Raw genomic sequence first — 288358 nt, forward strand, 5'->3', positions numbered from 1 at the left:
ACCACACTGCCACCTGCTGGCTCAGCAGGTGTGTAAAACCTTCTGAGCTAAGTTTTACAACCTGATGAAGAGAGCTTTGTCTCTTTAAACGCACTGTTGAGCTGTGTTTAGGATTGCAATACAATGGAATGTTATGACCTACTACTGCAAAAACCTTATGGCTGTAGTCTGCTGGAGTGGCCCCTGTAATTTTGCTATGTAGGTCACCCACTTGACGCTGATGTATAACTGACTATTATGTAAAGAGGCGTACAGCCCCGACACAGGGAAGTATTTTGGTGTGTGGCTGGATCGGAAAATGGCTTGAATGGACCATATAAAATATGTTGCCAACAGAGCACTTGTAGGGCTTAACCAATTCTGTACAACGCTTAACAGCAAAAGTACACTAAACAGAAGGGTATCACGGGCCATGTACATTACCCCTATTAAACCAATGATGACATTCGCAGCTCCAGTCTGAAGTTATGCATCTCCAACACATCTGCGCCATCTAGAGGTCATATGGAACCAAGGTTCGACGAATCATAAACACTGCTTCTTCATACACACGCCATGGAAATGCACAATGACTTCTTACTTGAGACCCTGATGGAGATATTCAAGAAATTCGCCACACAATTGTACAGGAACTAGAGACATTCAAACAATCCCTTACTCACAGATGTGGGTAACTGTGGTCATAACCATAATTGGAAGCATAATTGCCCAAAACCACTATGCCTTAGTGATTCTTAACAACTGTAGCAGGTCAGGGTTAAGTGACACTAGATATTGAGCGTCAGTGACAGATGGGAACAAAGGTCATTATTTTGTCAGGGATGGCAGGTAGGAAAGCGACACATTGTGGGCGGCGGAGTGGGCTCGTTTGGTGAGGTGTGAGTAAAACATTGGTGGTTCCAATAACAGTCATTTATTGAGATATAAGTCCCTTTATACAAACAGACTAATACATTGTATTTTAACTCGCTCAGTTCCTCATGGTGGCCGAGCGGCGTGACATGCAGACTTTGGTAACAGCTGATGCTGTGACAGCTCGTGTTGCAGTGGCACGCCAACGGTGACAGTGTATTCCACCATTCAGTAGAGTGCCTATGACTCACAGCAGCGGTGGCTGCCTTCTTGTGAATTCGCTCGTTGCGTTATTAACAAGTGGCTACAGGATGGCGTGGGGTGCTCCAACCCGGTATCAAACCAGTGTCCCACAGGTTCGGCGTCTTCTGGCGGAGTTCATCAATCTTTAAGTTCACAGGTGACCCATTTGTTGAGGCCGCAGTCCCTTCGCCCTCACCACCTACCTGGGTAGGTACCACAGGAACTTATTTCTGGTAACATCTGGAATGGCATTATCTGCGTTGACTTATTGGTGCAGCATAGCAACTAAGTCGTTGTAGCGAAGTACGACGTTCGCTGACTAGCCATTTCTTTGAGTCTTCTTTCTCCCATCGAAGGACTTCTTCAAAGCACCACCTCAAGCCCATTTGTTGGAGGTATTTATTTGGTATTTTTGCCAGTGTCGCCAAGTTTCTAGGGTGGCGACTGACTTTTTGGTCGTTGATCTACGCTTCTCACATTGGGCAGAAACATGATCGATGTCGACACACGTGCTGGCTTTCCATTGTCTTACCTCTATGTCGGTGTGGTCGGGCATCGCCCTGTAATCTCCTTTGCATCGCCAGATATGTCATGCACGTGTGTTCATTAAGCTGGCAGTTCCTGGAGCATTGACCATCAATATGCAAACAGCGCTGGCCGTTGTTCTCCAAGGAAGCATTGCCCATCTGCTCGGTCTTTGATCTGTCGAAGTGCTGACAGCTGCTGTGCAAAATCCACTGGTTATCGGCCTTCTCACGCTGAGCAGAAACGTGACCAATGTCACACACATGTCGGCCTTCCTTGTTCGGCTGCTGCCGCTTCCGAATACTGTGGCTTAAAGTATTAAAGTCTCTAAAATGTTCACTTAACCTATTATAAGTCTTTCTCCTTTGAACAACAATAAATAACACCTAATTATTATACACCCTACAACACCTATGGCAAGCTTAAACTAAGCACACAGACAATACATCAGCGATCTCATATATCGCAGTAAATCTGAATGGCACGCCAGTTGTGCTCATGCAGCCCACAAACTGACAACAGCAAGGAAGCTGCACACACACACACACACACACACACACACACACACACACACACACACACACACACACACACATATATATATATATATATATATATATATATATATATATATATATATATATATATATATATATATACACTTACTTATCGCGAATGGACCCCGAAGGATCACGCAAAGCTTTCTGACGTCGTTTCTTCCATACTTCTTTCATTCGTTCTCCATGTTTTCTTTTTCTTTCTTCTGTCCATTTTGTTCCTGGTCCCTTTAGTGCTTCCTTCTCCGACAATACAATCCACTTTTCCACCTTATTTCTAAAAGTTTTTCTATCTTTGACATCTTTAAGTTCAATATTTACTTTTTGTAAATCTAATTTTACTTGGCTAATCCATGGTGTTGTTGATTTGACTTTTTCTATGTAAGTGAGAATTCTGTTGGTGAGTCGTGTGGGGGGAAGTCTAGTGACATGTCCATAAAATTTTAATCTTCGCCTTCTTATGTCTGCTGCCAGGTTTGATATAGTTTCTGTGGTTCTTCTTGATTGTATCCGGTATCCTTCTTCTGTTAATTTTGGACCTAAAATCTTTCTCATAATTTTGCGTTCTTCTTTTAGTATTTTTTCTAAATCACATTTTGTGTGGAGTGTGAGCGTTTCACTAGCATATAGTGCTGCTGGCTTAATTACTGCGCAGTAGTGTCTGATTTTTGTGTTCGAGGAGATGCATTTTTTATTGTATATTTCATACCATATGCTCTCTTCATTTTCTGTTGTCTGATCTTCTGTGCAACTTTCTCTCCTCCGGTTGGCTCCAAAATTTCACCTAGGTATTTAAAATGTTTTACTCTATTTATTTTTCCATATTTTGTGTTCAAACTGTGTATATGGAATTTCGTACAGAAAAATTCTGTCTTTTGAAACGAAATTTGTAAACCTACTTTATCCGCACATTCCTTAAGGATCTCTATTTGTTTGGTGGCGATTTCTTCATCATCTGCAAGTATGGCCAAGTCATCCGCGAATGCTAAACAAGATATCTCCACGTTGTCTTTGGTTCTACCAAGATGGATTGGTTTCCAGTAGGATTGATTTTTTAATTCTTTTTCCCATTCCTTAATGACTTTATCCAGGACTATATTAAACAGAAGTGGAGATAGCCCGTCACCTTGACGTACTCCAGTTTTTATGAGAAAAGGTTCAGAGATTTCTCCCCTGAATTTAACTTTAGATACAGTGTCTGTCAGTGATTCTTTGATAAGCCTTAGTGTTTTGGAGTCAAGTCCAAGTTCCTCTAAAATGTTAAACAAAGATTGCCGGTCAATTGAGTCATAGGCTTTCTTAAAATCTACAAATGTACAAATTATGGGGGCATTTCTAATTGCTTTGTGTATTAATATTGTCTTTAAATTATATATTTGTTCTATGCATGAGCGACCGGGGCGGAAGCCTGCTTGATAATCACCAATTTGGCGTTCCAGCTGCTCTTGTGTTCTTTTCAGAAGGCATATTGAGAGAATTTTGTAGGTGACTTGTAAAAGTGAGATTCCCCTGTTGTTATTGACATTTGTTCTGTCTCCTTTTTTATGTAACGGGTGGATAAAGGCACATTTCCAATCCTCTGGTAATTTTTCTGTTTCCCATATTTTTGTTATTATTTTTGTGAGCTCTTGCAACGTCTTTGGTCCTAGGTTTTTTAATAGCTCTGCAACAATGCCATCTTCGCCAGATGTTCTATTATTTTTTAAGTTTTTAATGCGACATTTGATTTCTTCCTGTGTTGGTGGTAATGAATCCGGTTGAGCGTTGGCACTGATTTCTTTGGGAAACCTTAAACTAGGTTCTGGGCAATTTAGTAGGTTAGAAAAATATTGAGCCAATACTTGACAGTTTTCCTGGTTTGTTAGGGGTAATTTACCATCTGGTTTTCTGAAACATAAATTTTGAGGGATATATACTCGTATTTTATCTGCGAAAGTTCTGTAGAAGTCTCTTGTATTATAGTTTTGGAAATTTTCTTCTATGGCATCCAGTTGTGCCTTTGTGTACTTCCTTTTTGCTTGCCTAATAGATTTTGAAACCTGTTTTCTAACCTCGTTAAATAAATGTAGACTTTCTTGTGATTTTTTACTGTTATATTCTTGAAATGCCTTTTTTCTCCTTTCCAATGCATTTTCACAGTCTGAATCCCACCAAGGGTGTTTGAATATCTTTTTCAAGGGAATAGTTTCCTTAGCTATTCGCGTGATTTTAGAATGAAATTCTTCCCATGTGTTTGCCTTTTCCTTCTCCCATTCTTCTTTTACTTTAGATTCTTTAATCTTCTTGGTGTCATATTTCTGTATTTCTGTTTTCTTCTGATGACTTCTTCGTGCTGTAAACTTGATTTTAATTCTAGTTAGGTAATGGTCTGAATCAATGTTTGCTCCTCTGCGTACTTGGACGTCGTAAATTTCTTTTTGTACTGGGTATGAAATCGCCACATGATCTATTTGAAACTCGCCAATTTGTTGTATAGGAGATCTCCATGTCTTTTGTTTTCTTGGACATTTTCTTAGAGATGTTGACATTATCTTCAGGTTATTCTGCTTACATAGTTCGACGAGCCTTGTACCATTTTTATTGGTAAATTTATGTGCAGGATATTTGCCTACGGTTTTTTGGTGGATTTTCTCTCTACCAATTTGGGCATTAAAATCGCCGAGTAGAACTTTTGTATCATCTTTTGGAATCTTGGCCATTATATTCTCCAAATTTTCCCAGAACTTTTCTGTTTCTATGGGGTTTTTCTTGTTGTCTCCGTTTGTGGGAGCATGAACATTAACCATTGTGTATGTTTTGTTGGCACATTGTAAGCGCATCGTCATTATCCTATTATTTACGGGAGCAACTTCCTTGATGGAGCTGAGCACGCTCTTGTGTATGATAAACGCCATCCCGAGATGGGGGGCTCCTCTTCCGATTCGTTTATCCATCTTGCTCTTAAAGATGCGATAGTTGCCATAATCTGATGTTTCTTCATCTGTAAAACGTGTCTCCTGTAAAGCTAGTATTACTATCTTTTGCTTTTCAAGTTCTGTTGTAAGGTTTAGAAGTTTTCCTGGTTGGATTAATGTATTTATGTTAAAGGTTCCAATGTATGTAGGTGTTTTAAGTGGAAGTTTGCCAGAGAGCTCCGACTTTCTCTGATGTAATCGTGTAAGTCCAGGTTCCGCAGAATCCGAATTCCTGGTTGCCATCTGTTGATGGGTGGATTGGTTACCACCTGGGGTAATGTTGTTATTACTTGCACGAGTCATACTTGCTTGTAATCAAGTTGGTCCAGTGTTTCCACTGGGTGTTTAGAACCAGGGATTGTTAGTTCCTGGCGCATTATGACCAGCCGCACATTGTGTGAACAGACGCTGACCAGGATGCCGATGGTTCCCACTTCAGACGCGTCCTGGATTTGGGTGTTGACAGTGCTTATTGTAATGGCGGCACTTACTCGCCATGACACAGCAACGTCTTCGGGTTCTGTGGTTTTTGAATGAGTGTGACCCTTGCCAAAAGTCACCCTCCCACACCCTCGTGATGCTGCCGCCTCGGTCCGGGACTGCTTATTTGGGTTTCCCCTTATTCGCAGCTGTCCACCATATCTGATGGATCGTTCGCTATCCGCCACCTGCGACCCGCCCTGTACCTGAGGCTCGGCTAGGGTATATATATATATATATATATATATATATATATATATATGTGTGTGTGTGTGTGTGTGTGTGTGCGTGCGTGTGTGTGTGTGTGTGTGTGTGTGTGTGTGTGTGTGTGTGTGTGCGTGTGTGTGTGTGATTGTGTGTGTGTACAACTGGGGAATCAAACTCATCTTTCTATAACACTCTCTTTGTAGCACTTCTTCTGTCTGAAACACTAGCGTAAGGTGATTACATTCTGGCTTTCGTACTTAGATTAATATTATGAACTTGATGGAGATGATGTTTTTATTTACTAGTATCATAATTCCTTGTCCTAACATTGATTTTTAAATAATTTTGCAGCTTCTTGCGAGAGTGAGCAACGAGTTAAGCTGGATGTTGCTGATATGGTGATGCTATTAACTGGCTGCCACTGCAGCAGCCTTAAGTATATATCACATCGTCAATAATAGAACCTGCATTTATCCTAAATTTATCACACAAAATCCGATGCCTTATAAAGGATCATTGCATTGCAAAGCCCATACATGCATGGAAATATCGATTCATAGTCATGCACGATCCTGTAAGCAACGAGTCGGTGGTCCTGATTGTGCCGATTTCTCCCTTTGCTCACATTATTATGATGATTCCGCTGTCTCTTCTTGCTACAAATGAAATATAATCAACCTTTAGTCCTCTAATGATAGAGAAAGATGAATTATACCCATGAGATATCGTCAGTGCCCAGCAACAACGGTAATCTGCCCAGTATGAACATACTCTTACACCCGTGCATGAACTATTGCTGCTGGGAGCATAAACCAGCCATTAGCTCTACATACTATCCGTACAGACTGTCGCAGAGGTTTTCTCCCCGACGATACTTGCAGTGCCGCTTTTTCCCTCTGACCAACAACCACTTTCTTTAATCGCTTTCTATTACCTTGGCGATGGAGCCACACTAGTTGGTGATCGCAACAAGACGTCCAGACAACACCGAAGTCCTGCATCTTGTGATATTCCTCGTTAGAGATACTAACCACCTCTCATAGGTGACAGTAGAACTCTCTGTAGTGTTCACAATGCAACAAGTATGGTGTATTGGCATGGAGGGTCTCTATTTCTTTCTTTTAATGCATATAAAAGAGAAGTGGCTGTGAAATAGCTGGTTGTCAGGACGAGGAACAGATATTTAGAAGGAATCCAAAGTATGCCAGTAGCGTCTAAAAGCAGTTAGAATAAATCACCTCGCATAGGTGGCAGTTGAACTTTCTGTGATTTTCACCATGCAAGTGCGGCGTACAGGCATGGAGGGTCTCCTTTTTGTATGTGGATGTCAAGTCGTTAATTGTCAGGATGACGAGTACATATTTCAGAAAGAAGCCAAAGTATGTCAATTGCGCCTAAAAGCAATTAGAATAAATAAGCAGCACCGAGTATGTATCGACATTTATGATGCTCGTACAAGGTCACGTGTTACATCAGCGATTGTTTTTGCGTCTTTCAAAATACCCGCGCTACTGTAAGCAGCTGATTCAGTTGTCATGTGCCGTCAACTTGTAGGCAAGGTGGTGAGCTAGATGTAGACACCACAGTAAATTGTGGCAGTGGCTGGAAATACAATGGAACGAAGAAGGTTATTGTGTGACAATGGATCAGCGTCTTACGGTGCAGTCGCCGAAAGTAGCGAGGTTAGTTATGCGTGTGATATACGTTCATCAATGTCTGTACTCATTCATAACTTAACGTAAATATGTAAGACAATTTAAGAAGAAGAAATCGATTGTACGTAAACTTCATCAATTACAGTTATGAAAATCTGTTTTTCTCGTGACTTTCCCATTAATAATAGAAACGCAGTAGTTACATTGCCAGAATGCTTTTAATGTTACTAAGAGACAGACAATAATTCATTTATGGAAGATCTTAAAGAATAATACATATACTTCATTAACATTATGCGCTTTGCCGTTGTAACAAACAATCTGTTTGTGTACCAAATGAGCTCGAAATTTTAGATCTTAGTGTAGCTACTGTTATCTATCGAGCATTCCTTAGTTGCCATGTATGCAGGTTAAACATTAAAATGTTATACCTGTTGTAGCTCTCTGTGTGGGGTTATTTTTACCTGACTTGCTGGATTGGCCTCAGGCAATGTGAAGATGCTCATCCTCAAGCTGCTGCGCAGAAAATTGTCGCAGCAGGACTGGCCTGTGGTGATGTGAAGGCCAGTTTTCCTCAGGCTGCTGTGGGGAGAAACTATTCTCGCAGCAGGCCAGGACAAAGTAGTGTTGACTTGTGGTGTGGTTGGTGACTCAGTTCTGTGATGTGCTGATTGTGGAATTGACTAACTTTTCCTAGATGTCTTACAGTAGCAAATTATATGTACATATTAAACATCTACAGGACTTGTACAAATATATGAAAATACTGCAAGACATACATTCTTGAACATAAATGCAGTTGCTAGCCAAGCCTGTGGGTCACACTGTTGTATTTGACCACAAACACTAGCTGTGCAATGTTCCCAGTATGTTGCAAGTGTCAGTCATGGTTAGAGCAGTGTTATCTGTAGCAGTGAGTGCATTATTCCAGAGCTAAGTGAATTAGAACATGGGCAACTGTTTGGTACATGTATTGTAATCAAAGTATCCCAAGTGTTTGGTAATAACAGAGGCTGTATATAGAAGATATGAACTGTACACAGGGAAAGCAGGAAAACATCATCCACTGTGTTACAAGGTGAACTCAATGAAGAAAGTGTATTTGTGTTTGTGACCGCCATTGAAGAGGAAAAACTAAAATATTGACAGTTGGAAAAGTCATTGCATGAGTAAATATCAACTTGTGAACTCACTAGCAAAAAAAAAAAAAAGGCTGTGTGTGCACGCAAAGGGTGTTCAGTAAGCAGGGAATTGCAGGTGAGCTGGAATTCCAGAACCACTGGTCAACAATGCATATTCCCGTAAAGGGAAATCGTAGTGCTGAAGCCATAAAATCAGGATTATGGGGGCAATGGAAGATTGTCACATGGTCAGATGAGTCTTGTCACACTGTTCTCAACTTCTGGTCAAGTTTACGTCCCAAGACTGAAGCGAGAGGACGGCGTTGGTGATTTGGGCAGCCATATCACCATGGCCCCCATGGTTACTCTGCAAGGACACTTTATTGTCAAGGATTGTGTGATCATTGTAACTGATCAGATCCATCCTGGGGTAAAATGTTTGTTTCACATATGTTCAAAGACGACAGGGCCCCTGTTCACACAGCTCACATCAAGGACTGGTTTTTTGAGCATGAGGATGAGTCACCATGACTATCACTAGATCTCAAGATTATTGAGCCTTTGTGGTCTCTGTATAGAGAATAGTGCATGATCGCTTTAGACCTCCATCTTTGTTACCTGGAGTTGCCATTGTTTTTGCAGGAAGAATGGTATAAGATTCACTAGAGAACCATAAAGGATCTGTATTGTCCTGAGGTGACTGGAAGCTGTTTGATTTTCATTGCAACAGCGGAGTTTTCAAACCAGCTGTAGAACAGCAGTGCAGTAAAAATAAGCCTAAATTATTGTAACACAAGAAAAAAAGGTGCAACAAAGGAGAAACGAAAACTGACAGCACTTAGGCTGAAAGTTAGGAATGAAGGATGGGAAATGTTGAAAAAAAATTTTTTTTTCACTGGCTTATAAAATAACACATATATACCTTTTCTTACTACCTTCATATACTAGCACTAGTGACAAACACTAATACTAGAATCACCAAAAAATGTTGCACCATGGGTCTCAACAATGATTGTTTTGCCACAATAGACCAAGAGGACTAAGAGGAAAAATTCTAGATACAATAACACTTGGAAATCATTTACAAGTAATCATGTAAAAACTGTGGCATTATTTCCAGTGACAAGAAGAAGAAATGCTACAGATAATAAAAACTTAAAACAAAATGTAATACTATATCTGGAAATTATGTATTTTATGCAGGAATTCAAGAAACCTCATATGCAACTAATCGAACATCATTCACAGAATCAGTACTTCCAGATTGCTTTAAGATAGCCCTCATGAAGCAAATATATAAAGAAGGAAAATTATAGACGCTCATAGCCATTCTATCAGTCACGTGATATATATTTAAATGAGATTATGCATTTCTGATGAAATATGAGGTAACTAATAGAGAGCAGTTTGGCTTCCAGGAAGATGAATATATGCTTACTATAGATGCAGTCATATATATGATTGAGAATGTAATAAACAACTTACTCTAAAAATAAATGTGTAAACATAAAGACTTTTGACTGTTGACACCATAACAGTTTCAATGTTAGATGTACATGATACAAGAGGGCAGGCAGGAGATTAGATCCAGTCATATACAAAAACAGAAGACTATGTGTAAAAGTTACAGAAATGATAGGAAAGAATAAAATCTGAAATAGAATTAAACTTTGTCCCACAGGGACCCATACTTGGCCCATTGGTCTTATTTTTATACCTATCCACATCCCAAACTTTCTCAGTTATGGCAATATAGTTAGTTACGCAGATGTGCAACCCAACTACTCAAGGACAATGACACAGGAAATCTAGAAATAAAAGCAGACTTGGGAGTAAATAAAACTATCTTAAGGTTTGCTGAAATTAATTTGTGTAACAACATTGTCAAAACACTTCGTTCAAATTTCATACTAAATAACTAATGCAGTTTAACTATAAATGTGTACATAGATGGATTTATAGCAGAAACCTCCATATGCAAAAAAATTCTTGGGATTATAATAGTTGATGAAAACGTAAATTGAAATAGCCAGCTAGAATATATAAAATGGAAGACTAAAGTCTGTATGTCCTGCTCAGATTGAACTATCTGAAACACAGGGATATTGTCAGAATGATTTACCGTGCATTAATTCATTCCACATTAAGGTGTGCCATAATTCTGTGGGGAGACACTTCCAAATGAAAATATAGAAAAGAGGCATAAGAATTATAGGCAGCCTTAAATGTAGAGAATCATGTTGGCCCACATTTACAGCACTTAAAATATTAACACTTTGAAATGTATACCTAAATGAACTATGCCACACATAATTCAAATATGTACTCGATACTCAAGGTATCGAGACGAGGTTGAACCACAACATAAGGAAAGAGAACTTCTAATGTGAGTTCACACAACAGCATGAAATTCAAATAAATGCCATCATACATAGGGCCGTGACCTCTAGGAAAAACACTTTACAAACTTTAGAGTTGTTGTTGTTGTGGTCTTCAGTCCTGAGACTGGTTTGATGCAGCTCTCCATGCTACTCTATCCTGTGCAAGCTTTTTCATCTCCCAGTACCCACTGCAACCTACATCCTTCTGAATCTGCTTAGTGTATTCATCTCTTGGTCTCCCTCTACGATTTTTACCCTCCACACTGCCCTCCAATACTAAATTGGTGATCCCTTGATGCCTCAGAACATGTCCTACCAACCGATCCCTTCTTCTGGTCAAACTTTAGAGAGAAGCAATAAAAAGATTTTTAAAAAACCTTAAATTTTTGATTTAAAACTTTCTATAGTATAAATGATTTTATGTCTACTGCAGTGTAAGGCAAGTTGCAATGGAATACTGCGTACACAATGAGATTTAGCATATGTAAGCCACAAAGTATGTTCTTGAAGAAGAGAGAAATGAACTCTGAAATCGTAATTTAATGTGGCAAAGACCAACAATACTGAAATATAAAATTATAATTTGCTAAATTCTATTTGTTATACATAGGTATAGTTTTCCATGTTTGTGATATAAATTTGACTCCACTCATGTGCTGTACCATTGTCTATGGATCCAATAAACAGTATGTTACTTAGTGATGGGACACAATGTGACTTGGAAACAATAACAGTAATCAGTGTGTGCATGGAATCACAGAACTGGAATCACTGTTACTTTTAAGTATGGTTGGATTCATGAAATTTCAACACAAGAAAATGTCTTCGTATTCAATCTTCTTCTTATTCTTCTTCTCTCTTTTTTGTTTAAAGGTACATTAGCTTTATTGGCCACCAGGGGGGCCGGGGCCTCTAGTTTTTCTTGTCCCCAGCCGTGCTATAACATGGACATGATGTCAGCGATAAGGACTCGGGAGCGCCTGTGGCTCGGTGGAGGGGAGCGATAAGCGTCACACTTCCAGCCTGCCAGGAGTGACCTGCGCCGCAGCGCGGAGCGTCATTCATTCTGCGAATGTCGATGAGTGCGGATGCTGGGTGTTTGTTTGCTATGTTCACTTGTGTTAACATGCTTCTGCAATGCCTGTGTGATGTGCATATCGTCGCCATTTGTGGTGCAGTGTTCCTCTGTACAAGTCATTGAGAGCAATAGAGATTGACTTGGTTGGTCAGTTTAATAAGCAGCAGCTAATGGGTGGTCCAAATGTTTTTCGTGGACTACGAATGCAGTTCATGTGTGATGTACAAGCTGTGTTTGGAGGCAGTATGTGGCTGACCTTGGCTGTAATATGGGGGAACCATGCTGACTATGGTGGCCTTGAAGCTTTCCCTAATGGCAGAACCGACAAGGACCATGAAAAAATCTAGAAGGAAACAAGGTAGGTGGCTGTGGAAGCTCCACTTGTATAGAGTACGGAGGATACCAGTCCGGCAGGCTTTCTCCAGATCACAGGCTTTCTCCAAATCTAATAGCACAGCCTTAGTCTGGAATTTCTGCAGAAAATCATTCGTGACATGGGATAATAATTTGACAAGATGGTAAACTGCAGAATGGTGCTCTCTGAATCTTCATTGTGCAGCGGTTAGTAAATTGCAGAACTTGAGCCACCATACCAACCGGGCATGAATCATATGTTCCATCACCATGTAATTGCAGCTGTTGAGAGAAATGGGGCATTAGCTGGAAGTAAGGTGCTTGTCCTTACTGGGCTTAGGTATGGGTATAACAGTGGCTTCTTGCCAGCATCTGGGAAACGTGCCATCTGCCCAGATAAGATTGTATGTATGAAGCAGAAAGTGCTTGCCTGCAAGAGAAATGTGCTGCAACATCTGAATGACATCATTGTCCAGCCCTGGGGTGGAAAATCAGAATGAAGTGAGAGCGTGACCTAGCTCCCTCATAGTAAATGCGACATTGTAGAATTCATGATTCTCAGGGGAGAAGGATGTCACCAAAGCAACCCCCACTTGTTTCCAATGGAGGAAGGCAGGGTGATAGTGGGTAGAGATCAAAATCTATGCAAAATAGTGGCCTAATGTGTTGGAGATTGCAATGAGCTCCACAGTGACACGTTGACATGGTCCACTACAGTCAGGCCAGAAATTGGAGAATGGACCTTGGTCCCAGAGAGTGCATCTGCCCATCTTGTGCTATCTAAATACAATTCACCAACATGGAATCCATTTGACAATTGGTGTTTTTTACGCCAGCCCGGTTGAGAGTGTCTAGGCAGAAGCTGCTGAACTACTGCTGTCATACTGGTGTGATATTCTACTCAGCAGATACGCATGCTGTTTGTCTGCTATGCCTGGCCAATCGTCCTATGCCTCCCTCTTCAGTGACTCCCTTGACCACCAATATAGGGCATGTCACTCTTCTCCGTTACCTTGTGGAGTTCACTTTTGGCTATTGCTCCGGCAAATTAACTTCATGCTATCTGCCACTTTCACAATTGGTGTGAACCCTTCACCACCTTGGCTTCGTGCAGTTGCCTGTGTTCACCTAGGACTTTATTCACTTCCTAAGGAACCTACTCCAGATAAGATCTATCACTGCAAGTTTCTCAACCTTTCCACAGAACATAGTGATAGTACCGTTGTGGGCACTGATGGCTCTCAGACTGTGGTAGTGGTATGCCTTCGCCATTGGCACAGATGATTTTTGGTATCAGCTTCTGGAACACTGCTCTATATTTACAGCAGAGCTCTTCACCCTGTATCAGGCCACGCAGTACAGCCAGTGACACAGGCTTTTCAGTTGTGTTATCGGCTCCAGCTCCGACTCTCTCAGTACCCTTCAGAGCCTCTGAGTGCTATACACATTCCATCCATTTGTGCAACGGCTCCAAGAAAGCTTCCACTTGCTCCATCTTAAGGGAATCACTGTGACATTTATGTGGGATCCTGGCTAGTTTGATCTGACAGGAAATGAGGCTGCTGATGGTGCTGTCAAGGTTGCTAGTTCTTCCATTGCTTCTGATATCTGTGTTGCTGTCTGTCAGCAGATGGTGTCACTTTGGCATAACCACTGGTCTTCCCCTCTCAGAAACAAGCTCCGGGGAATTAAACCTCTCCCAGCAGTTTGGCCATCCTCCTCTCAGCTCTCTCACTGCAAGAAGACCATTTTAGCTAGGTTGCATATTGGGCACTGTTTTAGCCATCACCATTTGTTAAGTGGTAACTCCCCACCACTTTGTGTTAATTGTCATCAACCTTTGACAGTTCACCATTTCCTGATCAAATGCCTCTTTTTTTTAACCATTTATGTTCTAATGTATGTTTGCTGTCTGAGGTATTGTACATTTTAGCAAACCTGTATTTTACTATTTATCTGTTGTAACAATATGGTGAAAGGAGTTTAATCTTTAGTTTGGAACCTCTGTTGTCTCCACGGCTTATTTTATGGACCTTTTTCCAAGAGGAAGTCCTTGTTCTTAGCTCTCTTTCCGCCCATTGATTAGGCTTAATATGTAGTCATTTTTTAACTCTTTTTTCATATTAGTGTTCTAAGATTCTGACATGGGTGCATACGACGTTAGTTATTTTTGTGTCCTAAAACAAAACAAAAAAAATTGGCTAAAGATGGAGGTAGGCCTTTAGAACTGTATTTTCTAATATTTATTTGTTAGTGCCGTGTGTGCCAAGGTTACTCAACCGTGGAACAAGTCAATACTGTTTACAAAATGCTGATTTAGAGAAGTTATGAACAAAAGAAAGTAAATAATCAATAAAACAGGAAAAATTGAGAGTATATGAATAAATAATATGTTACAGAGAGAAGTTCTCAACTATTGTGAGAAATTATCATACTGGACAGAAGTGTACCACAAGGAAACCACTCAACTTACATTTGAAGACTTGGTGTTTATCAGTCTTCGTCTCCATCGTCTTCTTCTTCTTCTTCTTCTTCTTATTCTTCTCCTTTCCCAGTTTTGCTGAGAGCCTATTGAAAATGAAATCTGTTAACAGTGCACAGTTTCCTGTGCAATGGTTAGGGAAGTATTGTCAACATGTCAATTGTTTTTGCTGATGCATTGAAGTTTATAGAAACTTGCAGATTCCTCATCCAAAAGTAAGTTTTATACATACATAGTGAGAAATTAAACATTTGCAGGTACGTCAAAATGGAGATTGTATGTGTAACAGTCATTTGAAAGAGCGGAACTTATGAGTGATGCTGTACCACTGGCAGATTACTGTTTAATTTCCACAATCGTCTAAAACAGTCGTTGACAAACTTACGAAGCTTCTGAGCTATCCTACTGTGTTTAAACCCTACTGTGAATTTCCAAAAGAAACTAGGAAAGAAATAAGAACTTGTAGTGCTTCGAGAACTTGGGATAAGTTCTAGAAACACTAGGCTCTCCGTCTCGAACAACCGATATTTTAATGACGAAGGTGAGAGCGTTGTTTTACTGTGCCACACACATTTGTGTGCACAGGAGGGACAGCTGTCATGAGAAGCCAGGAGCTGCGCCAGATGAGCAGCGCCTTGGAATTTATATAAAAAAGTCAGAGACAGATGAAGCATATATTGAGATTCTTACTTCATGTCTTGGCTCTGCATGGGGCAACACATATGCAATTGTATGGGTGTTTTGTCGATTCTGACATTTATCTTGGAACCAGTTGTCTAGCTGGAGCTTGTATAGAATAATTGTTACTTTGGGGATGAGAGCTAAAAATATATTGTTGTTGAACTGAAAAGATTCGACGAGAACATGATTTATTTCAAGAATAGAGAGTTGGTTAATATTATTCCCTTTAACCTGATAAAGTATTCGGAGAAGAATTAAATGGTGAGAGCGACGTAGCTGATGACCCAAAGAAGAGAATCGGCTGCACGCACAACGTATGAGTCAACTGGAAGAGACATGCGAGATGTGCAACCCAACTCAGCACTGTCTCTTGTCGTCCAAGAAAGCGTTAGAATGTGGCAACCATGACAGGACTCAAAGAAAAAGGGAAATTGTAAGCCAAAAATGGGAAGAAGGTATTGGAGTTGCCATAGCAACCAGGCATAACAAGATTGAGAAACTGTTTCTAGTAATTGCATTGTATCTACTGAACCAAAGAAGAAAGTTGTGAACGCAACACAATGTAAGAGGGGAGAAGGTAATAACGTCAAAAGAACGTAGGGAAGATCTCAACTTTTCAATTAAGATGATTTATGTGTGAGGAGGAAGCAATTCTCACACACACAGTAACAAGCCGCCGATGCAGTAACCCGCCACCATTGCTGACTGCAACGGCTGATGTTCACTGCTGCTGACTTCACGTCCGCATGCTGATGCCGCAACCAGTGTTCAATGCTGCTGGCACCTGTGCTATTCACCGGTGCTGATTCTACACTTGCTCACTGACACAGCATAAAACTCTACGCCGGGTGAGCGAACAACAATAATTGTTCGAGTAGAAAATAAAAAGAAAGAGGAAACTGTTCAAAGACTATAGTACTGTAGTTAGTACATTTAGAGGTGAAGTTGTATTAGACGATCACTAGGTCGAAAATCAATAGGGATAGCATTAAAAAATCAGGGGAAACTTCAGAACCAGCCATGGCTATGACAGTGTGTAAGGAGGTGTCAGACTGGTCTGAGGTAGTGAATTTACTTAAAGCCCAGAGAGCAGATTCAGCGGCTTTAAGAAAAGAACTAAGTGATCAAAATGCTTCTTTAAGAAAAGAACTAAATGTTAAGTTAGATGCTCAAAGAACAGATTTAAACACTCGAAATGCCTCTTTAAGACAAGAACTAAGTGATGAAAGTCTTAAGTTAGATTCAGTAAATACACAATTGAACATCAAATTAAATGCTCAGAGTGAGGTTTTAAGTGGCCAAATCGAAACCTTGAACAGTCAAGCAGCTAATGTAGTTTTGTTAAAGACTGAATTTGACTCTTTAAGTAATAAGGTAGAAAATGTGAAATTAGATTTAAAGAGTGAACTCACCAGTTCTTTGAATATTCATGTTGGAACAACTATTTACTGAGTTTGACCAAAGACAGAATGAGCGATTTCAGGATTTAACTAAAAAATTAGAATTTGACATTGGAGATAAATGTACTAATGTAGAAATGGGACTTGTCGAAAAAGCCAACATAGAGAAACAGGATAAGATGATCCCTATTGTCCGATTGCAAATTGCAGACATCAACACTCGTGTGGATAACATAGAAAGAAATGTTAAAGAAAAACTAGACACATCAGATATAATAAATATCGGTGATCTGGAGGAATAGGTAGAGGAGATAATAGACAGAAAAGTTGCCGCGAAAGTAAACTCTGACAACGTGTCTACAAAGCTATCCTATGAACTTGATGACACTAAGAGAAATGTTGATGAGTTATGGAAAGAATTCAAACTTATGCAGGACTGAGTAGGGAACAGAGGTACTTCCGCTAATGTAGTGTTAACCTGTGAAGTCATGACTGATTTAGAGTGGGGAATGAATTCTGGGTTATCAAGGCAGTTCTCTAAGTTTAAGTCGGATGGGGAGGTACACCCATCTCACTTCTTGAAGTGATTTAACCAAGCATTACCCAAGTCTTGGGAAGACACAAAAAATATTGAATTTGCAGTGGGGTATCTTTTGGGGGAAGCCTCAGAGTGGGGTACCGTAAACATTGAAAACATTTCTTCTTGGGCAGACTTTCAGAAGTAGTTCAAAGAAAAGTATTGGTCAGCCAAGGCCCAGGAGAAACTACTATAGAATTTTTGGGACCCAAAATATTACAATAATTCCTGGGGTACAATGAGAAGATATTTTGATTGGCATTGAATGAGGGAAGAAGAAGGGTTGGTTAGGATTCTTAGAAGAAGTTTAACCATTTATGCCAGAAAGGATATATTGTGTAGTGGATGGAAAATGGTAGAAGAATTATTACCCTTTGCAGATGCACTTGATGCCATAAATAGGGTCTGAAATATATGTCTATACAGATCACCGAGCTCTGTCATTTTTAATGAATAGTAGATTACTACATAGTAGATGGGGTGGATGTTGTTTCTTCAAGAACATGACATTAAAATCCAGTATATAATGGGTTTGGAGAATATTGTACCCGACACTTTGCCTCTGCTACCAGTAGGCATGAAAGAACTAAAGCATATGGAAGGACCTGGCGTAATTTTTGCAACTAATTTTTTAACACTAGAATATCCACTTAACAAGGTTCAAGAATTGGCTCAGAAAATAACAAATAACATCCAACATGATCCTAATTTTACAGAAATATTCACTATATGTGTTAGGAAGTCGTTGCTCATAATCAAGATGGAAAGTGGAAGATTATAGGACATCATTTGTTCTGGAGAGATGGTAAGACAACCCAACGTTGCCATTTATGCATACTGAATTTAGTAGAAGACGAGTTAGTGTGGTACATTCATAAGGGGTATGGACACTTCAGAATAAAGAAATGTATTGCTCACATGAATAAGTTCTATTGCTTTAAAAAGCTGGGACATAGAATAACATCTATCATTAAAACTTGTGAAATTTGTCAAAAGGTGAAAGAGAGTAACACTGACGTTAAGTACAAAATGTATCCAATTATTCCTGAAGTGTTACACGATCTAACAGCTGCAGATTTATTTGGATCAGTTCCAAAAGGAAAAGGAGGAGTGGCCCATATTTTTGTCCTCATAAAGTGTTGGTCTAAGTATGTTAAGTTATACCATATTAAGAAAGCAAATACACCAACTGTAACTCAGCGTATGCAACAATATTTTGTGGAAGTACAAAAACCGAGGCAGTTCTTCACCGATAATGATCCTCAATTTATTAATAAAGAGTTTAAGCAATTTTTAGTCAAATATTAATATCGAACTATAACCTATCTTCAAATCTGTGTGAGAGGATTGTGAAAGAAACTGGAAAACTATGCTACACCTACTGCCACGAAAAACATATGTCACGGGCGACGAAAGTTAAACTTTGAATTTATTTTAAATGAATTACCACATCTATCAACTGGACTAACACCTTTGGAGGAAATAGGTAAACCCTTTTTAGGGAAACACCTTATTAGATGTTTCGTGTGGCTGGAGCAACCTATAGACAACTTACTTCTTAAACAAGAAATGGTCTGCAAGAACATACTTAACAGAGCACAACAAGTGAGCAAATATAATGAGAAGGCTATCAAACCACAATATAAATTTGATGATCTAGTTATTGTAAAGCAGCATCTTCAGAGCTCGGCCCTGAAGAAAGAGTTACATAAATTTTTTCGGAAATATGATGGACCTTTCTGGGTACAAACAGTAATCCATCCCAAGACACTATTTTTAGTGGATCCTATAACTGGATCGGAAAAGGGAAAATAAGACATAAAGGACCTAAAGTTGTATATTCCCCAGGGACGTTAACATTCTGTGTTAACGGGTGAAGTGATGACCATTGGTTCCCGAGTTATTTTCAGTGTTACTTCCACATTAGTTTTTCTACACCAAATTCCCTTCAAATCTTCAGCTATTCTGTAATCTATTTGTAACCTCTTAAACTATCCTATCATGTTAGTATTTAAGTGGCTAAATATGACTAAAAGTTTGTGACTAATTTAAGAGAATCATGAATAAACAGTGATCTCTAAACATAAAATGGAACGTACAGAGTAATATTCTGATAGAAGGTATAATATGATGGTACTATGTAAACACACTGACTTTAAGATGGAATGAACAGAATAGAATATTATATTTAAGAATAATATAATATGGGGTGACTAATGAAATAATTATCTTATTGTAGTGTATAATTTTCTATTTTTAAAGAACGTTTATATCTTTTATGAGATGTGATGTAGTTGGGAGCATTTGTATTGATCTTGAAAGGGGTGGGTAGTGTAGGTAAAGACATGACTAACACTACACGTACACACACGCCTTTCAGACAATCCTCGCAAACAAGTGTGACTGATTCTTCACCATTTGCCGTTCCATACGTGTTGCTAAGATTTTTCTTCGGGGTCTTCAAAGGTGAAGGTGAGAATGTCTGTTCTGCAGGAGACGTTTAACATCATACGTCCTCTGGCTTCGCACTAAAGTACCGGCGAGGTAGGGATCCTGGGGAAGGGAGTTGGGAAGGGTTTTTCCGTCTTTGGGGCTGTCTTCTTTTTCTCTTTCAATCTTAGCAACCATCTCTATTTTTTTTCTTTCTTACTTCCCATCTGAGTACCAGTCTATCTTTCCCTCTTTCCATATGCATATACTTATATCGCTGAAGTCCTTCTCATTCTCCCTGGCTTCCTGTAACCTTCAACTTATTTCAAATAAGTAGGCCGAAGAATCAGGCTGCATGAACACACAGACATACACAAAAAATTACATTTAGACACAAACATGAAAATTATGTGCTAGAAACCTAAAGCGATGTCAGAACTGCCAAGGGTTGAAGGGGAATAAAGACGTGTACATCTGGGTAGATGCACATATTGTATGGTTGGTATATGACAGTTCTGCATCGTCCCTTTTTTTTTCTTTTCTCGCTTCTTATATACACTCCTGGAAATTGAAATAAGAACACCGTGAATTCATTGTCCCAGGAAGGGGAAACTTTATTGACACATTCCTGGGGTCAGACACATCACATGATCACACTGACAGGACCACAGGCACATAGACACAGGCAACAGAGCATGCACAATGTCGGCACTAGTACAGTGTATATCCACCTTTCGCAGCAATGCAGGCTGCTATTCTCCCATGGAGACGATCGTAGAGATGCTGGATGTAGTCCTGTGGAACGGCTTGCCATGCCATTTCCACCTGGCGCCTCAGTTGGACCAGCGTTCGTGCTGGACATGCAGACCGCATGAGACGACGCTTGATCCAGTCCCAAACATGCTCAATGGGGGACAGATCTGGAGATCTTGCTGGCCAGGGTAGTTGACTTACGCCTTCTAGAGCACGTTGGGTGGCACGGGATACACGCGGACGTGCATTGTCCTGTTGGAACAGCAAGTTCCCTTGCCGGTCTAGGAATGGTAGAACGATGGGTTCGATGACGATTTGGATGTACCGTGCACTATTCAGTGTCCCCTCGACGATCACCAGTGGTGTACGGCCAGTGTAGGAGATCGCTCCCCACACCATGGTGCCGGGTGTTGGCCCTGTTTGCCTCGGTCGTATGCAGTCCTGATTGTGGCACTCACCTGCACGGCGCCAAACACGCATACGACCATCATTGGCACCAAGGCAGAAGCAACTCTCATCACTGAAGACGACACGTCTCCATTCGTCCCTCCATTCACACCTGTCGCGACACCACTGGAGGCGGGCTGCACGATGTTGGGGCGTGAGCGGAAGACGGCCTAACGGTGTGCGGGACCGTAGCCCAGCTTCATGGAGACGGTTGCGAATGGTCCTCGCCGATACCCCAGGAGCAACAGTGTCCCTAATTTGCTGGGAAGTGGCGGTGCGGTCCCCTACGGCACTGCATAGGATCCTACGGTCTTGGCGTGCATCCGTGCGTCGCTGCGGTCCGGTCCCAGGTCGACGGGCACGTGCACCTTCCGCCGACCACTGGCGACAACATCGATGTACTGTGGAGACCTCACACCCCACGTGTTGAGCAATTCGGCGGTACGTCCACCCGGCCTCCCGCATGCCCACTATACGCCCTCGCTCAAAGTCCGTCAACTGCACATACGGTTCACGTCCACGCTGTCGCGGCACGCTACCAGTGTTAAAGACTGCAATGGAGCTCCATATGCCACGGCAAACTGGCTGACACTGACGGCGGCGGTGCAGAAATGCTGCGCAGCTAGCGCCATTCGACGGCCAACACCGCGGTTCCTGGTGTGTCCGCTGTGCCGTGCGTGTGATCATTGCTTGTACAGCCCTCACACAGTGTCCGGAGCAAGTATGGTGGGTCTGACACACCGGTGTCAATGTGTTCTTTTTTCCATTTCCAGGAGTGTATTTATACGTAGGTATAAGAACAGAGATGGTTCTATATCGCACAAGGAAGTGTGAGAAATGAAGGAGAGTAGAAACTATGGAAGAACTATTGAGCATAAGCCAGGGAGGAACTGTTGTTGTTGTTGTTGTGGTCTTCAATCCTGACACTGGTTTGATGCAGCTCTCCATTCTACTCTATCCTGTGCAAGCTTCTTCATCTCCCAGTACTTACACCGAGCGAGGTGGCGCAGTGGTTAGCACACTGGACTCGCATTCGGGAGGACGACGGTTCAATCCCGTCTCCGGCCATCCTGATTTAGGTTTTCCGTGATTTCCCTAAATCGCTTCAGGCAAATGCCGGGATGGTTCCTTTGAAAGGGCACGGCCGATTTCCTTCCCCATCCTTCCCTCACCCGAGCTTGCGCTCCGTCTCTAATGACCTCGTTGTCGACGGGACGTTAAACACTAATATCCTCCTCCTCCTCCAGTACTTACTGCAACTGATGTCCTTCTGAATCTGCTTAGTGTATTCATTTCTTGGTCTCCCTCTATGATTTTTACCCTCCACACTTCCCTCCAATGCTAAATTTGTGATCCGTTGATGCCTCAGAACATGTCCTACCAACCGGTCCCTTCTTCTTGTCAGGTTATGCCACAAACTCGTCTTCTCCCCAATTCTATTCAATACCTCCTCATTAGTTATGTGATCTACCCATCTAATCTTCAACATTCTTCTGTAGCACCACATTTCGAAAGCTTCTATTCTCTTCTTGTCCAAACTATTTATTGTCCATGTTTCACTTCCATACATGGCTACACTGCATACAAATACTTTCAGAAACGACTTCCAGACACTTAAATCTATACTCAATGTTAACAAATTTCTCTTCTTCAGAAACACTTTCCTCGCCATAGCCAGTCTACATTTTATATCCTCTCTACTTCGACCATCATCACTTATGTTGCTCCCCAAATAGCAAAACTCCTTTACTACTTTCTCTCATTTCCTAATCTAATTCCCTCAGCATCACCCGACTTAATTCGACTACATTCCATTATCCTTGTTTTGCTTTTGTTGATGTTCATCTTATATCCTTCTTTCAAGACACTGTCCATTCCGTTCAACTGCTCTTCCAAGTCCTTTGCTGTCTCTGACAGAATTACAGTGTCATCGGCGAACCTCGAAGTTTTTATTTTTTCTCCATGGATTTTAATACCTATTCCGAATTTTTCTTTCGTTTCCTTCACTGCTTGCTCAATATACAGATTGAATAACATCGGAGAGAAGCTACAGCCCTGTCTCACTCCCTTCCCAACCGCTGCTTCCCTTTCGTGTCACTCGACTCTTATAACTGCCATCTGGTTTCTGTACAAATTGTAAATAGCCTTTCGCTCCCTGTATTTTACCCCTGCCACCTTTAGAATTTGAAAGAGAGTATTCCAGTCAACATTGTCAAAAGCTTTCTCTAAGTCTACAAATGCTAGAAACATAGGTTTGCCTTTCCTTAATCTTTCTTCTAAGATACGTCGTAAGGTCAGTATTGCCTCACATGTTCCAACATTTCTACGGAATCCAAACTGATCTTCCCCAAGGTTGGCTTCTACTAGTTTTTCCATTCGTCTGTAAAAAATTCGCGTTAGTATTTTGCAGCTGTGGCTTATTAAACTGATTGTTCGGTAATTTTCACATCTGTCAACAGCTGCTTTCTTTGGGATTGGAATTATTATATTCTTTTTGAAGTCTGAGGGTATTTTGCCTGTCTCATACATCTTGCTCACCAGATGGTAGAGTTTTGTCAGGACTGGCTCTCCCAAGGCCGTCAGTAGTTCTAATGGAATGTTGTCTACTCCCGTGACCTTGTTTCGACTCAGGTCTTTCAGTGCTCTGTCAAACTCTTCACGCAGTATTGTATCTCCCATATCGTCTTCATCTACATTCTGTTCCATTTCCATAATATTGTATAGACCCTCTATATACTCATTCCACCTTTCTGCTTTCCCTTCTTTGCTTAGAACTGGGTTTCCATCTGAGCTCTTGATATTCATACAAGTGGTTCTCTTTTCTCCAAAGGTCTCTCTAATTTTCCTGTAGGCAGTATCTATCTTACCCCTCTTGAGATAAGCGTCTACATCCTTACATTTGTCCTCTAGCCATCCCTGCTTAGCCATTTTGCACTTCCTGTCGATCTCATTTTTGAGAAGTTTGTATTCCTTTTTGCCTGCTTCATTTACTGCATTTTTATATTTTCTCCTTTCATCAATTAAATTCAATTATTCTTCTGTTACCCAAGAATTTCTTCTAGCCCTCGTCTTTTTACCTATTTGATCCTCTGCTGCCTTCACTATTTCATCCCTCATAGCTACCCATTCTTCTTCTACTGTTTTTTTCCCCCATTTGTGACAATTGTTCCCTTATGCTCTCCATGGAACTCTGTACAACCTCTGGTTTAGTCAGTTTATCCAGGTCCCTCTCCTTAAATTCCCACCTTTTTGTAGTTTCTTCAGTTTTAATCTAAATTTCATAACCAATAGATTGTGGGCAGAGTCCACATCTGCCCCTGGAAATGTCTTACAATTTAGAACCTGGTTCCTGAATCTCTGTCTTGCCATTATACAATCTATCTGATACCTTTTAGTATCTTCAGGCTTCTTCCATGTATACAACCTTCTTTTATGATTCTTGAACCAAGTGTTAGCTATGATTAAGTTATGCTCTGTGCAAAATTCTACCAGACGGCTTCCCCTTTCATTTCTTACGCCCAATCCATATTCACCTACTACGTTTCCTTCTCTCCCTTTTCCTACTATCGAATTCCAGTCACCCATGACTATTAAATTTTCGTATCCCTTCACTACCTGAATAATTTCTTTTGTCTCATCATACATTTCATCAATTTCTTCATCATCTGCAGAGCTAATTGGCATATAAACTTGTACTATTGTAATAGGTATGGGCTTCGTGTCTATCTTGGCCACAATAATACGTTCACTATGCTGTTTGTAGTTGCTTACCCGCACTCCTATTTTTTTATTCATTATTAAACCTACTCCTGTATTACCCCTATTTGATTTCGTGTTTATAACCCTGTATTCACCTGACCAAAAGTCTTGTTCCTCCTGCCACCGAACTTCACTAATTCCCACTATATCTAACTGTAACCTATCCATTTCCCTTTTTAAATTTTCTAATCTACCTGCCTGATTAAGGGATCTGACATTTCACACTCCGATCCGCAGAATGCCAGTTTTCTTTCTCCTGATAACGACGTCCTCTTGAGTAGTCCCCACCCGGAGATCCGAATGGGGGACTATTTTACCTCCAGAGTATTTTACCCAAGAGGACGTCGTCATCTTTTGACCATACAGTAAAGCTGCATGCCCTCGGGAAAAATTACGGCTGTAGTTTCCCCTTGCTTTCAGCCGTTTGCAGTACCAGCACAGCAAGGCCGTTTTGGTTAGGGTTACAAGGCCAGATCAGTCAATCATCGAGACTGTTGCCCCTGCAACTACTGAAAAGGCTGCTGCCCCTCTTCAGGAACCGCACATTTGTCTGGCCTCTCAACAGATACCCCTCCGTTGTGGTTGCACCTATGGTACGGCCATCTGTATCGCTGAGGCATTCAAGCCTCCCCACCAACAGCAAGGTACATGGTTCCTTGGGGGGGGGGGGGGGGGGGGCACTTGTCTTACTACCTTTAAGTGTTTTTGCGTCAAAGCCCATGCAGGTGCGTTGGAAACGCTTTGTCTCCTCCCTAGATTCTTCTGTCCTTTCGTCATGGGTGTGCGCTACTCCCCACCCTCCATCGTTGTTATCAGCAGTCCTCCATTTCCATCCATCCCCTACCAGGTGGCCTATGTATGGATCTGTCAGTTCTTGCAGAATGCCCCATGACCCATTTTGCTACGGCATCAGTGTCAGTCTCCTATCCAGCTGCTTTCCTCTTTCAGAAACAGCAGGCTGAAGCTTCTCACTCAAGTTTTACTCTTTTTTTAGGGGGAATCCTACAATGAATCATTTATTGAATGGAAACATTTTTGGCTCTTCCTCGTACCAAGATTATGCCCCTGGCCCTAATGTCATTCGTAACCAACTGTGTGGCCCCTAACTCCTCCATAACGACAAAATATACTTCAGGTGTTATGCTGTATTTGACTCAAAGGCATTTTCCCCTCTCACTGGTGATACACTATTGTGGTTCCTGTCCTTAAACCATTTGAGAATCTGTCATCCCTTGGTAGTTACTGGCCAATGAATCTGACCACTGTCCTCTGCAAGTTATTTGAAAGGATGGTGGCTCTTTGGCTCAGTTAGGTCCTTGAATCCCGGGATCTTGCATCTCCGTACCAAATAGGTTCCTCTTGGAACTGGTTCACCATCATGGTATTCTTTTAGCCACCCGTGCCTTTCGCACTAGCCCTGTCAATAGACTCCTGGTTGATGTTGGGATCCGTCCACTTTTGGTTCAGAGGTCTCAGCTCCTGGTTTCCTCTGCTTTCACTATCTGCTGACCCTTCCTATTCTATTCTTTTTGTAGCCTCAGGACATTGCCCACCTGCTGCCCATCCCTGGGTGAGTGTACTGGTTGGGCTGTGTCTCACTTCTGTCCACCACGATCTGCATCTCCCCTCCTTGTCCTCTTCTCCATGTTCTCTCCTGATCACCTTCCCTCCCCCCTTCCCTTAGTTCCTCAGTTCTGGATTCAGATGGATTTCTTCAGAAGTCTGATGCCTCCCTAACTCCAATGGTGTTCCATTGTTTGTTCTGCCTACTCTTAAGAGTGTTTCAGGATGCTGTTTTTTAACATTGCTGAGGCTAAATTCACTGTTCCTCTGGGATATGCTTTCATGTCTTCTGTTGACATGGAACACCATCTCTTGCGTGCCATGTGTGAGGTGCTCACTTTGGAACTGATGGCCATCTGTTGGTTCCTGTGCTTTATTAAACAGTCCTCCCTCACCCGAGTTTTATTATGTGTAGACTCTGGGTGGCTTTCAGGCTATCATTTAGCATTTCTGCCGCCACCCCTCTGTATCTGCCATTCACAACTTTCTTGTCAATCTTTGTGCTGCTGCTTGTTCGGTTGATTTCCTTTGGGTTCCTGGAACTTGCTGATCTGGCTGGGGAGGGGGGGCAGCCATCTAACCCCGTTCTACATGAATTCTCTGGGGTTGGATATGCGGCTTTACATCAAATCCCTTTTCGCTCGACCGTGGGCCAAATCTTGGGGGAGCTACCCCCACTGTCTAATAAACATTGTTCTTTCCTCCGCCTCTCCCGGTAGGAATCTACCATTCTCTGCCATCATTGTATTGGCCATACTAAGTTGACCCATGGGTTTGTACTCCTCGAGGAACTTCCTCCCCTCCCCCCTCCCCCCCCCCCCTCCTCTTGCAGTTGTGGGATTCCCCTCACAGTGTTCCATATTTTGCTGGACTGCCCCCACCCCCCCTTTTCATCCTGAGCACTAAATATGTCTTCCCACCTTTCGTGTTCCAGGTGTTTGTGGACAACACTTGCATAGTTACATCTGTCCTTGGTTTTCTTCATGAAAGTGGTCTGTCCTTCCTGGTTTAAGTACCTGAATTTCTCTCTAGGATTGTAGTCGCTCGGTTAGCGATGGTGCTGGTTAGGAGGTCTTGGCCTCACCTCCACACCAGCTAGATACTCCCCCCCCCCCTCCCCCCTCAATCTTTCCCTACATTTTGTCTGGTCTTTTGTACCTTTGTGTCTTCTTCCTCTGGTGTTATTCCTGTTGTCTTGATCGTGGTGGCTGGGAAGGTTCAGTGACAATGCTGGTGCCCCAATGCACATAGTACAGGGCTATTATAAATGATTGAAGCGATTTCATAAATTCACTGTAGCTCCATTCATTGACATATGGTCATGACACACTACAGATACGTAGAAAAACTCATAAAGTTTTGTTCGGCTGAAGCCGCACTTCATGTTTCTGCTGCCAGAGCGCTCGAGAGCGCAGCGAGACAAAATGGCGACAGGAGCCGAGAAAGTGTATGTCGTGCTTGAAATGCACTCACATCAGTCAGTCATAAAAGTGCAACGACACTTCAGGACGAAGTTCAACAAAGATCCACCAACTGCTAACTCCATTCGGCGATGGTATGCGCAGTTTAAAGCTTCTGGATGCCTCTGTAAGGGGAAATCAATGGGTCAGCCTGCAGTGAGTGAAGAAAAGGTTGAACGCGTGCGGGCAAGTTTCACGCGTAGCCCACGGAAGTTGACGAATAAAGCAAGCAGGGAGCTAAACGTGCCACAGCCGACGGTTTGGAAAATCTTACGGAAAAGGCTAAAACAGAAGCCTCACCGTTTACAATTGCTACAAGCCCTGACACCCGATGACAAAGTCAAACGCTTTGAATTTTCGGCACGGTAGCAACAGCTCATGGAAGAGGATGCGTTCAGTGCGAAACTTGTTTTCAGTGATGAAGCAACATTTTTTCTTAATGGTGAAGTGAACAGACACAATGTGCGAATCTGGGCGGTAGAGAATCCTCACGCATTCGTGCAGCAAATTCGCAATTCACCAAAAGTTAATGTGTTTTGTGCAATCTCACGGTTTAAAGTTTACGGCCCCTTTTTCTTCTGCGAAAAAAACGTTACAGGACACGTGTATCTGGACATGCTGGAAAATTGGCTCATGCCACAACTGGAGACCGACAGCGCCGACTTCATCGTTCAACAGGATTGTGCTCCACTGCACTTCCATCATGATGTTCGGCATTTCTTAAACAGGAGATTGGAAAACCGATGGATCGGTCGTGGTGGAAATCATGATCAGCAATTCATGTCATGGCCTCCACACTCTCCCGACTTAACCCCATGTGATTTCTTTCTGTGGGGTTATGTGAAAGATTCAGTGTTTAAACCTCCTCTACCAAGAAACGTGCCAGAACTGCGATCTCGCATCAACGATGCTTTCGAACTCATTGATGGGGACATGCTGCGCCGAGTGTGGGAGGAACTTGATTATCGGCTTGATGTCTGCCGAATCACTAAACGGGCACATATCGAACATTTGTGAATGCCTAAAAAAACTTTTTGAGTTTTTGTATGTGTGTGCAAAGCATTGTGAAAATATCTCAAATAATAGAGTTATTGTAGAGCTGTGAAATCACTTCAATCATTTGTAATAACCCTGTATGTCTGGGGCACCCATGCTCCTCCCCCCCCCTCCCCCCCCCCCTCTCCCCCCTGTTCATCATTCTTTGTCCTGCCCCAGTGTTCCTTTTCTCTCTTTGTTTGCCCATTCCCCCTTCTCCTTGACTGGACTGTGATGTTTGTGCAGTTTCTGCCACCTTAGATCATCGGACCAGTGCCCTCACTGTTCGGTCCCCTCCAACCAACCAACCATCTTTTTCAAGTTTGATTTTATAGCCCAGATAAATATATTCATTAAGGAACCAGCAGAGGAATAAATGTATTAATTGTTGAGAAAGGATAGATTAAATACAGTTGGTGGTGGAGTATTTATAGCTGTCTGAGGTAGTTTGCCTTGTAGCGAAATTGAAGTAGGTAGTTCATGTGAAATAGTGTGGGTAGAGGTTATACCTGACAATCAGACTAAACTATTAATTGAATCGTTCTACCGTCCCCCTGACTCAGAAGAAATAGTTGCTGAGCAGTTCAAAGAAAACTTGAAGTCTTATTTCAAATAAGTACCCTGCTCATACAATTATAGTTGATGGTGACTTCAATTTACCCTCGATATGCTGGAAAAATTACACGTTTAAGGCTGACAGCAGGCATAAAATGTCATCTGAAATTGTACTAAATGCTTTCTCAGAAAATTATTTTGAACAATTAGTTCATGAGCCCACTCGAAGCGTAAATGGCTGCGAAAGCATACTTTACCTTTTAGCAACAAATAATCCTGGACAAATAGTGAGTGTTGTGACGAATACAGGGATCAGCGACCACAAGACAGTTGCTGCTAGGTTGAATACTGTAACACCTACAACCATAAAAAAGAAACACGAAGTATATCTAATTAAAAAAGCTGATAAAAATGCTGGTAATGCCCTTTTAAGAGACAGTCTTCACTCCTTCCGATCTGATCATGTAAGTGTAGAAAAGTTGTGGAATGTTTTCAAAGAGATAGTATCGACAGCAATTGAGAGATATATACCACATAAATTAATAAGTGATGGTACTGATCCCCCATGGTACACAAAATGGGTCAGATAGTTGTTGCAGAAGCAAAGAAAAAAGCATGCCAAATTTAAAAGAACACAAAATCTCCAAGATTGGCAAAGTTTTACAGAAGTTTGAAATATAGTGGTGCTTCAATGCAAAATGATTTTAATAATTCCCACAGCGAAATTCTGTCTCGAAATCTGGCAGAAAACCCAAAGAGATTCTGGTCATACATAAAGCACACCAGTGGCAAGACGCAATCAATACCTTCACTGTGCGATAACAACGGTGAAGTCACTGATGACAGTGCCACTAAAGCAGAGTTATTAAACAGGGTTTTCTCAAACTCCTTCACCAAAGAAGATGAAGTAAATATTCCTGAATTCCAATCAAGAACAGCTGCCAAGATGAGAAACATAGAAGTAGATATCCTCGGTGTAACAAAGCAGCTTAAATCACTTAATAAAGGCAAGGCCTCTGGTCCAGATTGTTTACCAGTCAGGTTCCTCTCAGTCTGGTGATAAAATAGCTCCATATTTAGCAATTATATACAACCACTCGCTCACAGAAAGATCCGTACCTAAAGACTGGATATACAGGTGCCATGTTGTGCATGCAGTCCACTACAGCTACAGCAAGTGTGTACATTTCTCTAGCCACATGGTGCACTAAAAATTTGGCAGTTTTCAGTACTTAAAACTTGCAGTGTGCCTTTACAGCTAAAATTTTGACGCTGTTTCTTTGTGTGTATTCTTCCTACATAAAAAACCTCAGGGCAGGTTTTGACGTATCAGATTGGGTAGTTCCCTTGTTAGATCTGTAATTGGGTGTCTTGGAGACAAATCTATTACTTGCACTTCCAGTAACTATGGCAGATTTATCAGAGACCCTTCTAGGAGCTTAAATCAGTGGCATCATCCTTGGTTTTGTATTCAGAGTGCTAGTTATTCAACAATCACAGTGTGTAATTCTTTGAAACATTTCTTTACTGTGAGCAATACATATTATAATTATTATTGTTATTATTATTTATTATTATTATTTATTATTATTATTATTTTCATAGCTATTTCCTTCCTTTAACTTTAGTGTATGTGTAGCTCATTGGGAGTTGCGTTTGTGTGTTTGAAGTATGTTGGAACCTAGTCCACAATAGAATATTGAAGATAATAATTTTTATATCAGAAGAAGTTACATTTTAGAATGATTAAAAGAGTAATAACAACCACATGTTACAAGAATAAAATTTGTAACTTATTATTTTTTGAGAAAAAGATCAGCTGTCATTTAGAGATTATTTTTGCACCATGTACTTGCCATAAGAAACACTAACACTAAAACTGCATAGAGAGCTGTAATGTGCGTCCTGATAAATGTATTAAAATTTAAGAGGTACGAGACTTGAAGAGACTTAATATTGTCAGTATAAAAATTTATATCTTGGCAGATGACATGTAGTGTTTGTACAGAAACTTAAATGACAGTTTTAATTTGTATGCATATTGTGTGATGAGCTGCATTAAATTTGCAGTCTATACACAGGACAAGTGTGTAAAATAATTTTTTTTTTTTAAAGGAGCCTCTATCGATTAATGCTGATATTTCTGAATCACGTGAAACTGAAGGGCGGACATGTTGGAGGAAATGTCGTCCAACTGGGGGGCTGGAGATTGGAACATTGAAAGTGCTGTCAGCGAAATTTGAGGTGAGATACCTGATTGGTAATGCTTATTAATTTAGCAAATTGAATGTATCCTCATTAAATCAAAAATATTTGTTTTACTTTCTACTATTTCAGTGCTGTAAATTTGTAAACTTTCATGGTCAGTAGGATATTAGTGTCGGGGGGGGGGGGGGGGGGGGGGGGGCAGCAAAATGTCTGAGGAACACAGACTGCTGAGGAGCAGAGATTAGATTAGATTCAGTTTTTGTTCCATAGACCCAAAAAATGAGAGGATTTTCGTAGGTGTGGAACAATGAATAAAGTGTGCAATCCTGTGATAGTGCCGATGCTACATTACTTTCGTTGCATAATGGATAATACAGTGCTACACCCAGCAGTGTTAGGTTACTAAGGTTCCCATTAGTGGCTCAGTCTTCTGACTGATTGCACTTCAGAGCTATGGACTTCAGTGATAAAAAAACAAGTTTTGCATCTTCATAGATAAAATTTTCCATTATTGTGCATCACATTGTGCATAAGTTTGTGATATTCTCTACACAGTGACTGGAACCAGCACATTGTTGAAAGTATTTTACCACCTACTGTCTTAAAAGTTTAAACATCTTCTTCATATTTCTGTTCATCAGGCAACACAGAACACCCTGATAAACACGAAAAGTGTTATTTGTAATACAAACTCTTTGATGCACAAAGTAAGTGCTGTTATATGGGAACTGGTACCAGGTAAAAGGCTCCAATTGCTACCGGTACATATGTTGTGGTCTATTCATCTGAGAGTGGCTGACAGTGTATTAATTTTAGCATAACTCACACTGTTCAAAGACTTACAATGTACCAGTTGTGTATCAACTGACAAAACCCAATGTGAAAGAAAGCCTCATATTGCTGTTGTAGATGTGCTGGAGCTGGTGCTCTTGATGTTATACCGCATAAAATAATTGTAGGTACTTTAGTTGTTATTTCTCTGAGAAAAGGTTGCAGTGTATTGTTTTCATATGTCAGATCTCAGATTGGTTGAGAAAGTTGGCCCAGTAATTCATGTTGCACTAATTGCGCATCACACACCTGTTTCCATGCCGTGCATAGGCACTCATGACACTTCCCATAACTCCAGTGTTGACTGTTCTGCGAGTTCATAAATGCAGTTGTGCGTGATCGAGAAGAGCATTTCAGATCAAACTCTACATCTTGCACAGACTACAGAGCTGGGAAATTACTGATGTTGAGCAACAGCATCTGAATTAGATGATACACTAATGTTACTTTAAAGGTTTCAGTTGGAGTTTGTGTATAGCTCTGTCAACAAGTGTGACTGACACAATAGTTGCTAAATTTAGCAAGCGCAAGCATTTTCCTGCAGGGAAACTGTTATAAATTAAAGTAAGAGAGCCACCACAAGTCCCATGTAACTTTCTCTTTATTTTACAGGTTTCATTTGACCAACACAAACATCTTCAGAAATTTCATACAGCTGAGGGCCACATGTTACAAATTTCAGGCTGTGAGTAGCGTCACAGCCATAAATGTATGATGGCGATGCTATATACAGCCCCATATTTGTAATGTGTGGCCTCAGCTATGTAATATCTGAATGTACTCGCATTGGTCAAGTGAAACATGTGAAATAAAGAAAAAGTTACATGCAACTTGTGGCAGCTCTAGAATTTAAATTTAAAATTCTTTTATTTCCCTCTGATGACAAAACTGTTAGGTCCCTAGTCTACCAGTTTTGGTCAGCGAAGGCCTTCTTCAGATGACAGTAAAACATGATAGAAACCAAATACAACTAGTGGACCTCTAAATCTTAAAACAATAAAATAGGGCATAGTGAAAAATCTTACTGACATGCATGTGGAAAACAACTGCTTAGAGACATACCTCTTTTAAAACATGTCATAATATAATGAAGCCATAGTGGTATCATCAAAAGGTATACACAAATCGGCATAGCATTGTCACACACTTAAAATATTGTGTATACTAGGCCACAGTGCTGGCGGAGTCATCTTGTCAACAGTGCTATTGTTCATAACAAAATGCTCTACAATAACCACTATATGTTTGTGCCATAGGGTCACTAGATGTCGCTATTATAAGCCTACAAATACTCCTCAGTTATATAATTGGGCAAATGTATAAGGGCATTCAAATGAAACCTGGTCACTAGTGTAAAGTAATGGTGACGATTTTATTAACTGAAAAATGTAGTTATACACAATTAACATACTCGAAAATAGTTGTCAAAACTGTTGGCACATTTACCCCATTGCGACACTAGCTGGTAGATTCCATCCTTGAAGAAGCTAGTAGGTTGCTGCCAGATCCAGACCTGAACCCAGTCACAGACTTCGTCGTCCATTGTGAATTGATGTCTGTTAATAGCTTCTTTTAGAGGTACAAACACGTGAAAGTCACATGGTGAAAGGTCGGGACTGTATGGTGGATGTTCCAGCATTTCCCATCGAAACTGCTGCTATGTCGTGTTCACTGCATTGGCTGTGTGTGGGTGGGCATTATCATGCAGGAGGATACTGCCATTGGGCAACATGCCCCAGCGTGATGGCTCGTCTAAGGTTCTGTAAAGCAGCTTGATAACGCTGGGGGTTGATGGTGGTTCCCCATTCCAGGAACTCAACAAGCAGAGGGCCCTTGTGATCAAAAAAGGACATCATGACCTTACCAGAACTGGTGTGCATGGCCTTTGATTTCTTTAGAGGTGGTGAAGTTGCATGTTTCCAGTGATTGTTCTGATGCTTGCTTTCCGGTTCAAAATGGTGGCACTGTTTTGTCACCTCTGACAATATGCAACAAAAAGTCATATTCCTCCTCATGATAACACTTCAGATGACTAAAAGACAGTGCCGTTTAAGTATTGTGTTGTTCGGCGGTCAGTTGGTGGGGAACCCACTGCGCACAGATTTTTTGAAAGTTAAAGTGTTGTTGATGCATTATGGTGTGGGTGGTGCCCTCGCTAATACCCAGTAACCGACGGATCTCGTCTATGATGATTCTGCGGTTGTCCAAGACTAAAACATTCACTTCTGCAAACCATTTCCGGTGTGAAGACATGTTGAGCATGTCCAGGACGAGCATCATATTCCAGTGACTCACACCCCTCAAGGAATAATTTGTGCCATTACACAACACTTGATCGACTCGGACTGTATCCCCTTCAACTCCCTCCACTGTCAAAAATAGAATCACTTCTTGTTATTCCTGCTTACTTGTCTGCATGTTTGGTAGTGGCAATAACTTGTGAGACCACGTTCTCTTTGGCATGAAACCGCACTGGAGCTGCGCAACATCAAACTGTGTGCACGTGTCAGTCTCTCTGCCAATAGCTGTCGCCACCATACCCGCAGTTATGTGGTGCCACCTTATGTGTAAGGCAAAGCTACACACACTGACCAGGTTTTAATTGAATGAACCTCATAATAAAAGAAGAATACAGTAGTTGTAGTGTGTGTTGGTCTTACCAAGTGTTTGTCATTACAGTGATAAAATGCAATAAATAAATGACTCAAGATATGAATTTAGATTGTTAAAAGGCAATAGTGATATGACAGATACATAATTCTGAGCTTCTCTTGAGGAGATTTAGATAAAAATATGACAACAAACATAAGGACAAATTTGCAGAACTAACAGAACAATATAAAAATGGAAAAAAATAAGTAGAGGAAGAAGCCAAATGAATGAAATGACTCTGTAGCAAGCAGTCACTGCCCTTTGTTGGAGTTACTGCCAGAATACCGCATAGGCAAGAAATTGTCAGAGGTACTTAACGGTAGAGGTTTCTTAGTATCGTGATCAGCTACCCAAGCCATCTTCTCTATTGTTTTAACATCTGCTACCACTTTTTTTCCTTTTGGTTAATGTTTTCACTTTTGGCTTGGTACTTTCGTTTTGCACTTGTTTCGTTCCACATACAGTTTTATGCATTGTGTTCTTTCTCTGGATTTCGGGCGATAAGATTCTTTTGGTGTATGGTTTTAATCGGAGAGCTGCGAGACTAAGGGCAAAGGGACTGATAACCTTGCAATTTAGTCCTTTCAGTCTCCAAACCAACCAACTGCTACAGGACGTCTCATACCTTGCGACGTGCTGTTGCAGGAAAAGAATGATAAAACACTGTACCAGTCAATTAATAAGAATACCTAGTTAATGAAATGTGTTATAAAACTGAGAGGGGCCAGTCAACACGAGAGTAATATGCCTAACGTACATTAGGAGATGTTTTAAAACTGGTACATCTTGTCATGTTTCAAGCATGTTTTCCGCATGTATGTCAGTAGTAATTTTTATTGAGGCCTATTTTATTGTTTTAAGGAGGAGACAGTCCACCAGTTGCATTTAGTATCTTCTCGTATTTTACTGGAGATCTGAAGATGATCATTGCTGAGCGAAACTGGTGTCTAAGGGCCTAACAATCTAGTGACAATAGACGAAAATTAAGAGAAATTTATTCTACACTCTCTGGCTCACTAGTCTATTCATGACAATGTTGCTTTGTGTAAATATTAATTTAATTCAGCTAAATGCTGCAAGGATGATCAGTTGTAGCTTTCCAAGGCTACTTCTAATCCATTTGGTTAATTCTGAGACCAATATACCACCTGCCAGTGTCTAGGGAATGGATTGGGGTGTATGTGATGATTAGAGCTTGCCATCCTACTATTGATTCCTACAAAAGTCTGGACCAATGTTTGTGTCATGTGTGAAAGGCCTTGTATTTCCAACACAATTCGTCTTGCATAGCCACTAGTGATGCTTACTACTTTCTATTGGTGCCTCATATTGGCCAAGTAATGTGGCGGTTGCTGCACATAGCAGACATCTCTGCTATCATTACTAAGTGGTGTTTTCAGATACAAAGACGCACCACGTCATTTGCAGCAAATGATGAAAGCTATTCTATTTCCTTTCCAGACAGTTTTTGACTGTCGTTTGTTGGTGAATAGAGGTGCTTGCGTATAGCTAATTCATCATGAGGAACATATTGATACTTTGGACAATGATTGATAACTGTTTTGCAGCGATAATATGTGTAGATTTCTTAGAAGTTTCAGGAAGAAACTACAAAACAAATCTCTTTGGATGTCAATAAACTATTGGCATCTGGAAGAATCTGCAGTATCTGTCACTATTAAAGACAATGATGGAAAGTGTAATGGATTTTCTTGGATTATTAGTAGGGAATGAAACTGGAAAACAGTTTCTGAAAATTACACTGAAAATATCAAGCAGTTTCAGTTGTGTTATATCTGTTATTGGAAACAAAATGTGTAACTAATATTGATTAAAATCACTACACTTTAACTGGTGACTGTACGTGTACGGCACACACATTGCACAGAATTTCTCCCTCTGTCCTCCTCCTCCTCCTCCTCCTCCTACCTCTTCCTCCTCCCCCTCCTCCTACCTCTTCCTCCTCCCCCTCTCTCTCTTCTTTTTCCTCCTCTTCTTCCGCTTCCTCCTCAAGCCTCTTCAGCTTCCTCCTCCTCCTCCGGCCTGTCTTCTTCATCGTCGTCGTCGTCCTCCTCCTCCTCCTCCTCCTCCTCCTCCTCCTCCTCCTCCTGTGCCCCGTCGTCGTCCTCCCCCTCTTCCTTCTGCCCCCCCCTCCTTCTCTCTCTCTCTCTCTCTCTCTCTCTCTCTCTCTCTCTCTCTCTCTCTCTCTCTCTCTCTCTCTCCCCCCCCCCCCCCCCATCCCATCCCTCTCCCTTCCTCGCCCCCTCCCTCTCCCCTCCTGAATTGAAGCATTTGAGGTGTGAGTGGTTCTGAGTGTTGATGTGCTTCTGACTATTTTGGATGTGGGAACTGCCCTGTACCAGAGGGTGAGAGCAAGGGATTGCTGGGGGTATATGTTTCTGGAAAAGGACAGGATATCTGAGGTGGTTATGAGAGAGCAAAACCTGGGAGAAATTGTTGGTGTAGGCATCTAGAGATTCGGTGATTAAACAAATAAACTTACCTCGAATGTTCAGGCTGTAAATGGAGGAGTGTTTTATGTGGGAGTGGAGACAGCCATCTGGTGTGGAGGTTTTATCTATCATTTGGTTTTATGTGGACTAAATTTTGAATGTGAGCATCAATGATTTGGATGTCCGTATCAAGGAAGGTGTCTTCAGATTTGGAAAAGGACCAGGTCTTCTAGAATGTGGAAGAGGGTTTAGTTATTTTAAGTAGGGGACAATTTCTTTTTCATTATAAATCTCAACCATGAAAAGTCATTAGTAAATCTGTACCAGTGCAGGGAGCCAGGTTGTGCATTGATGAATGCCTCTTCCATGTGACTGGTGAAAAGGTTAGCTTAGGTTGGGGCCATCTTGGTTTCCAAATCAGTCCCCTGATTTTTTGGAGGTCTGGTGTTCAAAAATAAACAGCTCTGCCTCTATTATGGAACAGAAGCCAATGTTTTAGAGCTTCCATGAGACAATATTGTGCGTGATGGAGGTAGTTCTCTGTTAAATACTTTGTGTTATTTAAAATGAGGTTGATGTTTATATTGATATGTCCAATAACTATCTCAACACTCATTTTTGGAACAATACCGATCAGTATAACACAACAGTACACAACACAGCGATAGCACAGCTCAATGACAGTGCAAATAGTATCTGTACAGTTGACATAGAACATCTCCAGACCACTAGGGCATGTCGTCTCCTGACTGCTGCCACGTGCTACCAATCAGAACTAGACAGTCAACATGCCAAGTTATAATTCTCACTTAGTAACATGTTTGTGAAAACTGAAAAATGAGTGCAGCTAAACACAGGAAAACATACTGGTTCCATGGTGAGTGGGAAGAACAGTTTTGTGTTTAATGCTTAAAGATAGGTGTATATTTTTGATGTGTAATGGTACTTTAGCCATATCTGAAAAGGGAAATATTGAATACCGTTTTAGAACAGTTACGAAGACTTTGAATTGGAAGAAACTGTAGTCTTTCATCAAACGTAGCATCGTTTCGTGTACCAGAAATACTGATGACGTGCAAAACCATTTGATGATAGCACTGTTATAGAGGAGTGCTTTCTGGCAGCTAGTGAGTCCTTATTTTCCATGTTTAGAAACAAGTCTGAGATAATACAGCCCTTAGAGACATGCCTCTGTCAAGACCTACAATAACAAGGAAATTGGAATTAATGGCAGAACATATAAAAGGTCAACTGGTAATAGACTTGCAGTTCTACTTATGGTTCTCATTGCAGTTAGATGAGTCAGTAGATGTAGCTGATTCACCTCAAGTTATGATTTTTGAGAGATTGATATTTTCTGATTTCATTGTAAAAGATGACTTACTTAGAATTTTGACCTTAAAAGACACTAGATGAGGAGAAGATTTTTACAATGAATTTGAATCCCCCATTTCTGAATATGATTTGCCAATTCAGGAGCTTGTGTCTATTACTACTGATGGAGCACATTGCATGGTAGGTGAACACAAAGGGTTTATTATCTTGTGTGCGAGTGACAAATCTCTTTCCGCCTTCCTTTAAGTATCATTTTATTTATCATGAACAAATGCTTTGTGGCTGTATTTTCAAAATGACCCATGTTAAGAGTATTGTCACAAAAATGTGAATTCAGTTTGCTCACAGTCACAACAGAGAATAAAGTGTAGAGTGCTATTAGAATAATTGGATAGCCAATATGGATACTTGCTGTTCCACACCAAAGTTCAATGGCTCAGTAGGGGATGGTTATAAAAAGATTTAGGAAACTTCTGCAAGTGATAAAATTTTTTGTGTCAAAATGGAGGAAGATCACTCACAACTGTATGATTTGAGCTAGTTTTTGGATTTGGCATTTGTAATTGATGTGACAGTTAACTACATGAGTTGAACAAAAAAGTTGAAGGAAAAAATCAAACTGTCATAAGTCTTAAATCTTCTGTTAAGTGTTAATCAAAAAACTTGATCTTTGAATACCACAATAACAGAAATCCAACATGAAACACTTTCCTCAAATACAGTCAGAACTGTCAGATCAGCAAACATCATTGGATCAAGAAGCTGCAAGGAAGTATATGACCAACCTGACAGCACTGAAGACAATGTTTGAAAACCAGTTTTCAGATTTCAGTTCAGTGGAACCTGTTGTAGCTTTCGTAGCTCAGCCTTTCCATAAATTGAATGTGGAAGGTATTTAAAGTAAAATGAGTACTGTTTTCTCTTGTAGTGAGGCTGAACTTGAAATAATTAATGTCAAAATGACATTTCAATAAGTCAGAAAACAATGAAGACAACTTTTGGAAATCAGTGTGTGTAAAAATTTACTCTAAAATTGTAAAAGTGTCATCATATGTTTTATCATCTGTGGATCACCTTATCTATTTTGAGACAGTGATTTTGATGGTGAAATCTAAGTGTAGAAATAGTTACGTGATCCTCGTCTTTGTCTTTGTATGGTTGGCTCTGACAAACTATTCACTAGATTATAAAAGCTTGTCAAATATATGCAAAGCCATGTAGCTCACTAAACTTTTTTTAGTGTTTATGGTACTGTATATTTTAATTTTTTTCATGTTTGTAATATCCTAAAAATTGAATAGTAAGCCTACAAGTCTTATGGAGAGAAAATTACATTTTATGTATTCTGTGTAATAAAAAAGATTAATTTTGGCTACAGTGTTGTTTTGTGATTAAAATTTTATGAATTTTTAAGTCTGTAGATCTGTAAATTGAATAAACTGCATATAATTGATCTCAAGCCTAAAAAGATTGAGCATCCCTGAATTGGGTTGTGGGGGGTTTTCTGCAGACCAGTCTGAATAGGATTGGGTCATTAAAGTAGTTTTGTGTGTTGATGTATAAAAGAACTGACGAAGTCCCTCTGCCACGTACCCTCTGTGGTAAAGCGCAACAGTAATAGAACATTTGTCCACAGAGAGGTTCATGATTGAGCAGCCTACCTTCAGGTCACAGGTAGATAGCGACTTAGTTTGAGTAAGGTTTGGAGTTTTGGTAGTGCTTCCAAGGGAGATTTGGTAAGGGTGCCATAAGTGAGGAATTCCTAATGGGCCTATTGTGTCCAGTCTTGGGGAAAGATAGAGGTTGAGATTTGTGTTAGAACAGTTCTAGGCTGGGTGTGATGCTTGCTCTGTTGGTTGTGATTTTCAGATGGGCAGCTAAATTGTATTTCGAATTTAGGTTACAGGTGAGTGAAAGATTTTTTATTATGGCATTGTGATTGAATTTGGATATAGGGACTGAAGGCTACGTCTTTTGAAGGAATGGCGGTCTCCGGATCAGTGAGGGAAGTGGATGAGAGATTTAGGACAGGATGGAGACTGGGATTGTGAGTTGCTGGAGTCTGATAGTGTCTACTGTTTGGTTTGAATAGGAAATATGCTGGAAGTGGGAAACAAAGTGTGAAAAACAGGTTCGTAGAGGTGGGTTTCTGGTTGTGTGACAGGATGTGAAGGACATCAGGTTTGAGGTCTTTAACCAGCAAGATGGATAATTTGCCCAGTTGGTGTGAAGTGTTTTGTTCAGTTTAATGTCTGGCAAGCAGAGAAAGGTGGTGGAGAGTGGGAGGGACTGTTGGGGAAGGGGGGGGGGGAAGGGGGGGGGGAGGAGGAGGAGGAGGAGGAGGAGGAGGAGGAGGAGTCAGTAGGTGTATGGGATAGGAATGCGATGCTGTTAACGTTTTATCAGGACTTTTCATTATTGAAGTTTGATCAGTGTATGTTCAACAATTAATTTGAAAATTAAATGACAGTTGGTTGATTTTTATGAATACGTTTCATAAGACATATTTGGTTTCACAATTAGATATAAAATCTGTGTGCACCATAATGTTTAAAACAGTTATTTCTCAGTCCTAGTAGCCATAAATGGCATTGTAAGATGCTCACTAGATCTTGTCTTGATATTTCATTTATCATATGATTAAAGAGATTCTAACATCCACAAATAATCCTAAATATTTTGACCTTCTGTCTGTCTGTGTGTAAACAATCCCTGATGTTTGTGTTCTAGTTACTTATGTTATTCATTTATTTTTAGAGTCTTGACTATGATATCTGTGAAAACTATCTGCTTCTTGATGAAGAAAGAAGAAAAGGATATAAGTTTGTTGTGAAAAAAAATGTGGCTAGATGGATAATATTCTTTCTAATTGGCATACTTACAGCTTTTATTGGTTGTTCAGTTGATGTTGCAGTTGAAGAACTTTCAGACATAAAATACAGCTACATGAAGTCCTGTATCCTTTTCTGATGCTAATTATATTCATTTGGAAAACTATTAAACTTTTGAGTAGGAATGTATTAATAAACTGTGCTTTCCCTGTTGTTGGTGCACATGGTTTTGGATAAAACTGTTGGAGTTCATTGATTTATGAACAAATCTGATATGGGATAACTAATAAAATGATAAATCATTTTATTGCTTTAGATGGATCTTAGTTCATCACTAATATAGAAAACTGTTATGAGTAAAGTTAAACTGGAAGTAATTTTTCGTCATGCTGGTAGAGTTGTTAGCTCTGCTTTTTAAATTTCCACACAAATAATGGGAGGAGGGGGGGGGGGGGGGGATGGTAGAGGAGATCATTCACATACTCTCACTGTTATGATCTTGAGAGCTGCAGTGTACTGTGGTTCTCTCTCTTTTATTGAACATCAAAGTAACATTAGTAGGAGCCTAATATAGTATTGCTATCTTGTGTAGTTCTGATAGTTCCCTGCTTCGGTTACTGTTGCTGTTTAGACAAAATAAGAATATAAAGGATGCTAATTGAGGAAGAACAGAATGATAAGCTAATGTATGTTAAGTTCAGGAGGATGATGGAGAGCGAACACAAATTAACCGGTAAAACACTTGAGTAGTTTTTGGAAAGCAACATACCATAAAGAGAGCCATAGCCACGCAGTGATCTTCCCTTTGCCCTTCTCAGTGGGAATACATCATGTTTGCTGATTATGTATCAGCCATAAGTGGTTGAATCATGGTCACATCCTCAGGCAAGAGATTGCACTCCATTGTCTAGTTACACTCCTCTATTGGTGGCCCATGTCCTGGTAGTCCCAATTTCACTGCTTGGCAGCAAACACTGAAGCTTGGCAACCCTTTCTACACTGTTACGCTGCAGAGTCCAAGTGGTAAATATGGTCTTAAGTTTTATTAGAGAGAGTGGTCTGTAGACAGTACTTTTAAACTTGTTACCATAGTCCTACCTCCTTTTTCCATATTCTGTGACATGCACCTTCAGCCAATATGTGTGCCGCACGTGACAAAAAACATAAAATCGGCAGGCCATTCTTTTTCTTTCCCTCTCTGGAAATGTTCAGGCTTTGATTATTAAAGGAAGAAAAAAGGATGATGGCCTCAATGGTTAGTCCCTTTCCCCACTCCAAAAATTCATCCATTTTTGCATTTAGCCATACCTTCAATACAGTATGAATTAGCAGAAGTTAGGTGGGGGTAGGTGGTCATAGGTGGTTACACTGGACAGAGATTACAACAAGAACTGTAGTTGATGTACAAACCTTGAGATTTGGAAATTTCATAGAGTTTGACTTTGGTTTAAATTTAAAAAATTATGTCAGGTTCCTAAGACTCATATTTGTTGAAAAATTATGCTGGTTGGAACACTGGAGGAATCTGATGTGTCTCTCAAAGCACTCAGTATTTTGAAAGTATAAGCCACCAAGCATGTGGAGAAGACAGTATGTCTGCTCCAATTTTATGGAGCATTTTTTCAACTGTAGCTTGCTTGTTAAATAGTGTGTGTCTGCTCGACCTCCATACTTACAGATTCTCGATGTGATTCACCATTAGAGAATCAGGCTGGGCAGTGGAGCCTTTAGGATCAGTCCATTCACAGAATCTGTGCTAAAGCTCGGGAACCGCTACTCTGTCAGATGGCAAATCCTCATGGTGTGGCAAGCATAAAAGACTTTACAGTTCCGCAGTTACTTGTACACCATACTACTGCTCACTCACCTATGGAACAAATCTCTAATTACTAATTGAGAACAACGAGGCCCATTGTGATTTGTGTAAAGGGCTGTCTTTTAGAAACTGGTGTTGAAAATGTGGTGCTGGCCTTTAAAATGCATCACCATGAAGATGACAGTCAAATTGGCAAGAAATTTACTGCATGTTTGGATAGGCAGATTATCAGGATTTCAGTGCAACCATGTAAGTTAGGTAGGAAAGTTGGTTGTTTTTGAGAAGCTCATGTTAGATCTCGTGTAAGAAGGAGAAACATAAAAATGTTTCAGAACTATATTGCTGTAGGATTGTGACATCTTGAGAATGTTGTTTGACACTCAGTGATATTACTGCTTGGTATATTAAAAATCGTGTGTCTGTTATGTGAATATGGAATCAATGGGTTCAGGAGGGCCATACTCAGCATCATCTAGTATCTCGAAGACCCCATGCACCTAGCGCCCAGAGTGACAGACATATTGTGCACTCGGCTGAGCAGGAGTATACGGCCATGGCATATGCTTTGCTCGAATCACAAACTGGGCCTGTTTGGAGCAAGACAGACATCCACACGGACGGTGGTGAAGTCTGGAGTATTGTGGACTGTAAGCACAGCCACCATTTCACAGCTTCCCTTCAGACAACAGTAGTGTTAGGGGTGTAAACAGTGGCATACCCATAAACAACAACAACAACAACAACAACAAAACTGGTCACAGCAATGGCACCATGTAGTCTTTTTAGAGGTGAGTTCAGATTCTGCGACCGAGCGAGGTGGCGCAGTGGTTAGCACACTGGACTCGCATTCGGGAGGACGACGGCTCAATCCCGTCTCCGGCCATCCTGATTTAGGTTTTCCGTGATTTCCCTAAATCGTTTCAGGCAAATGCCGGGATGGTTCCTTTGAGAGGGCACGGCCGCTTTCCTTCCCCATCCTTCCCTCACCCGAGCTTGCGCTCCGTCTCTAATGACCACGTTGTCGACGGGACGTTAAACACTAATCTCCTCCTCCTCCTCAGATTCTGCGTACAGCATCATGATGGATGAATCAGTGTATAGAGGTTCTGAGGAGAACCTACATGTCAAGGTTACAGTTTATTGCTGTACATTGTACACCCAGGTACCTTTGAGGTATTTTTGGTATTTGTGTTTCGGGCACATGTCTCCCTGTTGTACAATGTCCTGTGAATGTGGATGCCCAGTCCATGAGGTGAACCTCTGTGTTCTGCAGCCCGTGTACATTAATCACCACCACCATCACTCCCCACACTTGCCGGATTGCCCAGTTTATACGAAGGAAAAGAACACAAAGGAGTATAAGTCCCTTGATCATTTATCCTACATCGAGGCCTGTCAGAAATGACTGTCTTCACCCTGTGTCTATGATGTTTGACTTTGTCTCTATTATGTCCTTCCTCTCCTCCTTCCCTACAGTCCCACATCTTCTCCTCTGTGTGCCGCTCCCCCTACCTGGTCAGGAAGTGTCCTCCTCCTAAGCATTTGTCAATGATGGAACCCTCCTCCCACAGTCTGTGCCCCCCCCCCCCCCCCCAAAGTCACCAGCTTTCTCTGTTCCAGATCTTGCTGAAGCCTGCTCTCTCTCTCTCTCTCTCTCTCTCTCTCTCTCTCTCTCTCTCTCTCTCTCTCTCTCTCTCTCTCTCCCTCCCCATCTCTCTCTCCCCCTCCCCCCCACCCCCTTCCACACATAACCTGATTTTGACCTCTCATTTTTGGGTGATGCTCTGACCTTGGCGATTGATAGTGACCTGCCGGCAGGACTGACTTTGGCCCATTCGCCTTCCATTTCGATCCCCATTCCGTGCTTATGCAATAGAATTGTAACAGATACTACCATTCTACCAGTACCTTCTGGAGTAGCAGTCTTTTGTTTCTGCAGCTTGTATCATTCTACAGGGATCTCGTTTTACTGATGCTCTCTCACTGACCCTTTGTGGGTTTAGAGCTTTCTGTCAGAACCTAGGGCTCCTGGTGGCATTTGCATGTTTGTCCATACAGATGTTGTTAGTGCATGGATCCCCCTTTTGTAACATGTTGAAGTGGTTGCTGTCAGAGTCCACTTGGACTCTGCAATCATGGTTTGCAATCTGTCTCCCTCCTGAGAAGCCACCTAAGCCCACTGCACCGACTGCCTTCTTTCAGGAACTCGCCGCTCCCTCCCTTCCTCCTCTTGCAGATTTTAATGCCCTTCACCCTATGTGGGTTGTATGCCATTAATCTTTCACTCACTTGCCCTCCCCTTCTCCATTCATTACACTGGTCACTGCATGATGAACTCTGCAATAGGGACCACTTCCCATCGTTTCTCTCATTCCCTACCCATCTCCCGATAGCCAAGTCGCCCCACTAGGCTTCCCATTGTGCCGATTGGCCCCTATATACCACTCAGTTCATGTTCACACCTTCTTTGTCAGGTTGTATTGAACTCATTTGTGATGGGTGCAATAAGATTGTTCATGCTGCTGGCATTGCTGTCTGCCACTCAGTTGGCCCCTTTCGCCCCCTCCCAGTTTCGTGGTAGTGCATGGAAATTGCCATCACCATCTGTGATGGCTGTCGAGCCTTGCAATGCCTTTAGTCTTACCTGTCCTTGGCTGGTCATATTACCTTTAACAGAGCAATGCTTTGTCTCCTCACTAAGTTTTTCTGTCCCCTTGTCATGGGCGTGAGCCATGCTGCATGCCCTCTGAGGTTGCCAGTGTCTGTCCTCCATCCTGGGCCCCCAGGTTGGCCTTTGTGCAGATCAATTGGTTCTCACAGAACACTTTGCAACCCATTTTGTGATGACATCTGTATCATCCTCTTTACTGGCCAGCTTCCTCCTCTGGAAACAGTGGGCTAAAGCTTCCATTTATGTTTTTACACTTGTTATGTGGAATCCTACAATAAACTTTCTACCGAATGTGAACTACCTCTGACCCTACCCTCTTCTCATAGTTCAACCCATGGCCCTGATCATATTCATAATCAGTTGCTTCAACGTCACAATCCTCCATGACAACAGTACCTCCTCTGGGTGTTTAACTATGGCTCCTAGGTGTTTTTCCCTCTCAATGGAGAGTAAATATTGTGGTACCTGTCCGTAAGCCCGGTTAAAGTCTGTTGTCCCTTGATAATTATCGACCAGTTAGTCTGTTCAATGTGCCCTGCAAGTTATTTGAAGGGTTGGTGGCTTCAGGGCTCTTGTTCGGTCCTCAAATTACCGGACCTGTTGTCCTGCCAGTGTGGCTTTCCTGAAGGATGGTCTCTGATTGATCATCTGCTTCAGGTGGAAATCACTGTTCAGCAGGTCTTTATTTAGTGCAATCATCTCGTTGCAGCTTTCTTCGAGCTTTGTACAGCCGAAGACAGAGCTTAATGCCATCACGTCTTCCTTACACTCCACAAGTGACGTGTTTGGGGCTACCTCCCAATTTTCATTCCCCAGTTCCTGTATCCATGGTCATTACAAGTTCAGACTGGGACCATTGTGAGCTCTCCACAGACCAGGAGAATGGCATTCCACAGGGTTTCATATTAAGTGTCCTTTCGTTTTCCTCATCTCTATTGGTCACCCCGGCTCTGTATGTGGGTGATATGTGTCTAGGCTAGTCCCCACTTCGTGGCCTCTGCAGAGCAACAGCTCCAGGGTGCCATCCAGCTTGCTTCTGCATGGATTCGATCACACGGTTTTCAGTTCTCTCTTAAATTGCAGGTGGTGCATGTGTCGCTGCAGTATGGTTCATCCTGACCTGGAGCTCTATCTCTATGCCCAACACCTGACCATGGCCCCCCCAGTCTCATTTCTTGGGTCTCCTTTTTGACAACAAGCTTACTTGATTGCCCCATATCTGCTTTATGAAGAATGGCTGTTTGCATAAACTCTGTCCTTTACTTCCTTGACCACACCTCTTGGGACGCAGATCGTTCAACTCTTCTCTGCCTAGCCCTAGGACTGGACCACATCCCCAACCAAATGACCAAGCACCTACCGGTGGATTGTCAGTCCTATCCTTGCCATCTTTAACTGCATTTGGAGTGAGGGTGAGTTCCCATGGTAATGGTGATAAAGCATCATTGTCCCAGTACTGAAACCAGGTAAGCACTCTCTAGAGGTGGACAATTATCACTCAGTAAGTCACACCATTTTTCTCTGTTAACCCTAGGACACCTAAGGGGGGGGGGGGGGGGGGGAGGTTCGTTGAACCCACAATTTTCTTATGTCCCCTGATTTTGCCCAAGTAACTTTCAAACTACATATTCCTTTTGAGTTGTTATTTGTAGGCTATTTTATGAAATGTTAGTGTCAATATATTTTATAGAAAATTCCTGCTTTGAAAGAAAAAATAAATAAACTTATTATGGGTCCAACACCCCCCCCCCCCCCTCCCCTTAGGCTTCCAAGCTATACAAAATTTCCCTTGGTAGGATTTCGTATTTCTCATCTCTACAACAATGCAAGATTGTTTCTTGTTGGTTGGTACTCTTGATATTCACAACAACCAGTTTACTTTTGCAAGGAAGCTACCGTCCTTCGCCAGCTCCACATTGGTCATACCTGGCTGACTCATGGTCATCTGCTCTGTCACAAGGACTCACCCCATTGTCATTGGTAGATCACTTTTGTTGCATCCTCTGCCCAGATTGGACTGTAGCTGTCTGAGCTTGGTGGTCCAGCCCAGTCGTCACCCTATCTGTGCTTTTACTCTTCTTATTTTCTCTTGCATTATTTGTTAGTCTTCTTTATCTTCTCTCTCTCTGTGTGCTTCTCATGCCCAGTCTGTGTTGCTAGTCTACCCTATGCAATTTCTGAGTGGAATACCTCTGGTAAGCGGTGGGGTTAGGAGTGTATGTCCCCTCACTGCACCCTGCTTTCAGTGGCTCCCTCTTGCTTCCTAGATTGGGCACCTTGCCTGACTTTCATCCTCTGTCTCTTTTTCTTCTTTTTGTCCTGTATCTCAGCTTTGTTGACCTTTGATATAGACCTTGGGGTTTTCTTCTCCTGGTTTTCGTGTGGCAGACTATCTATATTATACAGTCATATAGACATGCCTGTCTGAGAAAAAAGGGACTGGTGATGTAGTAGTTAGGTCCCTTTAACCATCCAACCACCCATCCGTCTATTCCCCAAACCCCTTCCTCGGTTCTCTGTGACCCCTCCAGGTGTGGATTTGTGTCTGTTTCAAATTCCTTTTGCTGAGTCATCAGCTGACTCTTCAAAGGTGGGGTGTACAATGAATTTTGTGCAATTAAGGGGACTCTCAGCACATGGCATTCTTCCTTCCACCTCTACCAGTGGGAAACTGCCATCCTCTGCCGTCTTTGTATCAGCCATACCAGATTGGCCCATGGCTTTTTACTACAGAATGAGCTGCCCCCCACCCGCCTATGTAATTGCGAGGCCCCCACTCACAATGATCCATATTTTGTTGGACTGCCATTAAAACTAAATATGTGCTCTCACTCTCCTTGTCACTCTTCTTCTTCACGAAAGTGGTTTGTTCTCCCAGATTTAGGGGTTTTGGAGGCTTTCAGCCTTGCCTCCATGCTGGCCAGGTCCCCCCCGCCCCCCCCCCCCTTCCTCTCTACATTTTGTCCTTTTTTGTGACATTTTATTTCCTCTTTCCTTGTGCCTTCTTCCTCCAGTGTTGTCCCTGTTGTGCCTGAGTAAGGTACAGTGTGGGCACTGGGATGGGTCGGGAACAGTGCTGGTGCCTTGTCAGCGTATGCTCTGAGAACCCCCCCCCACCTCCCACCCTTACTCTCATCTCTCCCCCACCCTTCGTCGTCGCATTGCAGTCCCACTCATTCTTCATCTGTTGTGTGAGGACATCTTCCTAGGTGCGATTTCCACCATGCACTATGCAGTGCCGCTTTCTGCACCGATGATGACTGTGTGGTGGGGCCGTCATGTACCCAGTTGGTTGTAGGCCCCTGACAACACTGGGATTGCTCTGCTGATGCCTGCGACGTTGACGCCCCACATATGCCAAGGAGTAGATGCCCATCTCCCTGGGGCATCGGGACTCCCGGCAATGGCCATCCTGCCAGGTGGCCCTTGCTGAGGCTGGGTGGCGCCTGTGGGGAGTGCCCCTAGTCGGAGTGGGTGGTACCAGGGCGGATGACATGCCTTGAAGCATAGTACGTCATCTCTTGCTGGTGGTCTGTCCCCAGCACTCTAAGTGGGCAAAGTCTAACTTCAATGCTAAGAAATGACCCCAAATCATTCCCCTCCCTGGCCACACCATGGGAGGAATGCCAGGCTAAGGATGACAGTGAAGCTTATTCGCCCCGGTACCTTGTTTGTACGAGAGTTGATGGGGAATCTTTCATGTCCATGAAGTCTCAGTTTTTTGTGGAGCATGTGGAGGACAAGTTTGGGGAGGTGAAAGACTTTTCCAAAATGCGCTCTGGGTCAGTCTTGATAAAAACAGCATCCTCCGCCCAGTGATGGGCATTACTCACTTGTGACAAGTTGGGGGATGTTTGTTATCATCACGCCCCATAAGAGCTTAAATATGGTACAGGGTGTCATATTCCACAGGGACCTTCTTTTGCAGTCTGATGACGAGCTGCACGCCAGTTTAGAGTGATGAGGAGTTTATTTCGTCCGGCATGTCCATCACAGTCAGAGGGATAATTAAGTTGCCACTGGTGCTTTCGTCTTGGCTTTCGAGGGTGACACATTACCCGACAAGGTCAAGGTGATGGTATACCGCTGTGATGTAAAGCCATATATCCGTCCCCTGATGCAGTGCTTTAAGTGCTGGAAGTTCGGCCATATGTCTTCCCGCTGTACTTCCAGTGTTACATGTCAAAATTGTGGACGTCCATCACATCCCAATACTCCATGTACTCTGCTTCCCATCTGTGTCAACTGCAGAGAGCACAATTAGCCTTGCTCGCCTGACTGTAGGATTCTCCAGAAAGAAAGGAAAATCATGGAGTACAAGACACTGGACCGACAGACCTATGCTGAGGCTAAGAGGAAATTTGAGCACTGACATCCTGTGGCTACGAGCTCTTATGCCGCAGCTACGAGAGCAGTTGTCGCCCCATCAGTTCCTCACATTCCTGTCACCTATCAGAACCAGAAGACTACAGCTGCCCTCTTGATGGTGGGGGGGGGGGGGGCACTTCCCTCCATGTTGCTTCTGCATCACCTACTTCAGGAGCAACTCTCCCCCGAACCATTGGGGATATCAGTCCCCCCCCCCCCCCTTCTGAGCTGGAGAAACGTAAGTCTTCTTCAGCTCCTCTGTCTAGGAAGGGGTCCCTTGGATCACTCCCTTCTCTGTTTTCTGCTAGTGGGAAAGACGACACCCCGAGTGGCTGAAGAGCCCAAGAGCAGCTGGTCGTACAGCTTCACGCTCATTGTCAGTCCGAGAGACTGAATCAGTGAAGTCCTCCCATCCAGGGAAACCCAAGGACCAGTGAGAGAAATCCAAAAAGAAGGTTGCAAAGACCAAGGGAATTGTGGTGGCCCCCACATTACCGCTACCTACAACCTCTGTCTCTGCAGATGAGGTGGAGATTCTGGCGTCCGCTGAGGACTTAGATCTCACTGGACCTTCAGACATAATGGATATAGACTGCTCAGGCAAAAAGCCAGTGGCTGCAGGTGACCGTGCGGTGTAAACTGCCTCATTGAATGTTCCATGTCTTCCCAGTCTCATGATGACATCATCCTCCAGTGGATTTGCGGCAGTTTTTTCCACTGCGTGGCTGAGCTATGTCATGTGTTAAGCTGTACACCTGCTTTCTGCATTGCTCTCCAGGTAACCTGGTTCATGGCAATGTGGGCCCTTGCCCTCCACGGCTATAGGTGATATTACAAGAACCGTAGTGACTATAATAGTGTGTCAGGTGGAGTTTGTATCTATGTTCTGAACTCAGTATGCAGTGTACCTGTGCCCCTTCAAACTCCTATTGAAGTTGTGGCTGTCGGAATAAGCCTGATGCAGGAAATAACTGTCTGCAATGTATATCTTCCTCCAGATGGTGCAGTACCTGTGATTGTATTAATTGCACTGATTGATCAACTCCCTAAACCTTTCCTACGTTTGGGAAATTTTAACTCCCATAACCCCTTGTGGGGTGGCACCGTGCTTGCTGGCAGAGGCAGAGATGTCGAAACCTTACTGTCTCAGTTGGACCTCTGCCTCTTAAATACTGGAGCCGCCACACATTTCAGTGTGGCTCATGGTAGTGACTTGGCCATTGATTTGTTAATCTGCAGCTCAGGACTTCTCCCTCTATCTACTGCAGAGCACATGATGACCTGTGTGGGAGTGACCATCTTCCTGTCACTGCCCTGGCATCAGGTCCACGGACATCTGACCAGATGGGATATAAACAAGGCGGACAAGGGAACTTTCACCTCTTCTGTCACCACTGAATCTCCCCCACACGGTAACATCGATTGATGGTTGAGCAGGTTACCAGCACAATTGTTTCTGCAGCAGAAAATGCGATCCCTCACTATTTAGGGTGCCCAAGAGGTAAGGCAGTCCCTTGGTGGTCACTGGAAGTCGCTGAAGCAATTAAGGAGCGTCGGCGAGCTCTACAGTGGCATAAGCAGCACCCTTCCCTAGAGCACCTCATAGCCTTTAAACGGTTCTGTGCCCATGTTCGCCAGCTTATCAGACAATGGAAGAAGGCATGTTGGGAGAGATAATCTCCACCATTGGTTGCCACACGTCACCTTCCCAAGTCTGGGCAAAGGTTAAATGTCTTTTCGGGTACCAGGCCCCAACAGCTGTCCCCGGTGTTACCATAAATGGCGTGTTATCTACCGACGCAAACGCGATTGCCGAGCACTTCTGAGCACTATGTTCGAGCCTCTGTGTCGGAGAATTACCCCCCAGCCTTTCACACTCTAAAACAGCGGATGGAAGGGAAAGTCCTCTAATTCACTACATGGCACAGTGAGCCCTATAACGCCCCATTCATAGAGTAGGACCTTCTCAGTGCCCTTGCACGTTGCCCCGACACGGCTCCTGGGCCAGATCGGATCCACAGTCAGATGATTAAACATCTCTCATCTGACTGCAAGCGATGTCTCCTCGTCATCTTCAACCAGATCTGCTGCGATGGCGTATTTACATCGCAGTGGCGGGAGAACACAGTCATTCCGGTGCTCAAACCCAGTAAAAACCCACTTAATGGGGATAGCTATCGGCCCGTCAGCTTCACCAACGTTGTTTGTAAGCTGCTGGAACATATGGTGTGTTGGTGGTTGGGTTGGATCCTGGAGTCACGTGGCCTACTGGCTCCATGTCAGGGCAGCTTTCGCCAGGGTCGCTCTACCACTGATAATATTTTGTCCCTAGTGTCTCATCTGAACAGCGTTTTCAAGACGCCAACACCTGGTTGTTGTCTTTTTTTATTTGCGAAAAACGTATGACATGACCTGGCGGCATCATATCCTTGCCACATTATATGAGTGGGGTCTCCACGGCCGACTCCTGATTTTTATCCAGCATTTCCTCTTGCTTCATACTTCGTGCATCTAAGTTGGTGCTTCCTATAGTTCCCCTATATCCAGGAGAATGGGGTCCCGCAGGCTCTGTATTGAGTGTGTCTCTACTTTTAGTGGCCATTAATGGTCTAACAGCAGCTGTAGGGCTGCCTGTCTCACCTTCTATGTATGCAGACGACTTCTGCATTTTGTACTGCTCCACCAGTACTGGTGTTGCTGAGCAGCACCTACAGGGAGCCATCCACAAGTTGCAGTCATGGGCTCTAGCCCACGTTTTCCAGTTTTTGGCCACAAATTGTGTGTTATGCACTTCCGTCAGCATCGTACCGTTCGTCCAGAACCATAACTTTACCTCAATGATGATCCACTCAAGACATACCGATTCTTAGTACTGGTTTTCAATGCCTAATTGACTTGGCTTCCTCACCTTCGTCAGCTTAAGTGGAAATGCTTGCAGCATCTCAATGCCCTCCACTGCCTGAGCAACACCATTGGGTTGCAGGTCACTCTACGCTGCTGTAATTCTACAGAGCCCTTGTTCAATCCCACCTTGACTATGGGAGTCTGGTTTATGGTTCGGCGGCACCCTCAGAGTTGCGTTTACTCGACCCAGTGCACCGCTGTGGTGTTCACCTAGCGACAGGAGCTTTTAGGAAGAGTCCAGTGACCAGCATCCTTGTGGAGGCTGGAGTTCCTCCACTGCATGTTAGGCATGCACAAGTGCTGGCCAGTTATGTTGCACACGTTCGTAGTTCTCCTACACATCTGAATCACCGTCTCCTTTTCCACCCATGGCGGTTCATCTTCCACATTGGCAGCCCCGGTCAGAGCTTCCAATTGCAATTCATGTCCGATCCCTTCTTTCCGAACTAGAGTCCTTGCCTTTACCACCCATACTAGAAGTCCATTCACATACACCTCCATGGTGTACACCCAGGCTGCAGCTTTGCCTGGACCTTTCACGTGGCCCTAAGGACTCAGTTAATCCCGTGGCTCTCTGCTGCCACTTCCTCTTGATTCTTGACATGTACCGAGGCCACGAAGTGGTTTACACCGACAGCTCGATGGCTGATGGTCATGTTGGCTTCTCATATGTTCACGGAGGATGTATTGAACAGCATTCCTTGTCTGATGGCTGCAGTTTTTTCACTGCAGAGCTGGTGGCTATATCTCGTGCTCTTGAGAACATCCATTCATGCCCTGGGGAGTCATTTCCTCTGTGTACTGACTCCATGAGCAGCCTACAAGCTATTGACCAGTGCTAACCTCATCGTTCTTTGGTAGCAACCATCCAGGAGTCCATCTATGCCCTGGAACAGTCCAGTCTTTCAGTGGTGTCTGTCTGGACCCCAGGTCATGTCAGAATCTCAGTCAACAAACTTGCCGACAGGCTGGCCAAACAGGCTATGCGGAAACCGCTTATGGAGATCAGCTTCTGTGCAGCTGACCTGCGTTCAGTACTACGCTGCAAGGTTTTGTGGTTTTGGGAGATGAAATGGCATTACTTCAGCTTGCACAACAAACTGCGTGCCATTAAGGAGACTATGAATGTGTGACAGTCCTCCATGCGGGCCTGTCGCAGGGACTCTGTGGTCCTCTGCCAGCTCTGCATCAGCGACACTTGGGTGTCACGTGGCTACCTCCTGCGCGTTGATGACCCACCTCAGTGTCAGTGTGGCGCCCGGATGACGGTGGCCCATATCTTGGTGAGCTGTCCTTCTTTGACTGCCCTGCGATAGACTCTTGAGTTACCAGACTCGTTGCCATTAATTTTTAGCTGACAATGCCTCATCGGCTAATTTAGCTTTACATTTTATACGTGACTGTGGGTTTTATCATTCTGTACAAGTTTTAGTGCTTGTCCTTTGTCCCTTTGTGTTCTCCACTCTAATGTTTTTAGGGTGGGTGTTTTAATATGTCGCAGAGTGGCTGGCTTTTCCATTTTATTCTCGTGGTCAGCCAGCCATGATCATCAATCTGCTCTCTTGTTTTTACCCCTTCTACCTGTTTTTTACTTCTCTCTGTGGGTTTCTTTTTCTGTTTTGTCCATGGTAGTGTTGGTCGTCCTTCTGTCGTTCTTCTGGTTCCTTCTTTCTCCTGTTGTTGTGCTGTATGTCTCCTTTCTTTTCTTCTTTCCCTTGTGTAATTATTTTACAGGGAACAAGGGACCGATGACCTCACAGTTTGGTCCCTTCTCCCCTCCCCTCCCCCCCTCTCATTTAAATCAATCAACCAACCAACCCATTTTCCTTTCCCAGTGACAGAGTTGTGCTGCTGCTGCTGCTGCTGCTGCTGCTGCTGCTGCTGTTGTTGTTGTTGTTCCCTTAGTTTCTGCTACCTAGGATCATGGGACCAATGACCTCACTGTTTGGCCCCCCTCTCATCCCTCCCCTCCCCCCACTCACCCACCCACCCACCCACCCACCCACTGATATCCTTTTGAAACTGCTTATTGTATTCATCTCTTGATCTTCCTCTACAATTTTTACTCCAACACTCCCATGCAGTACTAAAGTTGTAATCCCTTGATGTCTCCGAATGTGCTCTATAAACAAAATACCTATTTTGGCCAGCTTGCACCACAAATTTCTTTGCTCCCCAATTATATTTGGCGTCTCCTCAATAGTTAAATTATCTACCATATGGTCTTCTCTGTACTACTACTACGTCTTGAAAGCTTCTGTTCTCTTCTGGTCTGAATCTTTTGTTGCCCACATTTCACTTGCATACAAAGCTATATTCCAGACAAATTCGGAAAAGACTTCCTAACACTTAAATCTATATTTGATGTCAGCAAATTTGTCTCGGAAATACTTTCCTTGACATTGTCAGTGCACATTTTATATCCTCTACTTCAGACATTGTCAGTTGTGCTGCTGCCCAATTAACAAAATTTTACTACTTTGTCTCATTTTCAAGCCTAATTCCCACAGCATCATCTGATGTAACTCTAGTCCACTTCATTATCCTTGCTTTCCTTTTGTTTATGTTAACCTTATAACCTTCTTACAAGGCACTGTCTATCCCGTTCAGGTGCTCTTCCAAATTGCTGTCTCTGATGGAGTTATGATGTCATCGACAAACCTCAAAATGTTTGTTTCTTCTCCTTGTACTGTAATTCCTACTCAGAATTTTCCTTTGCTTCTCTTTACTGCTTGATCAGTGTACAGATTGAGTAACATCAGGGATAGGCTATAACCATGTCTCACCCTCCTCTTAACCATTGCTTCCTTTTCATGTCTTTTTACTGTTATAACTACTGCCTGGTTTTTGTAAAAGTTATAATTAATCATGTGTTCCCTGCTACCTTCAACATTTCAAAGAGTGTATTGTAAAAAGGTTTCTCCAAATATACTAATGCATAAATGTAGGTATGCTTTCTCTTAACCTGTCTTCTAAGATAAGTCATAGGGTCAGTATTGCCTCATGTGATCCTACATTTCTCCGAAATCAAAACTGAACTTCTCGGAGATCAGCATGTACCATGCTTTCCATCCTTATGTAAGGAATTCGTATTAGTATTTTGCAAACATGACCTATTAAACTAATAGTTATTCACACCTGTCGGCAACTACTTTCTTTGGAATTACACTCTATTTGAAGTCTGAGGGTAGTTTGTCTGTCTCACACGGCTTGCGCACTAGATAGAATTGTTTTGTCATGGCTGGCTGTCCTAAGGACATCAATAGTTCTGAAGGAATATCGTCTACTCCAGGGGCCTCATTTTGAATTAGTTCTTTCGATTCTGTCAAATTCTTCTCACGTTATAATCTGTCATCTCAGCTTCGTCTACTTCATATTTCCTTTCTATAGTTTTACCTTCAAATTTATTTCCCGTATATGGTTGCTCTACATCCTCCTTTCAGCTTTCTCTTCTTCGCTTGGTTCTGGTTTTTCATGTCACTGCTTCTCTTTTCTAGAAAGGCCTCTTTAATTTTGCTGTAGGTGGTATCTATCTTTTCCTTAGTTATGTGTGGTTCTACATCCTTCCATTTGTCCTTTAGTCATTCCTGCTAAGCTATTTTTCATTTTCTGTCAGTATCATTTTTAGATGCTTATATTTCCTTTCACCTGCTTCATTTGCTACATTTTTATATTTTCTCCTTTCACCAGTTAAATTCAGTGTCTCCTGTGTTGCTACCTGATCTTGGTTTTGTTTTTTTACCTATTTGATGCCTTCACTCTTTCATTTCTAAAAGCTACCCATTTGTCTTCTACTGTATTCCTTCCCTCTGTTTCAGTCAGTCGTTGCCTAATGTTCCCGCTAAAATTCTCAAACACCTCTGGTTCTTTCATCTTACCCAGGCTTTGTCTCTTAAATTTCTTACCTTTCTGCAATTTCTGTAGTTTTAATCTGCAGTTCATGACACAATAAATTGTGGTCCACATCTGCCCCTGAAAATGTCTTACAGCTTAAAATGTTTCCAAAATCTGTCTTACAATTATATAATCACGCAGAAACCTTCCAATGTCTCCAGGTCTTTTCCACCTCAAGAGTCATCCATAACAGGCTTTTACTGCTGGGTAGGAGTGGGTGAGTGGTTCTGTATGGAGGTTGGGGAGAGAATGGGCAAAGAAGGCAGTCAGGTAATAGAACATTTTTTTGATGAAAATGAACAGACATGGTTCAGCACATCTGAAACAGCCAGGCTGTAGGCCAGGACAGGAAGTGATACTCAGGCCCCATCACACTGATACGGCCATGCTGATGCAGGCGATTTCCACAGGTGGCAGCGGCAGCCCGGCTACCACAACACACAGGCAGCTTGTGGCTGTGTTGTGGTGGTGTGGCAGCGAGGCAGAGTTACAGTGCCCTGGTTGGACACTCAGGCAGCAGTCATTGGTTCACAGCCCAGTGGAGGCAGAGTCATAGATGAGACAATGATCAACTCAGATATGCATTACTGGATGGCCCAGCTGTGACAATTTACTGACGGGCTGGTCCTGCTGGTTTAAATCCTGTTTCCACTTGCTGACAGCTGCAGAAGGCCCCCTGTATCGAGGACTCATCGAAACGTCTGGAGCGCGGTGATGGTCTGGTGTGGCATAATAGGTAGGTCGGTCAGTCGGTCGCTCATGCAACAGAAGTCAATGTGATATTCCTAATGCGGAAGTGCCAGTTGTAAGAGCCATGTTTGCTGATGCTGCTGAGCTGGCAGGGCATTGGCCAGTAGTTGTGGTCTGATTTTGGTTGCAGGGCTGAAAAGTACATACAAATTTAATAATATATTCTTCTGATTGTACTGAATACACACAATAAATAAAATTTCATTGCTGTTCTTGCTGTGTGGAGGTGCTGGGGCAGATAAGGTAGAAGGAAGAATTTTCTCATCTATTCCAGTGCCCTCAATTATTTTACAGATGTAGCTATAAAATGATACAGATGCTTCAGGACCCCCTTTATGCATGTTGGTGACCAAGCCGAGGAAGTAGTATTCTGTAGGATACTAAGACGACAATGATTCCAGGGATAGGAGAAAGCTGTCTCTGCAGCCAAGGGAACATGTCGAGGACATATTGCCATAACATATGCTGTAACCCTGTGAGCCATTCTTTTGCTGTTTAACTGGGATGTAAATTATTGGGAGGACGAGTGGCTGGAAGTGTCAGGAAATAAGCTGTCATCTGTGAAACCAGCTGTTCGGTTGTGACACTCCTCTTTCCAGTCATGGAGAGAGGATGAAGTGGTATCACTGTACAAGCCATTGTCCTCTAAAACATGCTTTTTACTCCATTGAGAGGGCTTATCAGTATATGGAACTTGTGAAGTATGTATTTCAATACATCAAATTTTAACTGAGTGTGTGTTACATTCTGAGAGACAGACTGTTAATTTCAGTGGAGACCTGCCCTCTAGTAGCTGCTGACAAGTTTGGTATGCATTTTAAAAGTCTGCCAGTTGTCAAAACTCCATCTTAAACAAGTCATTGGAGGGTTTACAGTGTTTGAGAGAAGCTGGCACATCCATTTTTAGTTCTATTTTTCTAAGAGCTGATATGGGGCAAACTTTTATTGCACATCACTTCATGTGCATGCATGTGAATGTCTCCTTCACGTCTTTTATTTTAGTGCAATTTTTAATGTATTTACTCGACTGAACCACAATAATTTAACCAGGCTTCAGTATGACCCTAAAGTCATCTATGTTGTGTGCCCCAAATAATTCAGAGTTTCATAATAATCACAATCCCCACATGTAAGCACAATCTCCATACATGAGTGTCAAAGCTTCTCATCTTCACTAAAGTCAAATAGTTACATTACAAAAATACAGTTTAATGTCTCTTATCACTGGTTCATCATTATACAGGGTGAACCAGTAGCATTATAATGACTTGAGCCAGTTCCAACTTTAATGTAGTCTCTGGAAATTATCTCACGTCTCAGAATATTTTGTTGTTGTTTTAGTTATAGAATTTGACTAAGAAGAAATTTAAACATTTTTGTCTGAGCAGCCATCCTATTGGCTTACAACTCCATTTATTGCTGGGATCATGTAGTGTGTTCACAGCAGAGCTTCTAGCCATTCACAGAGCCCTCCTTTTTGTTGCTCAGGCCACCATCCACAGTGTTCTAATTTGTTCATACTTAATGAGCAGCCTGCAGGCTATCGACTATTGCTACTCTCGCCTTCCTTTGATCTCTGCTATCCATGGCCTTCTCGCTGCCCTTGGCCGTGCTACCTGTTCTGTTGTCTTTCTCTAGGTCCCAAGTGGGCATCCTAGGGAATGAACTGGCTGACCATTTCCCTTTCATGATTCCAGCTGCAGATATGAGAATCTTTGCCCAAAACTGGAATGACGTATGGTGTGCTACTGCTCATAATAATAAACTCCACACAATCAAGGAATCTACTGCAGTTTGCTGCTCTTCCTTCTGCTCCTCCCAGATGGAGTCCACTGTTCTATGCCATCCATGCATTGGTCATACCAGGCTTGCCCATGGTTTCCTCCTACATAACGACCGTCTCCCAGTGTGGTTGTGGAGCCAGACTGATGGTATCCCACATATTGGTGGAATGTCCCCTTCTTTGGCCCTTTATTCTAAGTATAGTCTCCCTGATTCTTTAAATTTACTATTAGTAGACAATTTAGGGATGCTTGAACTGGTCCTCAGTTTCCTCCGTGAAAGTGGTTTTTACTTCCAGATATGAGGCTTTGCTTTACTCTTGGAGCAGGGGCAGTGTGATTGTGGTTGGGACCTCCTACATGTCTTCTCGGTCTGGGACCCCATGACCACTCCTCCATGGGAAGACTGCCCTTTATCCAGTTTTTAGACTTGGTCTCACCTTTTATGCCTTTTATTGTGTGTGTTTAATCATCATTATTTTATAATTTGACTCCTCTGGCTGGATCCGTCCATTTATAGCGGACCCTCTTTCTTTGGTGAGTAACTGTGGAATCACTGGAATGATGACCTCGCTGTTTGGTCCCATAACCCATCTCAATTACTTAATCAGTCAGTCAGAAAATCACATGTTTTTAAGAAAATGTGCTAAACACAGTTCAGAAATTCTCAAGTGAATTTGTTTCTCATCCTTTGTGAGCAAGCAATACAACAATCTTTCACAAAGCTTTCTGTTTGCAAATCTTCATGCAAATTGTAGTACACACATTCTTCTACAGTCTCACATGGAGCCTGTTGAAGCCAGGGGAAAAAAATTGTTTATGTGATGCTGCTGTCTTTGAGTGAAGCTGAGAAATTTTCAAGCCGTGCTTGTCAGTCGTAAGATGCATTTAAGCTCAGAAACGATCATGGAATGAGTTGCTGGACTTCATAAACAATTGTCTCAGCTTTAAAAAGGTCTGAGACGCACAAAGAGAATGTATGATAAGTGTTCGGTTGGGAAAGCTGCTGTACGGCTGCTGGGGCATCTCCAATCTACACTGGGGACACTGCCCACACATTGTGGGCGTACTATGCTTCAGTGAACAATGCCGATTATAAAGCTGTAGTCTTGGCACCAACAATTCAGATGTGAGTTTACTTTTGTCTACAATTGAGAGATGAAGATCCTTCACTGTGCCTCTCGTTAGGACCCTGTTCTATGATGTGAGAAAACAGGACTATTCAGTTTACAGCTGCTCTCTATTTTAGGCGACTATGAGACATATGTGGCATTGGTTACATCAGTTTGTTATATGATAAAATTATTTCAGTGCTCACACAACATCACATTTAAGTATAAACTGTCCTTTCAAAGATTTGCACCAACTTCAATGAGAGAGGTATCCATATGTAACTTATTTAGTGTTTTGTGGCTCACTACAGCACATTGATCTCCACAGTTACTCATCTGATTATATGGTACAAGCTTTGAAAGGTTGAGTTTCTACCTAAATGTTGTACAGTGGAACACCAAGAGAATACTGTGAAACTATGCCTCTATGAAATCTTTGGGGCTATTTTGTTTGTGTATGTGAATGAGTATGGAATTGTAGAGATTAGAGTGAAAAGGTCATGATTGGTGGAGGCTTGAGGCTTGAGGCTTGAACTTCCTCTTGGCACACAAGGACATACATTGCCACTCCATAAATGGCGTTTTGTTTTCTGTAGCGTAATGTTGCAACCAGGTTCAATTTCATGGAATAAAACACGGCAGATAACTGTACATTTCAATGTTATGTCATGCCTAAATGGATGTGCTAGTCTGTATGCACAACTTGTCATTGAGCTTACTAGACATCCGTCAGCCCCCATCCAAGCTGTTACTCTTGAGAACCTCTGGAACCATAGCGTAAGTGTATCTAATACTAACAAAAATTTTAAGAAATGTGCCAGTTGTCACAAGTCTTAATATCAGTTCTTATCAGTAACGTCTATTACTTTGGAAAATCCAGGATGGAATGTAACAATATTATGAGAAGGAAAGTTGCTACTCACCATATACCCCCCCCCCCCCCCCCCCCCACCTACACACACACACACACACACACACACACACACACACACACACACACACACACAGTCCCAGGCAACTGCAACCACTGGTTTCAATTGCCTGAGACTGTGTGCATGGGTGCACATGTCTATCTATTGTTAACGAAGGCCTCTTAATGGCTGAAAGCTACAGTTGTGAGAGTCTTTTTGTTGTGCCTATCTGCAACTCAGCATCTCTGCTGTAAGGTGAGTAGCAACTTTCCTTCTCATAATAATGTGTCTTACTTTTTTAAATGAATGTATTCACTTGTCCATTAGTCTTTCACTAATACAGCAACTATCATACATTTGAAATGTTTCAAAATAAATGTTCTTGAAGTGCTGTTTGTTAATATTTATTATATCTGTTGAAAGAATTTAGGTTTCTTGTTTTGTGGTTTGAAATTCCTGGTATATTATTGTATCTTATTTATTTATTTTGTGTAATGTTATGGTTTTACTGCCACTTTCTGAAACTCTTGAATAATTTGTTCTTAGTTGGAGAATTGGTTAAATTAAAGTACTTTTCTTAACTTTTGTGTCAGATGTTGACAAATGTGTGTGGAACTATTGTCTCTACATACCATTCTTGATTTGGATAGCGTCAAACATAATACCAGTTGTTATTGGATCAATCTTAGTAGCGTATGTAGAGGTAAGTTAAGACATATCATTCTTAGATTCCTTTTATTATGAATAGGAGCTATTCTGCACATTTATAATAATTTCTCTAGATTCCAGTAAATGACTAAAATGTCTCAGGTGTCTCCTCAAGTGGACATTACCTTAGTCAGTTAAATCTTAATTTTTCTCTTCATTTGTACGTATCAATTGATAAGAGACAAGTTATGGTACTACACACACTTTAGATAAGGAGTCATGGTGCAGAGAAGAAATGATGTCCATTAGAGGCTTCACAGTTCCTGTATACTGAAATAAGAATACATAATTATTTTAGTTGTATTCATCTAGTGCATCTTCCAGTATTTAAATCTGTTTTTGGCCTATTGGTGAGGCTGTCTTCTCTAGTGACATATGTCAAATTTCTTTATTTACTGTGTTATAATATTCAGTGCTCTATGAATGCTCTGATTTATAGGTCACATTATTTATGCAAGGGATTTTTTTAAACATCTTGAATTCTGATGTTCATATAACTTTTACAGAGTATGGCTTGTCGCTTATTTTATGTGAGACTACAGAAAATGATACATACTGTAGCATCCTAGTTATCTGCCCCTCCAAGCAGCTTGTCAATGTACTAAAGCAGTGAAACATCCCTACTCGGGCATGTGGGAGGTATATTTGAGATGTTTCCTCAAAACATTCTGTAAATTAATCTTGAAGGGTTTTGTCACTAAATGCTTTAAAATGCCATTTCTCATCTAGTCATATTTTGCAACACACAGGAAATGTTTTCTTGGGTGTGTTAGTATGGATCTGGTGTTTCTAGATCCGAAATTATGCAAGTTTGTTGTTTTGTTTTCTTCTTCTTCTCTCTCTCTCTCTCTCTCTCTCTCTCTCTCTCTCTCTCTCTCTCTAAGGTCCTAATCTGATTCCCTCTGCATCAGCTGCTTTGCTTTTGTCCCTGTTAATCTTATGACCAATTTGCAAGTCTCTGTTCATTTTGTTTAACTGGTCTCCCAATTCATTGTCCATCTCTCACAAAACTAGAATGTCATTGTCATTTGTATTTCTTTCCCTTGAACATATATTGTTTCTTGATTTCTCCTTGTTTCTTTTACTACCTGCTGTACATGCATATGGAACGGGGAATAGGTTACAACCTGTTAGTTGTATAATAAACAAGGTGTGAAGGACACTAAGGACAAATTTGAAAAGAAAATTAAAGTTAAAGGGGAAGAAATAAAAACTGGGAGATTTGCTGATCTTATTGTGATTCTGTCAGAGATGACAATGGTCTTGAGATGAACAATATCTTGAAAGGAGGTTGTATGATGAATATCATCAAATCTAAAACAATGGTAGTGTATGTAATCCAATGAAATCAAGTACTGCCGAGGGAATTAAATTGGGAAATGAGACATTAAAAGTAGTAGAGAAGTTTTAGTATTTGGGCAGCAAAATAACTAACTATGTCCAAAATAAAGGGGATGGGAAATTGCAAACTAGCAATAGCAAAAAAGCATTTCTGAAAAAGAGAAAATAGGTCCCTGTGTTTTATCCTTGATAACCTCAGAATTTCAAAGAGGGAACTATCTCACAACATTTACAGTATCTTCAGTGCCTTCCTCTGACCTTCTGAACTGACGTACTCAGCCAATTATAGTGAGACGTATAGTTTGACGTGGAATCTGAACAATGATGCTGCTTGGTGCTCATACTGAAGGAATAGCAGATTGTAGAAACTGTGAATAATTGTATCAAGGTGTTAAGGAATGGTTGTTGAGACTTTGCCAGATATGATACGTGAATCGGGGTGTCAATGTTTAAAACAGAGGCATTTTTCATTTCATCAGGATCTCCTCATGAAATTTTGATCACAAACTTTCATAGTCATAATAAAATAAGAGAAATCAGAGGTTGCACAGAAAGATTTAAGTGTTCGTTTTTCCACTCCTTGTTCGAGGGTATAACGGTAGAGAAATAGCATGAAGTGGTTTGATGAACCCTGTCCCAGGTACTTGGTTGCAAATTGTAGGGTAGTCATGTAGATGCAGACAGTGAGGTGATTCATGGATGGATGGACAGTTGAGTAAACTACTTAAATTTTCAATGATCCATCACATTTGATAACCTGTCAAAGTAAGTGTACATTTACATTCCATGCTCAGTATTAGTATCACTGCTGATGTCATAAACTGTAAATGATAGATGCCATTGTGCTTAGTCAGATATGGCTAAATCTGAATGAGGACATGTGGAACATTTGAATTTTCACATATTTGCTGTCCATATCAGGAGATAATGAATGACACAGAATACTGTAATGTACATTTAAGTGCCCATTTAGTTCCAACAGTGTGAAAGGAAAGGCAGCTGAGTATTTATCAATTTACTTTGTTCAAGATTCCTATAATATTAACAAATAGACTAGTCTTTATTTTCCATTTTTTAACAAATAAACCACGTGTGCATCACATATTCAGTATTGCTACAGAATTATGAGAGACTCCAGACACATTAATATTGTGTAACTGCTAATACATGTGTCCTATATGTAGTTGTTAGCATACAGCAAAAACATTCTTCAGAGAACTAAAACACAATCTTTACCTGCCAATGGCTTTATCCACTTATGAGCTTGCATGATTGGTTCAGCTTGCAATGCCACATGTTTTTACTTTTCAGTAAGATATGAGATGCTTTAGTTGGGACTTAATACTACAATCAAAGCATTTCTTTTGGGCATTTATTGATGTGCAGAGCTTTGTTTTTCCATACGTACAATGAATTGAGAATGTGGACATCAGATCAATATCCTATGGTGTGGTGGCCCAAGTGGTGTTGCCCAGTAGATCTATGAGGCAGATTGTAAATGACATTCTTACTGCCTCGTGCATAGACACCCGTGAAATTACCTTCTGCACTGGTAGTTCTTGATTTGTGGTACTATTCTAGGGGAAAACAGTGTTTGGCTAAATAAATTGCTGGAGAAAAGTCAGCGACTCAATAATTTTTAATTAAATTCTTTACTTCTGAGATACCACATATAAAGAATGCAGGTCCAGTTTCATGTAACTATTGTTTTCAGAATCAAAGCTCATTTCTGTCTTCATCAGACAGACAGGGAGGTGATTTTATTTTATTTTATTTTTTACTGGTGCTGTTGATTTGCAGATATTCCACATTTCCCCCTGTGGGTCCGGGGATAAGAATAGGCCCGAGGTATTCCTACCTGTCGTAAGAGGTGACGAACAGGAGTTTCATATGTCTCGGCCTTTGTGTTGGTCCCCTGTAGGGTTTGACCTATATTCTTCAAAATTTTTCCAAAGAGCGGGCCAATTGGGGTAGGGCACCTTACATAGTGCATTGTGTCCATCGTGCATTGAGATCAGCAGCCCACTTTCTCGTCGTTGCACTGCAGTCCCACTCATTCTCCATCTTTTGAGCGTTTTCCACCATGCACTATGCAGTGCCGCTTTCTGTGCCGACGATGACCATGAACTTCTTTGCACCTATCCAGCACGGTAGACAGTCCATTGTGGTGGGGCTGCAATGTACCCTGTTGGTTGTAGCCCTCTGAGAACACAGGGATCGCTTTGCTGATGCCTGCACCGTTAACTCACCACGTATGCCAAGGAGTAGCTGCCTGTCTCCCTGGGGCATCGGGACTCCCGGCAATGGCCATCCTGCCAGTTGGCTCTTGCTGAGGCTGGGTAGCGCCCGTGGGGAGGGCACCTGGTCGGAGTGGGTGGCATCAGGGCGGATGACATGCCTTGAAGCATAGTACGTCACCTCTTGCTGGTGGTCTGCCCCCAGCACTCTAAGTGGGCAAAGTCTAACTTCAATGCAAAGAAATGACCCCAAATCATTCCCCTCCCTGGCCACACCATGGGAGGAATGCCAGGCTAAGGATGGCAGTGAAGCTTATTCGCCCCGGTACCTCGTTTGTATGAGAGTTGATGGGGAATCTTTCATGTCCATGAAGTCTCAGTTTTTTGTGGAACATTTAGAGGACAAGTTTGGGGAGGTGGAGGTCTTTCCGAAGCTCGCACTGGGTCAGTCTTAATAAAAACAGCATCTTCTGCCCAGTCAAGGGCATTACTTGCCTGTGACAAGCTGGGGGATGTTTCTGTTTCCATCACACTCCGTAAGAGCTTAAATATGGTCCAGGGTATTATATTCCATAGGGACCTTCTTTTATAGTCTGATGATGAGCTGCACACCAATTTAGAGCTGCGAGGTGTGTACTTTGTCCGGCGTGTCTATTGGGGTCAGAGGGATAATCAGGTTTCCACCAGTGCCTTCATCTTGGCCTTCGAGGGTGACACATTACCCAAGAAGGTCAAGGTGATAGTCTACTGCTGTGATGTCAAGCCATATATCCCTTCCCTGATGCGGTGCTTTAAGTGCTGGAAATTCGGTCATATGTCTTCCCACTGTACTTCCAGTGTTACATCCCCCCTGCAGGTCCGGGGGTTAGAATAGGCCCGGGGTATTCCTGCCTGTCGTAAGAGGCGACTAAAAGGAGTCCCTCCCCCTCAAGGGGATAGTTTGCGCCTGCATCTGGAGACGGATGGTTCCACGACTTATATTTGTGGTCATTTTGGTTTTTCACTTATTCTGGTTTCTTCCTTCCTTTGTTTGGTTCCTTTCTTTGTCCTTCTCCCTCTCACTGTCTTCCTTACTTTTTACCTTGCCTTCTTCTCCTTGCCTTCTTCTCCTTGCCTTCTTCTCCTTGCCTTCTTCTCCTTGCCTTCTTCTCCTTGCCTTCTTCTCCTTGCCTTCTTGTCCACCCTCTGGTCTCGGCCTCGGCGTTTGAGACAGTCTGTCCTTTCTCTCCCTCTCTCCCTTTTTTTTCCTCTTCTTCTTTCCTCCCTGTGTGTGCCTGAAGGCCGACCCACGGGTTGGCATGCGTAGCCAGTGACGGGGCAACGCGTAATTCCCACGTAATTCCCTGCCCTGGGTAGACAAGTAAGGCACGCAAGTACCCCCTGCTAAAGGCCAGGCCCAGGGAGGGGTGACTGCCTGAGCTGACACCTTCCGATCATGCCGATTGGTCCTTCCATCTGTTTCTTGGGAGGTGTGACCTGAGGTGTAAACATTCACCTAAGGCGGGAGTGCCCTCTGAGAGGGTCCCCACAAGGAAGGAGCGCGCCATCGGAGCCGCTGGCAATCATGGGGGATTCCTCCGCAATGGATTTCTCTTTCGACTTCTGACCAAAAACAGAAACTTGACCAGTCACCAGTGACAAAAGTACTACCGCCTGCCCCAAAGTTCCTCGTAGTTTCTCGATTTGAGGACGGAAAGGATTTTTCATCTGTCAACCCTTTTGTTATCCAGAAGGGCGTAGATGCCATAGCCGGATCTGTCAAGTCTTGTACCAGGATGCGTAACGGTGCATTGTTAGTAACTGAGAACGCCTTTCAGGCAAAAAAACTGCTTCGGGCCACACTCCTGTACACATTCCCTGTCCGGGTGGAGGCTCACCGCACTTTGAATTCGTCGCGTGGTGTGGTATATACTAGATCACTTGATGGATGGACTGACGAGGAGATTCAGTCTTTCCTCGCTGAGCAGGGCGTGACGGCTGTCCATAGGGTCATGAAAAAGGTCAACAATGACCTTGTACCGTCCCGGACACTTTTCTTGACCTTTGATAGTTTTCAGCTGCTGTCGCACATCAAAGCGGGCAAAGAGTTTATTTCTGTTCGCCCCTATGTCCGGACACCTACGCGCTGCTACCAGTGTCAGCATTTTAATCACACTCGCCAGTCTTGTTCTAATGCGGCTAAATGTGTCACTTGTGGCAGGGACGCCCATGAGGGTGACTGTCCACCTCCGTCTCCTCGTTGCGTGAACTGTCAGGGTGACCATGCAACGTCCTCCCGCGACTGTCCCATCTACAAGGATGAACGCTGTATACAGGAAATTCAGGTCAAAGAGAAAGTGTCCGCCTCAGCTGCTCGCAAGCTATTTGCTAGTAGGAAGCCCATGCTGCTCCCAGCAGGGAAATACAGTACTGTCCTCGCCTCTTCTCGGACTACCAGGGAGGTGGCGACGCAGACATGCAATCTGACCTTCAGCACTACGGTCGTCCGTTCGGCCAGTGCTAAGATCGCCCGGTCAACGTCTCCTCTTCCTCCCGTCACGCCTAAGACACAAGCGCCTTCATCAGCTTCTGCCAAGACTAAGACCCAGAAGTCAGATGCATGGGCCTTCAAGAAGGAACCGTCCTGTGCAGACTTCCTACGTACCTCGAACTCCCAGCCATCGACCTGTAGTTCCACTAAACGACCTTCGAAGAAGGCTTATAAGAAGCAGTGTTCTCCTTCTCCGCCACGGCGTGTTTCTTCTCCTCTGCCACCCAGCGGTTGCCGCCCCAGGCCGTCATTCGTTTCGCCTGGCCGCACCCCTGGTAGCCGAACATCTGGCCGTTCATGGGTGGAGGAAGCTCCCTCTCCCGTCCCTCTTAACAAGATGGCCGACGAACCTATTGGACGATGACTCTCCGCCCATTGATAGCGGCGGCAGTGCTCACTCGAAGCCAGGCCCTCAGCGGCCTTCGAGGTGACCCCTTCTTGCTTCTCCTTTTTCTTTTTCTTCTCACGATGGCGCTTCTTCATTGGACTATTCGCGGCATTCGCTCGAACCAAGAGGACTTAAAGTTGCTGCTACGCTTGCACTGTCTGCTCGTCGTAGCTCTCCAGGAAATGAAGCTACGCCCATGCGATCGAATTGACTTGGCACACTACACCTCTGTGACCTATCCCCTGTGGCAGGTATTCTGGCTCATGGACGGGTTATGTTGCTGGTCCGGTATGATATTTACTACGATCCCATCACATTGCACACCGGCCTGCAGGCAGTTGCCGTCCGAATTACTCTCCCCACTTTTACATTTTACATTTGTACTGTTTACACTCCATTGTCGTCTGCCATTACCAGGGCAGACATGATGCAAATTATTGCTCAGCTACCTGCGCCATTTTTGTTAACTGGAGACTTCAATGCCCACCATCCCCTTTGGGGCTCTCCAGCATCCTGCCCGAGAGGCTCCCTGTTACCAGACCTTTTCAACCACCTCAATCTTGTCTGCCTCAATACTGGCGCCCCTACTTTTCTTTCGGTCAGAACTCACATCTATTCCCATTTAGACCTCTCTATATGTACTACCCAACTTGCACCCTGGTTTGAGTGGTTCGCACTTTCTGATACATATTCGAGCGACCACTTCCCTTGCGTTATCCATCTCCTGCATCACACCCCCTCTCCGTGCTCAACTAGTTGGAACATCTCCAAAGCAGACTGGGGGCTCTTCTCTTCCAGGGCGACCTTTCAGGATCAAACCTTCGCAAGCTGCGATAGTCAGGTCGCACACCTCACGGAAGTGATTCTCACTGCTGCTGAATATTCCATCCCTCACACTACTTCTTCTCCTCGTCGCGTACCGGTCCCCTGGTGGACCGCAGCATGTAGAGACGCTTTACGTGCTCGTTGACGTGCTTTACCCGCTTTTAAACGCCACCCTGCGATGGCGAATTGTATCAATTATAAACGATTACGTGCTCAGTGTCTTCGTGTTATTAAAGAAAGCAAGAAAGCCAGCTGGGCTGCTTCAAAGCACCTTCAACAGTTTTACTCCTTCTTCTGTTGTCTGGGGTAGCCTGCGCCGGCTATCTGGCACTAAGGTCCACTCACCAGTTTCTGGCTTGATGGTCGCGAATGACGTCCTTGTGGCCCCTGAGGATGTCTCCAATGCCTTCGGCCGCTTTTTTGCAGAGGTTTCGAGCTCCGCTCATTACCACCCTGCCTTCCTCCCCCGCAAACAGGCAGAGGAGGCAAGGCCACCTACCTTCTGCTCCTCGAATGGTGAAAGTTATAACTCGAAAATGCACTTGCCCGGTCACGGTCCTCCGCTCCAGGGCCTGATTCTATTCATATTCAGATGCTGAAGAACCTTTCTCCTGCGGGTAAAGGTTTTCTTCTTCGTACTTATAATCGCATCTGGATTGAGGGTCTTGTTCCCATATGCTGGCACGAGTCTATTATTGTCCCGATTCCTAAGCCGGGGAAGGACAAGCACTTGCCTTCCAGTTATCGATCAGTCTCCCTTACCAGCTGTGTCTGTAAGGTGATGGAGCGAATGGTTAACTCTTGTTTGGTTTGGCTGCTCGAATCTCGACGCCTACTTACCAATGTACAATGTGGATTTCGTAGGCGCCGCTTTGCTGTTGAGCATCTGGTTACCTTGTCGACCTCCATTATGAATAACTTGTTGCGGAAGCGCCCGACCGCAGCTGTATTCTTTGATTTGGAGAAGGCTTAAGACACCTGTTGGAGGGCGGGCATTCTCCGCACCATTCATACATGGGGCCTTCGCGGTTGCCTCCCTCTTTTTATTCGTGCCTTTTTAATGGATCGACAGTTCAGGGTACGTGTGGATTCTGTCTTGTCAGACGCCTTTTGCCAGGAGAATGGGGTGCCACAGGGCTCAGTTTTGAGCGTCGCTCTCTTCGCCATAGTGATCAATCCAATAATGGATTGCCTCCCAGCTGATGTATCAGGCTCCCTTTTCGTGGACGATTTTACCACCTATTGCAGCGTGCAGCGTACTTGTTTCCTGGAGCGCTGTCTTCAGCGTTGTCTTGACCGTCTTTACTCCTGGAGTGTCGCCAATGGCTTCCGTTTTTCTGCCGAGAAGACGGTCTGTGTTAACTTCTGGCACTACAAAGAGTTTCTCCCACCGTCCTTACGACTCAGTCCCATTGCTCTCCCATTCGTGGAGACAACAAAATTTTTAGGTCATACATTTGACAGGAAACTTAGCTGGTCTCCACATGTGTCATATTTGGCTGCCCGTTGTACCCGTTCCCTAAATGTCCTCCGTGTTCTCAGCGGTATGTCGTGGAGAGCGGATCGAACCGTCCTACTTCGCCTATATCAGTCGATCGTCAGCTCAAAGCTGGATTATGGGAGCTTCGTATACTGCTCTGCATGGCCGTCCATCTTACGCCGCCTCAACTCTATACAACATCGGGGTTTACGTCTTGTGATTGGAGCGTTCTATACTAGTCCCGTGGAGAGTCTTCATGCTGAAGCCGATGAATTGCCACTAACTTACCGGCGCGATATACTGCTTTGTCGGTATGCCTGTCGGCTATTGTCAATGCCCGAACACCCGTCTTATCGTTCCTTTTTTGACGACTCTCTCTACCGTCAATACGGGTTGTATGTGTCTGCCCTGCTACCCCCTGGAGTTCGCTTTCGTCACCTCCTTCAGCACCTTAATTTTTCACTCCCTACAAGCTTTCGAGTGGGCAAGAGCCAAACGCCACCTTGGCTTCAGGCTCAGGTTCGCGTTCACCTTGACCTCCCATAGGAGGTTACCCCAGCTTCAGTATACCGCTCCTGTTTTGTCGAACTTCGTTCGAAGTCCATTAATGTGATCTTCATTTATACAGATGGCTCTAAGACCAATGACGGTGTCGGGTGTTCTTTTATTGTCGGGGCACACAGTTTCAAATACCGGTTCCATGGCCATAGTTCGGTCTTCACAGCTGAGCTATTTGCCCTCTAACAGGCTGTTCTTTACATCTGCTGCCACCGACATTCTGCTTATGTCATCTGCTCCGATTCCCTGAGTGCTATCCAGAGCCTCAGTGATCTGTATCCGGTTCACCCTTTCGTGCACGGGATCCAACGCTCTCTTCAGCAGCTGGCGGACGACTTGGTTCTCCGGTTACCTTTATGTGGGTTCCTGGCCATGTTGGTATCCCTGGGAACGAAGCTGCAGATGCCGCGGCCAAGGCTGCGGTCCTCCAGCCTCGGACAGCTTCTTGTTGTGTCCCTTCATCACATTGGAGCAGGGTCATTTGTCAGCACATTTTATCGCTGTGGCATGCCGATTGGGCTACACTTACGGACAACAAGCTTTGGGCCTTGAAACCTCTTCCCACAGCTTGGACGACCTCTTCATGCCCTTCTCGGAGGGAGGAGGTCGTTTTGGCCCGGTTACGAATTGGACACTTCCAGTTCAGCCATCGCCATCTGCTGATGGCTGCGCCGGTGCCGTTCTGCCCATGTGGGCAATTGCTGACAGTACGCCACATTTTAACGTCCTGTCCGAATTTTAATACACTGCGCGTTGATCTTCGCCTGCCATGTACTCTGGATGCCATTTTAGCGGATGACCCAGGAGCAGCTGCTCGTGTTCCTCACTTTATCCACTTGACAAACCTGTCTAAGGACATTTAATTATGCTGTTTTTTAATCCTAAGCCTGTTAATGTCTTTTATAGTGTTGTCCCTTTTAGCTGCTGTTTTAATCTTGTGCCTCGCAGTGCATTCTTAACTTAGTCTGGGTGCTAATGACCACTGTAGTTGTGCGCCCTAAAACCACAAAAAAAAAGCAACGTGTTACATGTCGAGATTTTGGGGAGAGCACCATTACCCTTGCTTGCTAGACTGTAGGATTCTACAGAAAGAACAGAAGATAATGGAATAAGACCATGGTCCGACTGACCTATGCTGAGGCTAAGCGAAAATACGAGAGGCTCCGTCCTGTGTGTATGACATCAACCTACGCCGCTGCTACGACAACGGTTCTACCATCTCCTGTTTCACAGTTGGCTCTCAGAGCCGTCAGACTTCACCTGTTCCCTTGATTTTGGGGGGCACTTCCCTCCCTGTTGCTCCTGCACCACCTACTTCGGGAGCAATACCACCCCCTCTTCCCCCCAAACCATCGGGGACATGAGTCCCCACTTCTCAGCCGGAGAAGCGTAAGTGTTCTTTGGCTCCTCTTGCCAGGAAGTGGTCCCTTGGGTCACTCCCTTCCCAGGTTCCGACCAGTGGAAAAGTAGATACCCGCCAGTAGCGGAAGCAACCACAGGTAGCCGGTCGTAGGGCTTCACGGTCCTCCTCAGTCTCTGAGACTGACCCACTGAAACCCTCCCAGCCAGAAATACCAAAGGAACAGCGAGACAAACCAAAAAAGAAGGCGGCACCCAAGAATCCAGACCTTGCGGTGGCACCCGTACAACCACTTCCTACAAGCTCTGCATCTGAGGATGTGATGGAGATTTTGGCATCCGCTGAGGACCTAGATCTCGCCGGACCCTCAGACACAATGGGTGTCGATCGCACAGGTACTGAATCAGTGGCAGCAGGTGACCCTGAGGCATAAACCCTTGAGCGCTTCATGCCTACCTAGCCTAACAATGACGTCATCCTCCAGTGGAATTGTGGTGTTTTTTTCCACTACCTGGCTGAGCTATGGCAGTTGTTAGGCCGTATACCTGCTTTCTGCATTGCTCTCCAGAAAACCTGGTTCCTGGCAATGCGAACCCTTGTCCTCCGCAGCTATAGGGGATATTACAAGAACTGTAGTGAATATAATAGGGAGTCAGGTGGAGTTTGTGTCTATGTCCTGAACTCAGTGTGTAGTGAACCTGTATCCCTTCAAACTCCTCTTGAAGTTCTGGCTGTCAGTATAAGGACGATGCAGGAAATAACTGTCTGCAACCTATATCTTCCTCCAGATGGTGTGGTACCCCTGAACATCTTGGCTGCCCTGCTTGATCAACTCCCTAAACTTTTCCTATTTCTGGGAGATTTTAACGCCCATAACCCCTTGTGGGGTAGTCCCATGCTTACTTCCCGAGGCAGAGGAGTCAAAAATTTACTGTCCCAACTCGACCTCTGCCTCTTAAATACTAGGGCCGTAAAACATTTCAATATGGCCCATGGTAGTTACTCAGTCCTTGATTTATCAATCTCCAGCCCAGGACTCATACCACATATATCCACAGGGGAGCACATGACAACCTGTGTGATAGTGACTGCTTACCCATCTTCCCGTTACTCCCCCGGCATCATGCCCATGGACGTCTACCCAGATGGGCTTGAGACAGGCAGATGGGGAAGCCTTCACCTCTGCCGTCACTGTAGAATCTTCCCCACATGGTGCCATTGATGTTGTAGCTGACCAGGTCACCACAATGGTCGTTTCTGTAGTGGAAAACGCAATCCCTCATTCTCAAGGGTGCCCCCAGCGAAAGACAGTCCCATGGTGATCGACAGTAGTCGCTGAGGCCATTAAAGAGCGTCAGAGAGCTCTAGAGTGACATAAATGGCACCCTTACCTACAGCAGCTCATAGTCATTAAACGGCTCCGTGCCTGGGTTTGCAAGCTTATACAAAGACAAAAGCAGGAGTGCTGGAAGAGAAATGTCTCAACCATTGGGTGCTATGCGTCACCTTCCCAAGTCTGGACCAAGATCAAATGTCTTTTAGGGTACAAGACCCCAAGGGTGTCCCTGGTGTTCACACCAATTGCGTGTTGTCTACCGACGCAAATGCAATTGCTGAGCACTTTGCTGTGCACTTTGCCCGTACCTCTGAGTCAGAGAATTATCTCCAAGCCTTTCACGTCCCCAAACGGCAGATGGAAGGGAGGATTCTCTCGTTAACTACACGCCACAGTGAACCCTATAATGCCACATTTACAGAGTGGAAGTTCCTCAGCGCCCTTGTATTTTGCCCCGACACAGCTCCTGGGCCATATCGGATCCACAGTCAGATAATTAAACCTCTCTTGACTGACTACAAGCGACATCTCCTCATCGCCTTCAACCGGATGTGGTGCGATGTCATCGTCTTTCCATCCCAGTGGCCTGAGAGCACCGTCATTCCGGTGCTCAAACCTGGTAACAACCCGCTTGACTTGGATAGCTATCAGCCCATTAGCCTCACCAACATTGTTTGTAAGCTTCTGAAACATATGGTGTGTCGGCGGTTGAGTTGGGTCCTGGAGTCAGGTAGCCTCCACTGATAATCTGGAATCCCTCGAGTCTGCCATCTGAACAGCCTTTTTGAGGTACCAACACCTGGTTGCCGTCTTTTTTGACTTACATAAAGCATGCAACACAACCTGGTGACATCATATCCTTGTTACACTGTACGAGCGGGGTCTCTGGGGACCGCTCCCAAATTTTATCCAAAACTTCCTGTCGCTTCATACTTTCCGTCTCCAAGTTGGTGCCTCCCATAGTCCTCCCACCCCCCCCCCCCCCACCCCCTCTCCTCCAAATAAGCAGGAGAATGGCATCCTGCAGGGCTCTGTATTGAGTGTCTATTTCTTTTTAGTGGCCATTAACGGTCTAGCAGCAGCTGTAGGGGCTTCAGTCTCACCATCTCTGTATGCAGACGATTTCTGCATTTCGTACTGGTGCTCCAGTACAGGTGTTGGTGAGCGGCACCTATAGGGAGCCATCCACAAGGTGCAGTCATGGGTTCTAGCCCATGGTTTACAGTTTTCAACCACAAAGTCGTATGTCGTGCACTTCTGTCAGCGTCATACCGTTCATCCGGACCCAGAACTTTACCTTCCTGACGATCCACTCACTGTAGTGGAGATATATCGATTCCTAGGACTCCATTGACTTTGCTTCCTCGTCTTCGTCAGCTTAATTGGAAGTGCTGGCAGCACCTCAATGCCCTCTGTTGCCTGAGCAACACCAATTGGGGTGTAGATCGCTCTACGCTTCTGCAGCTCTACAGAGCCCTGGTCCAATCCCGAATTGACTATGGGAGTGTGGTTTATTGTTTGGCAGTGCCCTCAGCATTGCGTTTACTCGACTTTGTGCACCACTGCAGGGTTCGACTAGAGACAGGAGGTTTTAGGACAAGTCCGGTGACCAGTGTACTGATGGAGGCTGGTGTCTCTCCACTGCAGATCAGACGTGCGCAACTGCTCGCCAGTTACGCAGCACACATTCATAGTTCCTCTGAGCATCTGAGTTACAGTCTCCGTTTCCCTGCCCGCAGAAGTCCATCTCCAGGATTGACGGCCCATGTCGGGGCTAACGACTGCAGTTCCTTCCCTCCGAACTGGAGTCCTTCCCTTTACCACCTCTACTTGCAGTCCGTTCATGTACGCCTTCATGGTGTACACCTCGGCTACAGCTTCGTCTCGACCTTTTGCATGGCCCTAAGGACTCTGTTAACCCCGCCGCTCTCCGCTGTCACTTCCTCTAGATTGTTGTCATGTTCCGGGTCTCTGACGTGGTTTACACAGACGGCTTGATGGCTTATGGTCACATAGGCTTTGCGTATGTTCATGGAGGACATACTGAACAGCACTCCTTACCAGATGGCCGCAGTGTTTTCACTGCAAAGCTGGCGGCCATATCTCATGCTCTTGAGCACATCCACTCGTGCTCTAGCATGTCATTCCTCCTGTGTACTGACTCATTGAGTAGTCTACAAGCTACCGACCAGTGCTACCCTCGCCATCCTCTGGTAGCGTCCATCCAGAAGTGCATCTATGCCCTGGAACAGTCTCGTCATTCAGTGGCGTTTGTGTGGACCCCAGGACACGTTGGAGTCCCAGGCTACAAACTTGCCGACAGGCTGTCCAAATAGGAGACGCGGAAACCGCTTCTGGAGATAGGCATGTCTGAAGCTGACCTGCTTCTTACGCCGCAGGGTTTTCTGGCTTTGGGAGACGAAATGTCGTAACAGTATGCACAACAAACTGTGTGTCATTAAGGAGACTATGAATGCGTGGAAGTCTTCCATGTGGTTCTCTTGCAGGGAATCAGTTGTCCTCTGCCGGCTCCGCATTGGCCATACATGGCTAACGCATGGTTACCTACTCTTTCGTGAGGACCAACCTGTGTGTCGCTGTGGCTCCCAAATGACAGTTGTTCACCTCTTGCTGGACTGCCCACTTTTAGCTCCTCTTCGTCGGACTTTTAATTTTCCCAGTTTCCTACCTTTGGTGTTGGGCTTCGATGCCTCAGCAGCATCTGTAGTTTTGCGTTTAATCGTGAGAGTGGGTTTTATACTTCTATATAGGTTTTAGTGAATGTACTTTGTCCCTCTGTGTCCTCCACCGTAGTGCTTTTAGGGTCTTTCTAGCATCTCTCTGTTGTTTTCTAGTCCTCTTGTTCCTTTTAGTGTTCGTTACCTTTCCTTTGTTTTGTGGTTTTTCCTCTCTTTCCGTTTTGTGTTATATGTCTCCTCCGTTTTTTTTTTTTTTTTCCTTTTCTTTTTTTTTTTTTTTTTTTTTTTTTTTTTTTTTTTTTTTTTTTTTTTCCCTCACACTTGTGACATTTTTTAAAATTAGGAACAAGGGAATGATGACCTCGTAGTTTGGTCCCTTCCACCCTCTTTTAAACCAACCAATCAATCCACGTTTGCATGAACATTGAGCATTGGGACTGTATGCGTTGTGAAACACCAAATAAGAGTCCGTGAACATTTCTCTTAAAAATCTCTAGAATTCTGATTTCAGCAATACGTATTGAAAATTAACATTTGTCATTTTAATGTCTATGATGTACAACTACGAGAACATTCCACTTGCTTTAGAAATTTCTTCTTAAATGTATAAAACTGACAATGTATCAAGTTTTATACAAGTGAGCCAAGTTGATATTTCCCTAAATAGAAACTACTAGATATCCATATATTCTATTAGATTTCATGTTCTTTATTTTGTACTGTCAAAACTTACATTAATATGGATTATTGGGTAGGAAAAGTAGTTCTAATTAAATTAATATGCAAAAAATAATAATTATGCATGCAATGATATGTGTGCAAGAGATGAATTCTAATGTGAAATGACTTGCAAGGAAATTGCTTTTCATTGTCATATGTACTGAAATATAAACTTATGCTTTGCAGCCCACAGCTGCAGGGAGTGGGATACCCCAAGTGAAATGTTATTTAAATGGCATAAAGATTCCTCGAGTGGTACGCATAAAGACACTACTAGTAAAGGTGATAGGTGTAGTGTGCTCTGTTGTTGGAGGCTTGGCTGCTGGTAAGGTATGTATGGCTCTCATGGTATTTTGAATTAGAATGGGACTAGTGCATGTGGTGTTCCTTACAGCTAAAAATGAAGTTATAACCTAGTGGATTACAAAATATACTTGGGTGAGCGAGGTAGAAATACAACAGAAATTTCTGTATTCCACACACACCTCACTCCCCCCCCCACACACACACCGCACTCCCCCCCACACACACACACACCTCACTCCACCCCCACACACACACACCTCACTCCCCCCCCCCCCGCCACACACACACCTCACTCCCCCCCCCCCCCCACACACCTCACTCCCCCCCCCCCACACACACCTCACTCCCCCCCCACACACACACCTCACTCCCCCCCCCCCCACACACACACACCTCACTCCCCCCCACACACACACACCTCACTCCCCCACCCCCCCACACACACCTCACTCCCCCCCACACACACACACCTCACTCCCCCACCCCCCCACACACACCTCACTCCCCCCCCCCCCCCCCACACACACCTCACTCCCCCCCCCCCCCCCCACACACACACCTCACCCCCCCCCCCCACACACACACACACCTCACTCCCCCCCACACACACACACCTCAATCCCCCCCTCCACACCCACCTCACCCCCCCACCTCACCCCCCCCCCCCCCCCCCACACACACACACACACACCTCCCCCCCCACACACACACACTCCTCACTCACCCTCCCCCCCCCACACACACACTCCTCACTCACCCTCCCCCCCCCCACACACACACACACTCCTCACTCACCCTCCCCCCCCCCCCCCCCCCCCCACACACACACACACACACTCGTAACTACCCCCACCCCACTCCCTTCATCCTCCCAACTCCCCCTCCCCCCCCCCCACCACCACCACCACCACACTCCCTTCAATCCTCCCAACTTCCCCCACCCCCACCTACTCTCCCAAGGTGCTCTCACCCATCTTTTTGCAAGCGTCAGTACTTTCACACTGTATCCTTATAATAAAATACTCAGTCAATCCTTGTACATTTTCTATCTGTGAAGAAGTCAGTTGTTTTCATTTGTCTAATTTTACACATTAATTAGGAAGGTCCCATGATACACTCGGGAGCTGTTGTGGCTGCAGGCATTTCACAAGGAAAGAGCACAACATTGCGTCAAGACTTCAACATATTACAGTACTTCAGGGAGGACCATGAGAAACGAGACTTTGTCTGTGGAGGTGCAGCAGCAGGTGTTGCTGCAGCCTTTGGTGCACCTGTTGGTAAGTTTACACCTCTGATAATCTTTCACACTTTATTAGGTTGATGCTTTTTCCCCTTCTCATTTGGCCTCCTTGTAAGAGTCTCTTTCTGTGATCGAAAATAACTAAAAGTCCTATGGGGAGCAGAATGTCACCAGCTTTATGATGAAAAGATCGCCTGCTTTCATTTGTGCAGACAGTGCCCCCTATGGCAGTCCATCTCGTTGAAGACTACCATTGTATGCTACTTCAATTTGGTTTTGTTGTTACTTTCAATATAGTTTCCAACTTCTTGATTCATTAATTTTTGATATGTAACAAGCTGTAAATAATGTGTTGCTGTGATGAAGTTTTTTGTGACTTAAATTTAAATCATTCTACTTTCACGTAGTCATCTCGTGTGACTGAGTGTCCTGCAAAACGTTAGTGGTACGTTATGAGTATAATTATTTGAGTCTTCATCAGGTATGTGTAATACAGACATGAACAGTAAAAAGTTCACAACTTTTCAACAATTCTTGTTTATTGCATTCTATTGTCTTCTGTGTCCTGTGTTTTGTCCCTTCTGATGCTTCTTAAAAAAATTTCTTGTTGTCTAATGACAATTTTCTTCTTCTACTTTTTGTTGGATTTTCTCTCATCTATTTGTTATTTTTCTTTACACTACATATGTATGTTAGTTTCATGTAATAGATCACTTCAAGGAGAACCTTCAGGGATGTGGAACGAGTCAAGGTATACACGAACATAACAGACATCACAGAGACATAATTTACATGCTGTATTAACTATAAATTATTATTGTCCTGCTTAATGCTATCTACCCTTGTTCTTATTGTTATCGTTGTTGTAGTTTTGTTGTTGTTGTGGTCATGGTCATCTTCAGTCCCAAGACTGGTTTGTTGCAGCTCACCATGCCAGTGTATTCTGTAAGTTTTCATCTCTGAATAAATACTGCTTGGTGTTTACATCTCTTGGTGTCCCTCTATAAGTTCTACCACCCTACACTTCCCTCCAATGCCAAATTGACAATTTCTTGTTGCTTCAGGATGTTTCCTATCAACTGAGACCTCTTTCAGTGGGCTGTGCCATAATTTTTTTTCTTTAAGTAGACTCATTGTCTTTCCTCATTAGTTCTTTGATCTACCCATCAAGTCTACAGTATTCTTCTGTAGCAATATGTTTCAAAAGCTTCACTTCTCTTCTTGTCTGAACTGTTTGGTGCCCATTTCACAACATAAAAGGCTGCATTCCAGACAATAATACCTTCAGAAAAGACTTATTAATGTTCAAATTTGTATTTGAAGTTATTTCTTTTCAGAAATGGTTTTCTTGCTTTTGTCATTTGCATGTTCCTCCCCCAATAAGTGTGTGGTGTGCACTGGTGCCCGAGTTATTGCAGTCTTTCTTCTTTTCCAGGTTGCTTTATCTTCCACTTCCTTTTTCCTCCCAGTCATTATTCCTCTCCCATTACCCCTACCTTTCCCTCTCTTGGTGTTCTTATTTATGTAGGCCCAGGTATCCTACTGACTTAAATTTGTCTTGCTGTTTTGGTTTCTTTGCTTTTGCTCCTCATTTTTCGCTTTTCTTTTTTGGGGCCCCTTAGGGATTTGACCTCCATATCTAAATTTGACATCTGTAGTGTAAGCCAGATGCGGAAGAACTCCCTCCCTAGCATCTTTGGTGAGGGTTCTTCCCCCCCCCCCCCCTCCACCATTTTGTTGCATGGTGGAACTCTTGTGCACCCATTTGGCTGTGCCCCCTGACACTACAGGGATCTCACTGCTGGTACTTTCGCTGTGAACGCCTTGAAAGCCTAAGAGTGGTTGCCCTGCAGGGATGGGTGATACCCTTGATGTGAACCTCTGATTGGAGTGGATGGTACCAGGGTGGATGATTGGCACATGGAACATGTTATATTCTCTGGCTGCTCTTCCGTGGCCGTGTCTCTTCCTAGGAATAGTTCTGTCTCAGTTCCTGATTCTGCCTTCTCAGGCTTTCTCTCCTTGGCTTCCCTCTGGGAGGAGGGCCAAGCCTGCCAGTGTAGGTGAACCCTTTCCATGGTTCCTGGTCTGTTTCAGGAGTGACGGGGAGACTTCGGTGGCCACCAGACTCCCTTTCTTTTGTGGATCACAATGAGTACAAGTTTGGTGAAACAGAGTCCTTAATCAAGATGAGATCTGGTCCCCTCCGTATAAAGTCAACTTTTGCCAGCAAGTCGGCCTTCCTCCATGCCTGCAAACATTTTGGAGGCATCCCAGTGAATATCACTCCTCATGAATCTCTCAATATGACACAGGGTGTAATTTTCCACCTCCTCCAGTCCAGGGATGAACTTAGGGCCAATCTGGAATGATGAAGCCTTCATTTCGTCCAGCATGTCCTGAGATGCTCTAAAGCCAATCATGTAGACACTAAACTGCTCTGGTCTACATTCTTCCCACTCACTGGAATGTCCAGTGTATACAAAGGAAAAAAGAATCCAGGAAATAAATATCCTTGACTGTCTCAGCTACTTTGAGGCCCAGAAGAAGTTTGACAGACTTCACCCTGTGAATCTCTAATCTATCCTTGCCTCAGTTACATCTTCACCTCCTTCCCCCCTCCCCCCCCACCTTATTCCCTCTCCTGGCCCTCTTCCCTGCCCCTCCCCCCCCCCCCCCCTCCCCCCATGGAATCTCCCGCACTTTCTCCTCAAGGAATTGCTGTTGCTCCTCTTCCTCTTCAGCCAGAGAAGAAATCCTCCTCTCTGGCTACTGCTGGGATGGAGCTCCCTCTCAGAACACGTTTCCACGACATTCTCAAGATAGGAAGTCTGCTACGTCGGGTCGGATGATGGCTCCACACTCCGAGGACCCCAAGGCCACTTGCTCTCTGTCCAATCTGAACATCGCTACCGTTTGTTCCCTTTCTGATAACACATCCTCTCTCCTTCCAAGGAAGAAGAAGCAGCAGCATAAGTCCAAGGACGAGGCTTCCCAGCCATCCTGGAGGGGCTTCACCCCTTCCTTCTCACTTTGAATCAGCTCCAGTTTTTATGGATGTCAATTCGTCCTCATCAGTTACGACCACTGTCCCAGTGACATGACCTGCTGTTGGTTTCTTTATGTCTAACCTGGAATCTCGCCACATGATAATCCAGTGGAATTGCAAAGGATATTACCATCACCTACCAGTGATAGAACAACTTACTTCCTCTTATTCTGCAGTCTGTCTTCCTCTTCGAGAAACACACTCTCTAATGCTTTAGATGACAAGAATCGATGTGGGGCTGATTTGCCAACTGCACACCTCTCTCACATCAGTTGACTTACTTGGTAAGCACTGCCAAGCTTCTTCTCTGGATAGTCGGCCACGTCGATCTCCTAAAACTTCTTCTCCGAAGAATACTGCTGGTTAACGGAATTTATCAAAGTCAGTCTCTCTCTCTCTCTCTCTCTCTCTCTCTCTCTCTCTCTCTCCCTCCCTCCCTCCCCCCCCCCCCCCCTCCCAGAAATAAGTGGATACTTGCAGAACACTTTTAGTTTAGTCTTGGTATGTTTCAACTTCCACAAAGAACAAATTCACGTTTCTCACATAAATATTCGGAAGTAAGTTGACCGATTTGTCTCACATTAGACTCGATTAAATACATTTACAATAGCGTTGGTCTAACAACCATATAATTTATGAAAATGTCTTGCGTCTAGCAAGTCCAACACATGAATTACTTGAAAGTCTAACCTCATTTCTTCCTTTGTCCTTAAAAATCATCACAGTCACTAAAAGCACAGAATAATGCATAAACACTCCTTGTTCTTCTCTACACATACACTGAAACTGTATGGATTGTACAACAGGTACTTGGTGTCCACCATTCGGCCGCTGCGTCTGAAATTCGCTCGTGACTGTTTTTAGACCTACACACACAAACATGCAATGCGCAGTAGGTCGGATTCATCTCTCTCACACTTATATTTAAAATATTGTGTGTTCGAGATGGAGGAAGGCCAAGTGGTTCTAGAATTCTTGAAGCACTACATATCCCCCCCCCCCCCCCCAGATTGGACACGCAATATTTTATGTACATCTATATCACATATAACAATAATTCATATTTCAGCAGTATACCTTGTTCTTTTCATAACCGGGAATATTCTTTTTCTTATTATTTAGCTCTTATTTTTTTCATTTTACTTTAATTATAAAATGTGAATATTTCAATCAATGTTGGAGTTTGTTTTCGTATGTCTAGGAATTGTGAGGAATAAACCTTTAGTTTCCATTGTAAGCTCCAGGTGTTCATGACACTTGAGTACTTTATTCTTTATTCTAATTCCTTGTACTATTTTTCCCTTAGTACGTACTAGTATCATTATTTATAGTAATTTGTAGTCCGGAGGAACTCTGGGCAACTGAATTTTTCGACACTTGTAAACTCGCATAAAACATAATAAAGCTAGTGGTGTATAGAATTCAAACTTACCAGAATAATTCCTATTAAATGTGTGACTTCTGTCAGGATACTATCCTTTCCCCTAGGATCAGTGCCTATACCTTACATGTGTGTGGACCCTATGAGTTCACTTCCTCCTTCTGTTCTGGTAGGTACGCACCTTTATAAAACATTCCTATTCATGAGGCCACAGGTCGTCCTCTCTCTATGTAGGTACACCTGCCCTATATCCTTAGCAAATTCCGGGTACGCCCCCCTTATCCTCTGAGTAGGCCTCACTGTTCATTGCCCTAGTATACATCTTTAGGTACACTATAATTAAATATTTCCTGGTAAAATAAAAATCTATTTTACACTTCACTCTCTCTGCTTAGTACCTTATTTACCCTAGAGTTCTCCTCTACTTTTCAACTTCTATGGTCTTAGTAGATACTATGTCTACACACATTATTCGACTCATGGTAGATACTACGTCTACCTATTCTGTTCAAGCCGCACTAGCCTACTATTCATTAATTTATATGAGTATTCGCTACACTGACTTACATTACTCATGCTTCCTGCTTATGCATACTCGTTGTTAAGATCATCATAGTTTTTCTATACTTATGGACATATGCAATATGGAATCTTCGTTGTTCTTATATGATACCTTTTCATGTAAATAGGCAATGTAGAACCATCATAATAAAAACAATGTGTGCGTCTTTCTAGATGTACGTATATCTTCTCCCCTACAACCCTTGGCGGTTCTTACATCCTTCTAATCTGTAACTTCATTGTTTGTGTATTCGTATTTCTTTGTGGGTATGTGTAAGTGTGTTTGTGTGTTCTGATTCTTCAGCCTTCTTATGTGAAAATAAGTTGTAGGTTATAGGAAACCACGGAGACTATGGAGGACTTCTGCGATAGAAGTATATGAATATGGAAAGAGGGGAAAAAAGTTAGGTCCTTCAAAGACAAGTAAGAAAGGAAAAAATAGAAATGGTTGCTAAGATCGAAGAAGTGAAAGAAGATAGCCCCAAAGACAGGAAGAAACCCTTCCAAACACTCCCCTCTCCCCCCCCCCCCCCCCCTCCCGTTCACCTTCCTCAGGATCCCTACCTTGCCAGTACTTGAGTGGGAAGCCAGAGGAGGTGTGGTGTTAAATCGTCTCCTACAGAACAGACATTCCCACCTTCACCCTTGAGGTCCCCGAAGAAGATCTTAGCAACCCTATGGAAATGGCAAATGGTGAAGAACCAGTTACACTTGTTTGTGAGGGTTGTTTGGAAAGTGTGATGTGTGTTCTGTTTTAGCCATGATTTATCTGTTGGTGTAAATCATGCTCTTATTTACACTGTCCACCCCTTTCAAAATCAATACAAATATTCCCATCTACATCACATCTCATAAAAGGCACAAAATATAAAATCCATACACTGCAGTATAACGATTGTTCAATTAGTTATATGATATTACCTTTTTCCACAAATATAATATTCTATTCTGTTCATTTCGTCTAGAGATCACTGTTTATGTGTGATTCTCTTAAATTGTTTTCTATTTTGTTGTCATATCCAGTTTTCTCAGTACTAAAATTATAGGCTAGTTTAAAAATTCAAGAATAGATTACAGAATAGTTCAAGATTTGAAGGGAATTCGGTGCAGTAAACTATTTTGGAAGAAACACCGAAAACCACTCTCGGGATCAGACGGTCGTCACTCCGCCCGTTAACACAGAACGTTAACGTCCCTGGGGGATATGTGACTTCGCCCGGGTCCCATGGATCTGATATTAACTTCACTTGAGCAAGTGCAGACCAGTACTTCTCATTAAATTTTGTTTGAAAGTATCTCCACTGTAAAACAATCACCACTTCCCTAGGTAACACAATCACCACTTCCCTAGGTAACACAATCACCACTTCCGTAGGTAACACAATCACCACTTCCGTAGGTAACACAATCACCACTTCCGTAGGTAACACAATCACCACTTCCGTAGGTAACACAACATTAGGTGATGATACATTGTTTTTCTACTTTGTTTTGGATAAGCTTGAATTCTTTCCACATGTCATCTATAACCTTGCTAGTATAAGTTTGGAAGAAGCAATAATAGAAATGTTTCTGGAGGTTATACTCTTGGTAACTTTTCAATCTAAAATTTGTTCAAATGGTTCCTACAAACTACATACATTTATAATATCAAAGTTAGATATGGTCTCTTTGAAGTATTTATTGACATCATCCACTCGTGCACTGACAACTGTAATTTGCAATTGAATAATCGACATCAATTCCTTAGGCTGATCTACACTCCAAAGTATTCATTCCCTGTCTCACATTATTGTACTCACTATTGTACCCGTCTTCCAAAGATGCTAAGTTTTCAATAGGTTCTGATTCTACATTATTACATTTATCTTCAATATCAAACTCTAACTTCTTTACCAAAGCCTGAATTTGATCATTCTGTTTCTGATTAAAGTCAGTGAACATTTGATTTACATGGAAGCTTAAAGAGTTAGTTACTTCATTCTTTAAATCTAATTTCTAATCCTCTATCCAGTTCTAAGCAAAAAAGGGAAAGCAGAAAGGTGGAAGGAGTATATAGAGGGTCTATACAGGGGCTATGTTTTTGAGGACAATATTATGGAAATGGAAGAGGAGGTAGATGATGATGAAATGGAGATATGATACTGCGTGAAGAGTTTCACAGAGCACTGAAAGACCTAAGTCGAAACAAGGCCCCGGGAGTAGACAACATTCCATTAGAACTACTGACAGCCTTGGGAGAGCCAGTCCTGACAAAACTCGACCATCTGGTGAGCAATTCCCTCAGACTTCAAGAAGAATATAATAATTCCAATCCCAAAGAAAGCAGGTGTTCACAGATGTGAAAATTACTGAACATCAGTTTAATAAATCACAGCTGCAAAATACTAACGCGTATTCTTTACAGACGAATGGAAAAGCTAGTAGAAGCCGACCTTGGGGAAGATCGGTTTGGATTCCGTAGAAATGTTGGAACACGTGAGGCAATACTGACCCTACGACTTATCTTAGAAGATAGATTAAGGAAAGGCAAACCTACATTTCTAGCATTTGTAGACTTACAGAAAGCTTTTGACGATATTGACTGAAATACTCTCTTTCGAATTCTGAAGGTGGCAGGGGTAAAATACAGGGATTGAAAGGCTATTTACAACTTGTCCAGAAACCAGGTGGCAGTTATAATAGTCGAGGGGTACGATAGGGAAGCAGTGGTTGGGAAGGGAGTGAGACAGGGTTGTAGCTTCTCTCCGATGTTATTCAATCTGTATATTGAGCAAGCAGTGAAGGAAACGAAAGAAAAATTCGGAGTAGGTATTAAAATCCATGGAGAAAAAATAAAAACTTCGAGGTTCGCCGATGACACTGTAATTCTGTCAGAGACAGCAAAGGACTTGGAAGAGCAGTTGAACGGAATGGACAGTATCTTGAAAGAAGACAGCAAAGGACTTGGAAGAGCAGTTGAACGGAATGGACAGTATCTTGAAAGAAGGATATAAGATGAACATCAACAAAAGCAAAACAAGGATAATGGAATGTAGTCGAATTAAGTCGGGTGATGCTGAGGGAATTAGATTAGGAAATGAGACACAAAGTAGTAAAGGAGTTTTGATATTTGGGGAGCAACATAAGTGATAATGGTCAAAGTAGAGAGGATACAAAATGTAGACTGGCAATGGCGAGGAAAGCGTTTCTGAAGAAGAGAAATTTGTTAACATCGAGTATAGATTTAAGTGTCAGGAAGTCGTTTCTGAAAGTATTTGTATGGAGTTTAGCCATGTATGAAAGTGAAACATGGACGATAAATAGTTTAGACAAGAAGAGAATAGAAGCTTTCGAAATGTGGTGCTACAGAAGAATGCTGAAGATTAGATGGGTAGATCACATCACTAATGAGGAGGTATTGAATAGAATTGGGGAGAAGAGAAGTTTGTGGCACAGCTTGACTAGAAGAAGGGATCGGAAGCAGCTTGCAGAGGATAGAGTAGCATGGAGAGCTGCATCAAACCAGTCTCAGGACTGAAGACCACAGCAACAACAACACTTTATTATTTAAATCACCAAATTCAATCTTAAAAGCCCCCCACGATTTCGCATGCACTACCAAATTCTTTGCTTTGCGATTCTACTTTGGCATTTAACAAATTTAATTGAGAATTTACTGAGTGTAGTTCTTTACTTAAAGTAGCATTTTGAGCAGTTGAAGCTGCACTCAAGGCATTTTGAACTTTTAAAGTTTCATTTAACTGTAAACCCTGGGCTTCTACCTTTCTTAAAGCCGCTGAATCTGCACTTTGGGCTTTGATTAAATTTACTAATTCGGATCATTCTGGTACTTCCTTACTCACTTTCGTAGCTATGGCTGGTTCTAATGTTTCCCCAATTCTCTGTGTATTATCCATATTCCTATTAGTTGTTGTTCTAGTAATCATTTAACGAATTAACTCTAAGTATAGTAACTATGCCAATAAAGGTCACTCTACTGTTTGTATCACTTCTTGCTAAGGTACTGAAGTTCTATTTTGCGCTCACCCGACGTAGAATTCTCGCAATGTGAGTAAGTGGATGTGACGGCAAGTCATCAGTGGTGAACAGCAACCTGGCGGTGTCAAATGTTTCTGTCGACGTCGGCATCAGTAGGCAGCTGTGGAAGCAGATCAGCACCGGCAAACCGCAACCGGTGCTGGTGGCATTGGGTGTTGTTTCCGCATCAGTGTCGCCATGATGTGTGCGAGAGCTGTATGCTCTCTCCACTGCACCTTCATAGTTGAATTATTCTCGTTATATCTGTTCTTAGTCTAATACATCGAGGTCTTCTTTCTGTTCTTTTAATGTTATTGTTATTACTTCCGTACATCTTCCCTTTTGTTGCATCTGCAAATTTTTCCATTTGATTTTTGGACTTAATCCAATTACACGAAACAGTTCTCTTGTCTTGTTATATCTGGTTGCTATGGCAACACATCATAACTACTTCTTCGATTTCTTCTCAAAATTCCAGTTTTTCGAGTCCTTTCCACTGGTTGCCATGCTCTAACGCTGTAGACGGTAGAACGTGTGGAGTAAATGTACAAACTTTATGGTTCCACTAATTCACAATGTATTGGATTATGCAGAATAACATTCTCGCATTTCACATGTAAATATCTCATGTATTTCACTCATATTTGGATCTTCAGAAATGCATTAAATTAACATTCGTAAGCGAGTTGGTTTAAGAACCACTCATAATTTATGAATATGTATTGCTTCTAGAAAGTCCAACACATGGATTACTTGAAAGTCTAACCTCATTTCTTCATCACAGTCACAGTCACTAAAAGCAAAGAATAATTCTTAAAAACTCTTTGTTCCTCTCTACACATACACTGAAATTGTATGGATTGTACAGAAGGTACTTGTCGGCTGCCGTTTGGCCGCCGCGTCCAACACGCGCGCGCGCGCACACACACACACACACACACACACACACACACACACACACACACACACACACACACAGTGCGCAGTAGGTCAGATTAGTCTCCCTCACACTTCTATTTAAAATATCGTGAGTTCGAGATGGAGGAAGGCAAAGTGGTTCTAGAATTTATGCAGAAATCTCGAAGCACTACAATTCCTATGATGAGCACTCTCTAATGATTCTTGGCTGTCGGGGAAACTGTAGGAACCATGCAGGCCCTGAGATAGCATCTAGAGGGGTCTGCAGTTTAGTTCACACAGATGTCATTAGATGTCATTAGTGACTGGATCCCCCTTCATACCACCCTGGAAGCAATAGCAGTAAGAATGCAAATGACCCCAGCAATCACCGTTTGCAATGTCCACCTCTCTCCAGGTAGGCCACTTCCTTATGCTGAACTGCCTACCTTAATAAAGTGAAGTTCTACCACTGTATTGACCAACTTTTTACGGACATTTATTTGTATGTTCTCAATCACGGGTCCCCTACCCACTTCAGTGCTGCTTATGGCACCTTTTCTGCTATTGATCTCATGACCTCCTCTCATGGCTTCACTACATTGGTCACCCCAGGATGATCTTTGTGACAGTGACAACTTTCCAGTGATGCTAGCCTTCCGCTGCCACAAACAAGCAGACAGCCCCCACAAAGGACAGTCTACATGGCCAGTTGGCCTTTATATACATCTGTTGTGCACTTCGACACCTCTCTCTCAGACCGCATTGATGCGGTTATGCAAGACATCTCTGACACTGTTCTTCATGCCGCTGGCACTGCTATCCCCCTATCCACAGGTTCTCCTAGTCGTTGACCAGTACTGTGGTGGACATAGCAGTCACTATGCAGGACTACAGACAAGCATTGCAGTGATGTAAACAACACCCTTCACAGATCAACCTTATCACTTTTAACCATCTCCATGCTAAGGCTCAAGGAGAGCAAAAAGGAATGCTGGGAGTGCTATGTTTCCTCCTTGGGGACATATGCCTCTTTATCATAGGTTTGATCTAAGATTCCTAGCTTTCTGGGCTGTCAGTGACAATCAACTGTCCAGGGTCTTGTCCTACAGAGTGCTCTGTGTTGTCTACATCCATCCGTCCTTGCAGAACACTTCATGACACACTTTGCGACAGCATCGGTGTCATCTTTGTACCCTACTACCTTCCTCTGGCAGAAACGAGGAGTTGAAGAAATCCCCCATTTCAAGCCCCACCAAGCTGAAGCCTAAAATGAAACCTTCACTGAATGGGGTTTCTTGCAGACTCTTACCTCTTCATATGACAAGTCCCCAGGCCTGGATTCAATCCACAACCAGATGATTCAGCACCTAAACATTACCCAGAGGCAACATCTACTCAGGGTCTTCAACCACATTTTGCTCACAGCAATGGCGTGACAGCATAGTTATCCCCTCCTTAAACCCGAGAAGAACCAACATATCTTGACCAACATACTTTGTAAACTGCTCCGGAGGATGGTTATCTTCAGTTCATGCTGGTACTCAAATCTCAGGGCTTTTTCCCCCATAGTAGTGTGGCTTCTGGGAAGGGTGATCTAAAACTGATCATTTACTCAGATTGGAAACAACAGTCTTGACAGGCTTTTACTAACTGCCTGCACCTTGTCACTGTCTTCTTTGACCTACATTTGGCATACGACATAGTGTGGTGCATATGATTGGCACACCAGTGTCTTGGCAGTTGTCAGCTTGGGAGGCTGGAACTGCCCTTCTCAATCAAGTAGCTTATCAGTTGGCCTCACAAGGGCTGAGGGCACCCTTGCTTGCCAGCATCCCTTGGCAGACTTGGTCACCCATCCAAGTGCTAACCAAGCCCAACAGTGCTTAACTTTGGTGATCTGGCGGGAACCAGAACCAGTGTTGCCATTTCCATTGCCATTGCCTCTAACCACTCCTACTTTAACCATTTCTGTAACTTCATTGATTTCAGGAAACCCTTTCAGTTGCCTGTTTACTGGAAAAATTAAAACTTGTTCTATGCGAACATTACTGTTAATTGGAATTTTTCATCTTCCAGTTTAAATAATCTGATCAGTCATAAAAGTAATGTTAAATAAAGTACTCTCTTCAATCTTTTTGAATATTTTGAGGTTTCCTGATTCTTCCAGAATGAAAAACAAATAGTCAAAATAATTGACTCACAACATTGATATCAAAAGGAAAATACATAATAGCAGCAATACTGAATAACATCACTTGTCCGTAAATGGAAAAGTATTTTGCATTAGTCAGTAATAACCTCGTATGTATTTAGGTTATATGATTCTCATAATCATAATTACATCCCTGCACAAACTGGGTAGCATAGATCGAATGAGATGTCTACATGTCGATAGAGAGAAGTTGAAGAGATGACGTAGTGCAGAAGAGTGAAAACTGGGAAATAAACTATTTACATAGCTCACAGATAGTCATTGCCTTGAAGGTTATCATCTTTACTAATTCAAATTTATAATCCTACATATCAGTTCGTTGTACTACAAAATCCTATGAAAATAAAACACCATATAACCACAAAAACTTGCTGGTGGTGTAACCCAAATTCAAGTGTAAGACTCAAAACAACATAATTAACAAATTATACGGTCGGAAAGTCTCTTACATAACAAAAGTTTACTTCATTTTTGTTATTAACTGCCTTAGTCTAATTTTTCACATGGTATTTTGACCTCTGGTCTAAAATGTGTTGTGGTACCTTTTCTTCTAAGCCTAGCACATAATGCAGTCTCTCTGGTCCTCTTTGTAATAGAAAAATTAAAATTAAGAATAATCATATAGAACATCGACCGGTCGCACACTTTCTTACTGTAAAATTGCTTTCACCTGTGAGATAAGAGTATAATCACATAATTATTGGACTGTTGGCATCATGTTAGAGGTTTAATAGTACTGTTCAGTTTAAAATTACCATTTACTAAAACAGTAAAGCACAGTGGTATGTCACCAAGGCAACAATTATGTAATTTGAAGGCTGACTATGAGAAAACAAAGGAAGTGAATCAAGGAAGTTTGTGTTGTGTAAATGTTGGAGGAGAGAAGATAGACCATTTAGAAATGCTATCCACATTATTTTTCATGACTGTTATGGATGAGGTAACGGCAGAAGTGGTGGCATGAATAGAAGATGAAAATATTGAAGCAGTGGTATTTGAAAATGATTTAATGGTCTGGCAGAATTAAGGAGGAGAGACAAAAGAAGGGCTCAATGTATGGAAGTAAATGGTGGGACCATATGGATTGAAACTTAATGATTATGACAATGAGGAGTAAGAGGGGAGTAGCAATGGATCTACATCTGCATCTACAGAGATACTCCGCAAGCCACCGTAAGGTACGTGGTAGATGGTACCCTGTACCACTGCTTGTCATTTCCTTTCCTGTTCCACTTGCAAATACAGTGAGGGAAAAACGACTGCCTGTATGCCTCCATATGAGCCCTAATTTCTCGTGTCTTATCTTTGTTGTCCTCAGCACAATGTATGGTGGCAGCAACAGAATCGCGTGGGAGTCAGCTGAAAATGCCAGTTCTCTAAATTTTCTCAATACTATTTCTCGAAAAGAATGTGTCCTTCACACCATGAGTCCCATTTGAGTTCCTAGAACATCTCCGTAAATCTTACATGTTGTTCGAAAATATCAGTAATGAATCTAGCAGCCTGCCTCTGAATTGCTTCGATGTCTTCCTTCAATCTGACCTGGTACGGATCCCAAACACTCGAGCAGTACTCAAGAATAAGTCACACCAGCACCCTACATGTGGTCTCCTTTACAGGCGAACCATTCTTTCTTAAAATTCTCCCAATAAACCAAAGTCGACCATTCGCCCTCCCTACACAGTTCTCACATGCTCGTTCCACCTCCTATCGCTTTGCAGCATTATGCCCATATATTTAAATGACTTGACCATGTCAAACAGGACATTACAGGTTTGACCATCCTACTCATCAGCATTACCTTACATTTTTCCACATTTAGGGCTAGCTGCCATTCATCACACCAACTGGAAATTTTGTTTAAGACGTCTTGTGTCTTTCAACTTTCACTCACATTACCATACACCATGGCATCATCAGCAAACCACCTCATATTGCTGTCCACTCTGTCTGCTAAATCATTTATTTATATAGAGAACAACAGTGGTTCTATCACACTTCCCTGGGGCACTGCTGATGATACCCTTGTATATGATGAAACAGGCCATAGAGGACAAGATACTGGGTTCTATTAGCTAAGAAGTCTTCAAGCCACTCACGCCCATGAACCACTCCATACACTCATACCTTCGTTAAAAGCGTGCAATGGGGCACCTTGTCAAATGATTCCTGGAAATCTAGAAATATGGAATCTGCGTGTTGCCCTTCATCCACTGTTTGCAATGTATTATGTGAAAAGGACAAGCTGAGTTTTGTGCGAGTGATGCTTTCTAAAACCATGCCGATTCATGCACATAAGCTTCTCAGTCTCAAGAAAGTTTGTTATTTCAAACTTGGAATATGTTCAGGGACTCTGCAGCGAACAGAAGTGAGGTATATAGGTCTGTAATTTTGTGGGTCCATTACTTTACCCTTCTTATATATTCAGTTGCTTGTGACTTCTTGCTGAGTGAGAGATTCATGTTAAATGCAAGCTAGGTAAGGGGCTGGTGCCGTAGAGTACTCTTTGTAAAACTGAACTAGGATTCCATTGGGACCTGGTGATTTATTTGCTTTCAAATCTTTCAGTTGTTTCCCTAAGCCAGGTATGCTTATTACTATGTTGTCCATACGGGAGTCTGTCTGATGGTCAAATGATGGTATGTTTGTACTATTCTTCTGGGTGAACGATTTCTTGAATGTGAAATTTAAAACTTTGGCTTTCATTTTGCTATCTTCAACTGCCACACCAGACTGGTCAATAAGTGACTGAATGAAAGCTTTAGACCCGCTTGGCAATTCTACGTAAGACCAGAATTTTCTTGGGTTCTTTGCCAGATCTTTTGATAAGGTGTGACAGTGGTACTAATATGCTTCGTGCAGAGATCTTTTCACTGACACACAACGCACAAATCTCTACTAACCTTCAGTTGTTGTCATTTGTGCATTCCCTTTTGAACCTAGAGATCAACAGCCTGTGCTTCCGCAGCATCTGCCAAATTTGGTTATCAAACCATGGTGGGTCTTTTCCATTCTTTATCAACTTACTAGGCACATAACTCTCCAGACCACGATTAACAGTCTGCTTAAAATTTGCCCATAAGTAATGTACATCCATCTTACAGGAACTAAGTGATGCCGATTCACTGCCTAAGTGAGATAAAAGTTTATGGGGCAAGTACTGAAGAAAGTGAGAAATTTCAAGTAATTAGGTGCACAATGTAAGACAGCAGGAGGAATGATTGAGATTAATGAAAGGGAAAGCAAGCCTGTGGATTCCTGCAAAGTGTAAGAAGCCTGATATGGATTACGGATGTACCACCAAAAAGTAAGCAAATGTTGTATCAAGCATATTATGTTTTAGTACTTACATATATATCAGAAACTTGGGAAATGAAGAACAGGCAGGTGAGAAGGGCACAAGCGTGCAAGAAAAAATTTCAGGGAAGCAGGATGGGACTTATTGAATGGAATGAGAAGAAACAAGATGTTAGAGAAATTGTAAAAGACAAGCCCACACAAGAGACCATAGATAAGAAAAGATTAAAATGGTATGAGCAAGTTAAAAGAATGAGAGTTGTCTGGATACTGAGACAGGCTCGTGAAATTACAGTAGGAGGTAAGATACGTAGAGGAAGACAGATAGAGGATCGTTTGAGTGAAGGAACGTGTGAAGAAGAGAGGAAAATACTGGAACAGAGAGGGGAGAGAAATGTTGTGGGAGGACAGGAAAAGATGGGGAGACTTACATTCCAAACAGACCTAACCCAGGTATAAAATTAAGTCGCGTGTGGCCTGTGGGTGTTTTATCTGGACAATATTTACAGGACTCTTGTGTATGGGGCAGCCGTGCTAAAATTTACAAAAGTTAAGAATCTTTACAACAAAATCAAAGATTTTAGTTAATCAATAATCTTTAAATTGTTTACTGAATTTACTCATATACTTCTTCCACCACTCTATATATAGTTGTTTGCAAAATTTAGCTTATCTGTCACACTGATTCCTCTGATAAAACACATTTTCAGTTACTTTCAGACCTCCAGTTTGGAAACCCATTCACTTCTGACAGCTTCATATCATTATCTCCTTTTTATGACAAAACCTCTCTGCCAAATCAACAAACCATGTTACATCTATATAAAAATTCTGTACTTTAATCGTAGTTTCCTCTTTATAATTACACAATTTTTACCATAATTACTTGCTTCCTTTTTTTATTGTGTCCACATAGGAGACATCAAGGTTTCTGACATGAGATACTGTATTCAACTCACCTTTCCAACCAAATTGTACTTCGGTCACCTTCTGATCCAAATGGATTCTATGTTGGCCACTCTGTCATTTCTATCACTTACTTTATCTATTTAATTTTCTGGATTATTATTCTCCAAAGCAGTTTATCAACTTTACTCATTTTTCCATTTCTTCAATGTCAGCTCAGTTGTGTTACCTTGTCATTTAATTCTTCTTTGTTTCTGCTGTCTGACTAAACAGTTTACTTTTTGATTCTACTTTATATATCTCTAAACATTTGTTCCACTACAGAATTTCCTGCTGAATACAAATTAATTTTATCTTATCATGAATCATCACCAACTCCAATTGTTTATGGTCCCAGGTCAGATTTTAAATCAGTAGTTATCAGGTTAAAAAGTCAAAGTTCAATGTTTTGCCAAAACACCTTGTACTTGCCGATACTAAGTTGCAGTAATCTTGTCATTTGGATATGAATTGCCCTTTTAATATATACAAGATTGTATCCAAAAGTTTGTGAAATACATTGCTGGACAAAAAAGTGAAGCACCCAGAAGACAGTCAGATGTTAATGTAACGTCTTCTGCATCTACATACAAGCCATTGTACGGTACGATCTGTGTGCCTCTGTACAAACCCTAATCTCCCTAATCTTATCTTCATAGTCCTTACAGGCAAAGTACTTGGCAGCTGTAGAATCATTCTACACTCAGCATCAAATTCCAGTTCTCTAAATTGTCTCAGTAATGCTCCTCGAAAAGAATGTCATCTCCCTCCACTGAGCCTCATTTGAGTTCCTGAAGCATCTCCATAATACTCACGTGTTGTTCGAATCTACCAGTAACAAATCGAGCAGCTTGTGTCTGAATTGCTTTGATGTCTTTCTTTAATCCGACCTGGTGCAGATCCCAAACACACTAACAGTACTCAACAATGGGTTGCGCTAGTGTCCTACATGCAGTCCCCTGTACTGATGAACAGCACTTTACTAAAAATTTTCCCAATAAACCAAAGTCTTCCCTGTTACAATCCTTACATGCTCATGCATACTCGTATGCACCATTGGCATGTTTGTAAAATTGTTGTTTGTTTTCAGTGTTTTACCAGGACTGGTAAGGGTATATAAGGGGTGTGAACTGCACCACATGTTGAATTATCACTGTGCGGCGTGTTCTTGTACTTGTCTAAGTCAATGTTATCAACATGTGTCAGAGTTTGAAAGGGGGCTTCATTGTGTGTCTCCATTTGGCCAGTGATCAAATCACACTATATCCAAATTTGTGGGGATCTTGTATGTGACAGTGCAGTGGTGTTGGACTTCATGGGAGCATGAGGGCAGGTTACTTGTTGTCAAGGTTTTGGTGCGGCGTGTTCTTGTACTTGTCTAAGTCAATGTTATCAACATGTGTCAGAGTTTGAAAGGGGGCTTCATTGTGTGTCTCCATTTGGCCAGTGATCAAATCACACTATATCCAAATTTGTGGGGATCTTGTATGTGACAGTGCAGTGGTGTTGGACTTCATGGGAGCATGAGGGCAGGTTACTTGTTGTCAAGGTTTTGGTGAACCATGTCTAAGGACCTCAAGGAAGGATCACACCAAGCACATCGTAACCACCTCACCTTTGTGCCAGCCACTGGAGACAAGTAATTGACTCCCTGCAACATTCTGTGCCATGCTGCACATTGATTGTTGACTGACAGCTGCCAGGCTATGGAATTACATCTGTTTAATGCTAAAACACAAATGGTTGAATTGGGAGTGTTGCCCTGACCGAGAAGAATTTACTGATTGTGTTCAGTGATGAATTGCAGTACTATGCTACCCGGATGACCATTGTTAGTGAGCATGATGACGACCTGGGGAGTGGTTCCACTCTTCCGATGCTTTGGAGAGTGTTTGGGTTGATTTGGGAGAAGAGAACAAACTGAGAGGTCAACAGTCACATCGGATTAGGGAAGGATGGGGAAGGAAGTCGTCCGTGCCCTTTCAAAGGAACCATCCCAGCATTTGCCTGAAATGATTTAGGGAAATCACGGAAAACCTAAATCAGGATGGCTGGACGCGGGATTGAACCATTGTCCTCCTGAATGTGGTTCCAGTGTGCTAACCACTGTGCCACCTCATTTGGTCTTTGGAGAGGTACAGCAATCTTACTCCTGTTGTCATGGTGTGAGAAGCCATTAGATATGACTTCGGGTCATGGCTGACAATGAGCAAGGAATCTCTGACGGCACAACAGGATGTCATGGACAACCTATGCCCTCGTGTGTTATATCTCTTATGACACTATTGTAGTGTCATTTTTCAGCAGAGCAGTGCTCATTCACATATGCTGCATGTGTGTGAGCTGTGTGTGTAATGTTGGGGTATCCTGTGGCCAGAAAGATCTCCAGATTTGTCCTGCTACACATGTAGGACCAGCTTAGAAGTCAACTGTGTCCCGGGGCCAGTATCCAGGATATCAAGGACCAGTTAAATCAGTTGTGGACCAACATATTTAAAGAGAGGACGCAATGGCTTTTGATGTCATTTCCAACTAAATTAGTGCATATGTCTAGGCCAGAGGGAGTGCAACGCCACTCGTATTAGAAAGTTCTTAGCAAGTTTCACTCATTGTAATTGCTGGAATAACATCACTTGTGCTCTCATTCTGTGAAGATTAATTTTGTTTGCTCTTCAGCTTCTGGGTGCTTAATTTGCTTGATTTTTATTGTCAGGCAGTGTCGTGTCTATTAATTAAAGATGTTGTACCTAGATCTTATTCTGTGCCATCGCCTCCATAGTAGTAGTCCATTTAGAAGCAGATACATTGTCCTCAGTATTTTCACAACTTTCTAAATGTGTCTTGAAACACTTTCTTTCTTAGGTTGTTTAGTAATCTCTGCGATTCTGATTGAATATCCTCCACTATGTCAATTCTTTACCCCAACAACTTGATTTTGAGTTTGGAAAAAAAGGAAGTCACACTCAGCTAAGTCTGGTGAGTGTGGTGGCTGGGGAATAAATGTCATGGTGGGAACACTGTCATGTTGTTTTTAGTAAAATCTCTTAATCATGTAGGCTGAATACTTTCATGCTTTTTCGTAGGTAAGTGTCAAATTGTTCATTCACCACTTTCGTGCACTTTTCTCATGTCCTTCTTCAAACACTGTAAAGTATTGCAATAGAATTGATTATCAACCCATCTTGTGAGGAGGGACAAATTCTTTCAATCAATAAGGAGTTAATGTTGTTTTTGGCTTCTTAAACTTTTTTGACTGAAGTGAAGGACTATTCCATTATTATAAATGTCTCTTGGTTTCGGGACCATGGCCATAAACCCAAGTTCATCTTCTGTCATCATTTACAACCTTTGAAACTAAATTTATATTGCCTCGAAGTAGTTAAGTTCCCTTCTGACTTCCATGTGAAGCTGCCTCTGACTTGAAGTAGTTGTGGCTAAATCTTTGCTGCAGTCCATCTCATGTTCAGTTCTTTTGACAAAATACAAGAGGTGTTCAGTAAGTAATGCAACACTTTGTTTATCCCATTTCGGTTAAAAGAATGCAGAATTTGTTGTGGAATGTGATAGAATATTCCCACTTCATTTCGTATAGTTTCATGAAGTTCAGACAGGTGATGGTACTATACATAGCCTTCAAAATGGTGTTTGTAACCGAGGTTGAATGAGACGGGACAAAACGATAATGTGTTTATCAATGTTAAGACTGATCATGTGTACATATTCTGTAAACTGACTCATTCCACATCATTTTGATAGAAGAACCCTTCAAATGATCTTTGGAACATATAAATAATTAACTAACCAAGTTACATATCAACATACACTCTGCTACGGAGTGAAAATTTCATTGTGGAAGCAGAGAGTTGTCAATGAGTTTCTTTTGGCAGAAAACCAGGGCATCGCAGATATTCATAGGTGCTTGCAGAATGTCTATGGAGGCCTGGCAGTGAAAAAAAGCATGGTGAGTCATTTGGTGAGGCGTCTGTCATCATCGCAACAAAGTCAAACAAACCTGTCCAGGGTTCCTTTGAATAACTGCCATGGCTGATTTCCTTCCCTATCGTTTCGTGATAAGAGCTAGTGCTCCAATGAACTTGAATGACCTTGCTGTTGATGGAATACGTAACTCGACACTTCCTTACTTTTATTCCAAACATGTTCCAACGTTCTTGGATGGCCTTCTTACAATCTTGTAAAATCAGATTCCACTTTGCTGAAGATTTTATGGCGTGTTACCAGTTGACAGCTGACTGGAATGGTCAGAAGTTGAAGTTTGTCCATTTTGGAAATGCTTATATGAGTCATCTTTGTCTGACCTCAAGCTTAGTCGCCAAAATTTTACTTTTACATCTAAAGCGTGTCTAACAAGATGTTTCCAAATTTAAAACAAAATATATACAAACACACTGCTCTTTCAGCCAGCCATTGCAAAATCATCAAATCATAGAAAAGCAGTAACTACTAACCAACCCACTCAACTCGCAGCCACTTGACACACTGATTCGGGAAGGATGTATGAGGAGACACCTTGGGATATTTCAGTGTACTTACAACAATTTACATGTAAAATCCAAATTTGGGAACTTTTGGATGCCACCCTCATATTATTTGTTCGCTAGTCAATAACTTCATTACAACAATGACTAATTTGAAAAATATTAAAACCAAAATCAGTGCTTGAAAATTATAAAAATATTCTGACTTACAGCACGCAGCTTGTAACTCCTCTGTTCTCTGAGTGTGTAAATAGCAAATTCATTGCATTATTGCAAACTTAAGCAGATTTGATGCAGTTTACGTAAAAAAATTTGTACTTTAGAATGGAAAGCAGAACAAAATTCATAAAACACGTACCTTGCATGATTGATTACGTCAAACTTCATTGTTCATGATCCATCACTGATTTCTCCTGGGTCCTTAATTTAGAGATTTAAATTTATGCAGCCACCCTCAATACAATCCTATTATTATGTTACAGCAAATTATTATTTTTAGTTAGTCTGTCTGGTTTTGCAAATTATTCATATTCCTTTATATAACATGTATGTGTTTACTCTGAAATTAAAATGGATTATTTGCAATTGAGCAAAGCTGAACAACAGTACCGATGTGAAGTTTTGTAGACAGATCCACATCCCGCCACCCATGGATCCTTTACTCAAATCGTCAGAACATCATTGCTACTTGATCAAGTGTGCTGCATCACAAATGGCACCATCTGCAGACCTGCTGCAGCATCTACTACTACTAATCATGATGTTGTTATAATAACTGCTTGTTTTTCTCGTAGTCCAGTGAGCATCTGAGAGACAAAATAAATCTTTTGCATTTTTCTGTTGACTCGCCAGTGTGCAGCTTCTGCCCAGTGGTGTATTTTTGTATTTTCAGAATTTGGAATACTATGGTATTTTTGTTTTCCCTTTGTATATTTGTTTACAATGTGTGGTCACCTCTCATCAGATGTTGTTTATGTATTGCTGTTTTATTTCCATGATAGGTCGTGTAAATTTATTGTGACTAACAAAAATACATTTGTCTTATGTAATAAATATGCTATAATTCATACTGAATTCAGCACAAAAACTACTAAAGTAGTGCAAAGTGTACAATGTTGTAATTGATTTGGTGGAAACACACTAAAATATTTTAAAAGAAGCATTCATCTTTTAAGTGTGGTAATTATTTTTTCTGATTTTTAATTATTTTTTCTGATTTTTAATAAAGTTTCTGAGTAGTTTTTAAAAGTTGAAATATTTTATGTCACTAGTCTATATGCAATTTGATTTCCTAATTGAGATACTTTACAGGTGGTGTGCTCTTCAGTTTAGAGGAAGGAAGCAGTTTCTGGAATCAGAGCCTTACATGGAGAATTTTTTTTGCTTCAATGGTGTCTGCATTTACTCTCAATGTTGTGTTGAGTACATATCATGGGCACCCAGGTAAATAGTAGTGAAAATCTCTGGGAATGAATGTAATTAGTCTTTCATAAGCTTATTAAAAGTAAATAATAATAATAATAATAATAATAATCAAGGTCCGCGTCACTCCATTTTTAACCGGACTTAATGTCTGAGAAAGTGAAGATAATAATAATAATAATAATAATAATTCCCGTGGAGGCCCGGGAAAAGAATAGGCCTCCGGTATGTTCTGCCAGTCGTAAAAGGCGACGAAAAGAACAAACCACTAATAGGGCTAACCCCCCTTTTAGTGTGATTAGTTGGTTCAGGACAGAACTAAAGAAGCCTCGGACAAGCGCCATCATGGTCGGGGACGACGCTTGAACGCTATCCCCGCCCACAATGGTAACGACACTGCTAGCCAACTGGAAAATGATTCAAATCCAAATAGAGGTGTTTTGCAGGATATGCTTCCTGCAACCACCCTAGAAGGAAAACAAAGACAGAGGATGAGATGGTCAGATGAAGTTAATCGGCACCTCATGTTCTGTTATTACCAAGCAACAAACCTAGGAACCAACACAACTGGATATACAGATCACAAGTATACACAACATTTATTACCAGATACCCAGAATTAAAATTTTTAACAGAACAACGACTAGCTGATCAGATCCGTGTAATAATCAAAAATAACAGGATACCCCAGTCAGAATTAGAAAACATCAAACAACAAGTACAACAAATACTGGAACAAAATAATGTGCAATCAGAAGAAGAAGAAAATACAGTAATGGACTCAAACATCCCAGAGCAAACAAACAAAGAACAACACGCATCAATTAAACAGTCAGAGGAAAACAAAATCTTAAGACAGCCACCAGAACAAGCACAAATAGAACACGAAGTGACACGCATGTTAGATATAGAAGAAAAATTTCAACTGACATATATATAGAATACAAAGACACAAATACAGACATTAGACCATTCTTGCATAGACCACCAAATAACCCACAAGTCGAAACAACAACAACAACAACAACAACTATCAACACAATCATACACAACAAAATAAATGAAAATACAACTATGGAAGAGTTACAACTACTGGTTTATATAGGAGGACTCACTACACCAAATATACACACTAGGCAGAGATCAGAACAAACCAACACACAGAACAAACCCACAAAACCAGCATGGCAACACAGGCTACAGATCAGAATAGAAAAACTGAGAAAAGACATCGGACAGCTAACACAATTTATAACAAATGAAATATCAGACAAAAAACGAAAAAGGTTAGGTAAAATCTCACAAGAAGAAGCGATAGAGCAATTAGATGAAAAGAAGCAGAAATTACAAGCATTGGCCAAACGACTTAGAAGATGCAAAAAAAGTGAAAATAGAAGGAAACAAAACCAAACATTCAACACAAACCAAAAGAAATTTTATCAGACAATAGATAACACACACATTAAAATAGACAATCCACCAAACATAACAGACATGGAACACTTATGGAGCAACATATGGTCAAACCCGGTACAACATAACAGGCATGCACGGTGGATACAAGCAGAAACAGACCCATACAAGATGATACCACAAATGCTCGAAGTGATAATTTTGCAACATGAAGTCACCCAAGCAATTAATTCTACGCACAATTGGAAAGCCCCTGGTAAAGATAAAATAGCAAATTTCTGGCTAAAGAAGTTCACCTCAACACATTCACATCTAACTAAATTATTTAACAATTACATTGCAGACCCATACACATTCCCTGATACACTTACACATGGAAAACTTATTTGAAACCTAAAGATCAAGCAGACACAGCAAGCCCAGCAAAATATCGCCCCATAACATGCCTACCAACAATATACAAAATATTAACATCAGTCATTACACAGAAATTGACACATACAACACAGAACAAAATTATAAATGAAGAACAAAAAGGCTGTTGCAAAGGAGCACGAGGATGTAAAGAGCAACTGATAATAGATGCAGAGGTGACATATCAAGCTAAAACTAAACAAAGGTCACTACACTACGCATACATTGATTACCAAAAAGCTTTTGATAGTGTACCCCACTCATGGTTACTACAAATATTGGAAATATACAAAGTAGATCCTAAAGTGATACAGTTCCTAAACATAGTAATGAAAAACTGGAAAACCACACTTAATATCCAAGCAAATTCAAATAATATCACATCACAGCCAATACAGATTAAGCATGGAATATACCAAGGAGACTCATTAAGTCCTTTCTGGTTCTGTCTTGCTCTGAACCCACTGTCCAACATGCTAAATAATACAAATTATGGATATAATATTACTGGAACATACCCACACAAAATCACACATTTGCTATACATGGATGATCTAAAACTACTGGCAGCAACAAATCAACAACTCAACCAATTACTGAAGATAACAGAAGTATTCAGCAATGATATAAATATGGCTTTTGGAACAGACAAATGTAAGAAAAGTAGCATATTCAAGGGAAAAATAAACTAAACAAGAAGATTGCATATTGAATAACCACAGCAACTGCATAGAAGCGATGGAAAAAACAGATGCCTATAAATATCTAGGATACAGACAAAAAATAGGAATAGATAATACAAATATTAAAGAATAACTAAAAGAAAAATATAGACAAAGACTAACAAAAATACTGAAAACAGAATTGACAGCAAGAAACAAGACAAAAGCTATAAATACTTATGCCTTACCAATATTGACCTACTCATTTGGAGTAGTGAAATGGAGTAACAAAGACCCAGAAGCACTCAATACACTTACACGATCACAATGCCACAAATATAGAATGCATCACATACATTCAGCAACAGAAAGATTCACATTAAGCAGAAAGGAAGGAGGAAGAGGATTTATCGACATAAAAAACCTACATTATGGACAGGTAGACAATTTAAGAAAATTCTTTCTAGAACGAGCAGAAACTAGCAAAATACACAAAGCAATCACTCATATAAATACATCGGCTACACCATTGCAATTTCATAACCACTTCTACAACCCTTTAGATCACACAACATCAACAGATACGAAGAAAGTAAATTCGAAAATGAAAACACTACATGGCAAGCACCCGTATCATCTAACACAGCCACACATCGATCAAGACGCATCCAACACATGGCTAAGAAAAGGCAAGATATACAGTGAGACGGAAGGATTCATGATTGCAATACAGGATCAAACAATAAACACCAGATATTACAGCAAGCATATTATTAAAGATCCCAATACCACAACAGATAAATGCAGACTTTGCAAACAACAAATAGAAACAGTAGATCACATCACAAGCGGATGTGCAATACTAACAAATGCAGAATACCCCAAAAGACATGACAATGTAGCAAAAATAATACATCAACAACTTGCCATACAACATAAACTAATAAAACAACACTTTCCCACATACAAGTATGCACCACAAAATGTACTGGAGAATAATGAATACAAATTATACTGGAACAGAACCATTATAACAGATAAAACACCACCACATAACAAACCTGACATCATACTCCCCAATAAAAAGAAGAAATTAACACAACTAATCGAAATATCCATACCCAATACAACAAATATACAGAAGAAAACAGGAGAAAAAATTGAAAAATACATCCAACTGGCTGAGGAAGTCAAGGACATGTGGCATCAGGATAAAGTTGACATTATACTGATTATACTATCAACTACAGGAGTCATACCACACAATATCCACCAGTATATCAAAGCAGTACAACTACATCCAAACTTATATATACAGCTACAGAAATCTGTAATCATTGATACTTGTCCAATTACCCGAAAGTTCCTAAATGTTATAACATATACCATACAGTTAAAAGGAAGTCGTGCTTGATCAAGGTCCGCGTCACTTTCCATTTTTAACCAGACATAACATCTGAGAAATAATAATAATAATAATAATGTACACTAAAATAGCTGGATCCCATTATGATGAAACTTAGTGAATATGATGGACTCAAGTTCTAATGATGACAAAAGATCAATTCTACCTTGGTCTTCAAGAAGGCTTCTCACTTCAAGTTAAGGCATATCAGTACTTAACTGTCTAATAAACTGATGAATGTTGTTAAATACACCCATTAGTTTGACATTAATAGTGAGCACCAGATTGCAGTAATAGAACTAGAGATGAATAATTAATGATGTGAATATAATAGAGGGAAACATTCCACATAGGAGAATTATATCTAAAGTCACAGATGATGTGACTTACCGAACGAAAGTGCTGGCAGGTCGATAGACACACAAACAAACAGAAACATACACATGAAATTCAAGCTTTCGCAACAAACTGTTGCCTCATCAGGAAAGGGGGAAGGAGAGGGAAAGACGAAAGGATGTAGAGGGTAAGGAGTCATTCCAATCCCGGGAGCGGAAAGACTTACCTTAGGGGGAAAGAAGGGGTATACACTCGCGCGCGCGCGCACACACACACACACACACACACACACACACACACACACACACACACACATCCATCCGCACATGCACAGACACAAGCAGACATTTGTAAAGGCAAAGAGTTTGGGCAGAGATGTCAGTCAAGGCGGAAGTACAGAGGCAAAGATGTTGTTGAAAGACAGGTGAGGTATGAGCGGCGGCAAATTGAAATTAGCGGAGATTGAGGCCTGGCGGGTAACGAGAAGAGAGGATATACTGAAGGGCAAGTTCCCATCTCCGGAGTTCTGACAGGTTGGTGTTAGTGGGAAGTATCCAGATAACCCGGACGGTGTAACACTGTGCCAAGATGTGCTGGCCGTGCACCAAGGCATGTTTAGCCACAGGGTGATCCTCATTACCAACAAACACTGTCTGCCTGTGTCCATTCTTGCGAATGGACAGTTTGTTGCTGGTCATTCCCACATAGAATGCGTCACAGTGTAGGCAGGTCAGTTGGTAAATCACGTGGGTGCTTTCACACGTGGCTCTGCCTTTGATTGTGTACACCTTCCAGGTTACAGGACTGGAGTAGGTGGTGGTGGGAGGGTGCATGGGACAGGTTTTACACCAGGGGCAGTTACAAGGGTAGGAGCCAGAGGGTAGGGAAGGTGGTTTGGGGATTTCATAGGGATGAACCAAGAGGTTACGAAGGTTAGGTGGACGGCGGAAAGACACTCTTGGTGGAATGGGGAGGATTTCATGAAGGATGGATCTCATTTCAGGGCAGGATTTGAGGAAGTTGTATCCCTGCTGGAGAGCCACATTCAGAGTCTGATCCAGTCCCGGAAAGTATCCTGTCACAAGTGGGGCACTTTTGTGGTTCTTCTGTGGGAGGTTCTGGGTTTGAGGAGATGAGGAAGCGGCTCTTGTTATTTGCTTCTGTACCAGGTCGGGAGGGTAGCTACGGGATGCGAAAGCTGTTTTCAGGTTGTTGGCGTAATGGTTCAGGGATTCCGGACTGGAGCAGATTCGTTTGCCACGAAGACCTAGGTTGTAGGGAAGGGACCGTTTGATGTGGAATGGGTGGCAGCTGTCATAATGGAGGTACTGTTGCTTGTTGGTGGGTTTGATGTGGACGGACATGTGAAGCTGGCCATTGGACAGGTGGAGGTCAACGTCAAGGAAAGTGGCATGGGATTTGGAGTAGGACCAGGTGAATCTGATGGAACCAAAGGAGTTGAGGTTGGAGAGGAAATTCTGGAGTTCTTCTTCACTGTGAGTCCAGATCATGGAGATGTCATCAATAAATCTGTACCAAATTTTCTCAGGCTTGTCTGACATTTGGCATTACCCCCAAAGGCCTCACACTTAAAGTTCCCATCTCTGGTTGTAATCCTTCTTTCCATCAGTCCCTATACCAGTTCCAAACTGAACAATCCATTGCCCTCACCCACCTAATCCTTCACCTACACATCAACTCAGCCAATGAACACACCCGTCAACTCCTGTCCTTATTAAAAGTCCTCAATCTTTTCTCTCCCACATCCACACCGGCTGTTCAGAGCATCCTCCTACAGGCCATTCGCAAATTAGAACAGCATGCCACCCTCCACCTCAAAAAACTATCCAATCTCCTGGTTTCCCACCTCCGGAAAGGCAACTCACTCACCCTTCGCAACCTTTCCAGCAAACCTCAACCTCCTCCTCATTGCACACCCACCCAGTCTCTCCCATCTACTCAATCTCCCACTTCCAGTTCCACTTCCCCCAAAACCTCAAAATTCCAATCAACACAATCTGGAACCACAACACCCTAATTCAGTAGTTAACCTTTCCTCCAAACCTCTTTCCCAATCCGAAACCTCTGTCCTATCCAAAGGCCTCACCTTCAGCCCCACTCCCAGATTCAACCAAACAGCCCTTGTCAAAGATTTACTGTCCTACACCCGTACTCTCTGCTGGAAATATCACTTTGCCGCGAAGAAAAATGATCCTAATCCTACTCCTAATGGTCCAACTCCCCAAGACACTATCCAGATTGAACCCTGTCTAGAACAGTTCCGTCCTCTGTCACAGCGGGACCCACCTCCTCTTCCTCAAAATCACCCTCTCCAAACTTTCCAGGAATTTCTGACTTCCAGCCTTGCCTCTCAATCCTTCTTAAAAAACCTTAATCCTACTCCCAACGTCACCACTGCTGAAGCCCAGGCTATCTGTGATCTGAAGGCTGACCGATCCATTGTCATTCTTCCGGCGGACAAGGGTTCCACAACCGTGGTACTTGATCGTCGGGAGTATGTGGCTGAGGGACTGCGTCAGCTTTCAGACAACACTACATACAAAGTTTGCCAAGGTAATCCCATTCCTGATGTCCAGGCGGAGCTTCAAGGAATCCTCAGAACCTTAGGCCCCCTACAAAACCTTTCACCTGACTCCATCAACCTCCTGACCCCACCAACACCCCGCACCCCTACCTTCTTCCTAAAATTCACAAACCCAATCATCCCGGCCGTCCCATTGTAGCTGGCTACCAAGCCCCCACAGAACGTATCTCTGCCTACGTAGATCAACACCTTCAACCCATTACATCCAGTCTCCCATCCTTCATCAAAGACACCAACCACTTTCTCGAACGCATGGAATCCCTACCCAGTCTGTTACCCCCCGGAAACCATCCTTGTAACCATTGATGCCACTTCCTTATACACAAATATTCCGCACGTACAGGGCCTCACTGCGATGGAGCACTTCCTTTCACGCCGATCACCTGCCACCCTACCTAAAACCCCTTTCCTCATTACCCTAGCCAGCTTCATCCTGACCCACAACTTCTTCACTTTTGAAGGCCAGACATACCAACAATTAAAGGGAACAGCCATGGGTACCAGGATGGCCCCCTCGTACGCCAACCTATTCGTGGGTCGCTTAGGGGAAGCCTTCTTGGTTACCCAGGCCTGCCAACCCAAAGTTTGGTACAGGTTTATAGATGACATCTCACAGTGAAGAACAACTCCAGAATTTCCTCTCCAACCTCAACTCCTTTGGTTCCATCAGATTCACCTGGTCCTAATCCAAATCCCATGCCACTTTTCTTGACGTTGAACTCCATCTGTCCAATGGCCAGCTTCACATGTCCGTCCACATCAAACCCACCAACAAGCAACAGTACCTCCATTATGACAGCTGCCACCCATTCCACATCAAACGGTCCATTCCCTACAACCTAGGTCTTCGTGGCAAACGAATCTGCTCCAGTCCAGAATCCCTGAACCATTACACCAACAACCTGAAAACAGCTTTCGCATCCCGTAACTACCCTCCCGACCTGGTACAGAAGCAAATAACAAGAGCCACTTCCTCATCTCCTCAAACCCAGAACCTCCCACAGAAGAACCACAAAAGTGCCCCACTTGTGACAGTATACTTTCCGGGACTGGATCAGACTCTGAATGTGGCTCTCCAGCAGGGATACAACTTCCTCAAATCCTGCCCTGAAATGAGATCCATCCTTCATGAAATCCTCCCCACTCCATCACAGGTGTCTTTCCGCCGTCCACCTAACCTTCGTAACTTCTTAGTTCATCCCTATGAAATCCCCAAACCACCTTCCCTACCCTCTGGCTCCTACCCTTGTGACCGCCCCCGGTGTAAAACCTGTCCCATGCACCCTCCCACCACCACCTACTCCAGTCCTGTAACCCAGAAGGTGTACACGATCAAAGGCAGAGCTACGTGTGAAAGCACCCACGTGATTTACCAACTGACCTGCCTACACTGTGATGCATTCTATGTGGGAATGACCAGCAACAAACTGTCCATTCGCATGAATTGGCACAGGCAGACAGTGTTTGTTGGTAATGAGGATCACCCTGTGGCTAAACATGCCGTGGTGCACGGCCAGCACATCTTGGCACAGTGTTACACCGTCCGGGTTATCTGGATACTTCCCACTAACACCAACCTGTCAGAACTCCGGAGATGGGAACTTGGCCTTCATTATATCCTCTCTTCTCATTACCCGCCAGGCCTCAATCTCCACTAATTTCAATTTGCCGCCGCTCATACCTCACCTGTCTTTCAACGACATCTTTGCCTCTGTGCTTCCACCTCGACTGACGTCTCTGCCCAAACTCTTTGCCTTTACAAATGTCTGCTTGTGTCTGTGTGTGTGTGTGTGTGTGTGTGTGTGTGTGTGTGTGTGTGTGTGTGTGTGTGTGTGTGTGTGTGTGTGTGCGCGCGCGCGCGCGAGTGTATACCCCTTCTTTCCCCCTAAGGTAAGTCTTTTCGCTCCCGGGATTGGAATGACTCCTTACCCTCTACACCCTTTCGTCTTTCCCTCTCCTTCCCTCTTTCCTGATGAGGCAACAGTTTGTTGCGAAAGCTTGAATTTCATGTGTATGTTTCTGTCTGTTTGTGTGTCTATCGACCTGCCAGCACTTTCGTTCGGTAAGTCACATCATCTGTGTTTTTAGATGAATAATTAAGTTATTTTCAGAGTAAGTCCATGAATACTCAGTGTATGGTGTCATTATGTAATAGCTCCTAAAACAAGTGTTCAGCCCCCTTTTACAAAGCAACAAATGTAAGCAAACACAAGCGAATGCACATTTGCAGACAATTTACGTGTTCACTACCATTTACTTGTATCTGTGAGCTAGCGGTTACACTTGAGGGAATGAAAGAGAACAACAGGTAACAAACGCAGCCTATGAATGCTACTTTATTGTTGTTTGGTGCTAATGATCGGCACATGGGATGCAACACTATATCCTTAGAGCAACGATACAAAGCTCTGAGATTCAGAGAGGATTATTTTGCAAAGTGAGACACTGTTTTTGACATAGTAAGCAAAACAACATAGGAAAGAAAGAATTTAGCTGCTTCAATCTGTAATAAATGTGAAATGCATGGAGGTTGTGCATTTGACACTGAATTGTGGCTACAATGTTCCTTAGCATTAGTCCAAAACTTTCCAAATATGTAGGCTGATGCTTTTCACTGCCTTCTCATGACAACTGAGGAGGGAATTTAAAAGCCCAACATTAATTACTGACAACCAACATAACCTGAAAAAAGACCAGCATTTACACTCTGGCTTTTAGTAACTGGTGGCATTTATGTTGGTGATTGTTTAATTTTAAATAGTTGCTATATAACAGATAGTTTATGATGTCTGCAGTGACATATCCAAAGCACTTCCAGAATATTATTGAAGTATGCAGAAGGAAGATAATGCTAGTAAAATATGGCTGATATATGAACTACACATACTACCTGTAACTTGCACTATTGATAAAATCTGCCATTTAATTTCTTAGAGGACAACTAATGTACTCTCAGGTAAATCATTTTTATTTATCATCAGAAATCTCTAACATAACCGTGGTGTATCAGCTATGTCATTACAGATGCTGTCAATGCAGGCAACAAGAATGGTCAGGTCTTTTGTATAGTTTTAATTTTTATCAGCGTAATAGGTACATATATGCACGAAGACAAAGGAATTACTGACATTGGCTGTGAGAGGGCATTGGTTGAAATCAATGGGGAAGTTGAAAATTTGTGTTGGACTGGTATTCGAACCTGGGCCTGCTGCTTACTAAGCAGATATTCTGACCATTTAGCCACCCCAACACAGTGGTCATTGCAACTGCAAGGATTATCCTAGCACGCCTCCTGTCAGACAAAAGTTCTCAACCTATTCACACACCACTAATGTAATGCCGTTTACCCATTATCCTCATTACTCATGGCATTTTGCGCATTCCTGTAACAGTTCTAGCCTGTTGTGCATCTGCACTGAAGAGATCATTGTTCGTCTCACCTTATATATTCATTCTCTGTATTAGTAGAGAATGGATAAGTTGGGAATTTGCATCTGACTAGAGGTGTGCTAGGGTAGTCCATGCAGTAGCAATGACCACTGTATCTGGATCACTCAGTGGTCAGGGCATCAGCCTAGTAAGCACGATTCTGGGGTTCGAATCCCAGTCCAGCACAGATTTTCACCTTTCCCCAATGGTTTCAATCAATGCTCACTTGCAGCCAATATCTGTAATTCCTGTGTGTCTTAATTCCTAATGACTACTGGATGAAAATGGTGGCTGCCCTTTATGACATGTCCAAAAGAACAGGACATCACATATATGCGCTGTTTACTTTAGGGGAAATCAGTTGTGCTTTTTCTTTTTTAATAAAAGGAATTACAAAGCCCGTGCTTATTCACTCTTTTCCCACCTTATGCAAGCATAAAATGAATTCGTCTTTCTCGTGTCACCAATAGGACCTTTGAGTGCTTCAACCATTTTCTGCCAGTCATATTTATTTTCCTTCAGCATTTGTGCTATGGATCTCTTGGATCCTAGAAGCACAATCGTATCTATTTTTTTCTTCAGCTACATTAAATTCTCTTTGGACCATCCATCATCACACAACTTGATGACAATGACAACGAAAGTAGGCAAGATAGCAGACTAAAGCTTTCTCTACTACTAGCACTGAAGTGGAGAAGAGTCAAACTTTTTCAGTGTTTGATTGGTTTACTGAAAGACAGACAACCAGCAGAGCATGAGCAAACACAAGCAAATACGAACCGAATATAATGAATGTTATTCACTCATGAGCATCTAGCTTTACACCAGAGAGAATTCTCATTTGCTGTTGCATATATGCTATTGTCCTCTTCATTGTAAAGGGGGTTTAAAGTGATCATTAAAATCAGGAAGAAAGTAGCTTCAAAGAAACCTCTACGATATTTGGTATTACTACTGCTCTTTCACCCCAATCCCCTCCCCCCTGCAAATCTTTAAGCAGTAGTACCTTATTTACATTTAATATCAGTATAACAAGGTTCAAGATGAAAATCAAACAATCAAAAATCCAGGATAGAATGTAACAATATTATGAAAAGGGAAGTTGCTACTCACCATATAGCAGAGATGCTGAGTTGCAGATAGGCACAATGAAGAGAAATTCACACTTAAAGCTTTCGGCCAATGGCCTTCGTCAACAATAAACACACATATGCGTGCGCACACACTCACTCACTTACCCACACAAATGCAACTCACTCACACAAATGCAACTCACACACACAACTGCAACTCACACACACAACTGCAGTCTCAGGCATCTGAAACCCCACTGGTCAGATGTGTATAATGATCAGAAAGAGATAAGCGGGTATGAAACTGAATGACCTTACACTTGACAGGACAAGTGTAGAATATGGTTTATTGCTTGTTTCTCTGTAGCTCTCGGGGGGGAAAGACAACTCATTTATGTCGTTCATCCCTGGTTATGAAACTACAGATACCATATGATGTGATGCAGTACTCTTGTTTCACTGCAATTAAAAATTAATTTGAGAAAATGAATATTTATGTTCTGATTTGACATTGTTTTTAACTTACCCAAAGGACACTATCATTACTGAAAATGATTTTGGGTATTACAAGAGAGTTTGCTAATATGAGAAAGCTAGACTCTGACTAAAGTAAATGCTCAGTTCTGTTGGCAAGTCTAAGAACTTTGTTCTCGCATTGTCTAAGCCATAGAGCAGCAACAATAAGACCATTACAGTGCTGGATTAGGTCCAGAATCCTTGATTCATTTAAAAGTGTTGAATTTAAAGTTTTTGGAGTGTATGTGCTTGTAGGGCTTTAATGTTGATTTTCATGTGATCTCTCTCCCCCCCCCCCCCCCCCCCTGCCCTCTCTCTCTCTCTCTCTCTCTCTCTCTCTCTCTCTCTCTCTCTCTCTCTCTCTCTCTCTCTCTCCTCTGAACCGCGTAACTATGAGGTTGGTTAGTATTTTAGAGTAAGATGGTTTGTTCCTGTTTTGCGACAACCATGGGTATCCTAATAAGTGACAATTCTGAACTTTGGGACACTGTATCTCATATTGGAGGGAGGGGGTCATTTCATATTTCCACACTAACTGCTGGATTCAGGCTCATATTTTTACTAAGTGGTTTGACAATTTTGTGAAGCCATCTGGTGGTGATCTTGTTGTGCTAACACTTGATGAGCATGATATTACATTTGTGCAACACAGAAAGCAAGATATACCCCTGTCCACACATCACATCTTTATCGACCCATCCCATGCATAAAATACAGCCTTTTGTGTGGAGTTCATGAGACATTTAAAACACATTATCTCAAAGAAATGGAAACCTGGTGGGCAAATAAACCAGGTCGGCAAATAATCCAGGTCAAGTATCAACCTCATTTTTTATTATGAGGTTATTTAGAGTGCCTATTTGAGAGCAATAACAGTGCAAAATGTTATAAGTGGCCTCCAGGAAATGACTTCCTATTTAACAGGCATTTACTTAGATTCAATGAATTTGCAATACACCAGGAGTTTGACATGCAAGATGCAAACAATGCAGTAAATGTAAGCCCTGATGGTATATGACCAGCTGTCAAAATCAGCAAGCCACATCAAAAGCCACTAGATCTAGTAAAATCAGCATGTTTTGAATCTGTTAAGTAGGTAACATTGTCTCCATACAGGGAACATTTGAAGCAATTGAAAGAGGAGAAAACTGCAGCAGAATCAAAGGAAACAGAAGCGGAAGTTTTGTTCTTGAAAAAGACAAGACATAAGAACACTCTTCCAGTTATACAAATTTAATTGAGGACAGAGCTTCAGATGTGCAGTCTGAAGAAGAAGAAGAAGAAGAAGAAGAAGAAGAAGAAGAAGAAGAAGATGATGATAATGGATACATATTCTACAGGGGTCGTTTACGTGAAGACTAACATAGAAAAATAGAGTGCACAGAATGCTATTCTTGAAGAATTTGAACCTCCCCCCCTTCCCCCCCTTCTCCCTCTCCCTCTCTCTCTCTCTCTCTCTCTCTCTCTCTCTCTCTCTCTCTCTCTCTCTCTCTCTCTCTCTCCATCTTTTGTGTGCTCTGACTGCATTTATTTTGCACAATGAATATGGGAAATGTTGGAGAGGTAGTAAGGAAATGAATAATCTTATTTTGGGGTTTACCTGTGTGATTTTGGTTGATATCAAGTGTTTCCTCTTACTATCGCCTATTAAGACACCATTCCTATTTCAATTCAAAATTATTTGTTTATGATTTTTTTCAGATTTGCACATGTTAAGTAGCATGAATTTAATAAATAAAATTGTTAAGTACAGTGATGATATGAAGATTTACAATTAACAAACGTACAGTATTACCAAATGTTGTAACGTAAAATGGATTAGTGAGATGAAAGTTTCACATCATGGATGAGACTATTATGAGGTCTATGCACCACTAGCATCAGTTACCTGCCTCATCCAATGAGACGTGGAGGAGGTCAGCCTCTGAAAATGTGCTTCATCATTTGTGAGACCCTCCCATGTATCAAACAATAGGACCAGGGCCACTATAAGCTCAAGGGACACTTCATTTTGGTCCACAGATTTTCAATGGGATAAAGTCTGACACTTGATCAGGTAAATGTCAGACTGTTGATTACTGTTGCTGAATGATTAGACTTGTGTGAACCGGTGAGTGGTCCTGCTGGAACTTGATCATTTCACTGGGACAGTGCACTGAAACCATTATGCTGGACAAGTGCCAGGACGCTCTCTCTTGGGACCTTTGTATGATGAAACATACATTTTGGCATACCTTGGCTATCTTCATGTTATTCTTGCAGCTGATCAACAGTGCAGTGTAAAAAATAAAATGGTATTGAGATGACACAAACCTTAATTGTGTCCAAGGAAATCCAGATCTTCAAACACTGGCACCCGACCACAACATAACTGTAAAGCTCTGCTCTTATTTGTATATTCAAGGCAGAAATGTCTTGGCATTTCAAACAGTTTACAGTGTGATGGTGTAGGTATAAAAATGTGGTAATTATATTACAGTACAGAAAATAAAAAAAAGTCTATAAGCCAAATCATTGCAGTAAGAAGGGAACAAATACTGTGAAATGCTGCTGCTGTTGCCAGTGTGCATTGCATTCCCACTGGTGCAAGCTGTACACAGCTGAAGGACCCGAGCATATTTAGATGTGCCGAACAGTTTTGTTTTGTCAACTGCACCTTTTTAGAAGTGAAAAGGCTTATCCAGTAAGTGAACCCTCTTCGTCCTTAGATACCTTCAGTGTCTGTCAGATCTGTCATTTATAAGGAACTGTTATATTACTGTGACAGAATCTGAGATTGCACTGTAGTATACTAATATTAAGAATCACATTGAACCGTGCACACATTTTCAAGCATAAACCAAACTTGACATATAACCCCCCCCCCCCCCCCCCCCCCCACACACACACACACACACACACATAAAGATGATGATGATGATGATGATGATGATGTCTCATACTCCGAGGAGTGTAGGAGATGATGCTGGAAACGCGCACCGCCGTCTAGGCGAGGTGCTAGTGGAGGTGGTTTGCCATTGCCTTATTGGGCATTCAGGAATTTTGTAGCTCCAGCACAATTTTCAAATGCCTTGAACAATTATCCAATTACCCATTGCTAAATCAATGGTTCTTTACTCTATCATTATCCTCCCAACAAAGGTGGGTCCTCTTCTGTAGGACTTGACTGGCAGGAGTAAGTGAAAGGAGTCTCTCAGCTCTTGGACATATCTGCTCATGCCTGTCACCATCACTACATCTCCACCATTCAAAGAAATGAGAAAAAAGTTGAAAATATTAGTCCCCTTCAAAGGTATTACACATGCAGCTCTACAATGTTTTTACTCCATCCAAACAGTAAGCATCACAAATATGTAGGGCTCCATTGCTGTTGACAGTCCCGATTCCTCGACTGCTTACCTCTATCACTTTTTTGTACGTGTGTGTGTCTTATGGGGCATATTGTAGTTTCATTCAGAGAATAGTTTCATTCTAAGTAAATAAGTAACTGTAATTTGTATGAGAGGAGGGAGGTAAAAATATAGCAGTCAAGATTTAGATTTTTTGTGATTTGCATAAATATTTTACAGCAAATGTTAGAATGATTCCTGACAGAGAATAGTTCCTTCCACATTGTTAATGGATAATTCAGTCTTTTTCTTCTAATCTGGAAATTCATATTTATGCCAAAATTGTTGAAGTTTTGCTTATTGACACAGCTTAATATGACAGAGACTCAGAAAATGTAAAATTCTTGTGCTGTTACTAATTGTAAACTTTGTTACAGGTGAACTGACATATTCTGGTCTTCTGAATTTTGGGAAGTTTGAAAATATTTCGTATGAAATGACTGAACTACTGATTTTTGTTGTTATGGGAATTATTGGTGGTTTGCTGGGATCTCTCTTCAACCACATCAATTACAAACTCACAGTTTTTCGCATGAGGTAAATGTGTCTGTAATCAGTTGTGTAGAGCTTGTTATCTATTACGAACTAACTGGGAGAAAGGCAACCACTGACGTAGTGATGATTGATATATGGTGCTTATTAACAAATATCATCACACACACACACACACACACACACACACACACACACACACACACACACACACACACTACTTGCTTTCTAGCTACTGCTGTGTGTGTGTGTGTGTGTGTGTGTGTGTGTGTGTGTGTGTATTTTCCAATCACTGAAATAGTTTTACGTATCCTCTGAACGCAGGGAATCCCCAACAATCAGTCTTTCCTTCTCATCCCGTATGGTAAGTACAGTAAGTCTCCCCTGACCTGCGGTTCTGGGTGACTTTATCAACATCTACCTCTTTTCGTAGACCTCTCCAGTCCTTTTGCTTCACCCTTCTTCCTTCCTCTTCAGCCCTTCTGCCTGAAGGAGGAGCCACTTGGTGAGGACGTGTAGGTGAAGGGTAGATAATAATTACCAGGATGGTTTGAGCGGGGGACTGGTGATATGGAAAATGACAGGAGAGCAACAAAGATGAGAGTAAGTCTACAGAAGTGGGAAAGGGTCTAGTGGAGGTTTCGGCAAGGACAATTGCAGGAATAGATTATCTGCTGGAGAACTCCTGCAGCATATATAGAGGATTCATCTGGAAATCTTTCACCTCTGAAAGATTCGTTCATATACAAAAAAACACAGACTGACAAAAAGAATAGAGCACTGAGTAGGGAAGGAGGAAACAAAATTAAAACGTCCGGGGTTGAGAGGATATGTAACATTATTTCAGTGATTGGAAAATTGAGTGAAATTTACAAAGAACTTACCAGTATGTGCCCACTTATCAGTATAATGTTACCTCACCTCTGGCCTGAACACTTGCACTGATTCAGTTGGGGAGGTTATCATAAATCCATTGTATCCACTCCTGAAGCAAGTCTGTTGTAACTGGTGCTGGATATCCAAGATACTGACACTGAGACAGAGTTGACACTGAGCTGGTCTCACACATGTTCTGTCGGGACAGATCTGCAGATATTGCTAACTGTGGAAGTATCTCAGTATCATATACACAGTTTGTAGAGATATGGGTCATATGTGGACAGGCACTGTCCATATGATAAGTGGTACCATTATATTGTTGTATGATGGGTAACATATGAGGACACAGTACCTCTGTAACATAGAAACCTACCATTGTGCCATCAGCGCTCCCTCTGTAACTACCAGTTGCCACCTGAAGTTGTATCTGATGGCTCCTCATACCATGATGCCAGCAGTAACACCACTATGCCTCTCAAAAACATTAGAAGAGGGGGATTTCTCCCTATGTCATTGCCATACTCGTTGCTATGGTCATCTGAGGTAATGCAAAACTCTGATTCATCGCTGAATACAGTGCAACACCACTCAGCAGTATGTGTGTCCTAGTCATGGCACTGTTCCAGATGCAGCCATCTGTGTTGTGTTAATGGCAGGCTATGCATAGGACGGTAGTCTGACTGCTGCTAGTGTGAGGTGACTCAGAATATTGCATGGAGCTCATTGGTTGTTTTCAGATGGCAGGTGCAGATGTGAAGATGTTACAGTGTGCTTTCTGCCCAATATAGTAGTCAGACATGATCGACCAAAACATTGATGGCAAGTATGCCTGCCCTGACATTCCCAAGCAGTCCAACATGGGGCCACTGTTACTTACTAATGCCCAACAACTCTGGATATTGCATGATTTGACCAACCAGGCAAATGAAGACCCTTTTCAAGAGGCCAACTTCAAACTCTGTAAGCTGTTGATGACACTATCTCACAAGAGTACACAGCACCTCCGTGTTCTTCAGTGATCACTCATCTGACACTGTTCACACCCCTTATATACCCTACCAGACCTAGCAACAGTATTGAACACGAACACCTTCGGTGCACTCGTTGACTGTTCCACCTGTTAAAGAGAATTGCAACTCAACTGGCTATATATTCACTAATGGTGTGGGTACCTGCATGAAATTACACTGATCAACAGTGGAACAATGGTAACTAAAACTACAGCATTGATAATGGCTGTGTAGCAACAAAGACAGAGATAAACTTAACAGTAAAAAAATCTTGGACCTGTAGATCATTTATGCCAAACAACAGTAAAATTAGACATGGAAAATAAATCCCCAAACTACAGACCTGAAAATGGCTTTTATTAAAAGTCAGATGCAAAATTTAAGTAATTCCAACATTGTGTTAGTATCAGGGGCAGCAACTCAATATATTTGCAATTTATTAATTAGGATTTCCATCAGAGTTGCATATAATATTTTTATTTGTGACTAGTTTCAAACACTTTCTTTCATTTTCAAACCCTTACCTATATTTGTAAAGTTCACCCTTCAGATTACATATTTTTCTACATCAGATCAATATAACAAAAGTTATTTGTGTGTCTTGCGATTGTCTTGGTACATTAAAAATTCAGTAGGCATGTTTAGTTGTTTGTCTATGAAATAACTTACTTGGAAGACTGTGTAAAGAAAGTAATATTGTACACTATGGATAAATAATGAGGTTGAACTGTTTTAAGGAGACTGACTGCGGGAGCATCTGTCATCCTGATGTTTTATGTGGTTTCCCCAAATTACCTTGGGCAAATACTGGACAAATACTGATATTGTTCCTATTGTAAGGCTATAGCTTACTACCTATTTCACTCATTTCATACTGGACATGTAAGAGTGCAGGTAAATTAAAATAATTGTTTCTCTTTTCTTGAAGTGCAATACCACAATATGTCCAATATCCTTGTAAAGGTAACCAACAGATGAATACTGCTCTTACTACTACCCCTCACTGAAGTAGTGGATGATGCAAATATTTATGATAACATAATTCTAGCTTATATAACAGCATATTTTCTACTGAATTTAAACTGCATAGGAAATGGTAAAGACTGAATGAAGGAATGTAATGTTCCAATAATCTTTATAGCTCTAGCTAAAGTGGATCAATATTTTCATTCTGCAATAACAATTTTTGAATATGAAATGTATTTAAAAAACAATTTTTAAAAATTATTTGTGTTTATTTGTTATATTCCAAATGTCCTCATTAAAACAAAACCTGCAAAAATTTACAGGTACTTACCATACAGATCACTGAAGGTCGTAGAAGCAGCAATAGTTGCCATGTTCACTGCAACTGTGGGCTTCTTAATGATTTATCTTATAAATGATTGCAAACCATTGGGTCAAGATCCTACAAAACATCCAATGACGGTATGTAACTGATAAAGTGGATAAGTGACTGGATAAACTTGGTTTCATTACATAGTAGTTGTCTGCAAATGATACCATTACCAGAAGATGAAAATGTTAACTGGCATATTGTGAATCAGGAATATTGGAAACAATTGTTCAGCTAATGAGCTTGGCCTCTGTTCTGCCTGTGGGTGAGTTGCTTCTCACATCTAGAGAATAGTCACTGAATTTCTATTGCCCCCCTGTTAGTTTCTCCATCCAGTTCTCTTGCACATCCCCCCGTCAGGCACACATCACACCAGTAGAAACACATTCCTTTTTGATTTAGAGGCTTCACACCTTCCCGATTTCAATTATTGCTTTGTGATAACTGCTAGAAAATTTGAGCAAATTCTCCAAGTTAAATAATGCCAGCAGTTTTCTTAAAAATGTATCAGTTTGTCATTCACACTTACTGCCAAAGAATAGACCACTCCTGAATTTTATTGTATATCAATGCAAATAAACGTGTAGTTTTGAGAATTTTCAGAAGTTGTCATTGTTCTGTGCATAATCTAATTTTTAGCAAATTCATATTTGTAATTTAGTTACTGTAGCAGATATTACATCTAGCTTTCCCTTAAAGAGGGGTATATAATGTTTACATTTATCATAAATTAAATCTATTTTCGAGTTTGCTAATAACTATAATTAACCTCTAGCTTTCCGGTAAAGAGGGGTATATAATGTTTACATTTATCATAAATTAAATCTATTTTCGAGTTTGCTAATAACTATAATTAACCTCTCCCCCAGGGGGCTCACGGTTCTTTTGTGAGTTTGTGTATGGCACACAAGGGGCCTCCAAGCGATTGCAGCACATTCATTGCTCCTGGGCTGCATTTCCTTCCCTGTGCCTCTCCCTCTTTGTCCTCATTCCTCCCCCTCCGACACCTCCTTTCCCTCTCTTGGTGTTCCTTGGCTATCTGCCTCGTTTCCTTTATTCCTTATGGATTTGTTCCCCTTGCTTTTTCTCTGGCATCCTTCCTTTTTGGCATTTTTGGTCCCCCTGGGGATTTGACCTTCACTTCTAAATTCTCTCACTGTAGTGTGAGACATTTCGGAAAGAATTCCCTCCCTAGCATCTAGGCATGGCTTCCTCATCCCCCTTCCTTCGCCTCTTCCTTGCCTGCCATAGCCCCCTCTGCCCTGCTAAGTCACCAGCACATGGAGCCAGTCCGTTTGGTGAGGCCATTATATACCCATCTGGCTGAGCCCTCTGACAGCACAGGGATCACCCTTCTGATACGTGAGCTGTTGCCTCCCCCTGTATACCTAGGAGAGGTTGCTTGTGATTCTGGAGCATTGGAACTACCCTCCGTTACCTGTGACCCCTCTGGGGACAGGTTTGAGGTTTTACGTCAATCCCTTTTTGCTCAATCGTGGGCTGACTCATGGAAGGCTACCCCCTGTCTAATGAAGCTATCAAGGAGACTCTTGCCATTCTTCTCTCTGTTTCTCCTGATGGGAATCTACCATCCTGTGCCATTTTAGTATTGACCATACTAGGTTGACCAAAGGGGTTATAAGCTGCAATGAGCCAAGCCTCGCCACCCCCTCCCACCCCTCACCCCCCCCCCCCCCCCCCCCCCCCCCTTCATCAATCAAGGTGATCTTTATTTTGCTGGACTGCCCCTGCGTTTTGGTTCTTCACACTACACAATTAATATGCCCTCACACCTTCCCTGTCTTGAGTGGTATTGGACGACTCTCACATGGTTACACCTCTCCTCAGTTTTCTTCTTGAAAGTGGTTTGTACTCTCAGGAATTTTCCTCTGGCATTTGAGATCCTCAGTTAGTGTAGGTGTTGGTTATTGAGGCCTTGATCCTGCCTTCACACCGGCCAGGTTCTCCCCATCTTTCCCCTACATTTTGTTTATTCTGCTGTGCTATTTTGTTTCCCCTTTCCTTGTAGCTTCTTCCTCTGTTGTTGTCCCCATTGTATCTTAATAATGGTATGGCATAATGTGGGTGTTACGACAGTTTGGTAGCTGTGCTGGTGCCCCACTGCACCTCTGCTCTCCCTGTTTCCAACCACTCCTCTCCTGTTCTCTCTCCTCTTCCTTCTACACTGATGTCCTGTTTTCTCTCTCTGTTTGCACATTATCTTTTGTGGTGGCGTTCATAGCGACAAACAATTCGCTGTAGAAACGGCTTACGAAGTCACCGCCACACTTTTAATAGCGGGCCGACCGGTCCGCTGGAACAGTGAACAGAAAGATGAAAACCCAAACACTCTGATTAAATAAAAGTCGGTACTTATCTTTATTAACGAAGATACAGAAACAGTAGTGAACTCCGTGTCTACAGAATTCTGTCTAGTTCGAGTCGGAGCGGCTAGGTCAGCGTCGGTTGACGACAAACAACAACTCTGCTGCGATGAACACACAACTGACTAGCAAGTACACAATTCGGTGGCGAGTATACAACTGAGCGGCGCATACAGAACTGTCCTAGCGCTCGCGACTGCAGTGCTTAAGAACCCAGAAGCCAGCGGTGGCGCGCGCAGACTTGCGGCGATTTCCTGTCTCGCTGGCGCTGCTTATGCGGACGGCATCCGGACTTTGATGCTGCCAACCTTTTGGCAGCGGGCTCGGGTGGCATTACTGGCTAGGATATAACACTCCTCCCCCCCAAATCGCCGCACCGTCGTTGAATAATGACATGGCGAGCGTCGACGGCGGGGGAGGGGTCTGGCCGCAGGCGTAGCGGACGAGAGCGGGGCGGAGATTGTTGTCGGAGGCAGTCCCCGGTCCGCACCCCAGCATTGGCTGCGCGGGGCCTCGGGAAACACCGACTGAAAACCGAGGTCAGGGTGCACACCTGTGACCACGGGCGCAGCTTCTGGTACTGGACGCGACGGGGCGTCGGGACCCACGAAGAGAGGCAGTGTCTCCTGACGCTGCGTCGACGGCTGCTGAGTGGGCGCCGGACAAGGCGCTGCGGTGTCAGACTCCTTGGGGGAGCCCAAGGAAAGCGGCGGCAGGACAGGCTGCACAGCCACCGCTTGGGAAGGCGGCCCGGCTGAGGGGTCGACGTCCATCAGCTCCGAAGGCGGTGGCGACTGAAGAGGGACCGCAGGCGCCGGAGCGACCACCTGGGGCGCTCCCGGATGAAGCTGCGCGGGAGGCATCAACGGGACGGGCTGTCGGCGTGGTAGCGGCGACGGCTGCTGCTGCTGCCCTGGGGGCGGCAGCGAAGTCGGAAGGCGCAGCTGGAACCCACCGCGGACCAAATCTGTGGACAAAGAACGAGCGGCAGAATCCGGGCGGCCAGCGCATCGCAACTGGTTCTGATGCCTCCTGTGCACCCCAGTAGCACCTTGAACAGTATAAAAACCGCGACCCTGGACACTTATCACGGTACCACGTTCCCAACGACGGCGACCGTGATAAACTCTGAAAAAAAACGGCGTCGTTGCGCTGAAAACGCGTGCGATGCTCAGAAGCGGCGGGTCGACCCGGGGGGTGCAACAACCGTAGGAGGGTGCGATGACGACGGCCGTGGAGAAGCTCCGCAGGCGAAGGGCCGTCGCGTGGCGTGGTCCGGTAAGATGACAGGAACGTGATGAGGGCCTGCTGACGAGAGTGCGTAGCACGAAGGCGGTCCGTATGATCCTTGAATGTGCGTACAAAACGTTCCGCTGCACCATTCGATTGAGGGTGGAACGGCGGAGTAAGAACATGGCGAATGCCATTGGCAGAACAAAAACTTTCAAATTCAGCAGAGGTAAATTGTGGACCATTGACAGACACTAAAACTTCTGGAAGACCCTCAATACAAAAAATGGAAGTCAACGCCTGTATAGTTCGTGCAGACATTGTAGACTGCATGGGCACAACAAACGGAAAATTACTAAATGCATCTATCACGATGAGCCAACGAGAATTCCAATATGGACCAGCGAAATCAATATGTACTCGCTGCCAGGGACCGGCAGGGCGTGCCCACTCAAAATAGCGTTGAGGCGGAGCAGCTTGGTGTTCGGTACACGTCGAACAATCTGTAGACATCTGCGTAATCTGCTTATCAATGCCGATCCATGTACAATGACGGCGGGCAAGCTGCTTGGTGCGGACCACTCCCCAATGACCTTGATGCAACAAATCGAGGACCTTGGATTGGAGCACTTGGGGAACCACTACACGAAGCTGGTCATTCTCGGTGCGTAACAGCAAAACTCCGTGCGAAACAGACAACAGATGACGTTGCGGATAATAGCGACGAACCACAGGATCCGATATGTCCTTTGCCTTGGACGGCCAACCACGTTGAACAAAACGTAATAGTAAACTCAGATGAGGGTCCGTAGCTGTCTCACGTGCCACCTGACAATAATCAATCAGAAAATCCCGGAGGGATTGATGCTCATCGGCGTCAATCTGATGGCAAGAGTCGTCAGAGGAATCGAAGACATCATCCGCAGCAATCGGCAATCTAGAAAGCGCGTCAGCGTTTGCATGCTGAGCTGTAGGGCGATACAGTATCTCATACTGGTATTGTGATAACAAAAGAGCCCAACGTTGTAGTCTCTGAGCTGTCCGCTGAGGAACTGGTTTAGACGGATGAAACAGTGACGTCAGGGGCTTGTGATCTGTTACTAAATAGAATGGTCTACCATAGAGGTAGTGATGGAATTTTGTGACACCGAACACAATAGCCAACGCTTCCTTGTCCAATTGGCTATAATTACACTGAGCTTTGTTTAGCAATTTAGATGCGAACGCAATAGGACGTTCGGTGTTACCGACTCGGTGAGACAACACAGCACCGAGGCCGAAAGAAGAGGCATCACAAGCTAACACCAGAGGCTTGTTAGGGTCGTAATGGACCAGACAACGATAATTCAATAAAGCCTCTTTAAGCTGCTGAAAGGCTGATTGGCAATCAGCTGACCACACAAACGGAACATTCTTACGGCGGAGACGATGCAACGGTGCAGCAATCTGTGATGCATTAGGTATAAACCTAATATAATATGTCAATTTGCCAAGAACTGCTTGCAATTCATGCAGATTGCGAGGGGAGGGCAAATCACGAATAGCTGCTAAATGTGACTGGGAGGGATGAATGCCTTGAGCATTAATAACATGTCCCAGATACTCCAGCTCCGTAAGGAAAAATGAACATTTATCGATGTTGCAACGTAGGCCTGCCTGAGACAACACTGTAAACAAACACTCCAAATTACGGAAATGTTCAGCAGGCGTCCGACCGGACACAACAATATCGTCTAAATAGTTGCAACACGATGGCACATTAGCCAGAAGTTGTGACAAAAAACGCTGAAAAACAGCTGGAGCTGACGCACAACCAAAAGGCAAACGCAGAAAACGGAACAACCCCAACGACGTGTTTATGACAAAATACTGTTGTGATTGCTCGTCGAGGGGCAATTGCAAATATGCTTCACGGAGATCAATTTTGGAGAAGAAACGAGCTTCCCCTAACTTATCCATCAGCTCGTCCGGTCTAGGCAAAGGAAAAGAATCAATGACAGTCTGAGGATTAACTGTCGACTTAAAATCAGCACACAAATGTAACTTGCCAGACGGTTTCTTTATAATAACTAAGGGAGAAGCCCACTGGCTCGCTGAAACGGGTTGAATAACACCGTTGTTTTGCCAACGACGAAGTTCAGCTGCTACAAGTGCCCAGAGGGCGTGAGGCACTGGACGAGCACGAAAAAATCAAATCGAGGCTGAGCATTATCTTTTAACGTAATATGAGCGGCAAAGTTCGCAGCACAACCTAGTTCGTCTTTAAATATGTCACTGTATTGTTTACACAAATCGGTTTTGCTGTCTTGAGGAACAACAACAGAATTAATTTGCAACACATTGTCTTGGATAGACAGGCCAAACAAGTCAAAACAGTCTAATCCGAAAATGTTTACACTGTCTGTAGCGCGGAGCACTGTGAATGAAACTGTTTTTGTATTGCCACGGAATGTGGCTGGCACGCTACATACACCTAACACAGGAATTTGTTCTCCACTATAAGTAGCCAAAGAATGTTTTGCCGCTGAAAGTGTAGGGCGGCCGATAGCCGCATACGTAGCACTATTTATGAGAGTCACAGACGCACCAGTGTCTAATTGAAAATTGAAGGTCTTATCCTGGATGCGTAGCTTCACAAATAGTTTATTACACTGTCTCTGGATCGGTGCAGTGGAGGGGGAAGACACAAAATCAGCGCGTTTAGCGCGTGTTCGCTGCTTACGACAACTCGTGGGTTGGGCGGGTGGAACAACAACTCCCGCTTCACTTGCAGTCTGTACATTACTTTTTACAGCGTTTGAATTACGCCTGGGTCGCATAGCAGAGGGCTGGGTGGGTGGCTTATTGCGAACAAGTTTATTACCCACACGAACCGTGGAAGAGTCTTTAAACGCGACCTTCTGGGCGGGCTGGCTTTGAAGAACATGAATATCCACGGGCTGGGCAGCACTAGAATTGTTCTTGCGTTTACGCAAACAAACAGTATGGATGTGTCCTTTCCTTTGACAAAAGTGACAAACCGCGTTTCTCAACGGGCAACGTTCACGAGGATGAGCAAGAACACACTTAGGGCAAGACTTAACTCTATCATTTTGCACACGCAGCTGACGAATGTGTTTAACATGACGCGGCCAGCTAGTGTTTACAGTCTGACTCTGCCGGTGGGGCCGCGGGCGTGACATAACTTGCTTAGCACAGGCAATTTGAGAAATACATGGCTGATCTAACTCACACTCAGCATAGTCAAAAGTATCTTGGGCTTCAATGATGTTCATCAGTCTCTAATGACGGGTCAGGCAACTTTAAGATAGCAGCACGAATACGAGAATCTCCAATGTTTTGAGTAATAGCGTCTCGTAACATGACATCACTGTAGGAAGCTCCACACACACAATTAAATCGGCACTGACGGGCGAGGCCCCATAAATCTGTTAACCACTGTTTATTAGATTGATGTGGCAGTTTCTTTAATCTGAAGAACTTGAATCTGGGTGCTGCCACATGAACTCGCGACTCGAAATACTCAGCGAGCTTGTTAACAACAACGTCATAGTCTAAAGCTTCTGGCTTGGATTCCGGGAACAACTTACAAAGTAGTCGATAGACTTCCACGCCTGCAGTGGAAATTAAATAAAGCTGCCGCTCAGTACCTGTGAGTTTGTAGACTGTCATGTGCGCCTGCAACTGCGCGAAATATTCTCGCCATTCTTCTCGTGATGCATCAAAAGCACGGAAAGGTGGTGCTGCCTGTGCTTGTTCCTTTTGTGTTGGAGGATTAGCCGCTTGTTTGGCGATTGCTTCCACCAGACTTTGTATTTGCTGACTCTGTAACAAGATCAACTGTTGTAATTCGGCAGACATAGTGAACACAAATTAAACCAGCCCCCAAAATTTTATCTCTATAATTAGTATAACCAGAAACAAGTTGAACCAGCCCTGCACACGAGTTCGGAAGTCCTCGTCGCCAGGTTTTGTGGCGGCGTTCGTAGCGACAAACAATTCGCTGTAGAAACGGCTTACGAAGTCACCGCCACACTTTTAATAGCGGGCCGACCGGTCCGCTGGAACAGTGAACAGAAAGATGAAAACCCAAACACTCTGATTAAATAAAAGTCGGTACTTATCTTTATTAACGAAGATACAGAAACAGTAGTGAACTCCGTGTCTACAGAATTCTGTCTAGTTTGAGTCGGAGCGGCTAGGTCAGCGTCGGCTGACGACAAACAACAACTCTGCTGCGATGAACACACAACTGACTAGCAAGTACACAATTCGGTGGCGAGTATACAACTGAGCGGCGAATACAGAACTGTCCTAGCACTCGCGACTGCAGCGCTTAAGGACCCAGAAGCCAGCGGTGGCGCGCGCAGACTTGCGGCGATTTCCTGTCTCGCTGGCGCTGCTTATGCGGACGGCGTCCGGACTTTGATGCTGCCAACCTTTTGGCAGCGGGCTCGGGTGGCATTACTGGCTAGGATATAACATTATCCCTTCCCCTTCACTGGACTGTGCTGTTTGTATTGTTCTTCCCTTGATTTCTGCCAGCCTGGATCATGGGAACGATGGCCTTGCTGTTTGGTCCCCTCCTCCAAATTAATTAACCAACGAACTATAATTAACCTCAAAAAGTTTTAGGAAATTAGTAGTTTTTACTACAGGTTTTTCTGTTGCTTTGATATAAATCTCATTTTGTGTATTTGCATCAATTCTTATAGGAAATTAACAACTTCAAACCCTCTGAAATTGTACGATAATCAGAGGACTTAACTTAAAGTAGTTTGTTCACTGTGCTGCAATACCTCACACAATCTAAAATGCAGCCACACTGAATGCTCTTCTTGAATACGAAATGAATTGGTTGACATTTGTAAGCAGCTGTAAATCGCCTTGTCTACTGTCAAACAGTTGGCAGCTGCTGTGAGTTGTTGTGTTGGAAGTACTCCTGATAGCTGCGTACCTGTGGTACCGATACCAGAGGTAAAGTACCTCAAGTATTATCCACTCCTGTGGAACATTGGTCCTCTGCAAAAAGTAAGGGATATGTCACTGCTTCTCCACTTGACTGCAAGTGTCATGTCAGTGGTAAATGGTGGCTGGGGATCAGGGAGGACTCATAGAAGACTAGGTGTTGTACTGATCCCCCTAACCAACAAGTTTGAGGTACTGTCATCCAATGAAACTGAAACTGAGCCAATGGGGCTCATTTTGCTTGTTTTGGGGAAACCTGTTTTAGCAGTGTTGAGAGGAGGCAAACTCAAAAGGGTAGGGGTCTATTAATCATCAGCAATTCAAACATACAGCACATGATAGTACCCCTTAGGGAAATGTCCGCAAGGGACATGAAAGGACACCAGGTGCACTCAATGTGTATGACTGGGAGGCTCACTCAGCATGTTGAAGAGGCTATTTCAGCAGCCATCGAGGCCCATTGAGGGAACAGGTTCAACCAACTGCATTTTGTGGCACATGTTGTAACAAATGATGCCTGTCATCTGGGATCAGAGATCATAGTTGGGTCATTCCAGTGACAGGCAGAGAAGGTTGAGGAGATCGGCCTTGTGCATGGAGTCTCAACGAAGCTTACAATTGCAGCAGCATTGCCAGAATTGCTCGTGGCCCTTCGGTTCTGAGTTGAGTGGAAGGACTGAACCAGAGACTTAAGATTCTGTGAGAAACTAGGTGCAACTTCCTGAACTTGCACCCTAGGGCTGAAAATTGTAGGGTTCCACTAAATGGGTCAGGTGTGCGCTACACATCAGAGGCTGCTACTTTGGTAGCTGACTGTGTGGAGTGCGCACAAGGGCTTTATAGAGTAGACAACTCTTCCTCCAATGCTGATAATGATAGCTGTAGGAAATCCAGAAGTATCACTGTAAGAGGGAAAGAAATGCCTCCCATAAGTGGTAGGATTAAAACCCTAATTGTTAGCTGTTGGAGCATAAGCAACAGAGTGCCATATTTAGAAGTACTTCTGAGAAGCAATGAAACACCCTGAAATTGATAGCAGTGGGATTTTTGGGGAAAATTTAAGTGTATATAGTAAGAATAGGTGAATGGGAAATGAAAGTGGTGTATTTGTCACAGTAGACAAGAAACTCAAATCCACAGAGAGGATTATTTTGGCAAGAATTAGTATCAGGGGTGGGCATAAAATTATAATTTGATCCTTCTGTTTCCCACCAGACTCATCTCCTAATGTAACTGAAAACTTAAGAGAAAACCTCAGTTCACTTGTACACAAGTTCCCAAGTCATACTGTAATCATTGGTGGAGACTTTAATCATCCAACGATCAATTGGGAAAATTACAGTTTTGTCAGTCAAGGCCATGATAAGACATTCTGTGAAATAGTACTAAATGCCTTCCCTGAAAACTACCTAGAACAAATAGTTCGGAACCCCACTCATGATGGAAATAATTGGATCTAATGGCTACAAATAGGCCTGACCTATTTGATTGTGTCTGCATCAAAACTGGTATCAGTGAACATGATGCGGTTGTGGCAAGGAAATAAAAAAAAAGTCCGCAGGGGTCGGGTCTGGAGAGTACAGAGGATGAGCTAGCACAGAGATTTCAGTTTTTGAGCAATGGTCATGCACCAACAGGGATGAATGTGTGAGTGCACTTTTGTAATGCAAGAGCCATATTTCAGTCCATTTCTTCCTCACGAGATCCAGCTGAAATGTTACACTCTTTTGCAATCTCCCTGACAGTCAGTCTTTGATTGGCATGCATAACTTCATTGATGTTCCTGACATGAGTGTCATTGGTAGACAAAGGGCATCTTTAACTTCAGTCCAGCCATTTTTAAACCATGTGAAGCATTCATAACACTGAGTACAGCTAAAGCACTCATCAGCATAGGCTTCCTACACATTTGTAAGATTTTCTTTTGTTTCACACACAATTTAATGCAGACGCATTGCTCCTCTAACTCTGTCATCTCAAAATTCGCAACCTGAGTGACACAATATTCTACTTAGTAAAGCCTAGCAACGACTAACACACATACAACAATGAAACTTCTGGCAGTTACACATTAAACCCAGGCATCTGCAGGAATGCCAAACTCATTTTCATCCAACACACTACTGATGCAAAATTATGAATGTTCCGGAATTTTTTGAAGAAACCTCGCAAGTCTTCAGTAAACTAGATAAAAAAATTGGTAGTGTCATATCTCAATAAGGAACTGCAAGTTTCAGCACAGGGCAAGAGTAGTTGTCCATGCACTGGATAGACATATACCCAGTAGAACAGCTCATAATGGGAGGAACCCCTCCATGGTATAGAGTCACTATAAAGAATGAAATGCGTTGGCTGTCAAGAGAATAATGCACGAAGCCTTCATTGACTATCACAGCAAAATATTATTCAATGACCTTCCATAATACCCAGAGTTAGTGTCGAGTCCCTAGTGAATGAGATAGGACTTGAAATTGAGGTTAGCATAGCAAAAGTTGAGACACTTAACTCAGTTTTCAAATGTTTCTTTAAAAAGGAACACCTGGGATACTTGCCTCAATTTAAGCCTTGTATCACCAAAGAGATGAATAAAATTAGTGTTAATGTCAGTGTTGTTGAGAAATAGCTGAAATTGTTAAAAGTGAAGGTACAGACCCCACTAGAATCCCTATCAGATTCTATAGTGTATTTGTGGCTTAGGTAGTCCCTCCTCTAACTATAATATATCATAAATCCATTGAACAAAAATCTGTGCCCAGTTGGAAAACAGCACAAGTCAGACCCATCTACAAGAAGGGTAGTACAAGTGATCTGCAAAACTATTGATTTGTTGTAAGATCTTAGAGCTTATTCTGAGCTCAAAGATAATGAGATGTCTTGAACAGAATGACCTCCTCCATGCCAACCAATATGGATTCCAGAAACATCGATCATGTGAAACGTAACTCCAGATGTGCCCTGGGGAAGTGTTGGAAACCTTGTTGTTCATGTTGTATATGGAGGACCTTGCAGACAATATTAATAGTAACCTCAGGCTTTTTGCATCTGATACATGTATCTATAATGAAGTACTATCTGAAAGAAGCTGCATAAATATTCAGTCAGATCTTGATAAGATTTCAAAGTGGTACAAAGATTGGCAGCTTGCTTTAATTGTTCAGAAATGTAAAATTGTGCACTTCACAAAATAGAAAAAATAGTATTCTATGACCATAACATAGAAACTATGCATTATGTGACTTGAGCTTGATAGGAGAATATCTAACATTCATTTCTGACACAGCCACTGCTTTAATTTGCATTCCCTGGATGGAATAAGAAATATAACAGGCACCATTACGGTACTTTGTCTTCTAATTTAATTCTGTTCAACAGTGGTCAGGTGTGGTCATTTCTGAAATATGAGTAAATCAAGTAAACACATTCTACTGCTAATGAATTTCCAGAATCGTGTTTCTTCAGTGATCCAGGATGGTGCCGGTAAAAATAGCCCATGCATAAAGGCGATGCAGTGAAATTACGGAAATGAAGAGCTGAAATTGACTTACCATTTATTTACAATAAAAAAAAAGAAAAATATATTTATAGATGATGCCAAAAGTGACCTCTTGTCACAGCAGTACACACTGTGCACGTCTAAGCATATTCAAATACAGTCGGTGTAAAGTTTTGATATCAATGGTGGTAACTTCATGGATGATGCTGTCTTTCAGTTCCTGTATTGTGTGTGAATTTTTCATAGACCTTGTTCTTAGTGTGTCCCCACAGGAATAAATTGCATATTGTTAGAGCTGGTGAAAGTGGCCATTACTGTTCGCTGACAGGTCGTTCCTCGGTGAAGACTTCATGGACACATTCCATGAATACTTAAGGTGTGTGGCATGTTGCTCCATCTTGCTGAAAGAAGTAATATTGTGTTTCATATTCAATGAGTTGAGCTCAAAATATATCAGAAATTTACATATACTGAAACCGTATTGAGGGTAGTGTCAAAAAATATCGATCCAAGATGCACACTGCGGTAACACTGCAGCAAGTGCTCATGTTTTGCTCATGTTTACATCATGGAGTGGTTGCTGGCACAATGTTAGGGTTCTCCATTGTCCAGTACCTGGTGTTCTCTGAATTAACATGACCGGAAAGATGAAACCATGCTTCATCTTTCATGATGTAATGGAAAGGTCCTAACAGACCATCATTTCATGTTATTCAGAAGCAATGTGCAGTAACCTACATGTTACTGTCCGTCATCCTCCTGTAATTCTGCACAGATTACACACGAATAGCTTCCACTGGCAACTTCTCTTCCTTACATATGCTTGTTGGGCCATTTTACATGTAGACTTTTTTGGGCTCTGAATAATTCTTTGGCGAATGTCGGCAATAACTTCTGGTGTGCAAACTGAAGGAATTCATTGTTGTTTTACATTTTGCACAGATCCGTTGGTGCACCAGTTTTTATACAATCTCTGTATTGCTCTTTTTGCTGATAGTCCCCTATCTGGATGCTTGACTTCAAAAATTTCCTGAGTAGTTTCCTTAATTGAATGTGTTTTCATGTATACTTCCACAATTTAAATTCTTTCTTCCATCGAGAAAGTCGTTTTGCAGAGCGAAAACAGAAGTGTCTAACTTCACTGATGAAATAAACTGAAATGTTGACAGAAGAATGCTAACAATTGATTATTGCACAAAACTGTCCATTGTTGTAGCTGTTTACTCTTTCAGAAGTTGAAATATTGCATTTGCATTTAAAAGGGAGGCAGACTACTTTTATCTGTGCCACCTTGTACTATCATAATAGTTTTTCTCTTCACAAGTATATAATTTGTATGTGGGCTTGGAACCAACTTGTCAATGTATAAACTGATGCAGCCAAACAGCGTGACTGCTCTCATGTGACACCCCACAGTTAATTTCTCACGTAGAAACTGACTAGTTCAGCAATGCCCTACATCAAATGAACATTCACCTCTCTTAAAGCCATAGCAGTACAGGCTAAGGAATTATTTTTAATTATTTCGTTGTAGCTTCCTCCCTATAGTTCAATCTCAATATGTATTCATTATTACTAAAAATTACTGTTCTCAAGTCCAAGTCAGTTTATTTTTTTCCCTATACATTAGCAACTAATGATGAAACTAAAAAACTTTAATGTAACAGATATTGCTCTCTTACATCCCCTGATAGTTTCTTCTTTGAAGATGAGATGATGGAAAAAAAGAACCCTGCACCACATCACTTTTACTAGCAAAATACAAATTCAACACTCTGCATTACCAGCACTATAAGCACTATGGCATACCCATGTTGTTAATTGCTGGTACTTTTATAGGGTTGTAAAACCTGGGTGACATAAACAACAACTAAAGAAGCAATATTTACCTTCATGGGAAAGTTACTTCAAAAGATCTATGGACCTGTCTACAGAAGTGTGGGAGGTAAATGGGAATGAAGAATGAAAGAAAACCTATACCAACAGTCTGGAAAGCTAAATATTAGGCAAATGTTAGGGCAGGACAAGCAAGAGTGGTTTGGACATGTCTTTCAAGCTGATGAATCCTTCCCGGACAGTTCCCCAGTTTCAACCTACTGTAAAATGTCCAAGGAAGTGATATGAAATTGAATGAGCATGTCAGGATGGCATTGAGAGGACAAATGGTCGACTTTGGTTTATTGGGAGAATTTTAGAGAATTGTAGTTAATTGGTAAAGGAGACAGCGTATATAACACCAATGTGACCCACTGCTGCTGAGTACTGCTAGATTGTGTAATTCAAAGGCATGCTCCAAGGTTTGTTAGCAGAATGTTCAGTAAGTACACAAGTATTATGGAGATCATTGGTAAACTCAAATGGGGATCCCTGTAAGGAAGATGACATTCATTTTGCAAGATACTATTGGGAAAATTTAGAGAACCAGCATTTAAAGCTGGCTGCAGAACAGTTCTACTGCCATCAAGATGCATCTTGCATAAGGACCTTGAAAATAAGAGGCAGTAGGGCTTGCACGGAGTCAAATAAATAGTAATTTTTCCCTCGCTTCATTAGTGAATGGAACATAAAAGGAAATGGCTAGTAGTGGCCAAGATACCCTCCGCCATGACCATATGGTGGCTTCCGGAGTATGTATCTAGATATAGGACATAGTACTAACAACACTTAAACTAGTAGAGCCAACAGCAGTGGAAGATGAAGCCAGAGACTGGCAAAGATGGATTACCATCTGCAGTAGACCATTGTAACTGATTAACTTCTCTTTCTTATTGTGATTTTTGTATTGTGTTCCTTATTAATTTTTTTATTGTCTGCAATTTTTTACTTTCTTCTTGTAGCATTGTTTTCTGCTATGGGCCCAAAAGGCCTGTTAATGTGGTGGTGGTGGAGAATATTTTGTTACAAAGGTAGTTGAATTATAAGTATTTGAAATGTATTCACATTTGCAAGTATGGACAACCATCAGTTATATAATGGAATGACAACAATGAAAATTCGTGCCGCACGTGGATGTCCTGCTTATCACGAGCAATCGCCGTACCATTACTCTATCACAGCACGACTCATAGCGAGAGCCAAAGTTCCATATGTTGTCAATCATGTGTTTACAGCCTGCACTCGTACGTTCATTGTATATATTTCCATACAGGGGAGACATTTTAATTGAAAATCACTTGCCCAGTGTCAGCAGATAAATACAATATGGCATACCTAATGGATTTCTAAAGTTTCTTTGGTTTGGTGTTGTACCTGAGAGCACTTGTACCAATGCATAATGCGGATGGTGCATGTGGCTAGGGCTCCAAACATTCAGGCAAGAAACAGCTAGCAAGCAATTTGATTCCTCCTACTCAGAGCTTATTTGTTCGGATTCTGATCTGGCTGTTACCTGCTACCATAAACCTGGATACAGCATGTATTCTAGGAAACTGGCATTGTTTGTAGTGTTAAGCATCAGTGCCCATAACAGGCGCATATTTACCAGGCTGGGCTTGCAGACTCGAGTCGCTAACCACTGACTTGGTAGACATAGTTTTGTGTTCACTTTCATTCTTGTTTCTTACTCTGACTTTCATTATAATTTTCATCCAAATTGCACCTCTTGATGTTTCTAACATGCTTGTTCTGTATACTGTGTCTGCAAACTGAAGAGCAAGCAGGTGCGCAGTCTCCCTCTCGCCCCCGCCCTCTCCCTCTCGCCCCCGCCCTCTCCCTCTCGCCCCCGCCCTCTCCCTCTCGCCCCCGCCCTCTCCCTCTCGCCCCCGCCCTCTCCCTCTCGCCCCCGCCCTCTCCCTCTCGCCCCCGCCCTCTCCCTCTCGCCCCCGCCCTCTCCCTCTCGCCCCCGCCCTCTCCCTCTCGCCCCCGCCCTCTCCCTCTCGCCCCCGCCCTCTCCCTCTCGCCCCCGCCCTCTCCCTCTCGCCCCCGCCCTCTCCCTCTCGCCCCCGCCCTCTCCCTCTCGCCCCCGCCCTCTCCCTCTCGCCCCCGCCCTCTCCCTCTCGCCCCCGCCCTCTCCCTCTCGCCCCCGCCCTCTCCCTCTCGCCCCCGCCCTCTCCCTCTCCCTCTCGCCCCCGCCCTCTCCCTCTCCCTCTCGCCCCCGCCCTCTCCCTCTCCCTCTCGCCCCCGCCCTCTCCCTCTCCCTCTCGCCCCCGCCCTCTCCCTCTCGCCCCCGCCCTCTCCCTCTCCCTCTCGCCCCCGCCCTCTCCCTCTCCCTCTCGCCCCCGCCCTCTCCCTCTCCCTCTCGCCCCCGCCCTCTCCCTCTCCCTCTCGCCCCCGCCCTCTCCCTCTCCCTCTCGCCCCCGCCCTCTCCCTCTCCCTCTCGCCCCCGCCCTCTCCCTCTCCCTCTCGCCCCCGCCCTCTCCCTCTCCCTCTCGCCCCCGCCCTCTCCCTCTCCCTCTCGCCCCCGCCCTCTCCCTCTCCCTCTCGCCCCCGCCCTCTCCCTCTCGCCCCCGCCCTCTCCCTCTCCCTCTCGCCCCCGCCCTCTCCCTCTCCCTCTCGCCCCCGCCCTCTCCCTCTCCCTCTCGCCCCCGCCCTCTCCCTCTCCCTCTCGCCCCCGCCCTCTCCCTCTCCCTCTCGCCCCCGCCCTCTCCCTCTCCCTCTCCCTCTCGCCCCCGCCCTCTCCCTCTCCCTCTCGCCCCCGCCCTCTCCCTCTCCCTCTCGCCCCCGCCCTCTCCCTCTCCCTCTCCCTCTCCCTCTCGCCCCCGCCCTCTCCCTCTCCATCTCCCTCTCCCTCTCGCCCCCGCCCTCTCCCTCTCCATCTCCCTCTCCCTCTCGCCCCCGCCCTCTCCCTCTCCATCTCCCTCTCCCTCTCGCCCCCGCCCTCTCCCTCTCCATCTCCCTCTCCCTCTCGCCCCCGCCCTCTCCCTCTCCCTCTCCCTCTCGCCCCCGCCCCCGCCCTCTCCCTCTCCCTCTCCCTCTCGCCCCCGCCCCCGCCCTCTCCCTCTCCCTCTCCCTCTCGCCCCCGCCCTCTCCCTCTCCCTCTCCCTCTCGCCCCCGCCCTCTCCCTCTCCCTCTCCCTCTCGCCCCCGCCCTCTCCCTCTCCCTCTCCCTCTCGCCCCCGCCCTCTCCCTCTCCCTCTCCCTCTCGCCCCCGCCCTCTCCCTCTCCCTCTCCCTCTCGCCCCCGCCCTCTCCCTCTCCCTCTCCCTCTCGCCCCCGCCCTCTCCCTCTCCCTCTCCCTCTCGCCCCCGCCCTCTCCCTCTCCCTCTCCCTCTCGCCCCCGCCCTCTCCCTCTCCCTCTCCCTCTCGCCCCCGCCCTCTCCCTCTCCCTCTCCCTCTCGCCCCCGCCCTCTCCCTCTCCCTCTCCCTCTCGCCCCCGCCCTCTCCCTCTCCATCTCCCTCTCGCCCCCGCCCTCTCCCTCTCCCTCTCGCCCCCGCCCTCTCCCTCTCCATCTCCCTCTCGCCCCCGCCCTCTCCCTCTCCATCTCCCTCTCGCCCCCGCCCTCTCCCTCTCCCTCTCCCTCTCGCCCCCGCCCTCTCCCTCTCCCTCTCGCCCCCGCCCTCTCCCTCTCCCTCTCCCTCTCGCCCCCTCCCTCTCCCTCTCCCTCTCGCCCCCTCCCTCTCCCTCTCGCCCCCGCCCTCTCCCTCTCCCTCTCGCCCCCGCCCTCTCCCTCTCCCTCTCGCCCCCGCCCTCTCCCTCTCCCTCTCCCTCTCGCCCCCGCCCTCTCCCTCTCCCTCTCGCCCCCGCCCTCTCCCTCTCCCTCTCGCCCCCGCCCTCTCCCTCTCCCTCTCGCCCCCGCCCTCTCCCTCTCCCTCTCCCTCTCGCCCCCGCCCTCTCCCTCTCCCTCTCCCTCTCGCCCCCGCCCTCTCCCTCTCCCTCTCGCCCCCGCCCTCTCCCTCTCCCTCTCGCTCTCGCCGCCCCCGCCCCCTCGCTCTCGCCGCTGCCCCCGCCCCCTCGCCCTCGCCCTCGCCCCCGCCCCCGCCCCCTCGCTCTCGCGCGCTTTCTACGTCATAAGTGACTCCTGCAGGTTGTTAACAAGATAATACCAGCCCTTCTACTATGTGCATTTTAAATCAGTAGTAACACAGTGTGCAGAGATGGTTCGGAGTGTGTATGTTTCGCAAAATATATGAATGCTGTATGGAATACATAAAACAGTATTTCATGTAAAAAAAAAAAGAATAAAAAAAAATACAAGGACACATCAACAGTCTCCATAGACCACCACACTTTGCTCTTCTGTACTTTGCTAGATGGGAAACAAATTTTTAGTCATCCTGTATGTCAGTTGCCATATTCTCCCAGGAAAGGCCTATTTCCCTGCCACAAATGCTGCTCATTCTTCAGTTTACAGACACATGCACTGTCTTCACCATTGTTGATTTTTGTCTTGGATACCTCTTCTCCTCATAGTAAATATACAGTTTGTCTTCCCCTTGTAGTCACCCTTTATTCTCTTGTAATTGTTAATCTACTTCCTACAATTAGCGTAGAGTCTTCTGTTTCTTTTCCGTCTGCTGCCCTTTAGTCGCACGTTTTGGTAAAGCTCCTTTCCAAAAAACTGTGACTCCAATACAATTTTTTCATATGCTGGCCATGGCTTTAAAAAATTAATTCTGCTGGCCTTGGACTAATATGTACTAATGAATGTTGTTTCAAACTCCAAACAGCTCATATGGCTTCTCAGTAAATTGTTACACCATCTGTCCATGTTGTCCTCCATCCATCCATCCAACCATCTATTCAGCCATCTACAAATGATAATTGTATCTAGACCTGGCCACACATTTGGCAATAGGCCCTTAAAACTTACTGAGTGCAATTTTTCACCGGGACTGTACTTATTAAATAGTATCTGTTAATGAATTCTACTTCCACAACAAGCTGCATTGTGTGTTGTTCCATCTGCTATACCACTTGTTTCTTTCTTCGAACATTTGTGCATGACAGTCTTCACATTTTCTTGGGTAATCACTATTCATTTGTGTCGTATGAAAGCTCAGTGCCAATACGGTTATGTGGTTTTAGAAGTTTTGTGCAGTGTATCTATTGCTCAAAAGATCAGAAAGACAACTTGTGGAGTCTATAGTTGCCGCCCCCCCCCCCCCCCCCTGCGCCCCTCCCCAAAGGAAGCTTTTGTTAGAATTTCTCTCAAGCTTTTAAGATATTCATGGTCTCCAAGAAATTTATGTGCACTGTATCCAGCAGCTATTGGGTGTAGGACTCCAAGTTTTTGTATACATACTGTGACGGACAGGAGAAAGCCACACACCCCAGCCCATGGGCACAGGACACTGCAAATGTTAGGCTGCCGATTGAAACATGAGATGAACTAGGAGAGTGAGTAAACAAGTGGAAGGGCTACTTTGAAGCTACCCCCTCAGAACATAATGTATAGAATGGGCACTGAGAGTGAGTTGGCACAGCTGAGGATCCCTGTTTAATGTTCAAATAGCCGTTAATTCCTATTTCCTTGGGCCCCTGCATCTTTGCAGGTTGGAATCAGTTTTAATCAGCTGCCAATCTCTGTTCGCAAACCACCAGGAGACTAGTCACATATTTAGCTTTTTTCTGTGTATTTTCGTAGTTTAGTTTTCTAGTAGTAGTAGTACAGGGTGGCGCACGATTTAAGTCACCCGATAGAATTTTGATCCTACAAGTATACTATTGGGGCAATAGCTTTCAAATTGTGCGCTCAGCTTCATGCTGTTCATGGCAGTTACACCAGATATTGTTGAGAGTTCATTGCTTCCGTTGAGTCTGCTATTTCAGTTTGCTGCAATGGCAGACAAAGGGCAGTTAACCGTCGCACAAAAGGCAAAGATTGTGTTACTGTTTGCGGTGACGAACAGTGTTACATTGAGACAGTGAAGGCTTCAAGCTCATTTTGGCAGCCCACAGACAATACGCAGATTACAGCAAAAATTTGAAGGTACTGGACCTGTTTTGGAGTGTCAACGGCCACATGCACATACTGTATATTCGCCGCTAAACACTGAACCAGTTAGAAGCACTGGTAGTCTGAGTAAATCAACAAGAAGAGCCAGTACCAAGTTGGGAATTTCACGCCGATCTGTACAAGGAATTATTCAATCCAACCTTCGCTTGTGTCCATACAAGATGACAGTAGTGCGTAAGCTTACTGCGAGAGATAAGGAGCGGAGACTGCAGTTTGGAAGGTGGGCAACTGAGCAAGACAAAGAGGCAGTGCTGCACAACACATGGTTTTCTGATGAAGCTTATTTTTATGTGATTGGTGCTATGAACAAACAGAACATTTGACTCTGGGCACGTGAACCTCCGCGTATAATCCCCACGAAAGACACCTACAGGGAGAAAGTGTGTGTGGGGGGTCGCGATGTCAAGCCATGGAATCATCGGTCCATTCTCTGTTTTTAGTGGCCATTAACGGTCTAGCAGCAGCTGTAGGGCCATCCACTGCACCTTCTCTGTTTGCAGACGACTTCTGTATTTCGTACTGCTCCATCAGTACTGTGGTTGCTGAGTGGCACCCACAGGGAGCCATCCACAAGGTACAGTCATGGGCTCTAGCCCACAGTTTCCAGTTTTCAGCCGCAAAGTCGTGCGTTATGCACTTCTGTCGGCATCGTACTGTTCATCCAGAACCAGAACTTTACCTTAATGATGATCCACTCACTGTAGTGGAGACATATAGATTCTTAGGACTTGTTTTTGATGCCCGATTGACTGGGCTTCCTCACCTTTGTCAGCTTAAGCGGAAGTGTTGGCAGCACTTAAATGCTCTCTGCTGCCTGAGCAACACCAACTGGGGTGGAGATCACTCTACGTTACTGCAGTTCTACAGAGCCCTTGTTCAGTTCCACCTTGACTATGGGAGTGTGGTATATGGTTTGGCGGTGCCCTCAGCATTGCATTTACTCGACCCAGTGCACCACTGTGGCGTTAGACTAGCAACAGGAGTTTTTAGGACGAGTCCGGTGACCAGTGTCCTGGTGGAGGCTGGGGTCCCTCCATTGAAGGTTAGGCATGCACAACTGCTCGCCAGTTACGTTGCGCATGTTCGTAGTTCTCCTGCGCATCTGAATTGCAATCTCCTTTTCCCACCCACGGTGGTTCATCTTCCACATCAGTGGCCCAGGTCAAAGCTTATAATTGCAGTTCACATCCGATCCCTTCTATTCGAACTGGAGTCTTTGCCTTTACCACCTATACTTGATGTCCATTCACGTACACCTCCATGGTGTACACCTAGGCTGTGGTTTCACTTGGACCTATCATATGCCCTTAAGGACTCAGTTAATAAGCCCACAGATCTCTGCTGCCACTTCCTGTTGATTCTTGACATGTACTGAGGCCATGAAGTGATTTTTCACCAACGGCTTGATGGTTGATGGTCACATCGGCTTCTTGTATGTCCATGGAGTACATATTGAACAGCATTCCTTGCCCGATGGCTGCAGTGTTTTCACTGCTGAGCTGGTGGCTATATCTCGTGCTCTTGAGCACATCTGGGGAGTTGATTCTTCCGTGTACTGACTCCTTGAGTGGCCTACAACTATCGACTAGTGCTACCCTCGTCATCCTTTAGTAACAACCATCCAGGAGTCCATCAATGCCCTGGAACGGTCCAGTCGTTTAGTGGTGTTTGTCTGGACCCCAGATCATGTCGGAATCCCAGGCAACAAACTTACTGACAGGCTACGTGGAAACCGCTTATGGAGATTGGCTTGTCTGAAACACCTGCATTCTGTCTTGCGCTGCAAGGTTTTTCAGCTTTGGGAGACGGAATGGCATAACAGTATGCACAACAAAATGCATGTCATTAAGGAGACTACGAATGTGTGGAAGTCTTCCATGCAGGCCTCTTGCAGGGAATCAGTTGTCCTCCGCTGGCTCCACATTGGCCATACGTGGCCAACGCACAGTTATCTCCTCCGCTGTGAGGACCCACCTCGATGTCGCTGTGGCTCACAAAGGACAGTTGTCCATCTCTTGCTGGACTGCCCACTTTTAGCCACTCTGCGCTGGACTTCAACTTTCCCAGCACCCTACCTTTGTTGTTGGGCAACAGTGCCTCAACAGCAGCTTTAGTTGTACGTTTTCTTTTTGAGGGTGGGTTTTATCATTTGATCTAAGTTTTCATGCATGTCCTTTGTCCCTCTGTGCCCTCCACCTTAGCGCTTTTGGGGTGGAGGTTTTAATGTGTTGCAGAGTGGCTCGCTTCTCCTTTTTATTCTCATGGGCAGCCACCCGCTGTAATCTGCTTTCTTGTTTTACTCTCTTCTAACTGTTGCTTGCGTGTCTCTGTTGTTTTCTTGTCCTCTTTTGTTCCTTTTAGTGTTTGTTACCTTTCCTTCGTTCTTGTGGTTTTTTCCTTTCTTTCTGTTTTGTGTTGTACATCTCGTTTGTTTTATTCTCCCTTTTGTGTATAGTTTTATTCAGAACAAGGGACCGATGACCAAGCAGTTTGGTCCCTTCCCCCCTCTTTTAAACCAAACTACCAGAAGATTTGTGTCGGATAGTCATCACAAATGCACGTGTGCAACGTTAAGAAGTTGTAAACCAAAACAGCAGTCATATTGAACATGTGATTCAGTAGGTTGTATTTCCAAGCTATATTCTTTACTTCTACATCAATAAATTTCAAATCTTGTCAACAACAAATGTGTTATTCATAAAACAAATCAGGAGACTTATTGTGCACCACTCTGTAGTAGTATGATGGATCCAAGAGGAGCTTGTGGCAGTTTGAAAACAGCTGAAGATGCTTATGGCCGTGGTCAGCCATCTGCAGGCTGCTGCCTGATGGTGTGGTGGTAGTGGAATAATTGGGGTGTCACATGCAACACCTCAGGTGTTGCTTGTTTTGTCCAAAGGTTCTGCTTTCGAGGCACCTTCCACCACACCTGATGCGGGTGATTCATGCTCACTGTAAGGTGAGTGGCAAGTTTTTACATAGTCATGGCCTCAAGGTGGGGAGTCAGTCTGGAGGCTGGCCATTTGACCTTACCCATTCACTTCGTGAATGGACAGATGGCTGCTCCTTTAGCAGGGTCTGAACAGGCCCATGAAAGGGTGGGCTTATTAGTTATTGGGAGCACCAGTGTTAGGCACTATTTGTAGCTCTTTACAGAAAAAGCATCCAGGTCTGAAAATAACTCCAATGTGCACCCAGTGTGTCTGCCATGGGGGCCTTATCAGGGATGTGGATGCAGCACTGCATGCAGCTATTGAGGGTGAGTGTGCTGTAGTCTGCAAGTTGTTGCTCATGTTGGCACCAGTGACACCTGTTGCTTGGGTTCTGAGGACATCCTCAGCTCCTTTGGGTGGCTGGTGGAAGTGGTGAAGACTCACCTCCCTTGTGGGATGCAATCAGGGCTCACAATTTTCAGTATTGTACCCTAAGTCGATCAGGATCCTTTTGTAGGAAGTCAAGTGAAGGGTCTTAGCCAGAGGCTCCATCGATTCTGTGACAGTCAAGGTTGCAGATTTCTGGACCTGTATTATACGGTGGAGATTTGTAGGTCGGCCCTAGATAGGTGGTAGTGTGGAGTACTTGTAGAGTGAGCATGGGTTTTTGTTTTTTTACACTAGGTGGTAGTTTGACATCACCTGAATGATCTCTCGATACGCAGTGTGTGAAATCAGATTGCCTGCAAAGTAAAGACATTTTGACTGTCGAAATTTTAACAGTGAATTGTTGAAGTATTCAAAACAATATTCTGAATTTACCACCCTCCAGGAAAGTTATTGCACTCAACCTATTCTCAGAAAGCGCCAAAGGATTTAGCGAGGCATGGACTGTATATCAAAAAAGACTTATTTAGATGCCATGGGAGGGGGTGTGTTCATCGCCGTCAACAAAAAATTTTGTCTGTATCAAGGTCAAAATTGTGTCAGACTTGAAGTTTTACGTGACATTTTATGATGGCACGTCTCACTTCCAAGCAAGCTCCTGTGATGATGAAAAATGCTGTGATATTTAATAGTGAGTGAGGATCGGGCCATCCCACTGCAGGAGATATTATTAAGATATATCTGGATTGGAGAACTGCTTGAACCTATCACTTCTGCAAAGGAAGATGGTGAGTGAGCGTCTCCACCTGCTGTGTGGGGCTGCTGGGTGCCTTGGCATCAGGCTTTGAAATTTTTTTAGAAGACAATGATAAAAAGAAAAAGATCCTGACAAAAAATGGATTACATAACAAGTGACAGTAGAATTGGTTTACGTTAAAATATACTTCTCGTCTTTATCTAACACAAGCTCCACCTGTTTAAGGTGATCTGTCAACCCGCCTAGTATACAAGGTTATTTTGAAAGATGCTACTGTTGTAAAAACGTGTTTAAAGTGCAGTTGCGTACATATTCAAGTAGCTTGGAAGAAAATCAATGCTCTTTCAGCATCCATCCATGCGTAAGGTGAAGTATTTCTGTGAAGACTGCAGAAACATGGTTAGGTGGCACTGAATAGCAGGACCACATCAGTGAACATCGAGAAAGGCGACCTAAAGAAACTTTATTAAATAAATCTACTGGCACCAGACATGAATTGCGCAGAGTGGCCGCGCGATTTGAGTCACCATGTCACGGATTGCGCGGCCCCTCCCATCAGAGATCTGAGTCCTCCTTCGGGCATGGGTGTGTGTGTTGTTCTTAGCATAAGTTAGTTTAAGTAGTGTTTAAGTTTAGGGACGATGACCTGCACAGTTTAGCCCCTTAGGAATTCACACACATTTGAACCAAACATAAGAGAGTTACAGATTGCACACAGAAAGTGTAACACTGATGCCATACAAAAAACCATTGCAGTTCCATTACAGACAGAGAAGTTATCTGGACATGAGTAGCAGGCCTAGGTGAACTCGAGTTAATTATTGTATGATTTTGCTGGTCACCTGTTTCTGCTGAAACAGTTGTAGACTCATTCAAGGAACTTCTCTGATCAGTAGTGCAGAAATACCCAGATCATGCAGTATTAATTGGAGCCAACTTTAATCTACTGATTATGGGCTGGCACATCAATGGATTCACTGCAGGTGGTACAGACAGTCAGTCTTTTCCGAAAACTGCCTTGAGCAACTAGTTAACCAATGCACACACATTAGAAATATTGTAGACTTTGCAGCTAAAAACAGGCCTGGCCATATTGACATTGACATGATGATGTCATAGTGACAGTGGTCACTAAAGCAAATAAATTGGTCATGACGGCTAGGAGAGTATTTGTGTTGGAAAAAGCAGAGAAGCAGTTGTTAATATCCCACATAGACAACGAATAGATATCATTTAGCCCCAATATGAATTATGGGCATAGTTTAAACTGATTGCAGATCATGCTCTGGAGATGTATGTGCCAAGTAAGTGTATTAGGAATGAAAAGGATCTACCATGGTTTAACAGTCAAATTTGGAAAATGCTGAGGAAACAAATTAAAATGCAAATGTTGACAGGCAAAAGCAAGTAGAAATTTGTGTGTCCATAAGAAGATCAGTGCATGAAACAAACAACTACTCCCACCATCATATGCTAGTAAAAGTTCTCGAGAACCCAAGAAAATTCTGGTCATGTGTAAAATCACAAAGCATTTCAAAGGTTTCGATCCAGTCATTCGTCGACCAGTCTCGGGTGGCAACAGAAGATAGCAGAAGTAAAGCTGAGGTTTTTAAATGTCACGTTTAAGAAATCATTCAAACATGAGGATCATAAAGAGCTTTGTTTAACTGTCGTACAGACTCCTGCAAAGAGGATGTAGAAATATGCATACATGCCATAGAAAAGCAACTGAGAGAGTTGAAAATAAGTCGCCAGGTCTAGACAAAATTCCAGTTCGGTTTTATAGTGTGTACTCTGCAGCACTGGTCCCTTACTTTAGGTTGCATTTCTCGTAAATCTCTTACCCAGCACGAAGTTCCAAGCAACTCGAAAAGTTCGCAGATGACTCCTGTGTACAAGAAATTCCTGTATATAAGAAAAGTAAAAGAATGGACCCACATAATAACAGATCAGTATCTGGGAACTTCTTTAATGGATGCCGAGTTCTCTGAGACAGAAAAGCTTACGTCTACAAATCGGCACTGATTTAGAAAGTGTATCTTGTGTGAAAATCAGCTTGCTCTTTTCTTACATGATATTCTACACATCATGGATGAAAGGCAACAGGCAGATTCCATATTCCTTGATTTACGGAAAGCAGTTGACGAAGTGCCTTGATGCAGACCGCTGACGAAGATCTGAGCATATGATTGAGTTTCACGATGTGTGTGCAGCTTGAAGACATCTTAAGTAATAGAACCCAGTATTTTGTCCTCCATGGTGAGTTCAGAGTATCCCAGGGAAGTGTGATAGGACCACTCTTATTCTCTATATGCATAAATGTTGTGATGGACAGAGTGAGCACCAATTTATAGCTGTTTGGCGATGACACTGTAGTGTATGGGAAGATGTTGTCGTCAAGTGACAGTAGGATGATACAGGATGGCTTTGACAGAATATATATTTGGTATGATGAATAGCAACTGGTTCTAAATGTAGAAATAATTTTAAGTTAATATGGATGGGTAGTGCAAAAATAATGTAACATTCAAGTACAGTATTTGAAGGGCGCTGCTTGACAGTCATATTGATTAAATATCCAGGCATAATGTTGCAAGTGATATGAAATCAAATGAGCACATCAGATTGGTAGTATGGAACGCAAATGCTAGACTTTGTTTTATTGGGAGAATTTTTGGAAAATGCAGATCATCCATAAAGGAGACAGCATATAGAATGCTAGGGCAACTCATTCTTGAGTACTGTTAGGTTGTGGGATCCCCATGAGGTAAATTAAAGGAAGACATCGAAGCAATTCAGAGGTGTGCAGTCAGATTTGTTACTAGTAGATTCAATCAGCATGCAAATATTGCAGAGATTCTTTGTGAACTCAAATGGGAATCAGTGTAGGGAAGATGACATTATTTTCACAAGGCACTATTGCAAAACTATAGAGAACCGGCATTTGAGGCTGACTGCAGATAGATTCTACTGCCATCAATGTACATTTCATGTAAGGACCACGAGGATAATATGAGAGAAATGTGGGCTCTTACAGAGGATTAAGGATGGCTTTTTTTCTCTCTGGGAAAGAGCTGTATAAAGCGACATTATAGTGAATGCCAATAAAATGTTGCTTTATTTTCATTATTGTAGGCTATTTCCCGTAAGTGTGTTGCATCCATTATTTAACAGCCATGGTATACAAATTATGGGGGAGGATTGGAAAATAATCCACAATAATTTTTTCTCCCCTGATATTGCAGTTGGAATGTTGAAATTTTATGACAGTATATTATGAAGTTTGCACTACAGAGGGTATTTTGTTTTCATGAGCAGCTCTGGCGAGAGACGTCTGAACTACAAAACAAGCATGGCACGCTTGTTACTGTCATTGGCTTTGAAGAGCAGCAAAGTCTAGTTCAGTATCTGTGGGCCAAGGGGCATAAACTGAGTGAAATACACAAGGACATGCATGGCATGTATGGGCCATAGCAACATCTCTAGATGGTGTGCATTCTTCTATGTGAATCCACAGCCATGCTCCGGGCAGCTGGTAACAGCTGCAACACCGTACAACGTTGGAGCCATTGAGGCAGCAACTTTGAATGACGGGGTGTGCGACTCGAAACCTCATCGCAGCAGTTCAACATTTCCTATGGTGCAGTGGACAATATTTTTCATGAAACATAGAAATTTCGTAAAGTTAGTGCTCGCTGAGTGCCTAAGAATCTGACAGACAGCCACAAAAGCCAGCAAATGATGATAAGCATGGATCACTTGATACATTACACTGCAGAAATGCGTGACTTCCTGACAGGGATGTCACTGGTGATAAGTTGTGGGCATACCACTACATGCCCTAAACAAACCAGGCCCTATGGAATGGAAACATGCTGGTTTCCCAGTACAAACAAAACTCAAGGTGACTCAGTCTGCTAGGAAAGGGCTTGTGACAGTGTTCTGGGATACGCGTGGTGTATTACCGGTGGACTTTGCTGAACACTGGACCACTGTGAAGGCTGCAGCCGAAATTAAAACTTTGGATAAGTTGTATCGTGCCCTTCATGACAAATCATCATCATCATCATCATCATCATCATCATCATCATCAATTATCTGCTATATTAGCAGGTCCTTTGCCTCTCCATTTTCTGTGATCCATTGCTTCCTTCTTAAGGCTGCTGTATGTTGTACCGTCCATCATGTCATCCAGTATCTGGAATCTCCTCCTTCCTCGCTTCCTTTTCCCTTCTACATAACCTAAAACTGTTTTTATCAGTCCATCATTCTTTCTTAATATATGCCCAATCCAATTGGCAGTAGCTACAAGCAAAAGCCATGGACACTTAAAGGTTGTTGGAATGTGAAGAGTCAAAGCTAATGCTTCCTATGGGCCTCCTAGTAAATTGTGACTCATTTCAAATGCCACAACATTAATGCTGATGGTATCAAACTTCATGACAATGCTCACCTCATCTTGCTGTTCCTGTTCGTGAGAAAATTGTCAAATTTGGGTGGGAGGTACTCCAGCATTCACCATACGGTCCAGACATTGCACCATTGGACTTTCATCTATTTGTTCACATGAAGAAACTTCTGGCTGGCCAATGCTTTGTGGCAGACGCAGAAGTGAAATCAGCAGTCCGCAAATGGCTATACTCCAGCCAAACAGATTTCTTCGAACAAGGCATATAGAAACTGGTACCGCGATAGGAGAAGTGTGTTGAGAACAATGGTAGCTCTATAGAAAAGTAGGTAAAAGATGTAAGCTCATTGTGATTTCTTTTTGTTTTGTTACCTATTAAACTTTTCGGTAATAAAATTATTGTGCATTACTTTCCACTCTTCCCTTGTACTATACTCTACAAAGGCTCGAACAACCAGCAACTGCCACAGTTTTCTTGCTAGCAGTGCCCACACTTTCTCTCAAAGATACAAACTACTTTCAAAATATGAAAATGTGCTACAATAAATAAAATGCCTATAAAATGTCATACTGTACAACATACTTACCATGAGATACAGTCACAACTCCTGAAATCTATCATCCATGGCCTCTGGCCTGTTGTGCATGCATGGCAATCCTGGGTCCATGACAAGTCGTGAAAACCCACTGATTTGCCCCAACACATGAATGGACGTGGCCTGTGGGCAGAGCAGAGTGCTAGATCTGACAGTAGGATCTGTTAGTAGGAAATAATGGACCTCAGATTGGAAGGCCAGCTCCATCAGAGATACCTGCAGAGCTGACCCATGGTTCTGGCTCATTACAGAAATCCACTCATGTAAGGCCAGCTTACAACAGTCTCTGAATTATTAAACAAACTCCTGGACAAGAAATCTACATAAATTCTGGTACATTTTCTGACTTGTAATTTGTACTATACTGTCTTCAGTGCATTTCCCTGTATTGGTGGACATAGGTCTTGCTGCTTTCAAACTCACCACAAATTTACTTAAAATGGCTTACAATAAGCTTCTTATGTAGATTTACAATAATTAGAATTGAATTTAGCTATTGTTGTGTTGCTGGAGTTTTGTAAATTGCAATTAAAGATTTATGTTTCCAAGTAACTTAATAGTTAAGTGACATTCGTTTTGAAAAGGACTTTTAGATGCAATGTTAATTTCTATTGAGCACCACTGACTAGTTTGCCAAAATATCGTATTCTGTTTCTGTAACTATGTTTTAAATAATGATCTTAATTACTCCAGAATTAAATGAGTACAAATGACTGACATCATTTTGTCATTAGCTGTAGGGATACTTCTCTTATTTATATATATTTTTCATCTATTGTCTACTTTATCAGGAGGTCAGTAATTAGATATGTGCTTACAAGTGAACAGTGACAACGAAATATGATATTACTGGTGTTTGTAATTAGCATGGTTTTTAGGTAAGCTAATTATACTAAATAACCAAGACTAATAGATATTAAATTTAGGTTGGCTAAGTCCTGAGTTAAGAGTCAAGATTTTGGGTACTGTGTATATCATGTAAATGATATTGAAGATATCTGAAAAAAATAATAATTTTGGGAAGGAAAGAAACATAATGGGTGTCGAAGGATGCTGCTTGCTTTGTTACAGTGGCATCAGGTTACAAACATCCTGTGTAAGAAGAAAATGTCTCTATATGAATCCTAAATACTACCTAACAGCAATAACATACTTTATTAACAGAAGCATAATCCATTTCTGTAGAAATTACATTTACTAGACATTCTGTTTTTGTATCTTTTGATTAATGGATTGACACTTTAATCATTTGGAAAAAGGATTTCTTTCTTCGTCAGTTTATAGTATTAATAGAAAAATACAATTTGTATAATAAGAGTAGCAGTGGTCCTTGTGCAGTGCTGGTGACATGTTTTCCATGTTGTAAGATGTTCCCTTGTGTAAACTAATGACCACACTTGTGTTTTTTCTGATAGCACATTTTGTTTTTGGTGGGAACAAACTCTGTGTTCTTCTTGTGTTGTTTTACACATTTGCTTTGTACTGAAATACTGAAAGCAGTAGCTACAAGCAAAAGCCGTGGACATTTAAAGGTTTTTGGAATGTGAAGAGTCAAAGCCAATGCATCCTATGGGCCTCCTAGTAAATTGTGACTCATTTCAAAACCAGCACGCTGACAGCATAAATTGGTATCCACTATGTAATGGCTTCTACAATGGTGCTAGTAATGTTAGCTACCTAACTACTGACTCAGAAAACCAGTGCTCAAAGAAAATTATGAGGATAAGACAATTATTATCCACAAATTAGTTATAAAATTTTTTTGTAATCAAATAGGAAACTTACAAGAACATCATTTTTTGATGTAGTCTCCTTGTGTTTCAACACACTTGGTCCATCATTGTACAAGTTTCCTGATGCCCTCACAAAAGGAGGTTCTCGGTTGAGCTGCGAGCCAGGAATGTACCGCTTCTTTCACTCCTTCATGTGAAGCAAATTGACGGCCCCTTAATGCGTGTTTGAGTGGACCAAACAAGTAATAGTCAGAAGGGGCAAGATTGGGACTATATGGAGGATGATCCAGTACTTCAAATTTGAGTTTCTGGAGCATTTCAGCAGTGTGGGCAGCAGTATGTGGACGGGCATTGTCGTGTAACAGCACAACACCTTTTGACAGCATTCCTCGGTGTTTTCTTCGAATTGCAGGCTTTAGCCTGGCAGTAAGCATCTCACATAATGCACACTGTTTATTGTTGTGCCCTTTCCCCATAGTGTTTCAGTACTGGACCTCGTGCGTCTCAAAAAAACTGTAAGCATCAGTTTTCCTGCGGACAGTTGGGTCTTGAACTTTTTCTGGCACGGTGAATTTGAATGTTTCCGTTCCATGCTCTGCCATTTACTCTCCGGCTCGTAATGGTGGATCCATGTTTCGTCACCAGTAATGATCCTGTCTAAGAAGTCCCCTTCATTACCATAGCGATCCAAATATTTTTTGCATATGTCCAAGTGTGTTTGTTTATGCAACTGTGTGAGTTGTTTTGGGACCCATCTTGCACAAACTTTATGAAATCAAAGTCTGTTGTGGGTGATTTTTGTAGGCAGAACCATGACTAATTTGCCAACGATTGCCACTTCGTCAATAGTAAATTGTCTTTCTAAGAGAATCATTACATGTGAATGCTCAGTGGTTTCTTCATTTGTGGTGGTTAACGGTCGTCTGGCTCCTTCATCATGCATAACACTTCTGCGACCATTTCAGAATTTTTCAATCCATTTGTAGATACTCTGTTGTGGCAAAACAGTGTTCCCGTACTGTACCAAAAGTCTTCAATGAATTTCAGCCCCTGATACGCCTTCCGACCACAAAAAAACGGATCATTGGAAGTTGCTCTTCTTTGGTGCAAATAGTCAGCGGAGCAACCATGATTAACAGCATGGCAGCGATAATGAAACTAACCTAGCAGCTTGAAAATTGCAAAGATATAACAACAAATAAACAAAGCCTGTGTCATCAACGTAAAATGATAGTGCTACGAAAATAAACAAAAATATAACTAAATCGTGGATAATAATTGCCTTACCCTTATATAGTGGCTGCAATAAAGAATAAAGAAAACTGGTGAGTAATCTCATTGGAAGATTTATCATGTATATTACTGCTATTGAAGTAACAGGTTAAAATTTTATTTCAGGTTGAAGATTAATGGTAATATATCTTAAAAACTTTTTTGACAAATTAATATTTTAGTTTTGCTTACAGATGTACTGTGGAGATGGAGAATACAATGCACTAGCAGCCATCTGGTTTCAAACTCCAGAAGCAAGTGTACGTTCATTTTTTCATGATCCACCAGGTGAGATAATGTCCCAGAACTAGTGATCATATGTAATTGCACAATGAATTTCTACACTGCTCTTCATTATCAACAATTCATAGTATGTTATGAGGTCTTGCATTTTTCTAAAACAGATACGTAACTGTTTCTGTTGGATTTATAAAAAAATGTATAAAATGAGCAGAAGTATTTAAATATAAACGATCAGAATTCAATAATATTGCAACACATGGTATAAAACAGATACTAAACAAGAATACTCATACTGCTGTGAAATAAATACTAACAAAGAGATAGAGGGGCTGGCCAGTACTTACCTCAGCTCAGTACAGCCGATAGATACACAAAACAGAACAGAAACTTTACATTCCTAGCTTTCGGAACTTTGTTCCTTCATCAGGGAGGAGGGGGGTGGGGGGGGGGGGGGGGGGGAGGAGAAGGGAAGAAGGGAGAGTGGGATTCAGTTACTCACAACCCAGGTTATGAAGCAATAGGGAAAGGTAAACAGTCAGGGTAGTAAGGATGGAGGCATGGTCATTAGAGGGAGGCCAAAGATATTCTACTGTAAGTACTGTGCCAGCTTCAAACCAAAGAGGATGCATACAGAAGTAAAGAGGTATATAATATAAAGATAAACACAACTATGTAGGAGAAAAGATGCGTGAATGGCTAAAGAGGAGAGGGAAAATGGAGAAGACTGAAGAGTAAATGGGAGTGAGGTTGGTTAACGAGGGTTCAGTCCAGGGGGATGGCGGGATGAAAGGATGCGTTGGAGTGCAAGTTCCCATCTCCGCAGTTCCGAGGGACTGGTGTTGAGTGGGAGAAGCCAAATGGCACGTACGGTGTAGCTGGTTCCTAGGTCCCTAGAATTATGCTGTGGAGCATGCTCTGTTACTGGGTATTGGACACCTCCTAGGCAGACAGTTCATCTGTGCCTGTTCATGCACTCAGCCGGTTTAGTTGTCGTCATACCGATGTAAAAGGCTGTGCAGTGCAGGCATGTCAGCTGATAAATGACATGTGTTGTTTCACATGTGGCCCTGCCTTGAATTGTGTATGTTTTACGAGTAGCGGGGCTGGAGTAGGTGGTTGTGGGGGGGGGGGGGGGGGGATGCATGGGGCAGGTTTTGCAGTGGGGTCGGTTACAGGGGTAGGAACCGCTGGGTAGAGAAGGTGGTCTGGGAATATTGTAGGGTTTGACAAGGATGTTACGGAGGTTAGGGTGGCGACAAATGGCAACTCTGGGTGGTGTGAGGAGAGTATTGTTATGGGATGATCTCATTTCAGGGCTTGACTTGAGAAAGTCATATCCCTGGTGGAGTAATTTGTTGATGTATTCGAGGCCAGGATAATATTGGGTGACAAGGGGGATGCTTCTGTGTGGTCTGGGTGTAGGAACATTGTTGTTGGACGGGGAGGAATGTATTGCTGAGGAGATCTGTTTGTGGACAAGGTCTGCAGGATAGTTGCAGGGGGGGGAAGCACTGGTCAGGTTACTGGTGTAATTGTTCAGGGATTTGTCACTGGAGCAGATACGTTTGCCACGAATACCTAGGCTGTAGGGAATGGAGTGTTTGATGTGGAATGGATGGCAGCTGTCAAAGTGAAGGTACTGTTGTTTGTTCGTGGGTTTGATGTGGACAGAGGTGTGGATGTGAGCTTCAACAAGATGAAGGTCAACATCCGGGAAGGTGGCTTGGGTTTTGGAGAAGGACCAGGTGAAATTCAGATTCACAAAGTCCCTGTTTACCTTTCCCTATTGCTTCAGAACCTGGGTTGTGAGTAACTGAATCCACTCTCCCTTCTTCCCTTTTTTCCCCCCTCTCTCCTCCCTGATGGAGGAACAAAGTTCCGAAAGCTAGGAATGTAAATTTTCTGTTCTGTTTTGTGTATCTATCGGCTGTACTGAGCTGAGGTAAGTACTGGCCAGCCCCTCTTTCTCTTTGTTAGTATTTGTTTCACATCTTTATATGAGATTTTCCATTAATCAATACTCATACTGCATCACTCCTGTTGTTGAATGTAACTATGTGACACCTAATATATAAATGAATCTGTATGTTTAATATTGCAGAACCGAACAAGAATGAAATTAAAATCCTTGTAAGCAATGATCACCATGTTTTGTGGCTACACTGCATATCAAAAGTCGTTCACTCTCTCGTCATTCATTAATTTTCCCATTAACACTTTTGTAATAATTTATATTGCTCACTAGGAAGTATGATGTAAACTGATAACTTTTAGTTGGACATCATCAGCATTGAGGTTTTCTATATCACTTTACATCCCTCACAGATGATTTCCCCAAAAATAACTAAGAATAATAAGCTTAAATGCACACAAACTGTGAATTGTGCCACAGATGTAATTATTTTCATCGTCTAAGGCATGAACCATGGACCTTGCCGTTGGTGGGGAGGCTTGCATGCCTCAGTGATACAGATGGCCGTACCGTAGGTGCAACCACAATGGAGGGGTATCTGTTGAGAGGCCAGACAAACATGTGGTTCCTGAAGAGGGGCAGCAGCCTTTTCAGTAGTTGCAGGGGCAACAGTCTGGATGATTGACTGATCTTGCCTTGTAACACTAACCAAAACGGCCTTGCTGTGCTGGTACTGCGAATGGCTGAAAGCAAGGGGAAACTACAGCTGTAATTTTTCTCGAGGGCATGCAGCTTTACTGTATGTTTAAATGATGATGGCGTCCTCTTGGGTAAAATATTCCGGAGGTAAAATAGTCCCCCATTCGGATCTCCGGGCGGGGACTACTCAAGAGGACGTTGTTATCAGGAAAAAGAAAACTGGCGTTCTACGGATCGGAGCGTGGAATGTCAGATCCCTTAACCGGGCAGGTAGATTAGAAAATTTAAAAAGGGAAATGGATAGGTTAAAGTTAGATGTAGTGGGAATTAGTGAAGTTCGATGGCAAGAGGAACAGGACTTTTGGTCTGGTGAATACAGGATTATAAAACAAAATCAAATAGGGGTAATGCAGGAGTGGGTTTAATAATGAATAAAAAAAATAGGAGTGTGGGTTAGCTACTACAAACAGCATAGTGAACGCATTATTGTGGCCAAGATAGACACGAAGCCCACACCTACTACAATAGTACAAGTTTATATCCCAACTAGCTCTGCAGATGATGAAGAAGTTGATGAAATGTATGATGAGATAAGAAATTATTCAGGTAGTGGAGGGAGATGAAAATTTAATAGTCATGGGTGACTGGAATTCGAGAGTAGGAAAAGAGAGAGAAGGAAACATAGTAGGTGAACATGGATTGGAGCTAAGAAATGAAAGAGGAAGCTGCCTGGAAGAGTTTTGCACAGAGCATAACTTAATCATAGCTAACACTTGGTTCTAGAATCGTGAAAGAAGTTTGTATACATGGAAGAATCCTGGAGATACTAGAAGGTATCAGATAGATTATATAATGGTAAGACAGAGATTTAGGAACCAGGTTTTAAATTGTAAGACATTTCCAGGGGCAGATGTGGGCCCTGACCACAATCTATTGGTTATGAACTGTAGATTAAAACTGAAGAAACTGCAAAAAGGTGGGAATTTAAGAAGATGGGACCTGGATAAACTGAAAGAACCAGAGGTTGTACAGAGTTTCAGAGAGAGCATAAGGGAACAATTGACAGGAATGGGGGGAAAGAAGTACAGTGGAAGAAGAATGGGTAGCTCTGAGGGATGAAGTAGTGAAGGCAGCAGAGGATCAAGTAGGTAAAAAGATGAGGGCTAGTAGAACTCCTTGGGTAACAGAAGAAATATTGAACTTTAGTGATGAAAGGAGAAAATATAAATATGCAGTAAATGAAGCAGGCAAAAAGGAATACAGATGTCTCAAAAATGAGATCGACAGGAAGTGCAAAATGGCTAAGCAGGGATGGCTAGAGGACAAATGTAAGGATGTAGAGGCTTATCTCACTAGGGGCAAGATAGATACTGCCTACAGGAAAATTAAAGAGACCTTTGGAGACAAGAGAACCACTTGTATGAATATCAAGAGCTCAGATGGAAACCCAGTTCTAAGCAAAGAAGGGAAAGCAGAAAGGTGGAAGGGGTATATAGAGGGTCTATACAAGGGCAATGTACTTGAGGACAATATTATGGAAATGGAAGAGGATGTAGATGAAGATGAAATGAGAGATAAGATACTGCATGAAGAGTTTGACAGAGCACTGAAAGACCTGAGTCGAAACAAGGCCCCAGGAGTAGACAACATTCCATTAGAACTACTGATGGCCTTGGGAGAGCCAGTCCTAACAAAACTCTACCATCTGGTGAGCAAGATGTATGAGACAGGCGAAATACCCTCAGACTTAAAGAAGAATACAATAATTCCAATCCCAAAGAAAGCAGGTGTTGACAGATGTGAAAATTACCGAACTATCAGTTTAATTATTCACGGCTGCAAAATACTAACGCGAATACTTTAGTGACGAATGGAAAAACTGGTAGAAGCTGACCTTGGGGAAGATCAGTTTGGATTCCATAGAAATATTGGAACACATGAGGCAATACTGACCTTACGACTTATCTTAGAAGAAAGATTAAGGAAAGGCAAACCTACATTTCCAGCATTTGTAGACTTAGAGAAAGCTTTTGACAATGTTGACTGGAATACTCTCTTTCAAATTCTAAAGGTGGCAGGGGTAAAAACAGGGAGCAAAAGGCTATTTACCATTTGTACAGAAACCAGACGGCAGTTATAAGAGTCGAGGGGCATGAAAGGGAAGCAGTGGTTGGGAAGAGAGTGAGACAGGGTTGTAGCCTCTCCCCGATGTTTTTCAATCTGTATATTGAGCAAGCAGTAAAGGAAACAAAAGAAAAATTTGGAGTAGGTATTAAAATCCATGGAGAAGAAATAAAAACTTTGAGGTTTGCCGATGACATTGTAATTCTATCAGAGACAGCAAAGGACTTGGAAGAGCAGTTGAACGGAATGGACAGTGTCTTGAAAGGAGGATATAAGATGAACATCAACAAAAGCAAAACGAGGATAATGGAATGTAGTCTAATTAAGTCAGGTGATGCTGAGGGAATTAGATTAGGAAATGAGACACTTAAAGTAGTAAAGGAGTTTTGCTATTTGGGGAGCAAAATAACTGATGATGGTCGAAGTATAGGAGATATAAAATGTAGACTGGCAACGGCAAGGAAAGCGTTTCTGAAGAAGAGAAATTTGTTAACATTGAGTATAGATTTAAGTGTCAGGAAGTCGTTTCTGAAAGTATTTGTATGGAGTGTAGCCATGTATGGAAGTGAAACATGGACGATAAATAGTTCAGACAACAAGAGAATAGAAGCTTTCAAAATGTGGTGCTACAGAAGAATGCTGAAGATTAGATGGGTAGATCACATCACTAATGAGGAGGTATTGAATAGAATTGGGGAGAAGAGGAGTAAGTGGCACAACTTGACAAAAAGAAGGGACCAGTTAGTAGACATGTTCTGAGGCATCAAGGGATCACAAATTTAGCATTGGAGGGCAGCGTGGAGGGTAAAAATCGTAGAGGGAGACCAAGAGATGAATACACTAAGCAGATTCAGATGGATATGGGTTGCTGTAAGTACTGGGAGATGAAGCTTGCACAGGATAGAGTAGCATGGAGAGCTGCATCAAACCAGTCTCAGGACTGAAGACCACAACAACAACGAGGCGTGAAAAATTTATTTTTGCAATAGTATTAAAGTTTTTTACCAGACCAACTTTAGAATTGGATCTGTCTCGTAATTTTAATGGCACACACCATACAAAAGGGAGGCTTTGTGATCTACAGTAATTCTTATTGCCAGCTGGCTTTTGTCTCAGGATCTTTGCAACTGGTAGAGGAGGGTGAACCTTTGACTAGCAGGCGCTCATGCTGATGAAATGTCTGGAAAAGCATTAACCAAACATGTGCTACAGACGCCGATAAAAAAGCCAGCAAGCAATACATCAGTAAATGATTGGGGGTGGAAGCCTAAACAGTTTTGTAGTGATGTGTGTCCTTCGTAAGTCTGTAATGAGCTGGCTTCTTCACAATGTAACCGTATCGCAGAGCTTAAGAACCAGAACAGAAATAGCCTGTTTACCCACACGTTCTTCTCCATGTATGCCTTCCACATCCATACACGTTTTTGTAGCAATATTGCTGTGAAAACAATGCAAACAACTGTGATGCAAAGTGGCAGTCATAATCAGACCTACACAATTTAAACTGAGATGCTTAGGTACAAAATGCAGCTAAAATGTAGTTGAAATTTGTGTATAGATTCACAGTGGGATGTGCTGGTAGTTACTTTTATTGGTTTTTCTGGACTAGTACATTCAGTATTACTACCTGATCCAACTGAGAAGAAATTGAACGATGTACTATATGTACCCAGACAGTTTTAAAATTCACTGGGGTAGCTGCACAATCAAAATCCTGTATTTATACATCTGAGCAGCACCTAGGAATGGGTATATTATACAGACAACCTTTAAGGACATTGTTTCACAAGTGAGGAATGCGACCCAGCAACCAGGGGCAGATATGTTGCCCTGCAGCGTCAAATGGTGACCATCTGCTGAGAACCCCCATGTATTTCAAATATCAGGGATCACACATTGCTGTCATGAAGGAGAGTAATAAGGGTACAAGAAACAAATCTGTAACTCATTCCACAAAATCTGCAATAGTGTTGTAAGCCATCAAATGAATGTGTGTGACAGGAACTACTCAGTTTGTGGTGTAATGTGTTGGGGTTGTATTCGGATTTACATACACAGTAAAGGCAATGATGGGACATATCACTGTAGTTTGTCACCACCAACCAGGGATCTAGTCTTCTGGTACCTCAGAGCCATTGCTCAGAGGATCAGCTGGATTATAGTTCACACACTAACTAAGTGGTTATTGTTTTGTGGCCCTTGCCAACTGCTTAGATATTGGAGAAATTGATAAAGCACTGTTCCTTCCATTTTCTCTAATTCGTGTAACTCCTAAATAACTTTCCTGTAATGGACCACAAGGTATCATTTCACAATTGGTAATCTGGTTCTGCTTGAGTGGTTAAGGCTTTCTTGCGTAAGTAAGACCTCAATGGTACCATTTTAAAATAACAAGAACTTTTATTCCATGTTGAGGCATAAATGCTACTGGACAGGTTCACCATTGGGCCTATGAGTACATACTCTTATCTTCATAATGCCCCATTTTTCTTACTGACTCTTTCTAACAGGTCTGAGTAGGAGGCAGTCTCCTTCAAGTATTCCCACTTTCGGTGTCAAAGTATCATGTTCATTAACAAGGTCAGATTAAGCCTTTCTGTTTGTGGACCGTTTTGATCTACCAATGTTTTGCTCTTTCTTCAATACTACATCTATAACAATGTGCAACCTGGAGGTAGTTTTTTCCCTTCTTTGGAAAGAGAAATAATTCATATGAATTGGATATACATTGTAATCTGAATGTAGCAGCTTTAGGAATTGTAATTTCATTGAGTTAGGTACCACAGTGGTTAAGCAATTAAACTCGGATTCAGAGTAGGATTTAAATCCTACCATCCATATGTAGCTTATTTGTGGTTACCTTAAACCACTTTAACAGAAAACTGAGCTGGTTCCTTTAACATCTACAGCTACATAAATTGTTTTGAGACCACTGAAATGCATGTGCCAATCACATGTGGAGCCCCAGGCACCTTTTGGTCCCCTTGTCCAGGCAGAGACACTAATCTGCTGCTGATAACTGTAATGCCATTAAGGTATTGATCTACACCTTTGGGGTGGAGCCAGTTCTCAATTAATCCAGAGAATAAACACTTCTTTCAATTATTTTTTTAAAACTTTATTTTGCGAAATTTAAGAAGTTGTTCTCAATCAAACTAATCTATGATGCCTGCCCATATTTGAGATGTCCCCTCACAATGCAGCATCATGTATGTAAGTGTAGCCTTTCATCTCATTACACTTCTCTTGTCTGAGGGTAACTTTAACTAATACCCACTTCCTAAAGTAGAATTACGTACAGAAAGTTATCATTGTTTCAAGTAAAAGTCTTTTCCATTCCTATCTCCTCTGTAAATTGTGACCGTTACTCACAGCCTGACTTTCCACTTCAGAAATTAAAGCATGCAGTTTTAACCTTCCCACAAGACTGACAACAACAATCCCTTAGCTTTTCAACCTTCTTTCCTTTATTAGCGTCATCCAGATCTACTTAATCATGGACGTCATTGTAGCAGCATTAATTTTGCTTTAATCCTGTGTTGCTCTTGTTCTTATAATTACAGTTTGATTAAATATGGCTCACAGGTGAACAAACTGATATTTGTTCTTGATCATCTTCAGTTCGCTTCCTCTCATATCCCTCCTGTGGTTCAGTGTCTATCTCCTTGAGAAATTTTCTCAGCCTTCAAGATTTTTACAATATAAGTTATATATTGCTGCTGACAGCTGTTCCTCATATGGGTAGTGAAATAAGAAATAACATATGCTGTGTAATGTAATAAACCGTGAGAAAAATGGGCAAAACTTGTAGCATCCTTCCCTCCCACAATAAGTTTCGTTAAAATGTGATTCTGTCTTTCACCTTCGCCCTTTTACCATCCTGTTCAGCAATGTATGTTTCAGGTTCCCACAAGCCACTTTCCGTTGCAGTGTTCTTCACATGCTACTTTTTCCTGTCATGCTGGACATATGGGCTGAGCGTTTCCAGTGGCCTGTTTATTCCCTCTCTCCTGACAGGAGCAGCATGGGGTCGACTAATGGGCATGGCTTTAGAAGCTATGTGGCCAGAATGGGTGAGTCTTTCTTCATTTCTTCCCCCGCTACTCCTCCTCCTCCTCCTCCACTCTTTTTAACAATTTATAGTTCATTCTCTTCATGATCTGTAGAACATTTGTGTAATTTTTATCACAATGATACAGAATGAGTCAGTTTACAGGTTACATGTACATGATTTGTTTGTGAATTTGGCTGCTTGCTAGACATTTACAGATTACTAAATAGCACACTGGTCACCTGTGATAAGAATTACCATACCAATCTCTGACACAGATCTTGTAACTAGTAATACATTATGGGACAGTAGTAGTTTCCCAGGAGAAGTTGGGTCAGTCTAGGTTTAAAATTTGCTTTCTTACTTGGCAGACATTTTACGTCACCTGGTAAAAGATCAAAGATTTTTGTGGCTGCTTCTTGAACTCCTTTCAGAGCCACTGACAGGTTTAGTAACAAGTAATAGTCATATTTTCTTCTACTGTTGTAGCTGCGGACATCTAATCATCTTCAGTTGTGAATTTATTTATGGTGAATGTCATTAGAGCATGTGTGGATGTACTTTTTAATAAATTCTTCTGGTGCTGTCTAAAAATAAAAAAAAAGCTAGTAGTTAAGGAAAGAAGTAATCGTATGCAAAATAACAAATTTGACATTTTTTTCCCCTGGATATGATCTAACCAGATATCTGAACCTCTATATGGATCTTGTCATCCGTCCACATTTGCTGCTGAATGTTCAATTGTTGTAAACACTGCTTTCAGTATAACTAAAATTGACAAATTCTCTGGTCAAAAAATAGAACTAATTATCCAGTGAGAGACAGTTCATAAAAAAAATGAAACAAATTGTGTGTGGCTGAGCAGAAAAGAAGTAAAAGACAGCTCTTCATCTGATATAAGAGAATGGTCTTGAAAATTAGATGCAAATGCAAAATAATATTTGATCGCAAAATGAAGTAATCACTTAGAATAATAACTGTGAGTTAACTAACTGTACCTCCAGAAGGTACTGGATAAATGAAAATAAAACGGGCATTGTAACAAATCTTACTTTACCAAGAGTAACAAACAGGTACAGAGTTGGCTCTGATATTCGCAAAGTAAGTCATCTAATTTCGATCTTGAATACCAGAGTATTTTTGGAGCACGTTTCAACAACTGTAAGAATAGTAAATTGGTTTAACTTGATGATAGTATTGAGAGAAGAAAAACGAGTTTGTATTGTCATCTCTGAACAAGAAAGGTGGACAAATCATTCTAAAATTGTCAGATAGGTGGATAGAAAAAACAACACCAGTAAAAAGTTCTTGAGTGTCTAGTAGAAGTTATTAAATTTATGCTAGGACATTGTCTTCTTTGAATAGAAGAGATGAAACTTGTTATCTATAAAATAGTAAGGAACTTGTACTTCTAGAACTATTTACAAATTTGATCCTTTATTAGTGGATGATATAAGCATTCATAGGGACCCATCCAGATAGCTGTGCATGTTAGCAATCTGCTTCTGTGGTTGTGATGGTGACCAGTCCTGGATCAAATCTGCCTGGTGGAGTAGCAAAGAGGGCTGGTGTGCTAGCCATCCTAGATTTTTTTAGATGGTTTCAATTGAGTGAGTACTGAGCTGGTACTCATGTTCCATCTCAGTTAAGTGTTTCACAAGCACTTGAAAAATGTTCTCACACTTTCACATGGGATAACACTAGCTGTAGACAGAAGACACAAATTCGGTCCCAGGGAAGAAAGGGAGATAACAAGAATGGTGTCCAGCTACCCTCTACCAATAACATTGCCAGCTCCCAATTAGTACGCTAACCGCGTGCAGATACTGGATAAGGCCAAGAAAAAGAAGACATAAATAAGCATTTACAGAAACAAAGGAGAAAAGTTTCATTTCAAATCTGTCCACAAGTGTGCACTTGAATTTATCCCACTTATTGGGGCCAACATGAGTAACAGAATAATGGATTAAATTGAAAAGTGTAAATATTTTTAAATCCCATTAAACTCAGCACTGGGTATAACAACTAACTTTGAATGTGCAACATGTTTTACTTCTTTCTTAGACATGGAAGAACACATTCTGTCCAATTTGCCCACTGGGTGCTAGAGTTTTAAAAAAGAAAGTGTGTCATCATAATAGATTGTAGAGGTAAGAATGATGATAATGCCAGTAAAATTGGTGGTGAATATAATGTTTGGGCCGTAATCCAAGACAAATTATAATGTACTGAATCATACCCTCCCTTTGCACTTTCTTTGAATTTGATGAGAAAATGCATAGTCAAATATATGCTGTCTGCTTTTTTTTATGTATAGTCTTTATACAGTTTTCTGTTTCCACCCACTAGTGAGTAAGCAAACTGTCAAATTGTGAATATCACCTTTGTGTGGCCAAAAAATTCTCACATGCAGGATGTTACAAAAATGTCCAGTAAACATGATCTCTAAAATGAATACCTTAAGAGCTGTGAGTGCCTGTTCATCTTCACTACTGTGTAACACTTCTCATGTACTGCAAGCTCTTTGTTGTTACGAATGACGTACACAGTGTGTTAAACAAATGACGCATTCATCTGTTATTGCCTATGGATACAGCATTAAGTAAACATCTGTAAGTGTTTGTACTGTAAATATTAATCACAGTTCAGTTCTGTTCAGTGCAGTGCACACATTAGTGCTAATTGAACCAATTTATGTTTTGAATAGTTTCTGGAATGCTTTCGCATCGTTTTATTTTTGCATTTACCAGCATAATAGAAGCCTATTATTCCACACTGAAAATGAAGATGATATCTTCTGTTATGGTCTGGTAAATGCAAGCAGCCTTCAAGCCCATTTCCTGTATGCTGAAGAATACCCAGCCATTTGCACAATTATTCAGCAGTTATAAGCATTTTACCCTCATTTAACTTTCTTCTATCACTATAACCAACCTGCCCAAAACTTCCTGTTTACCAAAATAGCATCCATATTACAAATTGTTTCTTCCCTCTGCTCTTTACTGTTGTCTCTATAAAACAGCAGTTATTATTCCCATTAATATAGCATATCATGGTCCTATTCATTTCATAATTCACTGTTTCAAATCAAACCCATCTTTGTTTCCTAAATTACAGAAGGAAGCTCTTCTGTTTCATAGTGACAGAATAGTGTTTTCGTCTATTTGCTGCATTCTGCAAGCCATTCTTAATAGCAAAGAGCATGCAGTAGGAGAGATGGGTTTCACAGTAGTGAAGATGAAAGTGTTCATAGCTCTTAAGGCATGCATTTGAGAGCCCATGTTTACTGGACACTTTTTGCTGTTTTGGACCATTCCATCACGTCTCAAAATATGGTACTTTTTTTAACACCGTGTAGATGGAGTGCTCAAGGGGAAGTGTCTTCAGCCTCAGCAAGAGATATTCTGTCAAGATCAATTTTTGGAAGAAATTTCCATGAACACTGATTTTATAGCAAAGATCAGACAACAGACTAAATGACCTTTCCACTTATTGAAAACATTATGCTGGAACTTACAATATTACAGTTGGATAAGATAGTAAACAGATATAAGGCCACCAGTGTTTCATTACAGTTTGTAAAGAAAGACCTGAATTGTGAAAGTTTATTATATGAATGTTTGCATGGAGACACTGAAGCACTCAGACCAAAGTTTCTTTATTTTCAGGATAAGGTGAAAGACATTACTTACTATCATCACTGTCATGAGGAGTTTTTAAGCCAGAAGCATAAAAATTGGAAACATGATAATTCTTAAGAGATTACTGCCTGTCTGATGGTTGCTAATGGTGGTGGTAAATGTTCTTTTTTGAATTTAATGAAAAAAGTGAACATAACAGTGTGTCACACACGTTACTTTAACAGTCTGTTTTAAAAAGGGCTGTACAACTAATTTAGTATGACATGTGCAAATGTCGTACATATTTTAGAATCAAGTGAATGCAAATTACTTTAGTGTTCCTACATTCTTGGGATTATGTACTAATTTTCCTTCGTGGTACCTGTACTCATGGTATGGTATTGTCAGTGTCTTATTTGAGTTAATGATGATGACGATTATGATGATGGCATAAGAGAAACATGGAAGAAAAGTCGATACTGAAAACATTTAAAAATATGGTTCTACCTCTCAAATTTGGCAAACTGGATAATGATGGTAACAGTAAGAAAATTGTATGCATAGATGATGGAAAAGTTGCTCTAACCCAGGATCAGTAGGCACACACAGTACAGAAAAAAATAGCAAGTAACAAATGACAGCTTTATATAGACACCCTTTGTCACATAAAGATTGCACAATATTCTACAGTGTCTACCAGTCATTTACTTGGTTTAAATTTACATCCAACATTTGATAGATGATCCATGTCATGTAACTGTATGCAGTCACTTGGCCAACATTTCTCAGTATATATGGGAAAACAGAAAAGCAAAGCCAAAGGCAGAAGTGATGAAGTCCACATACCATCACATACTTCTTTGGTCATGGTCACTGGTAACTTTGCCCTGGAGCAAGCCAGTACTAGTGTCAGTGGAGGAAGGGGTCTTTATCAGCAAATAGAGAGAACAAAGAAGAGAATGTGGGCATTATACAAGCACTGTACACCACATAATGCACCAGTTTCCTGAATTAAATTTCAAACTTCAGAACAGTGTCTTGTGAAGAGGCAGCATAAGATATTATTACAGGGTCCCATCAATCAGACTGAAAAATGCACAATGCCCTCATTAGAGCGTTCCAAGAGCTGTCAGTTAATTTCACTAAAAGGGAAGGTTGCATATTACCACACTCATGAGAAGGCAGTTGAGTTATGACTCCTAGAAGCAATGGAGTTTTTATGTAACCATTGATTCCATTTTTCTGGCAAGAACTCCTCCAATTGTTAATTAATTGAAACCAGTTATGCTAATAAAGTTACAACAATAAAGTTAAAATTTAAGTTATGAATCATTCTCAAGTGTGGTAAATAGTTATACAAAGGGCAGAACAATCACATAGTAGAAGGCACAAAACTGGATGACATGGGCCAATGTGTGTCATTCGATTTTATATATTATATTATGTGATCATGCTGCCCTCAGTATAAACCCTTAACATGCCTGAGAACTATTACTAACTGAATTGAAACTAGATGGTGAGCTATCCTCTGGATACCACAGCCTCAACTAGTTCCTGTGGAGTGTCAGGTGTGCATGTGGAGTGTCAGGTATGCATTTTGAGCTGTGACTGAGAACATTTGCCATCCTTGATGACCTATAATTGTGCCCAGTATGCAGCCGGGGGTACACATGAATATGTGGGCCCACAGTCGAGCCCTACGAAGTACAGATGCTGCCCTTGTGCTGCTGCTGAAGGTGACCAATTAGGATCATGGCTTGGCTGTGTCTGTTGACTGATCTGGACAAATATGTAATCAGGACATTTGTTCAAGCATTATCCCATGATGTGGTGTAGAGTGCCTTCTGTATCTGCAGTGACAGTGACTGTTGTTCCCGGCAGGTGCAGCATTGCCAGATGATGATCTTTATTTCCATTTAGATACTGTCCTTGGTGTAGCAGTTTGGTCAGCAGATGAAGTGCTTTTGGAAATATAACCCTCAACTGCAATGGCTCAGTGGCCAGCAGCAGAATGTGTTGCAGAGTGTTGAGGTCCTTGGGCACTGTATAAAAAGTGCATAATGCAGAAGAGGTGTCTGCAAGCAGTCAGTGTGACCACCCCTGTTGTGACAGAGGACAGTGCCAACTACTGGTATTGGTATTGCTGCTGCTGCTGCTGCTGCTACTGCTACTGCTGCTGCTACTACTACTACTGTATTGTTTTCTGCTAACTATGATCTTGTTGGGAAAAAAAGTTTCTTTTAAGTCAAACTTCACATCCAGGGCCAATGAAAGATGTGGAAGAGCATCACTGTTCCTGTGCTGTGCCATGGGGCTGTAATGTATTGAAAATTGCTAAGGTGTAGTGCCCCTCTCTGCAGTTGCTGAGCTGTTTTGTCAGGGGAGACAAGTGCAAAGACCGAGGAGTGAGGTCTGTAACCGGATAAAACTTATTTTTTCTATACATGGAGACTAAATTTTTGATCTCTGTAAATATCATACAATGCTTCCTTCTTTATTTGTAAATAGCTTCTATGGGCTGACTTTAAGGTATTTGATGCAAAAGTGGTGGGTTGCTGTGAACCATAATTGTTTATGGGATAGCATTGCTCCTATGCCAATAAATGGTTATTTAGATTGAATATAGCCAAGCAGATGGGGCAGATTCTAGACAGGCTCTTAAGATTAAAAAGGGTTAAAAAAGTAGAACTCAAACCAAACTAACTTCACACATTTTCTTTTTAATTAGTTTACCAGATGCCAACTATTTCTGGAATAAATCTTCCATAATACAGTGCTGACCATTAAAAATTGAAACACTGGAAAGAATTAAAATACAACAAAATTTTGCTTACTGTGTGTACACAGTATAGTTGGGATAATACGTGATTCAAGTTATACACTATCTTAACAAAAGTATCCAAACACCTATTAGTCAACTGTAAAATTTGGTGTGGGCACACTTTGCCTTTATGATGGCTTGAACTTTGCTGGGGAGACTTTCAGTGGTGTGTCTGAAAGTCTGTGGAGGAATAGTGACCCATTCTTCAAGAGCTGAAACCAGACAAGGTAATGATGTTGGATGCTGGACTAAAGTCGACATTCCAGCTCATCCCAAAGGTGTTAACATTGGGTTCAGTTTGTGACTCTGGGCAGACCAGTCCATTTCAAGAATGTCACTGGCCATAAACCTTTGCCTTACATATTTTGCTTTGTGGCAGGGTTCATTGTCATGCTGATTAGCATCAGCTCTGAACTGTTTCTCTAGTGTATTCCGTACACAATGCTGCAAAATGTGCTCATATCCTCGCACATTTAGCATTTTCCTAATTGCAGTAAGGAACCATGCCCTAACCAGGAAAAACACCCCATATCTTAACACAATCTCCTCTGTACTTCAGTGTTAACAATACACGTGATGGCAGGTAATGTTTTGGCATTCACCAAATTCACTGATCCATCTAGTTGTCACAATGTGTAACATGATCAATCACTCCAAACCACTCATTTCCAGTTATCCACTGTCCAGTGGCATTGCTGTTTACATCATCTTGTGCATCATGTACCACTGTCTACTGAAATGGATGCCTCATGTAGAGCTACACAACCATTGTACCCCATTCTTTTTAACTCACCGTGCACAGTCACTGTGAAGCTGGACAACAGGTAGCACTCTGGAACTCATGAGTGACTCCTTTTTCTTATTTCATGCTGTTTTCTGCAACCACCATCTGCAGTGCTAAATAGTCCATGTCCGTGATTACAGGACTGCCTGGTCTTGGTTTAGCTGTGGTTGTTCCTTTGCATTTCCACTTCATAATCACATCATCAACAGCTTTAGAAGGGTTGAAATGTCCCTGATGGATTGATTACTGGGGTGACATCCAATGTCTAGTCTACATTCGAAGTCACTGAGCTGCTCTCCGACTAACCCGTCCTGTTACTGCTGCTTTTTTAGTCACCTCCTCCTACACTGGTGGGTTTGCTTCTGTCACTATCTAGTGATCAATTTTGTATTACACAAGGTGCTCCGATACTTTTAATTACATAGCATAGGTTATCTGTGGGTATACTGCATGTGAAATTTAGTACACAGAGCTGCCACATCAGGCAGAAATAACAGCTCTAACCTGGCTGGACATCAATTCAAATAGAGTTTAAATGACAGATGCGAGTATTCCCTCCTCAGCTGCCTCAGGTCTATATCATAGTTCATTAGTTGTAGTGGCTGGTGAGTGATGGCAAGCCATTAACTTGACAAGATGTAGCTACATGTTTCCAGTAGTTGAGAGATCTGGATAAAGTATTAGCATGGCATCAGTTGAACATTCTGTGCATTGAGGTAGGTCAGGATAGCATAGGAAATGTTTGATCAAAACCACTGGCTTTAACGTGTCAGAAATGCAACAGCTGCTACTCAAATTACTGGTTATCTGATCAGACTTGTTTATTGAAAACAAGCCCATTTATTGACTCATGGTATGTTGCACAGCTGTACAACCCTGCATAGCTGAGTGAACAATTTCTGTCCTCTCTGACACTAATTGCATCCGACAGTTGATATCTGGCATGGCATTTAGCATGCTCATCTTGAAGACAGCATATTCACGTGACAGTCATGGGATCCCAACTGATGTGCCCAGCAATATTGCAAAACAATAAATCAAAGTCTTGATAAGCCACGATCCTGCTGTTGTCAAATTCTGAGACATGCTAACGGATGTTTTTCCTTCCTACAAGAAGCATAACCCGATCTCTCTAAAAAAACTAAAATTCGAATGTGATATCTGTATATGCCACTACTACTTGATTTTTATGGCTGTGCTGAAATGCTAATCATTTGATTATTCAAGCATGAATTACACTTCATGCCAATCTGATCTTTGTTCCATGTCACCCTTACAGAGGGTTTTAACCCTTTTAGTGCCAAATACGATCTGATCGTGATCCAGATTTTCGGCGAAAAATGCCAGTAACGATCTGATCGTGATGCCTTTCTCATTCATTTTTTCCGCGCTTGAAGGCAAAGTTGTTAGTATTTCCTAGCGAATGAGAAAGGCATCACGATCAGATCTTTACTGGCATTTTTCGCCGAAAATCTGGATCACGATCAGATCGTATTTGGCACTAAAAGGGTTAAGAGCCAACAGTGTAGTTCACTTTCTCAAAATGATTACAGCTATTTGTGTTTTTATGGAGGAGTGAGTTTAATTTCTGCCAAAACATGCTTTTGAGTTGGATTAAGCCTACGTTTGCTCAGGATGTGGCCTTGAGTATTCCAGCATTGGTAGAAAGATTGTACATCTGTAGATCACTTTTAAGGCTGATCTATTGTTGGGTGCTGAATGATTTTCATAGGGTAGCCATGTGATATTCACAAGTTATCCATAATGTGACAATCTTATCCAGATAGTCTTCTGTATTAACTGTTCCAAACATCATTAAAAATTGTTAGTTTTGCAGTTGTTACACCAACAGAAGTCCTAAAACATTTGCTGTTGCAATGGACTTTCCTGCCATAATTTCCATGCTGAATTTTGACCTGTCTGTGAATGCAACCCACATATCACAGTTTGTGCATAGTAGTCCTTGTTGCTACTTTGAGTTCACACAGACCCTACTTTATTACAGTGAACAGACAGAGACTCTACCTAGTGAATATTTATTCACAAAGCCACTCCCAAGTTTTGTGTCTATAACTGAAAATGGAACACACAATATCATAAGCAGTCTGTAGTGCAAGCCGAACAGAAGCTGTGATCTGATAAGCAGAAGCCGATGTGTGTGGAAACAAAATGATGATCAGAAATGAAAAGTAAACACTACATTGATGCAATTAGATGATGGTGGCCCCTGTTATTTTGACTGCCCACCAAACATGTCACTTGCAGTGCTGGTGGCAATTGGTGGAGTTAGGTGCAAGTACAGCCTCAACCTTGAGACTCAACGTTCAAAGTCAATTTGACCCATCTCCTCTTCCCTTTAAATGCTATGTATTTCTGCTATATTTACAATGACTAATACGTGAATATTATTGGGCTATCGGTTTACTAAGTCATTATTGCAAAATACTGACATGAATAATGTACAGAAGAATGGAAAAGTTGGTAGCTAACATCAGGTGAGATCAGATTGAGTTCGATAGAAATGTAGGAACACGAGGCAGAACTGACCTTACCATTTATCTTAAAAGATATACTAAACAATCTGTGGATATATAACATTTGTTCATTCAGAGAAAGCTTTCAGCAATGTTGAACAGATTTCACTCTCTGAAATTCTGAAGGTAACAGAGATTAAATACAGGGAGCAAAATGTTACTTACAACTTGTACAGAAGCTAGACTGCAGTTAAGAATGAACAGACATGAAAGGGAGCAGTAGTTGAGAAAGTTGAGAGACAGGGCTGCGGCCTATCCCTGATGTTATTCGATCTGTACATTGAGCAAGCAGTAAAGGAAACCAAGGAGAAATTTGAGAAGATAATTAAATGGAAAGGAGAAGAAGTAAAAACTCTTCGTGGTTTGCCCGTGACATTTTAATTCTGTAACAAACAGAAATGGGCTTGGAGGAGCAGTTGAATGGAATGGATAGTGTCTTGAAAAGAAGTTATAAAATGAATACCTTCTAAAGTGAATAAATGTTGTCAAATTGCATTGATTAATGCGAAGGAATTACTTTAGGAAATGATACACTGCTAGTAGTAAATGGAGTTTTGCAATGGGGCACAACATAATTGGCAATGGCTGAAATAGAGAGGATATAAAAGACAGTCAGGCTATAACAGGAAAAGTGTTTCTGAAAAACAAACATTTTAATAGCTGATATAAATTTAAGTCATAGGAAGTCTTTTATGAAGGTCTCGGAAGGAGTGCAGCCTTGTACAGACGTGAAATGTGGACGATAATCGGTTAATACAGGAAGAGAGAAGAAACTTTTGAAACGAAATGTGGCACTACAGTAGAATGCTGAAAGTTAGTTAGGTAGATTAACTAATGACGTGGAATTGTATTGAATTGGAGAAAAAGAAAATTGTGGGACAACTTAGTTATAAGAATAGATGGTTTGAGGAAACACAAGAGCACAAGAGCGAACCAGTTCGTGGGCCGAAGAAGAAGAAGAAGAAGAAGAAGAAGAAGAAGAAGAAGAAGGTGGTGGTGATGGTGATGATGCAATTATCTAAACCAGGGTGGTGACAATGAGGACATCTGCAGCACAAAGACACAAGAAAAAGAAGAGGTCCAGCATAAAACTGTACCTGCTGTTTGATCATAGTTGAATGTCAGTCTTTTACCTGGAAACCATGAGCTAATGTTGTCCACTACACTATTTGCCAAATGATGCCCATCTGCAAATAGGAAAAAAATTTCTGACACTTGCCATGTTTAGTGGCAGGTCATCATTATACATTAAAAATTCAATGTATGTAGAACAGAATCCCTATTCCTCTTGCACTTTACAGCACTCCAGGCAAACCAGATGTGTTACTTGTTTTGAGGCACAGGGGACAACCTTCTGTTTGCTGTTTTCTAGGTATAAAGCGAACTATCGTTCAGCTTTTTCTCAAATTCTGTAATTTTGCAACTTGTGCAGAAGCAGAGCATGGTTCACATGATCAAAACCTTTTTTTCAATCAAAGGAGCTACCTGATATCATTTAGCACTGCAAGTACCTCTCACATAAAAAATAAACTGCTTTCTCTGTTGATGCTCCTTTCCTGAAGCCAGACTGCAAGTCTGAAAACAAGTTCCGTGTACTGAGATGTGTTACTCAAAAACTTTCGAAAATACTGACAGCAAGGGTACTGGCCTCTAATTTTCTACATTTGTCTTCCTTTTGATAAAATTGTTTTATAAATATTATAATCTGTTTGGTAACCTACTGCACTTGCCTCGCCAGTGATTTAATTTTTTTCCTTCCTTGTCTCCTGTAGTTGCAATGCTTTTCATACTGAATAACTAGGGCTTTGGTAATATGAAAAGCAGTTTCAACTTCAAAATACTGTTAGACTTTTGTTTGAAATCATACATATTCCATTCATCTAGCAATATTCTGATCTCACCACTGTTTCTAAGGATGCCATGCTACAGCTTACATGATGTAATTTCTTCTTTATCGATCTACTTTTTTGCACATTACTGAACACCCAATCAGGAGGTATATAGCTGTGTTCCCATACTGGAAAGTAATGGTCAGTACTCATAAAAACTTTGGACTTTTCCAAGCATCTCTATAAAGTTGCCATTAAAATACTTTTCTTGTTTTGCGAAATGCATAAATCAGAGAAAATTCATGGAGCTCTAATTGAAAATAGCATTATTAAAATCAAAAGACTATTCACCCTACAAAAATCAAGTGCAGAAAGTGAATGTTGCTGAATCAGTTTTGTGGCAGAAAGAGTGTTTTGGAATAACAGAGGACATTTTGGTAGCTTCTAACCATTGAAGTAATTGGTTTTTGAAAAAAACATTTGCCTTTCTTACTCAGAAAACAATGTCAAATAGTATATGCCACAAAAAACTTGTTTTGGCCATTTTTACAGAAATCAAGTTTTGGAAAAAAGACCATCTTTTATTGGAAATTACACTGTCTGCATCAGGTTGTATCAGAATCACTCAAAAAGTAAATATTGATATTCCCACTCAAAACTGACTTCCTTTCTTAAGGACAGAGAGCTTCGTAGAGTGTGAAGCCTGGAGAAGAAAAGTTTTAATATGTAATCTGTGGAAAATTATAATTAAAAGTGAATTTGAGGAAAACCACTGCTTCACAACCTAGAAATATGTATTCTATTCAGTGGTTTGATATGGCAGCACTTTTGACTGAAACATTACATTAGATATTAGTGCTCACTTCTCATATAGCCATCAGACAAGATTTACCCCTTGAAAAGAAACCACATAACTTCTCAGTGTAAATGATTCAGAGAGATAAAATTATGTCATAGTTAAGATGAATTTGCAGTTCATTTACTTTTCTGTTAATTCCCCTCATTTGACATAACAAGATCACCAAACTTTCTGATCTGTATTCCCCATTTGTTAATGAACTGCAGTTCTGGGTGACTTTTCCAAAATCTACCCTTCGTCCTAGACGTCTTCAGTGTTTTTCCTTCACCCGTCTTCCTTCCCCTCTGCCTGGAGTAGGAGCCACTGGCTCCGAAAAGTTGCCTACTTATAACATTCTTTTATGTGAGTGTTCTGCCACCTCTTGGTGAGTAGATTTCTTATCTGTGCAACTACATTATATTGTCAAAAATTGATTTTCATTGTCATTTAATTTTAAGATTTACCATACTTAGGCCCTTTATAAATGCTTATTGGTATGTCTATTTATCATTACTCATATTATCACTGTTCTCTCACTGCTAGATTCTCAGAGATGAGGGAGAGTGATGTGGAATGACCCAAACTTTCAGCAGTGTTTGACAAGTCCACTATGCCTGTAAATGCAGCTCATAGGAGGAGCGATGATAACTTTCCTGTCAGCATTAAGTTTTCTGAAATAAATACTGCAACATGAAAGCTGTTTCATATTATGGTAGCTTGCACTGTTCTTCTCTCTTTGTCATTAACCCATCACTGTGGACACTGTAGTGGGAATGTATTATGTTCTCAAACTGAGACAACTTTAGCACATGCACGTTTAGAGTATTTACAATGGCAGGGCATTCTAAGGAAAGAAAGCAAAAGATTCTTTGTTTATTTCACTAAATGCACCTGCTGTTATGTAGGACTCTTGCTGATGACCAAGCTTTTGAGAAACCTAATATAATTTTTTTCAGTCTCTTGTACTAATACTGCCCATCACCTGTAGAATTTCTTCATTTATTGCTCCAGTTTTCTCTTTTAAATCTGTCATTGTCATCTCTCCCTCATAATTTTTAATTTATTGCAGGTTTTTGTAAATTATTTGGCAAGATGTTTGCTCTATTATGTTTTTTGTTCTAATCTTGAAATATACTGTCACAGTGTTTCAGATCTTTATGAGCAGTCAGTGACTTATTTTAGACTTATTTATTAAAGAACATTTCTGTTCATCCCCCGTGTTTATCATTCAGTTGTTCTCCAGTGCAGAACATGTGTTTTTTCAGCTTACCAAATGCTTATTACTGGACTTCACATGATCCTAGATCAGGAGTTGCCAACCTTGTAGCTTACTTGGACCAAAATGGAAGAAGACAAATATTTTTGGGCCGCACAGAGTTTACTTAATGCTAACAATCTAACAATAACCATTCAGGAGGGAAGGAAAAACGGAATGGTCCAATTAGAGAAAAGTGTCATGTGGCAAGAGTTTCAAATAATAACTTCACATAAACGGAATTTCATGGATTTTTTTTAACCTTTCTTGTAAAATATGCTCTCTTCTTAGGCCACATTGATACTTTCTTTGGACTTCATGTGGTGCGTGGGCTTGGTTTGACATCCCTGCCCTACATCTTCCTTTTTTCCACTTGTCTAAATTTGATAGGATTATGCAGTGTCCTTACACTAACAGAAATGACAAATCATTAAGATTTCTAAAAGTAGAGATACACACAATTATAACAACTGGAAATGTGCCACAGTGTTTTTTAGGTCCATGTAAAGAACCAGCAATAGTCCTTAGTTTGACTGGACTCCGTGAAGCAGAAAATTCACAAACAAGTGATGTAAATGTTGTGTAGACCCCAGAAGCAGAGGCATTTTGTTCACGTAGCACAAGATACAGGTTGTGTAGCTACACTTCTAGGTTATCAGGATAAAATTAATGGTTAGCCATTCTCAGTCAAAAATTATAATGAAACGGCATTTCATTATCATCTAAAAATGATGATGATTCTAGACATGGCATAATTATCCAGAGACTATCAATTCAAAAAACGTATTAATTAATCATATATAGCAATGGCGAGACACACATATTGTATTTCTTATATGAACAAGAATAGAAACAGTTTTTCATCCTATATAGGAAAATGACTTTCATAATGAAATTAAAATGCTAAACATTATTGGATTGTGAAAGAAAGTTGTGACAGTCAGAACATTAATAATGAATTCATTTCCAGCAAAATGTACTACAAAAATGAAAATCAAACAGGTTCAGTGTCAGAATTCCTATTTTATTAAGCCTAATTGAATTTACAAATGCGAAACAGGAAAGTAGTTGGCTTTGGTATTCACAAAATAAAGATCATGTACTAATCTATGCTTCCTTGCAAAGTTATGGGTCTATAAGAGACATGTGTCTTTGTCAAAGAAAGTTTGAAGGGCTCAGAGACCAATAATGTTTGTCTGCATTGTAAAGGCTTAAGTAACGGTAATGTCAGTAATATAAGTGAATATAATAGGGTTTAGATGGTTGTTAAAAAGAAGTGTCGGTTTGCTGAATATGCACCTAACTTTGTAGATGCACTTTCAAATACTGCTGAGAAATCTGTGGAAAATCTTCATACATTCTTCTCTGCTTCCATCCATCAATGAGGGCTTCCCCCAAACAAACTGTCATAGTGTGAATATTACCTACCTCTGCTGAAAAGATTGTCTGATAGTAGCTGGAGCACTCGCACAGAAGTGTCTTCAGCCTTAGACAAGGAATATCATGCCATAATAAATGTTTTGGAAGATATTTCTGTGGATACTGGTTTAAGTATTAGAAGTGGCCATATAATTCCCTGAGACAGCAAGGAGTGAAAACATGCAAAATTATCCCACACTCTTGTCTGCAGACCAACAAAATTAGAGATTTTTCTAAGGACAAAACATGAATTGAGCTTCATGATTAGATTATCAGTGTTGACTCATTCTAACTTGTTATCCAGCTGGATCACAAGGCATTTTACGTACAGTCTTTCTTAACATATGACCATTAATGCCAGGCCATTTCTGCTTGTTTGAAACAGCATAATACGAGTCTTAACCTAAGACTTAAACTGTTTGGTGTCAGCCAATTATAGGCTACTGCCTGATCTATCTCTGCTTTAATTGAGTTTGGACCATTGATATGCCATAATCAAGCATTAGCTTTTCAACCACCCTTTAAAGTCTAAGGGAGGTCATCTATGTGGTTGAATCAAATTAAATCCTTTTATATGTCTGAGGACAACGATGCTATTGCATGAGACATTGTCTGGTACAAGTTATTTCTTTACACAATATAATGTTACAACATAATATAGTATTACATATTTAATTCATATAAATGTCAGTACACACTTTTATATTACACAGAATATAATGTACAGCGTTAAGCTCACATTATAATTAAATTGTTTAGATTATCACCTATGAATTCCTCAACATTATAGAAGGCCTTTCATTTTACCCATGATTCTATAACCTTTTAAAATTTATTGTGTGGCAGTTCCTTAACACTTTGAGGTATCTTATTCAGGAACATCATGCCAATGTGTGCATGATTATTTTCAGCCTTGGATAATTTAGTCCAGAGAACTTTTATCAGGTTTCTGTTCCTGGTTTAGTAAGTATGGACATTAGCCCTGGTTTTATGGATATATGTGCATACACAAGAACTTGTAGTATGTACAAACTGGGAACAGTGTTTTGCATACGGTGAAGTATCTTTTTGCAAGAAGTTGTTTCATTCACCAAAAATGCGTCTTATTGCTTTCTTCTGCCACAGGAAGACATTTTTAGCCCCATCAGTGCTTCCCCTGAGCATTAGCCCATAGTTAAAGTGTGCATGGAAAAATTCATAATAGGTCCATCAGGAGATTGTCTTGATTGACACAGCTTTTTAATTTTCTTATCAGGTACACTACCCTAGATAACTCTTTGAAAACTTTTGCTTTCTGGATAGTCCAGCATAACTTACAGTCAAGATGGATGCCTCACAATTTCACTGACCTTTCCTTGTCATTGTTGTGCATCATCATTTAACTGTATTCTGTTATCCTTCAACCACTGAATTGTCTCTTTCATCAAGAAGTAATTTATTTTTACTGTAATATTTTCATCTGCATGAGATGCGATGAAAGTGGTGTCATCTGCTTTACATGGTGAAAGACTTGGCAAGTCATTTACACATAACAAACAAGGTAGGTCCCAGCACAGTGTGTTGTGGAGCTTCATAACTTACATTCAGTCTTTGCTTGGATTTATGATCTTGAAAATGCTAATTCATTGCCTTTTATTCCACAACACTCTATTTTGTTTGTTAAGCTATTATGTGAAACAGTGTCGAAGGTCTTGCTAAGCTCCATTAGAGTGACATTGTGTGTTGTCTATTTTAAAAGCCATGTAAGGCACAGAACACATCATCTTGAACTGCCTTAATTGGATGCAGTCCATTTAGACTCCTTTAACAGATGTTTAATTTCAAATCAATCATTCAGTTGGCTTTTACTATTGCTTCAGTAATTTTGGTACTATTGGCATTATTGTGATAGGCTTATAATTTTCAAGTGAATTTGTCTCCTTTTTTTTTTATAAAGAGGCAAACTGATCAAACAGTAGTGTACAGGAATACAAGAATCACTTGGGGACAAAAAGTGGAAACCGGCAGGGCTCAGGAGACTATTTAAAGACACGTACTGGAAGAATGGAGTCAGTCTATAAAAGAGATCATTTAAAAAAAAACTCATATGCTCCATCCGAGAATATGTTAGTTTGGGATACACCAGATAATGCTAACAGTTGACACTGAACATGTACTAAATAGGACAGCGTAAATGGTCACAGATTTCTTTGATCCACCAGGACCCACAAAAGCCCACTTGCAGAGTTTAAAGGAAGAGTATTAAGTCAGGAAAATAGAAATATACAACCATCCCGTAAGTATTACTCCTAAGCGATCATAAAGATAAGATTACACTAATTACAGCATGCAAAGAGACATTTAAGTAGTTACCCTTCTCACATTAAATACTCGGATCTAAGAAAGAGAAACTGTAACATGGTACTAAAGGTAAGTACCCTGTGCCATCACTTCATAATGGTTTCTAGCATATACATGGTGAATTGCCTAAAACTTGTACCACAAATATATTGTGGAAATGGAATGTGCTATTGATGTATGGTTTTCACATAATGGATTGATAGTCAGCGTCTCATATTTTTAGCAAATAAACATATTGTAATAATACTTACAAAATGTATTTTTATGTGCAAACAAGCACTTTTTAAATGGAACAATGCTTATTGACATTGACAGACTAAAAGTAGGGTAAATTGGAATGTCAGTGATGTTTGTTGCAGGATTCTAGTGCGAGTTGTTTAAGAGTTATAGTATTTTGAAAAGTTCTCACACTGACACTTGTTTGCACCATTCAGCCTGCTTAGTTGTTAGGTACCATGTAGTTATGTGTGCTTACAGTGTGCTTGTGTGTTCCTTGAGTGCATTGCAACTTGCTAGTCATTCAGTGTTTGACAGTCCAAGCAGCAGTTGTCAATGGACAGTAGGTTTTTTACCACTGCAGAAAAACCCAATATGCTCATGCAGGGTGTATACATGGACAAGGAAAAGAAATCCCCGGATTGCCCAGTTGAAAATACACTTTCTCCCGGGTGAAAATACTGTTTTTCCGTGTTAAGCGACAGTATACTTTTCCTCAGCACTGTAAAACTTATCAATCCTTTGAATGTTTATGGTTTTATACACCGACATGGAATTACCGAGCACTTTAGAAAACTAAACTCAGGGGGGATAAAACACGCCTTGGAAAGATCTTTGATGTGCAGCAGCATGTGTGCTGCTTATTTTCGGTTTCGAAGGTATAAATTCGAATTCCACTAAACGCCGCATGTTACATAGAAATTGAGATTGCAATGAGCTTTTGTAAGCCAGTCAAAGCTCATGTCACGTGATCTCGCCAGCTCATGACAGCATAGGACACATGGTGTAGTCAGCCAATAGTAAGATCACTCTTAAGAAGCGCGAACACACAAATAAGAAAAGTTAATGGTTTAAATTAATATACATAGTGTTGCTACAAGAAAAACAAAGCTTTCACATATAATATTGGTCTCTAAGATTAATACGCTGCAAAAGAAGCTAAGCTTCCATATGTAATGTTGATCTTTTTTGCGCGTGTTACACTTTAAGGTACATCACACAAATGTGCCAGTAAAATTTTTAATAGCGACGTAAATGTCTGATCTTCTGGGCTCGAAACTCTTCTAGATGGTCGTCCTCAAAGAGTTATTTTTAAATGAGAGTCAAACGCTCTGTGATTTAAGAAATTGATCGTACATTCTCGCACATGGTTCATCTTGCGTAAAAGGAAATTTACTTTGAAAGTAACGCTTTTCAAACAACAATTCGCAATATTTTCCCCGTAACCTTTTAGAAATAGGTTCATTTCAGCAGTTGCCAGAGAGCATCAGGTAACAGGCGTCACCGTGCTTACGCAGGTACAATGACACAGGAAGCCCGCATGTTCATACTTGTACAACATTAAAAGATCTTGCATTATGTCATAAAAGAAACAAGACTGAGAGGATATTTCAAGAGCATCGGAATTTCATGAACCATACTAAAATGCATAATTCGGCTTAAAGTGCACATTCGTATATCCAGAATCGGGTGTACATTTTCTCGAGTACCAGTACTGTATTATCTCATGATTGGTTCTTTATTATGGCATAATGCCATATGAGCTAGAAGATGGAAAACGTGCAATTGAAATGCAGCAAACAGTTGAAACTAGCCAACAGTGTGAAATTAAACACTTCGTTTCAGATAAATTAACTGCCTCAGCCCAAAAAGATTGATAAAAGCCAAATCTTTTTAGCAAATCGACAAAAATAACTTCATTGTTTTGCAAGGTGATTAATGCTTGACTGTCAGAAAGGTGGAAATAAAACCTGAAACTAATAACATATTTTAGCCTTCTGTAATTATGTGAAAGTATTTTAATTCATTTGATGGCTCCCGGCCACAGAAATCCGTTTTGTTTTCATTTAATGTGAGAGCAATAAATTAAGAGGAAACAGCAAAATCACTAAACGTAAACACAGGTCACGTGGAGACTACCCACCTTCCCACTAAAACTCTGACTGCTCTGTGGATCACCCCCAGATCTCCGATATTTCCGAACGGGGGCAATACTAGCCCAGCCACACATCTGTAGCCAGAAGCGGGAGAAGGTCCTAGTCATATGCGACTCAACTGCACATGCTCAAGAGCCCGCCAGCAACTGCTCAAACTAATCTAATATAAACAGCTATCACGTCAGGATCATCGGAGGCAATTTGTTGTTAGGAAGTATTGCATAGTCTTCCTAAAGCCTTTGACACACTTTGCTGTTGGCAGACGCTGTTTTGTTGCTGCAGCATTATTCTGCAGAAGTGGGATACAGTAATATCCTTTGTTAGAGTATTGGTTCTTACCAGCCAAAATCACAAAAATTTAACTGAAAACTAAAACAATGAAAAATTCCCAGAATTCTAAAAAAATCCTGGGTTTTTCCCGGTTTTCTCCCAGATGAAAAAATTCCCGGATCTCCCGGTTGTCCCGGGTCGTATACACCCTGTCATGATGTAGGGAGAGAGTAGGAAGAATGGAGTTCATTCATGTATCTTGTATGTGGCAAGATATCCTAATAGATGTCAACCATCTCAGCAATTATTTATCAATCTGTTCAACTAGTTACACAAAAGTAGTAGTGTAACACACAGACAATGTAACAGAAACAAACAAGTGATGACAGAAGAGGGAAAAATTAATGTTCCTGCTGTTGTTGCAGTGGATCTACACGTCAGATCATGCACAGTTGCACGAGGAAGTGGCATGAGTCAAGTAAGTGACCTGCACATTCTCAGTTGACAAAAGTTCCATCCCTGTCACATCGCTCTCCATCAAAAGCTGTATGGAAATGATTGAGAATTGTGTTAACTTCTCTACATGGGCATTAAGACAGAACACTCCAGGTGTATCATGTATCTTGTTTAGTGATAAAGCCACATTTATTAATTGTGGCCAGGCAAACCACGGAAATGTGCCCATTGACAATCCACATTGGCTTTGTCGAGTGGAAGGTCAGTGTCCAAGGAGTGTAAATGTGTGGTGTAGGATAGCGAACTATCAGCTCATATGCCCATTTTTCATAGACTGAACACTGAACACGCACAACTATCACAGTCTCCTGGAAAACTGTTAAAAATAACTGGAGCAGATGGCCATTGTTAATGATGGATGCATTTTTGAACTGGAGCAGATGGCCATTGTTAATGATGGATGCATTTTTGTTAGTGGCCAAATTGACTCCTAGAGAAATGCTGTAAATTTAAAGAAGATTACACCTTATAATACCACCGTCAATTTTGCAGGGCCAATATCTGTTATTTAGGGCAAAATGGAATCGTAGCTTGGAGACGGTGGCCAGATCATTTAAGGTTCCGTGCTTGCATTCAAGTTTGCAAAATGCTTCGTGATGATCAGCAGTTAATCTCAGGGACACTGTAGGGAGTTGCAGATGAGAAAGTGGCAGAATATTGGATCTGTCTATATGAAAGAAAGATTAGATGCTGGTATGCAAGGAATGCGGTTATAGTGCATTCTATCAGTACAAAGGTTAACAGACAAGAGAGAGAGATCTGAGCAGGAACGCTCTTTGCTTATTTTCTAAAACAAAAACAAGTGTCATAATCAGTTGCAATCAGCCACAAACTGACTGCTGCTCTCTCTCTGAAATGTTAATTGCAGAATTATAATTAAATTTCACAAGATTAATTGACATAAGTTATTTAGATTTGAAGTTATTTAACAGATAAATGCACTTTTTTGTGCTTTCCTTGGGTTTTGTGATGTTAAATTTACATAAAATTGAGTGAGTTGTCCATGTAATGTTTCACACGGGTGCTAAAAGACGTTCCTCTGCAGACTAGGAGGAACCCGTGGTACCAACATAATGAATGTCCAGTGTACAAAGTACTACAGCATGTGTTCATGAATTGTTTCCAAATCATTGGATAGGACACGGGACCTGTATCTTGGCCAGCCCATTCCCAGATTTGACTCCTGTGGACTTTGATTGTGTGCGGAAAGCTGAAAGATGCTGTCTACAAGGACACACCAACTGCACCCAATGATATGCGGCCTGCTGAAATGCTAACACATGTGCAGCAATTGTTCCATACCAGATTGTAAGTCTGTATTGCCGGTGCCGGTAGTCATTTTGAACACAACCTGCGATGGTCAATAGTACCATCACTGGTTAGAATCCACATAACTAGTGTATGCACTTGTGTTGTTCTTTAGTGTGTAGTACCATAGGTACTGTGCAAGTGTTGGTGTGGGAACTTTCCAAAATACGGTATCTCGTAACTTGCACTAGAATCCTGTTATAAACGTCACTGACATCCTAATTTTCTCCGCTTTTAGTTTGATGATGTCAATTAGTGTTGCTCCATTTTAAAAAGTGTATATTTGCACAGAAAATACACTTTCTAAACATTAGTACAACCTGTTTATTGGCTAACAATATGAGCCCCTGACTACCAATGCATACAGTGGAAACCACACAGCAATAGCATTTTCTATTTGTGTAATATTTGTGGTGCAAATTTTAGGTGAGACCCTCTGTAGATGCAGATGTAGAATCAATGTTTACATTCATTTTCATCATCATTATTCAGAACGAGATCCTACCACTAGTTAACGCAAGATTACCTGCCACTGAGCAGTTTGTAGTTGTGCACAGCTAGTTAGTTAAATGTTGAATGGATCTCTCTCTGTGGTGTGGTACACGCCAGTTTACAGTTATCATAATACACTTTGACAATGAAAAACTTGACAATATGCTGACCATTTACCTGGCTGTATTTTCCACTCTAGAGAATAATTTTTAAATGTGTAAGAGTTGTCAAAATTGTGTGTTTTCAGTTTATGTTTGAGATTAATTTTATTTTCTATTAGATTCTGGACATTTGTGGGTAAATCTAAAGACAAGTTTCCAAGAGTGGGTATCCATACATTTATACTTGTAAAATTATTTTTTAGTCAATTGATTACAATAAAAATCCCCAACTGAAACAACATTGTCATACTGAAAGTATGTGTAAATGCAGTTTCTCTTCAAAGCTTCTGCAAGTCAGTAACAGTCACAAGTTCAGAAATTCCGCTGCACTAATCATTTAATTTTGCTTTCTTATGAATTTCATATGTTTAAACTTTCTACCATTCACTAGCTGTGATTTATCTTCTGAAGGGCACCATTGACCCTGGAAAGTATGCTGTAATAGGGGCTGCAGCTCAGCTTGGTGGAGTTGTGCGAATGACAATCAGCTTGACAGTCATATTAATCGAAGCTACAGGAAATATCACATTTGGCCTACCTCTGATGCTGACATTAATTACTGCAAAATGGTTTGGAGACTTCTTCAATGAGGTAATAGACGAGAAGTACTGTATTTCTAACACTTTTGTGTAGGTTATCTATATAGGAAATAATCTGCCTAGCCTTTAGTAAACTTTTAATCATTAATACTGTGCTGCATCTATATATATTTTTAGGGAATTTATGACATACATATTCAGATCTGTGGAGTGCCTATTTTGCCTTGGGAACCACCTCCTTTATCTAACAACATTTATGCCAGTGAAGTTATGAGTCACCCTGTTGTAACACTCAAGACCATTGAAAATGTGGGTCATATAGTTGATGTATTAAAATTGGAAGAACATAATGGTTTTCCTGTTGTGGATCCAGAGTTCAGCAAAGAAGTTAGTAAACATAATGCTTTCCATATATCTTAATGACATTTACTCACTTGATTATACTAGTTAAAAATCTGTATTTTTCAACTTTAATGAGAATTTTTTTCACAGGGAAACTCAAGATCGTGTGGCACACTCAGAGGGATGATCCTGAGGTCTCAGTTAATAGTCATTTTAAAAAATAAGCTTTTTAATGAATCTAGTGAAATATGGAATTTTAAAGAGCTTCCAATTAAACTATTTAGAGATGCTTATCCACGTTATGAAAGTATTGATGTAAGTCAGAGCTCCACATCATATTTATACACATATAATGCCTCATGCAATAATTTATTAAACAAATAAATCTTTTATGAATTGCAGGAGGTTTCGTTATCAGAAACAGAAAGGACATACAGTGTGGATTTGCGGCCATTTATGAATCAGTCACCTTACACTGTTCAGCATGTAAGTGATAAACACTTCTTATACTCTGTTTGAATTATTGTAAACTACATAAAATGGCTTCCACTGAGAGTGTGCAGAGCTGGAGCAGTGTGTTGAGTAAAGAAAGCAGCTAACTGCTTCCAAGTTAAAGTCTTGGAAATAAGTTTTTTATACTTTGGTTTACGTAAATAGTGCACTGCTGTGAAAGTCTGAGTCACATTAACACAACCTAGAGCACAATATTGTTTGTTTTCAATGACCAATGTCAGCCAGTTTAGGTTGTCTTCAGATGTGGTTACCTAAAAAAGTTAATGTGCAACAGTTGCAGTAAAGAGCTTTTAGGCAACTAGATCTGAAGATGGCCTATACAGCTAAAACTGATCTTCGAAAATAAATAACATTAATATTACTTAAATGCTATCCCAGAACCTGATGCCAGATGCAGTGTAGGGGCAACGAAAATTCAATATTCAGAATTTCACACAATTATTGACCACATTTAAAATGCTGTCACAGTGTACTCACATTAAGAGGTATGTTAAAAGTATAACACAATAAGAAAGGTATTACGGTCAGAGAATGTGAGTTTGTCTCGAGGCAGCATAACTTACGGTACACAAATAAATGGACTTCATTAATCCAGTATTTGAGAAAATGAGAGCAACATAGTTTACACACAGCAACAAAAAGTTTCATAAAAGGTTTGAAACTAACACTCTACACAAAATGATGAAAGGGAAAAGTTTAACGCTTACTACATTTTCATTGTTCATGCTGTCAAATGTCAGCATCAGGTGTGACAATTTATTTGTTCTTTACTACTAACTCTATTTGCAAAACTTCTCACAAATAGTTTCCACATATATCACTGAAGGTACATACAAAATTCTGTCACTTTATGATGAATAGTTGAGGACATATGATGTCATAAATGTTGAGATGCATGAAAAACTAGGTTTTGCTTAAACTGGAGTACAAATTACCCAGTTTATATTCATCCACTGTTTCACAATGAAAGCACTTTGTGGCTTCCAACATACCTTAAGCATTATTCTAAATCTTTCCTGAAGTTTTTCTCATTTAACATTCTTAAAGGCAAATATTTAAGAAAGTAACTCATTTGTAATCAGAGATTGAGGTTATTTTATACATGGGAGTTAGAATCTTTAAATGATCTGGGGTTGTCTGATTGTGATCTAGACAGTATTTACTCAGACCATTTGAATATACAGATCACTGCACTTTTACTGAAAACACTTTTACTAAAAACAAATGTGAATACCCACACACCATGTAATGCAATACCATGATGGGAGTTAGTCGTGTGGAGTCAAGATAACTGAGCCATCAGGAATCTAGGGAACATTGTCATGCCAAACAAGTCACCTCTCTGATAATAGTCTATACTTTACACACATGACTACATGTAAAAGCATGTTATTTAATCACACAGCAGAAGTGAGACTGTTCGTATGTTGCTTCAGTTATACGTGTATAATAGAAGGCAAAGTGTGGGTCAAACTGTAAAACATAAACAACCAGTCTTTGTTGACTGGAATACCTGCAATTTTAAACAAAGGTCTTAACAATGATATTTTCAATGTAGCCAAATTACTGGTGACACATTATGCTGGAATGCTGGCCTCAAATAATTTTTTCTCTGATTGTATTCAGCACCAAACTTTAAAATGTTGTATCCTATGTCCCTTTTACAGATTCATAATTCAACATTGCACTAGTGCAATGCTAAGATAATTCCCCAGGAACAGATGTCGCGCACAGTCAAATGCTGAATCACCTTACTGGGAATACCAAACAGAGTATCCTGATGATTAACAGGATCTGGCAAAAGGAGTCTCTTCAATACAAAAGACAGAAAGTATCATATTACCATTTCTGAAACCTGGTAAAAACCCCAGGCAGCAGACTGACATGTTTAACAATGAACCTAAACAAATTCTTGGAACAGATAGCCTATAAGAGTTTCCAGGTTCTGGAAACATGAAATGTGCTTCCACTGTTTAACTGCAGATTTTAAAAGCCTACATTGACAAGAAAGCACCCTCTGCTATTGGAGTCACTGTCAAGAACCTTTACACATTGACATACAAAGAGCATGTGATGCAATGTGGCAACACCACACCTCCTTGGGGCAGATTGACAGGTTCTAACTAAGTTTTTCCATTCACTGGTTTTAACTCTATTAGAATACCAATGCATCAGTCCATCTGTTACAGGCCTACTGGACTCTGGCCTGCCTTGTGGCTAGAGCTTTCCGCACTAGTAGCACAGTTGATAGTCTCCTTGTGTAAGCAGAAGGTATTCATCTTTTAAAATAAATTAGCTGAACAGCAGATCAGGGTCCAATTATGCCTAGGTAACATTTTCAAATATTTATGTGCGGCGGGGTTGGAAAGTTTCTAGCCTAACAAATAAAGAGTGACAGAAATTTCATAATACCAATTGTATTTTTCAATATAATACCCGTGTACTTGCGGGCACACTCGGATAACTTCTACAAACCATTCAAATAAAAGGTCTTAGATTTCGAGTCCAACCAAGCATTTACGGCATCAATCACTGTATCATCATCGCTCTTTGAGGTCATTTTTTTAATTTTTTTTTTAGAAAAGAAAAAAGTCTGATGGAGCCAAATCTGGATCATACGGCAGATGACATTACAATTCGAACCCACGGCCAGACAGTGTTTTCAGTGCTGTGAGGGCTTTGTGCACCAGTGTGTTGCTCTGATGCAAAAGAACTCTGTGTACCAGTTTTCCGCACCTTTTTTTCTTTATCTCTTCTCTCAAACAGTGCAGGAAGGTGCAAAGTGTAATGCATTGATAGTTATGCCCTTTTGCAAGTAATCCCCCATCATTACCCCTTCTGCATCCCAGAAGACTAATGCCATCACCTTAGCGGCTGATTTTTTGCACCCAAAATTTTTTTTGGGGTAGGGGATGAAGGATGTTTCCATTGTTGTGACTTGTTTTGTCTCACGATCAAAGTGGTGAACCCACATATCGTCCATTGTAACATACCTTGCAAGAAAGCCATTTTCATGTGCTTCAAATTGGCAGATGATTTCTTCACAACACTGTACACGCTCCTATTTCTGATCTGCAGTCAAAACTTTTGAGACCCACTGAGATTAAACTTTTCGCATTCCCAAAATATCTACAACACTGTGATGAGCACGTCCATTGGAGATTCCAAATGTGGTTTCAATACAACATTGTTCGACGATCCTGCAAAATCATATCATGAATTGCAGTCACTGTTTCATCAATGGGGACAGGCCTTCTGCTCCTTGCCACATCTTCCACACTCCTTCCACGTTTGAAGTTGGATACCCAGTTTTTCACTGTTGCATACGACAGACCAGTGTCCTTAAGTGTATTCTGCATGTCCTCTGCAATTTTCGTGGGCATAATTCCCTCCAATTGAAGATATTTAATCACAGCACGGTTCCTGGTTCTCTCGATATACACCATTTTGCGTACACTATGGTATACAATGCATCTTAGCAGCAAAATTAATGAAGCTGGAGCCACGAAATTTGATTCGCACACCCACAAAGGGTCACCATAAAAGTAGGTGGTGGCATTTGTGCGAGACATTACGGTAATTGTCTCAGGTAAGAAACTTTACGACTGCCCCTCATACATGCCACATATGATAACTGTATCAAGGTACACTAAAGATCAGAGAAAGAGAAAAAAGTTATCAGGAGTTTTAATCATAGCAGATGGAGTAATTCCAGCTTGCTGTATTTTACACTCTACTGGTATAACCTTGTTAAGAGTTATATTTTGGGGCAACTCTGTGCATGTGCAAGAATATTCTTAGCTTAGAAAATGGTGGCCAGATTGATATGGGTGTCTGTCTGAGAACTTTGCGTAGGCCATTGTCGAGGTGCCTTGGAATTCTGACTCTGCTGTCCTTGTACATATAATTCATGATGGGATTTGTTGACAGTATTGACTCCTCCTCACAGTGAACATTTGATGGAAAAAAGATCTGCACTCATTAACTCTTCCTTGAGCATTGTCCAGAAATGTGTGAATTGTTCAGCAAGTTTCAGTTTTAATAGGCTTCCAGCAAAGGGGGAGGGGTGGGAAGAGAGACCTGAGTTATAAACCCTATGTATTTAAATCCAAGTTGCAAAGTTTCCTTGTGGCACACCACTCCTACTCTGCAAAAAAAATTCCTTTCAGTGTTGAGAATGTTTCTCTGTATTGTATTATTTATTTGTATACTTCTCAAATTTGTGTTTTTATTAATTCTTTTATTTTACAAATTTTCTAATTGGCATTCTGTATACTGTCTACTAACTTGTTCCATGACCAAGTAGCTCTGCCATAGGTAGACAGACAGACAGACAGAAAGCAGATAATAAATAACTGAAAAAGAGTAAATTCAGAGATACGACAGATAACCATGTTCAGAATCACATTCCACATTCAGATGAGGCTGTATTCTGCTTGCTTCTGAAAAGTTCCACAGTGATAGTAGCATTCTTCAAGTCCTGGAGCTGTAACAAAGCAGACAAGAATCTAGAACTTCAACCAGGAACAGTTACAATTAAGTGTCTCAAGAGCCAATTATTAAATACAGAAGTATGATCTTTAACTTAAATTTTTCAGTCTCACAGAAAAACCAAAATGGGTTTGTTTTTCCATCCAGTATCAGTGGTATATGCATTCTTTACTTTGTTATAAAATTTCTCAAAGATATGAAATAGAGAGTATGACATGAAAGGAGAGAGAGGGACTGGGATGAGTGAACAAGAAGGTTGAAATACTTTATAAAACAGAAAAACCATTTAGTTGAAGCACTGAGCAGCCACACTACTCATAAAACTGCAGGGGATACTTGGTCAGTCAGTTTTCACAAATCCCATTTACATTGTTCAGATAAAACTTGTAACTTGATTTTATGACCTCCAATTCCTCATTCACAAAATCTGCATTGTACCAAGTCTGGGTTAACATTTCTTGTAGGACTTTTTTTGTGACTATTACTCCCATTTTTGACTAACATTGATGAATACTCTATACAATTAATATCTACATATAAGGACCAGTCAAGTAAAAGACAAACAGAAAAAAGTAAACTAGTTATTTCAAATTTAATTGCCACAGCTGTTAATGCATTTATCCCACTGAGACAAGACACCCAGCACCTTCATGGAAAAAGTTTGCCATTGCCTATGAAACAAAGATTGTACCCATGCATACACCTCTTTGTCCGAAGCAAACCAGTGGCCATGAACGTCTTTCTCCAGAGCTCAGTAAATACAAAATTGCATGGGGAAAATCAGGACTGTATGGAGGATGTGTAATGGCTTCCCAGCGAAACTTCTGCAGCATACTTTAAACAAACTTGCATCATTCATTTTGTTGCAGGATAATGCCCACCCACATGTTGCCAAGGTAGTTTAGAGTTTGCTGAAAACAGCGCGACCGCTACGGTCGCAGGTTCGAATCCTGCCTCGGGCATGGATGTGTGTGATGTCCTTAGGTTAGTTAGGTTTAAGTAGTTCTAAGTTCTAGGGGACTCATGACCTTAGAAGTTAAGTCCCATAGTGCTCAGAGCCAGTTCACTGGAAAGCCCATACAGTCAGATCTCTCCCCACATGATTCTCATATTTTTGGAGGCCTGAGGAAAGATACTGATGGCCACCAATTTGCTGTGGACGAAGTAGTGCATGCCTGGGTACAATTATGGTCCCATAGGCGACTGCAAACATTTTTCCATGAAGGCAATAACAGTCTTGCCTCACTGTGGGATAAATGTAAGAACAATAATGGTGATTACTTTTGAAACAAATAATTTACTTACTTCCCCCCCCCCCCCCCCCCACCCCAATCTGTCTTTTTCATTTGATTGCCCCTTATACAACAATGGTTACAGTTTGACTTCCTGGCACATTGAAGCTTGCACATCACAAAATCCTAGGCATCTATCTGTTTTTAACATACCATTTTCATCATCATTCTTGCAGATTAAAGCATATTTTGGAAAAGAAAATTTCTTCTTCACCCTGATAGCAAAATAACACACTTGACTGCACATACCTGGACAAAACTGAAATTGTTACTAGTATTTCATTATAAAACTTCCTTGCAGTTAGAATGTCCTGTTGATTCATATACCAGCTTGTCAAAGCTTTTAACATATTCAAATAAACTTAATTACTAGGCACCATAGTCGTGCTCTTCGCTTCGAAGAATGGTGTGATGCAGCTCCCCCGTTACTCTATCCTGTACAAGACACCTTATCTCTGAATAGCTGCTGCAACCTGCATCCATTTGAAGTTGCTTGTTGTTGTCATCCCTCTACAATTTTACCTCCCCCCCCCTTCCCCCCCCCCCCCCCCCCCCCACAACCAGACTGTTACCTCAGGGTGTATCGTAACAGTCAATCGCTTCTTTTAGTCAAGTTGTGCCATAAATTTCTTTTTCCCTAGTTCAATACAGTACCTCTTCATCAGTTTCTCAATGTACCAATTTAATCTTCAGTATTTTTCTGTAGCACCACATTTCAAAAGCTTTTCTATCTTCTGACCTGTCTGTTGTCCACATTTTATATCCATACAAATCTACGCCCCTTGACAAATACCTTCAGAAAAAACTTTCCAACAATTTATATTGGATGTTAACAAACTCCTGTTTTTCAAGACAGCTTTTTGTGCCATAGCCGATTTGTGGAGACATAATTAGAAACAATAAAACTAGTTTAGCTGCAGGATTTTTAAACATTTGTTCTTTGTTAGTAGTTCATATAGTTAATAACAATGGGAGAGCTAGGATAACTAAAGTATACAGTATGGGTCAAATGAATGTAAAATGAGTTGAGCTTTCTTGTAGGTCACAGGCAGTGCTGTGATTGCCTGAGCCCAGCTTGAAATGGTTAAAACACATTTTCCTGTATTTGGCTCTGCTCCACAGTTCATTGTTTAGTCGAGTGGTGTACAGTTTCAAATCACCTGCTGTTCGTGCTTAAGCACTATGCATTAACTGTCTGGAACAACGAGAATTAAAAAAGGAAGCCTGGTGTAAATTCTGTTACTGATAATTCTGTCAACCTGCTTGGCTCATCATCGTTTATATAACCATATATTACTGCTATGTTGTGTGCAACAGTACAGCAACTCTTAAAATGTGTGCATCTCATACTACATAATAAAATAATGACAAATATGAACAGTTGCTACAAATTGTATAACTCAGAATTTCTACCTCTTGCAGTCAGCTTCACTCCCTCGCGTCTTCAGACTCTTTCGTGCTCTGGGGCTCAGACATTTGCCTGTTGTTAATGATGCCAATGAAGTAAGTTGTTGTTTTAAGTTGGATCTCTCTCTCTCTCTCTCTCTCTCTCTCTCTCTCTCTCTCTCTCTCTCTCTGTCACATGCTACTCTACTACAGTAATACACTTCATATAATATAAAACTGCATCTTCTAGGGTCACAAGTGAAACTTTTGTTTGCACATTAGTTGTATCTGTTCATAAATCTAAGTTGAAAAATTATCTGTATTTGATACTATAATGAGTAGGATCATTATCTGGACTTAATATGGAATGATTTCAGGTGGTTGGTATGGTTACACGGAAAGACTTGGCGCGATACAGAGTCTGGAAGCACAGAGGAAATATGGGACTTGATGAACTAGTAATATCGGAAAAAATTTGAATGGCATGATAGTTTTATTTCAATGTAGCCCTAATTATTTTTAAAAAGCTCCCATCCAAGCCAAGCCCACAGACAGAAAAACAAATTGACAGGAAGTGTAATCAGCAGTACCAGGAAGTAATATTCTCCATCTGTTAATGTTTGCTCCATCGCTTTCCATCACCTATATGTCTGTGTGAATACTGCACCTGTAAACCAAACAACAAAACAAAAATAAGATACCAGTATGAAGCATTTTTATAGTAACAACTTTGTAAAACAATGGAAGCAAAATTTGCTGTTGCTGCATGAAACTAAAAGACAATAACAATTCTTACCAGCCACGTTCTCAACCTGAGTGTGGTCTTTTATCTATACCATTTAATGCACTATACTGTATGTTTCGATGCACAAGTATTTTTATGGCGTTTATGCTACGTACAATGATGCATTGACATATTGTGAATTTCTTAATCTTTGAGTGGTAATGTGTGTTTATGGCTGTGAAGTATATTTAAATATATTTTATATACTTTTTTAAACAAGCATTGTATGACCAATAAATTATCTAATATTAAAATAAATATGCAATTTTCCACTAAAACCCTGTCATGCAAACACCCCAGCTGTGTAGCAGTCTTATTAGATATACAAAACCCTAGTGTGTAAGTGTCACACTAGGTGACTTACTCTACATCAAAAAGTATTATGACAAGGCAGCCAGCCTTATTCCTTTCAGGTATATGTGTGGTCTCGACATGACACTACATGAAAGGGAAGTACAAAAATTGTATCACATATATTGCTTTGAATAATCTTCATAAAATTTCTTTTTGCCATGTTAACTGTGAAAAATATTCATAAAATGTGGCACTACACACACACACACACACACACACACACACACACATACATATATCTGAAGTACAGTATACTTTAATTTGCTGAGTTAAAGGCCAGAAATTTTCTAGTTCTATAGAGCAGTTGTAAATGTGGGTATGGTATTAATGGAAGAAATGTATTAGGTGATTCACCGTGAAGATCCCCTTCATTAGTTATAAACTTGAGTCTTAATGGCCACACTATTTACTGTCTGTCTGTCGTACATACATTCCATACTGGCTTATGCCATCTGTAAGCAGCCACAAATGACGAACGTCAAGTGACAGTTTAAATTCCTGGAATCTGGATTTGGGTCAGAAAATATGAGAACAATTCAGTTCTTCCAGCGTAGAATGTTTGAAGGTGGATGTTATAATCTCCGTGTGTTGTTGTTTAAGAAAGTAATTGGTCTTCAAATAGGTTAATGTGTTTGGCACACAAGACACCACTAAAAAAGCTGTCAATTCCCTGAAATTTCGACTAAAGAGTATCATGGGATCAGGCAACAGCCAAATAAAAAAGTTTTCATTTGTATTTCCTGGATATCTTGATAATAGGAAACAGCTTATCTGTAAGGAAAACCATCTGTAAGTCTAAAATAAGTCCAGCAGCAAAATTCTAATGATTGCCAACAAACTATGATCATTTTAAAGGCAGTGAAGACGTATAAGAATTAACATTTGCAATGCTGTGAACTCCACATGAGTTAATAAGGCTACAGTACTCTTACATACGAGGGTAGTATTATGGCTGAAGCCAACAATGCTTTTTGGAGGGCTTGAAAAACGAAGGGGGCCAAACGGCCACTTCTGTATGTGTGTCACAGACCAGTTAGGACGCAAAGACAGCTCCACTTTTACAGAGGGGGGGGGATATGAGATAGTCTGAAATGTTGGTACGGTAGACAATTAAGTTATATTAATAAAGCAGTAACCTCTTGATTCTTTTGATTCTTTAAGGAATCAAACTCTGCGAATGAAACAGCTTCAAATGTCTGGTTTCTTTATAAATGAGTTAATGTCTTAAATATTTGACAGTAAGCATGTAAGTGACAAAAGTTTCAAATAGGTTTGAAATTATGTTTAAAATTTTTGGAAGTTACTAATTGCTCTCATTCTCAAATACTGGATAATTTGTGTACCATGAGCTATACTCCCTCAAGAGACACAATTTCTAACTCTAATATTAGACTTACTGTGTTGGACCTTAAACATAATATTAAACTTCTTAATGATTAGCATTTTTAAATCTAGCAATTAAATGAAATATTGAAATTCAAATTTGTTGCCACTGAAAGCCATTAGATAGGTGACCTGTAGCCAGTACTGTGCATCGTGAACTGGATTAGCCTTATCTTTTGTCGAACAAACAACATGCCGCTGATCTGGTTTAAATTTTGCCCGATGTCAGTGTTAACGCCAGAAGTGGTCGACAACAATGAAAACGATGTCACATTTTCAGCACTGTCTGAAATGATTGTCGCACTTCGAGTGACTTCTTTCCACCTAGGAACAAAGCCTGTACGCACAAGCTGAGTAGGCTTTGTTCCTAGGTGGCGTTGCTTCCTTCAATAGTCGGCGGAACACCCTTTGTCTCCTGTGCAGTGCAAAGTTTGGCTCATGTATCTCAAAGCACCCTTATAGTGGCGACTATAATTATAGTCTATAATAATAAGACTTTGCGAGGAAGACTTGACTGCAGTATGAAGCAGTTCCTGATTAGTGACAAACATCAAGACAGCAGTGGTCTGTCAACTGGCGGAAGAGAGGGAGATACCCCAAAGGCGACAATGAGGAGGTATAATGAGAACTATTTATTGCTAGGTTTTACTAAAACTACAATCAATGAAGAAGAGCGTTGGCAGTGTACAGTTGTTTAACTATTTTAACTGCTGATAGCATGAAACCCGACAAGTTAAAGAGACATCTTGAAGCCAAACATCCTGAATCAACAGAAAAACCAAAACATTTTTTGTCTGGAAACTAAATGTTTTATTATCTACCCAGAAGAACTTTGTCATAACGACGAATGTAACATCTAAAGCCCTTCTAACCTCTTACCAAATTTCTCGTAGAATTGCTAAATGCAAGAAACCATATACAGTTGCAGAAACTCGGGTTTTACCAGCAGCAATTGATATAGTATCAACAATTTTTGGCAACTCATTTGCTCAACAGTTGGAAACTATTCCTGTCTCAAATGGCACAGTGCATAGAAGAATTTTAGGCATTTCTGATGATTTACTCAAGCAGTTAATCTGTAAATTGCACAAAACTATTTGAACTTCAAGTGGGCGAAGCAACTGGCATTTATAAAGATGCTCATTTGACTACTTATGTTTGTTTCGTTCATGAATTTAACATTAGAGTGGAATTTATTTTCTGTGAGCTGTTACTGAAAACAGCTACAGCTGAAACCTTTTTGACATGCTCAATACTTTCTTAAATCAAAACAGTATATCATGAAATAGGTGCATTGGAGTATGCACATATGGAGTTCGCTCAATGTCCGGAATTCATGGTGGATTGCCAGCAAAGTTAAAGCTGTAGCTCCTGCTGCTATATGGACTCACTGCATGATACATTGGGAGGCTGTGGCCACTAAAAAACTTAGTCCAAATCTTCATGAAGTCCTCAAAACCATTATACAAACAGTTAATATTATTAAGGCAAAATCTGTAAATGTGAGGAGATGGGTGCTGAACAAATTCAGTTGCTCTTTTTTTAGTAATGCTCGATGGCTTTCAAGGGCCAAAGTACTGAAAAGAAGGTTTGAACTGAGGAACGAGGTATTCTGTTTTTTATAGGAGAGAAGCCACTCTTTGGCCGACTGTTTCAACAATGGAGATTCTTTATGTAAAATGGCTTACCTCACTGATATTTTTGAGAAACCAAATATTCTTAACACTTCACTTCCAGGTAATCAGGCAACTGTACTGTCTTGGAATGAAAAGGTGAAGGCATTCAAATAGAAATTAGAGCTGTCGCAAAAACCGAATGGAGATTAGCGTACTACATATGTTCCCTACTAAGTCACTGGTAGAGGATACAGATAATCCGATACTTCCAATGGCGATAAAAGCTTGCTTTCATCATCATCATCTTGCAACATTAAAAGTTCACTTCGAGAAATATTTCAGCAACAATTTCGATAAATTTAATTGGATTAAAAACCCATTCATAAATGCTCCTGGGTCATCATTTCTAAACACAGAAGAGCAAGAACAATTATTGAACTCATTTGTGATACTTCACTGAAGAGTAAATTTAATTAAATGGCTTTGTTGGTGTTTTGGATACATGTTAGAAAGAACTTCCCAACGCTAAACCAAAATGCAATAAAGATTCTGATTCCTTTTGCAGCAATGTACTTGTGCAAGACTGGATTTTCAGTTTTGTCAGCTATGAATTCGAACTACCAATCAAAGCTAAATGCAAACAAAGAACTTCCAGTGGCTCTTTCTGCTAATCCTCCACATCTTGAGAAAGCTTATTCTCAAAAGCAAGCTCATCCATCACTATGAACTTTTTAATTTAAATTTTTATTTCTCTTGTAATTCTTGTTTGCTGAAGTGTCAATAATATTCATTTCATAGTTTATGAATAAATGAAAATGTGGTAGATAAAAAATTGTTCCATATTTTTGTTATAATGAGTCATTTTTGGTTTCTGCTGCATAATATCCTTTTAAATTGAGTTTAGTAAACAGAATAAGGAAAAAATATAACATGACTATTTTTCTTAATAACAATAGGCTGGGGGGGGGGGGGCGGGGGCTGATACTGTTTTTCCTAGTGAAAAGGGGGGGGGGGGGGGGGGCGAGGAAAAACGTTGTGAGAACCACGGATATAGATAGCATTCAAAATTTACTTCAAGTTTGATTGACGTAAACTATCAGTGGAAGAAACCTCACTCACCTCTCATTTCACCTTCATTTGTGGACAAGCCAAAATACAACACTCAGAGAGATGCAATTTTCTGCATTAGGAAAATGAAAGAAAAGTGTGACGTTTTACAGACAAAGAGATGTCGCCTCCACATACATTTTTCAATCTCTACAGGCTGTGACACAGTCCAACATGCAGTCAAAGAGATGTAAATTCACTGATCATGGCTTCATAATATGGTGTAAAGCAGGGAGGCAAATACAGTTTTCGCTCAGTCCTAAGCTTTTATAACATGATTCTACATGCCCATGTGAAAGTGATTTTGGAAGGTTTACCACTTTCTTCTAATTGTATGTTGGGCCTGGCATGCAGTTCTACATCTACATCAATGTCTAAACATTCTTGTTAACCACTGTGAGATGCGGGGGAAGATGGTACCTCCTATTGTACCAGTCATTAGGGTTTCTTCCCGTTCCATTCATGTATGGAGCGTGGAATGAATGTGTCTGTGCATGCTGTAATTATTCTAATCTTGTCCTCACAGTGTGAGTGATACAAAGGGGATTGTAGTACACTCCTAGAGTGACCACTTAAAGCCTGTTCTGAAAGCTTGTTAGTAGACTATCTCAGGATAGTTTACATCTATCTTCAAAGAGTCTGCCAATGCAATTTCTTTAGCATGCCAGTGACACACTCCTATGGGTCAAGCAACTCAAAAAATACTGTTTCCAAGACACATTTGTTTAAGCTTTAATGAAGTCAGACCATTAAGAAACAGAATACATCAAAATACGCAAAAACCCAACTAACTTGATCAGATGAGAAGTTATGTAAACAAACGGTGTTGTAGATAGCATCAGAATTAAATCAGGTTTTTTTTTTTTTCCTGTATCTCCATTTTGAGGAATATTGCTCAATGGTAGCTTTTGTTAGTAATACCTGTTAATATTCAACATAAATTTCTCAGTCCCCCCCCCCCCCCTCCTTACAAAAATATCTTTTTTAAATGTTCAGTGTCAACTTAATGTTACTAGTAAATAAAGGTAATATCTTTTGTGACTGCCTTCTAGCTTTATTTCCTAACTCGTTGGATATTTTTTATTTAGTCATGAATAGATGTCATTCAGGATCAGCATTTTCAAAAAAGTGGCAACCAGAATCTATAATGAAATATGTTCACCATTAGGTATCAAAGTAACCTACCTCCAAAAAAATATTGACTAGACGTCTGTCACTCCTTGGAAATACAATAAGTTTAGTTTCTTGCTGATTTTAGTTGTTAGGTCATGGTCTAAGGGATGTTTCTGTGCCTAATATTTAGTCTCCCAATGATTGCCACACTTTCAGAGGCCGCATGAGTTGTTACTGAAACTCAAGTAGGCTTAGCATTACGAGACAAAACATTAGACACAGACACATACCTTAGACCATGGCCTAATCCTGTACAACTAAACTCACCAATAATGTAAATACTGGCTGTGAAGGCCTTCATTGTATGAATAAGTTTAGTATTTCTCTTGTACTATTTAGTTCCTGGGATAGGACATGTCTTCAGACTCACCAAATCAACTATAACAATAATCACAGTTTTAGAATCTTGCCCCCTCTTAGTTTAATTTCTGTGGTTGCCCACATTTGAAATGACTTCACTCATGGCAAGGGTAAACATGAACAGTAATTCTGTTGGCACACAACTTTGCCTCAGCATTTAATTATATACCTGTATGTAATATGATCTTACTAGGAGGAACTGCAGTGCTGTTGTGATACATAAATCAAGGATTCAAAGTTAATCATTGCACAGACAGTGAAGACAACAAATGAACAGTTACACTTTTCAACTCCAAACCATTTAATTATTTATTTTGCAAGACCGTTTTCATGATATATTGCTTTTAAAAATATATATCAAAACAACATGCTTTATATACAGTGCACACAAATTTAGAATTACAAATATTCAACAAGTCAGCTGGCAACTATGGACAAGTGGGAGGATGTATGGGATAGCTTTTGCATCTAGGTCCATTGCAGGGATACGAGTTACAAGGCAAGGGGTGTTTCGAGTAATGGTGGAATAGGGATACACAAGGATATTGTGTAGATTCGGTGGGCAGCAGAATACTCCTTTGGGATGGGTGGGAAGGAAAAAGTTCTCATTTCCAGGCATGAGAAGTAGTAGTCGAAACCCTGGCAGAGAATGTGATTCAGCTGCTTCAGTCATAGGTGGAACTGTGTGGTATGTGATGAGAGAGAAGGCACGGGTGATCTGTTTCTGGACAAGGTTGTGAAGGTAATTTCACTCTTTCGAGACCCCAGTGAAATCCTTGCTATATTTTTAGTGTGACTGCTCATCACTGCAGATGCAAAAGACTTTTTGATATGGAATGTGTGGCAGTTGTCAAAGTGGAAATATTGTTGGTGGTTAGTACATTTGATGTGGACATGGCTTGTTGCATTGAGGAAGACCAGCTGAAGCAAATGGGGAAGATGATGATGACCTGGAGAAATGTTAATAGGGTGTCCTCATTCTCAGACCAGATCAGAAAGATGTCATGTTTTTCCACACACAACAGATAGCTAGCATGGATTGCTGGTGCAGTGTCTCATGCCATATATTCTTCCTGCTGATAGAATTATTGTGGACCTACAAACTGATCACACTTCCTCCCTCTTCCTCATATATTTTCATGTGTTTTTCTGTACCTTCCTGTGCCACATGTATTTCATTGAACCCCATACCTAACAAACACCCCCCTCCCCCCTTTTTCCCTTATTCGAACACGCATGTACTGATGTCACGGAAGCCAGTTACACTGCCTCCTCTCTTCATCCACCCACTGACCTGCATCTCACTATTATTGTCTTCTTATTTATTTTTCTCCTTGATCTTATTGTGCCGTCACATTGATTTTAGTTCACTTTAATCTTTCAGTATAGGCCCTACTCCCTCAGTTCTCAGCTCTTTCCCTTCACTTCATGTGTTTTGTCATTTCCGTTTCTTTCCCACATATTTTTATGCATCTTTTTACTCTTCACTATGGTCCTTGCCCCTTTCATCTGTGCTAGTACAGGGAAGTTTTCCTATCCTTGGCCAGAATCCAGTCCCACATACTGTTTCTCCTGTGTTGCCTGTCTCCTAGAATCTCTCAAAATGGATTCATCAAATTATGCATCTCCAACTGATCTCCTACAATGACCTCTGTCCATTCAGATTTTGTCAGTACATAGCCCTCACCATCTTAGCCCTGGAAACCCCTAAAAATCAGGACCAAACCACCGTGCAATACATTATCTCCATCCATAAAATTCTCCTCTCTGCAATCCCAAATTTCTGCATCCAATTTCCCAGATTGAAACTCTTTCCTCCAGGATCTAGAGCAGCATGCACAACACAACCTCAAAAGCTCTACTACCTGTTTACCTTCTACTCCCACCTTGACCACCACTATCCACAATCACTACAAGAACTTCCATCAAACCTCTCTTGTATTCTCTAATAGCTGCCAAACCCTGCCTTGCAGATCTACTACATTTGCCATCTCAGAAACTCCCTACCAAAACCATACACTATCCAGAACTTAAACAGACCGGAAACACAGTCCTGAAACTGTCATCCAAAAGCCTCAGTTCCACAGAAGTGTCAGTTCTTTCCAAAGGCCTTACCTTTTGCCCCAGCCCAAATTCAATCACACTGAGCTAAATAGGCACATTCTCTCCTCCTCCTTTCTTGCCACCAATCGTACCAATCACTGACTCAGTTCATTCCTCCCTCGCTGCCCCTAAATCACTCCTTGTTAATCCAGCAGGACTTCCTGTCACTTCCCAAATCCTTAGGCCCATCCCAGAACATAGAACATCTGCTGCAATAAGCATCCCCCCCCCCCCCCCCCTCTCTCTCTCTCTCTCTCTCTCTCTCTCTCTCTCTCTCTCTCTCTCTCTCTCTCTCTCTCTCTCTCCCCCCCCCCTCCCCCCCCCCCCCCATTATCTTCACATTCCCTGCTCTCCTACCTTCAGCATGCTTCCTAAGTCCATAAACCCAACCATCCAGACACCCCATTGTGGTTGGTTACTGTGCCCGCACAGTGAAAATCACTGTTCTCATGGTCCAACACATTCAGCCTATTACCCTTACCCTACCCTCGAATATAAATTAACACTAACCATTCCCTCCAATGACTCTCCACTGCCCCTGTTGGTTTACCACCCAGCACCCTGTTCACTACTGTCGATACCACCTCCCTCTACATTAAAATCCCCAATGCCCATGGCCTTGTTGCTTTCTTCCAATGCTCAACTTACTCCAAACCTTTATGCTTGTTCCTGGTCACCAAGACTAACTATATCCTCACCCACAGTTACTTCTGCTTCGAAATCATCACATACAAACAAATCCATGATAAAACAAAGGACACCCACATGGTACCCTTCAATGTCAATCTACTCACGGGCCATCTAGAAGAATACTTCATAATCACTCAGAATCCCAAACCTCTCACATGGTCCAGATTCACTGTTGACACCTTCATGATCTGAACCTAGGATTGCGGAGACTCAATCCACATTCCTCCAGAACATCAACATCTGACCCATTCATTTCAAATGGTCTTCCTCAACCAACAAACCATTTTCTTTGATGTTGACCTCCATGTCTAGAATGGCTACAGCATTACCTCCATCCACATCACACCTACCAACCATCAACAATACCCATAATTCAACTGCTGCCATCCCTTTGGTACAGACCAGCCACCTGTGGTCATTGCATCTTGGTGATGAGCAATCCTCTCCAAATTGGCCAAGTATCTCACTGAGACCCTCACAGGCCTCCCAACCTTGTCCAGAAATAGATCCCCATTGCTTTGTCTCTCCAGTAACTTATTACATACCCAATGTCCACCCATAATGGAGCGTTCCTCTGATGATTCAGTACCACTCAAGACTGGAGCAACTGAATTATCTTCTCTGTTGGGGTTTTGATACCTCTCATGCCCCGAAATGAGGAATATCCTTCCCACTATTCTCCCCACCACTCCAAAAGTGCTATTTCACCAACCACGAAACCTACACGATATCCTTGTCCATTCCTACTCCACCATTTCTCCCAACCCCCTTGCCTTATGGCTCATGTAATATCTCTCTATATTTGATGAATTATTCTGATACACTTCTACCTTCGAATGACATTTACTAATTTTCTATCTTCATACTCGCAGAATCCATGCCCAAAGTAGTTTCATGCAATAGCTATGCCATGAGCGCATAATTATTTTTTGTAGTCCTCTCTCTGATGGTTGTTAGAAAAAAGCTTCCGAGATTGTCTTTGTGCCGATTAGCCTGAGCATTGTTTGAAGAACTGTAATCTGAATATTGAGATTTATGACAAAATATAACTGATACGAAATTGTACGATTAAAAGGGAAAAATATATATATATATATATATATATATATATATATATATATAGAGCTCCTTCATACAAAAGGTGTGTAACAATTTACATTATTTGACATTTGAGAATTAGTGCTATTCATCGATTATATTGCGTAGTTGTTAATCAGAAGGGAACTTCCGAAAGACTGGATACGAACCTGGATTTAATAATCCAAGACCTCCATTACATCTTCGGAAGGTTAAACTTCATCAAAGCCAAATATCCACTGGATCTGAGGTTTCCCGACTGATTGTACAATGCTCCCAAAATACGAGCCATTTTATTTGTACAGATTAGCAGACTGCTGCACAGCACGAGCCTGCAGAGAAGAAGAATCATTGCCTGATTTCATTCTAACAAGTAAAATTTCTGAATCATTTTGACTGACTGAGTTATGACTGTGTTTCCTATTATGAATGATTGAGAACTACATAATTACATAGATAGGAGGAAAACTTACACTCATCAGGGTATATAAACCGACAAAAAAGAAATACTCCTGGGTGGAAGAACCTTTTTTTTCCCCATGTTAAGTGACAATATACTTTCCATTAGAGCAGTAAAACTTAGCCACCTTTCGAATGGTAAATTCAAACAATGGAAAATCCTAAATGGAATGTAATAACATAATGAAAAGGATAGTTGCTACTCACCATATAGCAGAGATGCTCAGTCACAGATAGGCACAACAAAAAGACTGTCACAAAATAAGCTTTTAGCCAACAACGTAGTGTGGCTTCAGCTGCCACAGACTGTGGTCATTGGTCATATATGTGTGAGTTGCACTTGGTTGGTTGGTTGGTTGGTTGGTTTAAAGGCGGGAAAAGGGACCAAACCACGAGGTCATCGGTTCCTTGTTCCTAATAAAACAATGCCACAAGTCTGAGAATAAAACAGACAAAACATATAACACAAAACAGAAAGAAAGTAAAAGCCACAACAATGAAGGGAAGACAAAGAACAGTAAAAGGAACAAAAGAGTACAAGAAAACAACAGAGATGCTAGAAACAGAAGAGAGTTAAACATGAAAGCAGATTACAGTGGCTGGCCAACCACAAGACTCTGCAACACTTTAAAACCTCCACCCTAAAAGCACTAGGGTGGAGAACACAGAGGGACAAAGGACATGCGCTAAAACCTACATAGAAGTATACAACCCACTCTCACGGATAAAACGTAAAACTAAAGCTGTTGTGGAGGTATTGTCGCCCAACGCTGAAGGCAGGGTGCTAGGAAAGTTTGTTGCAGAGCAGCAAAAAGTGGGCAGTCCAGCAAGAGATGGACGACTGTCATTTGGGAGCCACAGCGACACTGAGGTGGATCCTTGCAATGGAGTAGGTAATCATGCATTAGCCACGTATGGCCAATGTGGAGCCGGCAGAGGACAACTGATTCCCTGCGAGAGGCCTGCATGGAAGACTTCCACACATACATAGTCTCCTTAATGGCACACATTTTGTTGTGCGTGCTGTTATGCCATTCTGTCTCCCAAAGCCGGAAAACCTTGTGGTGTAAGACAGAACGCAGGTCAGCTTCGGAGATGCCTACCTCCAGAAGTGGTTTCCGCGTCACCTGTTTGGCCAGCTTATCGGCAAGTTCGTTGCCGGGGATTCCGATGTGTCTTGGGTTCCACACAAACACCACGGAATGGCGGGACTGTTCCAGCGCATAGGTGGACTCCTAAATGGACGCTACCATAGGGTGGCGAGGGTAGCACTAGTCAATAGCTTGTAGGCTGCTCGATGAGTCAGTACACAGGAGAAATAGCTCCCCAGGGCATGAGCGGATGTACTCGAGAGCACGAAATATGGCCACCAGCTCTGCAGTGAAAACACTGCGGCTGACTGCCAAGGAGTGCTGCTCAATGTGTCCTCCATGAACATATGCAAAGCCTATGTGACCATCAGCCATTGAGCCGTCAGCGTAAACCACTTCAGAGCCCCAGAACACGACAAGAATCGAGAGGAAGTGACAGCAGACAGCAGCGGGGCTAACGGAGTCCTTAAGGCCATGCAAGAGGTCCAGACAAAGCTGTGGCCGAGGCGTACACCATGGAGGCGTACGTGAATGGACTGCAAGTAGAGGTGGTAAAGGCAAGGACTACAGTTTGGAGAGAAGGGACCTCATGCGAACTGCAATCGTTAGCCCCGATCTGCGAACTGCAATCGTTAGCCCCGATCTGGGCCGCAGATGCAGAGATGGACTGCCGCGGGCGGGAAAAGGAGACTGTAATTCGAATGCTCAGGGGAACTATGAATGTGTGCTGCGTAGCGGGCGAGTAATTGCGCACGTCTGATATGCAGTGGAGGGACACCACCCTCCACCAGTATGCTGGTCACCGGACTCATCCTAAAAGCTCCTGTCGACAATCAAGCCCCACAGTGGTGCGCAGGGTCGAGTAAATGCAATGCTGAAGGTGCTGCCGAAACATAAACCACACTCCCGTAGGCAATTAGGGTTTGCACAAGGGCTCTGTAGAGCTGCAGCAGGATAGAGCGATTTGAACCCCAATTGGTGTTACTCAGAGAAAGGAGGGAATTGAGGTGCTGCCAGCACTTCTGCTTAAGCTGACGAAGATGAGGGAGCCAACTCAATTGTGTGTCGAAAACCAGCCCTAGAAACTGACATGTCTCCACTACAGTGAATGGATCGTTATTAAGGTAAAGTGCGGGTTGCGGATGAATGGTATGATGTCAACAGAAGTGCACGACACATGACTTTGTGGCTGAAAACTGGAAGCAGTGGGCTAGAGCCCATGACTGTGCCTTGTGGATGGCTCCCTCTAGGTGCTGCTCAGCAACAACAGTACTGGAGCAGCAGTATGAAATGCAGAAGTCGTCTGCATACAGAGAAGGTGAGACGGAGGGCCCAACAGCTGCTGCTAGACCGTCAATGGCCACTAAAAACAGAAATACCCTCAATACAGAGCCCTGCGGGACTCCATTCTCCTAGATATGGATGGAAGTATGGGAATCACCAACTTGGACATGGAAAGTACGGAGTTTTGGATAAAAATTGGGAGTGGTCCCCGGAGACACCACTCATACAATGTGGCAAGGATATGATGTCACTAAGTGGTGTCGTATGCTTTACATAAGACAAAAAAGACAGCAATCAGGTGTTGCTGTCTGTAAGCGGCTGTTCAGATGGCAGACTCGATGGACACAAGAATGTCAGTGGTAGAGTGACCCTGGCGGAAGCTGCCCTGACATGGAGCCAGCAAGCCTTGTGACTCCAGGACACAACCCAACTGCCGACATACTATACGTTCCAGCAGCTTACAAAGAATGTTGGTGAGGCTGATGGGCTGACAGGTATCCAAATCAAGCAGGTTTTTACCAGGTTTGAGCACTGGAATGATGGTGCTCTTCCGTCATTGCGATGGAAAGACGCCATCGCACCAAATCTGGTTGAAGATGACGAGAAGATGTCACTTGTAGTCAGATGAGAGATGTTTAATCATTTGGCTGTGGATGCGATCAAGCCCCGGAGCCGTGTCGGGGCAATGTACAAGGGCACTGAGGAGCTCCCACTCTGTAAATGGGGCATTATATGATTCATTGCAGTGTGTAGTGAATAAGAGGATGTTCCCTTCCCAGCCGCTGTTTGAATGTGTGAAAGGCTTGGGGGGTAATTCTCCGACGCAGAGGCTCGAGCAAAGTGCTCAGCAAAGGGACCAGCAGTCGCGTTTGCGTCGGTACATAACTCACCATTTATGGTAACACCGGGGACAGCTGTTGGGACTTGGTACCCAAAAAGAAGTTTAATCTTTGCCCAGGCTTGGGAAGGTGACGTTTCGCAACCAATGGTGGAGATTTATCTCTCCCAACACACCTTCTTCCGTTGTCTGATAAGCTAGTGAACACGGGCACGGAGCCATTTAAAGGCTATGAGGTGCTCCAGGGAAGGGTGCCGCTTATGCTACTGTAGAGCTCGCCGATGCTCCTTAATTGCTTCAGCGACTTCCGGCGACCACCAAGGGACTGCCTTACCTCTCTGGCACCATAAAGAGCGTGGGATAGTATTTTATGCTGCAGAAACATTTGTGCTAGTCACCTGCTCAACCATCAATCGATATTACTGCGTGGGGGAGATTCAGTGGTGACAGCAAAGGTGAAAGTTCCCTAGTCTGCCTTGTTCAAAGCCCATCTGGCCAGGCGTCCGTGTGCCTGACGCTGGGGCAGTGACAGGAAGATGGGGAAGTGGTCACTACCACACAGGTCATCAGGTGCTCTCCAGTGGATAGATGGGAGAAGTCCTGGGCTGCAAACCAATAAATCAATGGCCGAGTAACTACCATGAGCCACACTGAAATGTGTGGGGGTCCCAGTATTTAAGAGGCAGAGGACGAATTGCAACAGTAAAGTTCTGACATGGGTGTCACTGGCCAGTAAGCATGGTACCACCCCACAAGGGGCTATGCACATTAAAACCTCCCAGAAGTAGGAAAGTTTTAGGGAGTTGATCAATCGGTGCAGCTAATAACATTCAGGGGTACTGCACCATTTGGAGGAAAATATACATTGCAGGCAGTTACTTCCTGTGTCATCCTTATTCTGACAGCCACAGCTTCAAGAGGGGTTTGAAGGGCCACATGTTCACTACAGACCGATTTTAGGACATATATGCAAACTTCATCTGACACTCGATTATAGTCACTATGGTTCCTGTAATATCCCTTACAGCCGTGGAGGACAGCATTCTGCATTGTTGGGAAGCAGGTTTCCTGGAGGGCAATGCAGATGGTAAGTGTAATGCTTAACAGTTGCCGTAGCTCAGCCAGGCGGTGGAAAAAACCACCGCAAATTCCACAGGAGGATGACATCATGAGACTGCGAAGGCATGGAACATTCAATGAGGCAGTTTACACCTAAGAGTCACATGTTGCCACCAAATTATTGCCTGAGCACTCTATATCCATTGTGTGTGAGGGTCTTGCGAGATTTTGGTCCTTAGTGGACGCCAAAATCTCCACCCCATCCTCAGCTGCAGAGTTTGTAGGTAGCAGCTGTGTGGGTGTCACCACAATTTCCTTGGTCTTAGGGTTTTCTTTTTGGATTTCTCTCACTGCTCCTTGAGTTTCCCTGGCCGGGAGGACTTCACTGGCTCAGGCTCCGGGACTGAGGATGAGTGTTAAGCCCTACGACCAGCTGCTTTTGGGCTCTTCAGCCACTGGCGGGTGTCATCTTTCACACTAGAAAGAAACTGGCAGGTGTCGTCTTTCCCAGTAGAAGAAACCTGAGAAGGGAGTGACCCAAGCGATCCCTTCCTATCAAGAGAGGCTGAAGAAGACCTTACAGGTGGGGACGGACATCCCCGATGGGGGTGGGGGGCGTGTCGCTCCCGAAGCAGGTGGTGCAGGAGTAACAGGGAGGGAAATTCCCCACTGTCAAAGGGGCATGTGTAGTCTTCCAGCTCAGAGGTGACCTGGGTTGGCGGAGTTGACGGCGCTATAACTGTTGTAGCAGCGGCATAAGACGATGCCATGCGCACAGGATGCCGGCGTTCAAATTTTCTCTTAGCCTCCGTGTAGGTCAGTCGGTCCAGGATCTTGTACTCCATGATTTTCCTTTCTTTCTGGAGAATCCTGCAGTCAGGCTAGCAAGGCGAATGGTGCTCTCCGCAGTTGACACAGATGGGAGGCTGGGCACATGGAGTATTGGGATGTGATAGGTGTCCGCAGTCTCGGCATGTGCCGGTGGAAGTACAGCAGGAAGACATATGGCTGAACTTCCAGCACTTTAAGCACCGCATCGGGGGAGGGATATAGGGCTTTACATCACACCGGTAGACCATCACCTTCTCATTCTTGAGCAATGTATCACTCTTGAAGGCACCGGTAGCAACCTGATTATCCTTTGGACCCCGGTGCATACCAGGCCATATGAGAATTAGGGGAAATAAACTGGCAGATGCAGCAACCAGACACGATTGCTGTTGAGCAAACATGTCAAAAATATTCAGCTGCTGCAATTTAAGCTGTGCTGTTAGGATCCGGTGTAACCACATGCCGAGAGAAACAGCAAAAAATTTTTGAAGACCAATATTATATGCAAAAGCTTCACTTTTTTGCAACTATAGGGTGTGCATATTAATTGAAAACATTAACTTTTTGTATTTGTGAGTTTGTGCTACTGAACAGTGTTACTGTTGGCTGACTATATCACATGTCTTCTGCTCCACTTATCTGCTGCCATTGGCTGGTGAGATCACGTGGCATGAGTTATGATCGATTCACAAAAGTGCATTGCGCAATGTAACTTCGACTTCAGTGCTTCAGAAGCTGTATTTGATGGAATTCGTATTTATACTTTTATATAATGAAAATATGCAGTTAACTAAGTGAACATTGGGCAGTCTGGGGCAGCTCGACTCCATAAAGGATGGCTCTCAGAGCAGCTGATGCATACAGCTGGAGATGGGCAGTTAGTGCTAAGTTGAGGGGTACCATTCTGCTTGTTGCTTCTCCTTTACAACTAATTGTTCATAGGGCCAAAACAGCACTTAAAACACCTCAAAGAGTTAGGGATGAAAAACATAATCTTGATGCTCCAGGAAGCCTGTCGTGATGTATTCAGGTAGCAATAGACTACTGAAAGTCACAATGAGGTGGCAGTTTTTGCCAGCTTTCTGTTATTTTATTGTGTTATTTGTTTCACATGAACTATTCCCTTTGATGTCAATTCTTGTTTAATAAGCAAGATATCTATTTCCATTACATCACAGCCTGTTTCTACACAGCTGCACGAGTTGAGAAAGTTGTGCATTTCAATTAATACGTGAAATTCATATTATTTTACTGATTTTCTAAGTGATTCCACCAGCCCTGATCCATAAGCTCCAATTTGGAAGGTAGCATTTTGAAGTCAGTTGACAGATTTTGGGGTACCAGAAAGCCTCTGTGAATTTAACTTGGGGACCAGGCCAGTATTCACCTAGCGGGATGTGGAAAACCGCCTAAAAACCACATCCAAACTCGGCGGCACACCATCCCTCGTTAATCCACTGGGTGGATTCGATCCGAGGCTGGTGCACCTCCCTGAATCCACGAAGCAGCGCATTAGCGTTCTCAGCTACCCTGGTGGGTTGAATCTGCTATGCTTCAAACTAGGATATTCATGAACCTTCAAAATTGCTCGTTATAGGTCAATAAACTATTGTATAAAATGAACCACGAGACCCTTGCACCTTGCTACTTTGTTGGATCTGATGGAGGTGACTGTCATAAGTCTTACCATTCCTCTATGGCAAAAGTCAACTACAATCAGTTACGGGAATGTCACCAGTGAACAAGGAGCTTCTCTGATGTAGGTCTGTGCTTGGTTTTACTGAAGATGCCCAAATTTGTTCATACCATAATGCCTTGTTGATGACACAATTTCAATTCCTGCAGAAGACTTGCTGCAACCCCTTTTAGTAAAGAAAAAAAAGTAATCAGTAAGGCTTTAACACCAGTAACCATTGCAATATTTGAGAGGTTGAATTTACTGACTAATGAAGTTTTTAAACCTGGTCAGAAAATTTGTACCAAATGTAGACGTGAAGCGGCCCATAAAGAATCATTGCACCTTGATAAGCAAGAATTACCACCTACTGAAGACACTGATGTTGCTGATGCTTACTGCTAATACTTCATTATCATCATTTGGAGAGTCACCATTAAAGCTTCAACAGATCAGCAAAAGGGATTCAATGGGATGCATAAAGTGCAAAGTTCTAAGAGCCCAAGGCAGTATTACTAAGGTAACTGCCACAGCTGCTGGAACGCGCCAAGTAGATATTACTGAAACACAAACAGAAGAGTGCCAAAAATGTAAAGATAAGGACATATTAATTGAAGAACTTCAGATTAAGATTCAGACTTCAAGCAACTGCAGTAAAATTTAAATTTTGACCCTAGCCCAAAACAGTTGGACTACTGAAAAAACAGATAAAGAATTTGCTGTTTCAGCTAAAATGGTGAAGAAGGCTAGGAAACTAAAGAACTGTTAACTGAAAAGGGGAAAAGCTCAATGATGTTAATTAAAACAAAATGTCCTCACATTTTTGAAGATGGTGAGTTTTCTTGTTTATGCCCAGGTAAAAAGGATTGTGTTACAGTAAGAACAAAAGGGAAAAAAATCACAAGCAAAAAATGCCTGCTACTTTGTAACCTGAAAGAGCGTTCATTGCTTATTGTAAGCAATATGGAAATCAACTGTGCTTGTGAGTTCAGGCTGAAATAGTGTACTACAGCTGATGCTTCTGGATCACATTCAGTATGTGTATGTGCAATTCATCAAAATGACAAATTAATGCTGGCTTCAGCAACATCCATCCAAGATGACTACAAGGTTTTGATGGGAAAAAAAAAACCGCATGCAGTTTGAAAACAATAGATTGTATACTGCAACATTGTGAGGAACATCCAGGAAAAATGCAACAACAGGCTTTTCTTGGAGAGGCTTTTAAAGACTATGACCCCAAAGAAACAATGGAATACAAGCAATGGGTCCATACTGACAGACACATTAGAGACATGTCAGACAACTGTTGAAAATTTCATGGACACACTGATGCTGAAAATTACATGTTTAAGAAGCCATCACATTCTGTCAGAACACCAAAGTTTATACCCTAAGCAGCTAAAAAGAAACCTTGCATAAAATGAATTAATTATATTTATGGACTTTGCTGAGAATTATTCATTTGATGTTCATGATGCTGTGCAAGGATTTGAGTGGAGGAATAGTCGGGTCACATTACATCCATTTGTTGTTTATTCTGGTCGCAAAGAATGTCAAAGTATTAGCATTTGTACGATAGCAACTGTCTCTGTCACGATACCATTGCTGTCCATGCTTTTCAAATAAATTTAATAGCTTATTTAAAGACAAAGATTGAAAACAGTATGAACATTTCTTACTTTAATAATGGTACAGCTACTCAATATAAGAATTTCCAAAATTTCATCGATTTGTCTGCTCGAAAAGGATTTTGGCATCACTGCCGAATGGAATTTTTTTTGGAACAAGCCACAGTAAATCGCCTTGTGATAGCATTGGGGAACAGCAAAAAGACTAGCAGCCCATGCTAGTCTGCTGAGGCACTAAGATAACCAAATAGTGACTCCATATGATTTGTTCAAATTCTGTGATGATAGTATTCCAGGCATAAAGTTCTTTTATGTAGCAATAGAAGAAATTGAACAAATTCAGCCTGATCATGAAACAAGGTTTGCCATGGGACATACAATATCCGCAACAAGAGAAAATCATCAATTCAAGCCAATTAATTGTAATCAGCTCAGAGTAAGCAGATTTTACAATGATGCTACAGTTTACAATCAGGACAATATGTTGCATGTATATATGGCAATTTTTGGTGGGCTGCAAACGTGTGATGTTTCACATGAAAAACTAGATGTCCTCTTCAGCTGTATGCACCTACATGTTTCTGCTCGTTCCTTCCACTGGCCAACTGCTAAAGACACCTGCTGGACTCCTGAGAAACATATTTTCACGACTTCAGAAGAACCATCAACATCATCATCAGGAAGACAATACAGCTATCCACAATCTGCCTTCATAAATTTGTAGAACTGTTTAATCAAAACTGGAACTGACAATTTAGTATTTTTGTTTTGTAAATTTGCTGTGTCATGTATTATACTTGTTTTTATGGCATGTGTTAAATTAATGCTTGAAACTGATTTATATACTTAAATAAAAAATTAATTATGTGATTTAATGAGTAAAATATTTCACTTTTCAATCTTCTCGAAGTGGTAAAATAATAACTTTTGAAACGTATTCCTGCTCATCAAAATGCGAGATACAGATATTAAATAGGTCTAATATAGCTCTGAAAATCTTAAAGCATGTTCTTCCTAGCTGTGGCAAGAAAAAAGGATTGAACAAGACACAGTTGAGATACTGCCCCCTAAAAATTGCACATAGGAAGTTTTGGCCAACTTTGCAGATGTATATCTTTTCATCTAGGCATCCAGTGTTAATTAAATTTGAACCATATGTAGGCATCACAGGTAGGAAGCATCCTCTGAAGTTTTGGTGTGATTGGTTCATATGAAAAGTAGCAGTAGTCGGTCACCCTTTGGCTCTCAGAATAGTGCAATGAATTTTTTAGCTTTGGCATGGTGTGATTCAGCTTAAAAAGTTGTCTATATATATTACAGCAAATGACAAAATGTATTCTAGAACTTTTAAGACAGACTAGCAAATTTGGCATATATGCACCTTTGTATGTGATGCAAAGATGAAAAGCCTCTCTTTAAAAGCCCCTAAAAATTCAACCACAGAAGATACTGGACTGAAATTTCATATTTAACCATCAGAGACCATGTAGATTCACACTAAATTTCATTACGTTTGGGGGTGGTCAACTGGGGACACCTAGTTCCCCTGACATGGTTGGTTTAAAAGAGGGAGAGGGGGGGGGGGGGGGGGGGGGAATGGACCAAACTGCTAGGTCATCGGTCCCTTGTTCCAAATAAAACAATGCCACAAGGATGAGGAGAAAAAAAAAAAAAAGAAAAACAAGTTAGACTGAAGACACAAAACGGAAGGAAAGAAAAAACCACAAGAATGACGAAAAGGCAACATACACTTAAATGAACAAAAGGGAAGAAGAAACGCAAGAAACAGGTAGAAGAGATTAAAGTGACAAAACAGATTACCATGGCTGGCTGACCATGAGAATAAAAGGGAGAAGCCAGCCACTCTCCAACACATTAAAACCTCCACCCTAAAAGCACTAGGGTGGCGGACACTGTGGGACATAGGGCATGTGCTAAAACCTAGATCAAATGATAAAACCCACCCTCACGAACAAAACGTAAAACTAAATCAGCCGATGAGGTGTTGTCAGATAAAACAGTGGCAACGAAACCAGTCCAGTAATCGAAGATTTCATCACAGGGCAGTCAAAGTGGGACAGTGCATCAGAATATGGGCCACTGTCAACCAGGGGGGGGGGGGAAAAAAAAAAAAAAAAAAAAAAAAAAAAAAAACACGCAGGTCAGTTATTGGAATGCCAATCTTCATAAGTGGTTTCAATGTAGCCTGTTTGGACAGCCTGTCAGCAAGTTCATTGGCTGGGATTCTGACGTATCCTAGGGTCCACAGAAACACCACTTAATGACCGGACCGTTCCAGGGCATAGATGGACTCCTGGACGGTCGCTACCAAAGGATGAAAAGGGTAGCACTGATTGATAGCTTGTAGGCTGCTCCCCATGGCATGAACGGATGTGCTCAAGGGCATGAGATACAGCCATCAGACAAGGAATGGTGTTCAATATGTACTCCATGGACATCTGAGAAGCCAATGTGAGCATCAGCCATAGAGCCGTCGGTGTAAACCACTTCATGGCCTCAGTACATGTCACGGATGGAGAGGAAGTGGCAGCGGAGAGCCACAGCGTTAACTGAGTCCTTTGGGCCATGTGGAAGGTCCAGGCGAAGCCGTAGCATAGGTGCACACCCTGAAGTTGTATGCAAATGGACTTAGAGTATAGGTGGTAAAGGCAAGGTCTCCAGTTCAGATAGAAGGGATCGGACGCAAACTGCAACTGTAAGCCCTGACCTGGGCCACCGATGCGGGAGATGAGCTGCCATGGGTGAGAAAAGGAGACGGTAGCTTGGATGTGCAGGAGAACTACGAACATGTGCAACGTAACTGGCGAGCAGTTGCGCATGCCTGACCTGCAATGGAGGGACTCCAGCCTCTGCCAGGACGCTAGTCAACGCACTCGTCCTAAAAGCTCTCGTCGCTAGTCAAAGGCCACAGTGGTGTGCTGGGTCGAGTAAATGCAACACTGAGGGTGCCGCCGAACCATAAACCAGACTCCCATAGCCAAGGCAGGATTGAACAAGGGCTATGTAGAGCTGCAGCAGCGTATAGCGATCTACACCCCAGTTGGTGTTGCTCAGGCAGCGGAGGGCATTGAGGTGCTGCCAGCACTTCCGCTTAAGCTGGTGAAGGTGAGGAAGCCAAGTCAATTGGGCTTCAAAAACCAGTCCTAAAAATGGATATGTCTCCACTACAGTGAGGGGATCGACAGTAAGGTAAAGTTCTGGTTCCGGATGAACAGTACGATGCCGACAAAAGTGCACGACACACGACTGAGGGCGAAAACAGGAAGCAGTGGGCTAGAGCCCATGACTGCGCCTTGTGTATGGCTCCCTGTACGTGCCGCTCAGCAATATCAGTACTGCTGGGGCAGTACAAAATGCAGATGTGTCTGCATACAGAGAGGATGAGATGGACGGCCCAACAGCTGCTGCTAGACAGTTAACGGCCTCTAAAAACAGAGATACACTCAATACAGAGCCCTGTGGGACCCCATTCTCCTGGATATGGGGGAACTATGAGAAGCAACAAGAAATGCTAGATAAAAATCTGGAGCGAGCCTCTGAGACCCCACTCGTACAATGTGGCAAGGATATGATGTGGCCAGGTGGTGTCACACGCTTTTCGTCAGTCAAAAAAGACAGCAGCAAGGTGTTGGCATCTGGAAAAAGCTGTTCAGATGCCAGACTCGAGGGACACAAGATTATCTGCGGTAGAGCAACCCAGGTGGAAATCGCCCAGGCACAGAGCCTGTAGGCCACGACTCCATGACCCAACCCTACAGCCGACAGACCATACGTTCCAGCAGCTTACAAAGAATGTTGGTGAGGCTGATGGGCCGATAGGTATCCACATCAAGTGGGTTTTTGGCAGGTTTGAGCACAGGTACGACGGTGCTCTTCCATCACTGCGATGGAAAGAAGCCATTGTACCATATCCGATTGAAGATCATGAGGAGATGTCGCTTGTAGTCAGATGAAAGATGTTTTATCATCTGACTGTGGATCCGATCTGGCCCAGGTGCTGTGTTGGGGCAATGTGCAAGGGCACTGAGGAGCTTCCACTCTGTGAATGGGGCGTTAAAGGATTCACTGTGGTATGTAGTGAACATGAACAAGAAGACTTTCCCTTCCATCCGATTTGTGAGAGTGTGAAAGACTGGGGGGGGGGGTTAATTGTCCGATGCAGAGGCACGAGCATAGTGCTCAGCAAACTGCTCGGCAATCGTGTTTGCGGCAGTAGATAACACGCCATTTATGTTAACACCGGGAACACCTGTTGGGGTCTGGTACCTAAAAACTCATTTGAGCTTTGCCCAGACTTGCGAAGGTGACATATGGCACCCAATGGTCGAGACTTATCTCTTCCAACACTCCTGTTTCAGTCTTTTGGTAAGCTGGCGAACGCAGGCACAGAGCTGTTTAAAAGATATGAGGTGCTCTACGGAAGGGTGCCACTGTAGAGCTCAACGACAATCCTTAATTGCCTCAGCAACTTCCGGCGACCACGAAGAGACTATTGCCGGGGGCAGCGTAAAGAACGAGGGATCGCGTTTTCCACTGCAGATATGATCGTTGTAGTTACATGCTCAGCCACCACATTGATGTAACCATGTGGGGGGGATTCAACGGTGACGGCATAGGTGGAGGCTTCCCAGTCTGCCTTGTTTAAAGCCCGTCTGGACAAGCGTCCATGGGACAGATACCGGGGCAGTGGCAGGAAGATGGAGAAGGGGTCACTACCACACAGGTCGTCATGTATTCTCCAGTGGATAGATGGGAGAAGGCCAGGACTGCAAACTGAGAGATCAATGGCCAAATATGTGCCATGTGCCACACTGAAATGTTTGGGGGCACCTGTATTTAAGACGCAGAGGTAGAGTTGTGACAGTAAATTTTCAACATCTCTGCCTCGACCAGTAAGCACGGTGTCACCCCCCAAGGGGTTATGAGCATTAAAATCTCACAAAAGTAGGAAAGGTTTAGGCTATTGATCAATCAGTGCAGCCAATGTGTTCAGGGGTACTGCACCATCTGGAGGAAGATATACGTTGCAGACAGATATTTCCTGGATCGTCCTTATTCTGCCAGTCACAACTTCAATAGGGGATTGAAGGGGCACAGGTTCAGGACATAGACACTAACTCCACCTGACACTCTGTTATAGTCACTATGATTCTTGTAATATCCCCTATAACCCCGGAGGGCAGGGGTCCGCATATCCGCGAACCAGGTTTCCTGAAGGCCAATGCAGAAAGCAGTTGCTGTAGCTCAGCCAAGTGGTGGAAAAATTCACCGCAACTCCACTGGAGGATGACATTATCATGAGGCTGCGAATGCATGAAGCGCGCAAAGAGGCAAGTTATGTCTCCGGGTCACCTGCTGCCACCGATTAAGTATTTGTAGCCATTTCTATGGTGGATGAGGCATCAGTAAGATCCAGGTCCACAGGGGATGCTAAGATCTCCACCACATCCTCAGATGCAGAATTGATAGGGAGTGGTGGTGTTGGGGCCACCAGAGGGTCCTGTTTCTTAGCAGACTACTTCTTAGTTTGCTTGCTCGCTCGCTTCACTTGGGGGCTTGCTGGGAAGACTACTCCGAAGCAGCTTCAGGCACAGACGAAGACCATAAAGCTCTTCATCCAGCAGCTTTTGGCTCTATGAGCCACTGGTGAGTGTCCGCCATGGCATCAGTGGAGACCTTGGGAGAGAGGACCTCAAGGGACCCCTTCCGCAAGAGAGGAGCTGGAGGAGGCAGTTGCTTCTCCAGCAGTGGGGAGGGGACCGATGTGCCCTATGTTTGGGGGCGCCTTGCTCCCAAAGTAGGTGCTTTGGGAACAACGGAGGAAGATTTGCCCCCTACCACCAAGGAAGCGATTGTATTCTGGTGGCTTGGAGGGCCCACTATCCGTGGCACAGAGTGAGGAACCACTGGCAGTTGGGACGGAGATGGTGATGTAGCTGCAGCATATGTCGACCTCAACCAAATGGGGTGTAATCTTTCAAATTTACGTTTAGCCTCTGTGTAAGTCAACCGGTCCAGGGTCTTGTACTCCATGACATTCCACTCCTTTTGGAATACTGGGCATTCTGACGAGAAGGGGGAGTGGTTGGTTGGTTTAAAGGTGGGAGAAGGGACCAATCTACAAGGTCATCGATCCCTTGTTCCTAATAAAACAATGCCACAAGTGTGAGAATAAAACGGAAAGAAAGAAAAAGCCACAACAACGAAGGGAAGGCAAAGAACACTAAAACAAACAAGAGAGGACAAGACAACAAGAGAGAGACGCAAGAAACAGAAGAGAGTAAAACATGAAAGCAGATTACAGCGGCTGGCCAACCACGAGAATAAAAAGGGAAAGCCAGCCACTCTGCTACACATTAAAACCTCCACCCTAAAAGCACTAGGGTGGAGGACACAGAGGGACAAAGAACATGCGCTAAAACCTGCATAGAAGTATAAAATCCACTCTCGCGGATAAAACATAAAACTAAAGATGCTGTGAGGGTATTGCTGCGCAACGCCGAAGGCAGGGTGCTGGGAAAGTTAAAAGTCTGCCGCAGAGCGGCTAAAAGTAGGCAGTCCAGCAAGAGGTGGACGACTGTCACTTGGAAGCTACAGAAACACGGAGGTGGTACTCGCGACGGAGTAGGTAACCATGCGTTAGCCACGTATGACCTATGCCGAACCCGCAGAGGACAACTGATTCCCTGCGAGAGGCCTGCATGGAAGACTTCCACACATTCATAGTCTCCTTAATGACACGCATGCTCAGAGCCATTTGAACCTTAATGACACGCAGCTTGTTGTGTGTGCTGTTATGCCATTCTGTCTCCCAAAGCCGGAAAACCATGCGTTGCAAGACAGAATACAGGTCACCTTCGGAGATGCCTATCTCCAGAAGCAGTTTCCGCGTCACCTGTTTGGCCAGCTTATCGGCAAGTTCGTTGCTGGGGACTCTGACGTATCCTGGGGTCCTTGTAAGCTGCTCAATGAGTCAGTACACAGGAGAAATAACTCGCCAGGGCAGGAGCGGATGTACACAAGAGCACGAGATACGGCCACCAGCTCTGCAGTGAAAACACTGTGGCCAACTGCCAAGGAGTGCTGCTCAGTATGCCCTCCATGAACATATGCAAAGCCTATGTGACCATAAGCCATTGAGCCATTGGTGTAAACAACTAAAGAGCCCCAGAACACGTCAAGAATCGAGAGGAAGTGACAGCGGAGAGTAGGGGGGTTAATGGAGTCCTTAAGGCCATGCAAAAGGTCCAGATGAAGCTGCGGCCGAAGCGTTCACCATGGAGGCGTATGTGAATGCACCGCAAATAGAGATGATAAAGGGAAGGACTGCAGTTCGGAGAGAAGGGACCGCACGTGAACCGCAATCGTTAGCCCCAATCTGGGCTGCCAATGCGGGAGACGGTAATTTGGATGCTCAGGGGAACTACAAAAGTGTGCTGCGTAACTGGCGAGCAGTTGCTCACATCTGATCTGCAGTGGAGGTACACCAGCCCCCACCAGTACGCTGGTCACTGGACTCGTCCTAAAAGCTCCTGTCGCTAATCAGACACCACAGTGGAGCACAGGGTTGAGTAAATGCAATGCTGAAGGTGCTGCCGAACCATAAACCACACTCCCGTAGGCAATTAGGGTTTGCACAAGGGCTCTGTAGAGCTGCAGCAGCATAGAGCGATTTGCACCCCAATTGGTGTTACTCAGGGAATGGAGGGAATTGAGGTGCCGCCAGCACTTCTGCTTAAGCTGACGAAGATGAGGGAGCCAACTCAATTGTGTGTCGAAAACCAGCCCTAGGAACTGACATGTCTCCACTACAGTGAATGGATCGTTATTAAGGTAAAGTGCGGGTTGCGGATGAATGGTATGATGTCAACAGAAGTGCACAACACATGACTTTGTGGCTGAAAACTGGAAGCCGTGGGCTAGAGCCCATGACTGTGCCTTGTGGATGGCTCCCTCTAGGTGCTGCTCAGCAACAACAGTACTGGAGCAGCAGTATGAAATGCAGAAGTTGTCTGCATACAGAGAAGGTGAGACGGAGGGCCCGACAGCTGCTACTAGACCGTTAATGGCCATTAAAAATAAGAGCGACACTCAATACAGAGCCCTGTGGGACTCCATTCTCCTGGATATGAATGGAACTATGGGAGCGACCAACTTGGACACGGAAAGTACGGAGTGACTGGAAGTTTTGGATCAAAATCGGGAGTGATCCCCAGCTCATACAATGTGGCAAGGATACGAAGTCGCCAAGTTGTGTCGTATGCTTTACATAAGTCAAAAAAGATGGCAATCCAGTGTCGCCGTATGGAAACAGCTGTTCAGATGGCAGACTCGATGGACACAAGGTTATCAGTGGTAGAGCGACCCTGGTGGAAGCCGCCCTGACATGAAGCCAGCAAGCCTTGTGACTCCAGGACACAACCCAACCGTCAACATACTATATGTTCCAGCAGCTTACAAAGAATGTTGGTGAGGCTGATGGGCTGACAGGTATCCAAATCAAGCAGGTTTTTACCAGGTTTGAGCACTGGAATGATGGTGCTCTTCCGCCATTGCGATGGAAAGACGCCATCGCACCAGATCCGGCTGAAGATGACGAGAATATGTCGCTTGTAGTCAGATGAGAGATGTTTAATCATTTGGCTGTGGATGCGATCAAGCCCAGGAGCTGTGCCGGGGCAATGTACAAGGGCAATGAGGAGCTCCCACTCTGTAAATGGGGTGTTATAGGATTCATTGCAGCATGTAGTGAATGAGAGGACGTTCCCTTCCAGCCGCCGTTTGAGTGTGCGAAAGGCGGGGGTTAATTCTCTGACGCAGAGGCTCGAGCAAAGTGCTCAGCAAAGGGCTCGGCAATGGCATTTGCCTCGGTATATAACTCGCCATTTATGGTAACACCGGGGACACCTGTTGGGGCCTGGTACCAGAAAACATGTTTAATCTTTGCCCAGACTTGGGAAGGTGACGTGTGGCAAACAATGGTGAAGATGTATCTCTCCCAACACGTCTCCTTCCATTGGCTGACATGCTAGCGAACACGGGCACGGAGCCATTTAAAGGCTATGAGGTACTCCAGGAAGGGTGCTGCTTATGCCACTGTAGAGCTTGCCAACACTCTTTAATTGCTTCAGTGACTTCCGGCGACCACCAAGGGACTGCCTTACCCCTCGGGCACCCTAAAGAGCGAGGGATCGTGTATTCTGCTGCAGAAACGATTGTGCTGGTCACCTGCTCAACCATCAATCGATGTTACTGCGTGAGGGAAATTCCGCGGTGACAGCAAAGGTGAAAGTTCCCCAGTCTGCCTTGTTCAAAGCCCATCTGAGCAGGCGTCCATGTGCCTGATGCTGGGGCAGTGACAGGAAGATGGGGAAGTGGTCACTACCACACAGGTCATCAGGTGCTCTCCAGTGGATAGATGAGAGAAGTCCTGGGCCGCAAATTGATAAATCAATGGCCGAGTAACTACCATGAGCCACGCTGAAATGTGTGGCGGCCCCAGTATTTAAGAGGCAGAGGTCGAATTGCGACAGTAAAGTTCTGACGTCTCTGCCTCGGCCAGTAAGCATGGTACCACCCCACAAGGGGTTAGGCACATTAAAACCTCCCAGAAGTAGGAAAGTTTTAGGGAGTTGATCAATCGGTGCAGCTAATACATTCAGGGGTACTGCACAATCTGGAGGAAAATATTCATTGCAGACAAATATTTCCTGTGTCATCCTTATTCTGACAGCCACATCTTCAAGAGGGGTATGAAGGGGCACATGTTCACTACAGACTGCATTTAGGACATAAATGCAAACTTCATCTGACACTCGATTATAGTCACTACGGTTCCTGTGATATCTCTTATAGCTGTGGTGGGCAGCTTTCTGCATTGCTGGGAACCAGGTTTCCTGGAGGGCAATGCAGATAGTAGTTGTAAAGCTTAGCAGTTGCCGTAGCTCAGCCAGGTGGTGGAAAAAACCGCCGCAACTGCACTGCAGGACGACGTTGAGAGACTGGGAAGCCGTGGAACATTAAATGAGGCAGTTTACACCTTGGAGTCACATGTTGCCACCAGTTTATTGCCTGAGCACTCTATATCCATTATGTCTGAGGGTTTGGCAAGATCTTGGTCCTCAGCGGACGCCAAAATCTCCACACCATCCTCAGCTGCAGAGCTTGTAAGTAGCAGTGGTGTGGGTGCCACCACAATTTCCTTGGCCTTGAGGTTTTCTTTTTGGATTTCTCTCGCTGCTCCTTGAGTTTCCCTGGCCTGGGGGACTTCATTGGCTCAGGCTCCGAGACTGAGAATAACCGTGAAGCCCTACGACCAGCTGCTTTTGGGCTCTTCAGCCACTGGCGGGTGTGTCGTCTTTCCCACTAGAAAGAACCTGGGAAGGGAGTGACCCAAGGGACCCCTTTCTAGCAAGAGAAGCCGATGAAGACTTAAGAGGGGACGGACATCTACGATGGTTGAAGGGGGCGCGGGGGCGGGGGGGGGGGGGGGGGGAGGTGCTTCCGAAGTAGGTGGCTCAGGAGCAACAGGGAGGGAAATGCCCCCCCTTTGTCAAAGGAGCAAGTGTTGTCTTCCGGCTCTGAGAGGTGACCTGGGTTGGCAGAGCTGATGGTGCCAGAACTGTAGTAGTGACGGCGTAAGACAATATCACACACACAGGATGCAGGTGTCCATATTTTCTCTTAGCCTCCGTGTATGTCAGTTGGTCCAGGGTCTTGGGCTCCATGACTTTCCTTTCTTTCTGGAGAATCCTGCAATCAGGCGAGCAAGGCGAATGGTGCTCTCTGCAGTTGACACAGATGGGAGTCGGGGCACATGGAGTATTGGGATGTGATGGGTGTCTGCAATCTCAGCATGTGACGCTGGAAGTACAGCGCGAAGACATATGGCCGAACTTCCACCACTTAAAGCACCGTATCGGGGGAGAGATATAGGGCTTTACATCAGACCAGTAGACCATCACCTTGATCTTCTCAGGCAATGTATCACCCTCAAAGGCCAAGATGAAGGCACTGGTGGCAACCTGATTACCCTCGGACCCTGGTGGACACCCCAAACAATATGTAAACCTCCCCGCTCTAAACTGGCACACAGTTCATCGTCGGACTGCAAAAGAAGGTCTCTGTGAAATATGATACCCTGGACCATATTTAAGCTCTTATAGGGCATGGTGGTTACAGAAACATTCCCCAGCTTGTCACAAGCGAGTGACTCCCATGACTGGGCAGAGGATGCTGTTTTGATCAAGACTGACACAGATCTCATTTTGGACAAGCCCTCCACCTCCCCGAACTTTTCCTCTAAATGCTCAAAAAAAAAAAACTGAGGCTTCATCATCATGAAAGATTCCCCATCAGCTCTCGAACATACAAGGTACTGGGGCGAATAAGATCCGCTGGCATTCTTAGCCTGATGTTCCGCCCATGGTGTGGCCAGGGAGGGGATCGATTTGGGGTTGTACTTCTGTACGTTGAATTGAGCTCGTGATCACTTAGAGACTGCTGGTGTTTCACCACCAGCAAGAATGATGGACTATGCTTCATCGCGTGTCATCCACCCTGATGCCACCCACTCCGACCAGGGGCCCTCCCCACGGGCACCACCTAGCCACAGCAAAGGCCACCTGGCAGGATGGCCACTGCCAGGAGTCCCGATGTCCCAGGGGGATGGGCATCTACCCCTTGGCATACGTCGGGAGTTAATGGCGCAGGCATCAGCAGAGCGATCCCTGTGTGGTCAGGGGGCTAAAACCAACAGGGTACATGGTGGCTCCACCACAACAGACTGGCTACCGTGCTGGATATCAGGTGCAAAGAAGTCCATGGTCATCGTCGACGCAGAAATCGACACTGCATAGTGCATGGTGGAAAACACACCCAGGAAGGTGTCCTCGCCCAAGAGATGGAGAATGGGCAGTACTGCAATGCGACAACGAGAAAGTAGGCATAAGATCTCAATGCACAATGGACATGACACACCTTGTAATGCACTCTTCCCCAATTGGCTCGCTCTTGGGGAAAATTTTGAAGAATGGAAGTCAAACCCTACAGGGGACCATCAAATAAAGGCCGAAACGTGTAAAACTCGTTTTAGTCGCCTTGTACGACAGGCAGGAATACCTTGGGCCTATTATAACCCCTAGACCCGCAGGGGGGAAGGGGGAGTGGTGCTCTCCACAGTTGATGCAAGTCAGAGAAGGTGCACATGGAGTATATGGGTGCAGTGAACATTCGCAGTCTCAACATGCGGCGCTGGAAGTGCCAGCACTTACAGCATGTATGGTTTAACGTTACAGTGGTAAACCATCATCTTGACTTTTCTGGCAATGAATCTCCCTCAAAGGCCAAGATGAAGGCAGCGGTAGCAACCCTGTTGTCTTTGGGTCCACTGTAAATGCGCCAGACGAAATGAACAGCCCGCCATTCTAAGTTGACACAAAGCTCGTCATCAGACTGCAAGAGGAGCTTGCGATGGAAAATGACGCCCCAGAACATGTTGAGGCTTTTATGGGGAGTGACGGAAACAGGAGTATCACCCAGCTTGTCACAGGCAAGTAACACTTGGTATTGGGCTGCGAATGCTGTCTGAATCATGACTGCGCCATTTAGCATCTTGGACAGTGCTGTCACTTCTCCAAACTTATCCTCAAGGTGTTCAACAAAAAACTGAGGCTTCATAGGTAGAAAGGAGTCACCATCAGTTCTGCTACATTCTAAAAACTGAGGCAAATATGTTCTCTAGACTACAGTTGGGTGTTTTGTCAATCATAATGGTTGTGTCATCAGCAAACAGGATGAAGTGCATTTTTGTGTCATACAGCATGGAAGATCATTACTAAAGATGCGGAAAAGTAAGGGACCAAGCACCAAGCTCTGTGGCACCCCACGTTTTCTTGTGCCTCTGACAGAGCAGGCAGATGCCATTGCAGAATTGTTCAGTACTACCTTCTGCCTTCTAGATATGACTCGAGTCACATCCTTACCATTTAATCCGCAGTGCTCAGCCTTCGTAAGTAGAATTTTGTGATCTACACAGCTGAATGCTTTAGACAGGCCAAAGAAGATTCCAGCTGCAGACATTTTATTGTTTAGATTCAAGGAGTTGGTTAACAAATGAGAAAATGGCGAGTTCAGTTGAAGTACCGTTTTTGGAATCCAAACTGATTTTTATTACGGATTATATTTTTATTCAGATGGTCCATGATTCTCTTGAAATTGAAGTTAGAGATCATAGTCAATGTACCTGCAGATTTTTCACTCAAGTCAGTCCTGCAACTGAAACTGTGTACCAAAAATCCTGTGCAGCTGTGCATTTCCTGGTTCTTAATCTTCAATTGTTCTGTCATTAATCACATTCGCTGATTCCTTTTAATGTTTCTGAACTATACAGTGAACTAAGTTATTTAATGTAGCTGTGTATCTTGATTAACAGGAGAGGCATGGGGTTCCTTAACTTCCTCTTGTTATATAAATATAAGGGTACTATCTTGAGCAACTTTGCTAGAAAAATTCACGAATACGTCAGACTCCTTTACGAAATTTACACTAAAATCGACAAAAATTAATAATTCCTTCCTTCTGTGAGGTAGACATCACAATCACCCACCGAAAGTTTTCATGACAATTTTCCAATTACCTGTATATTGTTAAAAATCAACTATTACTGTACGGTTGTCACTATTAACTCAAAACTACATACTCGTACATCCTTACGTGTAAATGTGTCTCATGAATCACGTGCGTAATACTACTGTTAAGATGGTCCAAGAGAAAATTAAATGTTTTCTGTAGTGAACCAAAAGCCCTTCGCAAACTAACCACTTGACGGTTTGTCGCAAGAGTGGATGTGCAGCTACTAATAATTCACTGCCAGTTATTCAATAAAGGCTCTTTCAGCGACTGTCATAGTTGTCTTTTTTTTTAAAAAAAAAAAAAAAAAAAAAAAAAAAAAAAAAAAAAAAAAAAAAAAAAAAGAACCGAGAGAGAGAAAGTATTTCATTGGATTAGACAAAAGATTTGAGGGCATTACATAGCTGAACCGATGCAAAAACGAGCGCGCGCAGATATTACCTGAGACTATAGAACAGCACGTTTTGTCAATCTGAAGTGTTGTCGGACGCTTAATTTCCTAAGTGCGGTACATCACTTACGTAATCAAACATACACCTGGCTACAGCTCTTTACAACGACAAGTCTTTCCCCTGTCATTGTTTCTTCTTAGCCTTTGCAGATTGCAGAACTTATCCATTCACAGTTTCGAACTACTGTTATTTTGTTTGAACGCCAAGAGCCTCCCATCGAGAGAGAGAGAGATTTATGATTGTAGTACAAAATAATATCTTATTACTTCGATCATACACGGCAGTTAAAATGCTTCAATGCAATCTATGGCGCAGTACCAAAATATGACAAATCAAGTATACCGACCTAATAGATTTCTGTCTAAAAATATTAGATATTACTCACAGCATTGCTAAATTAATTAATTCTAAATATTAATAAAAACTATGGTTCATGCAATTTCAGTTTACAAAAGTAATCCAGAAAAATAGAAACAACTAAAAAGGATGTGCTTACACGACGACCGTAGTCTTACGACGCTGTACATCACCATAGCAACTGACGTCATACGTATTCTAACGGAGGCCATTTTGTAAAGCGAGTGATTATCTACTGCGTTTGAGACAATATCTGTGTGTTTAAGTTGATATCAATGTTGTTAGCACCCACGCGAATAAGAAACAGGTAATATTTGTTTCCTGAAACGGCTGTTGTTACGATTAAGCATCAAAATGAGTTACGGGAGGCCGCCACCAAGAATAGATGGCATGATTTCGTTGAAAGTGGGCAATTTAACCTATAGAACGACACCTGAAGATTTAAGGCGAGTTTTTGAAAAATTTGGAACGCTCGGGGATATTTATATCCCAAAAGACAGATTTTCTAGAGAAAGTCGAGGTTTTGCATTTGTGAGGTGAGTAAATTTTATTTTCGTTTTGACTATCGTAGTGTCTCAAGACATGCAATCGTAGTTGTAAAAAGTAAATAAAATGTTGAGAGTACTTCTTACATTTAAAGTTTTTTTTTCGTATATTAATCATAAGGAAACGGCTTTTCTTGCTTTCAATTTTTAAATATTGTGTCTCAGGCGACCTCTTCTAATGGAAACAACATAGTAAGTTGTTGTGTTGACTAGTCGCCATATTTGTTACTTCCGGTATCTGGATCTTGCTAGAGGGTTCGCCATTGTGGAGATTGATCTGTTGCGGGCAGTAGGGCTGGTAGGAGGAAAAGGCTTGTAGCCGTTGTTGCTGCAGGAGTTTGCTGTGAGGTAGACTTGTCAGTAATAGTGATTGCTCTTTGCAAGAGAAAAATAAAATGAGTTACGGTAGGCCGCCCCCTCGTATAGAGGGAATGGTTTCTTTGAAAGTAGACAATCTCACTTACCGAACAACACCTGAAGATTTGCGTCGCGTATTTGAAAGATGTGGAGAAGTGGGTGATATTTACATACCGCGTGATAGATTTTCAAGAGAGAGCAGAGGTTTCGCATTTGTAAGGTAAGAGAGATGAAATTGAATACTAATCAAAGTGTGATATTCCTGAAAGCAATATGGCGTCAGAAGGACCCCTTTTGTGCACTTCGGCCATCTTGCAGATAACACATTTCATTTACAAGTTTATGATACTTTTGAAGAGTTATACTGTTCATCACTGTTGAATCTATGTTTTATCGTCTGGCGGTTGAAATTGAAACATTAAACAGTCGTGAGCTATTTGACATAAATACTACGCAGTTTCTCTCGTTTTCACTGAGTTGGTCGTGGAAAGTCCTTTGCATGTACCTTAGCCACGCATATAAAATGTTATCAAATTCCCTTTCTTATATAAACGTTATATGAATTTTATGTGGATTTATGAGTAGTTTAAGTATTTTCCTCAGTTGTATAATTACATCATTCAGCTGAATTCTTGATTCTAGGACTAGTACAGTTACGCGAAGGTAATATTTTGAAGTGTTGTGAATTTCAGTTTTTTGCCCTTGGGAAATTCTCGATGTTAGTAATGTAATCAGGGTATATAACGTTCTAGAATTTCCAGACCTCCTTTCCAACGTTTTGTTTTTATGGGAATAATCTATTTGCCTTTGGATTAAATTTTTGTAAAAATTGTTGTTGGGCCTTTAGTTCATGGCTTATCCGGAAATGATGTATTAAATACCTGGGAGTAAGCTCAATTGCTAGCTATTAAGTGTGATATGGAAATACGCTAAGTTACGGCCTTCCTCCTATTGTGTGTTTGTTGAGTTGATTTGACATCATGTGGAGGTACACTTTCTTGTGAAAAGCCTTCTTAACAGAAGTCTTAAATTACCATTTCCAGAATGTCAGCTAAATCTGATTGCGATTGTGAGGAAAGAAGTACATTTGATTTTTTGTTGTTTTTTGTATTCCTTTTTTAGTTCTGCGTCGTTCTGAACTTATAAAGCACTGCAGTATAAATTTTTCGTATTGGCACACATTTTCAGTGTAAGTTTATTCAGAGATTCCAGAATATCTGCTGTAACTTTGTCGGTAGGCCGTGCATGTGACTGAACTTCTAATGTACTCAGCATTTTAACTACACCAATGTTTGTAAAATAGATCACTTGGTGTGATTGCACCTTCTAGCTTATGGTGACAATGCCATTGCAATTTGTCAGTTACATTTTGTCCAAATGTATAAAAAAAATCGATACAAACTTTAATGCTATCCTTGTGAGATGAAGTCATTAGAATTGTGTTCTAGACTCTAGAAGTACCAAATTTCTTAGTTAATTGTGGTTTCATTACCCTTAGATTAATTCTGACTTCACCTTCCTCTTGCCTGTTCAGTTTTTGGGCTTTGTGCAGTATCCAGCAGCAGTGTGTTTTCAGTTAACACATTGCTGCTGGAAACACAGGCTTAGATGTTAATTGCAGCCCTGAGGGTTCTTGACGTGTGTGGTGTACCTCTTTATTTCAAACATGGTGCAATAATAAGCAGCGTATTAGTGGCAGTGTAACTTAACTTTTGAAGTTATAAGTGTGCCTATTGCTAACTGAAGTTTTTGCTTTCTCAGATTCTATGACAAGAGAGATGCAGAGGATGCACTTGATGCCATGGATGGACGTCTCTTGGATGGTAGGGAGCTCAGAGTGCAGATGGCACGTTATGGAAGACCATCATCGCCATATCGTCGGCATAGTCGCCGTAGCAGGAGGTAAGTATAGATCAGTACACCACTTGCTGATTTATTCCAAAACTGTTTCATTGTTGACACATGGCTATCACTTTCCTTAACTGCTTTCTGTGATAAATCAGGAAGTGATTCATTTCATGTGGGCATTGGTTATAGCTCACATATGAGATCTTTATGATTCGTTTATGCTTTTTATTTTGTTTGTGCCCTTCTTCCGTATTATGCAGGTCGAGATCACGCTCCAGGCGCCGATCCCGCTCAAGGAGCCGTTCGCGCTCACGATCACGTTACTCTCGCTCAAGATCCCGCCGTCGTTCATACACAAGATCTCGATCACGCTCCAGATCACGTTCTGATAGCAAGAGTTCACGTGGCAAATCACGCTCACGTAGCAAATCTGCTCGCGACAGCAGGAGCAAATCTCGATCAAGATCAAAGTGAATAATAGGTAAGTTTTGATGAACCTTGCATTTTTTACTTTCCCGCTTCCCTGTTGCAAATTGTATTTCATATTTTCCTTCACTGCTTCTGCTTCCAGGTTACTTGCTGCAGTTGGATTGTTTCTGCACATTTTAGTGGATTAGTGGTGGAAGCAGTCTTCTGCAAGGAAAGGTATTGATGATTTGTCATGATGAAAGCGTTAAGTGTTTGTAACTGAAACTTTGAGTTTTCATCTTCAAAAGAACTACATAGATATAAAAAAGTTGACTGGACATGACTTTCTTTTTCTGGCTGAAGTTGTGGTGGTTATTTGCTTGTCATGGACAGAAATGCTACATATGCATTGATTGTTGAGGCCCCCTTCAATATTTTATATGCCAGAGCTGAAACTTTTGTTTTTATCAATTGGGAAACAGTTAAATCACGAGAAGTTTTTCTGGTTAAATCACAAGAAAAGTTTTTCTTATAGGTTTCATACATATTGTTAAAATTTTTTATTGCTCTGAGTAGGAATGAAATCTGAATTGCCTGTAGTAATGTATCTCCTGTAGCATTTTTAAAAATGTTTTGAATTTCTTATTTGTAACAATCTCACAGGAATTGTGAATTTATTTGTGTAACTGGTAAATGTTTGTGCATTAAACATTAAGCTACTTTGATCAGTTAACAAATTTTCCACTATTGTCCCACCCTTTGTGTAAATTATAGGAAGTGAGTGTTATTGTGTAAAAGTGCTTCATTTCGTAAATTTTCAGATGGTAGGTGCTTAAGGAAAATTCATATTTCCAAGGAAACATTAAGGAATATCTTATTTTTCAGATTACTTCTAGTGCTTTTAGGAATTGCAAAACATTTGTGTTCAGTGTAACAAAACATGCTATTTAAATGTAGGTCTGAGTGACAGTATATATATACATACAGTAGTTTTCTCAAGTTTTTCATTTTTCATTATACAGCGTACTATTCTGTAATTTTTGTAACGTCCTGTAATAACAGCATAAGAGTTTTCAATATCACATAATCTGGAATGTCAGTGTTAGTCTGATTGTCACCTGTGTATCACATAACTTGAATTTTTGTTTAAGGCAAGAGCATGGATTTGGAGGTTAATACCTTACTGCATTAATACACTCATTGTATAAGAAGTGTAGTTCCATATGCTTCATAATGACTCCTTGTCTCCCTTTCTACTTAACCTCACAGTATTTCATCTTGTGTACTCCTTCCAGTATTTATAAACATTAATTTGAGTTTTATCATGAGGGAGTTTATTAGTTACGAGACTAAATTTTGGACATATCACTGATGAAATACTGTTTGGTGACTAAAAGTTGCCACAGAGCTCAGATATGAGATCTAACGATGTTTTTCCGCTACCGCAGGGCGGGTGGCTGAGAGTGCTGCCAAGCCAGTGAGAGTGGCAGAGGCTGTGTTGGGGTCGTTCGGTGGCTGAGTAAGCGGTGTTGCGGGTTAGCTGTTGCGGGTAGCTGATGGCAGTGTTGCAGTTAAACCTTCCATCCTTTTTTTCCTCTCCGGACTTGAACCATTCCTACACTGATGCTGATTTATTACTCCACCAAATTACACTGGCTACAAGCTGAAATATTTGGTGGAATGTTGTTGCCAGACTTTCACTTTGCTGGATCTCAAATTTTTTAAGAAGCATCACTCCTAACTGCCCCATTTACCTGACACCTGGAGCGTGCTGTACTGGGATTGGCAGCTGCAGCCGCCGCACGTGTTGTCTGCAGAAGCTGAGCCATGTGGTACACTTGCTGCTGATACAGCAATTTTGGCGAGCATCGAAAGTATGGTATATACTATTTTTGTTCAGAAAATATTTCTTACTTAAGGAGATGAGCGTAAATTTATGTTAGTCTGTTGAGGAGGGTGGGTGTGAAATGAATTTTTCTGCTTATCGGGAATAAAGTTAACATTTAAGAAAATAAGTTTGAAAAGGTAGGTTTCCAAACTGCTGGTTTTTATACAATATTTTGATTTGTCTGCAGAGATCAGTTACATTACGAAGCTGTTACTATATTATTAAGTAAGAAACATGTATGTCTCGATAGAGAATTTGTTATGCGTAGGTAGTTAAACTTACAGGTTATGTAGTTAATGATTCGAGTTAATATGTTCGTAAAGGTGTTGATCTAATGGCAGGAGATTAGGACTTCCTGTGGTTTCTCATAGTTCAATTGTTCTGTGTAGGATTTCATAGAAATGTGCAAATTTTTGCAGGTGGGCAATGAAGGACCAAACCTTTTACTGGTGTTGTGAAGTATTGAAAATGTGACCAGTTTCACTTGTTGTACCATTTTATTCTGTTAAAGTGCAAGACATGAAACTGTGTTTTGTTCATTCTGGTTTCATTTAGAGGTGAGGTTCTCTTGCACAGCTCTTTCATGTGAAGTTCTGGATGCTGCAGTTACTAAAATAATTTTCAAAGCCAAAATTCTCTGTATTGCCACTTATAAACTATTGAACATGCCGAATGTGTAATAGTAGTGGTGATAGTGCCTTCCTCCATTTCTAACTGTTCATTTCACTCTCTTCTTTTGAAGTATTGTCCAGTGGATTTTGCTTCATTTGTACTTTCTACTCAAGAGTTCTAGTTCAAAATCACTGCTAACAAGTGATACATTTAATTCAGCTGCATAACTCCAGTTACTGATTTCATACGTATTACATTTATTTTTTAATAATGATCCAGTACGTGCAAGTAGTGGTTCATTGGTGTATACCAGAAGTACTATATTCCAGGTGTACCACTTCCTTTCACACAAATCAATAGCGAACTCAGTGGTGTTGAATGTGTAAAATATTTTTCTGTTTTGAAATTAGGTGTTCACTTGATATTTGGGATGCCATTATTACCCTGATAGATTCTATATAATTAGTATGTGTATTAGTTCGTATGGTGGTCTAATGTGACATGGGGATGTTAATAACAATTACTGCAATTTTTATCAGAGGGATATTATAGCATCGATAAGTAATTGATCTGTGAATTTTTGGGCATGTGAGCCACGAACGCATTTATTACTTCAGTAGCGAAATATGTTATGGAACTCTTCAGGCTTTCATCCTGTTGGTTGTGAAATGGAAGAAAGTTGTAGTAGAAACAATTTTACGTGTAGCGTGTGTTACATGTTGCAAATTAGGGTCCATCACTTGGACTGCTACATTTTTTCCCTAGTACATGTTATTTATTTAGTTAGTGGAAGGTAAGTTTCTTTCGCCAATCTACAATTGCTAGTTCTTTATACCACCACTTAATACTGGCAGGTTGTTCATACGGCTATTCACCGTTGAATCTGCGTGATGACACTTTTTGAAGATGAAGTGTAATGCAAGTTCCTTGGTGCCACTGCCAGTATGGGATCAGTTTATATCAAGTGAAGTCTCTGGTTTCTGAGAAATAAAAGATATCGAAATTTTGATTTACTTAGACGGCATAAGTAGGTAGCAAATACCAATAAATGGTGTCTCATTGTTGAACGAGTTCAAAATGTTACAGATTGTCCTGCCGTATTGTGACAGATACTATCCGTAGGAGTGTAAAATTGCTCTGGTAGCTCCACAGAATCTTTAAATAAGGTATTGTGTTAATTAAAAGTAGGTAAGATATTCTACACTGCTTACTAGCTTTCAAAAGGTTTGTTAAGCAACATGAACAGATACTAACATTGTTATTATCCATGTGTCCTGAATATATAATGGGAAGTTTTCAGGTAAGTTTAATATCTCTCTCTCTCTCTCTCTCTCTCTCTCTCTCTCTGCCTTCCTGTGTGGTATTCTGGTGGCAGGTAAGTAAAGTTCCGTTATTAGTGTAATACTTTAGGGTTAAAATGTTGAGTACTAGTAACAGAATTTTTGGCAAACTCTGTAACTTGGTTTAACCCTCTCTGGGGTGAATTTATTGGAACAATGAAAAATTTTTCTTACATTATAATTACTTCAAATCACATCAAAGAATTGTAAATATATTTTTGAAAAATGCTGTAGTGTATGCTAATTAGAATCATTGGAATACCAGTGTGGCAGGTTTAAACAAAAATAAAAATTTTGTCTTAATTTTATTTAAATCAAGAGCATATTTTACTGAATACACATTAAATTGCGGAAATTTTTTGTTGTTAACACATGGTAATAGGCATTTTATATGAACGTAAAAATCCTGAACAGTTTTACCATAAATTCAACACATTAACCTGCCAAAATAGTAACCAATAATAAAGATTTTATCCACGTGATCATTTTGTAATAATGTGGATAAGTAAACTTGATGGTAGAAACACATTCTTTCATACACTTCATTCTAGAACAACTTTCTATCCACAATTAGTATCTCGCAATGTCAGAGGTGTGTTCTAGGCAATGGCCTGTACCATTGTAGTGTAAATCAGCAACTGAACAAGAGTTTTCCCCCTCTTCAAAGTACATCCTGCAATGGACAAAATCAAGTAGTGGTCTGTATTTTTGCATTATGTTTTTCTGGAAGTCTTCCTATACAGTAGCCAGGTGTTGATACACAAGGCATGTTGGCTGAATGAAGTATTGTTCTGAGATACAACTGACGCCTTTAAATGCAAACATTTGATATTTGTTCCATAGGTGGACTACCATGTCATGCACATCTCGTAAGTGTTGCACCCCTTTGCTATGCAGGCTAAGGGACTTCATTTATTGCCTAGCAGCAGATGACCCTTGTCTGATTTTCAATAAGCTTTTGACTTTTATATGAAGAAATTAGATGCAGTCCTGTATTGTCAAACAAATTTAACACCATGATAGATCCTTCATCACTTTAAATGGACCATATGTCTGCAAAGAGCACTGTGTCAGTCAGGTGTTTCTCAGGGTTCCCATCATATATATCAACTTTTTAGGTCTGGAACCAGATTGTAGAAGCAAACCAAATTTCAACAAATATCTTATTCTGATGTCAGGCAAATCTGCAAGCCTCGAGATGACATTGCCACTCATATTTAAAGGCCCATCGTTTTCATCGCTTTATACACACAAATTTTGATATCATACTTAACAGCAGATGCTCAGTGTTGTGTAAATACCTTCACTCTAAATTGATAGGGCGTACTCTAGATACTGCAAAAACAAAAAATTCTTTGAGGATCAAAAATATTTGATTTTGAGCAGTGGTTGTAGTCTATAGGAACCATGTTATTGTTTGGCTACGAATAAATCCCTGTGTAAAATCACTTGTGTAACATAGTTAATTTTGTAGCCTCACAGTGGCATTGGAGCAGCTATCTTCAAAGTCAGATATGTCACCTAAAATTGTAACAATTTGTCAGTGGCCATGACTTCTATAAATAAATAAAATCAAACTAATTCTTATATTGTGACCGATAAGCTGCAAATTTTAATCCATTACCTTACAAAAAAAAAGCAGTATCTATTCAAATGATACATACTTTATATTACACTTATGATTGTTACTGCATTTGAAAGTGAAATGTGGATATTAGGAACTAATTATGCACATGGAAAAGAACTACAGAGAGACTCACTGTTTGATAATGATGAAAATTCTAATTTAGGAAATATATTCTAAAAATATGTAAGTCTTTCTCCACTCCTGTAAACAGTGGAAACAAGTTAAAGCAATTTTCTTGTTTATAATAATTACATGTTGTTATTTTATAAAGTTGAAGGTGTTCAAAATAGGAACAGAACAACCACCCTAACAGTCAATCACTATTGACCAGTGAGGTGCTGTTGCAATCCATTAGCAGAAGACAGAATACATTGTAAGATTCCATTTGAGAATACTCACCATCTGATATTGGCTGCTAAAGCCACATTTTTTAATCATTGTGAATGATAACAATTTTACAGTCACTGGAATTGTATTTTGGAGGACAAAGGTACAAGTCCATGGGAACATCCTTCAGTTCAGAGTGTGTATCTAGCAAGGGGCAAGAGAGGCGAAGTATGTCCCTTCATCTTCTGACAAGAGTTTTGAGACATTCTGCAGAATGTGCACACAACCATTATTATGAAATCCATTGTGTATCTATTGCAAATTGTGCCTCGTATCCTGGTTGTGGGAGTGCTCTTGATCATTTGTAGTTCAGAGTTTAATGGTGGTATTGAAAAAACATTTTTATAGTACAATCAGCAAAGGAGAATTATGAGGAAAGATTGTGTATTTGCATATTTTTGCAGTTATGGGGGAGTGTCATTAACAACATATAAAGCCTGACGTGTGCATGTTTGCATTCAAGTAGGGAGAGGGTAAGGTAATTTTTCAGTTTTTAGCGAATAACTCTAAAAATTGCTTTTCTTAATGAAAATGTTTACCCAGTCCAAACATTAACATAAATTTTCTGCAAAAAAGTCCTTTTCATGTAAAACTAATAGTTTGTGTTCAGGAGGTGGAAAAATCAGATTATTAAAAATTGTGGTGATGGCATAAAATTGTTTATTTTTGAATGAATTGGGTTAAAACTAATTAGTACCTCATTGAAGTGCAGTAGAGCCATATTGAGTAATAAATTGTTCCAGAGATGTAACAGGGTGAAGGGGAGATGCATATGGTAGTGACGGACATTCAGTTAATGCTTTGGGCCCTGAGCCATAGCGCCTTATGCTCTATCACAAGGCTTAGCTGTTTTTTAGTGTTTCTTAATTTACAACACCTCTAAATGATTTTTGTTATAGTAATGAGATTACCCTTATTGAAAAGCCTGAACTTTCTAGTTTGAGGCTGTGTGTAATACTTTCTTTTTAATTAATATTTGCTTTCATGAACCTTTTGATCATAGCATTGTTTTTGAAAAGAAGAAAAATTGGTCAAGGATATATGCACTTCATGCTCAGAAGGAATACTAGATTATTTTAAACAAGAATTTTAATAATCTGTACCGCTTGTTTTATATACAGTAACCTCCTTTAGCTTTATTTTAAGAGCCAGGTTTGGTCTTTGTATGACAAATTTTGAAACAGTAGTTTGCACAGTGCCACTTTGCATTCACTACACCGGTAGCTTGTCTTTGGCCACACTTTCCCAGTAAGCTTTTTGCCCTTCAGAGAACACACTACACATTGTTTTTCCTTCTGTTTCTTGCCTATTTCTGTCTCAATCTTTTCCAGAAAATGGTTTCCAGTTGATAGTCTGGGGAGTCCCAGTGTACCAGGTTGTGGTTCGGATCTCAGCTGTCTGAAAGACCTGCACAGATAGTTGTCATAACCTGTGATGTTTTGAGGCATTTTCCGATTACCTTGTTGTACAACATACTTAAATTTATCACCACCATTAGTATTATGTGGAATGACAACTTTCTCCACCACTTCACAGTTCGATGCTCCAAAGCCTCGTATGATAGTTGTTGGTCTGAAAGTCAACACCCAACTTGTTTTTATTATAGCCCACCACACAGGCTGGTTTTGATTTCTGCCTGACTCTCTTACCAATATACATCACTATCTCAGCAGTTTGCCTTGTACTTATCATGTGCACATTTCTTTTGTCCTTCCAACAGAATGCCAAGATGTCTTCTTTACACCTGAAAGTTAGTTCACCTCGCTGAAGTTTCAGACGTTTTATAGCAAAGGTAATCCCTGTCTAGATTTTCTTGTTGTTCCCATAAGAGCAGTTTTTGCAGCTTCCAGTTCTGAAGCAAGGACTGGACTGCTGTAGAAACTGTCTGTAAACAAAGTGTAACCTTTTCCTGACAGATTTCCAAGCAATGTCTTTGAGTGTCACTGTGTCAGACTTCTCACCTGCATAGACAGAAAAATTCCAGACATAACCTGCCTCTGATATGTACAGTTTTATACCATATTTATTTGGCTTCTGTGGCATGTACTGCTTGAAATACAAATTGCCACAAAATTTGCGCCTTCATTAATTGTTTTGAGAGGGTGTATATGCTCGCTAGAAATTAGCAGACACTATCCAGGAGGGGTCTCATCTTGTGCAGTGGGTCATAGCCAGCTTTTCCTTTTTTCTTAGCAACTGAATTATCACTGATGTGAAAGTTTCTCAAAATAGAAAGAAACCTGTCGTGGCTCAGGATGTATGGACAGAAATTACATGACACAACAGGATTCTAGGACCAGTGCTCCTGTATATGGGGCCTCACACTTAACACACACATGGACTACAATTGCCAGAAACTTTCTTATTTCTATGAGAGTTACTCCTTTCCACTTTTGATAGTGAGCAGGTAGGGGAAAGGGAATTTGTGCTTCGTAGTTTCCTTATGCTTTGTTGTGCACACTGATTTGTTTGTTTGCTTGTTTATATGATTCACCGTACTGTCTGTAAGTAAACACACAAAGTCTAGAGGTGTGCTATTCTAGTCTAAACTGGTAAGGTTGCGCTTTCCAGAGTGTCCTGAGAATGGATAGATATTTGTCAGATGATCAGCAATCGTCCAGCCTTCCTCAGAATCGGTACGGTGCGAAGCTCTTGGTCTCGCACTCTCTCTTGGTCGCCCACGCACTTAAAGTGTGGTATCAACAGGAACAATGGCAATACGTGCTTCTGAAGAACTTGGACACTCGCTCTCCTCGTCTGAATCTACCATAAAAGTAATATTTGCAAATAAAATCTCTTACTACAGTAGTTACGTATTGAAAGCTCTTTCAGTTGAAACCTGAATGAAAATATTGTGTATTGTATCTGCATTCCTTACCTGAAGACTCGAAATCTTCTTGAATATAGTCTGCATCAACAGAATCAAGCAACTCATCCTTCTCAGAAAAGTAAACATCACTTCTTTCAAATTTGCGCGATAAGTCGAGCGATTTCATCATCTGTCAAACCACGCTTTACCATGATGATGCACTTGAGCTAGTGCGTGGCAGAATATTCCTTCTTGCAAAGCCTCACAAAAAGAGTGGTTCTCCCTTGTCCAGCATGCCGCACCATGTAGTGTCCGATACTTCAACTATAGCCTCTGCCGTGGTTCCCAGACCATTGGGAGCCCTTTGGACACACTAAGGAACGAAATGGAAGATCAAGCGCGCACACCAATAAAATTACGGGTGTTGGATTTTCGGGCTGGTCTGGTGCTCCTGTATTTTTCCAGGCTTCGAGAGTTCTTGCACTTGCTATCAAAGGTCTGCAGACTGAAGGTCAGGCAGGTGATTTCTTTACATATGCCCCACTGTGTTGTGAGAAGCAGCAACAGGTTGTCCCACGAAGTTGAGAGATGTCCACTGGTGATGCACTGTGTAAACATGCCAGGGAAGTGCTCATTTTGCACAAAATGCTTATCATTGTATTGAATGCAGATAAAAGTTGTTAACACACACAGGTTATACATGTAGGCACAATTTATGTAAATTTCAATAATGTTCTACACTGCTAGAGGGAAAATTGTTTCTTAGTCATTTTGTATTACAAATTTAGTATTCTTCTGGGAAATAAAACTTCCTCCACCATGTGTTGCTTATCAGTTCTCAAGTTGTACATCCCCAGCATTTTTTGAACAGTTCTCTTCCTGTGAGCAGATAACTTCACTGAGGTGTGTGTGTGTGTGTGTGTGTGTGTGTGTGTGTGTGTGTGTGTGTGTGTGTGTGTTATTAAATGAACTATTGGAATGTAACTTGCTGTTATTATGTATTGAATAATTTCGTTCCGTTGTCTCCACTACAGCTGTCTAGAATACTTTCCACAGCATAAGGATAGAACAAATGCAGCACCTCAGCTCTCCCATAATCTGAAAACGAATTGGGTCATCAAGGTGTTAAAGAACTTTCAACATTAATCAAACAATGCATTACAACAGATTACTGTTCATGTCTTGAACGTGATCAGTCCCATTGCATTAGATATATTCACTGCCATCTTGGAAAATGTATTACTAACATTGCCAGCAATTCCTGAATAGGAGAGATTTGTGCAGTTTCCTTTTAACAATATTTAGAAGTTCAGTGTCTTTCTGAGCAATCATTATTTTATGAGCCAAAGGACAAAAACAATTACACAGCTTTAGACTATGGTGTCAACATTAGGAAGCAGCAAAGTGCCACCACAATATCAATATTTTTCCCAACAGCACTATAAGTAGATCACTGACAATGCCACACAGACATACAGGAACAAATTTTACCTAAACATTCACGTAACAACTGCAAGTCATCATTTAATGAACAGAAAATAACTCCCCCAATATGAACATGCACTGTGAAATTACTTTTCTATTTGTGTTAGAGAACTGGACAGGAAATGCTGTGGGAGCTATGGTTTGTACACTGAAAATTTAGTGGTGCACATGGAGGAAGCCATCTACCCCCACACATCTGCCTCCACGCTGGGAACTTACTTCATCCCTTAAAACAATTCTACTGCACTTAAATGTGGTAACAGATTTAGTATTTGAGATACCTTAGTTTCTATTGACGTATACAGTGTTCAAATAACGTACAGGAATGCAGCTGGGTGGTAATGTCGACAACTGTCAATCTTTCAGGAGCAGCACACTCCACCATTTTCAAGGCAACACTGCAGCAACTAAGCTTAATTTTCCCTTGAAAATGGCAGGGTTTGCTCCTGCCAAAATATTTGGTGCAATTGTTGGCAATGTAAATCAGCTGGATTCCCCGCAAGTTATTTGAACATTTAATATTGTTTCTAATCCACTTCATTTAAAGGTAAACAATAATTTTACGCTGTTAGAACAATAATTTTAATAATCTGCAATTTTTAGTATGTTTAGGCCACTCCCTGGCACAATGCAAAAATTTGAGAGCACATTCTTGTGTTTCACTACTAACATATTGGATTTTCTGAATAATGTTTAAATTCTGTTTTAAGGACTGCTATTTGCTTTGCATTTTTGACATTGCATGGAGTGAGATGGAAGGTGATGTAGTATCCACACTTGCTGTTACTGTAGAACTACTACTTTGTGATTAGTGGCAATAATGATTTCCATTTAAATTGATGACAGTCCAATATTTTCAAAAAAAAAGTAAAAGTTCTGGTGCATCACCTAATTGTTTAAATTCATTAGTATTTTATTGTAGAATCTATAAATTTCTATGAATGACGAGTCACCATACATCCACTTTGTTTCGTGCTTTAGGAAAGTTACATTTAAGTGTTGAGGGTATGAGTGAAAAAACTGTCATTGTGTACTTGGAAAGCATTACAGGTCCAGTAATTTAATGTCTGTGCACCAACAGACTTCTCCCTGTTCTGTATTTTAACTTTGGATGTAGTTTCAGGTTTAAGAACCATTTTCCTTTTTAAATTTATGGAGAAAAATTGTGAAATTATCATTTGATGGCTCCATAGAGGCTCAACACACTTTTAAGAACTAACACTTAACTGGGATTTTGAACAACTATTTTCCCATCCAAACTGCATGTTTGTTCCACACTTTTCATTATGGTTTGAACGCATTTAAAAACAAATTTCTTACAACTGACCAAAGTTACTCAGTTTGTGAAAAGTGGTATTAAATTTCTTGTGTTGTGGCATGTCTGTTAAGTTTGAGATTCATTTATTTGGAATAATATCAACATGAACACAGTATTCCAGTCCATTGAAGTTTAACTTTGGCCCATTACGGGAATTGTGTAGATGGGTGAAACAGAAAAAGTATAATGTTGCAAGGTCTGTATTGCACAATTAATTGTACTCCTGGCAGCCATATTTGTAAGATAAGCTTTGCACTTCTGCAAGTGTGCTAACAATGTGATTTAACAAGACGTTGACACATTTTCTAACTTTCAGTTAAACAACAGTTTCGATCCTTTTTCACGAAACTTTGACTTGACAATACACTGTACTGATTTTAAACTATTTCATTATGTACAGAAACAGGGTGTCTAAGCACCTAGACAATGGGGAAAACTGGGAATTTTTTCATCTGGGAGAAAACGGGATTTTTGTAATTTCGGAAATTTTTCTAATTTTGAATGGTATGGACTGATATGCTAAAAAAGAATTTTACTTTGTCCTGCGTAATAATACTGGAGCAATAAAACATAAGTGAAAGAATAACAGTAAGATATAAATTTAATTGCCAAGAAAATGTGCCATTTACAACAAAGGATCTGCCAACAGCAAAGTGTATCAGAGGCTTTAAGATGGACACTACGCAGTACTTCATACCTACAAACTACTTTTGATAAGCTTGACAACACAACTGTTTACATCGGGTATGTTTGAGCAATTGGCAGTGGGCTCTTGGACAGAGCTGAAGTTAATGAGTGTTTGGCACCTTTTCCCTCTTTCGGCTGCTTGAAGTGTGTGTGTGTTAGCTGTATAAGTAGCCAGATGCTCCCTAGAAAAATTTTTCTTGTGTCGAAGCAGCTAGACTCGCGTATGTGCAGAACATTCTCAATTGGAGGAGGAGGGTAGTGAGGTTAGTGTCCACATGTCCGTAGTTTAAATTTCATGATTCTGCTGTCCTAGTTTATAGCTCTCATGCCAAATGAAAACTAAACTGATTTCTGTGGTGGGTGGGAGCTATCAAGTGAATCAGAATGTATTCAGATGAATACACATCCGTCCCTCTGTGAACCTTGCCAGTGGTGGGGTGGCTGAGACAGTGATACAGATAGCCATACCACAAGTGCAATCACATTGGAGGGGTGCCTGTTGAGAAGCAAGACAAATGTGGTTACTGAGGAGAGGCAGCAGCCTTCTCAGTAATTTCAGAGCCAACAGTGTGTGTGATTGATCTGATCTGATCCTGTAATGTCAAGCAGAATGGCCTTGCTGTGCTGGTACTGCAAATGGCTGAAATCAAGAGGAAACTACAGCTGACATTTTTCCCGAGGGCTTGCAGCTCTGTTACATGCTTAAATCTATGGTGTCCCATTGCGTAAAATAGTGCCGCATTCGGATCTCTGGGTGTGGACTACGTAGGAGGATGTTGTCTTTGAGAGAAACAAAAATGGCATTCCCATAATATGGTGGAAAGGTTAGAAATTTTGAAAAGGGAAATGGATCAGTTGAAGTTAGATATAGTGGAAATTAGTGAAGTGGCAGGAGGAATAAGACTTCTGTTGGCAAATGCAAGCTTATAAATGTAAAGTCAAATAGGGGTTATGCAGGAGGAGATTTAATAACTAATCAGAAAATAGGAATGCAAGGTAATTACTATGAACAACAAGTGAACACATTACCATAGCCAAGGAGTCCTCTCTCTCCACAATAGTAAAAGTTTTTATAACAATTTGCTCCGCAGTTGAGGTGGTAGAAGAAATGTATGATCAGATAATATAAATTATTCAGGTAGTTACGGAAGATGAAAATTTGTGATGGACTGGAATTTGATTGAAAGTAGAGAAGGAAAAATATGAACTGGGGGGAAAGGAATGAAAGGAGAAGAGAATTTTGCACAGAGCACAATTTAAATTGCTGACACTTGGTTCAGCAATCGTGAAAGAAAGTTTTATTTGTTCCGTGTCCTGGTGACAGTGGATGATTCTGCATGGATTATATGAGGGTAATATATTAAAATTTAAAACAGTTCCAGGAGCACATGAAAACAGTTCATTGGTTATGAATTGTAGATCAGAACTAAAGAAACTGCACAAAGATTGGAAATTAAGGAGATGGAACCTAGATAATTTGAAAGAACCGGAGGTTGTTTAGAGTTTCAGAGGGAGCATTAGGGAACAACTGACTAGGAATGGGAAAGGAATACAGTAGTAGACGAATGGGTAGCTTTGAGAGATGAAATAGAAGGCAGCAGAACAAGTAGGTAAAAAGATGATGGGTAGTAAAAATTCATGGGTAATACAATATACGTTGAATTTCAGTTAAAGGAGAAAATATAATAAGTTAATGAAGCAGCTGAAAGGGAATACAAATTTATAAATGAGACTGATAGGAATTGCAAAATGGCCAAGAGGGAATGGCTAGATCGCAAATGTTATGACGCTAAATACGGTTTAAAAATAATTTCCTTGTGTGGTGCAAGGACCAGTTGCATTTGTAATGGGTGTATGTACACTGGAAAGGGCTCTGATGGCGATACTTTTCCAGATAATGATAAGAAACTGATATAGCAACATTACTGCTGACAGTTGGTTCAGCTCAATACAGGCTGTAGAAGAGTTAAGGAAAACAGGATTTTTTTGTTGGAACTCGTAAAAAGAATGAGATTCCTCAAGCCTTCCAACCAAATAAGCATAGTCCAGTTGGTTAGTCTTTGTACGGTTTTGCGCAAGGCACCACTCTGTTGCCACAAGTGGCAGACAGACAGACAAAGCAGTTCTCTCTTCCCTGCTTCATAGCCCCACTGAGTACTTGACTTCTCAGAAACCAGAAATAATATCATACTACAACGGCACTAAAGGAGGTGTTGAACTGGACAAAAAGTGCTCCATATACTCCTGCAGTCGAAGAACTCGACTTTGGTCGATGTGTTTATTCTACTGTTTATTGGACACCAGCACAGTAAATGCATATGTTCTTCAGAAGAGTGGATCAGATGAAGCTCCTGTCGACAGAGGTATTATCCTGAAAGAGCTGGCCCGTAGTCTTGTGCGGAAACATACGCAAAAACGAGCTCAGAACCCACAACTTCCACAGGAGTTAAGACTAATGACCCGTTGGATTTTAGGCCCTGATGCTCCAACAGAAGAAGCAGAATGACCTAGGAATAGGAAAACTTGCAGAATCTGCCCAGCCAGCAAGAAAAGGAAGACTTCACATATTTGCTACATCTATTCCCAGCCCTGCAAGCACTGTTGTGATATGGAAGGCTCTTGATTTTTCATGAGGTATTTTTTCAGGTAAAAAAGTTACTTTTTTTGTTCCATTAGTTCAAGGAATACAAAATCTATTGAAGCATTAATTTCATTAATAGCTTATGAAAATCACATAAATGTATTAGTTTACGAGATGTGGAGTAAACATATCTGAATGCCAGTTTATCAATAATTATTTGATGTTAATGTATTGTATTTTCATGTTTATTTACATTGTATTAAAGACTCTGCCATATGCAAAACAGAATTTCAAAGAGATTCAAATTGTTAACATTACACCCACCTATAATAAAGAGGTCAGATGGACTGCACTATGGTGTTATAGTGTCCCATGTTTGTCACTATGTTAGGTAAAGGTTAAGAAGCAAATATCACTTGGGAAAGATAGATAAAGCCTATAGGAAAATTAGAGGCATTTAGAGAAAAAAAGAAGTGGTGTCGTGAATATCAAGAGCTAAGATAGAAAACCAATCCTGTGCAAAGAGGGGGAAAGGGAAGGAATATATAGAAGGATCTGAAGAAGGGGGAGGTGAACTCGCAGTCAGTGTTACAGAAATGGAACAGTATGTAGATGAGACGGGAGACACACTGAGAGAATAATTTGTCAGAGCATTGAGACATATGTTGAAACAAGGCCCTGGGAGTAGATGACATTCTGCCAGAACTACTGATAGCTTTGGGAGAGCCAGCCATAACAAAACCTGTCCATCTGGTGCTCAAGATGTATGAGGCAGACAAAATACCCTAAGACTTCGACGAATGTAGTAATTCCAGTTCCAAAGAAAGTAGTTGCTGGCAGGTGCAAATATCGCTGAACTATCGGTTTACATCATGGTTCCAAAAATGCTCCCAAGTTCTTTACAGAAGAATGCAAACACTGATAGCTGACTGCAGGGAAGATAAATTTGGAATCTGGAGAGATGTGGGAACACACGAAGCATTGCTTACCGTACGACTTATAGTAGATATGTAAAGGAAAGGTAAACTTCACATTTAAAGTACTTGCAGACTTAGAGAAAGCTTTTGATATTGTTGACTTGCATAATCTCTGAAGTTCTGGAGGTAGCAGGGGTAAAATACTGTGAGGGAAAGGTTATTTACAACTTGTACAGAAGCCAGATGACAATTGCAAGAGTAGATGAACATGAAAGGGAAGTGGGGGTTGACAAGGGGTTGAAGCCTATCCCCAATGTTAAATTTATGCATTGAGCAATCAATAAAGAAACCAAAGAAAAATTTTTGAGAAGGAAACTTGAGGGAGAAGAATTAAAAGCTTTGGGGTATGCCAGTGACATTGTAATTCTGTCAGATAGCAAAGGACTTGGAAAAGCAGTGGCAATGGAATGGGTAGGTGCTGAAAGGTAATATAAGATTTAACATAAACAAAAGCTAAACAAGGCTAATGGAATGTAGTTGAATCAAATCAAATGAAGCTGAGGGAATTAGATTAGGAAATGACACTTAAAGCAGTAGATTAATTTTGCTATTTGGCTGGTAAAATGAGGATGATGGTCAAATTAGAGAGGATATAAAATATAGATTGGCAAAGGCAAGAAAAGCATTTGAGAGGAGAGAAAGTTAACATCAAGTACAGATTTAAGTGTCAGGAAGTCTTCCCTGAAGGTATTTGTATGGAATGTAGCCATGTGTGGAAGTGAGGCATGGGCGATAAACAGTTTAGACAAGAAGAGAATAGCAAGTTTGAAATGTGGTCCCGCAGATGAATGCTGAAGATTAGATAGGTAGATTATGTAACTATTGAGGAGGTACTGAACGGAATTGGAGTGATGGGGGTTGGGGGAGAGAAATTGTGGCAAAACCTGAATAAGGGTTCAGTTGATAAGACACACTGAGACATCACAGGATTGCCAATTTAGTGTTGAAGGGAAGTGTGGGAGATCAAAAACAACTACTACTATTACTAAAGACAAATGTTGCTAGTTTGTTTTCTTGTTTTATTTCCACATTATTGGCAATCGAGCATTAATTGTGTTGCAGAAAAGTTATTTTATTTTAGCCAGTCGCTAAAGAAATATGGCTTTTATTAATCTTTTCTGCTGAGGCTGTCAATGTATGGTTTATGAAATTCCATTGCTTTTGGGGAGTATTCATTGATGACCTGGTTTGTCTCTTTTAATGCCGTATATTTACAAACTAGTAAATTTTCACTTGAAGATGACAAAGCTGGCAAATTTGGTCAGTAGTATGGAATAAGATGTTTCATTTCAAATATACTAACAGTTTCAGCAGAATTTTACAAAAGTGTCGTACCTGAAACACAATGTTTTTGTTCTCAAGACATGTTTCAACACTAGTTAGATACTTCCATTAGGCTTGACACTGTCATAATTTCTGTTGTTTGCCCCCATATATTTACAGAATGCCATTTTTCAGTAAATTATAAGCTGGCAGCATACCATGTTTTATTATTGTATCTGCCCACAAGGCGTTGTATTTACTTGTCAAGTCGAATAAGAGCTGTCAGTTTCTTGGCTCCACAGATAACCTTGTTAATTCTTTATACTGTTTGAACAAGTCATGAAAAACTTACTGTTTTTAGTTCTGGTTTATACAAATGTCTGTCTTTATTTTTGCAAAAGTTTTGTATTACTTATTACTAGCTTTCTGCAACGCTTTGTGGATGTAAACCTGATTGGAAAAGCTACATAAGAGTATTGCATGAATTTTTTTTAAAAAAAAAAATCTATGATAAAGGCACCACTTGGCAAAATATTAGGGTACTTGTGAGTCGTAGAGTCTAGTTTTGAAATGAATGTTATGCCAAGGACTCTTCTTATTTTGCATTCCTTATCTGAGTAGGATATGATAAATTCCCCAAGTAAAAACAATTGCCATTCAATACAATGACTGTGTGTATGTCCCCTCAGAACAACATGAGACAGTGCTGCACACAACATGACGACACACGAAATTCCAAACAGGAACGCAACAAAAGGTGTTAGGAGCAGAGGACATCGTTATAGATGCCATTATGCAGTAACACTTGTTTTCTGGTGCTCTCTAGTAGCTGCTCAAATGAACCTATATTGCGAATGGTGGTTTGGAGTGTTACTTTAAAAGTAAATTTTCTTTCATGCAAGATTAATTATGATACATGTGAGAATGTGTGATGGATTTCTTACATCACAGAATGTTTTAACTCAACATAGCACTTTGAGGACCAGCCACTTGGAACAATTTTGGACCGAGGAGACCAGCCATATGTCATTAAAATTTTACTGGCACGTTTGTGTTTGACATATCTTAAAGGACAACATACAAAGAAGACCAATATTACATGTGAAACATTAGCCTTTCTTGTAGCTGTACTATTTGTATATTGATTTAAAGCATGAATTTTTCCTATTGTTGTTCATGTTACTTAAGTGATGTTGCTATTGGCTGACTACAACACGTGCCCTATGCTCTGAATATCTGCTCTCATGGGCTGGCAAGGTCATGTGATCCGCTATGATTGACAAACGTGCATCACAAGTGCATGAAACTTTTACCATTTAAAGGATTGATAAATTTTACAGCTCCGAGGAAAATATAGTGTTATTTAACAAGGAAGAAGTGTGTGTTTAACTGGAAAGTCTGGGAACTTTTATTTCTTCTCTATGTATACACCCTGACGTAGAATAGGAGGGTCAGTTGACCCCCGACGGCTCCCTCCCCGTCCATCCATCCATCCATCCCTCCCTCCCTCCCCATCCCTCCCTCCCTCCCCATCCCTCCCCTCCCATCCCTCCCTCCCTCCCCATCCCTCCCCTCCCATCCCCCCCCTCCCATCCCCCCCATCCCTCCCCTCCCATCCCCCCCCTCCCATCCCCCCCATCCCTCCCCTCCCATCCCTCCCCTCCCATCCCTCCCCTCCCATCCCTCCCTCCCTCCCCCCCATCCCTCCCTCCCTCCCCCCCATCCCTCCCTCCCTCCCCCCATCCCTCCCTCCCTCCCCCCCTCCCCATCCCTCCCTCCCCCCCTCCCCATCCCTCCCTCCCCCCCTCCCCATCCCTCCCTCCCCCCCTCCCCATCCCTCCCTCCCCATCCATCCCTCCCTCCCCATCCATCCCTCCCTCCCCATCCATCCCTCCCTCCATCCCCCCCATCCATCCCTCCATCCATTTAAAGGATTGATAAATTTTACAGCTCCGAGGAAAATATAGTGTTATTTAACAAGGAAGAAGTGTGTGTTTAACTGGAAAGTCTGGGAACTTTTATTTCTTCTCTATGTATACACCCTGACGTAGAATAGGAGGGTCAGTTGACCCCCGACGGCTCCCTCCCCGTCCATCCATCCATCCATCCCTCCCTCCCTCCCCATCCCTCCCTCCCTCCCCATCCCTCCCCTCCCATCCCCCCCCTCCCATCCCCCCCATCCCTCCCCTCCCATCCCTCCCCTCCCATCCCTCCCTCCCATCCCTCCCTCCCTCCCCCCCATCCCTCCCTCCCTCCCCCCCATCCCTCCCTCCCTCCCCCCATCCCTCCCTCCCTCCCCCCCTCCCCATCCCTCCCTCCCCCCCTCCCCATCCCTCCCTCCCCCCCTCCCCATCCCTCCCTCCCCCCCTATCCCTCCCTCCCCATCCATCCCTCCCTCCCCATCCATCCCTCCCTCCATCCCCCCCATCCATCCCTCCATCCATCCCCCATCCATCCCCCCCCTCCCTCCCTCCCTCCAAGTATTGTTCTCAGAATTAGAGGTGCTTGCACTACATTTTGCTAAGGTTAGGTCTGTGCCTCAAATGATAGGCACTTTGTTGGAAAGGTGTCCACACTGGACTGCATGGTGTTTAATGAAGGGATTTTGTGTACTCTGAAGAAGAATGGAAATTAAATTAAAAAGTGGTTTACTGAATTCAGATGATTGTACTTGTCAACTGACAGTAAAAGTAGTGGGGCTGAAGAGCAGTTACTGTGTGTAGGGTTCTCTCCATCTCAGCTATCATGTGGAAGGAGGGCGACTTAATTTCTGGAAGGGGGAGCAGGCCAATAGTGTATGCCTGCAACTGTGTGGATGACTCGCCAACACCTGACTTTAATGAACATATGTTCTGTAAAGTATGAGCACACAGAATCAAAGGCTTGGAATGAAATTAATGCTAGTTGGACTTCAATTTTGATAGATTTGCTAAAGGTTTTTCTTTTTGTTGCCTTAGTTTCTTTCTTTGGGGCCTAATTTTACCAGGGATGAAATTAAACAGTTGAAATGAACAGAAAAGATTCCTCCACTTTGATGAGCAGTCATCCTGAGCTCTGTATGCACTCTAGCTAACAAGTTCCACTTATTTCTGAGACATGCATCCAATTTGTTCAAAATTTCCCCTGCTGGTACACCTTGGTGAAAATATTGCTGTTCATGGGCAGTTACTTGAAAGAAAAACAAGGCATAGGTTTACTCAGTTTATACCAAACCAACCTGATGCACTCTAAAGTTTTGGATAGCTGCAGACATATATTTGTAATACTTCCTGTAACTTCTTGAGGAGGAAGGCTGAGCAGTCATTGGGATAGTTATTCATCACCTCGTGGAACCATTTCTAAACCAAGGACAGAATGTGGAGATAATCATCTTCACATTCCTTCAGCTTGCCAAGGAACTTAAGTAGAGGAAAATGTTGGTTGTGAGAACAGTGAACAAAATCTCACAAATTCCATCTGCACAAACAAAAATTCTGATATTCCATCTTGAAAAAGACTGGGAACCCATCATTGGATAATGTACCAAGGGACTAAGCATAAGTCATTCTCAGCACACTACTACTCAGTGTAACAGTGAAGAAGAAATTAGAAATTCTTACCTTCTACAAAGTCCCAAAGTGTGATATAGACATTGATCAAATTATTTGTTAATATGCAACTATGGACGCTTGCAGGAGGTGGCTGATGCATGTCGTTTACAGTATCCTAGACGTGACAGCAATAAATGACTGGCTCATCTATAATCAGCCTGATGAGGAAAGCATTCATTCTTCAGGTGATTAAGTGGACTGACGAACAGGTAACAACAAGAGTTACATTCCATCCTGGATTTTCCATTGTTTGAAAGTGGCTGCTTTGGTTTGATTTGGTGAGGAGAGAAGCACATTATTGGATACCATAAGTTTTTAAATGCTTCAGATACAACTTCTAATCCATGTGTTGGTAATGGTGTGGAAATATTCCATATAGTTTTCAGGAACACAAACACACACAGGCAGAATTTTTCATTGATCATTAATAAACCAAAATTGTTGCTAGTATTTTGATTATGGTGGTGCAAATGGGCAGGTGGAACGGCACATGTGCAGGAAAGCTGTTTTGTACTTTGTTCATTCATTCATGTTCCATAGATCCAGTATACAAGATAACTATGGATCTGGTGCGAGTCATAATTATACTACCCCAGCATTTAGTGAGAATATTTTTCTGCTACTGGCTTGAAAAATTTATGCACTCTAAAAGCTACAGCTGTTGCTTACTAATGTAATGCTTATCCTTTTCTTTACACTATGAGCACTTCAATTGCTGAACACTGTACCTACAGTAAAATGGAAATAAACCCCTAGTGCACTTTGCCCCCCACCCTCACCCACCCAAGTGTGTGCTGTAGGTAACACTGCATTGGAGTGTGACTTGGTACACTGCCCCATGCGCTAAAAGCCATTACCCCAAGTCCTGTCTTGTGTGCATTACTATAGAATACATCTTGGTGGGAACATAATGTATGTAGTAGAATTTGAGGTGGGGGCACCTGTTAAGTGTTGCTTTAAACTTGAGTGATTGTGACATCAAGCAAGGTGTCAAGTCATGTTGTGGAAGATCAACACAGATGTATGTCCAGAGAATATTGGATTGTCCTGCACTATTGTGCTAATGCCAGACACTGACATGCAATGCACCTTCCCTGCTCATGACGTACTGTCGGTAGGTGGTTCCATGACATACCAACATTTTGAGTGACTGTGCCTACTACTACCATCGTATGTTGTAACGGTATCACATTCTGGAGTTGTGCTGTAAGCAAGATGACTTACTAGTGATTAATATCAAGTGAAATCTTCTAGAAAATTATAACTTTTAATCATGTCATTAATTTCGCAGCGGTGTCTAGTGTCTTGTGTAATGAAGTGGGTTTGTTTACAATGGAATGAGTCCTCACAGAACGCCATCACTTACGACATGGACCCACAAATAATTTGGATTATTCTATTACAAATATCAGTAATTATTTAGAAATTGGGTAGTCTTCAAAATAGTGCCAATTGAGCCCAGTGAACTTGGCTGAAAATGGTCGAAAATGAGCAGTGCACCACCCTTTTATCCTCTCCCCCCCCCCCATGTGCCTCTGTTTTTGTTATATGGAACAAGAAATCTGTTCATTTCCACTGGCCAAAAGATGCTGCTGGTCAGTATTTACTAACTGGGAGTGTTACTGGTTTCTGGGTCATAACCAAGTCGGAGCTTGTTGCCTGTATTTATTGCTAGTTCTTTAAGCCAATTATCAATGGAGCTCTGTTCTATTGTAAACTCGTGCAGAACAAATGGTATCGTTTCTTGTTTCGTCTTTACATCTAAATACTTGTTTGATGTTTTGCCATTGATAGTAACAAGTATTTCAGCTGCAAAACAATAGACAAATATATAGTGTAGAGGATCAGTTACTCAAAAAATGCTGTATTTAACTTAATAAATATTGTTAATATAGTAGGATTAGGGTAAGTTGAAGTCGGGGATTGACAGTTGCGGTAGGCAGGTTGTGACAAATGCGCACGCCGACCACAACCAATCAGGTAACTTGATTTTTTAAAAGTTTGTACGGTAGTGCATCAGTACTGGGACAGCTCTACAGAGAGCTATGGTATTTCCCTGCAGCTGCTTCCATTTAGCAGTTGCAAGCTGGCAGCATTACTGCCAGCTATTTGAGATAATCTTACACTGACTAGACTAGGTGGAAAATATGGTGACGAATTTCACTTCGCAGTTACATTTGATTTCGGAGGAGATTTGTATTCTGCTGGTCACTGATTGTTGTTTTGAGAAAAATTTGTTGATAACTGATTCTCTGACGTTTTACACAATGCATCTGTAGAGGATATCAGGACATATCCGTGAGATTGAGCCATATGGTATGATTTTTGGCCTCAAAACATGCTGGCAGTATTGTTGGCTCACTGCAGTGCTCATTCTCAAGTTGTGTTCGGTGCATTGAACAACGTAAATGAGAGGCAGATTGCACTATATTCTTTGTGTTCCAAATGAACTATTTTTATTGGAGGAAAATAGCAACAAGCTGTTTTGGACTTACACACTTGTCAAATCCTCTCACTAAAACAGCTAACCTATTTGTAGCAAGAGTACAAGCTTGTACTCTTACTACAAATAGGTTAGCTGTTTTAGTGAGAGGATTTGGTTAAAAAAGGGAAAAAATGTTTGCTTTTGTAAATAACTAACCTTACTTCTTGACAGTCTTCTTTGAGGGATATACACTTGGTCCAGTGCTCCTCCGGCATCCCATCGAAAAATAGGGTCTGTCCAACTTTGCAAAATACTCATTGACTGCAACTATCACTTCATCTCCCAGCAATCTTAAGTTTCAAGTTCAGGAACCGCGAGAAGACACTTGGGGCTAAATTTGATGAATAGTATGGATGAGTAACCAATTCATGTACTTTTGTTATTGTTATCGCGGATGTGCAGAATGGTGCATTGTCCTTTTGAAAGAGCACTTTTTCCGTGCCAACCTTCGTCTTTTTCCAGCTAATGCAAGTTCCAAACAATTCAGCAATGAAGCATAATAAAAAAAAAGAAACATGTGCAGACAGGCCTTGAAGGCCCAACAGTACTAACCGGCCACTGTGTCATCATAAGCTCTAAGGCATCACTGGAAATGGATATGGAAGGGCATGTGGTCAGCACACCACTGATCCCACAGTGGTCAGATATCGTGACCGGCAATGAAGCATAGTACAGTCAAGTTGTGGTTGTGTGTTTTTCGAAGTGGTCTGTGAGGATTGTTCCTTGGGAATCCCAAAAAACATTGGCCATCATGTCACCATCTGACAAAATGGTCTTTACCTTCCTCAGTGTACTTTCACCAGCCTTTGACTATCATTTTTTCCTCTGGTGTGTAATGATGGATCCATGTTTTATCAACAGTCACAAATTGGTGCAAAAAGTCTCATGTATTGTATTTGAACATTGCCAGATAGTTTGTTGAAGTGTTGTTCTGGATGTGCTTTTGGTCAACTGAGCAATTGCAGCACCCACCTTATACACACCTTCATAGCCAATTCTCCACGCTGGATATTACGCACTCACTAATAGAGATACCTAAAGTCTCTGCAATTTCTGAAATTTTTATTTGGCCGCGTTGCATTACCGAAGCATGGTGGTTTCCTTTGTGATGATCACAGTTGGTCGACCACGTCTGACCATGTTTAGATTTGTTAATCCAAGAGTAAATGGTCTTCAATGATGGTGCAGACACCCTGTGAACTTTATCCAATTGTGTGCGGATTTGTGTGGCAGTCCAGCCTCAAATGAAAATGTATAATATCAGTACGAAACTCGGTTCTCTCAATTTTCAATCACAATCGATACACTGACCAATTCAGGTGCCTGTCAACAGTGAATGTAAGTTGTACATTGTTGCAATTCTTTATACAGGCATTGCAATAATCAAGCCTACCACCCATGAAGGTGCAATTTCTATTCTTTCACTGCTTGTCAAGTATTTTTATACATTGAAGGAGTTATTTGTATACCAAATTTGGATGAAAATGCTGCAGGTTGTGCTTTTGTATATAGCTTTCATCGCTCGTTGTCCCCACAAACCCTCAGTCGTAGGGATGTTTTACTGTCTGTAAATGTTTCCAGGCAGCAAGTAATAACATGTGCTAATGGTTGTAGAAATTCCTTCAAGTTTGTGGTATTCCACTGTCTTTGCAGCACCACCCTAGTTCTATGTGATGAAATGGTGTCTGGTCTGTCACGCAGAAGTTTTAATCACCCCAAAAACGGCGGATTCGATATTATCGGTATTTATCGAATTTATTTATTTAATTTTTTTTTTAAATATCACGTCTTCTCATCCTTAATACTAATGCTGGGTGGGATATATTACACTCCAAAAAAAAATTTATACAAATGTCGTATGTGAAAAATGTGATTGAAATTGCTGCAGATGTTCCTGAGTTAAAGTTCGTATTCACTCCATTTTTTACCCGCACCCCTATGGGAGTTCGGCAGTGCTTGATTTGTAAGAAAAAGTTCTGGTACTGTAACTTTCTTAGGAGGGGGGGTGGGGGGGGGGGGGGGGGGAGAGAAACGTTATGCTTCTTAAAACATTTTAACACTTTCGTCGTTGAAATATGTTTTCGTCAGAGGTACTGGTACATAGAAATTAACATACAATCACAAATAAAGCGCTGATGGGTAGGTGGTTCTTATATCCACAGAAAACTTCATGTCTGTATTCACATCTCACACCAAAGTTTCGTCGCAATTTGGTTAGTGGTATAGGAATGCATTGAAGGCGAATACACAAATACAAATTTTTATCATTAATATTCAGTACATGAAAATAGGCGGCATTAATTTACATACTTGTGACTGAAAATTCTGAAGTGTTCGTCAGATTTCATTTTAAGGGTGTCAGTTATATGTTTAACATCATCTACATTTAGTTAATTTATCATCAACATCTTTGGGAAGTAAAAACCTTTCACTGTAACTTTGAAGATGTGTTGGCATGAACTCTGTCTCCGTAGAGCTGAAAAGATTGAGTCTCATGTCGTCATTGCTCAGTGTAGTCTGGCAACTTGGTGGCTTTGAAGGGAGGCATTTTATTTGCAAAGGTTCTAAGTGGAATATTATGCCTTTCAGGTGCTTGGCCCCCCCCCCCCCCCCCACACACACACACACACACACACACTCTCTCTCTCTCTCTCTCTCTCTCTCTCTCTCTCTCTGACCACAGCAGAACAGTATTGCAGTAATTTTGTTACATGTTGTTTCCCAGCTTGGCCCTAGGGTGTTTTGGCATTTATAACATTTGAACACAATTCTAAAAAGATGAGAAGATTCAATAAGTTTGACGCTGGAAAAGTGTCCTGTTTTGATAGTTTACGCGACATTTCCAAGTGGTGATAAACGTAAATGCAATAATATTTAAATCTGAAAGTATATGCTATTAATACGAGGGTTGGAACTTTAATAGTGACGACTATTTATTTACAGCTTGTACAAAATAGATCCGTTTTTCCAAGTTTTATTGACCTTCAAAGTAGTCACAAGCATTGTTTATGCTTTTCATTTTTGGAACACAATGAGTGTGTTTGGAACACAACCTACGACCAGCTTAGAGACAGAAGTGATGACACTTTCTGCAGGACTTGACCATCATTTTGCAGGACAGTGCTCAAACACATACAGTGCAAGCTGTTACTGATTTGTTTGACTGATTGGGCTGCTAAGTGCTATGCCACCTACAAAACAACTCAGTTTCTAAACTGAAGAAAACACTTCACAGCATTCGCTTCAGAACTGCTATAATTTTGTCAAGCAATAGACTGCACCACTCGAACTGTCAACACAACTGGCACTGCTAAGAGTGCCCTACGACTTCCTCATCGCTGGCAACGGGTTATACACAATGCTGCCGGCCGGCGGGGGCCAAACGGTTCTAGGCACTACAGTCTGGAACCACGCGACTGCTACGGTCGCAGGTTCAAATCCTGCCTCGGGCATGGATGTGTGTGATGTCCTTAGGTTAGTTAGGTTTAAGTCACATAGTGCTCAGAACCATTTGAACCGCTTTTGTGGTCAGCAATCGGAGACCTTAAGGAAGGAATGTATAGAAATCATTAAACGAAGTGTGTCAGATTCTATAATCATTGGGGTGTGCAACCAGACGTGTTATTTCTTAAGACATTTCAGCAGATAATCATGCGACAGTCAAGGTTAGACAGGCGACAGAATTAAAACAGTTTGCTACAATACTATGAAGTAAATGTGTGTACATCGCACATAACACAGTCAGCGTAAACAGCGTCAGTCATAGATTAAACTTTGCGTCTGTGGATCAGTTGACTGCTTGCTATGTTTTATTCTTAGATGCTTAAAGTTCTCTGATGCGTATGCATTTACGTCACTGATGATAATGACAACACCCAGTCACATGGGATAAAATCTCCAGCCTAGCCAGAAACTGGACCCAATTCTCTCTCCCCCCCCCCCCCCCCCCCCCCCCATGAAGTAATTGGCTGTGCTTATGATTCAGCTGAGAAAGAGAGAATGTATTATTAAACAAGTGCTATATATTATTTTGTAAATAGCATTTGATGAGATTGTATGTTTATAGAGGGTGGTATGAAAACCTTGTACTAGGGTTGTAGGGTAATTTGTGCTGAGAAAAATTCTGTATGTTGCACCATTTCCAAGTTAATTAGCATTGAAATTAACCAATCTGGCTGTTGCGTCTACAAATTAAAGTGGCTCAGCAAATATGATGTCAAGTGTTTCTCATAGTGTAAATAATAGCACATTAGACTGCCAAGCCTTTGCTCGGGTACCATCATTACTACTGTCTCAATTTTTGTATCGATTTTAGGAAGCCGAACTAAGAACATGTTTGGCAATGCGTCTATGGTGGTAATGGCCTGATTGGTTAACAGAAATGCTAATTAAGTCTGAAACACTGCAACATATCTATTTTTTTTTCTTATTAGTTATTTCTTAGCACATCCTTACAAGCTTTTCAAGTTGTTTCTGACCACCTTGCATATTGCGTTGAGCAGATCAGTACTTGGATGACACTTTTCCTTCTATAGTGTGGAAAATTAAACATTCTGACTTTTTGTGTCATGGATGATGTGCCATAACCTCACTTCCATTGTGTTGACTATCTAGTGCCGGCCGCGGTGGTCTAGCGGTTCTAGGCGCTCAGTCCGGAACCGCGCAACTGCTACAGTCGCAGGTTGGAATCCTGCCTCGGGCATGGATGTGTGTGATGTCCTTAGGTTTAAGTAGTTCTAAGTTCTAGGGGAGTGATGACCAGAGATGTTAAGTCCCATAGTGCTCAGAGCCTTTTGAACCATTTTTGACTATGTAGTGTGAACACACCTGTGTTTGACATTGTGTTCTGTTGATGTGCAGTATTAGTCTGCCATAATTGTTTTTCCATATGAAAGCTTGTATAATGCAAAAAATTGTAGAAATGAACATAATGGTGGTCATTTTTGTGTTTCCTAAAGTGGTCACCAGCTTTAGGGTGGTACGTAATCATTATCAGCAGAACCCAATAGCTGCATATACATAAAAATCCATTATGATGTGCAAAAACAAAGTTGCAACTGTTTATCCAGGAATCCAGACCTGCTATTCATACTGGCATAAAAACAAACAACTCTGTCCATTTGTCAACACTTTCAGTTTTAATTTAGCAGGGCATGTAGAGCTAGTTACATTCACCATAGGTTCCAGGCGACGTTTAGAAGCACAGTAAGAACACAAATCTTATAACAGTACTTTGTTTACTCTTATGGTAATAATCTGTCATTTGTTGTACTTATTTATCGCAAAAACTAGATATTGTCATTTTATAGATCTCGTTTTGGCCTAACCCCATACTTCATTGACAACTGCTGAATAACCTTATCTTGTATTTTAATTTAATATTTTTGTTATTGTGATCACAATGGCATCTGTCTTTAACTGGCTTCAGCTTTCACATACATTCTTCTTGTCCCCAACAGCTGATTTATATATCTTGAAATTGGTTCGCTTTTACGAATGGACACTACTAATGCATATAAATATGTCTATTGATAGATTTTGGTTTACTAATTTGATTATATTGCTTGGTACATTTTCAATGACATAGTAATTGTTGAGAATCTTTGTCATGTGCAGTTAAGTGAAATGTAATGTAATCTGCATACTATAATAAAATTTTACAATCACATTTCTACCATTAATTTGAAGCACCTCACACCTCATAATGTACTAATAAAGATGAAAGTTGTAGTTCTGTAATAATGAAACAGAACAAAATCAGTATGGTGTCATTATTTATTACACACGGAGGGGCATGTCAATGCTTGCTGCATATAAAGTATTGTGTTTATATTCTTTTTGTTCGAACAGAGTATCTCACAGTTACTGTGGATTTTGTGTTTTTTCCCTAAGGAATATAAAGTCATTTGCTTCCAGAGCTTTTGCTCTTTGTACAGTTATCTACAATCATTCGGGTGCCTAAAATGTAAGACAGGTGCCTTAGAGGTAAAAATATAACAGCTGTTTTGTAAATTGCTCAGGAATAGAACAAGAAACCAACACTTATCACAGTGGTACTTCAACACACTGCTCGGAGTGCTGCACCAGCTGTCTGAGACATACCCAGTGGCTGTCAGGAAAGTGAATTTAATAGTCCTTAGTTTAAAATACAATACATAACAATATAGTTTATTTTCAATTGTATAAACATTTTAAAACTTTGGGAAACAAGGTAGTGTTTTAGTTTAACTGATGTACGACCTTTCACCACATATTAACCAATTAAAATATAATAGTATAATCAATTAAAACACGCCTCACAGCATGCTGGGTTCTCGTTTGAGAGTCATAAACAAAAACGTCGGAATTCTGCGTGACGCTCGACGGCATTAAAAAGAGCAGAATTTCATTGACTGGTTAAGGGTATAATGGATAGGGCAAGACCTTCACGTTCAAAAGTCCGTGAGTTTATATTCAATTAATTGGTGTAAAGATATTTTTTTTATTTCTGTTCCTTTGTCACATCATTTTAATCACCATATAAACTTCATTTGCTCTCGTTTTTCATCCTGTCAGTCTTTTACCGCTTGAAATCTTTGTTCATGTGATTTTAATTTTGATTTAATTTCTTTCGTTTCATCGTGCTGTTTTTGTCGTCCATGTTACTGTATTCGCTATTTGTATTCATTTTGCTTGAATTTCGTTTTAATTATAGCCCCCACCTTTTGTTTACATCTTCACAACGTTACTTTGTTAATAGTACAGTTGGATTTTAGGATATGTTTTAAGTGTTTGTAGTGCGATTGTAGTAAAAAATGCGCATTTTGTATTGAAAAAGAAGTTTCTGGCGCCATTATACAGTTAATGTAAATAGATTATTTCGTCTTTAAAACGATAGTGAGACCTCATTTAAGTATTGTAATAGATAAATATTATTAAGTTCATTCACAAAAATTCCGAGTAAGAAAAGAATTATATAAAGAAGGAATGAGAACAAATGAAGATGTTCATACGGTAATTAAAACAGGGTGCATACAACCCGAGGATTTTTTCATCCGGGAAAAGCGCGGGAATTTTTCATTGTTTTAGTTTTCATTAAATTTTTGTAATTTTGACTGGTAAGAACAGTTATTCTAACAATTAATTCTGCTAATTAATACTTCAACAATTAAACATAAACGAGAGGAAAAAAAGTAAAATAAATTAAGTTGTAAAGGAAATGTGGCATATACAACGACACACAGTCCTCATGCAAGTGTCTGCCAACAGCAAATGTGTCAAAGGCTTTAGGAAGACTATGCAATACTTCATAACAACAAATTCCCTCCGATTAGCGTGAAGTGAGGTCACAGCTGTTTACATTTGAATCGTGTTAGCAGTTACGAGCGGGCTCACGCGCATGCAGTGTTCAGTCGCGTTTGAGTAGTAGATTCTTCCGCTTCTGGCTGCTACAGGAATGTGGCTGTTGGCTGTGCAAGCAGTCGCAGCTAGATGCTACCGGGAAAAGGGGGCGCCAAATTCATATTCTCGAGGGAAAAAAACTTGTTTCACAAAGTGCCTAGCACAGTCTAATATAACAGTCGCGACACTTCGCCTCGATTTTGTTGCCTACAGCGCCCCAAGCGGCTGGTAGGTTACACTGTGAGTTCGGCGCGATCGTGAAGGAGAATAGTGGTTGTTTATTTTGATTTTTACAATGGCTTTTGCTGGCGGGAGCGTTTGTAGCGCAATAAATTGCACCAACAACAGAAAGAAGACACCAAAGCTGTCTTTTTTTAGGTTTCCTAAGGATCCTGAGAGGTATAACCATCATGTTACTAAACTGTATCGTCAGGATTCACTTGCAAACTATATGTGTATAAATGATGAATGTTTCGTTTTAGGAGCAGAAAATGGCTTGTTAATAGCAGGCGAGAAGACCTCATGAAGAAAGACCCAGTGTACCTGTATAGTAATATTAGGTTTTGTTCGCTACATTTCGAACAAAACCAGTTCATGAACGCAGACAACAACAAACTCGTGTGGAATGCAGTACCCACCCTGTTTGACATTCCAAATAAGCCACCTCAGCTGACGATGAAGAGGAAACTGCCACAAAGATTCGACAGTCAATCTAAAGCAGTAAAACAGTCCTATGACACAGAAGCAGCTGGTTCAGCTCACCATGTATCAGTGCCAGATTCGTGTGAATCGTCAACACAGACCTGCTTTGACGATGAAGTGGTTAGATTAAGTGCAGCTGTTCGTGTCTTGCAAAAGCGTGTGAAGTGTCAGAATGTGCAAATCGCTAGACTTCGAGCGAAACTGCTGTCAATCAAGTTATTTGTTAAAGTGAGACTCGTTTACAGGCTGAAATATTGGAATCAAGACGTAGTTTCTAACAACAAGAAAGCAAATAAGAAACTGAAGAAGTTGGCTCATTTGGGCTGCTGATTTCTTTGGTATGTATTTCGTTCACTTCTGTTGTTAGTCACTTAATTTCCCTTGCTTCTTTCGTGTGATGACATTATTTTGTCAGCACCTTCTTCACTGACAGATTGTTTGAAAATTATACAAATATTTGGTTTTTCGTGAAATGTGGTGTAATCAGCTCATTATAGTGTTTTCAGCATATTCTTCCCACTATTTGGCAGTTGCTTGTCCCACTTAGAATAATAAAAAGATGAAGGTCGTACTTGTGGCAACAGGCGAAAATGACAAACAAACGCAGTAGGCCTACAGAACGATAAACGAGCTGTCGATCGTTTTTGCAAGTAGAGGTACATGTCTGTGCTTCTGACATGTGAATCTGTGTGTTTATATTCTTTTGATATGAACGTGGTAAGCTGCAATTCTGTCCAATGTCACAAGTGTTTCTTCACGAATGTGTTGTAGCTTGCCACTCTATTCATGATTTTTGTCCGTGCTGGCGCTTATTTTAGAATCATTTTTAGAAACATATATGCCTTCTGATACCACACAAACCCTTGGAGGCAAGAAAATAACTCAAATAATGCGGAAATTACGTAGGAAATGGATGTAAACAAACATTATGCTTACGACGCGTCTGACGTTCACCTTACCTACCGCTTGGAGCGCTAGTGTCGCTCCATCTGTCAAACGGCAACAACTTTTACAGCAGTGAGTGTCGCGACTGTTATATTAGACTGTGGTGCCTAGCATCCAGCGCACTTTGATCGATCGATCATTTATATGATTTTGAAACGCATCCCTGTTGGTTCTTGAACACGTTTTAAGTTCACTTTTGAATGAATTAAAGTTGATTTTTGAATGCGTGCATAGTGTACGTGATATCTCTGTCAGGAGAATCCTCGTCGCATCTAGAAATAAATTTTCCGCAGACAAAAGGGGATGGGGCTATACGAGCTGAGCGGAGTAAAGCCAAACGGATGAATGGTGATCGCTGTCGTATTATGTGGTTGATTGGGTTTCCGAATGATCAGCGTTGTTATAATTACTAGCAAAATCCATAGGTTCAGTCTACCAGAATGGAAATAAACGACTACAGGAATAACAAGTGAGAAAGATTACTATTATCGTCTCGTTGTATCCAAGAAAATGAAATTTTGACAGAATTTTTGGCCAGATCGCTACACTAGTTAAGGACCAGTTGTATAGTCCCCGACCAGCAGCCGCTTAAGTTCTATTTCGGAAGTAACGCAGAAAACGTTTTGTACGAATATGTAACAACGCCTAACTGCAGAATAATCGCGGCGTAACTAAACCGAAGATTCTGGCCGGGTTAGTGTAGTTAATCGGCGAACAAATTTTGACAATGGCAGGAATAGCTACAGAACATCACCAGATGACAAGATTGTTAGAACGAGGAAGCAGTAGAAACGGGGACATCACACAAATTATGGAAGAATAAAACGATTCCAAATTTATATAAAAATTTCTTAATACTACTTTTCGATCTCATGCTTGAGAAACTCGTGCGTATGAATGAAATGTGAAACTGCTTGTAGTAGGCCTAATAGGCATTTGGTATTGGTAGTTCGTGTTATAAAAATGACCATTTGTGCCAAAACAGTCTCGCTTATTTGGTGTGTGTTACAAAATTGCTGCAATATTAGAAAGGCCTATTTTGTTTTATCTAGCATACAGTGACGAAATAGACTTAATCAGATCGAGAAACCACACCAGTCTTGGGTAGTATTTGTATTAACAGCTTTTCCAATATTAGATAACGAAATTTCGATTATTCATGTGGCAAAACGTTTGACGAAATTTGGTGGGGTAATAGATTCTTGCGCAGAAAGGAAAGCACGCCATGTAAAGCTGTAGCAAGATTAGAGAGGAAAAGGTTAGGAGGTATTATATCTCTTTAAAAAAATGATGTAACTATTTATTTAGAGGAAACACTCTTCTAGTAAATTTGTTTGTCCTTTGATTTATCGTGATCTGTTACTGATTTTTAGTTAAGTTAGTTTTTACGTTTAGCTTTCAAAAAAAAATTACAAAAGAGATATAATAAGCAAAATAATGAATTTCGTAGGTTGCCAATTACGTATTGTATCTGGTTTTACCGAGCGCCAGGCTCCCTACAAATCACTGCAAATGCAGTAGCGTAGTATTACTCAGCTGTGAAATTATTACTATCACAGAAAATAGACATGTTATAATAAAATTATTTCACTGGATTCCTTCAATTAATCTCACTGAATATTTTAACATAATTTCTTCCGCTCCGGCTATCAGACATTGTGCTGTGAAAAAATATTTTTAAATGTACCGCGTAATGGTGGCTAATTGTTAAGTCGGAGATCACTGTTACTCGCTCCGCAGCAGCTGGAAACATGCTAAATAATTTTCATTAAATATTCTTTTCATAAGATAAATGTGGCGTAGGTTCTTGACATAACACACGGAGATCACTTTATACTAATATATTCTTACTAGGACACAGTTTACACCATTAAATATTTGCAATTACGTTACGACAAAAAGAAATGCTAGCGCAGCACAATAGCTTGCGTAGCTTATTCCAGTTAACACCAGAATGAACAAAACAAAACAGACTAGACAGAAGAATGAATATTGCATTGTGTTTTATACTCTTACAAAGATGATAACACTTCTTTTAATTAGTTACACATTACAATCTCATACAATACAAATAATGTATTTTCTGCATCTATCGATCTATATTGTATATTTTTACAGTTAGTGTTATTACCTTTCGCAGATAAATCGATGTTTGCAGTTCATTTTGAGTCACATACAGTCATTTTTATTTATGTTTCACCTCGATAATGGTGAATATTGCAAAAGGGACACTACACGGCCCCCTGGGCCTACTTAATGTTTGTTCCTTGTAGACCACGAGTGTCACTTTCCTTTCGTTCGTTGGTCACTTTCCGTTCACTTTACCATCTATTAGGTCATGGGTACAGATTCATTTTGAGTCTTTTTACATAACATGGCTGGGGACAGTTACAATATAACAAGCTCTTCCATTTGGACGAGGGCCGCAGGAAAACCCCAGAAATACCTCGGCAGAGCTGATAGATTTAATCCTTTGTGTTACTTACATAAGTTGGTTCTACATGTTTTGGTATTACAAGTATTTACATAAAATATAAAATTTTCTGAAAAAGAAACAAACATATAGTTTTTATATGAAAGTGTTCATCAAATTTTTTATATTGTGTTGGTAATATTTTGAGTTCTTTTTAATTTTTGTCGGCGCATTTCTCGTTGTGTGGTGTGGATGACGCTGTATGTCGCTACCTCGATGCCTTGTGCCCGTTGCCATGGAGCGTCGGCTGGAAACTGTTCTCTTCTTTCTTGTCCGTAGCCGGCCGTCAGGATGTGGATCACGGATCGACGTTATTTTGTCTGCTTGGTGCGTCTGCATTGTTGCGTACCGCTCGTTAAAGTTTTCAGCACGGGAGAGGATGTTGACTCGTGCAAATCATGAAACAAATGCACATATGCTATAGACGGATATTGTAAGATGTTAGGCCTTTGGGTAAGAATTGATTAGTGAACATTATTGCATCATTGAGGCACAGGCTCAGTTACTTGGTATTTTCGTGTTCGTTTGCACTTACTGGTGCTGAATGATGCAGGAGATATGATGCTGAAGTAAGCACTGCACATCCCTGTTGTCATCACTTCGTATGGAATATTTATGTTTCACAGTTTTTGTTTTACAGCGTTCCACCGTAGTTGCCGTTGCAGTAACGTCCTACTACGTGGTCCGTGACGTTATATTAATTGTTAGCGCACAGGAGGTAGCGTCCAAACTAAAAACGTTGTCTGTACAGTTTCGAACACACACTGATCACAGTTTTGTGTTTTCGGTCACTGCACACAGATATGTTTTGTTAATGTTTGTACCTCGCGTTTTTTCAGTTGTACAGCACATAAGTGTTCACTGTCCAAGTTTATCACTAATACAGTTCTCAAAGTTCACACTTCCTCCACAAATACCAACACACTATTATAGTTCCTGTTAGTATTGCTTACAGCATGACTTTCATACAATTGTATTACACGATTAGTGGTTTTTTATATTGCATAGTGACACAGAAGTCTGTTCGTTTACACAATATGTTACAATGAAATTTCACAGATCAAAAGCACTTTTGTTCTGTTATTGCATACAATTGTTACATCATACATGCAACGGATTCTGGCCTGACTTGCAATACTTTTATATTTGTGCATTAATAAATTTGTCATAGGGTATATTCATTCGGGGATTAGGACCGCTGCGCATGTGCTTGCTCCATAAGCTGTTAGCGTAATCGCGTATCCTATAAAAGGTTTGCAATTGTGAAAAACAGGCTCTAAAGTGGAGCTCTCATTTAATCTCAAATATTGTGGCTAGATGCTTATACTTTCTCATTTATGGTCAAAGCACAGCATCACAGATGTCACATGGTATGTGCACAGTCTTTTGCATACACCTTTCTGTTCATTTTTCATGTGACAGATTAGAATATTTAGTGCATTCTTTAAATAAACATTTATCACACAGCATAATAAAATTTATAGTTACTAACTCCAATAACCACTGAAAAACATCTTACACTTACTGATTATGTTTCTAAACAAATTCTATCATTGGACTGATGGTCCTTTAGCTTCTTTTTACTCATTTTTGAAGGCTGATGTGTAAATCATTCCTTGACATAAAGACAAAACATCTTACATACTAAGCACAAAAAAACGTCAGATTCTTACAACTACACAAAAATATATATTGAAGTCTGCGCAAAACCTACATATTACACAAAAATACGGTAAACCATTCACGTCCTATTGTCAGGTACCACAAATTTCTTCAAGTCCTTATAGGGCTACAATCCTTTTATCTTCCCGCTTATCACCTCAGCTATAAGGTAGCTACAACCATGTGGTATTTGTACAATTTTAAAAGGTCCATTATACAGCATTTGCCATTTCTTGTTCTTCTTTGTTATGAGTGATGATTTAGGATGGTTTCTTATCAAAACTAAGTCGTTTATCTGATATGGGACTGTCCGTTTTATTGACTTGTCATATCGACTCTTTCGCTGACTAGCGCAGCTCGTCATGTTGCTGATGGCGTCCTTCATTTTATCCTCTTGCCTTTTATCTGTGCGCGGCAATTTTGGTAGCTGCATGATCCATTCATTTAGTTCTGCAGTACTATATAATAACTCAATGGGTGTGTATCCGGTAGCTGGATGAGGTGGATTGTTGTGTATATTTTCAAAGATGGGTAACAATTCCGGCCACTTTGTATGTTGCTGATGAGTATATGTTCGGATAAATCTGTTGAGTTCCCAAAAAATTCTCTCTACGGGACTTGCTTCCGGATGGAAATGTGCAACTAATATATGCTTTATGTTTTGGTCACGTAGAAACTCCTTCCACAGTTGACCAGTGAATTATCAAGCATTGTCTGTTAGAACGTTTAGTGGTTTTCCTGTTTTCGGTATGAATTCTTTTGATATGCGTTGTATCATCTGTTTGGCAGTAGTGGTTTTCATTGGAAACAATTTCACATACTTAGTAAAGGTATCGTAAACAGCTAATATATATTTCATTCCACTGCGAGCCGTAGGTAACGGTCCTGCGATGTCCATTGACACAATTTGAAGTGGCTGTATCGGAATAATTGGATGCAGTTCTGTTTTGTTGCTTCTATTGTTGGCTTTAGCTTTCTGACAAACGTCACACGTTCGTAATATCTTGTGGACCACACGTTTACTATTCGGGATGTAACAATACCTTTGTATTATTGCTACACACTTCTGTATTCCTACATGTCCCCACGCGTAATGCGTGTACCAGATAAAATTTTGTATGTATTTGTATGGGATACACACGCACCAGTTTTCTGAGGCAGTGTCATTTCTGTGGTTCAATATGTTGTTCCCCACTTTGTACCGCGAATTTTCGCTGTTAGCTTGCTCTAATATTAGTGATCGTTTCACTTTCGTCCAGGTATGATCTTCGTCTTGCAGCTGTCCTACATTCTTGCACAGGTGCAAATATTCGCGACGGCATGGTTGCGACGTCATTAATAAAACTTTATATTCTGATGCTCGCTCGATCATTTCATCTAGCTGTGACATGCCTACTGGTAGACGTGATAAAGCGTCTGCAATGACATTATCTTTCCCTTTTATGTACATAATTTTTAAATTATATTCCTATAGTGCTAATGCCCAACGGGCTAGTCTGGCATGTAATAGTTTTCAGGTTAATAGGAAGCTTAAGGCTTGGTGATCATAGAACAATTTAATTGATTTGCCATAAACATAATAATTAAATTTTTGCAGAGCCCATACAACACTGAGTGCTTCCATTTCGGTCACCGAATATGCTGTTTCACATTGAGTAAGCACTCGGCTGGCAAAAGCTATTCCCATTGGTTTCTTCTACTTGAAACAGACATGCTCCTAAACCATAGGATGAAGAGTCGGTGGCTATACAAAAATACCGGGTCATATCCGGATGATAGAGCATTTGTGCGTTCACTAAGGCTCCTTTGATCTCCTCATAAGCTTGCTGACACTCTGCGGACCAGTTCCATGTGACATTTTTTCGCAATAAGGTGAGCAAGGCTTCATTGTTGAGCAGCTGATTCGGCACAAAACGTCGGAAAAAGGAGACTAGTCCGATAAATGATTTTAACTGTTTTTTGTTTGTGGGCTGTGGGAATTCTTTGATCGCTTGTATCTTCTTGCTATGAGGCATTATTCCGGAAGGTGATGTGTTCAAGGAATTTAAGCTGAGCCCTCCCAAATTTTGATTTTTCAAGATTTGCAGTTATTCCTGCTTCTGCTAGCTTTTTTTAACACTCTTTCCAGGATTTCTATATGTTGTTCCCATGTGCTTGTGGCGACTAGGTCATCCACGTAAAGAGTAACTTTTTCTAATAAGTCTGCACCTAGCGCTTGGTCCAATGCCGTAATGAATACGCCTGCGCTTACGTTGAGTCCAAAAGGTAACACTTTGAATTGATAACTCCTTCTATTGAAAATGAAGGCGGTGAATTTTCTAGATTCCTTGGTTAGCGGGATTTGCCAGTAACCACTTCGCATATCTATCGAGGTGAGATATTTGACTCCATAGAATTTCTGTATTTGTTCTTCTAAATTCACCGGTCTCGTCCTAACGGGTACTATAAATTTATTAATGTTCCTGGCGTCTAGGACAAGTCTGGTTTTTCCATCTGGCTTGGCAACAACTACCAGCGGACTGCTGTACGGCGAAAAGGATGGTTCTATTACACCCCATTGCAGCATTTTTTGTATTTCTTTGTTAACTGCCTCCCTTTGTCCACGGTACTGAATATGATGCTTGGCAGAATATCGCATGGGTAAACACATCTATATTGTACATATACCCTTTGATGATTCCAGGTTTTTCAGAGAAAACATCACTGTAGTTATTCAATAACTGTGTGAGCTGCTTTCGTTGGGATTCAGTTGGATAACATGATTCTTGTGCTTTGTTGTTAAGGGTTTCGGTCCAGCGAAGCGTTTCGTTGTGAGCTACGTCCGAATAATATTCTCCCTGGCCCCTTAAATTGCTGCTTAATTGAAATATGGGCATCTCTTCGCTTTTTACTCGTACACTCAGGTAATCTTTACCGGGTGTACTTACTGTTCATATTAAATCCAGTAAAATCTGCTTATTTTCATTCAGTAGGAAGATCTTCCCGCTGGAGAACTCAATTTTTGCTTTCTTCTCGCTCAGGAAACCTCCCCCCAGGATGCAGGTTACTCTCAAACCTTTGACTACGAGAAAGATACATTTTACGTTATCTTCCCCTAGGCATAAATCTACCAGCACCTGATACTGAACGTTTTGTGCTTATGCTGCCATGGCTCCAATGACACAGCAGTTTTGTACAGGAAATGTCGGTAAGTTGTGGTTTTGGCTCAAGGTTTTGAATAGATCATAGCTCATAACATTAGTAGTGGCACCTGTATCTATGTATATTTCTACTGGCAATTCATTAATTCTAGCTTTTATGATGGTTTGTACTTCAGTTATTTCTTTTTTGTAACATTGTTTTGGTTCCATAAGTAAACCATGTTGTGTACTGTTTCCATCTTGGTACCTCAGTAATAATATATTATCGTGGGTATTGTTTATAAGTGTGCCCCCCGTTTTTTCGCCGACCATCAATTGGGAGCTTATTGTGGCCGTTGTTCATTTGACAGTCTTGCACTATGGTGGTTTCCATCAGTGGGCATTTCTACTATCCTTAAGCTGCTATTAGAGTCTGTCCATGTTTGTGGTATTGCATTAGTATTCTGCATAGAATTCCTATAGTCACACTGGTACTGGTTACCGTTAGGAGGCGGTGGTGGTGGCATAGAAGTTTGCATCCACTGCACCGGGTAAGTGCGGTTGGCACTTCTGCTTTCTTGCGGCCATTGACCTTCATTTCGACGTTTGTTATTGTAGTTATTATTACTGTTACTGTAGCCGGGATGTCCTCTATCTTCCCACCTACGTTTTTGATTGTAAGATGGTTGACGTTTCCGTTCTTCCTGTTTTGTTCTGCGGATTGATCTTCCTTTCCATTTCCGTGACTTCCAAAATTGGAATTGTTGTTGCCATTTTTAAACTTGCGTGGTGAACCATTACTGTTCTCCCGATCTTCATTTATCCTATTTTCTTCCTGGGAGAGATCGATTTCGTCCAGGACAGACAAGTACCGTTCCAGATCATTTTCGGGTACATTTATTAATTTGTCTCGTATATAACCGGGCAATCGTAATTTTAAGATTCTGATCACATCACGGGCTGATATAGGGTCATCCCAATATCTAGTTTTGTTGATATATTTTTCATAATATTTACGGAGTGTACCTTGTTTGTGATTGTACATTTGCGGGCTGTATACTTCAGTCCTCAGGCGTTCTTGAATAGCCTTAGACCAGTATCTGTCTACAAAAGATTTTTCAAATTGTGCCAGGCTATGGCAATTTTCTATGACTGCATTTGCCCATAAGGCAGCGTCGCCTTGTATGTGTACGATTATGAACTGAATTTTTTGGCGTTCATTCCAGGCACTCGGTAATACATTTCGGAATCCTTTTATGAAGATTACCGGATGTACTGTCTTCTTTTCCGCATTAAATACTTGGAATTGTCTGTGTTTTATTAAGCTTTCATCAATGTTATTGCTTGTGGAAGTAGGAGCTGCCCCCACGGGGTTATGAATAGGAATGCTTCCCGTAAATTGTATGTTTTCTCTTTCCGAATCGCTGTTTTGTTGGTATGAACTAAACGTAATGTTCTCATTACCGTACACATTCCTAACAGGCGTGCCACAGTTGTTGTGAAGCATTTGCAAATGTGCACGCTCGAGTTCCGCAATTCTGTGTGTCATTTCTTGCTGCTACAGCGATACCACAGTCTAACATAACAGTCGCGACACTCACTGCTGTAAAAGTTGTTGCCGTATGACAGATGGAGCGACACTAGCGCTCCAAGCGGCAGGTAACGTGAACGTCAGACGCGTCGTAAGCATAATATTTGTTTGCATCCATTTCCTACGTAATTTCCGAATTATTTGAGTTATTTTCTTCCCTCCAAGGGTTTGTGTAGTATCAGCAGGCATATATGTTTCTAAAAATGATTCTAAAATAAGCGCAAGTGTGGATAAAAACCATGAATGGAGTGGCAAGCTACAACACATTCGTGAAGAAACACTTGTGACATTGGACAGAATTGCAGCTTACCACGTTGATATCAAAAGAATATAAACACACAGATTCACATGTAAGAAGCACAGACATGCACCTCTACATGCAAAAGCTATCGACAGCTCGTTTATCGTTCTGTGGACCTACTGTGTTTGTCATTGTCGCCTGTTCCACAAGTACGAGCTTCATCTTTATATTATTCTATGTGGGACAAGCAGCTGCCAAATAGTGGGAGAAATATGCTGAAAACATTATAATGAGCTGATTACATTAAATTTCATGAAAAACCAAATATTTGAATAATTTTCAAACAAGCTGTCAGCGAACAAGATGCTAACAAAATAGTGTCATCAGACGAAAGAAGCAAGGACAATTAAGTGACTAACAAGAGAAGTGAATGAAATACATACCAAAGAAATCAGCAGCCCAAATGAGCCAACTTCTTCAGTTTCTTATTTGCTTTCTTGTTGTTAGAAAAAAAGTCTTGATTCCAATATTTGAGCCGGTAAACGAGTCTCACTTTAACCAATATCTTGATCAACAGCAGCTTAGTTTCTTTAGAACATCCAGGAGGAAGACTTGGGATAGCCATCAACAAGTCCACATATAATTCATCATAGTTTTTCTTGTGAGAATGTTCATCAAAAGCTGAAGCCAACTGATTTTCACAATCCCTTTAAATAAACAAACATTTTCACGGCAAATAACCAAGCTTCCAAATTTTTCTTCATAACTTTTGAAATGGCAATAAAAACTGTCGAATCTTTGTGGCAGTTTCCTCTTCATCGTCGGTTGAGGTGGCTTATTTGGAATGCCAATCAGTGTGGGTGCTGCATTCCACATGAGTTTGTTGTTGTCTGCGTTGTCTGCGTTCATGTTTGTTCGAAATGTAGCGAACAAAACCTGATATTATTATACAGGTAATCTGGATCTTTCTTCATAAGGTCTGCTCGTCTGCTATTAACATGTCATTTTCTGCTTCTAAAACGAAACATTCATCATTTATACACATATAGTTTGCAAGTGAACCCTGACGATACAGTTTAGTAACATCATGGTATGTGCCTCTCAGGATCCTTAGGAAACCTAAAAAAAAGACAGTTGTGGTGTCGTCTTCCTGTTGTTGCTGCAATTTATTGCGCTATAAACGCTCCTGATGGTAAAAACCATTGTATAAATCAAAATAAACAATCACTATTCGCTTTCACGATCGCTCCGAACTCACAGTTTAACCTACCGGCCGCTTGGGGCGCTGCTGGCGCTGTAGGCAACAAAATCGAGGCGAAATCTCGCGACTGTAATGTTCGGCCGCTTGGGGCGCTGCTGGCGCTGTAGGCAACAAAATCGAGGCGAAATCTCGCGACTGTAATGTTAGACTGTGGCGATACTGGCAATTTGTATGTCGCTTCGCTTTTTTCACCTGCGAGTGGTAGCGTGTCTACTGTGGGTTGTTTACATACAGCTGCTCTGTTAGTTACTTTTTGCAGAGCAGACTGTATTTTGCTTCCTACACGTTCTGTGATCTGGCTTTCTTTTTCAGTGAGCCAGTCATGGAACTCTTTTTCTACTTTCTGGGCTTGATCATTTAAAGCGTTTCTATGGTTTCTTTTTGTATCATTTCTAAATTGTCCATTCGGTTTGCAAGCTGTTCTACTTCCTCCCGGATGACTGTGTGTGCCGTCTGAAGCGTTTGCACATCTTGTGCTATGTTGCTTAGAATGTTAGGCAGTTCGGCATGTGCTTTCTTTATTTCTGTCATTTCTGAATGTATCTTTTCGAACATTGTACCCATACTTTCTATTAAGACCTTTTCTCTTTCTTCATTTTGTTCCCTTATCTGATTGACTAGCTGTTCGTTCTTTTTCTCTAATTTCCGTAAAAATTCAGCAAATGGATCCGATATTGGTGAGGCTACCGGTGTGGTAGTTGTTCTAATCATTGGAAAATTATCACTAGCCCTACTAGTAGCACCTATCGGTTTTACTGTTATCGTCTGCTGGCTACTTCCTGGCATATCACCGGAAACTACATTGTTTACATTTTCTCCCCCCCCCCCCCCCAATCACTATTAATATTTAGTAAGTCAGTGTCACTATCCATATTGCTCAATAATTGCACATTATTTGTAACATTGGACACATTATCTGGTTGCAAATCTAACACATGTCCAACTTTTCCCATAATGACGATAACTTTCACCGGGCTAACTACAAAAATTTTTCCAAACTACAAATGCGGACTAAGATCACAAGTCAAACTGCTTATTGTTTCCAAAATCACAAAATATTAATATCTACACCACTGTGTAACATCTATGATACTATACTTTGATGATACGGGCCTATGTAGCAAGCTTTTATGCATAGTGGTCCTTACCTTGATTTCTTTTTTCTTTTCTTTTCTTTTCTTTTTGCTATCTCGTCCTCTCAGGGTCTATACAGCTCTTCTCCTCTTTCCTCGTTCAAGTTTATACATGAAATGTAATTTGATAGACATTAGAATACATACAATAGATGTTAACAATTACATAATACGAACCCTAAAAAAAAAAATTTATCTCTTCGGGCCCCACGTAACAGGGTGCTATTTATTATATCTCTTAAAAAAATAATGTAACTATTTATTTAGAGAAAACACTCTTTTAGTAAATTTGTTTGTCCGTTGATTTATCGTGATCTGTTACTGATTTTTAGTTAAGTTAGTTTTTACGTTTAGCTTTCAAAAAAAAAAAAAAAAAAAATTACAAAAGAGATATAATAAGCAAAATAATGAATTTCGTAGGTTGCCAATTACGTATTGTATCTGGTTTTACCGAGTGCCAGGCTCCCTACAAATCACTGCAAATGCAGTAGCGTAGTATTACTCAGCTGTGAAATTATTACTATCACAGATAATAGACATGTTATAATAAAATTATTTCACTGGATTCCTTCAATTAATCTCACTGAATATTTTAACATAATTTCTTCCACTCAGGCTATCAGACATTGTGCTATGAAAAAATATTTATAAATGTACCACGTAATGGCGGCTAATTGTTATCAGTCAGAGATCACTGTTACTCGTTCCACAGCAGCTGGAAACATGCTAAATAATTTTCATTAAATATTCTTTCCATGTTGAAAGGAAAGTGCGAGTATTAGTTGAGGACCAATTGGATGAAAATCAGTGTGGGTTTAGGCCTCTTAGAGGCTTACGGCAAATAATGGAGAAGTGTTATGAGTGGAACAGGGAATTGTACCTATGCTTTATAGATCTAGAAAAGGCATATGACCTGGTTCCTAGGAGGAAGTTATTGTCTGTTCTACAAGATTATGGAATAGGAGGCAAACTTTTGCAAGCAATTAAAGGTCTTTACATGGATAGTCAGGCAGCAGTTAGAGTTGACGGTAAATTGAGTTCATGGTTCAGAGTAGTTTCAGGGGTTAGACAAGGCTGCAACCTGTCTCCACTGTTGTTCATATTATTTATGGATCATATGTTGAAAACAATAGACTGGCTGGGTGAGATTAAGATATGTGAACACAAAATAAGCAGTCTTGCATATGCAGATGACTTAGTTGTGATGGCAGATTCGATTGAAAGTTTGCAAAGTAATATTTCAGAGCTAGATCAGAAATGTAAGGACTATGGTATGAAGATTAGCATCTCCAAAACGAAAGTAATGTCAGTGGGAAAGAAATATAAACGGATTGAGTGCCAAATAGGAGGAACAAAGTTAGAACAGGTGGACGGTTTCAAGTACTTAGGATGCATATTCTCACAGGATGGCAACATAGTGAAGGAAGTGGAAGCGAGGTGTAGCAAAGCTAATGCAGTGAGCGCTCAGCTACGATCTACTCTCTTCTGCAAGAAGGAAGTCAGTACCAAGACTAAGTTATCTGTGCACCGTTCAATCTTTCGACCAACTTTGTTGTATGGGAGCGAAAGCTGGGTGGATTCAGGTTACCTTATCAACAAGGTTGAGGTTACGGATATGAAAGTAGCTAGGATGATTGCAGGTACTAGTAGATGGGAACAATGGCAGGAGGGTGTCCACATTGAGGAAATCAAAGAAAAACTGGGAATGAACTCTATAGATGTAGCAGTCAGGGCGAACAGGCTTAGATGGTGGGGTCATGTTACACGCATGGGAGAAGCAAGGTTACCCAAGAGACTCATGGATTCAGCAGTAGAGGGTAAGAGGAGTCGGGGCAGACCGAGGAGAAGGTACCTGGATTCAGTTAAGAATGATTTTGAAGTAATAGGTTTAACATCAGAAGAGGCACCAATGTTAGCACTGAACAGGGGATTATATGATGATGATGATGATGATGATGATGATGATGATGATGATGATGATGATGATGATGATGATGATGATGATGATGATGATGATGATGATGATGATGATGATGATGATGATGATGATGATGATGATGATGATGATGATGATGATGATGATGATGATGATGATGATGATGATGATGATGATGATGATGATGATGATGATGATGATGATGATGATGATGATGATGATGATGATGATGATGATGATGATGATGATGATGATGATGATGATGATGATGATGAGATGATGATGATGATGAGATGATGATGATGATGATGATGATGATGATGATGATGATGATGATGATGATGATGATGATGATGATGATGATGATGATGATGAACGAGAGAAACAAATGCAGTACAATAGCTTGCGCGTAGCTTATTCCAGTTAACACCAGAATGAACAAAACAAAAGAGACTAGACAGAAGAATGAACATTGCATTGTGTTTTATACTCTTACAAAGATGATAATACTTCTTTTAATTAGTTACACATTATAATCTCATACAATAAAAATAATGTATTTTCTGCATCTATTGATCTATATTGTATATTTTTACAGTTAGTGTTATTACCTTTCGCAGATAAATCGATGTTTGCAGTTCATTTTGAGTCACATACAGTCATTTTTATTTATGTTTCACCTCGATAATGGTGAATATTGCAGAAGGGACACTACAGAGGTAAAGATTGAAGAAATGTGTATTTTCTTGCTTGTCTCTTGTCTATATTGGTTTTATGTATCCTATATTTAATTTTATGTCACACAAAATGGCAAGTTATTAGCTAATAGACAGTAAAGAGTGCAACTTTTCTGAAGCGTTCTTGTTCTCCCAATTACAAATAATCCCATCCGCTATTAATGGCGAGTTTTTTTAAAAAAATAAAAAAGAGTGCCAGGGTCATTCTATGTCAGATCAACAAATGAAACCATCGTTTTCAACCTTACCCACTTGGATTTAAATGGAATTAAGTATGCCTATAATATTCATAAATACTACCACAAATTAATTTTTCACATTTTTCTGATAAAAAGTTACCGAGTAATGGTCTTTTTAAAAAATTGAAAAAATGGCAAATTTTAAACTCGTGGAACAATGTTCTTTTCTTTATAACTCGTGTTCTAATTAAGCTAGAACAATAAATTTTACTTCATTGGAAATCTCTTTTAAAGGCCTTTTATATGATACCAAACATCATTAGTTTAATATAATATACACATTGTTTATAAAAACAACATTGTTGAATTTATCGAATTTGGAAAAACTGTATTTTTAAAATTCTCAAAAAAATATAGGTGAAAGATACACTTTACATCTAGATATTCTGAAAGTTTCAACTTGGGATGAGCATGGGATCACTTTCAAAAGCAATTTTATGTTTACCACAATTCTCCAAAATCACAATCAGATAGGTGACTATTTTGCTACACATGAAAATATTACAGTGTTAGATTTTGTTACATGGTCCACAAATTGTACTTTTGAAATGAATAACTGCTTATTACACTTTAGTGCTAACTATTTATTAATAGCTGTAATACCACGGGAAAAAAGGAATAAAGGAAGCTATCTCTCATTTTAAAGATTATATATAAAATGATTCTTTGGTGTTACTATCTGCAATCTAATCAGTATTTTATCTCTGGTTAATATTGTCATCAATTTTCACCTATTGTTGAAAGTGACCCACACATTCTTTTGTTGTGAGGCAGCTGTAGTGAAAGTATGTGATTAACTCTGAAATGTGCTTTGAATTCAGCTTAAAGGTACTTTTGTACAAACATCACAAGAGTGTGTAAGTTTGTATGCTTACAACCTGTTAATGTTTGCATACTGTTAACATAGTGAAATATTTTTTTACAGGAAGTAAAAGAATAGAGAAGTAATATTGTGTAGTACTGAATATAGAAAGCTGGAGCATTCAACTTCAAAAACATTTTTTTAAATTAGTTTGTTCACTTGAGAAATATAAAAAGCCTAAAATTTTAGCTTTGTGCTGTAATCCATTTGATGAAAAGGGCCACAATAAACACAAGAAAAACTTACGGCCTGTTTCACAATGGATGATAACAAAAAGTGTGTGACAACTGCCGTAAAAAAATTCCACTAGTAGAAATTTGTGATATGTCTAGCACAGAAAATGATGATGATCTACTGTATTCTGTGGTGAAACAAGTAAGTGAAAAGGTTTCATGTAGTAGTGACGTACAATACATTGCAGCAAGTGAGGCCTCAGAAAGGTTGAATGCTTCTTTGCAGTCCATTGGTGAATCGTCAATTAAGAAGAAACGACTGTGTGAAGCAAAATATCCTAAGGAAAAACTAATTAAATTAACTTCAACAATTCAAACAATGGTATTACAGCTTCCTTCCGAAATAGAAGAAGAGGTACATGATCATGCAGAATCTGAGATGATCGGTCAGCTAAAAGATAAATTTCATACATGTACATCTCAAAGTAAACAGATGGAAATTCTTACCATTTTACCTAAAAGCTGGAGTGTTAAGAAGCTTCAAGATGGCTCTAAGAGTAAAAGGTTTGGTGAAGGCCAAGGGAATTTTGTCTTCACCTAACTCAAAACCTGGCAAAATTCTTGATCAAACAACTGCTGATTTTGTTAGAAACTTTTATTGACCTGATGAGATAAGCAGTACAATGCCTCAGAAAAAAAGATTTTGTGCTTGTGAAAGATAACAGAGGAAAACTGCATTTACAAAAACGGCTTGTTTTAAGTAATTTGAAAGAAATTTACCCGAACTTTAAAGACAACCATCCAGAGCTCCACATTGGATTTTCGAAGTTTGCAGACCTACGTCCCAAAAATTGTGTTTTAGCTGGAAGTAGTGGTACACATTGTGTCTGTGTGTGTACTACCCATCAAAACTTCAAACTCATGCTGACTGGATGTAACATTCCACAGCTGACAAAGGATGAAGATAATCCAATAAAAACTTACAAAGACTGCATTGCAAGAGTTGTACGTAATCTGTCATTACCTGCTTGTCATTTTGGTGAATGTAAATTTTGCCCTGGCCCAGAAACATTTAAGACATATTTACAAGATTTGTTGAATACTAATGATATTGATAATATAACTTATCAGCAATGGGTTTCTGTTGATCACACATCTCTAGAAACAATCATAAAATCATCTGACAACTTTATTGATTGATTTTTGATAAATTAAAATTCCTTACACGAGATTCATTTGTTGCTAGTCAACAATCAACCTTCCAAAAGAGACTAAGAAATGAACTTAAAGAAGGCGAGGTCTTAGTGATCTGTGACTTTTCTGAGAATTACTCCTTTGTCATCCAGGAGGAAGTTCAAGGCTATCACTGGACAAACATGCAAGCAACGATTCATCCCATTGTTGCTTATTACAAGGATGGGAACAAACTCGAGCACAAAAGTCTTGTAATCATATCAGAATGCTAACACATGACACTGTTGCTGTGCATTTGTTCCAATCGTACTTTATGGACTTCCTGACTGTTAAATTCTGTAAAAAAAACAAGAAAAATATATTATTTCTCTGATGGAGCAGCAGCTCATTATAAAAATAGGAAGAACTTCATCAACCTGTGTCATCATGAATATGATTTCCAAACTGAAGCTGAATGGCATTTTTCAGCCATCTCACATGGGAAGGGAGCTAGTGATGGTGTTGGTGGAACAGTTAAACGACTTGCAGCTCGAGCAAGTCTGCAACGGCCATACAGTGATCAAATAATGACATCAAAACAACTTTATATGTTTGTCAAGGATGACATAGAAGGGATGAACTTCAAGGATGCTACTAAAGAAGATTACAAAAATGAAGAAATGAAACTTATGGAGAGATTTGAGAAATGCCGCAAAATTTTAGGGACACAAAAACTTAACACTTTTATTCCTTTTAACAAGGACAAAATAATAACAAAAGTGTATTCAAACTCTGATGATAGTAAAATTGAACTGGTGACAGTTTCTGACAGTGATACAATACCGTTCAAAGACATAAAAGGATATGTTGCTTGTGATTATAATGGACACTGGTGGTTAACCTGTGTACTTGAAAAAAATCAGGAGAAGGATGAAATCACAGTTAGTTTCTTACATCCACATGGACCATGATGGTCTTTCCATAAGCAGTAGGGAAGTAGTGGCAATCGTGAACCCTCAAACTGCTATTTGGTGAACATATAACTTCTCCAGTGCAAAAATGTTGATGTGCAACAGACTGATCAGTTCGAAGCATGAAGTAGTGCACTAATAGGACGCCTATTTGTAAATAATAGTAATTACTAACTGAATTTAGGTCTGATCTCAGGTATTCATCTTTCTGTGTTTTTTTTTTTAAAGTTTTCATTTTGTATTTATTAATTACAGAAGCATAAAAAAACGTTGTTTTGTCAATTATAAGTTATTTATAATTTCCACATTTTACAACAACATACAGCTGGTGAGAAGTAGGCCTAATATCTAAAATAAATCAGTTTTTACGAATTTTTAAAGCACCACCCTTATCGTAAAATTGCTTTTGATTGTGATCCCATGCTCATCCCAAGTTGAAACTTTCAGAATATGTAGATGTAAAGTGTATCTTTCACATATATTTTTTTGAGAATTTTAAAAATACAGTTTTTCAAAATTCGGGAAATTTCAAGAACGTTTTTTTTAACATTTTGTGTATATGTATTAAACTAATGATATTTGGTATCATACAAAAGCTCTTTAAAAGAACTTTCCAATGAAGTAAATTTTATTGTTCTAGCTTAATTAGAACACGAGTTGTAAAGAAAACAACAACAAAAATTTGTCATCTTTTCAATTTTTGAAGGTCCATTACTCAGGAACTTTTCGTCAGAAAAATGTGAAAAAATTAATTTGTGTCATGATTTATGAGTAATATATGCATACTTAATTTCAAAAATATCTGAGAGGATCCGGTTTTAGCAATCGTTGATTTGACATGGAATTGCCCGCCAGGCTGTCAAACCGGCCGACTGGAAGCAGGAGAGGCACCAAAGAACATTTCAATTTCCACTGTCCTGAATATAGTTTGATGGCATCGCTTACAAAATATACACGTTTCAATTCAACAGAGCAAAATATGGTGACGTGCGATAGAATAATACTGCGTGAAGAGGTGTGGCACTGCACTTTGGCACACTTAAGACCAAATAACATGTCTTACATTTTCTCTAACACATATGTTTTATGTTTCAAACCTTTCAGAATGATGTGCCCTACAAGGTGGACATAGTTTTTTGAAAATTCGACTTTGTTTAGTATTGACCCGGTTTGCAAATATCGTAGATCCGGGGCTGATGTGCAGAGCAGCCTGAGTATAACTCAGGGTAGTTTCCACGTGACCCATTTTTCGTTTAGTGATTTTGCTGTTTCCCCATCGTTTACTTTCACGCAAATGAAAACAAAATGGATATCTGTGGCCAAGAGGTACAAGTGAATTAAAATACATCCACATAATTACGGAAGGCTAAAATACATTATTAGTTTCAGATTTTATTTTATTTCCACTTTTCTGACAGTCAAGCATTAATCGCCTTCCAGAACAATGAAGTTATTTTTGTCTGTTTGCTAAACAAATTTGGCTTTTATTAACCTTTTTCACAGAGGCAGTCAATGTATTTGAAACGAAATTTTAAATTCCACAGTACTGGCTAGTTTCAGCTGTTCGCTGCGTTTTATGTGACGTTTTCATCTTCTAACACGTATTGCATTATGCCATAATAAAGAACCAAACATGATGTAATACAGTACTGGTGCTCCATGAAAATGTACACCCCGAAAACCACACCAAAAAGCTTAATATCAGGTCGAGGTCTACTTCATTGGAAATCTGGACATACGAATGTGTACTTTAAGTTGCAGTTTAAATGTGCATATTTTAGTATGGTTCACGAAATTCTGATGCTCTTAGAGTACTTTATGATGTCTTCCTTCTTTTACAACATAATGTAAGATCTTTTAATGTTTTACATGTACATACATACGGGCTTCCTACGTCATGGTAGCTGCGCAAGTGTTGTGTTGCCTGTTACCTGGCGCTCTCTGGCAACTGCTGAAACGAACCTATTCCTAACAGGTCGCGGAAAAATATTGCGAATGCTGGTGTGAAAAGCCTTACTTTGAAAGTAAATATCCTTTAACTTAAGTTAGACTATGTGCGAGAATGTACCATGAATTTCTCTCATTTAAAAATCAACTCTTGATGACGAGCCATTTAGAAGAATTTTGAACCCTGAAGATCAGACATTTATGTCATTATTAAAAATTTTACTGGCACATTTGTGTGATATATATTAGTGTAACACACGCAAAAAAATCAACATCATATGTGAAAGATTAGCTTCTCTTGAAGCTTATTAACCTTAGAGGCCAATATTATATGTGAAAGCTTTGCTTTCCTTGTAGCAACACTGTGTATATTTAAACCATTAACTTGTATGTTTCTGCTACTTAACAATGATGTTGCTATTGGCTGATTCATCACGCGTCCTATGCTCTAAATATTCACTGTCATCGGCTGACGAGATCACGTGACATGAGCTATGGCTGGCTTACAAAAGCGCATCGCAATCTCGATTTCAGTGATTTGGAAAGTAACATGCAGTGTTTGGTGGAATTCCAATGTGTACTTTCGTAATATGAAAATACGCAGCGTACATGTTGCTGCATATCAAAGATATTTCCAAAACGTTTTTTCCCCTGAGTTACGTTTTCTAAAGTGCCGGGAAATTCTACACCCATGTCCAAAACCATAACCATTCAAAGGAGTGATAAGTTTTGCAGTTCCGGGGAAAAATATACTGCCACTTAAGATGGAAGAAGTGTGTTTTCAGCCGGGAGAAAGTTATTTTTAACCAGGAAAAACCCGGGAATTTTTTTTACTTGTCCGCTTATACACTCTGTAAAACGATGTGAAAGGAATAGAAATAGAACATTACATTTAAGCCAGTCAATCGAATAGAATTAATGATCAAACCCATTTCGGTACACTTTAAAAAATTAATGCACCTGACAAGATCCGAACCCACAAGCTAATGCACGGGAAGGTCTTACTGTATCTATTGCAACACGCAAACAGTCTAGAAAATTCTACTTCCTTAAAGCTATTGAGCATCACGTAAAATACCGAATTTTGTTGGTCTATTACTCGCAAACAAGGGACCAATGGGATGAATGGCTGCAAGGTATCTTAACCAATATCACCTATATATAGGTGGGTTTCAAATGTCGAACCCATCGCTGGGGACCTCTCCTTGAAAGCACCAAGATTAATCAAGAGTGGAACACCACCATAGTTTACCGGGTCCACCTAGAAAACTTTGAAACGAATTTCTTCACAGCTTAGGAACTCAAACTGAGTCCAATAATGCCTTTACCACATAATTTCTGGCCTACCAAGGATCCGTTAGGTTGTAGTCAGAGTGGCTCTGATATCGGTGTATTCCGGAGATGGCCGATCTTTTTAAATCCCACTAAGTGTGCGATCACACTCTAGCTGATCGTATCTCCCAAGTGTGCAAACATCGGCCAACAGTCGATGAAATTCAGATCAGTTTGTTTTCTTCAGTCAAATCGACCGACGTTCTCGAACACAAAATATTTAGCGTGAGAAACTGGTAAGTATAGTCCAAGAAAGGGAGTTCGTGGCATCCTGAGTGTGAAAATATAGTTTGGGATCCATGGACTGATATCGCAGGTTTATTCGAAGCTTCAAATAGACAAAATCTTTATTGGAAATTTTAGGCATAAATTATAATGTCAAAAATAAATTTGTTCAAGTGAAACAGGTGGCCTATCTTATAGGCTTATAGCTACTGTACTGGAGCTTTTATGTGGTAGGTTGTTGTTAGTTGTCTACAAATTATTATTACTGCATAAAGGCGTTTTAGGCCAGTAGGGTTGTAATTCTGTCAATATGAAGTGGTGTGCAAATGTGGCATACGGTATGTACGAGGGTCGACTGAAAAGTAATGCCTCCACCTTCGTTAACTCTTCAACAATTGGTATGCAGCAGGTATTGGCTTGTTCTGTAGCCTCTTCTCTACAACTCCAGTTGGTGGGAACCCTTAGCATTGAACGGTTGTGTTGTTATTGTGTAAAGTATGGAACCCTGCACAGACGGTCGGTCAGTGCGATTTAAGCAACGTGGGGTCATTGAATTCTTGGCAGCAGAAGGTGTCACCCCAAAGCAGATTCATCAAAGAGTGAAAGCAGAATGGAGAAAGGCGTCACCTTAGTTCTCGGCACGCGAGAACAATTCCAAATTTCAAGTCTGTGCGCTTTCATTTCAGGAGTCAACAAAAAAAATGGTTCAAATTGCTCTGAGCACTATGGAACTTAACTTCTGAGGTCATCAGTCCCCTAGAACTTAGAACTACTTAAACCTAACTAACCTAAGGACATCTCACACATCCATGCCCGAGGCAGGATTCGAACCTGCGACTGTAGCAGTCGCGCGGTTCCAGACTGAAGCGCCTAGAACCGCTCAGTCACCCCGGCCGGCCAGGAGTCAACATCTGGGATACCCATCGTGCACAGATCTTCCGATAGGCAAGCAAAGCAATAATGTGACCCAAACGTTCTTGTGAAATGCTCGAGTGTGCTTTCAGTTTCTCTCTGAGTGATATGACGATCGTCCTGAATCAATCTGTCAACATTTTGCTTGTGAAAGTTGGTGGTTGCTGTCACAGGACGTCCAATTCTTTGTTTGTCACGCAGGTCAGATGTTCCCGCCTCAACACCTTTAAACTTACTCTCCCAACGACGCACAGTCTCAGATCAACACAATCACCATACACTGCTTTCATTCCTGGATGAATCTTCTTTGGGGTGACACCTTCTGCTGTCAAGTATTCAATAACTGCACGTTGCTCAAAACGCACTGACTGACGGTTAGCACAGGGTTCCGTACTTTACACTGTAACGACGCAACCGTTCGATGCTAAGGCTTCTCGCCAACTGTAGAGGTGGCAAAAAATAACGTAACTGATATAAATAACCGGTTACTGAGAAGTAACGGTTACTGCGATAACCGTTCCTCTGATACAGGCAGTTATTTCAATAACTGTCTAATGTCAACAGTGCCTCGCGCCATCTGTTGACCGAAGATCGTACTACGCTTTCCCGTCAACTCATCGGAGATCTGGCTAGGAACTAGGGAGAGGGTAGACCATTTGGAAGGCGTTCTATAGGCCATGGGAATAACTGTGAGGCTGGGCGCCATCTCTTGATAAGAACTGTGTACTATATAGTGCGTCTTCGTTATTTTTAGCACAAACAATTAAATAAAGTTAATGACCGAGCGGTGGCTGATAGGAGCTGCAGTACGGGCATTAACAAGTGCGGTTGTTCCCTTAAGCCACCGCCTCATATGTCAATTTAGCTTGGACGGGTAGTATAAAGAGAGGTACCATAAGGAATTCGAGCGACTATGGAAATAACTGTCAGAGATCGGTATTTTCCTCTGGCAGTTACCGTTATTGGCTCACAGTTCTCGCTCTCTGGCAGTTATCGGGCTACCATTATAGGTAACCTGGAAGTTGGTAACGGAAGAACTGTGTGGTTGTGTTCCTGACACAGTGACTCCAGTCTTAGACCCCGGTGATATTTCAGAGACGATAGTTACTGGAGCGAACAAATATTTACGTACTTCTTCGGAAATAGCCGCTGGTCATTGCGAATGACAAATAACATGTCAGGAAGAATAACATAATACAGCTGAATATAATAATTGTTATCCTCATGATTTGTCAGGAGATTGTCAAAATATGTGAATATATTACAGTAACTGCTAATATTTACAGAATTGATACACTGTCAGAATAAAACACAGTTACGTACTTTTAATAAATTATCGTACACAGAATACCCGATCTTGACTGTTGCAACCAAGTGCTGTCAAAACTGAAATATAGCAAAATTTTTTACCTAAGCTGGTCTATCAGTCTGTGTTACGATATTCATCTACAGAGTAGAAGGAGGGGTCAGTGGAAGCGTCCGATTCCACCCGTCTGCTTTGACGTAAAAACGTGTTGTGGTGTGTGAATGTCATTATGGCACGGTGTTTATGAGTTGGTTTTTGTGTGTGTGTGGGGGGGGGGGGGGGGGGGAGGGAGGGGGGGCTGGCCGATCTAGTTTGCAGTGCCGGAATTTGCTGGTGGTAATTAATTTTTTTTTTTTTTTAGCTGTGATGTTTTGTGTATTTATGGAGTATTGAATGTGATTTAATTTATGTAGGGATGATTGATTTGTGGACTTTTGGGATTGTGGATTTATTTTTCGCAGTTGTAGGTGTTGGTTTTTTGGCACCAGTAGCAGTGGTGGACCTATATAGGTCACCGGAAATGACCGATTCCCATTTTCATAGTTGTACATGTTGATGTTTTGCTATCGTCATCTGGGGTTTACCTATGTAGGTCAAGGGAAATGTCAGATTCCAATTTTCGTTCTTTTAGTTGTGGGCATTGGTGTTTTGGTATGGTCACCTATGGTTGACCTATAGTGTTCAAGGGAAGTGTCTGATTCCTGCAAATTTTTGTTGGTGTAGTAGAATGCTGTATTTTTTTTCTTCATTTTGTGTTTTGGGATCATGGTGTTTTTTTTTTTTTTTTTTTTTTTGCTAGCCTGTCCTCACCCTAAAACCCCCAACTTCCCGCAGTTGTCCCGTTGGTTTGATTGTATCTTTGTTGGTTGATGTTATTGTATTATTTATATGTATCTTCGTGTTTGTTGCCATGTGTGTGTGTGTGTGTGTGTGTGTGTGTGTGTGTGTGTGTGTGTGTGTGTAGTGACGTCATGGACACACTTAAAATAGCCATTTCCGGCATATTGATGATTGGTGGAATCAGACACTTGTGTATCAAAAAGTCTTTCAAACACACTAAAACCGTGCTTTATCTGAAACCAAGTTTTTAATGGTTGCTGACTCTGGCAGTTTATTGAAAATGCATGTTCCTGAATATTGGACCCCTTTTGGACCAAGGTAAGTGATTTTAGGTCTTTATGTAGATTGCTGTTCCTATTTCTAGTACTGACATTATGTATTGAGCTATTGGTTGGAAATACTTGCAACAAATTTCATTAAGGAATAAATATACTAGGAAGCAGTGGTTAGAATACAAAGTTCCTTGAACAGGTTCCTACATGATGTTCTTGAATTTATACCACAAACGATTTTTATTACACGCTTTTACATGCAAAATACTTTTGCTACGTTTGATGAGTTACCACAGAATATGCTGCATTATGAAATAATAGAGTGAAAAAATGTGGTATGCCCTTTCCAACTGAATTTATTATCGAGTTGTAGTCCCAGAAATGTAACACTGTAAACCTTTTCGATCTGCATGTCTTCATATGTTATAAACGTGCTGTAGCTGGAGAAATCGAGCAGTTTCCAAATCTCACATAAAACTTGGATTAGCGTACTCACACTTTCTCCAATAGGACTATCTTTTACATCACAGGAGTAAACGAATCTGTCACATTACGTAGATTTTTTGTTGTATTACAAGGCTGTACACTTTATTCTATTATGTGAGCAGCACAAGAAATTAAGCTTCGAATTTAACCCACAGTACTCAGTTTACATATTACTTCATACTTAGAAACGCACGTTGTTAACATTTTACTTAAACAGTGCTGTGGCGAAGTTCCGCGTACCTTCTGATGCAGCTGCGAAGATAATATTTCTAATAGCGACCGATAACCTACAAACATATAACATGAAACACTAATAATCGTTCTAACACCAACTAAAATGTACCCGGAGTTAATAAGCTAACGTTATGACACGATTCATACGACATTCCTGCCATTTCACACTACTCGCAGTTATACTGATAACTAAACTGATGGATTCCAACTATGTCGTTATTTAACTCTCGGAGTATTCGGTATTCGCTAGCGTAAAATAACTTGGCAGTTATTAATAACCGTTAACAATAACGGTTATCAGAGAATAACTGGAACTGTGATAACGGTTACTCCAGAATAACCGTTTGGCCCACCTCTAGCCAACTGGAGCTGTAGAGAAGAGGCTACGGAACACTCCACTACCTGCCGCATACCAATGCTGCCAACTGTTGAAAAGGTACGAAGGTGGAGGCATTACTTATCAGTCAACACTCGTATTTTCACTTTTAAGTGATTGCGTTTTCAGAATTCTTATGCTACACTTCATGCTTGTCTTTCACTCGTGTGCTAAAGGACAGTCATTGAAGGTTAACTGACCACATCTGCACAACTTTAAATAAATACGCCGAAACAGTGTGCTTATAACTTGCTTTTCAGAGTCACCACGAATTATCCCAAGTATATAACAGAACGTTTCTGCCGTCATATCATATATTCGTAAGACTTGTCTAGTTAATCCGATAACTGAGGACAGTGTATGTAATACTCGCCACGTTCTTTATGAGACAGGAAAGCTCACTCACATGCATACGGCTTCTCTTTAATAACAGAAGACGCTTTGCTGCACTCGTATCCAAGCACAGAGGCGTTCTGGTATCCACCCCACCCTAAGAGGTTAAAATCTAACCTGCTTCATATATGGAATAGATTCTGACCTAACCTCCTTGACCCTACCAAACTGACGAGAGAGATCAGACGCTCTATGACCAAACTGACGGCCGATGTTATTGGGCGATTCTGGCGA

At 41.4% G+C, this 288358-nt stretch overlaps 2 protein-coding genes and 1 long non-coding RNA gene across 5 annotated transcripts; 2 read left to right on the top strand and 1 right to left on the bottom strand.

The window, feature by feature from the left end:
• The first annotated feature begins 7312 nt into the window (after positions 1 to 7312).
• On the top strand, positions 7313 to 194064 carry LOC124595397 (H(+)/Cl(-) exchange transporter 7). Its single transcript, XM_047134124.1, has 17 exons — positions 7313 to 7500; positions 31665 to 31793; positions 41786 to 41984; positions 62660 to 62769; positions 78435 to 78578; positions 79654 to 79831; positions 101967 to 102098; positions 117697 to 117856; positions 120990 to 121128; positions 153285 to 153378; positions 161972 to 162141; positions 184871 to 185050; positions 185176 to 185385; positions 185491 to 185655; positions 185743 to 185826; positions 193059 to 193139; positions 193400 to 194064. The coding sequence occupies exons 1-17, from the start codon at positions 7432 to 7434 to the stop codon at positions 193499 to 193501; spliced, it is 2346 nt and encodes a 781-aa protein (XP_046990080.1). The 5' UTR covers positions 7313 to 7431; the 3' UTR covers positions 193502 to 194064.
• Positions 193497 to 226959, bottom strand: LOC124595399. 2 transcript variants are annotated; one of them, XR_006978200.1, is made up of 4 exons: positions 226629 to 226959; positions 204336 to 204542; positions 203840 to 204001; positions 193497 to 193689 (listed from the first exon to the last, which is right to left on the bottom strand). It is a non-coding gene; the product is annotated as an uncharacterized LOC124595399 (long non-coding RNA). The 2 variants fall into 2 exon arrangements; XR_006978199.1 differs by lacking the exon at positions 204336 to 204542.
• Positions 226960 to 227170: 211 nt separating this feature from the next.
• Positions 227171 to 231365, top strand: LOC124595398 (serine/arginine-rich splicing factor 2). Of its 2 annotated transcripts, none has more exons than XM_047134126.1 (4): positions 227171 to 227532; positions 229660 to 229800; positions 230007 to 230227; positions 230318 to 231365. In XM_047134126.1, the coding sequence occupies exons 1-3, from the start codon at positions 227351 to 227353 to the stop codon at positions 230218 to 230220; spliced, it is 537 nt and encodes a 178-aa protein (XP_046990082.1). In that variant the 5' UTR covers positions 227171 to 227350; the 3' UTR covers positions 230221 to 230227; positions 230318 to 231365. The 2 variants fall into 2 exon arrangements, with proteins under 2 accessions (XP_046990082.1, XP_046990081.1); XM_047134125.1 differs by lacking the exon at positions 227171 to 227532 and adding an exon at positions 227786 to 228118.
• The last annotated feature ends 56993 nt before the right edge of the window (positions 231366 to 288358 follow it).

Source organism: Schistocerca americana, chromosome 2, assembly GCF_021461395.2.
Source record: "Schistocerca americana isolate TAMUIC-IGC-003095 chromosome 2, iqSchAmer2.1, whole genome shotgun sequence".
In the NCBI taxonomy this organism is placed as follows: domain Eukaryota; kingdom Metazoa; phylum Arthropoda; class Insecta; order Orthoptera; family Acrididae; genus Schistocerca; species Schistocerca americana.

Excerpts from the sequence above, each read along its gene's own strand:
- LOC124595397 (XM_047134124.1), top strand. The coding sequence starts at position 7,432 with ATGGAACGAAGAAGGTTATTGTGTGACAATGGATCAGCGTCTTACGGT. Across the intron at positions 7,501-31,664 it reads CAGTCGCCGAAAGTAGCGAG|GAGCCTCTATCGATTAATGC; the intron begins GTTAGTTATGCG and ends TTTTTTTTAAAG. Across the intron at positions 79,832-101,966 it reads AGCCTTTGGTGCACCTGTTG|GTGGTGTGCTCTTCAGTTTA; the intron begins GTAAGTTTACAC and ends GATACTTTACAG.
- LOC124595398 (XM_047134126.1), top strand. The coding sequence starts at position 227,351 with ATGAGTTACGGGAGGCCGCCACCAAGAATAGATGGCATGATTTCGTTG. Across the intron at positions 227,533-229,659 it reads CGAGGTTTTGCATTTGTGAG|ATTCTATGACAAGAGAGATG; the intron begins GTGAGTAAATTT and ends TTGCTTTCTCAG. Across the intron at positions 229,801-230,006 it reads CATAGTCGCCGTAGCAGGAG|GTCGAGATCACGCTCCAGGC; the intron begins GTAAGTATAGAT and ends CGTATTATGCAG.